General features: G+C 28.3%; 3 protein-coding genes and 1 long non-coding RNA gene across 71 annotated transcripts; 2 read left to right on the forward strand and 2 right to left on the reverse strand.

The window, feature by feature from the left end:
- Positions 1-269: 269 nt before the first annotated feature.
- Positions 270-22,398, reverse strand: LOC147810079 (uncharacterized). 14 transcript variants are annotated; one of them, XR_015434284.1, is made up of 7 exons: positions 22,017-22,397; positions 20,591-20,736; positions 18,183-18,299; positions 16,241-16,410; positions 14,558-14,622; positions 14,393-14,473; positions 270-434 (listed from the first exon to the last, which is right to left on the reverse strand). It is a non-coding gene; the product is annotated as an uncharacterized LOC147810079 (long non-coding RNA). The 14 variants fall into 14 exon arrangements; XR_015434288.1 differs by lacking the exons at positions 14,393-14,473; positions 14,558-14,622 and adding an exon at positions 12,004-12,282 and having other exon boundaries at positions 22,017-22,398; XR_015434278.1 differs by having other exon boundaries at positions 14,393-14,622; positions 22,017-22,398.
- A 131-nt stretch (positions 22,399-22,529) lies between these two features.
- Positions 22,530-60,749, forward strand: LOC107443889 (phenazine biosynthesis-like domain-containing protein 1). 9 transcript variants are annotated; one of them, XM_087165143.1, is made up of 8 exons: positions 22,530-22,598; positions 25,218-25,514; positions 27,144-27,210; positions 30,270-30,336; positions 32,090-32,145; positions 44,865-45,052; positions 52,414-52,476; positions 58,703-60,749. In XM_087165143.1, the coding sequence occupies exons 5-8, from the start codon at positions 32,114-32,116 to the stop codon at positions 58,810-58,812; spliced, it is 393 nt and encodes a 130-aa protein (XP_087021269.1). In that variant the 5' UTR covers positions 22,530-22,598; positions 25,218-25,514; positions 27,144-27,210; positions 30,270-30,336; positions 32,090-32,113; the 3' UTR covers positions 58,813-60,749. The 9 variants fall into 9 exon arrangements, with proteins under 9 accessions (XP_087021269.1, XP_087021267.1, XP_087021274.1 ...); XM_087165141.1 differs by having other exon boundaries at positions 25,334-25,514; XM_087165144.1 differs by lacking the exon at positions 22,530-22,598 and adding an exon at positions 22,688-22,940.
- Positions 60,750-87,820: 27,071 nt separating this feature from the next.
- On the reverse strand, positions 87,821-155,406 carry LOC147810080 (uncharacterized). 4 transcript variants are annotated; one of them, XM_087165091.1, is made up of 13 exons: positions 155,141-155,406; positions 151,512-151,633; positions 149,553-149,697; positions 148,071-148,270; positions 125,160-125,307; positions 120,250-120,280; positions 117,901-119,204; positions 115,072-115,111; positions 114,141-114,318; positions 113,684-113,878; positions 112,115-112,204; positions 109,632-109,719; positions 87,821-108,126 (listed from the first exon to the last, which is right to left on the reverse strand). In XM_087165091.1, exons 5-7 carry the CDS (start codon positions 125,297-125,299, stop codon positions 118,398-118,400), a joined length of 978 nt encoding a protein of 325 aa, XP_087021217.1. In that variant the 5' UTR covers positions 125,300-125,307; positions 148,071-148,270; positions 149,553-149,697; positions 151,512-151,633; positions 155,141-155,406; the 3' UTR covers positions 87,821-108,126; positions 109,632-109,719; positions 112,115-112,204; positions 113,684-113,878; positions 114,141-114,318; positions 115,072-115,111; positions 117,901-118,397. The 4 variants fall into 4 exon arrangements, with proteins under 4 accessions (XP_087021217.1, XP_087021218.1, XP_087021219.1 ...); XM_087165092.1 differs by having other exon boundaries at positions 155,112-155,406; XM_087165093.1 differs by lacking the exons at positions 151,512-151,633; positions 155,141-155,406 and having other exon boundaries at positions 149,553-150,959.
- Positions 155,407-155,473: 67 nt separating this feature from the next.
- LOC147810081 (uncharacterized) lies at positions 155,474-209,266 on the forward strand. Of its 44 annotated transcripts, none has more exons than XM_087165130.1 (10): positions 156,100-156,962; positions 165,058-165,228; positions 167,120-167,206; positions 167,289-167,452; positions 169,438-169,646; positions 177,946-178,021; positions 178,851-178,878; positions 180,005-180,121; positions 188,584-188,708; positions 209,049-209,266. In XM_087165130.1, exons 4-6 carry the CDS (start codon positions 167,332-167,334, stop codon positions 177,982-177,984), a joined length of 369 nt encoding a protein of 122 aa, XP_087021256.1. In that variant the 5' UTR covers positions 156,100-156,962; positions 165,058-165,228; positions 167,120-167,206; positions 167,289-167,331; the 3' UTR covers positions 177,985-178,021; positions 178,851-178,878; positions 180,005-180,121; positions 188,584-188,708; positions 209,049-209,266. The 44 variants fall into 44 exon arrangements, with proteins under 44 accessions (XP_087021229.1, XP_087021227.1, XP_087021226.1 ...); XM_087165111.1 differs by lacking the exon at positions 178,851-178,878 and having other exon boundaries at positions 156,100-156,280; positions 156,777-156,962; positions 165,057-165,228; XM_087165110.1 differs by lacking the exon at positions 167,289-167,452 and having other exon boundaries at positions 156,100-156,280; positions 156,777-156,962; positions 165,057-165,228.
- Positions 209,267-237,354: the final 28,088 nt, after the last annotated feature.

A 237,354-nucleotide genomic window follows, 5' to 3' on the forward strand; every position in this document is an offset into this window, starting at 1 on the left:
CGAGTTTGATTAAAAGCAACCATGTATAACAATTTTATTCAGTGATTAGTTTGTATTAATTGCATATTTATTTTAACCACTTTAAGTTAGAAACAGTAGCTCTTTGGTTACATTGTTATTAATTAATTATTATTAAGTAAATAATATAACTTTTATCTGAGCTTTGATTTAATAAATGTGAAAGAAATAAAACTAGATTTAAAAAATATGTTTTTTTTCTTCAAATAATTTCTGACAACCTTGTTTTCGGAAGTAAAGGAGAACACGCATTGAATTATATTTTTATTACATACAGAGCCATTAAAATATTTAGAAAATAAGTACAATATATTCTGCAATAGGTGAAAAAAATAACATTAATATAATTATTTCTTGTATCTTTTCTCAGAAGACGTTTCAGACTTAGCTTCTTTACAGGACTCTCGATACATATACTGCAATAAAAAGTAAATTGTTATTACCTTTTTATAACATAGATTTACAATTATAGAATGATAATGAAGTTTTACAGCCATAAAAGAAACTTTTATATACAGGGTATCTGCTACATTTCAGATTTTCAAATACATGACTTACCATGAATAATTTCAAGAAATTTTTATGAAGAAATTTTCACTTACTGAAGTTACAATTTTTTTACAAATTTCTTTTCAAAAGTGTAAAATAAAAATAATAAATAAATAAAAAAAAGTTGAAATCACTGAAGTTTAAAAGATAATTCCCTCTAGAAATGATGTTCTTTCTTTCATTTTTTGAAAGAACATCATAATTTTATAAAGAACAGGGAAAAAAAAAACATTTTATATTTTAATGAAATATGACTGTGAGTGGGGATTTTGTTACTAATTCAAATATTCTGAATTTTCAGTTTTAAAAAATAAGATTTTTTTTGTCGACCTAAATCTATGACTTTCTATGATTTAAAAAAAAAAACAAACTAAAATCATGACATTTCATGACAAATTTTGTTCAACACTGAAATCCGTGACTTTCCATGATTTTCAGGTGCTCAGATACCTCTTTTATAAATTGACATAGAACAAGTCTAGAATGACAGAACACAAGATATCAGGGCAGTACTATGAAAACTTTTAACTGAGTACAAATGCTTTAGGATCTTAACTCAAGTTGTCCGTAACCAAACTTGTTCACAGTTAACCATTTGAAATAAATAAATAAATAAAATAAAAAAACGAGTATTTTCTTGTACACCGATGGCTATTATGAATTAAGGTGAGATATTATAACTTTGTTTCGATTCACGATGTAAGTTATTTTAATTAATTAATATTATTTTATAACTTAATTATCGCTCATTCTTAATGATACAATTCATGGATTCAGTTGGCTGGATTTCAATGAAAATATCTTGAAATACATTAAAAATAGTTTGCGAATTTAACTATATATACGTGGATCACACTCTAGAACAATTGTACCCAAATGACATTCCGTGGAATTCTAGGGCTCTGTGGAAAAGTTAAAATAGCTCCAACAGTTGAAACTTTTTAAAACGCTTTTTTTTTTTAAAAACATTTTTTGAAATCTGTAATTATATTTAAAGTAATATGTCAAAAAATGAAAAATGAAATTTTTTAAAAAAATATATAATTTTTCTAACAACAATTTAAAAAAAGTATGAAAAAAATATGCATTTATAAGAATTTGCAATAGTATTTTACATCGTGCTTTTCGAATCAAAATAAAATAACTGAATTTTTTAATAAAGAAAAATTTTTCCCTAATAATTATTTTCAATATTTAAAACAGTTTCCAATAGCAATATAAAAACAAATTTTCAACTAGACTAGATTCATCTCTAAGACAGTGTATTCAACTGTTGAACATAAAACCTAAATTAAAATTATTAAATTTAAAAAAAGGAAAATTTTCTATTTCTCTTTTTAAATATTAAAAGTTTAAAATAAAAATAAAATATTTTATTTTAATTACAGAGCTACATACTACCTTTCTTTAATCAGGATAAATATAAATACTAAAAGGTCTTTCATGCTCTATCCAATCTTTAAATAAAAATTAAAATGGATCATGAAAAAAAAAACTATGATTACCACATATATTAAAAATTTAAAACTAAGTTGTTTCTTTATGTTTCACTCAATTTAAAAATATTTTTGCACTAAGTTTGACTTCCCAGCATTTTACATCCTTACCATTCAACAGTTTCATGGCCACTAGTAACTCAAATAACATTTATTCTTAGTAGCAGCTGATTTAGAATGAAAAAAGAATATTTGTACGGAAATATTTAGCAATCTTGCTTAGGTATTTTGAATAATAAAGTAAGTTGAACCATTTTTATTGCTGTCATTAACATCCTTACCCTTTATGAGTTGATTTTAATATTATGGAAAATTTTTGTTTTTTATTAGTTTATACTAGATAAGTCTTTGTACAAAATATATAAAAGTTTTTACAAAAGTAACAATATTTGGTTTCCGGCAGAATATACTAAATATTTTACATACAGGGAATTTTCGGGATTTTTATTGTTACCAAAATACGAAACTTTTATTACACTAATATACATAAATGGTCTGCAATATTTTTCATTTGTGATTGACATTATATGAATTCGAAACTTTCAGTTTCATGTTAACTCATAATTTTAAATAGCAGTAGAGAAGTAAATAATCATTGATAATTAAAAGATTTTATAATTTAAAAAGGGTGTTCTGAAAAAAAAGAAAGTGAAATTTTTAGAACAAAGAAAAAGAAAGATAGGAAAGCTTTAAACTGATTACTCTAAGTAAGACCCACTTCATTATGTATTCACAATACTTATCTAAATATTCAAGCGAGACATAAAATGTATAAAAATTCTATTCTAATAGGGATTTTTTTTTACTAGAAAACTCCCTCAATTATAGAGAATTTTCAAAAATGTACAAAAACGAGGAAAATTTTTATTACATCCAGAAAAAAATGGCAAAATCCAGTAGAGTTGGTAGCTATGGTGTAGGACAAATTCCATACATCTTAAACTATATCATTACCATACATCTTAAACTATATCATTACCATACATCTTAAAATTTGTATAAGAATGGTAATGACAGCTTGAGAATTTTAATGACAGAAATCAAAATAGAATAATACAATATAATTTTTATTTATTTTACAATCTTAATTTAAATTTAGTACATTGAATTGTATACATAATTTTACATGCTAAAATTTTGGCCATTTTTTGTATAATAATTTTGAATTTTAATATTTTATTTAATGTTAAATGGAAACTCATTAAAAATGTCTCTAAGAATACTTTTGCATTTTGTTTGATTTTATTTTTTATGATTTAAAATCGCTACAATAATTTGTAACCATCAGGGATACACTATTTTTTTTTATTCATCTCAAAGAGTCATTGACCATAGGATTAAGTTATAGGATATTTTTTAAAGACTCGGTCATCAAATGAAATAAAGCTCCTTTTTTGTGTGAATAATAAGCTATTTTTATAACTGCTGTGAGTTTGCAGCAACTGTTGGTCATCCTAGATGCCACTCAATTTCAGAAAAAAATTCCCTGATTTTTCCAGGTATATCAGATAAATTTCAATGGAAATTCATATCATATTTTATTAATACCAATACCATGAAATTTTTTATCAGAAAACTTTGATTTGTTTTATTCGTTATGTCAAAAATTAGATTTTGTGAGCAAAACCATATAATTGAATGAGAATGGATACATAGAAAAGTTTCACTTAAAAGTAGAATTTTATAAAATAATTCTAATAAACATTAAGCGTCCGACACTTAACTCGAATCTCAATAACTGATTACTGTTATTGAAAATTCTGAGAATGGTTATTTTCTAGGTATGATGTAGGAATTTTCCAGGTATTTTATAAAAACTGTAACTTTCTCTGACTATTTCTTGTTTTTTAGAGTTAAAATAAAATTCTCTGAGAAATCCAAGTTTTCCCTGTCATCTATAACACATGAAAGCACCGTTCATGTTTGACCTTTCTTTAGCCAATATTATTATCCATGCTAATTCTGAAAACGAAGTAAAGCATCAATATGAAGAAAAGTCACTTTTGGGAAACTGGTTTCACATTTTAATACTTGAACAATTATTCCAATGCTACATTATCTGGGATAAGAATAAGTCATCGATTTAAATAATTTTCATTAAGAAAAATTTCTCTAAGTTGATAGTTTTAAAAAAGCTGAATAACTATTAAAATATTTAAATTTTTTGCCCATTCTATAGTCAGGATAATTCACTAGGGCAAGATAGTGTTGTGATGCCACAATGGACATTACATATTTTCTAGCTTTTAAAATTTCTTTAATTTCTTAAACTTGCTTTTTTACTCATTCTTAATCAAATTATAATTAAATTAAATCAATTAGTTAATTTTTATAAATAGCGAATATAAAATATTTTATTCTTTTCTCATTGATCAATGTAATGGCTAACTTTTTATTTCAATACTAATGCAGACTCATTAATTCCCTGTTGCGCTTAATAGAATTTTTTTTTATTATTTATAACTTTTTATTCTTAAAATTCTTACCACAAATATGTTTCAGTTACACAGTTATAGTAATTCTCACAGTCTTGCTGGCGATTTGTGACTACCAAGGTATTTCTCAAACCTAATATTGATTATGGGGGACTGGCTTTATTTTCGGCTATGTTATTTTTCGATAAATCACCAACCTCGGATCTCTTCTCATGATTCTAACTGTCTGTGGGGAACAATTCAATTACTTTTTAATTTAGCTTTTGATTAAGTAGGTCATGGGAGATTTAACTCCTACGGCCTGTCCTTAATAATATTATTGTGCAAAATTTATTTAGCTTAAAGTCTTATTGATAGAATATAATTTTTGTATCTTGAGCTCAACAAATACTACTAAATAAAAGTTTTATTATAATTTATGATTTAGTTTTCATCTTCAACTTCATTTTTCATTATCCTGTTTTTCATCACTATCTTCAATTAGCTAATTATACCATACAACTTCCAACCACACCTGAATTTCGATTTCACAAATGCATATAATTGTAAATTCTCTTAGAGTGTAAGGCTGTGGTCAACTTTATAATCTTCTTCGTGAAAGAGCTTTAAAAAACACTCTTAATGTAACAAAATTAAATTCCTTGCCTTGGACTAACAAAAAAAAAAGTATGTCAAGAGGCATTTTAACTGTTACACATGCTTCTATTTTACAAAGCATTACTTGATCAAATTCAAAACGAAAGAAAATAAAACAATTAAAATTTTCATTCATAAAATTTGCAAATAAAAAAAAAATTACTGATTAATAAAGTTAACAAGAGCAATGACTTTTAGATCCAAGAAGAATGCTTCAGTGCCAAATTACTAAAGAGAGTTACTTTATCATATACTTCCATGAAAAAAAAATTATATATATATATATATTTTTGTAAGAAAGATCATAAAAAATTTACATTGACCCACGAAAAAAGAGATTATAAAATGCAAAGTAAGGGGGGGGGGACCTAGCAGGAATACCTAGCAGATTGGGTAAAAACTTCACATAGGAAATTAATTTTTAATGGTTTGCTCTGTGCATCTTGGTCAACAACAACAATACCGAGCAAATACTTTCAAATTTTTTAAGCAAAATGTATCCGTAAAAGATGAATGTGTTAAAAAAAACATGCACATTTCAACATTAAACTTACACATTCTGGCATTTTTTGTCCTTTATTCCTTAGTATATTTAAGATGTTAGATTTCAAACATGAATCCATCATTACAGTTTTTCCTCAATAATTATCATCCATGATACTAAATTGTTTGTTTTCAAACTATTTATGATTGATTTTTTTTTATTTTAAGTTTCTTAAATGCCAAACTTTAGCAGTATTTTATGAAATAAACATTATTTAGGCATTAAGACTTTCAAACACTAAGTAAAAATAAAATAATATGTATTCATATCTGAAAAGTGACATAAATTCAGACTTTGTTCACATTTATAGGAAAAAAACTTACAACATTTTATTTTTTCTAGATACTTTTAGAGATTTTAAAACAACTCACAAAAACTGAATTTTTCGAATTTATTCATGATTTATGACAAAGAATGATAAGAACAGTTTTTGACAAATTTATAAAATTAGGTTTTCTTAGCTTTAAAATAAATGTAATCTTTTAAGAACATTTGTAGTTCCCCAAATATATATATCTTGCCTTTATAAGAAATGAAAAACTGTTCCTGCAGTAAAAATTTAGGAATGAAAAATCACACATTAGAATATGTATGCTAGCTGAATAACCACTTTCATAGAAGGCGAATGAAAAGAAAATATTCAATGAATTAATACTGAATAAATTCGATATTTTTTGGAAATAAAAAAACTTTTTTTATTCTTTATTGTTTTATGACACAGTTTCAATTAATTTTTACATTAAAGATTTTAACAAAGTTGCCTTATGTATAGTGGACAAAATAAAAAAGAAACACCCTGAATGACTTTTGATTTAATGTGATCGGATTTTCACCTTCTAGGAATCAATCTTAATGGCTGACCTCAAATATGCTGATTAATTAATGTAGACAATATTTTAAATCACATACATAAACATACTTTCTCTGAATAACTATCATGAGTATATCTCTGAATAACTACTTTTTGACTATCATGAGTCATTTCCCGCACAAAATTTTTAAAAAGAACATACTTGAAACATTTTTGCTTATTAAAAATGAGTGATTTGAGTAAAATCAGCAGCTTATGACATAGATGGTATATACTAGATGGAGACAAATACATAAAAAATTATAAAATTATTTTTTACTTAAGTAATAGTAACAATATCATTAAAAATCTTATTCATTTAGAATTGAGGGTGCTGAACCCAGCTCATTTTTAAAAAAATCGCAAAGTCTAAAATTTTATAAAAGCAAATTTTGGTCTTAGTTTATTCATAATTGAAAGAGGTTATTGCTCTGCATCACTTTGAAAGTAATATTCACTCCTTCATGATTAGCATTTCTTCACTTTTGTAAAAAAGCCGAACATTGAAACAGCGACTCTTAAATTTGTAAGAATTTATTTATTTATTTTTTAAAATTAAATAATTATAAATTACTGCTACTGACTGAACTTTATGCATAAATAAAGCTCTTTATCACAATGTTCAAAGGTTTCATGTTCATTGAAACAAGAAATTTTAAATTTATTAAATAAGTCTCATAATGTTCATTTTGAACGAAAAGTAATAAAGACAATTTTAATAAATTTACTGGCATTTTGTATAATCAGGTAATCAAATAAACAACGAATGAAAATGCTTTTTTAAGAGTTTAAAAAATAAAAATAATTAATCAATGAGGTGAATTTTACATTTATTTATAGGTCTTTGAAGTTCCTTCTTAATTCTGAGAAAATATAAACTATCAGTCAAGTTTTTTGGTTATACAAATTAACAAAATTATTAGTTAAGACTTTTCTGTATTAGTAACTTTTAGTAAACAGATAATTAACTTATACAGCAAATAAATAAATAAATAAAACAAAAAATAATTAAAAAAAAACCTATAACTAAATGTTTCAGGTTTTAGTAGTCCAGGGCGAAGCATTTTATCAATATTAAAATCATGTTTTGTTTAAAAAAATACAGATTTAACATTGGAATTTTTTTATTACTCCGATCAGATCTTTTTAAAAGTTTATTACTTTATTTTTTTTTAAAACTCCTTTCACATTTTAAGATCAAAATTTTAATAAAATATTTGAATATTTACTATCATTTAAGAATGAAACTGCAACCAAAATTCTTAATACTAGTAATAATAAAAAAGTTAATATTATTTATCGAATTTATTGAATGCAGAGCATAAATGAACCTGACTATTTTACTATTATATATAATCGCTAAGATTGATTTTAACTTTAAAAAAAAAAAGAACTTCAATTTTAAATTAGTAAAAATATTAGTTAAGGTCATTCTGTCAAAGTAGTTTTAGCAAACAAACAATTTACTAGCATTGCAAAAAACTATATTAGGTAATTTCGTGTTTAGGGTTGTGGCGGCCCGAGCGAAACATCAGAGAATTTTAGCAGGGTTCATCAAAATCATATTTGTTAAAAAGATATATATTAAATATTAAAAACTTTCTTGCAATCAGATTTTTTTTAAAAAGTTGTTTTCACATTTAAAGACCTAAACTTTAAAACATATAAATAATATGTAATATTTCTTAACAATACTACAATTAAAATTCTTAATACCACTAAAAAAATGTAAGATGATTTATTTACTGCAAACTAATTTTTAAACAAATTAAATCAACTATTTTTTGTTGGGTCATTCCATGTCAGTTCATCCAGCCATGGCACCCACCGTCTCAGATTTTGATGAAAATTTCTACACTTATAGAATGTTTGGTGCTGATTTCAAAAATATCAATTATATTTAAATCGTTTAAAAGTTATAAGCATTTATATTTCTGCCAAAATGACACATTTGCCGCCATCTTGATTCATACCTCAAAGGCTATTAATGATTGTAACTCACCTTATATTTGTCATAGAGCAATAATTTTTTTAAATTTTGTTCAGAATAAAGTAATCTGTCATTTAAACACTTTTTTTTTGCAAATAAGTATCATATTTATTTAGTAAATGGGTCTGTTTTACAGTTTTTTGATCAACGAAGTTGAGTAACTTCAGGCGATAATTTCTGATTTTCCTTACTACACATAGGTACCTATCCTCCTTGGTACACATAGCAATTAAAACAATAGTTAAATATTAATGTACTAGCAATAAACTTTCCTTTTTTTTAACAATTAGACCTATAAGTTAAAAAATATCACTACTGATGTCATCTTTAAAATATTTGAAAATTTTTCATTAAATTTAAAACAATGGGTAATTCTTAACCAATCAGAAAATTCTATTTCATTTTTTTGCTCATTCTGCTTGAACAGTTTGCCATAGATTGTTTGAATAATGACAGTGACCTTCTTCATGCTCCAAATTATTGATATGGCAAATGTCATAGCTTTCAGATGGCTGATTTATGAATCTTTAAAAGACACATAGACATTCATTTATATATAGAGAGAATTTCTTTTTCTAATGATATTAACTATAAGGATCAGACCATAGCTAATTAAATGTAAAATAACTTTTATGTTTGGAAAAATGAGTACTTACATAATATTACCTCGTTTAATCACAAAACAAGGGAACTAGTTAAACTAGGGAACAAAGCTAGGGATCTAGGAACATTCTTTCAAAATAGAAGAACATGAAAATATTTAGAGGAAACCAGTTCATTGTTACAAAATCCGTATTTTAAAGAAAAATGCAGATATTTTAAGTTAGTTTTGCCACTATCTTAAGTTTACAGAAGTCAGAGTAGTGCAAAACTTAAATTTTGCTATCTAGATAAAGTAATTATTGTTTCTAATGAATTCGTTCATGTTAAATTGAAAAAGAGAAATCAAATCCCAATCGATAGAACTAAAAGTTTAGAAGTTAATGTGGTTTATTGAAAAAACAATGCAAATTTAGACTTTTAAATATTTAAGCATCTGACATTGCTGCCTGAGCAAGTGAGGTATTATCTGATATGTTACATTTATTTTATTCTACATAGAACATGATCAAAAGAAAATAAATAATTAAAATAGTTGTTCTAAATCCAAACCAAGTTGCTAGAGTTAGACCAAAATTTGAAAATATTCAAAAAGTCAACGATGAAATAAAAAAATTCTCAAAAGAAATCCAAACAGTCCAAAATGTGTTCAGCAGAAGACAAGAGTTTTAACGGCTTTATGTTTTGATTTAAACTTTTTAATGCATAGCGGTCTAGGGAAGTGGTTTTGAAAAGCAAAAAAGACAATACCCAAAATACAGATTTTATAATTTAGAATGAAAAACATAATTGTACCAATTTATGAGTTCAAAATTGCAATTTAAACAAGTGAGATATTATATTCTGCATATTGCTTTATTCTGAATGTGATTTTTTAAAAAAAGAGCCAAGAATACAAAACTAGGAGATTTACCAGTAAAAATTCTTAAATTACTATTTAAATAAAAAAATTAATTAATATACATCACGCAATGCTATCAAATATGCTGTTGAATTCTGAATGCTTCATAGTTTGGAAGCTAAAAGGGTTTTTATGTGCAAATAAGTTTAACTCATTATTTAAACCTTTTATACATGATAACCCTTATAAATACTAAATTGTTTATCCTATTCATTTAGGTTTTGATTTAATTTGATTTGGCATAAAAAAAGCCATAGTTAATTTGCTAGATAATGTTTAAGTTCCCTCCACACCTTCCAGCTTACATATTATGCAACTTTTTATGACTTATTAAGATAATATTTCTTTATAATAAAATTTTTTTTTTTTTGATGTTTGGTTTTTACTAAATTTTTTTCAGCAATCTTTACAGTACTATGGTCATTATAAGTACTCAAGGAGCTTTTCTTTTGTGTTCTTTCAAATGCACAAATTTTTCAAAATTATTATTATCATCATCATTACTTTTTCCCATATCTTGTACCACTGTCAAGATAGGAACACAAATCTCCAGTTGGCATTTTAAGTAATATAATCATGTAGTACATAGCTATTTTACAATACATAAACAATCTAACAGCTGCAGGATCCCTTAAATGGCTGCAGCTGTTTGAAAACAAAAGTTAAAAGAGTGCACAGGCACTTGAACTTTACTGAGCACCATGTATTTATACTGTATTAAGTTATTGCTTTATACAGAAACTCCCCTGATTTTGATACACTTCAATTAAAAAAATAAACATATGTAAGATACATGAATAAATAAAAATAACCTATAATTTAAATGGTTTTATAATACCTGGCATAAATCATTATGTAATAAAAACCATCTACTTAAGTTAATGTTTGAATATGGATATTTAAGTTTAGAAGTCTAACAAAAAGTTTTTCTAATAAAAATGAAGGGTTAGTCAATGTTCAAAAAAACTTTAAGAGAGAAAAAAAAAAGAAGAAAACTCTGCTTACAAACTCCCATTATTGCACCACATTCTTTTCTTTTAAAGATTGATCTTTTCGCAAAATAAGCTTATTTCACGAGTAAAATACACAGTTATTATAATTTTATATTGGAACATTTTCTTAATATTTTATTTATAATGATATGAACGATTATCCTGACTTGAAAATAATACTCTACACTCGAGAAAAAATAAATTTAAACAAAGGAAAACAGAATATGTGATACAATAGAGGCTTTGTAGTGGGTCAAGGACAAATTAAAGAAAAAATAAGGAGATTTTCTGGGACGGCAGACATATGCCAGACTAATTTTAAAAGAGACATACAGTAAATTAAAAAACATATTATTTGCTCTACCAGGGTGCCCACTCAAATCAGATTTCAAAATTCCCTGATTTTTGCAGGTTTTCCAGATAAAAATCTTAAAATTTCCAGATTTTAGTTTCTTTATTCTAATAAAGTGTAGACAAGAAAAGTGTCTATATTATAAAATATTTTATTTAAAATGTTATTTTTTTAACATATCTTGAAAAAAATAATTTATTTTGACAGTTTGGCAAGATTTTTTATTCATTTTTTAATGTTTTGGTACAAAATTCTGAATAAAAAATCATATATTGACCAACAAAAGAGTAAAATTAAATATTAGTATATAGTTAGTTCTTAAAAAAAACCTTTTTTTAAAATTAAAATATGTTATAAAAGGTTAAAATGAAATAGAAAAAATTAGTATTAATGCAACAATTGTAACAATTTGTCGATAAACATTGCTGTTAGCGATTGCAAAAAAAAAAAAATGCGTTATTGGTTGATTTGCTGAGAAAAAAATAATTCACAGATTTCTTTTAATGGGAATACAAAAGCTTTCAGAAAAAGAGTGCAATATAAAATCTATTACTATTATTAAATTATAACCAACTAATTTTTGGAGAATTTTATAAAGTTAAAAATACAAAAACATTTTGTAAAAATGGAAAAAAATTACCACGAAATCATTGGAACAAACTTAAGCGATAAATGGATTCAGCCAAAAGACAGAATTTAAAAACAGAAGCTAATATCCTAATCCCTTCTTCCACCTCCAACACAATCTTTCCTAAATTGCACAGTCCATAGTGGTCAAAGGTTTCCACATTCATTTAGCAACAGTGGGAGAATTTCATGTGGCATTCTAGTCTAACAGAGCTGTAATGGAGCAAATTTTGATGCAAGCAAAGTATTGCTAAGTTGGTGATATTTCAACTGCTTGGAGATACATTTCCGTCTAAAAAAAGTGGGTATAACGGATGAAATAATTTAAATTAAGAAAATTAGTAAATAATTTAAATTAGTGAAATTAAAAAAATTTCCAGCCTTTCTTTAAAATTCCCTGATTTTTCCAGTATAAAAAAATTTCTTCCTAATTCCAGGTTTTCAAGGTTTTCCAGGTGGGAGGCAACCCTGTCTACTTAAATATATTAAAGGTTTTCAAAAAAGAATAATAAAATATACTATTTTTATTTTCCAAATTAACTTAAGAACAGAAAGTACACAGCAGTAGCTTTTATATTTCAATACAATTTATTAATGGAACATAGGATAATTTTTAAACGTTTGAGATCAAATATAAACAACTGTATAATGAAAATATTAGAATAATCCAAGTCATTATCAGATAAAAATAAAACATTTAATTTTTAAGCATTATATGATGCATATATGCAAACAATATTTTCGAGAGGAACTTATTTTAAATCATACAAATTCACTATCTCAAAATTTGCTCATTTTTTAATAAAATGATTTATTGTTAAATATCAAAATATTAGAATATTCTATTTCTCATAAAATTTATTCATGGTCAAAATTTTAGTAAATAGAAGTAATTATTTTAATGGTAGTTAATAGAAGTAATTATTAAGTAAAAGAAGTAAGTATAGTGGCTGAAACCTGAGCAGAATATTGGGGGGTAGGAGTAACCTAAAGGGTATAGTTAAAAAAATTGATTCAACATTTTCATAAATTTAAGATTCAATCTTGTGTTTTTCCAAAGCAAATTATATACGACTATTAAACAAAAGCTTTCAAGAATGTTATGATGCAAATTTTAATTGAATAAATGGTTTTCTTGAATTAAATTTTTTTTTATATGTATGAAATACATTTTGTAGGATGGATAATAAGGAAAGAAAGTTATTTTGATATTTGACGCATTACTTAGTTACTATATTAAATATATTAAATTTAACTAAATAAACTATATTAAATTTAACTAATTTTATTTGTAATTAAGGCATTTCAATTCTTTTTCTTGTACCAAGAAATTTAGGACATCAAAATTGTACTATGTTGAAAGAAATTAAGCAGAATTTGAAATTAAGATTCTAATTAGTCCATTTTTCAAGTACCGAGAGAATATTACTTAAGATTTTAGGAGACAAATAGTATTTTAATTCCTTAGCTTTAATCACAATTTCTTAAATACAGATTTAAGCACTAGCAAGCTTATCAATAATTACAATCACAGCGAATAAATTAATATTCAAAATGATTTCAAGGCTGTAGAATAAAAAATAATTCGATATTCATACTACTTAAACTAAGATTTAAAGTTTCCCTGTAATTTGGCCTTTACAAACACATTTATTTAAACGTCGTAGATAAAATTTCCTTATAAAAGATTTTTTTTCCTTTTTTGCACCAAAACAACTTAGTTTGTTCCTTTAAAAAAAGAGAAAAAACAAACTGTAAGAAATCAAAAAAAAAAGAAGTTCTAACTAATAAAAGAAAACAAAAAAAAAGTTATGCAAATAGTAGTATTAAATTATTTATCCAGATGTATTAAGACACAATAGAAATACAGTGGAAAGTCGCGTATCCATAATCGGTGAGACTTTTGGAAGTCCGGATATTAGATTTTTCCGTATAATAGACCCCCAAGGTAAACAAAGCTTAAAAGAATCTAATAATCGATCTGAATCTAAGAAGCAAAAAATAAATAAACATTATTTTTCGGGCAATAATGTTTTAGTATTAGAATGATATCTAATCAATCAAAAACAAAATGCTAGAAAAAAATAATTATTGCTTAAAATATAGAAAAGAAAAAAAAATTAACAGTTATGAAAACATTCATTGCTCTCTCCGCCATTTTGAACTAGAAGGATTCAAGCAAGAAGGGGAAATTCATTAAGGTGGGTAAGTGGAGAAGAAAATTCATTTCCTCCTTATTTGTCATTCAAGTTGAGTGCGGGGCAATTACAAATTCTTATTTTCTCTCCCATCATTGGCCATCAATCAGGCATAAAGGCACCGCATGCTGATTGGGTTCTCCTTATTTTTTCTTGTGTGACTGAAAGTGACTCCACCTCCACTTTAATGTTTGCTATGTTTACCCTTTTTCACAGTACTTCTTCTTCCCCTGACACTCTAATGAAACTGTTCTAGGAAATGCCTCTTTTACTAGACAGCTGCATCTGAAAGAAGGGGACTCAGTTGTGCTTTTTTTATAAAACAAATCGCCCTACTTTTTTGCATTCCTGAGGAGTAGCATCACTTACGGTTTGGGAGGTCTTCTCTTCCCCCTTCTGTTGATTTATGGGTTCAATGCATGAATCACTAGAAGCTGGAAAAGGAAAAAAACGTGTGTCCAAAGACTTTTTTTTTTAAAAAAAAAAGAGGGAAAGATAATAGATGTTTGTTTATTTTGATTGTTAAAAGTGTCCCGGAAATCGACCCTTCCAGAAAAGGGACGTCCGGATATGGGACGCTACACTGTACTTAAAAAATAAAACCGCCAAAATCTAAACATATTTAAATTAGACAATATATATATATCCTTATAATAAAAACAATTCTTGAATTTGCAAAAAACTATAAGAGGGTTCAAGAATATATTTTTAAGAAAAGTGAAAAATTACAGAGTTCGCAAGCAGTTTTTTAGACCATTTTATAAAATACTGAAGAGAATTAATCAAGTTACTTGAGAAATATGGGCATATCTCATGCAGAAATAATTTATTTTGTACTTTAATTATTTGAATCACTAAAATTATTAATTCAGTTTTTATAATGAGAGTGGGATGTATATCTTCAATTGTATAAAATCTTGCTTTATAACAGATATTTTTCAAACTTTTGAGTGAATTCCATATAATCAAGTTCCAGAAACAAAGGTTTCTTTTAAATATGGAATTATAAATACAGTAAAAGCTTTAAAGAGTATGGCATATAAAGACAAATCTGCTATTACGACAATTTTTAAGTCATCGTCAAAATAGTGATATTAAAAGTACAAGAATTATATATTTACAAGGAGTTAAAAATGTCTAGCATTCAATTATTGTGAAAAAAGTTTTTGAACAAAAAAAAAGTGAAAAATGAATATCAATTCACTTTATTTAATTCCTATAGCCTTAACCTTTATGTTTATAAAATAAACATGTGTAAGAAATTACAAGCCAAAATTATCTTCCACTTTAAGAAAGAAAAATTCTTCTAATGCACATTTATATATATATATACATAAAATATCAATGACAAGCTTTGTTTATATAAATGTGCGTAACAGTAAAGGTTAGCATAAGGAGAGAAAAAAAGAGCCTAACACTTGGGAGCTATATTCTCTTGTGTGTAATGTGTTCATTCATTTGATCATTTCTCATCAAATTTATTTGTAGAGATAAACACAGAATTTATGAATTTAGTTATTTATCACAGAAGTTCAAGTTTATGACCAATTCTTTTTATTAAATAAAACTCCAAAAATAATAAAATTTAAACAATGTAATGAAATTAATTTTAGGTAATAAGCTAAATGAATTTTCTTTCATAAATCAGTATCAATTCCAAAAATATTTTAGCATAATATTATATTCGTAGCCCTATACTATTTTTCTCAAAATAATAGTATTTTCTTCAATATTTAAAAAGAAATTTGTTTATCTAACTTTAATTTACTCTGATTATAAAAATTCATTTTTTAAATATTATTTTGTAATCAATGAAAACTCAAGGTATCCGACAGTAACAGCCGTAAAAAGATTTCTAGTAGAAGGAGTTGTACTTAATGATACTAATGGGTAAAATAATGAACAATTTAATAATGTATAAAATATGTTAGTAAGAGCAAAATGAAAAATTCATGAAATAAGCCCACATATTATTAAAAACTGTTTAGGAATAATACGGAGTAAATTAGAACAAAATAGTTTTAGTTTCATTTTTGTAAATTTTTTTTTTACTTGTTATGATGAGCATCTATATTGTCCTTTTTCCTCAGATCTTTGCAATCAACTCTGCTATCTTCTGAAATGATTATACACTTCCCCTCATTGTTTCTGACAGCAATTATTCAGTACTGACAATCCAGGTAATAAACCACTGGTAAATTGGTTCTGGCTCCAGCCCCAGTCTATAATATTTCAAAACATAAAACTTAATTCAATTTAAAAACAAAACAAAATCATTTCTAAGTTCTTCATTTACATGTTATGGTTAGAATTATTGAAATGAAAACTAAGGAGGAAAAAAGAGACAATGATTAACTTAAAAATTAAACTTAACAAATTTATTGAAGAAAGAAAATAAGCATAACAGCGACATCAATAGCACAGAGTTGCAGATCAAAGACTGACTCAAATAGATAGTTCTACAGAAAAAATAGACAGTTAATAAAGAATTTTGGGACTTTTCCCTAAATATGTTAGATATCAAAAATGTAAGCTTACATGTCCCTTATACACAGCCCCCACCCCACTTTGCATCGCTGTCAGACAATCAAACATACTTTAAGTTCAACTTTGGAAGTTCTCTCATGAACTACTTTTCACTGTTGCCAATAATTTTCTAACAGGAATGAAATGGAGATTATCGGCTAGAAAGTAAAACTGGAAAGTTTGGTACCATTAAAGCTCACTCAGTATCAGAAACTCTAGGACAACTGGTTCCAAGGCAATTCAAACAATCACACAATTAACTTATTATTTTAACTGTGTCAACATTGGAATGGACAAAACAATACTGAAGGAGTTTCTTATATACACAATTTTTTTATAACTTTCATTAGTTTAAAAATTTATTTCCTTTTCAGTACATATTTTATTATGTTTAATCCATTTTTTCATTAATAAATATTTCTGATAAAAATATTTTTTTTTAAAAATAGTAAAAAATAGTAACTTTTTAAATAATGTATAAAATTTTCACACTTAAAATAATACAAAATGCAGCAAGATTATTTCATTACACATGCTTTTAATCCATAACTAATAAACAGAGAGAAATCAACATGCTATTTAGATAGATGTGTTCTTTTAAAGTTAATTAATTGTATTCCAGAAAATTTCCTTAGTTTTCTTTTAGTTTAATTATATTATCATTGAAAAAGTGAATGAGTACTTTGAAACATTTCGAAAATGCATTTTTGAAATTACAAAATATTTACAATTGCGAATTTAGATATTTTTTTGCCAATAGTGATATCTCTAAATATCTTCAATGAAATTGAAGATATATAGAGATTATGATATATAGATTTGTTTAAAAATGTTTCTTGAGTTTTGAAAAATCAATTTATATTTTTTCACACAAAATACCTATATATAAGTATAATTTAAGGAGTTTACTTCTGCAGGTTTTATCACTTTTCTTACAAAATTAAAAAAAAAAAAAAAGATTTTTCATAAGGTGCAATATATGAAATAAAAGGAAACATTTTGGAGTAACTAGGGGATTTTCCTTGTTAATTCAAAGTAAACCAAAAATGAGTTTAAAATTCAGAAATTTTAACAGCACTAAGATTTTATATACACTACATACATGCAGACAATTTTCTCTTAGATAGAAGAAACAAAAAATTTGCTCACTCTAATAAAGTGGTATTCTAAATCTTTTGCTTCAAAAATGCATCTGAATGCTTGATTACTAAAACTCAACTGAGTGAAAATGTAATGTAGAATTTGTAGTAATATTTAAAATTAAAAAAAATTAAAAAATTTTTTGATATTGTTAAAAAAAATTATTCAGAAGTTTGTAAGGCTTGAATATTTTCTATGAGCATAAAAGATTTCCCCAAAAGTTAGGAATCTTGGAATCGTCCAATCTTTTCATGAAAGCTGGCAGCTATGCAGTTTAATTTTTTTTTACCTAGAGTTATTACGAAACATACAATGACTATTACCATACCTACATACATGGATATCAGAATAGGATTTCTGTTTTTTCCATTCAGCCATTCTTTAGCTGTAAGTGATGGAGTAGGTGCAGCAGTGTCAGGAACAAGTCTTCTTGAAATTGCTCAGACTAATTAAAAATAAGTTTTGAATATATTTTATAAGTAAATATATAAAATCAGTTACAATATATTTCTGATACTTAATGAATAAAATCAAGAAATACCATTAAGACAAGCGAGAATTACTATAAGACATCATGACATGAATACATTGCCAGGCAAAAGGTGAAACAGTAACTAGAATCAAAAAAGGAATTCTCTGTTTTAAAGTAGAACTTAAGAGAATTTCCAAGGGCAGTTACGAAGTTAGTTATACCTAAATATGTTGATTACAATATCTTTTATTCTTTTGTGTTTATCATTTCCCACATGAACGAAAAACGTAAAAATATCAAAGTTTTTTCATATGAAAAAAAAAGGAAATACTGTCAAACCTCATTAATGCAAATCACTTAGGGTGAAATGTTGCTTTACATGAAATATATGTTTGGTTCCGAGAGTCAGCAATAAATTATTATTGCGTTTTACCTAATATTTAACATGAAAATTTCTTGCTGATTATCGCTTTAGATGAAAGGTCACAACACAGATAAGAAGCATGTGCATAATGCGCCAATTATTCATTTTGAGGAATGCTATTTCTATTATCCACGTTTGTTACATAATATTTAACATGAAAATTTCTTGCTGATTATCGCTTTAGATGAAAGGTCACAACACAGATAAGAAGCATGTGCATAATGCGCCAATTATTCATTTTGAGGAATGCTATTTCTATTATTCACGTTTGTTAGGAGTAGCCGATGGGAAAATAAATAAAATAGCCAAATAAAGTTATTAAAATTTTTAAGCTTATTTTAATTTGTTTGGTACACAAGCATAGTATATGATATGCCCTGTGGCAGAATCGCAGCGACACGGCGACATTGTCGCAGAATGTTACAGAGTTCTTGCAGAATGATTTTTCCTTTGAAAATTTTTTTTTCTTTTCTACGTAATATTTGAATTATGCATTTAGACAGTCACTTTTTGACACGCTCAATTTACGACGATAGTATCGTAAATCGATGTAATGTTTTGATTGCTTTATCGCCAGTTGTTGATATTGATTTTCACGTAGTTTTTAAATGTTCCGATATGTATATATGGAAAATCAAATCGTGCATTTGAGAATAGTCTTTTTAAGACAGTAGTTTTATCGGTTTTTTGGCAGTTATTGCAATTGATTTCCCCATAATTTTAAAATCCGATTTTTTTTAATACAATATTATTTATGACAACCTAATCTCGAAAAAAGCATTTGAGGAGCCCGATTCGCGCAGTTTCGTCGTCGATCTTTTTTTCGGCAATTACTAATACGAATTTCATGATTTTCAATTATATTTTTTATTGTGACTATTATTTACAAAATGCGATGAAAGAAATATTTTGCGTGTCCCTCCCCCACATAATGCGAGAATATCACCCATAATATTAGAATAAAAATTATTACATGTTCAATTTAAAAAAAATTATATAGTTTTTTTTCTTCTTTTTTTTTCTTGTAAACGCAGCACTTTTGCTTTTTTAAATTAGTAAAATATATGCTTGTTGTTATTATTAAAAGTATCTTGCAGAAAGATATTAGAACTAGAGTGTTTTGTCGCAGATAGTTCGAAAAAATTCTGCCACAGGGATGATATGTATTAACAGTAAGTAATAAATTGTGTTCATAATATATCGGATAAGATGAAATCTAGTTAACATAAATAATTATGATAGTCTCGCAAATTTCATGTTAATGAGATTCAGAAGGAAATTTCGAGGAAGGAAATCTCAAAGTCAGAGGAAGAAAGTTTTTTCGTTACCAGTTTTTAAAATTATTAAATGTTTTCTTTTAAGAAACAAAAGCATCCTTAGTAGTAAATGCGATATTTTACAAAAGGTATTTCAGCATTTCTACCGTCTAAGCACTACAGCCTGTTGTACATCAACCCTTCATTTTCTTCACCTGACATTAATCGAACACTATGAATCACCATCTGTTTTAGATCTGTCTATCTTGTGGGTAACCTTTGTTTCTTTTCACTGTTTTCCTTACTAAGTAGTTGGAGAAATTTGGTTTAGTAAAGTGATCAACCTTGTGCTAAACTCCAAAGTCATCTTTGTACAGTATCTTCCCTCTGACCTGGGTTACTCTGCCTTAGCTACCCTAAGATAACGCCTCAGCAACCCCAAAAACATTTTATAATGAAATGAAGGCCAAGAAACTTCATTGATTTTATAATATGCAATAAATTAGACATCATATGCATATTTTTTAGTTAAAATTTCTTTCGATTATTATTAAATAAAATAATAAAAATTAATAAATACTCACTAAGTATTATTATTTGAATGTTCTTATCTATGGCTAAAATCGAAAGCATTCTTCATTCTCTCCCTGGTTGTTTCATGATTACTGAAGTTGATTAAGGTTTTCCAGCAGTTGAATTATTGCAAGAAGCAACACAGTAAAGATGAGACCTACAAGTAATTAATATTATGATAAAAATATTGATAAGTATAAAAGATTTAAAGAAATCAAAATAAATTAGAATAATGAAAATAATGCACAAGCTTCAAAGCTACAATAAAGCATTTATAATTAGGCAGATTTGAATATTTCCCATTATTTCTAACGTACGTTTTTTTTTTTGTAATGTTTTCTGTATTAAATATGTTCTAATGTAAATGTATACAATTGTGTACTCCCAATGAAATTTATATAATTTGTAATATGTAGTTTGGATTTTTTTATGTTCCATATTTTACTTAGTTATATCATTTACTAGCATGATTCAATGCAAGTTTACAAGGTTAATGAAAAGTTTTACAGTGAAATAAACATGATATTAAATAACTAAATATCCAAACGAATGTAACACAGTTAAAAAATGACATTGAGTTTTTTGTTTGCAGTGTTCACACCCCTCTCCGAAAAGTATTATGAGAAATAAAAAATATAAAAACAAAATAAATAAAAATAAACAACCAAAAAAATAATAATCTTTTTAGGATTTTTCAATGACTTTGAAGGACCTACTCAGTAACAGTCAGTATGGTAAAATACATGCCAACAAGATTTTATAACATTGAAGCATTTATTGTAGCATCAATTTTACATTGTTTAATAGTTCTTGCAATTTTTTAATATGTGTTGATCACATCTACCAATGCAAATGATTTGACAGTTGCACTGTGGTTTAATTAAGTTTGAAGATTAACAAAAAATTTCTAATTGACATTAGCATACATGCAAACTTTTAAAGACTGGAACCACTAGGACTTTTCATTAAAAATTTATGATGCATATTAGAATATGAATACTAATATTTAGCATATCTGTTTCAATTTTAAAAACACAATACCTTAGAATATCAGTAAAGCATTTTGGACATAGTAAAATTCTTTATAATAGAATATTTTGACAGATAACAAACTTAAGATTTACAAAACTATAGTTTCCTTAAAATAGATCATAAATTGAAAAACGTGATTGCTTAAATTTTTAGATTATAATTCACTATCCCTGGTTTTTTAAAGCATGCATATAAAAAATTGTATAATATGATGTCTGTAAATAAAATGACTTGAAACATACAGCAAGTCTTACAGATCACGTAAATTATGAACAACATATGACTTGCAAATTGAAATGCAACGTATGTTCCGTAAATTGAAGCATATATGAATAGCAAATGATAAAGTTTGAAAAATGCACAAAGTAATAAGTCATAAATAGCAATGAAAGATTAATAAATCACCAAAGCGAGAACTTTGTCACATGATTCTTTAATTACTTTAATGCAAAGCACAATGCGTGATTTGCTAATGATTTTTACGCAAAAGATTGTCTAATGATTTTTACCAGATTATGCAAAAATTTATGCATAATCTGGTAATCATTGCAATTCAAAAGGAGATTCATAAATCACTCTGATGAAAATTGCCAACAGTAATTTTTAAATCCCTTTAATGCTATTCGCAATAGGCAAATTTTAAATCCTTCTAACACGAATCTCAGTGTGTGATTCGTAAATCACTTGAATAAGAAATGTGATTCGGAAAACACTTAATAGATGGGCTTCCATAAGATACTCTAGTGTCCATGCTCCACGCTTAGAATAAAGTTATTTACTTTTCTTTCTGCTCCTTTTGAGATGCTAATTTAATAGTTTGCTATACGCTTTTATCTCACCCCGTATGAACTTTGACTTCCAAAAAAATTGAAAAGTCACAGAAAACGAGTAAGCTAAAAGCGTAGAAATATTTTCGTACAAATTGAAAAATATTTTTAGATAATCATTGAAACTCATCTTTAAACAGTCACTAACTTTTATTATTCAGTAATGCTCTTTTGGTTATACTTAATTTTTTAGATTTGCTAATTTCTTTTTCTTTAATTCAGTCAATTTCTTTTATTTTGCTCCATCAATTGAATTGTTTAAAGTCTGAATTAAAATACTATGAATAATAAACTCTATAACTTTATAAATTGATGTTGCATAAATTCGTGATAAATTAAATTACTTTTATGTTTCATATTTTATGTTCACACATTGAAATAAAATTAATCGCGATTTTGAAATTTTTAATTTCTTGCTCATGTTCTAATAGCTTGCGTTTCTTTGTTTATTAATGAATCTATTATTCAGGGTATCCGCACTCCTAGAAAGTCATGGATTTCGGTATTGAACAAAATTTGTCTTTATTTGTAACTATTTTTAAAAAAAAAATAATGGAAAGTCACTGGTTTAGGTCGCGGAAAAATCTAATTTTTAAAATGGAATTTACCCCCTACTCTCCCAATATCATAATGTTCTAAATATCTAAATTTGTTGCTAAATCCCCACTCACATTCATATTCTGTTAAAATTTAAAATGTTTTTATCCTGTTCTTTAAAAATTTTGGTGTTCTCTCAAAAAAGGAAATATAGAACATCATTTCTAGAGTGAATTATCTTTAAAACTTCTGCAATTTCAGAATTTTTTTATTTTATCAGTTTAAAATTCTAGTTTAGGCTTTTTGTATTACACTAACTTTAAAGATGAAATAATCAGCTTAAAATAACTACATATATATCTGACAGCATTTAGTTTTGTATTTTTTTCAGCTATTTTATTGCTTCAACTCTTTCTTTACTCTGTTTTTTTAAGTTTAAAATCAATAAATATGAAAATGCAGAGTATAACAGTTTTGGTTATACCTGTCATTTCAATAAGGGCTCATGATTTTTTTAAAAAAATCAGTTTTATTTTTATTTAAATGCACTGTAAGAACTTTGATTTATGATTCAAAAAACTTTATAAATGAACTTATTATTCAGGTTTAATCAAAATTAAATTACTATTGAAACTGGATTATAACAATATTTTAGAAGCACTAACTACCTCAAACAATTTTTCACTATAATACGTAGTTTTGAATGCATAGCAACCATTTTGAAACAAATGCATGATTGAAATTTAAAGACTAGATGAAATAGAGAATTTAAAGAATTCTTTAACTATTAAAACAAAAATTCAATTATCAAACCATAATTTTAATTTAAAATTGTGATTTCTTTTTTTTTCTCTTTATTTTTAAAATGACAAAATAAATGCAACAGATTGTGTTTATAAATGTAGTCATTCATCAAAAAATAAATATTTAATCTATACATTTTTATATTAAAGTATTCATTTTTAATAATGTATCAAAATAGATAAGTTATGCTAAAAAAAAATTTTTTTTTTTAAATCTATGTACTCATTGGAATTTTTTTCACAAAATTTCTTTATAGAAAATCTGATAATGTCAAAGATACTGTAAACGTATTATGAGAAGAAAAAAAGTTATTGATAAGCACAATTCTAATTCTGGGTTATTTATTTTAATAACAGACATTTTTATTCTGTGATTTGAAATTAATGTACGCATAGCTCATTCTAGGCAAGGTAAACAGGGAGCAGCACCCTGTTGCCCTTTTAGTCAAAAGAATCTACCCTGTTGCCCCTGAAGTAAATTAATGCCCTGATGTAATAGACTTCATACCTTTTTTGCCCTTTCTTTCCTCAACCCTTCTTTATTTGCAACTCTTTTTATTTAGTTTGTCATTACATAAATTTATATGGGAAAGGAAAAATAGCCATCACACCCCCTTGTTGCACTTGTCTTTGAAAGTTTGCAGTTGCTTCACTATCATTAAATCATAATGATTATTAATCATTTTAATTATTAAATCATCACTATACAGACACTTAAAAACATACATTTATTATTTTATTAATATATGCATGCATTTTATTTGAAATAAATTACTAAGCTAATTAGCTCATTAACTCGATATATATATATGTTACTTTATTAATAAAAATTAGTAATTAATTTGCTTTGGTACTTTTAGTAAAGTAAAAAAAAAAAAAAAAAATTGACAATGTTTTTTAATAGAATGTGTAAAGCCCATAGAAAGAAATTATTGCCTTTTTAGAATAATAATGCCCTTTTTTTAAAAAACTTTTGCACCCTGCCCTTTTTTCTGCCTAGAATGAGCTCTGATATGTACGCAATATTAAGGATAACATAAATACAATAGTTTGTTATTTGCCACTAAGTTGTTTAAAAAGAAACACAAGTTTTCCAGCTCTCTCATTTCCTACGCGATTGCGCGGTTTAGAGTGTACTAAACCGACACAGCATTAAATGTTTACTTTAATGTGTACTTTCAATCTCAAGAATCAAAAGATTTTTAAAAATGTAATTTAAAATTTGTTGGAATTTAACTCACACCAAGTAAGTTCGTTAACCGAAATTAGTTAATGCAACAATTAATTTAAAATAAATTTCAAAACTAAAAGTATCAATAATTTAAAACACTGTTTTTTTACTTTTTACAAGCTGATTTAAATCAACAAACCCTGATTTCAATTATTGTTGTTATAATGCTTTTTTTAATTTTTTGTTGTGTTTTTGTCTGTGAAAATAGTAACTTCGGTAAGTCCTGAAAAATTCTTGGAATTATTCATGGAAAATGGTGGATTTGAAAATCCAAAATGTAGCAGAATACCCTGAACATACTTATGCTGCTTATTCTATTGAAAGGGTGGAGAAATGGGACGATTGTCTAAGGTAGAAAAGAAGAAGAGAGGATGGAAGCAAGATTTAGAAACTCAAAAAACTAGGCATCGATTTGCAGATACTAAATACAGAACGAAGGTGCAATTTTTATTTGAAAAAAGTAGAAGAATTAGTGAATAATAATAAATCGGTGAAAACTAAGAAGGTAAGAAGTTGAGTAATTAAATTTGTGTATTTAATCAAATTTTTAATTAATAAACTGTCTATATTAGTAAATTGCTGATCAGTATTTGATTTGTATTATTACAGTTTTTTGCTAAAATGAATCATTGTGTAATTCACTTTAGCAGTGAATAAAGTGAATGAATCATAAGTGAAACTATGTCTGCTTAGAAGAAATTTGGGTCCGTTAACGAAATATCTTTTCATAAAAATAGAAGCTTCACAAAATAATTTGTCTTTTAATCGGACCCTTCGCAAATTTTTTTTAATATTAACCTGATTCATAGATTATTTATTTTAGTTTTATAATTGTAAAAATATTAGAGTAGCACTTGAGATTTTCAAAAGAATTTTTTTTTTTCCCAATATGTGTTTTCAAAAGTTTCCACTGTTTTGAATTCAATTACTTAAAAATAAAATTTTAGAAATTCACATGAAAATTTTCTTTACCACAAACAGGATGTCCATATTTTACTCTTAAGATAATGAATTTGAACTAATTAATTAATAGAAAATCTGTGTAACAATTTTTCCCTTTCTCACCTTTTTGTATTTAAGTACATATAATTGCAAAGGCAGACCCATTCATGCATCCATTCATTCATCCACAGATCATAGTTTTGACCTGAACCAGAGAGTGATTAATCTTCAATTCAGGACCCCAAGAGGTATGATTTGTTATAGGAACACGGAGGACTTTCGGACCTGATAGATTTAACATGAACCAATCACCATTTACTACAGGGGGAGTAATGGCCTGGCGGAGATCGAATTCACAACCCCTACCAACTAGGCTATCCCAGCTAATGGTTAAGTTTTTTCCCTCTAAATGTGTTAATCGAGCCTGGTTAGTAGGGCACTGGACCCACGTCCAAGAGTTCGTGGGTTCGATCCCAGGCCAGCGGAAGACTCCCCGTGTAGTAAATGGTGACTGATGCACGTTAAATCTGTCAAGTCGCAAAGTCCTACGTGTTTCCATAACAATTCGATGCCTCTGGGCGTACTGATCCAGGAGGTTTCTTGTCTTCTGGATTGGTTCGAAATTACAAGGCTACGGAGTTGAACCCTAGTCAGGGTTGCCACTCCACCGGGGGAACAGGGAAAACCTGGAAAATACAGGGAATTACAAAATCAACTAAAATAACAGGGAAAATTCAGGGAATTTTTAATATTTTCTTATAAACTGAGAAAATACCAGGAATATTTATTTCTTATTTTCTTCATTTACAAAATGTTGATCTCTCAAGGAACAATCTATAGGATATTTAAATATAGTTCAGCTATACTATACTATTTCATTGGCTGTATTATTTTCTTATGTATGTTGAACTGCTCCTTATTTCTCTAAAATTTTATAGCAATTAAAACTAGTATTAGTTATCCTAATAATAGCTCAGACATTTGCACAGTGATTGTGTGTTTCCTTCTAATATATTGTGTATAATATATATAGGGAAAACGCACGGAATTTTTTTTCCAGATTTGTGTCGCAACCCTGTTAATTGTCGTAAACCCAAAATTAGGTCGGCTGTTCAACAACGGGTATAAAATATAAATGTGTCAATCTACCTAAATCCTAATTTCTCCCTAAATCAATAAATTGCTTTTTCAGGACAAATTTCTACTCAATTCAATAGAATGCATTGTATCTTTGGAAAAGGACATAGTGGCAATTGCAGGTATGTTTAGAATTTAAATAAAGCAAATATTTTTTTATAATTATCTGATGTTGATGTATTTTTCTGTATTTATATGCTCAAACAGGTTTTCATATACCTCAGGGAGATATTAAACCAATTATTATTTTTCTCATGTTTTCTTAACTGATGTACTTATTTGATTGTTGTATGTGTTATTTTTTAGAATTATTGCTCTTTATAATCGGGGAATTTTTTTGCAGGACCAAAGTATGAGCTTTGTTACATTTTAATCTAACCCATTAAATTAACAATAATGTTAAAACTTTATTAACTTTATTTATTTCCATGTAAATTTTTATAGGAAACAGAATTTTTCAAGAAAATATAAACCCTTCGTAAGTTTTAAAATTGACAGACAGAGCCAGGGGTCTGTCCAGGATAAATTTACTACCGTTTAGCGGTGCCTTCACAAATTCAACTTTAGGAAAAATGGTAGTTTCACAAAATATTTTAAAAGAGCAAGTTCTCTTGCAAACCCCATTCTCGTTGCTATCTATGAAAAAGGGGAGTTTTTCTGCCAGCTGTGTTTTACAAAAAGATAGCACATGTCTGCTCATAATGCAATGTGGTAAGCTTAGCCATATCAAAGCAAGTTTTTCGTTTCCCTCTGAGTTTAAAAAATGAAACAACGGGGCTCTCCCTCTATAAACTTTACAGGAAGTCGATATTCGAACAATTTCTTAAACACTGTTGTAAATTTATTCTAATAGACTTTTATTTTTTTATGAAACATTTTTTTTCCCTCTGTAAAACTTTTTTCTGTATGACTCAGTTGAAAATAATCTCCCTATGAGGATAACTTTTGTGCTAGTACTGTTAAATGTATGTTTTTATTAAATTCAAGTTGAAATTTAACTATGGACAATGATTTTTATGAATTTTAAAATTTGGATAAAATTTTTAGCCTAAACTTTTACAATTGTAAAAATGTTTTTGAATATAAGGGGGAAAATATATATAGAAATTTACATGTCATAAATGATTTTTATTTGCAGTGACAAATTTTAAAAATATTTTCTTACTTAATTGTATTTTTGTGTTGACTTTTGAATATAATTTTTAATTTTCGCTAATTATGTTTTAAATTTTCAATAAATAGGTACTTCTTAAAAAAGCCTAGACAGATTCCTGAGAACTTGAACTAATGTGTTTTACTGTATCATAATAAATGCTCATTTTTTAAAAGACCATAAATTACAACAATGATTATTCTGAAAATTGCGTAGGAAATTAAATGAATCAATTAAATCAAACTCAATAGTATGAAATTCAATAATTTTCTGCTTGTTGATCATCTTGGAATAATATGCAGTCTGTGATATCATTGCTCATTCTAAAGCTCTTGTGTTTTATTAGAAAAATAAAACAATGGAATATTTTTTCGTAATATATTCTTGTGTATAGTCAGGGGTCTGTCCAGGCCAAATTTACTACTGTTCAGCGGTACCTTCACAAATTCAACTTTAGGAAAAACGGTAGTTTCACAAAATACTTTTTCTTAAAATTTTATATTTGTATCCCGTAAGAAACGCTAAATCCATATTTTTGTGTTGATGTTTTAATATAATTTTTTAATTTTTTACAAATTATGTCTAAATTTTTTAAAAAATAGGTACCTCTCAGAAAAACCTAAACAGACCCCTGATAGCAGGAAGGTCTTACTCATAAATGCATAAAATAATTTATAGCTGGGAATAGTAAAACAAATCTTCTAAGAGTGCATTCACTTGAAAAGTTTAAGGAACTTCTCATTGTAATGAGGATTATATTGAACTTCTATTTTTATTAGTGATATTATGATTGATTTATTCTAATATTGCCAATATCCAAGTTTCGATCATATTAATGTAGAAACAGTCATAGATAAGTTGCACTGTCTAAAAAAACATACCTGCCAAGTTTCCTGTTTTTTAACAACTGTGTTTTTTTATTATCTTCTGTTTACCCATATATTCTCAAATATCTCCGTATTTATTGAAGAAATTTGTTTAAAAGAACTCGGTGATAAAATATCCGCTGATGGCAAAAATATTTCTCTTATTTCTCAACAGATAGTTACTATTGCCAGTACTGCAGTATGTTGAGTGTTAATAGTTTAAGTAAAAATATCCTAAGTGGTAGACAGGTCATGGGTTAAAGTCCCCTTGCCGTCAGGCTAACCGTGGGAGTTTTTCGTGGTTTTCCTCCCCGTGTAACAGAAATGCGGGTTAGTTCTATCAATAAGTCCTCCATGAGGATACATTTCTCTCAATACTTGATCCAGGAGTTCCCTTGTCTTCTGGATTGGGTTCAAAATTACAAGGTTACGGAGTTTAACATAAGTAGTCGTAAACCCCCCCAAAAAATTGGGTCAGCTGTTCAGCACCGATTATGGAATAAAATAGTAATTATAAATAATGATTTTAAAAAATCTTTTTTAGATTAAGATTTATATACATATATTTTTACCTTGCTTAATGTAAGAGCTTTCATTATTTCCTATTTTGAATTTCTCTTTTTGACTTGCATGATGTAAAACTTAACTAGTAGCCTAAGAAATGTCACTAGTAAAATCTCCGTTTTTTTTTATTTTTGCAACATGTAAAATTTTTGACTTTTCTGTAAATCATATCTGTTGAAAAATTACACCTTATCTTTATTATCATTAACAGCTATTAATAAAAAATTTGAAACTAGTGGTTATCTAAAAAAAATATTATTTAATTATAGTTTTCAAAGAAAATATGTAGGTAATTATATAAGTTATAGTATATACTAGTTAATCATGAACAATTTACTAATGCTATTTATTTTGATTTAGGTATTGATTTGAACATTCTACAAACATATACTAAGGTTAATAAACAGCAGTTAATTAAATAAAAAGAAAAAAAAAGTATTTCAGAAGTACTTAACTTTTAAGTGTTGAATTAAAGTTTGTTAATACATTGTAATTATGTTAAAAATGTTTTTCTTTGCATTTATCAATCATAATTGTTGCAAATGAAAAAACTAAAATAATAATAATAAAAAGAATTCTTTATATTTTTCTTTGATAGGGGAACAAATTATGAGAAAATGGAAGCAAGAATTTTTGGAATTTCTTATCCATGAACAAGCTTTTTGGTAAATATTTTGGTTCATTAAAATTAAGTATTGGTTTCTCTCACTTTTAAGATATATGATGTTTTAAATATGAAATTTCAAATTATTGTCCAGTAATATGTTTTATAATTCAATAATTATTATATAATATAAATAAGTATTAATATATTTTATAATCCAATTTAAGCAAATTAATTACATACCTATTTATGATCTCAAAATATTATAGCTTCCTCCCAAAAATATAATTTTGCTGTATCCTTGCCCATGTGTTGCTACAGACTGTCTCTAGAGATAAAATCAATGTTAACAGAAAAGTCCTCCTTAAGATTATATTTGGAGAGGCCAATTACCATCATGTGGCATAACGTGGACTAATATCAATTCATTCTTGGACTAGATTTCTTACAAGGAAATAACTTTAGATTGAACTTCGAAAGCAACAACCGCTCGAGAGGAAGAACAGAAAATACAGGGAATTTAAAAATATCAGGAATGATGCAGGGAATTTTGAGTTTTTCCTTACAAACTGGAAATTCTATTTCTTATTTTCTTCTTTTAAAAGTGGTGACAACTTAAAGCACTATCTATGGGATATTTAAAGATGATATTTCAGCTATACTAAACTATTTTATTTACTTTATCATTATTTGTTTTTAGTATGTTAAGCTCTTCCTTATTTCTTTAAGTTTTTCCAACAATTAAAACTAGTATAGCTAGACTAATATAGCTGACACAAGAGCACAGTAATTGTTGTTTCCTCTTAATATATTGTGTATAACATGAGCAGGGAAAACTCAGGAAATTTTTTCCCTCCAGATTTGAGTGACAACCCTTTGCACTCCAATGTCTTCACTGAGGCACCAGATACAGTCACCACTTTAAAACTAAGAAATTTTATATCTTAATAATTAGTGACCACAATATTATAAGAATTTTAAAATTGTATAATGATACTATATTGTGTATTTCAAATACTATAGTGCTGATATTAGATCAAACAGCATTTAAAAGTATTTGCAAGTGCAAAGGGCTATAAGTGTATGATTTTGTAACTAACCCAAAATATCCTAATATGTGTCCATAATTGTTGAATACACTAAAGCATGGTCTGCACAAATGAAATAATATATTTAAGGCTAGGCCTCCGAACAATTAAGATCAAAAAGTATTTTGTGCACTGTATCTTTCATTTTAGTATAGTTTTCAGATGTAAACTAAACAATCTTTGTGTACAGGCCATGTAAGTTTCTTTGTTCCTTCCTTTTTTTATACCATGCACCATACCATGGAGAAAAAAAATTTCATTGCCAATTCTCTTTCTTCTTCATTACTAATTTAAAGTGGAGAAAAAGTAAGTTGAGGCAAACCTAGAGCAAGTCATGAAATTTCAATTGCTGAAAAAATATTAAAAAATGCAAGCAAATTATTAGAAGAGAACTTCTCCATTGCGTAATCCTAACTTATCATAGCATGATTTATTTTAGTTTGAATATTTTTAAATTTTTTTTTTTTCAGTATTTGAAATTTCATAGCTTACTCTAGGCTTGTTTGAACTCACTTTTTCTGCACTTTAAATTAATAATCAAGGAGAAAGAGAATGTGAGACGAAAACTTTTCTTTCGCCATAAGGCGTCCTCTTAAGTAGCTTTAAAAAAAATGGGTGGTGAGCTTGCTTTAGATTTAACTCTACTCTTAATTATATTTAGGTATCATTAACTAATGGTCTTATTTTAGAAATATCATTAATAATAGTAAGCAATTTTTCTCACAGGAAGAAAGAAAAAGTTCTATCCAAATGGTGGTCAAGAATCCAGATTATATTTTCATGTGAGTATTTTATTTCTGTTTATAACTTAAGTTTGTAATATTGATCTAGAGGTTTTCATAGTTTTTATCTCCATGTAACACAAATGTGGGTTAGTTTCATCAAAAAATCCTCCACAAAGGCAAATTTATTCCAATATTTGATCCAAGGGTTTCCCTGTCTTCTGAATTAGGTTCAAAATTACAAGGTTATGAAGTTGGAACATTAGTAGTCATAAACCCAAAAATTAGGTGGGCTGTTCAACAATGGTTGTGAAATATAAAAAAGTTTAAGTAATTATAAATCGGGTATATATACCGGGTATCTGTGCACCTGGAAAAGTCATGAAAAATCATGAATTTCGGTATTGAACAAAATTTATCATGAAATGCCATGATTTTAACTATTTTTTTAAAAAAAATCATGGAAAGTCATAGATTTAGGTCACCAAAAAATCTCATTTAAAAACTGGAATCCCCCCCCCCAATTTCATGGTGTACCGAATATCTGAATTTCTAACAAAATGCCTACTAACAGTCATACTTTATTAAAATCTAAATTGTTTTTATCATGTTCTTAAAAAATTATGATGTTCTTTCAAAAAATGAAAGGAAAAACAATCATTTCTGGAACGAATTATCTTTTAAATTTCTATGATTTTAAAATTTTTATTTTATCAATTTAAAATTCTATCTGAAGGAAGCCGTTCATTGGTGAAATTTTTTTAAATTCCAAAATGAGAACTGAAAAATCAGGAGTATTTCTTTCCTTTCCGATGAACAAGAAAAATATCTTAGAAATATGCAGGGAAAAAAAAATATTATTTGCTTTTGTATTTTTTTCAGCTATTTTATTGCTTCAACTCTTTCTTTCCTCTGTTTTTCAAATTTGAAATGTATAAATATGAAGAGGCAGAGTATAACAGTTTTGGTTATACCTATCATTACAATTAATGTTATTATAATGCTTTTTTAAGTTAATTGTTGTGTTTTTGTTGGAGAAAATAAGTCAAGTCATGAAAAATTCTTGGAATTATTCATGGATTTGAAAATCTAAAATGTAGCAGATACCCTGATCATCGTTTAAAAATCCTTAGTTTAAGATTTATATACATATTTTTTACTTCGCTTAATGTAAGTGCTTATATTATTTCCAATTTTGAATTTCTCTTTTTGACTTACATAATTATGTATGATGTATCAAAACTTTACTCGTAGCCTAAAAAATGTTGCTAGTAAAATCTCAATCTCTGTTATTTTATTTCTCCAATGTTGTCAGGTATGCTTTTGTAAAATTTAGTACCATATTTATATATTATGAGTAGATTTTTAGGATAATACTCTATACTGACAATAAATGGAAGTGTTTGTATAATAAGGTTCAGCATGACTGTATTATGGTGCCACTAACTGAACTTAAAAAGAAAATTATAAAGCACTAATTTATATAATAATATTCAATATTTGCAGGAGTACACTGCGCATTCATGAATCAAAGGTACTGGACTTAGTTTGCACATTTGTATGTAATAACTGATGTAATATTGATTTTTATTAAACTTCAATGCTTTTATGTCACTTTACTCGTGTACATGTTTATACTTGAAATGTTGTAAAAAGTACACTACCCCAACACTGGTACGTTCGTGCTTCCATTTTTATATCATTCTTTTTTTATTGCCTCAACTTGGTTGCTTTAAAAATATGTTGAGGCAATAAAAAGGATTGGACTTAGCTCTTTTATCAATCATTCAGTGAGCTATCCTATATTACTCAACCTTGTACAGAGATATTTTTGGCATTTTTTAGAGCTCACGCCATACACATCTTGTCCCCTGATTTAGGACACAATTTTTTCACAATTTTGTGTTGTAGGGGAGAGTTGGACAAAACGGGATACCATTATTATTTTTATTTACTACGGAATATCTGTAAAGGAAAACCATACATTATTTTTTTTTGTAGGTAACACAAAAAACATATTTTCAACTAATTTTAATGACTGTGAAATAGAAAAAAATATTAATTTCCAAACTCTTACATATCCCGTTTTAGCATACCTGGGTTGGATAAAACGGGATAGGGTTTACAATGTTTAATTTTTTGCATGAAACTAAGTGAAAAGCATAATTAACTGGCAGAGAACTGCAAAGCAAAATGTCTCTAAATTATATTCATGCGATTTTACTGTTCTAACACTTTTATATAGATTATTTTTTTGAAAGTAAGTACACAAAAAAAATATTATGCTACATTTGCTTTTAAAGACTATGAGTTTTCAAACAAGAAGGCTTATTTCTGCAATTTTCGTTGTCGAGATGTGCCTCGTGCTTTTAAGAGAGATTTCTTAGCAGCCTTCTCTTCAATTATCTTAGCTCTTTTTTGTAGTTTAATCATCCTTTCCTTTTCTTCCATTTCTAATTCACTTTCATAGGCCTACATTAATATATGGCTATTTTAAAATGTATTAATCTAACAATTAAATAGGTGGATAAAACGGGACATAAAAAACTCTATCCCGTTTTATCCAACTCATAAGTGTCCCGTTTTGTCCGACTCCGACACTTTTTGAAACAAACATGGCTGCTGCCTAAATGTGGAAAGAAAATTAAAAAGACTGCACATATAAATATTGGTAAATAAATGGTTAATCAAATTTAATACTCACCGGAATTTTATTCCCATATATGTACACAGTACAATGTAGAAAATGGCAAGAAAATAGAGTAAAAAAGTTCTGAGACTTATAACTTTCTATCAAACAGTGATCTCGAGGCGGGACTCACCGAGAATAATATAATCAAGGTCGAACAACACGTTTCTGTCGTTGTCCACTAGATAGCTACAATAGTCTGGTCCCTAGGCCACGTATCCCGTTTTGTCCGACTCTCCCCTATATGTTGATATATATGCTCAGAAAGCCTTACGGAAACCTTGTGTCGGAATTTTCTTTTTATTGTCCCCAAAATTTTGTACAAAAAACTTTTCAAATAAGCAAAAATATTGAAGTTTTAAAAATATCATCCTAAAAAGAAAAAAAAAATTTTTTTTTTAAAGCTTTTTTGAAAAGTATCGTCTGTTTGGTAAAATGGTCACATAGGTCCATAATGACGCTTTAGCTGGCGTCACACTAGCAATATGATCAATATTGCCATTAAAATATTGCGAGAAGGTGGATTTTAGCTGAGCATACAAGAGGTTGCGAAAAGAAAACTTACAATTGCCTAGATTTAAGATTTTCACCTTGAGACTAGCTTTATGAAAGGATTTTTTCATGCTTAAAAACGCTAAGTCAACCATGCTTTAAGGTTTTTATATGAAAGGTTGTTTTTAAGGCAATATGCGTAGAATAGAGCAGATATCGTAGGTTAGAGGGTTGAATTGTAAACTGTATAACAAACCTTTTTAGGTTTACATTAAAATAAACATCAATCTAGGGTGTTTATTTAGAGATAATACATTTTTCTTTATAACTTATATTTGTAACTTAATTAATTAACAACCACATATATATATTTTACTGTACATTATAGTCCAACAAAGTAATAAGCTTTATATATATATAGTTTGTCTACGGTAAGAACTCCCCCGCCATAAAGTCTGAGGCCGTCTGCTGCTATGGAAACAAGAATAGCGCATTTCAGGGAGGGTACTTTCAACGAAAAGCAAACGAACAAATTGCTGAGACTCTTTAACTAAACTTTCTAATTAAAAACTAAATTGAGAGAGCACCACAAACACTGTTACTTGATTGCAGGCTTAACTGTATTAGAATTTCATTTCACTTTTTAGTATTGTTGCATAAAATTCAGTTTGAATTAAAACAATATAAAGATTTTCAGTGTTAATTTTTAAGAAAATTTTGTTCTTTATGTATGTTAGACTAAGCTGAATTCTTACAACAATAATCTTTGTTTGACTGTGTTGAGACACTTTTGGATTTATGCAGTGGATTCAGTCTTTAAAATTCCACTGCCAGGACTATTTTGCAACAATGACCAGTGGCACAGTTTTGGGGATAAAACTCCCTCCAAAATTATACATTATTTGATCAATTAGCTATTGTACGGTAATAGGATGTAGTTTTAAAAAAATATTTCATTATTAATTTTTTGTAATTTATGGAGAAAAAAAATATTTATATATATTGTCTCTATCGCTGTTGTAAAGGAATGTGTCCTAAAGAGAAACTTTCAATTTATCTTTTAAACTTTTCCATTTTTTTTCTTTATTTTTCTAATTATATTATCTGTGTGTGTACATATATGCACACACTATGTGTGTGTCGCTATGTGTGTGTATATATATATAATCTCAGGGAGGTGAACTCCTTCTAAATATACAATAAAACTACACCACTGATAATTATTAATAAAATTATTAATTATTTAATAAAAATTAAGGAAAATAAAGAAATTTTTGTTGGCCTATTTAGGAGTTTACTTTTTTTTATTTATATATTGCTTGTTTATTGTTAAGAAGAGACATGAAACAGATTGCAGCCTTCTCTTTTTAGTTGTAATACATTTCCTCAATGTTTTTCCCTTCACAATCAATAAATTAGTTCTTCTTATTCATAAATTTTAAGATTAAGAATTGGTCTCATCATATCTTGCTTTGTCCCAGGTTTTAATATTTATGTTAGTGCTTCTTTTAGCAAACAATTCTGTTTGGAAATTAATAAGTGTTGTTTTTATTTAATTTGATTATTAAATTGACCTTTTATTTTATAATTTTCTTTGCTTTGTTATCATCATTAATTTGATGATTTTAATAAATCTTTCTTGTATTATAATTTGGTTTTATTTTGTTTATTATAATTTTGACTTAATTTCAATTAATTTATATATTTCTCTTTCTTTATTTATTTTTTAGTTTGATATTTATTATTAAAATAAGATTTTTTTAAAATTATTTTATTAATTTCGCAATTTTATGATCTTAAGTAATCTTTTTATATTTATCCAACTTGATAATGATTAGTTTTTTTGTTATTGATTAGTTTTTTAGTCCAAAATCTTTACATATTGCATTTTTATTGTTTTTACCTCCTTCTATTTTTAAGTAAGTTTGTCAGTTGTTTGAATATGTTTTTATTTCAATTAAATACATATTATTTGTTCCATATTTTTAGTAATTTAGTATTTTTTATAATAATTTTTTGTGATTTAATCGAAAAAATGTTCTTTGTGTTGTTTTGTGGCTTAATTGAAAAATTTATTGTTCAGTTCAACCGTTATTTTTTGCTTTCTTGCACCTTTGTTTCATATTTTAGGATGATAATTTATTGTATTAAAAGTATGCAGTTTTTATTTTTTATTTATTTATAAATCTATTTATCCAATACTGATTTTTTTAAATTTTACTTTTTTAATTTTATTTATTTATATTTTACACCATAGAAATGAAAAAGCTTAATCGGGAACCAAAATTATGATGATGCTTCTTTAAAGTCTGTGTTTAATGGGGAATGACCTCCCATTGGTACAGGCATACCCTCCAACTGCTACGGAATTTCCGTAGTTTCAGAAATCTTCTTTTCAGACGGTAGCAAAATAAATGTCTTAATATTTAAAAAATAATAATTTTAGCGTAACTTGTCCACTATTACTTATAAAAGTGCAGGCCATATGGCTAGATTCTTAAGTTCTGATAAAAGTTCTATGAGAGATCCATTTGCTTTAAAAATTTCTACTTTGGTTCGCTACCACTAAAAAGAATTATTTTCAAAATCTTCATAAGTTGGAGGGTATGGGTACAGGTAATCTCTCTACAAAAGAAGGGATTTGATATTTCATTTTGCTGGATACTGAGTCACGTCGGTATACCAGGGAATGAGTTGGCTGATTATGCAGCACGATTTGCAACTACTAAATTAACAAAATCGGTACCATTCTCAGACATTAAACTACATATTCGGCAGCTCATCTTGTCCCTTTGGCAACAGCATTGGGACCTTCAAACTCAAAATAAACTTTATAACATCAAACCATATATAGATCCATTACCTGTATTGCGTCTACGTAATGCAGATGTAAAGCTAAATTGTCTCAGAATTGGCCACACTCGACTCACGCATATTCATCTGTTGTTTGGAGAATCTCCTCCCAAATGCGACTCTTGTAATGTTTTACTTATGGTTCATCACATTTTAACCATTTGTCCTTGTTTTAACCAACATCGTCTTACCTTTTTTAATAGCACTATGTTATGTATGAGGGATTTGTTAGATGAAATTCATCATCCTAACATTTTCGCATTTCTGCGAGTTATTGGTATTTTGTATTGTATATAACTGTTTTTATCTGTTTTTATTCACTCTTATTTCTTACCCATGTACCGTTTTACTTTTACTGTGTATTTTATGGAATTACGCTATTTATCGATTTTTATGAACTTTTAAAAATACGTGTCTACAATTTTATTAGTTTCATTTATTTTATGACAATTGCTAAATTATTGTGTGCAATTTACCATTAGATCTGACTCAACAAATTGTTTGGCACTGCATATCCTCCTTCGGATCTTGTGCCATAAAACTTCCACATTCAATCAATCGGCTGCATGATCTGCTACCTCTGTTTTAACTCTATTTGTACCTTTCTTAGACACAAAAACTTATATTCGACAGTTCATCACATCTGTTTGGCAACAACTATGGGATCTACAAATTTTTAACAAGTTGCACTCAATAAAAACATATTTTAGCCCATATCCTGTATTGAGTCTGCGGCATGCAGATGTAAAGTTAAGCCGTCTCCAAATCGGCCACACTGGCAGACCCACCTACATTTGTTATTTGGGGAACCTCCTCCCCAATGCAAAACTTGTAAAGTTTTACTCACTATTCATCATATTTTAATCATCTGCCCATGTTTTAACCGTCATCGTCTTACTTTTTTCGGTAGTTCTATTTTAACTCTGCGGGATTTGTTAGGTGACTCTCATCGTCCTAACATTTTTGTGTTTCTATGCGCAATTGGTCTGTTATAATGTATATAACTGTTTTATCCTATTCACAATTTTATCTGATTTTATTCAGCTTTGAATACATCTGTTTTGTTGTATCTAGTTTAATAAATTCCGTGTGATTTTAAATGAGGAAAATTTGTAATATACATTTACCTAAGATTTACATTATAATGTACATTTACCTATGCATTGTAATATATATACTTGTAATATACATTTACTTTTATTTTAGAACCGTTTGTTTGGCGCAGCATGTCCTTTGGGTTTTGTGCCATTAAATCCTACATTCAATCAATCAAACCCATTGGTACAGGATTATCCTATTTTTTATTTTCTTCGGAACTATAGAAAATATTGATGTCTACCTATTTTAATCAAAAAATCTCTAAAAGAAGAATATTTGCTATAAAGTCTTTAATTGGAAGAAAACTTTTTATATCTAAGAATTAACAACATACTAAAAATATATTTTTTTGCCTGAATAAATGTTATCAATGTTTAATATTAGAAATGTGTTCAGAATTTTTTTTAAGATTAGTTGTCTTTTTGTTGTATAATTTGTTGGTATGAAAATCTTACAAATTTTTTAATTCCTACTATTAGTTCAGACTCTCCCTATATCTTGTTCAAATTTTCAATCGTTAATAAAATACTTTTTATTCATCCGCACAAATTCAAATACATTTTTTAAAACTTGTTGTGCATGGCAGTTGATGTTAATACAGTTTTTTTAAATACTAATTCATTAATTAAATTTAATAAATTGATTTTAGTTTTATATGGTAGAAAAAATTGAAATTATTTAATAAAAAGTAACTACAATAAAATTTTTCTTCATCGACCTAAGTAGGAATTGACTTTAAAAAAGTGTTTTTTTTCTATTGCTTGTTTATTTTGAAAAAGTTAGCATTTATACCATAACTTCTTTGTGGATAATTAGGAATCAGGCAACCAAGATTCCACTTCATTAATATTAGGAGTTATAATTTGGTGTTGTATTTAATTTGACTAAAATTTAATAAAGTTTTAACTTTTGTCATAGGTTAAATGTAAAGAGTTTTTTTTTGTTGCTGATAATAGTGTATTTATTTTGCGATTTTGAGTTTTATATTTTATTCTTTTAGATAACAAATCAGAAATACTGGAATTCGAAACTCTTAGTGGTACATTGAAAGCTAAACGTCTAAATGATAACAAGATACAAATTGATTTGCCTGCCTATAATTTTACATCAGTAAGTTATTTTTTCTAAACTTATAAGTCTACTGACTAGTTTTTATTTATTTTCATTTTATAGGTCTCTATTTTTAAAGGGTCTTCTTAATTATAAGTGCAATTTTAGTATGTGTCATGCGTATCTTTCAGTTTTTAGCGAAATTGTAAAAATGTCTATAAAAAAATCTAAAATTTTTTTTTAAGAGACGAACTTATATAATAAATATTTTGTACATGTTTTATGTATAAATGTGCATGCTTTAAATGAATGATGTTAAATGTATTTTATTATTTTTTGTAAAAATATATTAATTTTGTTAAATTTAAAATTAAAATATGTTTTGTGTAACTTTTCCATTTCTCAAAGTGCTTGATAAGAAAATTTTTATGTTTAAAAAGAAAACATAAAAAGAGTTTTTTTTTTAAGTTTAAATAACTGTAAGAATAAAATATATTTCTATTATGGAGAAAATATTTTTAATGGAAAATATTTTTAATATTTTTCATATAAGTATAAAAAATCTAGTAAAACTTCTTTTTTTTAACATTTGTATAAATGTCATCAATTTTTTATATTAAAAATGAGTTGTAAAAAATACCCAATCAATGTGAAAAAATTGCTTATGTATAATTTTTTTCTTGTAATGTAATTTTTAATGTAACCAGGTGGATTTGCTCTCCTATCCCCTTGATTGTCAATTCATTTGATATTTTCAATTTATTCAAGTTTATTTTCAAAAATTGATAAAGATCATAGATCCCAAGGAGAAAAATATAGTCAGACCTCGATATAAGGTCACCCCGCATATAAGGTCATTTTTCCAAAGTCCCGGCTCACTGATTAGGAATTCTTTGTTACAGATTATCGGTTATATGGTCAAGTTTTAGAAATCGTTATCGCTTATAAGGTCATTTTTATCTGAGGCAAGGGGAGCTCTTTTCTAACAAAAGCCTATTTAACTTCCTTAGAAGGCAATTTTAATTTTAAATTCACCCCGCTTATAAGGTCACTTTTGTGATGTCCGTTAGGGTGATCTTATATTGAGGTCTGACTGTATATAGTTGTTAAAATTTTATACTAGCACATTTTATTAATTTGTTAATCCTAGCAAAATGAATGATTGTCTGGATTTGAAAATAATCAATTATACTTGAAAAAAGGAAACTTAGGAAAATTTTGTTACATTATGAAATAAAATGAAGTATTTTTATTTGATTGCAATAAGTAATGACCTTATATAACAGTTTAAATTTGAAATTTTTCTTTTTTAATTAAGTCTTTTAGATTTTTAAAAATTTAAATAAAAGTGTTAAGTTATACTTGGCAACAACTAATTCTAATTCTCTCTCACTCTTTTTTTTTTTTTTTTTTTTACTCTCAACATCAACTCAAGTATGAGCATACAAAATGAAGATCTAAAGAGAGAGATAAAATTGTCTACAACATGAATAAACATGTATTATTTATAGCAAAAGGAATGAAAAAAATTGCTTTAGAAAAGCATTTAAAATTGCAGTAATTTTTTGAAGAAATCAAAATTTTAAAGTAAAACAAAACTCAAGTTCATAAATTGTCCCTTTCATCACGTCAAAATTCAATTCTTTAGTTGCATACCTGAGGGTTGCAAAGTAACTCGAAGGGTATCTTTTAATTCAAATGTAACAGTAACTGATTTTCAATCTAAATATCAAATTTAAAATTCCTTGTTAACCTTGTACATTTTTTACACTGCTCTGTAAATTCAAGTTTCTAAATCTTACACAGGGTGCGCAGCTTTTTTAAAAAGTGCTTAAAGTTGCTTATTTTTGATTTACGTTTTTTAATAGCCTTTAAAGTTGCTTCTTTATTCGGGGTTTGTAAAAAGTGCTTAATTTTCTATCTCCTAAAAAGAGATTTTTTTGCCGTGTCCATTGTTGTTCTAAATTTCAAAAAATGCATGATTTTCACTTTTTTCTCTGCAATATTTATCAGAAACTATTTATTTTATCATGTGTTTGAGTTTTATTGATTTAATGTTGATAAATAAAGAAGTTTAAATAATAGAAAAAATTTTTTTTTTTTAGTGCACAGATCCTAATTGTGATTTTCTTTTTTTTTTGGAAAGGGATTATAAATATTTTTGAGTGCTTAAGAAAAACTAAAAAAAGGCTTATTTTTTGTTGAAAAATCTGACTATGCATCCTGTTATAGATTTTGTGCAGAAAAACAAAATATAGGTTGAACACCCAAAACAGCTATAGCTGGGTCTCTTACAATTTTTGAATATAAAGAATCTCTTTTAATTTTGTAATATTGACTGCTATAAATTGTTGTTTTGTCTGCAAATTTATTTTACTCAAATAGACTAAATTTTTAACATAAAAGCCATGTTTCAGACACTGAAGTAATGTTGATTTAAATGCTAAGTTTTACCTACATTTTCTATAAGACATATAAAATCTTTGTCTTAAAGGCAATTTCTGAAATGCCAAAAGTTAGAAATTGTGTTTTTTACACTATATGGAGTTGTAGAAATCAATCCTTAGAGCCAGGCATGTGATTCTTCTGCTAATTCATGAAATTCTGTGAATTAATAATTTATATTCTCACAAAAAAAAAATCTAAAATCTTCTAATCTAAAACTTACGTTTAGTTATTTACACATACCTGCCAACTCTCCTGTATTTTACGACTATTCCTGTTTAATTAAACGTCCTGATAAATTAAAAAATTTTGGCCATAAAATATCCGCTAATGGCGAAAATACTTTTCTTATTCCTCAACAGAAGGTGCTATTGCCATTACAGCTGTTGAGTGTTTATTAAGTAATTATAAATAATGGTTTTAAGAAAAATATTCTTTAGATTAAGATTTATATACAAATTTTTTACATCACTAAATGTAAATGCTTTTATTATTTCCAATTTTGAATTTCTCTTTTTGACTTACATGATTATGCATGATGTATCAAAACTTTACTCATAGCCTAAAAAAATGTCACTAGTAAAATCTGTTATTTTATTTTTCTGATGTTGACAGGTATGCTTTAAGTGAAATCTGGTTGACGCGACACTTATTCTGTCTTTGACACTTATTTTGTCACCCTCTTTTGTTTTTCTTAAGAAGTTCTCATTCACACGTGATAATGACTTTTTAACTCAGATTTAATTGAGAAAAACGCAACTCTGGAATAACTTCAGCAACACATGAGTGGAAAAAAAACTTCCATAATAACTTAGTCTCAAATTAATGATCAACTGAGGCAAGCACTAAAGCATAAAGATAATCTAAAAAGTAATTCCTAAATAGCAAACGTTTAAAACTTTTTTTTCTCATTGTTTTTGAAACTTGCATTTTTTATGAGTAGCAATTTTGTTGCCAATTCTGATTTTGAACTGAAGAACTATTTTATCCAATCTGATATATTTGCAACGATTAGATTGAATTAATTTTTATTAAGATATTACTATAATCAGAATACAAAGAAATCAATACGAAAATTTCGAATTGCGCCTGTTAGTCGTCGTTATACTAAGAAGATTTAAATCCATTTTATAGTAGTCCATGATATCTCTGTGTTTTTTTTTTAAAATCCTAATATTCTCATAAAATATTATTTTAAAAAACTAGTAACTCAAATCGCACATTTATGTAAATGCCTTTTGACACGTTTGATTTGCACTACATCCCTACAGCATTTAAATCTTCTTTTTTTTGGCAGTTATTGCTGCTGAATTTTCAAAAACCTAATATTATGATACTATCTTATGATACTTACTTATGATAGCTATATCATCAATCTCAGTTTTTGCCTTAAATTTCATGATTTTTAAAATCCTTTTTTTCCCTCTTACTTTTAATGCTATAAGGACTCATAAAAATGTGAAAAAGGAGTAATTGTATAATGTTTTCAATATAGATATTCTTTTCTGTGTTGATAAGAAAAAATATATTATGTAAAAAAAATTTCTATCTCTTTTTAAATTTTGTAAATGTTACTTTTGAGTTAAAAAAATTACCATCTTTTAAATATCTTCTATGTTTAATGCACACAAAGGAAAGATATATCACCCTAAATAACTTTTGTGCTAATGTTCAAATTTTCACATACCAAGTGTCAATCTAAATGGTTTCTGGGGTGACCTCAAATACGCTAATTAGTGCTAACTATTTATTAAGTTACGAAATCAAACACAAAAATTTACTTTCTCTGAATAAACATGTATTTTTTTTCTACATATTTGGATTCTTAACCTTCAAAATATCGGGAGCAGCTGCACTCTGGGAAATATGGTCTTCTTAGTTTGGTTCGGACAACAATACAATGTTTGGACCCCTTATTGTTAATTTCACTTTTTATGTTTTTAATCATATTTTTAAAAATAATAAAGACATTTTTATATTAATATTTGTAAAAAGTAGTTCTATGTAAGAAATTTTCATAGAATCTAAAGAAAAATTTTGATTTTCTAATGTTTTAAAAATTCAGTAAAAACATTCTGAAAATACTTATTTTGATATTCTCTGTTTGCGTTTATGATTCTGTTACAATTTACTGTTGCACTTATATTTTCAGGCAAGAGTTTGAATCATTCAAAAATAATGCAAATGAATTATTATCTGCATCTTCAGAGGTGGTTGGCGTGATAGTGACTTTGGAAGCAAAAGACAAATTCGATTGCAAAGATGATGCTGGAAATCAGTATGATTTTATATCCCGTTACTTTGCACCCTGGTTGGGAGTAGCAGAGGACCCAGTGACTGGTATTTATCTTATCTTAATTATTTTGTATAATTAACGAGTTAAATTTACGATTATGCAAGAAAAAAAGATGAAATAAGAGAGATTTTGTAATTTTTGATGGTATATAGCCATTAATTCTTTTGTGTGTAAACAGGTTGCAATATTACTTTGCCTCTATTGATCTATTTTTCTTTTAAAGTAAATGATCCCAAGAAACTAAAGCTGGAAAATATATTTCCTAATGAAAAACAAAAAACTTCATTACCTTGAAATATGAGGTAAGAAAGTTTGAAATGTCTTAGGTCTCTGGTCACCAGCCTTTAGATAAATAAGATCAAGTCCCAGCTCTGTTTTGTCTCTGCACCGCCATTGTTTCTCTTCTTGACCGTGATTTTTCTTGTCTTTCACTTTTTTTTCTTTTCAAATTTCATTTCTGGAAACTTAGCATTCCTTCCTTCCTTTTTTTTATTTTTTATTCCCCATTTATTCTGGTGGATCTTGAGAATGGGTGACTATGTTTTGAGTGCTCAAAGCATGTCAACTTTTCCTACTTTAATGATTTTTGATTGTGTTGGGAGTTGGTCACAACACAGTGAATTAAATATTTGAGAAAGTAAGAGAGGCTAACATATGAGGTTCACTTTTTTTCTCTAATAGTGTAAATTATTAAATATTCTGCAAATTTTTGCTGCTGAAGGTGTTCAAATCATTATTGTTATTTTTAATTGTGTAATAGATATTATTGTCTCTATTACGACGTGGATTTGTTATAAAACGAGGAGCGCTCATTACTGAGGCTATTAAAGTTTTTTCATTTCCTTTTTTATGTTCTTTGTTTGTTTCGGTTTTGTGACAGTATGCAATGCTGTTTAAGCTTAGCCTGCTGTTTAATGCTGTTAGTGTTGCTAATTTTTCCAAATTTTATTTTTAAAATAGTACAAGTGTAATTGTTAAAAATATGCAGTTGATAAGTAATGGGTGCCTTCGTGTTTCATGTATTTTGTATTTATCAGTATATTGATTTGAAACCACAAACCAACAAAGAGGAAAACTTTGTTTAATGCTGGTTGTAATCAAGCTGGAAGCATAGGAATCTATCTAGAGAAACATATGATACAATGTTTGGAAATGAGTGATTTTTAGAACAGTTTTGGGCGTAGAGAGATTAAAGAGACCTGTTTTTGAAGGGAAGGATTTGAGGCCTGGTTATTCAAAACATAGTAATATTTAATATTTTTTTTAATTTTGTAATATTTGCTTGATTTTTTATAAAAGAATTTATCTTTTCATCATAAATTTAATTTTAATATTTTTTTGCTAAAAATTTATTTTTATAACCATCGTTGAACAGCCGACCCAATTTACAACTACTAATGTTCAACTCTGTAGCCTTGTAATTTTGAACCTAATCCAGAAGACAAGGGATCTCTTGGGTCAAATATTAGAAGAAATTTGTCTTCATGGAGACTTTTTTGATGGAAATAGCCAGTATGTCCTTTACATTGAGAGAAAAACCTCCCATGGTTAGCCTGACGGCAAGGGTATCTAACACATGATCCATCAACCACTGAGGATATTTCACATCAGCACTGTGGTTGGTGCAAGCTGGATGCGAAATTCGTATCGACCAGCCGTTGCAAGGATTTGAACCTAGCTCACTTCATTGGAAGGCGAGCACTCTACAGGGATGAGATTTTTCCGTTTTTTAGCGGATTTCCGCTTTTTTCACTTTTATCTCTTAAATTTCAGCTTTTTTATCAAAAATTCAGATTTTCTAAAAATTTCATTTTTTTAAATTAGTATTCTGCTTTTTCAGAAAATTCACCGATTTTCAAAAAGGAACAGAAAATTCAAACTACATAGCTACCAATCCTTTCTCATTTTTACTTATTTTACCTATTTTCTCCCCTTTACACGCAGCAGATAAGATTTTCCGAATTTTTTACCCGCCCTCCAGATGGATCCGATTTTCGTAGTTCAAACGACGCTGCTTCTGACAAGCCTTTCAGAGGTCCCAAGCCTGGAATCTGCTAATATCTTGATTCTTATTCACACGATTTTAATATCAAACATATCTTTTCATATTTGCGTGTTGCGATTTATTTACGAGATTTAAAAATCCGATATTGTTATTCGTATTTACGTCTTTTTAAAAACCTATGTAGCGATTCGTATTGACGCAAGTTTAAAATTCAATGTGTTGATTTGCTCATGCGGTTTATAATATCAAACATTGATTTTCGTATTTATACGTGATTTTAAAATAAGGCATTGAGATTCGCATTCACGCATTCTAAAAGCTATGCATCATAATTCTTATTTATGCAATCTAAAAATTACGCATCATGATTCGTATTTACGCAATCTAAAAATTATGAATCGTGATTTGTATTTACGCGTTTTAAAAATTCTATATCCCAGTTTGTATTTTCTCATTTTCAAAATCGTATATCTAGTTTCATATTCATGTGATTTCAAAATCCATAATTGTTATTTATATTCACGCAATTTTAAGATCAACTATCGCGATTCTTGTAAGAAGTAAATTTTTTTTTAATTAGTTACTATAAAGGTGACTGTTTTTCTAACGACGATTATTCGTATATGTAAGTGTTACAACATCAGAGAAACTGGAAGGGAATATATTCAAAACTTACATTCTGTGCTTGCAAAGAAGAAAAAAAAAGGATTTGTCACAAGATGTTTGAAGATGGACTAACGACTAAATATAACAAACATAAAAGATACAGCAAACAAAAGCAATCACTTAAAAAGGGATTTAATTAAAAAAAAATTGGGGGGGGAAAAAGAGTTAATTAACTCATCATCAAAATTTTATTTATAATTGCTGTTATTTATGCTATAAAATGCAAAATTCTTATCAAATACGAAACAATTATCTAAACAGTTGCTGATTGTCATGTAATTTTTCAAACTAAAATAGCAATTTTTGTATAGAAAGAAAGTATTGAGGAATGTTATGGAAGGCGTAGATTGCAGAGATCAAGTGCAATAATAACTGTTAAAGATGTAGTCAAGTTTTTAGTCATGGACAACTTTATGTTGGCCTGTCAAGAGTTAAGTCATTTGACAGCCTTTCAGTAATTGCTCCAAGATGCCAAATCTATAATTGTGTTTTCAAAGAAATTCTAAATGCTTAGTGTTAATTTCTTAGAGCTTTGCAGAAAAAAATGTTTTTTGGAAAAAAATTTAATTGAAAGTTCTATTGGCAGTAGGCAAGGGGAACTGACAAAATCAAAACACCCCGATTAGAAATGCAGCATGGCGACCTCCACGTGGTATTTCTCGGGTGATGCTAACAGCCATGCATTTTAATTTATTGTATGTAAAACATCCTTATTTTGTTCTAAAATGCTATGTACTTTATCACAAATGTTAATTAATATAGAAATTGATTTCAATAATGCTGATCACCAAAAAATATTTCATTTGGCGATAAAACAAATTTTTGTGTTCTTGAAAATGAAAGACTTTTTGAGGGTTATTATCTCAGATAATTTATTTTGCTAATATGTTTCTTATTTAGCTAATGTTTTGATTTTTTCACCATGTACAATCTAAATAGCTAATATACTTTTTTAAAAGCAAATAAGAACATTGATAGAATTCTTCTACATAAGTACAATACTATGTCTTTGATGATAAAATACTATGTCTTTGATGATAATATACTATGTCTTTGTGCTAGAACATTGTGTTCATTGGCAAGCGAGCGCAGAGAGCCATGGTTCACAGCGTGAACCACAGATTGCGTAGCAATTCTCGGGGGTTGGCGAGCGTTAGCGAGCAGGGGGCGGAGCCTCCTAGTAAAATAAATAAAATTTGATGCAAAAAGAATATTATAATTTATCCTTTTTCTTTCATAGGTATTTAAATTAAACAGAATAAATAATTATTATTAAAATTTGCTAATATTTTAAATTTTAAAAAAAAGTAAAATCGTTATTTTTAATTTAAAAAAATTTATTCGAAAATTGAGTAAAAAATAGCATAAAAACATTCTTAGCAATAAATAAAAGGAAATATTTTTTTTTCCAATGCCCACCTGGATAATGACATAGGTCATACAGGCACCTGAAAGGCAGATTTGTTGGCCACTCTTTCAGGGACACCATATTAGATTGGCCATTGTTGCTCCCACAGTAAGGGCAGCTAGTTAATGTATATTCTCAGTAGTTTTAATTTGCTAAACCAGGTAGTTTTTCAAGTAATAATTGTCTCTTATGTGAACTGAGGAAAAATATAATTTCCAGCTTTATTTTTTCAATTGGTAATTTTTTTTTTCACTAAATGTTAAGTATCAATGTAATCGTTTTTATAATAATAGATTAGTATAATAGATTATATAATAGATTATATTTAATTATTGTACACAATAATAATTGTAAAACAGTTATTAAGATTAGACACCTCTTTAAATAACTACTTTATCTTTTTGCTTAAATTTTACATAATAAAATTTAAAAAAACAATTCCTGATGACAACCCAAAAATAATTTTATGCTGATGACAACCCAAACTCATTAATTTTATGCTAATGACAACCCAAACTTATTAATATTATGCTGATGACAACCCAAACTTTTAATATTATGCTGATGACAACCCAAAAAAAAATTTATGCTGATGACAACCCAGACTTATTAATATTATGCTGATGACAACCCAAACTTATTAATTTTATGCTGATGACAACCCAAAAAAACTTTTTTATGCTGATGACAGCCCAAACTTAATTTTTATGCTGATGACAACCCAAACTTTTAGTATTATGCTGATGACAACCCAAAAATAATTTTATGCTGATGACAACCCAAACTTATTAATTTTATGCTGATGACAGCCCAAACTTATTAATATTATGCTGATGACAACCCAAACTTAATTTTATGCTGATGACAACCCAAACTTATTAATTTTATGCTGATGACAACCCAGACTTATTAATATTATGCTGATGACAACCCAAACTTATTAATTTTATGCTGATGACAACCCAAAAAAACTTTTTTATGCTGATGACAGCCCAAACTTAATTTTTATGCTGATGACAACCCAAACTTTTAGTATTATGCTGATGACAACCCAAAAATAATTTTATGCTGATGACAACCCAAACTTATTAATTTTATGCTGATGACAGCCCAAACTTATTAATATTATGCTGATGACAACCCAAACTTAATTTTATGCTGATGACAACCCAAACTTTTAATATTATGCTGATGACAACCCAAAAAAAATTTTATGCTGATGACAACCCAGACTTATTAATATTATGCTGATGACAACCCAAAAATAATTTTTATGCTGATGACAGCCCAAACTTATTTTTATGCTGATGACAACCCAAACTTTTAGTATTATGCTGATGACAACCCAAAAATAATTTTATGCTGATGACAACCCAAACTTATTAATTTTATGCTGATGACAGCCCAAACTTATTAATATTATGCTGATGACAACCCAAACTTTTAGTATTATGCTGATGACAACCCGAAAATAATTTTATGCTGATGACAACCCAAACTTATTAATTTTATGCTGATGACAACCCAGACTTATTAATATTATGCTGATGACAACCCAAACTTATTAATATTATGCTGACGACAACCCAAACTTTTATCATTATGCTGATGACTATTTTTTTGTTCATATACAGCTATAAGTTAGAAATTATCACTGATGTTATCTTTAAAATATGTTATTTTTGATTAAATAATTACAATTTACAATCATATAAAACTAAAATTATTAAATTTATTTAATGAATTAATATTTGAAAATTGAATTAATATTTGAATACAATATTGTGATTCGTATTTACACCTTTTTAAAAACCTATGTAGCGATTCTCGCAAGTTTAAAATTCAATGTCTTGATTTGCTCATGCGGTTTAGAAAACATAAAAGATATAGCGAACAAAAGCAATAGCTTAAAAAGAGATTTAATTTAATTTGTTTTTGGGGAAAAAGATTACTGATTATTACTGATATATTTGCTATAAATCACATTACAGTATTTATTAAAAGAAATGAAATATTAATGTATATTCTCAGTAGTTTTAATTTGCTAAACCAGGTAGTTTTTCAAGTAATAATTGTCTCTTATGTGAACTGGGGAAAAATATAATTTCCAGATTTATTTTTTCAGGTGGTAATTTTTATTTTCACTAAAAAATGTTAAGTATCAATGTAATCATTTATATAATGATAGATTAGTACACAATTGTATGTCAACACATTATTTATTACCTTAAACTGTTATTATTAAAGGGTTGCGCTTGCGTAAAATTTACTATCGTGGAAATTCAGCTTTTTTGCTTTTTGGCTAATCTCATCCCTGACTCTATCTCCTGAGCCCTCACGGCTTTCTAAAAATTTAATGAGGTATTTTTTTGTGAAATATGAATACATACTTTGTTTTTTGCATCTTTGTTATGTTTTATTATTTAAGAATTTACAAAATGATGTTGCTAGAAAAATAATATTAACTCAAAAGCAAATTAAAATTAGTTTTCTTTTAAAAAAGATGCATGAATTTAGTTTTGTAAATAACTTTTTTTTTAACCTTAAAGTTTATTTTCTCTTTGAATTTTAATCATTTTTACTTTTATTCACTTTATAATTGAAAAATCTGTTGTTCTAGAGTTGGCTCCAGTTCTAACTTGTTTTGATTGATACTTTATTGTAATCATGGTTAGAAGTTAAGAAAATTTAGTCACTAGTACAACGAACAAGTATTAATTCATACACATTTTCAATGGTCTTTTGTCTCTTTTTGAATTTTTATTTTAAGTTAATAGCTGGAATGTTAACATGAAATGTTATAAATGCAGAGAATATGAAACCATAGAATATGGAGAACAAAAAGAAATACAAAATAAATGGAGAATAGATTATGGACAAGGATTATAATATAATATGGAATCGTCAATTGGAGCTTCATTCTCAATTATGAAAAAAATCTGTTATTTTGTGACTAAAAATCATATAACCAAAACTGCCATTTGTTAACATTGATTGCTGGTCAAGGAGGCCATGGATTATTTATTTTATGATGGTCTGATTCAATTTTTAGGAATCACAAACCATCATTCATTTTGAGCCTTGGTTGTGATTTTTTCAATTAAAGATATCTTTTTGTTAATCTTAAATTATTGACAGTAACTTTGAGTGTTAAAAATTTTTACCTTTTTTCATTTTGTTATTGGGAACTATGTTGTCTCGAGTTCAAATTAATTTGAATTCTTTGACTATACTTCTTTTTGTTAAAAAGAGAAAAAAAATTTAAATCATATTTTCATGTTTTAGTCATATGTTTTGACTTTTATTAAAATTAAATTACTTTTCAGGCTCTGCTCATTCAGTGCTTGCACCATATTGGTCTAAAACTCTTCAACAGAATTATTTTTATGGTATGTAAAATGTGTTTATTTTGAATTCGTTTATCTGTAGCCTAATTATAAGGATGCACAACCTACGGCACTCTGACTGTTGATGTGCGGACCACGGGAACTTCTGAACTCAATTAAAAAAATTCTTTTAATTTGGCTTTTGTTTAAACATTATGAATTTCCTTTAATTAAAATATTTAATTCAAATCTATATTACTCTATAAAATAGGGGTGCTCAACCTGCGGCCCGCGGGCCAAATGCGGCCCGCCAACCCTCGATGTGCGGCCCGCGGCCGCAATCAGAACAAAATGAAAAAAAAAAAATAATAAATATTTGTTTTTGAAAAATAATAAAAATAATTCGGTAATTTAAATTTACACTTTTAAGTTTTTGACGCACCCAATCTCAATCAATGTAGTTTTTCGATGGTTAACGCTACGGATTTCAGCATAGTTTTAAAAATCCCAATATTTTTAATACATCATTATTACGATTTACGAATTTTAATTACCACTTTTGACGCCTTTCGTATGTGCCGATTCCAATGACTTTTCGGTAGTTATTGCTACCCATTTTCAAGTAGTTTCTGAAATAGCGATTTTTGAAAGTTATGAGACGCTTTATTTGTGCAAACTTCATGGAAAATCTAAATGACTTTAGAACCTTTCTTCAACAGTTATTGCTGCACATTTCCGCCCGGTTTTTAAAACTTCGATATTTTTGCACGATATTATTACGAATCGCGAGTAAAGAATCGCTCATTTAGATAACCATTTTTTGACACGGCTTAATTGTAACGATTTTATCGCAAATCAAATTATTTTTTAATCGTTATTCTAGAAATTATTGCTACACATTTCTACAAGGTTTGGAAAGTACCGATATTTTTTATACGCTATTGCGACATTTTAATTTCAAATCCCGCATTTAAATTACATAAAATTTTGATGGACTTTATTTACTCCAATTTCATCTGAAATATAAAAGTATTTTGGCTATTGTTTTAGTAGTTATTACGTTTTCCCCGTGATTTAAAAAGATTATGATATTTTTATTACTATGGTTTGACAGCAAGCGAGTTTTGAATCGCGCATTAAAATAATTATTTTTTACGTGCTCTGTTTGTGCCGATTTTATCATTTGTGTTGTACCGATATTAACACGCATTTTTTAAGAGGTTTTTCGAGCGTGTTTTTTCTTCTTTCTCGTTATTGCTGCATTTTTATTTGTGATTTAGAATATACCTGATATTTTCACACAATATTACAACTCGTGAAATTCGATTCAGTTTTAATTTTTTTTCGTAACTTAAAAAGTAATTATGTATCTTAGCCAAATCAACACCTTCCCAGGAAAAAAAAACGAGATGTGTTTATATTAAACGCGGTCCGTTTTGCAAAAAAATAATTCAAAACACGGCATAATTCTTTAGTCCCATGAGCACGTGCAAGTTTAACAACACACATCGAACCTATTCTTTTTGTTGTCACTTGTAATTTAAAAGTCATACATCGTAATTTGTATTTACGCTATCTGAAAATTGCCCATCGCATTTCGTATTAACATTAACGAGATTTAAAAATAATCCATCGCGTTTCGTATTTACGGGATTTAAAATCACATATCGCGATTCGTGTTCTGGCGTTTAAAATATCATCGGTTGCTACTTTTCTCGCAATTCATATGCACGCGTTTTAAAAATCATATATCGCGATTCATATTCATGCATTTTAAAAATCAAGTGTTGTGAGTAGTCCTTTCGCAATTTAAAAGCCACAAGATTCGTATTCACGCGATTTGAAAAACAAGCATCGAGTTTTTTATTTACGCAATTTAAAAATCACACATGGCAATTCGTATTCAAGCAATTAAAAAATAACGCATAGCAATTCGTATTCAAGCAATTAAAAAATAACACATCGCTATTTGTATTTCCGTGATTTAAAAACCCAGAAAGGAAGAACACCATCTAGGACAAATTCCAAAACTGATGATGTTATTTGCTCTAAGTTTAATACTACCCACAACAACAGCTTTTGTCGAAAGACTGTTTTCCAGAATGAATTTGGCCTGTTCAAAATTACAGAGTAGTCTATAAATACAATCATTACATTTTCATTTAATGGCTCAAAAAATATCACATGATCAAGTTGATAAAATTTTCACAATATTCAAAAATTTTGCAAATTACAGTATAACCATTAAGAAATTTTTTAAACCATTTTCTACCTTCTTGGAGCATTTTATATCATTTATGATTATATGCTGGGAAACGATTTGTATATCATTAAATTTTAACTGTATAAAAAATTTAATCAAGATAAATTTCGTAAAGTAATGTAAATTTTATTGATTGTTAATTGATTGTAAATAGTAAGTGTCATGTTAAAAATATATTCGTCATAAAAAGTTGTAAACAAGTATTTTAATAGTTTTTTATTATTAAGGAATATAGTTCCTTAAAATTTAATGTGTTTTCTTTCTTTCTTTTTCTTCCCTCTCTCAGCCTCTTATAATTTAAAATAAAAATGTCTGAGTTAAAGTACATTCCCTAATAAATGCTAAATCTTATTTTCCACTTAAGGGGTTTTGTTTTAATCATTTTTAACCCTATAAACTTTCTTTAAATCAAAGTATTTAACTTGAATTTATATTAATAACTAGAATATTTATTTATTTGAAATTTAATTCTATGAAGAAAAAATTTAACGTTAAAATCTATGTTTAAATGGACTTTTGTATTTTGTAATGTGATAAAAAAATTTAAATTTTTCCATAGTTTTTAAATTATTTCAATTTATCTAAATTTTTTCTGATAAATTGATTCTGATTTTCGAATTCTGTTTTCTTTCTTAAGTAATTAGTTTTGCATTTTCTAATTTTAAACGTTTTAAAGTGTTGTATTTTCTGCAAAGAGATTACAAGGTTAAGCGACAAAAAGAATTTAGTGTTATATAAACAATGATGTTTATATAACAATCACCACCAACAATTGCTTTCAATATGTCGGTCTAAACACTTTGGCATGCGGCCCTTCATTGGTCAATCTGCTGTGCATGTGGCCCTTCACTGAAAAAGGTTGTGCACCCCTACTATAAAATGCATATATTTTTTGCACTTTCATTCTTAAAGCTTTTTTTTGATTAGAATTTATATCGTCATATATATATATATATATATATATCTGTGTGTGTGTGTGTATGTGTGATAAATTAATTAATGTGAAAAATAGAAAAAGTTTTTTTTTTTTTTAGTTTTCAGTAAATTCAAATAATCAAAATTATTTAATTTTCTGCAAATATGTTATTAAGTTTACTTAAAGAAATATTTAGTGCTTCATAATGTTTATATAAAAATCATCATATTTGCCACTAACAGGACTAAATATGCATGCGGCCCTTTGTTGATCTACCTGCTGTACAAGTGGCCCTTCACTCAAAAGGATTGAGTACCCCTACAATAAGTTTTTTTTCCATACGGCTTTTGAATTAATTTTATATTGGAACATTCTACTCAATGCATGTGTTGATATTTTTGGAGAAGGAAGATTTTCTCCAATTTTACTGAAAGGTTTTTCTCTCTCCATGAAATATTATATTTTGTTTTGTGAGATGCTTTGAGAGATATCTAATTTTGGCGCATATACCCATTGTCTGTCCCCTGTCAATGACACCCATGACTTCTAGTTTTATTTGAAACTTCTAAAAGTGAAATAAATATCAAAATTTGCCAAGCAACGGACGAAATTTTTCCACGGAGGGCATTATTATCATTCCTGGTGTTCGTAACTAAATGTAGAATTAGTTTAAAAATTAATATTTATTCTCTAGAAAAAGTAATCATGATGAATTACAATATTGCTGTGCTACAGAAAAATCAATGTATGCCACAAAAATTTCAAAATTGAGATATTTATATTTGTGATTTTTTTTTAATTTTATTTCTACATGTATAAAATTAATCTACACATTTCAAAAATACCTTTTTTTTTTAGTTTTCTGACATTATATTATAGCATTGGTAGTACCTGTACCGCAGCTACACCTGTCCTGTAAATCAGATAAGTCATGAATTTGATAAAGATCCCGAAAAGTCATGATTTTTTGACCAAAGTCACAACATTATACATAGCTACCAACAATACTGGATTTACCAGTTCACTACTGAATTTCGCCTGTCTCTCCTGGTCTTCTGGTTAAATAAAAATTCTACTGGTTTTTGTACATTTAACAAAATTCCCTAAAATTTATTACGTTTTCTAAAAATAAATAAATCTCTAAGTAGTATTTTTACACAATTTATTGCTTGCTTGAATATTTAAATAAATATTACTAGTACATAATGTAATTACATGACATATTTACAACTTTGCATGACATATTTTTATTATGAGAAAGTCTTTTTTTTTTTAGTATAATTTAAAACTGTTACATAAATATATTTTTGAACTTACTTGAATTTTTACTGCCAAATTATTCTTGTGCGGAATATTAATTTGCATAAAAAAATGATTATATTTGAAAAAATAATAATTAACACAGTATTATTCCATATGTCTACTTGAATAATGTGTAATGCTTCAGAAAAGCATTTCACCTAATAAAATATCAGTACATTTGGTTGATGATAGATCGAAAAATGTCTACTGTTTTTTATACTTTATTAATAACATGAATGTAAAATACTTAATAACATTTACGCATATTTAATAATTTTTATTAAAAAAATTTAAGCAAATTTTTGTGAAAATTAGGTCATGAAAATTTGTTTTGATGTCAAGAATTTGTCTTTTCTTGACGTGGTACAAACCTTGTAGTGTTAGCAGTTGTTCGCAAGTACTTACATTATTTTTTTTAACTGTAAATCAGATTTTTTTAGCGTAAAATATATATACAGTATACTCTCGATGTCTCAAAGTTGAAGGGCCAGTAAAGGATTTTCGAGATAGCGAGTTTTCGAGATAACAAATTCAGAACTAAATATGTTCTAAAAAGTAGAAAAATATATTCTAAGATTGTACTTTAAAAAGTTCATTCATGAAACATAAGAATAACTACTATAAAATATGTATGTAATGATAGTTGACCATAAGTAAGAATACAACAATCATAATTTTATTGTCCCGCAGTGGACTGATCGTTAAGACACGGTTCCCAGCAGATCACCGAAATCAAGCATTACTGGCTGCGGTCAGTGTGCGGGTGGGTGACCACTTGGATCAGTCTGCGTAGGGACCGAGGGTGTGCGATATTGGTCCTCGTTAAACTTTTCTACTGTAAAGTGCTTGACTTCGCGTGCAGGTCGTCGGGCTACCGAAGCGGGGGTGCCATCCCTCTGCAGAGGATCAAAATTGTGATGGCATGTCTTCGGATCATCCTCAGGGATGTTTCCCAGACCGTCGCCAATAGCCCATTGTGCAGCTCTAGTGCGACGTAAATTAACTACAACTACAACTATCATAATTTCATTTTTAACTGTAAGACAAAGGTAATTATGCAGTAAATAGAAAATAATTGGTTTGCTAATAAATTTATCTCGTGATTTGTACGAAAAAATTAATTTTTTATTTCGAAAGAAATTCAAGATAACAAGGTTTTAGAAGAAGCTCTTCGATGTAAAAATTCAAATTAACATTAGATGGATATATAATGCATAGCTGCCTACTCTACTGGATTTTGCCAGTTTCTACTGGTTTAATTAAAATCGTCCTGGGTCTTGTATATTTTAGAAAAAAATCCTTAAAATTGAGTAAGTTTCCTAAAAAGATACATATTGAAATAGAATTTTTGTACAGATTATTGCTTGAATATTTAAATAAGTATTACTAATACATAATGAAGCGAACCTTATTTATAGAAATCAGTTATATTGTTATAAAATGTTCAGTTTCTTTTTATTTAGAACTCTCTTTTTAAATTAAATAAAAAAAAAATCTTTTAACTATTTTTGAGGAATTGTTTATTTAAAATTATGAGTAAGCATGTTACATAATATTTCAACCTCATTTAATGTCAATCATATATTGCAGTTATTTTTTACTACTTTGATGACTATAAAAATCCTTAAAATTCTCTATGTGTAAAATATTTAGTGCAACAATTATCATGAAATTTATATTGTTCTGTAAAATGTACTGGATTTTTCCCTTATCTATGTTTTCATCTATGAAAATGCTAAGAAAGAAATTTTTTTTTTGACATAACAAAGTTATCAAGAAGATTCACTTAAATGTTTTTTTTTCTATAGCTCGACAGTGTTCTGCTCGGGGTGGTGACCTAAATATGAAGCTTGTTGATGACAGAGTCCATATCAGTGGCAATGATGTAGTTGTGATTCAAGGACAAATAAACTTTTAACTACACTTGTTAAATTTTTTAATAACTTCTTACGAGTTGAAGAACTTAGTGAAAGAAGGGAGAATTTGAAAATAAGGTTATTGGTTTTAATAATATGCTGTGCTGCTAAAACATTAAAAAAATAGTTTTTGCTCTATTTTCCAAAGTTGATGTTCACACAAAGGGCGCATAACGTTTTTAAAAAGTGCCTAAAGATACTTAATTTTGATATACGTTTTTTTAATAGTCCTTAAAGGTGGTTATATAATTCGGGGTTTGTAAAAAGTGCTTAATTTTCTGTCTTTTAAATAGAAATTTTTTCCTTTGCTATGTCGATTGTCTTTCTAAATTACAAAAAATGCATGATTTTTTGCAATGCAATTTTCTCTGTAATATTTATCAGAAAATAATTATTTTATCATGATTATGTAGGATTTTTGAAAATGTTTTTGAATTTTATTGATTTTATGTTTATAAATTGAGAACTTTAAGCAGTAGAATTTTGTATTTTTTATTACTGCATAGATTCTAATTATGATTTTATTTTTTGGAAAGGAATTACAAATATATTTTGAGTGCTTAAAAAGTACTTAAAAGGTGTTTATTTTTTGTTAAAAAATCTGGCTACGCACTCTGATAAACATACTTCCTCTAGATTTTTCATATCAAAGAAATACCATTTTATATTCTTAATCTTAAGTTATTTTTTATTATATATTTTATTTATCTTACAGTTATATCTGTAATTTTATACTGATTATGCTTATTACTGATTAATACTGTTAGTAATTTTATATTTTATTTATCCTACTGTTATATAATTGTTTTTATTTTATACTATTTTGTTGATTTCGATGAGTGAACCACTAGTATTTCTTTATCTTTTTTTTGTCTGATTTTGACTATCAGTATATTTTTTGCCAATATTAAAAATTTTCTAATTTTAGGGTTTAAAAAAAATTTTTTTGATTTGACTTGTTTATCTATTATGTTAATGTATTTTGTTAATTTGATTATTGTTCAATTTGCTGTGATCATTAATAATTCATTTTGATTCAGTTATCTAGTCACTGCTTAAGTTTTAAATGTGTAAGTTAATGTTAAGTTTTTCTGCTATATAAGCTTGGAATGCTTGCTGTTTTTATTATTTTAGGAATGTTGTAAGTACAAAAAAAGAAAAATATTTTTAAAGCTATTTTTTAAAAAAAAAAAAAACTTTATATATTAAACTGTTTTATGTATTTAAAACTGTTCTATATATTTAAAACTATTTTATATATTATAAAACTATCTTATGTATTAAAAAAAAGCTGTGTTTAGAAAAATGTTGTTTCCACAAAGGGATAACTTAAAGCTGTAATTGAATGTGTTAAATAAATAACAAAATCAATAAACATCTTATTAGACTCCTTTTTTAAAAATCATCTTTTTTGTCGATGATCTAATCATCTTTATTTTTCTTCCTTTTCACAAATAAATAATGAATGTTATGAACATACTATTGCGTTTGCCAAATAATATTTAATCAGTATATTGGTGCAGCATGTTCTAACATAAGGCGAACAATGTAAGGCTTTAAAAATGGTTTTGTTAAATATCTCGTTTTAAATCAATCCTATGTAAAATGGCATCGGAATGCGTACTGTTTTTATTATTTTACTAATGTTGTAAGTACAAAAGAAAAACATCTAAAAAATTTTTTAAACTATTTTATATATTAAACTATTTCATGTATTTAAAACTATAACTATTTAGTATATTATAAAACTATTTTATATATTTAAAAAAAAAATTAGTATTATTTTTTTGTGTTTAAAAAAATGCTGTTTCCACAAAGAGATCATTCTGCTGTGTCTAAAGCTGTAATTGAGTGTGTGTAAAACTAATATGGAGAATACATGGCAAATTAATGTGGTAGATAAGTAACAAATTCAATAAACATCCTATTAGATCAAAAATCCTCTTTTGTCAATTATCTGCTAATCTTTATTTTTCTTCCTTTTCATAAATAGATAAGGAATGTTATGAAAATACTATTATGTTTTTCAAATAATATTTAATCAGCACATTGGTACAGCCTGTTCAAAAATAAAGGGAACACTGTAAAGCTTTAAAAATCGTTTTTAAATAATTAATATTATTTATTTATGCTTTCAGGTTCTGTTAAATATCTCGTTTTACACAGATCCCATATAAAATGACAAAAGATTTAAAAAATAAACTGAAATCAAGGCTTACAAGGTTGTTATGTGTCTCTTTTGGAGGAAATTTCTCCTATCAGTTACCCCACACGTTTAATAGGTATTTCATTGCTGTATTTTCGATTTGTTGGAACTCCTTGAAAGCTGCTGTGAATAATTTGAATACAATATCATATTTTGGTTTTTATTAATGTTATTTTGTTAAGATAAATATGAATAAATCTGGGTTGAACTTTTAGTTAAAAAAACTATTTGTATAATTTAAATATTATTAAAATTCATATTCATGAAAATTCAGTACATTCAAAAAATTTTGAGACAAAATCATGTGAAAATCATACAATTATTTTGCTTTAACTTCAACTTCGTAGAAATTTTAGGATAATATAACATTTAGTTAAAATAATGGTATAATTTAAATATTATTTCTTACTTTTGCTTAAACCAATGTCATTCTTTACAATGGACAGAGGAAATGTATGATTAGGCTGTTGATTTATAATTCTCAAAACTTACTTTAAAATAAAATTTCTTTTCAGTACTCAAATTAAGCATTTGGCATTGGTGTTATTAAGCATTCATTCCATAATACAAATTAAGCATTGTACATTGAAGCAAATAGAAACATATTTATAAGAAAATTATGCTACATTTTGTACAAATTGTGGGGCATGAGAAAAATATTACATTAATTAAATAATTGTTCAGTTGGTGAAATTGATATTAAGAATGTATTTTCAAAAAATTTAGCATTGAAAACACCTTATATTAAATAACTATCAAATAAAAATAGCAATACTTATATAATTACAAGCAACTCTAAGGGATTTCATTCATCATTCGCTGTGGCACATTGATTATTCATATGGAATTAGAATAGAAAAAAACAACTTAATAAAAGTATTAAAAAAATTTTGAATTATAACTGAATTTTTTTTGTATTTGTTTTATGGAAAAAAAACTGTATCGAGGAATTTATGCCACGATCTAATGTGTTTTTCTTTTCTTTTGTGAATATTTTCTTGGCAAGTAAGTTTTAGAAATTTAATTTTAGCATTGTGGGCAAATGTGAGATGCTCTAGAATTAAATGCATCTTCCCTTTTACATTTCTCTTTCTTAAGTTTTGAAAACGATTCCTCTTTCAGAACACAATGACTCATTTATTTTCCTTGAGTTTTTTGGTAACAGTTTTCACATATTGCAACAGCGCATATATTGGATGGCTTTATTACATATTTAATTTGATTATAAGCGAAACTTTTATTTTAAACTTTAACAAAAATCTTAAAAAGCTACAAAAATGAATGCCATTCTAAAAATTAAATCAGGCATGTGATTCTTCCGCCAATTGTCCCGCAGTGGACTGATCGTTAAGACACGGTTCCCAGCAGGTCACCGAAGTTAAGCATCACTGGCTGCAGTCACTGTGCGGGTGGGTGACCACCTGGATTAGTCTAGGTAGGGATCGAGGTTGTGCGGTATTGGTCCTCGTTAAACTGTTCTACTGTAAAGTGCTCGACTTTGCGTGCAGGTCGTCGGGCTACCAATGCGGTGGTGCCATCCCCTTTGCATAGTATCTAAATTGTCATGGCATGTCTTCGGATCATCCTCAGGGATGTTTCCCAGTCCGTTGCCAATAGCCCATTGTGCAGCTCTAGTGCTACATAAATGAACTACAACTACAACATCATCTGCCAATTCGCAGAATTTCACGACTCTCAAAACTATTGTTTCACCGATTTCTATAAATTAATAATTTGTATTCCGACAAATTTGTTCGGAGTTTCGTTAATCTAAAATTTAAATTTCGTTACGCAAAATGTTCTTAAGAAGAAAAACAAAAGGGCAGATTTAATGTCTCGCTAAGTTTTCATTGACGCACAATAACGACTTTTTTATGCTGATTTGTTAGAGTAAAACGCAACTTTGGATGAACTTTTGTAATTGGTTTTTTCTTAAATTGTAATTTTGTGTGTACTAACCATTTCCCTTTTAGAAGCCACGACAGATGGGCTTAGTAAGTCTGTAGTGTTGTAGGATGTAGACTTACGCAGTGGCCGCGAAAAGTCGAAAACCCGCTCCGCGGGTTGGCCGGCCACCTGTGGCGACCAAACTTCGAGTTCTGGGGAGGAGGAAATCCATAATAACTTCAATTGGAATTAATGAACTACTGGCAGAGTGAGTAACGTTTTTAAAAAGTGCTTATTTTCGTTTTATAAAAGTCCTTAAAGGTTCCTTTTTTATCGGGTGTTTTTAAAAAGTGTTTAATTTTTCCCTTTTCGAAAATGAGATTATTTTCTTTACCACGTCTGTTTTCGCCACATATTATGCTAAAGCGTGGTTTTCACATTGTTCTAATCAACTTTTTTACAAATCATTCAAGCACAATGCATTTCGACGTACCGTTGTGCCAATCATTTTATATGTTTGATGAAATGCTTTCGGTGTTAACATGTGCATATACTGAGCTCGATTCAGTGGGAATTATTATTGCACTATAATGTGCAACTCAGTTACATTTTGCAAGATATTCTCAATTTCAGGCTTTATTTTCCACCCTCTGAAATCGAAATGAGAAAATCTCTCGATCTTTTTATGGTGGCTAATGTAATCAAGAAAAAGAGTTCTTTGTCAGAAACTAATTTTTTTTTATCATGATCATGTAAAGTCTTTGAAAATTATTTTGAATTTTGTTAATGTTTATAGTGCTTAAAATGTTTTAATATATAAGTGCTTAAAAAGTAGGTGCTTATTTTTTGTTGAAAGATTTGGCTTCGCACCCTAACTGAGTAATCTAGATAATAACTAGTCATCACTTTTTGACTCATTCAATTTGAGCTAAATCCATGCCGTGTTTTGATCGGTTTATTTTGGCAGTTATCGCTGTTGATTTTCTGATGTTTTTTTTTTAAAAAAATCTGGATATTATTATGATAAAGGAAATTTGTATCGTGCAACTGATTCACTTTTCGACGCGATAATTCTATGTTTATTTCAGTTAATTTTATAACAGTTATCATTACTTATTTTCGTTTTTTTTTTTTTAATTCTCGATATTTTAAAAATATTTCTTACAAACGAGAATCTCGAAATATACAGTCGATGAACCCCTTTGTGACGCGTCCGATTCGTGTGATTTCGTCATTAATACATATTGTTATTTATTTATTACTTTTCGTATACGATGACGACTCGCAAACTGAGAAAAAGAATCTTATTTTCAATGCATATATTCTTTTATGCGTTGATGTGAAAAAAAATATTAAATAATTGTTTTTGTTTTAAATAAAACTTTTTTTTAAGTTTCATGCATGTTACTTTCGTGCATAAAAATAAGTCTTTTATTTCTCTTCTATATACAAAAAAAGGGAGCAAAAAAATCTGCGCATTGAGGGAAAAAAATGTAAGATAATTTTTTTGTCCGGCAATCACATGTCTGTTAAATGTATTTTAATCCAAATTTAAACGGTGCTTATAACTTGGAATTCGAAAACATTTGTGCGTTTGTTGTTATCGTAAAGAAAAGAAAGCTTTTATTTGAAAAAATAAAGGGGAGAAATACCTTCAGGTGAAAATTCAAACAGCTTTTAGAAATATACAAAAAAATAATGCTAAAACAACTATGAAAGAATTTAATTAGTAACATAAAAGCTATTTTTGTTTTAGATTAAAACTTCAATAAATAATATAAGAAAATTTTTATTGTAAAATGAATTAAATACAAAAAGTAATAAATTTGACTATGTTATTTTGAAAGTGCGACCTCCTACATAATTTAATACAAATTATTTTGACGTGATTAAACGTAAAAGAGACAAAGTAAAGTGAACCAGTGTTCAGTTCCCAAGCATGCTTGGTACTCATTTTATCGACCCACTGAAAAGGGATGAAAGACTGAGTCAACCTTGCCCGGCCCGAGGATCGAACCCAGGACCTGTGACTCGGGAGCGCGATGCGCTACTGCTCAGCCACCGGGCGTTGGCAAAGTGAACTAACACCTACAAAATAACATTCGTCTAATTTTTTTTTCTCTTTTGTCTTTAGTTTATTCCAATATCCTGAGAATTAAAAAAAAATTTTTGCGTGTGGAACTTAATCTCACATGCAATATTTATAGAGTGAATTATGTAAAAGTTTAGATCTAATTTTACATTGAAAATATGAAGTTATACTTAGCTCTATTATTGATATTAGAGCTTAGATTCTATTACTTAATTCTAAAATTACTATAATAAAATTAAAAAACTGTAAATAAAATTGCATTCGAATAGGCAATTCATATATTTTTTATAACCGTTGTTGAACAGCCCACCCAATTACGACTATTAATGTTCAACTTCGTAGCCTTTTGTAATTTTGAACTCAATCCAGAAGACAAAGGGAACTCCTGGATCAAGTATTGGGGGAAATTTGCCTTCGTGGAGGACTTTTTGAGGGAACTAACTCGCATTTGCGTTACGTTGAGAGGAAGACCACGAGAACCCCCCACTGTTAGCCTCACGGCAAGAGGACTCTAACCCGTGAACCATCTACCACTGAAGATATTTCAGATCAGCAATGTATTCGGTGCTGGATTTTTTTTCTTTACCTTGTTGATTTTCGTCATAAATTATGCAAAAGCGTGGTTTTCACATTGTTGTTCTATTTAACTTTTTCACAATTCAACCAGAGCCGTGGTGGCTCAGGGCATAGAGCGTTCGCCCTTCATTGAATTTTACCGGGTTCGAATGAATTCGATTGCTGGTCGATATGAATTCCACTCCCTATCCGCTCCGACCACAGTGTTGACATAAAATATCCTCAGTGGTAGACGGATCATTGGTTAGAGTCGCCTTGCCGTCGGGCTAATCGTGGGTGATTTTCCTCTCCGTGTAGCGCAAATGCGGGTTAGTTCTTCCGGTAATTTCTGTTGATCACAGGGACCAACTAAACATTAACAACTTTTTTTTAAAAAATTTCGCCTTGCGAAAGAAAATTTTATTTCTCTTGTTAATTTCATCGTTGGTGAAGCGTCGTCATCTTCGCCGCTGGCAAGCTAATGGCTTTTCCCCCGCTCTTCTATTTATAGATCAATACCATAATCCTTGAAGGTTTATTTTTATCAGCTATTAATTATATCTGGTTTGGATTACTTCATTTTATACAAGCTTCGAAATAAATAATAATAAAAGCTTGTGCCTGCACATTTATTTATTTTGAAAAAAGAAGCTCCATTTGTTTAAAGGAAATATATTGATGTTTCAAAGATTTACATGACTATTTGTTTCTATAAACAACAAAGCACACACCGCCACCACATTTGATAATAAAAATCTTACTATTGCTGATATAACTGATCGCAGGAGTTTTGTTTTATTATCATAACATCGATTAATTTTTTTGAGAAAAGTGTAAGTCCTCAGCCTTTCAACCCAATTGCTTTAAAACTACTTTCTTTATTTAAAGAAAATTATTAAATTTAAAAATTGTTAAGATTCTCTTTTTTGACTCAATATCTTGTCTTTAATGAATCAGAAATAAATAAACAGATTGTCCTTATATTGTTATACAGTTATGATATGAGAATGTCAAAGTTGATGCTTACTGTTTACATTATATTTTTATTTTACAAATCATAAAAAGTTTTCTTTAATCAAAATTGTGTTCACCTCATAAATATACTTTAACTGCTACAAATTTTTCAGTCTTTGCTACCAAAGCTGTGGAGTTGGTTAATACGTATGAAGGAATTTATCGTTTGGGACATAACATTTACAAAAAAAGTGTCAAATCTAAGTACAATTGTTTGGACGCAAATATTGTTGGCACTGCAAATGGGAATCATTACATCAAATTTAATCATAGATATTAATGTCAGAAAAGTAAAAAAGAATAAATTCATGTATAAAGCTGACAGCTACAATCTCCTCATCATTACACGTATATAAAAAGAAAATGCTTAAAACTCATAAATTGTGTAGTTACTTAAATTAAAGGTTCTAAAAACTAAACAATAAGGTACAAAACCCTGCTGCATTATAGAATATTGTGTCCACATACTTGGTAAAGACACCCTAAATTATTTGCTATAATTTTATAAAAATAATTAAAAAGCTATACCCTACTCATATATCCTACACCCACAACAAAACTTTATCCTAAAAAGGAAATAAAAAAGTAAGAAATAAATATGTGTTTCAGGAAGTCCGAATAAAAAGAGAATGATAATACACAAAATTTTTTAAAGCAGCTAAATTTATTCACACCTCATGTTCACTCATGCGTTTTTTAAATCGTATGTCGCAAGTGAAACATGCGCGAATTAATATTCGAAGATTTTCGCGAGAAAATTTGAAACCCGACTTGGCGAATGTAAGATTGGCGAATTTCAAAATACGGTGCCAAAGAAGTGCCCGGGAGTCGACAATGTGTAAAGTCGCGTCCCGGTTTCTATACTCAAAACTTTGTTAACTCAGAATTTCTTGCACGTGCATTAGGCTGAAAATGAAATTCCCTATATTTATTTAAATAGTGACGCACTAACGTAGTTATTAAATAAAATTCTAAATAAATATTTTATTTTTTAAATAATAACATTTTAAATATTATATTCATAGTGTCAAAAATAAAACAAATTACGACAAAATACGTTTTAAAATTATATTGAATATTTAAAATGCTTCATTTTTTTTTTTTTTTTTTTTTTTGGTTCTAAAGGGCAGGAAGTCAAATGGCTCCACTTTTAAGGAAAGCTTTGGCTGGGGCCCTGGGTTCTTTTTCAGGTCTATGACCAGTCCGAATGATTTTATAACCGTCGTTAAGCAGCCAACCCAATTTAGCTTCTACGGCTACTAATATTCAACACCAAACTATAACTATAATATTCAACTATAATGTTCAACACCCAACTATATATAATGCTTGAACCTAACGCAGAAGACAAGGAGACCCCTGGATCAAGTATTTTGAGAAATTTTGCCTTCGTGGAGGACTTTTTGATGCAACTAAACAGCATTTGCGTTACAAGGAAAGGAAAACCACGAAAACCTTCCGCGGTTTGCCTGACAGCAGGAAACTCTAACCTATGGTCCATGACTACCATTGAGGATATTTTCCGTCTGCCCTGAGGTTTGTGCGTGCCGGCTGAGCAGAATTCGAATCGACCAGTTATCACAGGGATCGAACCCGAGTCACTTCATTGGAAGCGAGAGTTCTATCCCCTGAGCCACCATGGCTCAGTCCGGATGATTCAACCATTTGACAGGGAAAAGGAGTTCTAGATCATAAATGGGTTAAAACTTGTTTGAAATTTTTGTCGTATTAGAATTCTCCTACTTTTGAGAGAAAAAGTTAGAATTCAGTGTGTCCTGAATTTTGTGTGTGGATATTTTAGTTGTCTTTTCTCGAAATACACAAAGAGTGAATTTATCCTTTTGAAAAAAACTGTCAAAAAGTGCTTTTTTTTAATTCAGAAGAATTTTAAAAAATAAAGCTTGGTTACAGTGACCAAAGAAATAGAGCGCCACTCTTAATTTTTTATCTAATCATCGGATTTTTACGTATTCAATTTTAATGGTTTGTGGGGGAACAAATTAGTGCTGACGATATTTTAAATTAGGAAATCAGACAAGAGACAAAAAAAGTAATTTTTCTGAATAAACAACGGAATCGGATATCTATTTCCAAAAATATAAGGATTAGCCGTAATCTGTAAAAATATCGTCCAGATAGTTTGACCAAGATAACAGTCCACAGTTTGAAGCAATTATTAATTTACTTTAAGCATATTCTGCAGTGTCTAGAGAAATTTTTAAGTAAATTGAAAAAAAAATTCACAATATAATAAAATTCTTTTGTCCAAAGATACAAAAAAATACATTTTAGTAAATATTTATTATTTTGGTTATTATTAGTCAAAAAATTTTAAAGAGTAAGGTATAATTTTTTTATCATTATAAAGTATGCAATTTCACGTATCAAAATGCAAAATTTGAGCGAAGTTGGGAGAATAGTTACTGAGAAAGCAAATTTCAAATATACTACTATTTTAAAATTCAATTTCTCTAGAACTAGTTGACCGATTTCACTTAAATGTTATATTTTGCGTTGCAAAATTACATTCTCTAAAAGGATGTAAAAAATTTCAAACCTTACAAATCGAAATTATTTCGACTATTATTAAATAAAATAAAATTCGACTATTATTAAATACCGCTTTCGTGATCAAACTATTGGAACCAAAACTATTGGTTCGAATCCCAGCGAAGGGTCGTCGATACAAATTCCGTATTAGGCTTGAACTGACCATAGTGCTGACGTAAAATATCCTCAGTGGTAGACGAATCACGGGAGCCCTTGCCGTCATTCGTACCGTGGGTGGTCTTCGTGGTTTTACTCTCCATGTAATGCAAATGCGGGTTAGTTCCATCAAAAAATCCTCCACGAAGGCAAATTTCTTCCAATACTTCATCCAGAAGTTCCTTTGTCTTCTGGATTGGCACATCGGTCCCATCGTAACGGGGAATAAAATAAAACGCGAATTAAATTTATTAAATGATTTAATAACTTTTATTTATTAGTTTTATTTATTAGAATTTATTAGTTATCTAAATGATTTAATAACAGTTTTTAAATTTATTTACAAATGCCCAAAAGATTGGCTATGACGCTATTAGTTCTCATGCCGCCCTCCAATACCTCTGAACTAAATTAAATATATTTGTCATTTCTTAAAACTCTTGATTTCTAGACCATAAATAAGGTAAAACAAATTTTATCCATAATTAACTTTAGGTAAGTTAATTAGTTTATATATATAGTGTCCAGTGTTGACTTCACTTCTTAACCGCTTGCGAATCGTAACTGTTATGTAAATAAAGCCTCTCAGCTTTAGTATTTTCTGAAATAATCAACAGATGATAGCACAGTCATAGGTGGAAAATTAAATTCTCATCGACATAAGCAATTGTCGGTGTTAAAAAAAAATTCACTCAAGAAATCGTACACAAATTAGAAGAAAAGATTTGATACAACTTGCAAATGGATCTGATGTCTCTCTTTAATCAACTGGAAGAAAAAAAAAATTAGAATAACTTTTGGTAATCAAAACAGTTGAAGCTTAAAAATGGAAGATTGATTTCTCTGTCACAACAATTATTGAATCGCCGTCTTTGGCATTTCGAGGATTCGAAGGCATTTCGAAGTTTTGACAAATAAATTACGTGGGAGATCGGGAACTATTAAATGAAGATAGCCCGTGCTGTGGAAAAAATGGTTAATGTCCTCTTTTTTTTTTTTTTGTCCCTCTTCAGAATCAATTTTCATAGGTATTCTTAAACCGTTCTTACCCTTGATTTTTAATGGTCAAAAGTAAATTCTTCACAAATATGTGAATTACCGATTTCAGTTGTTTTTAAATAAAATGATTCAGCGATAAATCAAATTTTTGGAAATATATCTACAGTCGCTGAGCAAATTATTAGACGTACTCTAAGATTCTATTTTAAAATCTTAATTATCACGTGATACTCTATACAGCTGTATTGTTCTTACGCGGTTTGCACTTGCTTACGCTCCTGTATATCAATGGGTTAAATGGGACGATATTTAACATAAATTCTGCAATTTTAGAAATTAGACGATATATTACATAAAATATTTATTATATAGAATATTATATTTGTATATTATAATAATTGAGACGCAATTATTAGGCGCACTTATAGTGTTTTAATAATGACATGATGTGCACGAGTTTATATGCAATACTTTAAGCATACATGTAATGGGTTTTTATTAGGGAGACACTTCATATTTGTATTTATTTTTAACATATTGAATGTTAACCAATTGATATACGAACGTAAGCAAGTGCAAACGCGTAAAAACAATAAATCTGAATAGTCACCTGATAATTAAAAATTTACAAAGAATCTTATAGTGCGTCAAATAATTTGGCTAGGCACTGTAAATCTTAAGATAATTTCGAATAACTACGAAGTCGGCAAATAATTATTTAAAAGTTAATAAAATTGAACAATCCAGCTGATTCACTGAATCTAAAACTTTAAATCAGGACCCTTTAAAAACCATAGTGAAAAACACTGTTTCCGAACTCTTCCTGAAATATATTCACATAGGAATAGTTTTCAATCAGCATTATTAGTCACAAATAAGAAAAACTTACTTCCGCTAAAATTTTCTTCACCGCCGTACAGCATCGACAATTTGGTTCTATAAAAAGAATTTTCACCGGTGCAACTTCTGGGAATATTTAAGAGAAAACTTCTCCACAATCATCAGACTATACACACCTGTTCATTATTCTTATAGAATTTATTTGTATTATCAACTCTAGAAATTAGAGATTAAACGAGTTTCAATTATGGAAGCAATGTTGTATTTAACAGATTGCTGAATCCTTCGTTAAATGTTTTTGAACAAACACTTCATCGATTGCATTCATTTGAAATAAATCTAAATTTAAATAAAAGTTTACTTTTTGAGAAGAGGGAGGGGAAGGAAGACTGGGTAAAAATAAAGGAAGCATTTTTCTGTAGGATCCGAAACAGATCATTTGATGGCCAAACAGTTTTTTTTCCCCATTATTTATTTTGGTATACAGGTTAGCACAGAAGGGCGTAATTAAATGGATTTGCAGTTTGGCTGAAAAGAATTATTATTTTACTGAACAAATAATTCTCAAAAAATCAATATTAAACAATAGATATGAACATAACAAATATTTATTGTCATAAATAAAGCAATTTTCAATACAAAACTTTTTTGCAACAAAACTTCGTAAAACAAAATAAAATGAATTGAGCAAAAAATAAAACTAATTTTAAGCAAACAAAAATAAAGTTTTGTTTAACAAAATATGCAACTTTTTCAGAAGTATACAAACAAATAAAATATAATTTTGCAATAGCAAAAGTAAACAAACTTTGTAGAAGTGCTTAAAAATGTAAGATGAAGTAAACAAAATTTTGTTTCACAAACTAAAAACTTTTAGAACAGAACTTTATAAAAGCAAACTTTGCTTTAATGAAATAAAATAAAATACATCTAAATTTTAAGTACAAACAAGGAAAATATTCGTAATGAAAGGTAATTTCGATTACCTAATAACAAATCAAATGGGACAAAATATTCGATGTATATTAAGTGAAAATAAGTACCAAACAGGTACGCCACAATAATAATTAGACTTATCAATATATTTGCAACATAAGAAATATGATTTAAATACTATAACCTACTAAGTTATAACGCATTAAGCGTAAAATTGATAATGAATTTTTAAGTTTGTGTCAGAGACACTGCATTAGACATTTAAATAAGTTTCTAAAGATAAATTATGAAAAGAGATGTAATTATTAAAAAGAGGAGAATTGCCAGCTTAATTACATACCACCACCACAAAAAAGACTATAAAGATAATAGATGTCTTAAAAAACTATATAATATCGTTATTTACAGTTCTTTGAAAGAAATATTCGATAAATATTCTAATAGAATATTAGATGTATATTAAGTGAAAATATGTACCAAACAGGTACGCCACAATAATAATTAGACTTATCAATATATTTGCAACGTAAGAAATATGATTTAAATAATATAACCTACTAAGTTATAACGCATTAAGCGTAAAATTGATAATGAATTTTTAAGTTTGTGTCAGAGACACTGCATTAGACATTTAAATAAGTTTCTAAAGATAAATTATGAAAAGAGATGTAATTATTAAAAAGAGGAGAATTGCCAGCTTAATTACATACCACCACCACAAAAAAGACTATAAAGATAATAGATGTCTTAAAAAACTATATAATATCGTTATTTACAGTTCTTTGAAAGAAATATTCGATAAATATTCTAATAGAATATTAGATGTATATTAAGTGAAAATATGTACCAAACAGGTACGCCACAATAATAATTAGACTTATCAATATATTTGCAACGTAAGAAATATGATTTAAATAATATAACCTACTAAGTTATAACGCATTAAGCGTAAAATTGATAATGAATTTTTAAGTTTGTGTCAGAGACACTGCATTAGACATTTAAATAAGTTTCTAAAGATAAATTATGAAAAGAGATGTAATTATTAAAAAGAGGAGAATTGCCAGCTTAATTACATACCACCACCACAAAAAAGACTATAAAGATAATAGATGTCTTAAAAAACTATATAATATCGTTATTTACAGTTCTTTGAAAGAAATATTCGATAAATATTCTAATAGAATATTAGATGTATATTAAGTGAAAATATGTACCAAACAGGTACGCCACAATAATAATTAGACTTATCAATATATTTGCAACGTAAGAAATATGATTTAAATAATATAACCTACTAAGTTATAACGCATTAAGCGTAAAATTGATAATGAATTTTTAAGTTTGTGTCAGAGACACTGCATTAGACATTTAAATAAGTTTCTAAAGATAAATTATGAAAAGAGATGTAATTATTAAAAAGAGGAGAATTGCCAGCTTAATTACATACCACCACCACAAAAAAGACTATAAAGATAATAGATGTCTTAAAAAACTATATAATATCGTTATTTACAGTTCTTTGAAAGAAATATTCGATAAATATTCTAATAGAATATTTAGATGTATATTAAGTGAAAATATGTACCAAACAGGTACGCCACAATAATAATTAGACTTATCAATATATTTGCAACGTAAGAAATATGATTTAAATAATATAACCTACTAAGTTATAACGCATTAAGCGTAAAATTGATAATGAATTTTTAAGTTTGTGTCAGAGACACTGCATTAGACATTTAAATAAGTTTCTAAAGATAAATTATGAAAAGAGATGTAATTATTAAAAAGAGGAGAATTGCCAGCTTAATTACATACCACCACCACAAAAAAGACTATAAAGATAATAGATGTCTTAAAAAACTATATAATATCGTTATTTACAGTTCTTTGAAAGAAATATTCGATAAATATTCTAATAGAATATTTAGATGTATATTAAGTGAAAATATGTACCAAACAGGTACGCCACAATAATAATTAGACTTATCAATATATTTGCAACGTAAGAAATATGATTTAAATAATATAACCTACTAAGTTATAACGCATTAAGCGTAAAATTGATAATGAATTTTTAAGTTTGTGTCAGAGACACTGCATTAGACATTTAAATAAGTTTCTAAAGATAAATTATGAAAAGAGATGTAATTATTAAAAAGAGGAGAATTGCCAGCTTAATTACATACCACCACCACAAAAAAGACTATAAAGATAATAGATGTCTTAAAAAACTATATAATATCGTTATTTACAGTTCTTTGAAAGAAATATTCGATAAATATTATAATAGAATATTTAGATGTATATTAAGTGAAAATATGTACCAAACAGGTACGCCACAATAATAATTAGACTTATCAATATATTTGCAACGTAAGAAATATGATTTAAATAATATAACCTACTAAGTTATAACGCATTAAGCGTAAAATTGATAATGAATTTTTAAGTTTGTGTCAGAGACACTGCATTAGACATTTAAATAAGTTTCTAAAGATAAATTATGAAAAGAGATGTAATTATTAAAAAGAGGAGAATTGCCAGCTTAATTACATACCACCACCACAAAAAAGACTATAAAGATAATAGATGTCTTAAAAAACTATATAATATCGTTATTTACAGTTCTTTGAAAGAAATATTCGATAAATATTATAATAGAATATTTAGATGTATATTAAGTGAAAATATGTACCAAACAGGTACGCCACAATAATAATTAGACTTATCAATATATTTGCAACGTAAGAAATATGATTTAAATAATATAACCTACTAAGTTATAACGCATTAAGCGTAAAATTGATAATGAATTTTTAAGTTTGTGTCAGAGACACTGCATTAGACATTTAAATAAGTTTCTAAAGATAAATTATGAAAAGAGATGTAATTATTAAAAAGAGGAGAATTGCCAGCTTAATTACATACCACCACCACAAAAAAGACTATAAAGATAATAGATGTCTTAAAAAACTATATAATATCGTTATTTACAGTTCTTTGAAAGAAATATTCGATAAATATTATAATAGAATATTTAGATGTATATTAAGTGAAAATATGTACCAAACAGGTACGCCACAATAATAATTAGACTTATCAATATATTTGCAACGTAAGAAATATGATTTAAATAATATAACCTACTAAGTTATAACGCATTAAGCGTAAAATTGATAATGAATTTTTAAGTTTGTGTCAGAGACACTGCATTAGACATTTAAATAAGTTTCTAAAGATAAATTATGAAAAGAGATGTAATTATTAAAAAGAGGAGAATTGCCAGCTTAATTACATACCACCACCACAAAAAAGACTATAAAGATAATAGATGTCTTAAAAAACTATATAATATCGTTATTTACAGTTCTTTGAAAGAAATATTCGATAAATATTATAATAGAATATTTAGATGTATATTAAGTGAAAATATGTACCAAACAGGTACGCCACAATAATAATTAGACTTATCAATATATTTGCAACGTAAGAAATATGATTTAAATAATATAACCTACTAAGTTATAACGCATTAAGCGTAAAATTGATAATGAATTTTTAAGTTTGTGTCAGAGACACTGCATTAGACATTTAAATAAGTTTCTAAAGATAAATTATGAAAAGAGATGTAATTATTAAAAAGAGGAGAATTGCCAGCTTAATTACATACCACCACCACAAAAAAGACTATAAAGATAATAGATGTCTTAAAAAACTATATACACTGGTTATCATAAATTAAGGAAAAATCACAAAAATAGCGATAACTCTTTCAAAAGTAAGCCAAACCGTGCAAAATTTGCATATGTTGTCCACTAAGAGTAGCTGAGTAAAATTGCAATATGCAAATTAGTGGCGCTGCACTCGGCTTACGTCATCTGCCTGGAGCATAAAAGTCCAAGTTTGAGAGAAAGCACACAAATTTTACTGTGATTGCGACATTGAAAATCTGAGATAGCCAATTCGTAATAATGACCTCTAGGCATCATTTGCCTGAAGAACTACGATGGAGAGCCATCGGGAGACTAGAGGCAGGGCAGAGTCAATCAGAAGTGGCCAGATGGCTAAATGTGAGTCCATCTGTGGTTCATAGACTTTGGAGGCAATTTCAAACCACAGATTCGGCATCTAGGAGGTTCAGTCAAGGACGGCCAACTGTTACGACCAGTGCCGATGACCGATATTTGACATTAAGTGCACGCAGGAATAAAACCGCTACTCCGACACATCTTAGATCCTCTCTTGCTGCAGCCACCGGAAGGTTGGTGTCAACGTCAACTGTGCGCAGAAGGCTCCACGAAGGTGGTCTGTATGCGAGACGACCAGCCATTTGCGTGCCGCTCACATCACGCCATAGGAGAGACCGTTTGCAGTGGGCCCGACAACATGTCCACTGGACGTCAGATCAATGGAGGTCTGTTCTCTTTACGGATGAGTCCAGGTTTAGTCTAGAAAGTGACAGTAGACGTTATTTGATATGGAGAGAACCTGGGACCCGTTATCATCCATCAAACATCCGTGAAAGAGATGCATACGGAAGAGGCAGTGTCTGTGTTTGGGGAGGCATATCCTTAGGAGGGCGCACATACCTCCATGTCTTTCCAAGGGGAACCGTGAATGCTCAGGTTTATCGAGACAACATCCTTGATGCTTATGTGCGCCCATATGCCGGGGCAATTGGTGATTGCTTCCTGTTACAGGACGATAATGCAAGACCACACAGAGCTCGCATTGTTGATGATTATCTTCAACAGGAAACAATTACTCGCATGGAGTGGCCAGCTCGATCCCCGGACTTGAATCCTATCGAGCACGTTTGGGATGCTCTAGGGAGGCGTGTATCTGCCATCAATCCGCCCCCTCAGACCCTTGCCACGCTTGCAACTGCTTTACAAGAGCAATAGCTCTCACTTCCTATTGAACTGATAGACCGCATAATTGAAAGCATCACACATCGCTGTTTGTGCTGTATTGCTTCTAGAGGCAATCATATTCCATATTAAAGGTACTTTTTCTATTGCAAACCGATACTTCCAATTTGTTTATTTTATACATGTGCTAATTTCTATACTACTATTAATGTCTGATAATTTCTTTTTATGTTGTTTAATACCTTACTATGTGTTGTATATTGTGGGTAAGTTTCATAAAATTCCATGTGTAATTTCTTGAGTTATCGCGATTTTTGTGAATTTTCCTTAATTTATGATAACCAGTGTAATATCGTTATTTACAGTTCTTTGAAAGAAATATTCGATAAATATTCTAATAGAATATTTAGATGTATATTAAGTGAAAATATGTACCAAACAGGTACGCCACAATAATAATTAGACTTATCAATATATTTGCAACGTAAGAAATATGATTTAAATAATATAACCTACTAAGTTATAACGCATTAAGCGTAAAATTGATAATGAATTTTTAAGTTTGTGTCAGAGACACTGCATTAGACATTTAAATAAGTTTCTAAAGATAAATTATGAAAAGAGATGTAATTATTAAAAAGAGGAGAATTGCCAGCTTAATTACATACCACCACCACAAAAAAGACTATAAAGATAATAGATGTCTTAAAAAACTATATAATATCGTTATTTACAGTTCTTTGAAAGAAATATTCGATAAATATTCTAATAGAATATTTAGATGTATATTAAGTGAAAATATGTACCAAACAGGTACGCCACAATAATAATTAGACTTATCAATATATTTGCAACGTAAGAAATATGATTTAAATAATATAACCTACTAAGTTATAACGCATTAAGCGTAAAATTGATAATGAATTTTTAAGTTTGTGTCAGAGACACTGCATTAGACATTTAAATAAGTTTCTAAAGATAAATTATGAAAAGAGATGTAATTATTAAAAAGAGGAGAATTGCCAGCTTAATTACATACCACCACCACAAAAAAGACTATAAAGATAATAGATGTCTTAAAAAACTATATAATATCGTTATTTACAGTTCTTTGAAAGAAATATTCGATAAATATTCTAATAGAATATTTAGATGTATATTAAGTGAAAATATGTACCAAACAGGTACGCCACAATAATAATTAGACTTATCAATATATTTGCAACGTAAGAAATATGATTTAAATAATATAACCTACTAAGTTATAACGCATTAAGCGTAAAATTGATAATGAATTTTTAAGTTTGTGTCAGAGACACTGCATTAGACATTTAAATAAGTTTCTAAAGATAAATTATGAAAAGAGATGTAATTATTAAAAAGAGGAGAATTGCCAGCTTAATTACATACCACCACCACAAAAAAGACTATAAAGATAATAGATGTCTTAAAAAACTATATAATATCGTTATTTACAGTTCTTTGAAAGAAATATTCGATAAATATTCTAATAGAATATTTAGATGTATATTAAGTGAAAATATGTACCAAACAGGTACGCCACAATAATAATTAGACTTATCAATATATTTGCAACGTAAGAAATATGATTTAAATAATATAACCTACTAAGTTATAACGCATTAAGCGTAAAATTGATAATGAATTTTTAAGTTTGTGTCAGAGACACTGCATTAGACATTTAAATAAGTTTCTAAAGATAAATTATGAAAAGAGATGTAATTATTAAAAAGAGGAGAATTGCCAGCTTAATTACATACCACCACCACAAAAAAGACTATAAAGATAATAGATGTCTTAAAAAACTATATAATATCGTTATTTACAGTTCTTTGAAAGAAATATTCGATAAATATTCTAATAGAATATTTAGATGTATATTAAGTGAAAATATGTACCAAACAGGTACGCCACAATAATAATTAGACTTATCAATATATTTGCAACGTAAGAAATATGATTTAAATAATATAACCTACTAAGTTATAACGCATTAAGCGTAAAATTGATAATGAATTTTTAAGTTTGTGTCAGAGACACTGCATTAGACATTTAAATAAGTTTCTAAAGATAAATTATGAAAAGAGATGTAATTATTAAAAAGAGGAGAATTGCCAGCTTAATTACATACCACCACCACAAAAAAGACTATAAAGATAATAGATGTCTTAAAAAACTATATAATATCGTTATTTACAGTTCTTTGAAAGAAATATTCGATAAATATTCTAATAGAATATTAGATGTATATTAAGTGAAAATATGTACCAAACAGGTACGCCACAATAATAATTAGACTTATCAATATATTTGCAACGTAAGAAATATGATTTAAATAATATAACCTACTAAGTTATAACGCATTAAGCGTAAAATTGATAATGAATTTTTAAGTTTGTGTCAGAGACACTGCATTAGACATTTAAATAAGTTTCTAAAGATAAATTATGAAAAGAGATGTAATTATTAAAAAGAGGAGAATTGCCAGCTTAATTACATACCACCACCACAAAAAAGACTATAAAGATAATAGATGTCTTAAAAAACTATATAATATCGTTATTTACAGTTCTTTGAAAGAAATATTCGATAAATATTCTAATAGAATATTAGATGTATATTAAGTGAAAATATGTACCAAACAGGTACGCCACAATAATAATTAGACTTATCAATATATTTGCAACGTAAGAAATATGATTTAAATAATATAACCTACTAAGTTATAACGCATTAAGCGTAAAATTGATAATGAATTTTTAAGTTTGTGTCAGAGACACTGCATTAGACATTTAAATAAGTTTCTAAAGATAAATTATGAAAAGAGATGTAATTATTAAAAAGAGGAGAATTGCCAGCTTAATTACATACCACCACCACAAAAAAGACTATAAAGATAATAGATGTCTTAAAAAACTATATAATATCGTTATTTACAGTTCTTTGAAAGAAATATTCGATAAATATTCTAATAGAATATTTAGATGTATATTAAGTGAAAATATGTACCAAACAGGTACGCCACAATAATAATTAGACTTATCAATATATTTGCAACGTAAGAAATATGATTTAAATAATATAACCTACTAAGTTATAACGCATTAAGCGTAAAATTGATAATGAATTTTTAAGTTTGTGTCAGAGACACTGCATTAGACATTTAAATAAGTTTCTAAAGATAAATTATGAAAAGAGATGTAATTATTAAAAAGAGGAGAATTGCCAGCTTAATTACATACCACCACCACAAAAAAGACTATAAAGATAATAGATGTCTTAAAAAACTATATAATATCGTTATTTACAGTTCTTTGAAAGAAATATTCGATAAATATTCTAATAGAATATTTAGATGTATATTAAGTGAAAATATGTACCAAACAGGTACGCCACAATAATAATTAGACTTATCAATATATTTGCAACGTAAGAAATATGATTTAAATAATATAACCTACTAAGTTATAACGCATTAAGCGTAAAATTGATAATGAATTTTTAAGTTTGTGTCAGAGACACTGCATTAGACATTTAAATAAGTTTCTAAAGATAAATTATGAAAAGAGATGTAATTATTAAAAAGAGGAGAATTGCCAGCTTAATTACATACCACCACCACAAAAAAGACTATAAAGATAATAGATGTCTTAAAAAACTATATAATATCGTTATTTACAGTTCTTTGAAAGAAATATTCGATAAATATTATAATAGAATATTTAGATGTATATTAAGTGAAAATATGTACCAAACAGGTACGCCACAATAATAATTAGACTTATCAATATATTTGCAACGTAAGAAATATGATTTAAATAATATAACCTACTAAGTTATAACGCATTAAGCGTAAAATTGATAATGAATTTTTAAGTTTGTGTCAGAGACACTGCATTAGACATTTAAATAAGTTTCTAAAGATAAATTATGAAAAGAGATGTAATTATTAAAAAGAGGAGAATTGCCAGCTTAATTACATACCACCACCACAAAAAAGACTATAAAGATAATAGATGTCTTAAAAAACTATATAATATCGTTATTTACAGTTCTTTGAAAGAAATATTCGATAAATATTATAATAGAATATTTAGATGTATATTAAGTGAAAATATGTACCAAACAGGTACGCCACAATAATAATTAGACTTATCAATATATTTGCAACGTAAGAAATATGATTTAAATAATATAACCTACTAAGTTATAACGCATTAAGCGTAAAATTGATAATGAATTTTTAAGTTTGTGTCAGAGACACTGCATTAGACATTTAAATAAGTTTCTAAAGATAAATTATGAAAAGAGATGTAATTATTAAAAAGAGGAGAATTGCCAGCTTAATTACATACCACCACCACAAAAAAGACTATAAAGATAATAGATGTCTTAAAAAACTATATAATATCGTTATTTACAGTTCTTTGAAAGAAATATTCGATAAATATTCTAATAGAATATTTAGATGTATATTAAGTGAAAATATGTACCAAACAGGTACGCCACAATAATAATTAGACTTATCAATATATTTGCAACGTAAGAAATATGATTTAAATAATATAACCTACTAAGTTATAACGCATTAAGCGTAAAATTGATAATGAATTTTTAAGTTTGTGTCAGAGACACTGCATTAGACATTTAAATAAGTTTCTAAAGATAAATTATGAAAAGAGATGTAATTATTAAAAAGAGGAGAATTGCCAGCTTAATTACATACCACCACCACAAAAAAGACTATAAAGATAATAGATGTCTTAAAAAACTATATAATATCGTTATTTACAGTTCTTTGAAAGAAATATTCGATAAATATTCTAATAGAATATTTAGATGTATATTAAGTGAAAATATGTACCAAACAGGTACGCCACAATAATAATTAGACTTATCAATATATTTGCAACGTAAGAAATATGATTTAAATAATATAACCTACTAAGTTATAACGCATTAAGCGTAAAATTGATAATGAATTTTTAAGTTTGTGTCAGAGACACTGCATTAGACATTTAAATAAGTTTCTAAAGATAAATTATGAAAAGAGATGTAATTATTAAAAAGAGGAGAATTGCCAGCTTAATTACATACCACCACCACAAAAAAGACTATAAAGATAATAGATGTCTTAAAAAACTATATAATATCGTTATTTACAGTTCTTTGAAAGAAATATTCGATAAATATTCTAATAGAATATTTAGATGTATATTAAGTGAAAATATGTACCAAACAGGTACGCCACAATAATAATTAGACTTATCAATATATTTGCAACGTAAGAAATATGATTTAAATAATATAACCTACTAAGTTATAACGCATTAAGCGTAAAATTGATAATGAATTTTTAAGTTTGTGTCAGAGACACTGCATTAGACATTTAAATAAGTTTCTAAAGATAAATTATGAAAAGAGATGTAATTATTAAAAAGAGGAGAATTGCCAGCTTAATTACATACCACCACCACAAAAAAGACTATAAAGATAATAGATGTCTTAAAAAACTATATAATATCGTTATTTACAGTTCTTTGAAAGAAATATTCGATAAATATTCTAATAGAATATTTAGATGTATATTAAGTGAAAATATGTACCAAACAGGTACGCCACAATAATAATTAGACTTATCAATATATTTGCAACGTAAGAAATATGATTTAAATAATATAACCTACTAAGTTATAACGCATTAAGCGTAAAATTGATAATGAATTTTTAAGTTTGTGTCAGAGACACTGCATTAGACATTTAAATAAGTTTCTAAAGATAAATTATGAAAAGAGATGTAATTATTAAAAAGAGGAGAATTGCCAGCTTAATTACATACCACCACCACAAAAAAGACTATAAAGATAATAGATGTCTTAAAAAACTATATAATATCGTTATTTACAGTTCTTTGAAAGAAATATTCGATAAATATTCTAATAGAATATTTAGATGTATATTAAGTGAAAATATGTACCAAACAGGTACGCCACAATAATAATTAGACTTATCAATATATTTGCAACGTAAGAAATATGATTTAAATAATATAACCTACTAAGTTATAACGCATTAAGCGTAAAATTGATAATGAATTTTTAAGTTTGTGTCAGAGACACTGCATTAGACATTTAAATAAGTTTCTAAAGATAAATTATGAAAAGAGATGTAATTATTAAAAAGAGGAGAATTGCCAGCTTAATTACATACCACCACCACAAAAAAGACTATAAAGATAATAGATGTCTTAAAAAACTATATAATATCGTTATTTACAGTTCTTTGAAAGAAATATTCGATAAATATTCTAATAGAATATTTAGATGTATATTAAGTGAAAATATGTACCAAACAGGTACGCCACAATAATAATTAGACTTATCAATATATTTGCAACGTAAGAAATATGATTTAAATAATATAACCTACTAAGTTATAACGCATTAAGCGTAAAATTGATAATGAATTTTTAAGTTTGTGTCAGAGACACTGCATTAGACATTTAAATAAGTTTCTAAAGATAAATTATGAAAAGAGATGTAATTATTAAAAAGAGGAGAATTGCCAGCTTAATTACATACCACCACCACAAAAAAGACTATAAAGATAATAGATGTCTTAAAAAACTATATAATATCGTTATTTACAGTTCTTTGAAAGAAATATTCGATAAATATTATAATAGAATATTAGATGTATATTAAGTGAAAATATGTACCAAACAGGTACGCCACAATAATAATTAGACTTATCAATATATTTGCAACGTAAGAAATATGATTTAAATAATATAACCTACTAAGTTATAACGCATTAAGCGTAAAATTGATAATGAATTTTTAAGTTTGTGTCAGAGACACTGCATTAGACATTTAAATAAGTTTCTAAAGATAAATTATGAAAAGAGATGTAATTATTAAAAAGAGGAGAATTGCCAGCTTAATTACATACCACCACCACAAAAAAGACTATAAAGATAATAGATGTCTTAAAAAACTATATAATATCGTTATTTACAGTTCTTTGAAAGAAATATTCGATAAATATTCTAATAGAATATTTAGATGTATATTAAGTGAAAATATGTACCAAACAGGTACGCCACAATAATAATTAGACTTATCAATATATTTGCAACGTAAGAAATATGATTTAAATAATATAACCTACTAAGTTATAACGCATTAAGCGTAAAATTGATAATGAATTTTTAAGTTTGTGTCAGAGACACTGCATTAGACATTTAAATAAGTTTCTAAAGATAAATTATGAAAAGAGATGTAATTATTAAAAAGAGGAGAATTGCCAGCTTAATTACATACCACCACCACAAAAAAGACTATAAAGATAATAGATGTCTTAAAAAACTATATAATATCGTTATTTACAGTTCTTTGAAAGAAATATTCGATAAATATTCTAATAGAATATTAGATGTATATTAAGTGAAAATATGTACCAAACAGGTACGCCACAATAATAATTAGACTTATCAATATATTTGCAACGTAAGAAATATGATTTAAATAATATAACCTACTAAGTTATAACGCATTAAGCGTAAAATTGATAATGAATTTTTAAGTTTGTGTCAGAGACACTGCATTAGACATTTAAATAAGTTTCTAAAGATAAATTATGAAAAGAGATGTAATTATTAAAAAGAGGAGAATTGCCAGCTTAATTACATACCACCACCACAAAAAAGACTATAAAGATAATAGATGTCTTAAAAAACTATATAATATCGTTATTTACAGTTCTTTGAAAGAAATATTCGATAAATATTCTAATAGAATATTAGATGTATATTAAGTGAAAATATGTACCAAACAGGTACGCCACAATAATAATTAGACTTATCAATATATTTGCAACGTAAGAAATATGATTTAAATAATATAACCTAAGTTATAACGCATTAAGCGTAAAATTGATAATGAATTTTTAAGTTTGTGTCAGAGACACTGCATTAGACATTTAAATAAGTTTCTAAAGATAAATTATGAAAAGAGATGTAATTATTAAAAAGAGGAGAATTGCCAGCTTAATTACATACCACCACCACAAAAAAGACTATAAAGATAATAGATGTCTTAAAAAACTATATAATATCGTTATTTACAGTTCTTTGAAAGAAATATTCGATAAATATTCTAATAGAATATTAGATGTATATTAAGTGAAAATATGTACCAAACAGGTACGCCACAATAATAATTAGACTTATCAATATATTTGCAACGTAAGAAATATGATTTAAATAATATAACCTACTAAGTTATAACGCATTAAGCGTAAAATTGATAATGAATTTTTAAGTTTGTGTCAGAGACACTGCATTAGACATTTAAATAAGTTTCTAAAGATAAATTATGAAAAGAGATGTAATTATTAAAAAGAGGAGAATTGCCAGCTTAATTACATACCACCACCACAAAAAAGACTATAAAGATAATAGATGTCTTAAAAAACTATATAATATCGTTATTTACAGTTCTTTGAAAGAAATATTCGATAAATATTCTAATAGAATATTAGATGTATATTAAGTGAAAATATGTACCAAACAGGTACGCCACAATAATAATTAGACTTATCAATATATTTGCAACGTAAGAAATATGATTTAAATAATATAACCTACTAAGTTATAACGCATTAAGCGTAAAATTGATAATGAATTTTTAAGTTTGTGTCAGAGACACTGCATTAGACATTTAAATAAGTTTCTAAAGATAAATTATGAAAAGAGATGTAATTATTAAAAAGAGGAGAATTGCCAGCTTAATTACATACCACCACCACAAAAAAGACTATAAAGATAATAGATGTCTTAAAAAACTATATAATATCGTTATTTACAGTTCTTTGAAAGAAATATTCGATAAATATTATAATAGAATATTAGATGTATATCAAGTGAAAATATGTACCAAACAGGTACGCCACAATAATAATTAGACTTATCAATATATTTGCAACGTAAGAAATATGATTTAAATAATATAACCTACTAAGTTATAACGCATTAAGCGTAAAATTGATAATGAATTTTTAAGTTTGTGTCAGAGACACTGCATTAGACATTTAAATAAGTTTCTAAAGATAAATTATGAAAAGAGATGTAATTATTAAAAAGAGGAGAATTGCCAGCTTAATTACATACCACCACCACAAAAAAGACTATAAAGATAATAGATGTCTTAAAAAACTATATAATATCGTTATTTACAGTTCTTTGAAAGAAATATTCGATAAATATTATAATAGAATATTAGATGTATATCAAGTGAAAATATGTACCAAACAGGTACGCCACAATAATAATTAGACTTATCAATATATTTGCAACGTAAGAAATATGATTTAAATAATATAACCTACTAAGTTATAACGCATTAAGCGTAAAATTGATAATGAATTTTTAAGTTTGTGTCAGAGACACTGCATTAGACATTTAAATAAGTTTCTAAAGATAAATTATGAAAAGAGATGTAATTATTAAAAAGAGGAGAATTGCCAGCTTAATTACATACCACCACCACAAAAAAGACTATAAAGATAATAGATGTCTTAAAAAACTATATAATATCGTTATTTACAGTTCTTTGAAAGAAATATTCGATAAATATTCTAATAGAATATTAGATGTATATTAAGTGAAAATATGTACCAAACAGGTACGCCACAATAATAATTAGACTTATCAATATATTTGCAACGTAAGAAATATGATTTAAATAATATAACCTACTAAGTTATAACGCATTAAGCGTAAAATTGATAATGAATTTTTAAGTTTGTGTCAGAGACACTGCATTAGACATTTAAATAAGTTTCTAAAGATAAATTATGAAAAGAGATGTAATTATTAAAAAGAGGAGAATTGCCAGCTTAATTACATACCACCACCACAAAAAAGACTATAAAGATAATAGATGTCTTAAAAAACTATATAATATCGTTATTTACAGTTCTTTGAAAGAAATATTCGATAAATATTATAATAGAATATTAGATGTATATCAAGTGAAAATATGTACCAAACAGGTACGCCACAATAATAATTAGACTTATCAATATATTTGCAACGTAAGAAATATGATTTAAATAATATAACCTACTAAGTTATAACGCATTAAGCGTAAAATTGATAATGAATTTTTAAGTTTGTGTCAGAGACACTGCATTAGACATTTAAATAAGTTTCTAAAGATAAATTATGAAAAGAGATGTAATTATTAAAAAGAGGAGAATTGCCAGCTTAATTACATACCACCACCACAAAAAAGACTATAAAGATAATAGATGTCTTAAAAAACTATATAATATCGTTATTTACAGTTCTTTGAAAGAAATATTCGATAAATATTCTAATAGAATATTAGATGTATATTTATATTAAGTGAAAATATGTACCAAACAGGTACGTAATATGACTATAAAAGTAATAAAGATAGTAAAGATAATAAGAAGTAACTAACAATGTACATAAAGTTAGTAACTTAATGGTTATTATTAACAATTTAAAAAAGCATTATAAGCAAACTTGTAGACACATAAAACTTTTTTCTAAGGTTAAGTATATATTGTAAATATATGTTTCAATTATGTGATATACTCTTCAAGTTATACTCGTCAAGAAGGAATTTTTTCATTTTTAAGTTGATAAATTTAGCTTATTGGGTTCTCTTCATATTCCTGTAAGACTTTTTTTAACAAATGTTTTGGTTTCAACGTAACGTTTGTTATGAAAAACAAATTTATCGTTTTTGTAGTACTGACAGGATCATTACTGAGATAAGCATTTTTACAGTTCTAATCATCAATCACTGTCGTCTTGATCAACACGACATCATTAGGGTTAAGAGATGTTTACCCACCTCCACAGCAGAGCCATCCCAGGATGTTTCTTTATTATACATTGTTTGTAGATTAGTTTCCGCATTTTACCATGTCAAAGCTGTTGGATCTCTTAAACAAAATTCTTAGTGCGTGATCTAACCAGAACAGTCTTGATTTAGCATTTCTATTTTAATGGGTTTAGTTTTTGTTTTATAGTAGAGTTTCATAATTTCATTTATTCAGTATATCTTCAAAAATTATATTTTTAAGCATTTTGTTTAAAAATATAGAATTTGTTTTCTTGCTGCTTTCTGTGTTTTCATGACTTGCTGCCACATAAGGGCAAACATTTAATTGTAGCATAAAAAATTTTAACTTGTGAACATTTTAAATCGATTTTATCCAAATTCATTGCAGTTTTCTAAAAGTATATTATGCATATTTGTTTCTTTATGTGACCTTTTCAATTGTACCTGTCACAGTAGTTTTGCTTACGCTAAGGCAGTTAAAGTGGATTGTTTGTTCATTTCCATTTATAAATAAGATATCATTTTTAAAGCTATTAATTCCTAGCATTTTGATCTTCTCATTAATTTGTAATCCAACTGGATCTTCACTGTTGCTGTACCCTCCTGTCAATTTGTTTCGGTTTTAATTTCCACCGGTTTGAAAGAAAACAATACCATACCGTCTGCTTAAGCATGATCTTCTATATTTTCTCCGAAATTCCAAATTTTCTTTCGTCTTTTAGTGTGGATAGCTCTCTGCTCTCTTGCACTATTTACTTAAACTTTTACATTAATATTTTCTTATAGCGTTTATAAAAAATATATTTTTATGGAATACACATACATCTTGAGCATTTTACAAAGTCATTCTAGATTGTGCCTTGGAAAAATCTATGAAATTGATGCATAATGTTCAATTGCATTCAATACAATGTTCAATGATGTGTCTTAGCATAAAATATTTGATTCAGTGTGCCTAGTCCTCTTCTGAAGCCTTCTTCGTCAGCCCTACAGCCTAGTGCAGGCCAAGACTTTCTCAATTAGCTGAGCTAGATTTTTCCACCCATTTATTCCCAACAATTTTAAGTCCTTCTCAACACTGTACAACCATATTGTAGCTGGTCTCCCTCTTCTTCTAGTTCCATCAATTTTCGAAAAAGTAAGTTTTTTTTAACTAGGTCTAACTCTTCACGCCGAAAAACGTGCCCCTGCCATCTGATCCTGTAGACCTTAATAACCCTCAAAATATTAGGTGATCTACATTTATTGTATATCTCATGATTATTTAAACTTCTCCAAATATTATTTTCCTTAACTGCTCCAAAAATTTACAGAAGGATCTTTCTTTCAAAAATGAGTAGTCTATTTTGCCCTGTTTCATTAATTGCCCACGTCTCGCTACCATATAGAATAATTGGTCTGATTAAGGTTTTGTATAGATTTGCTTTTGTACCAATGGAGAGGAATTTCGATTTTAATTGGTTCCTCAGACCAAAGTAGCACTTATTAGCCATCAAAAGTCTGTTCCTAACTTCAATCCTTATCTCATTCTTGTTGGTAACAAGCGTACCCAGATACTTAAACTCCTTCAAAGGTATAATCCCCAATTCTGAGTGACTGTACATGATGTACTCTAGAGCTCACTACCACAAATTTAGTTTTTTCTTCGTTTACTGCTAGACCCATATCCTTGGCAGCTTTCTCAAGGGCAGTAAACGTCTCAACCTGCATTGTTCGCCCAACTATATCAATGTCATCTGCGTAGTTGTATAGATCTCTGCAGAATAGTGACTCTAGTGTTGATCCCTGAATCTCATAAATTTTTCAAGGGCAATATTAAATAAAATGCAAGACAGAGAGTCTCCTTGTCTAAGACCTCTCTCGGTATAGAATACTTCTGATACGTTGGACATGAGTTTAACTCTGCATTTTACACTTCGTAATGTCATTTTGGCAAGATCGGTAAGCTTGGGAGAGTTTCCAAGTTCACACATCGTCTCAAATAGCTTACGCCTGTTGATACAATCATAAGTTGCCTTAAAATCGACAAACAAGTGGTAAGTATCAATTCCGTATTCTTTTGTCTTTTCGAGGATTTGTCTAAGTTTGTGTATTTGGTCTACAGTAGATTTTACTTCCAAAAAAATCACATTGATATTTTCCGATAATTTTTGAAACATATGGAAGAAGTCTATGAAATAAGATGTTGGAAAAGATCTTAAAGCCCACGTTCAAAAGTGTAATGCCTCGGTAGTTGTGACAGTCCAGCTTGTCTCCCTTTTTATGGATGGTGAAAATAAAGCCCTCTTCCCATTCAATGGGCATATGTTCTTGGATCCACACATCACAAATGACCTTTAAAAGCTCATTGTTCAACTCCGGTGCATTTACATTAAAAAGTTCGGCCTTAATGCCATCTGGGCCAGGGGCTCTATTTATATTCAGTTTTTTAAGAGTATACTCCAGTTCGCACAATGTGGGTACATCATCATCTTGTATTTGCGCATGAGTATCTGATATTTCAACATCAACTTCTTCAACCGGGCCATCGTAGCCAAACAGCACATCTTTAAAATGTTCCCGCCATCTATTCATTGTCTCTGTATTGTTACTTCATTTATCTTTCTCAGTTCTAGAGTTAAAATCCTCTCTAATGTCATTAACCAATTGGTAAAATTTTCGTTTTTATATTCTTGATTTCCTTGCTCCATATAAATTCTCTTCTTCTTTCTATGCATCCTTTTCTCTTCCCTTCTCAAATTCCTGTATTTTCCCACTGAACTTCGAGCAGTGTCTGTCAATCATAATCTTGTAATCCTGGTCCTAGTCATTTCCTCACAATCTGTGTCATACCAGCCATTCGCCCTCTTACTTTTCTTATACTCTGGTATAGTCTCATTTGCGACATTGTTAATAACCGTAACAACATCACTCCATTGGTGTTTCTCGGTTTCAACACAATTTTTTCTTGTAAAACTTTCCTTTAGACAGTTCCTATATTTTTCTACGATTCCTTTAATTCATTGTAATCCAATTTTCTGCTGATCTTTGCTCTCCCTTTAGACATCACTGGAAAGTGAGTCAACTACGCACATCGATTAGACTACTTCGGTGTCTTTTATCAATCATAATATGATCTATCTGATTTAGTGTCAGGCCATCGGGTGATCTCCAAGGAAGCTTGTGTATGGCTTTATGCGGAAATATAGTTCCACCAATAATTATTCTTCTGAAGCCTGCGTTTTTAAATCTTTCTATGCTATTCTTTATTTTATTCTTAAGAATTCTCGTTTTTTTCAGTTGCTTTTAAGAAGTTTAGGCTATAAAATGTCGTTTTGGCTTAATTTCCTACTCTTTTGCTTTTAGGAATTCTTGAGTAGTAATTTGTTCAGTGTTTACATAGAATTGACTTAGTTTCTCATCAAAAAGGAATGTTAATTTATTCTTAGAGTTCTGTTACCCATTCAGTAATTTTTTGAATATTTTTTTTTGGATTTTTTGTTTAATTTAATTTATTTACTTAACAACTTATCTAAAAAGTTACAGCTCATAGCTTTATTTCTTAAATCAGAAAGAACTCAATACTATGATAATTCCTGTTAGTTTTAGTATGTAGTCATCAATATTTGATACGATATTTAACTAATTAATGTGTGTTTTTTTTTAAAAAAATTCCACTTTGTAAAGTAAGCAGTTTACAATAAATCTGATGAAGAGTTTTGATGACTACAGCAAAACATTAGATATAATTTTGTCCAATAGTTTTATGTGTCTACAAAGGTCAATTACAATTCAATAATAAATAAGTTCAGAACTTAATCAATAACAAAATAAGCACATAATAACAATTCGCATTTATGAAACTTGATTGCCTTACGAATTTTCTGATTTTTTAAATTAGGGGAAATTTTTAAATCTAAAAATATTATCTAGACAGCAGAAATTTTTCTGTAGAATAGTCAATATCTACCATAACTTTCAGGATTTGTAAAAATACATAGGTACATATTTTCAAAAAAATATTTATTAAATAAGCATAATCGATCAGATCATTAATTATTGAAGTTTATTTAAATTGAAGGAATAATTAATAATTTCTGTTCAACATTATTTGGTTTTTAATTTTTTTAACATTTCAGACATGAATGTATTGAATGTATCTAAAAAGTTACAGCTCATAGCTTTATTTCTGAAATCAGAAAGAACTCAATACTATGATAATTCCTGTTAGTTTTATTATGTAGTCATCAATATTTGATACGATATTTAACTAATTAAAGTGTGTTTTTTTTTTTAAAAAAATTTCACTTTGTAAAGTAAGCAGTTTACAATAAATCTGATGAAGAGTCTTGATGACTACAGCAAAACATTAGATATAATTTTGTCCAATAGTTTCATGCGTCTACAAAGGTCAATTACAATTCAATAATAAATAAGTTCAGAACTTAATCAATAACAAAATAAGCACATAATAACAATTCGCATTTATGAAACTTGATTGCCTTACGAATTTTCTGATTTTTTAAATTAGGGGAAATTTTTAAATCTAAAAATATTATCTAGACAGCAGAAATTTTTCTGTAGAATAGTCAATATCTATCACAACTTTCAGGATTTGTAAAAATACATAGGTACATATTTTCAAAAAAATATTTATTAAATAAGCATAATCGATCAGATCATTAATTATTGAAGTTTATTTAAATTGAAGGAATAACTAATAATTTCTGTTTAACATTATTTGGTTTTTAGTTTTTTCAACATTTCAGACATGAATGTATTGTTAGAGTTAGCTTTCCTTTTCCAGCTCATTATATTTTAAATATTTTTGAGCTATACTTGTTCAGCTTTTCATTTTTCAAAATTGTTTTGAATTAAAAGTTGCTTTATAACTTGCAGCTGTTATTTATTGCCGTATTAGTTTTTGCATAGGTAATAAATTTGACTCTGATAATTTGACTTAAACTGTGAAAAAATCCACGAACTAAAAACTAAAAGATAATTCTTTTCTATTCTGATCAATGATTATTTTTTAAAAAGAAAAAATAACTATTTTTTGCAGCCTTTCATCAATTGAAAATCAGAGGACACATAAATTTTAAAAGTTAATAGAAAAACAATTTGTTTGAGGCAGCATGTTAGTTTCCGGTTGTTGAAACCATGCAGCAAGTCAGAAGGAACAGTAAGTAGTTCATCAAGTAGCTAACATTAGTAGATTATCAAAGTGCCAACAATTAGTTGCTCACCTTAGGTACAGTTTTATTTACAGATACAGTTTATTCTTAGATACAGTTTAAATACTCATTACTTTCTTTGAAATATAACTTTTTTTTAAAATATGACAATGTGCAAAAGCACACATCAATTATTCAATTCAATTTGTAAAACTCAGCTTGTGAGTTATTTCGTTTCATTTCATTAAAACGAAGTCAATTTTAATAATGATTTTTTTTTCAATTAATCATAACTTTATATTTTATTAAAGTATTCATTAACATTAGTGGTTAAGCAGAACAGATTATTGTATTTTGAATTTTGATTATTGTATTGTATTAAGTTGTATTTTGTAGGAATTCCATTATAATAATTTCGTCAGTCCCTAATGGACTTAAACGGATCCAAAAATAATAAGAATTTCCTGTTATTTAAAAATTTCATTACTTATTTAGTTTAAGTTTTGACCTATTGCTATTACTTAATTGAAACTCTTAATATGAAGGTTTAATATTCTGGTGATATTTTCAATTTCAATACTTTACGAGATCCTCTTTTAGTAACTAATATAAAGAGAGTTTTCTTAAAACACAAATTTTATTTATACAAAATAAGCTTTTCTTGTTCAAAAATTCTCTACCATCAGCAATTCCTAATGAATTGATTTTTTGCTGTTTAAAGACATTTTGTCAAGTTTCAAAATGTGCATTAGTTTGAAGGCAATATGGCAAACACGGTTGCATTTTTAGCTACTTCTCAATTCTACCAGTTAGGGATATTATCTTTTAATATATGAATGTATAATTTATTGTAGCCCATTTTTAAAATGATAACTATACTCCTGAACTCACTATTTGAAATTTTATTACGTTCATTACTTGATTTACTCCATTTAATACTTTTTTTTTTATTTTGAATTTAACAAGACATTGATACCGTATTTTTTCAAATGGTTTCTGTTACCCAATCGAGCAAATTTTACACATTCAAGTGAAAATTTTTATTCAAAAATTTTAATGAAGGTTTCTACAGTGTGAAAATTATTAGTAACATTCCTTTTTTCTATTCTTCAAAAATAGCTCTTGTAATAATTTCCTCTGATCAATTCTCACAACCTTACTGCATGTAACACATTTAGATCTTGAGAAGAATTTCCCCTTTCTACCAGCTTCGATTCCACCTACCATGCCCAATGCATCTCTTGTACTCAGATGGTAACCAGATAGAGAAAGAGCGTGAGGAAACTTATATTTTAGAACTTAAGTTGTTTTATTTTATGAATAAGAAACAAATTCGTGTTCCATTAAGGATCTCACTCAAAAAAGTAACTTCCCTTTGAATTCTTAAATCCTCTAAAAGGAGGTCTCTACTGTAGAAAAATGCTTACCCAAAAGGTTTGTCCCCATATCTCAAGCAATATATATGCGGGAACCCATATTTCTAAAATTTGCTTACTTATTAATAGTTTATTATTCATATTTTAGAAGATAGTTTCTCATCGTTGTGTTTTTCATATACTATATTATAACCGTCGTTGAACAGCTGACCCAATTTCATGGGTTTACGTTCGACTCCGTAGTCTTGTAGTTTTGAACAAAATCCAGAGAACAAAAGAACTCCTGGATCGAGTATTGGGAGAAATTTGCCTTCGTGGAGGACTTTTTGATGGAGCTAACCCACATTTGCGTTACATGGAGAGGAAGACCACGAGAACCTCCCACGGTTAGCCTGACGGCAAGGGGAATCTAACCCATGATCCGTCTACCACTGAGTATATGGGTTCTTCCCAACTTCGTCTGTTTGGTCACGTGGTGTTGTAATGCCCGACCGACTACGTCCATTGCTTACAATGCAGACGCATAATTTAAACTGAATTTTACTTTGTTGTTCCTTTAAAAAAAATTTCTTTTTGCATAAACTTTTCACTTTATTTTGTAAATAGATATTTGCAAAGAAATTTTTTTTCCTATTTCGTAATAACTAAGCTTTTATTTCTTATTATTCTATAACCGTCTTGTATCTTTCACATTTGTGTTTACTTTTATCCTTTATTAAAAACACTTTAATATCTTATTGTTGCTATGCTTTAATCTAAATCTTGTAAATAATTAATCTTCTGTATAAATTTATTTTAACGAAGCTTTTTCTGCGCGTTTTAGTTTTCTGTTTTTTTATCCTTAATTGTCGGGATTTGCTAGCCAATAACTAAAGGTAGGCAAATTTTTAATTATATTGTTTAATATTAATGATTATATATAGTGATATTGTGCTGTATCAATGATTATAAGGATAGATGCATCGTATAAACTTTTAAATCTGTTAAACTTGTCTTTAGTGTTTGTTGAAAACAACAGTAAACTAACCTTTGTTTTGAATGTTTTCTTAATTTCAAATGCTTAAATTGAATTTTTTAATGCTTATTATCCCCCACAAAGTCAACAAATTCTATGTTACTCACAAAATTTTCTAAAAACTTCTTAAAACCTTTAGTATTTTCATTCATAAACATAGTATCACTGTTGCAATTTTGTCTACTTTCGTTCATTTTCGCTCTATAATTCAAAATTGTCAATGAATTAAAATTTGTAATTATACATACATATTACGGTGTTTCACTAAGTTTATACATAGTGTTATTTGTACAATTAAAGAAATTAAAAATAGAGAGAACAGAAGATTATGATTATCACACTGTAGAAACACGTGTTGGTATTGGAATGTTTATTCCTACACCCCGGGAATGTGACGTCACGTGGGAAGAGCCCATTACACGCCAGCACTGTGGTCGATGCAAGCCGGATACGTAATTCGTATCACCTGGGATTCGAACCCGGTTAGCCTCATTAGAAGGCGAGCGCTCTATCCCCTGAACCTTCTCAGCTCTCTCATAAATATTCTGGAAGAACAGAGAAAATTTTGAATATTGAAATCGAAAATTATATTGCGTAATTTTATAACGAAAAGTTTTCAAGAGCGAAAAAAATACTTAAATGAAATTTTATTAATAAGACAAATTTTAAAAAAAAATATTAGATACTATTCAACAAATAAATTTTAAATTTTAGGTTCTGACAATACCCCTGTAGAATTTAATGTGTATTCCTTAAGAATGTTCAACCACTTTGAAGATCCTCAGTATCGAATATTTTATAAAAATTTAGAAAGTATAATCCTCTCTTGTTTTCCATTTATATAAATTAACACACAATTTTTCAAAAGTTATTGTAACTTTCTCTCAAATACATTTTACTTATTATGTTGAAAAAATAAGTTTTAAAAAAATCAATAAATGTTAAATTTACAAAGACTACATTATTAAAATCTGTGCAAATAAAAATAAGGGTAAAAAGATACCTTTTAGAATTTTTAGATTGAGAGATATAAATTTTTTTTAATTATAAGTGTTGAAATAAATTTAGTATTAACTACAAAAAAAAAAATGAATAAAGCTCGAAAGTACAGAAATGGACATACTATAGATCAGGTTCTATGAACAAGAAACTTTCTCGGTGTCATAACAAAAAATTATAGTAGTGACGTAAAAAGACCCATATTGACATGGAATCTGATAAAAATTCCATGCATTAATATTATAGAATTAGAATTTTTAAGCTTTGTGAAATTTAGTTTATTTACAGGGGAGAAAACAATTTTAATTGAAATTTATACGAAATCTTTGCAATTCGGAGAATTGTTGTTCATTTGCGTCAAACTAGAGCTGAACAATGGGCTATTGGCGACGGACTGTGAAACATCCCAGAGGATGATCAAAAGACATGCCATCACAATTTCGATCCTCTGCAAAGGGGATGGCTCCTCCGCTTTGGTAGTCCGACGAACTGAGCGAGAAGACGAACACTTTACGGTTGAACAGTTTAACGAGAACCGCGCACCCTCGGTCGCTACGCAGGCTGATCCAAGTGGTCACCCACCCTCACACTGACCACAGCCGGTGATGCTTGGCTTCAGTGATCTGCTGGGAACCCTGTCTTTACAATCAATCCACGGCGGATGCAATTTGGAGAATGATATTTGGATGAGGTAAAAATAATTGTTAATGCACGAATCAAAATATTAAGTGGATTACTAGATTAGCTTTCCATATTGGAAGGGAACCACGGTTCACAGCGATAAATTTAAGGTATAGGAGCTCTTCATTAAGAAGAAATCTATTTGAACACATTTCAGAAAAACTGCAAACAAGTGTACGCGAGGCAACTACCTTCTGGTTACACAAAAGGGGCTGAACGGTTAAGTTAGGCAGGGAAACCATAAACTGTTCATGATCATCAGGGAGAAATTCATCACAATTAGGAGTAATAGGAATGTCTGAGAACAGTAAACACTTATTTTCTGGTTCAAACGTGAATTGTATGCAAGGATCTATAGGATTCATAATAATTAAATGTAATCAATATTTAATAATCAATATCGTAATGATCAATGCAATTTCGGTCATCAATATGAAACAATTGTTGACACAGCGTCTATTATAAGGGAACTTTTCATTATTTTTAAGCATATGAAACTCTTTAGGTATCTCATTCGAGTTTTTAGCAGTAAATGAATTCCAACTTAGATAGTGGGGATAGAACTGATACAAAATGCTGAGCCAATTTACAGAAAGAGGTACCAATATTAGAAACAAAGGGTCTAAAGGAATACCAGGCTTATGAACTTAAGGTAAAATCGTGTACTGTGTGAATAAATAGATATTTGAATTAGTAGCACATTCGTTAGTAGTAGGAATTAGTAGAACAGTGTGTATTAGTATCCCTACTAATTCACCCTAGTTTTAGGTGCTTTTAACAATTAGAAAATGTGGATAGAAATAAAAAAAAAGAAACAAGAGAATGGAAGAGAACATGAACGAAAACTTGGAAAAACACAATGGAAAAAACACAACTGAAAACTTCTTGGAAGAAAAAAAAAATACAAATATAAAAAATAAATAATTTGGAAAAAATAAAACGAAATTTTTTTTTAGCGAAATCAAAGAAAAACCCACATGGAAAAAAAAGTGGAAAATTTAAATAAGTCAAAGGGAAAAAAAATGGAAGAAAAGAACACAATGGAAAAAACAAGTAAACTTAAAAAAAAAACCTTGTGAAAAAAACCACAAAACAAAATTACAAAACCACAACACAATGAAAAAACTTGGAAAAAACAAAACGGAAACAAATCTAAGGAAAATCAAGATGGAAAACACTTGACAAAATACAAAAGTAAAAAAACTTTGAAAAAACACAAAGAAACAGAAAACTTGGAAAAAACACAGTACAGATGAAATTAGAAACAAACACAATGGAATAAAAATTGGAAAAAAAATTTGGAATGAATAAAACAGAACGAAAAAATCTTGGAAAAATCACATTAGAAAACGCACTTGGAAAAGACAAAAAAGAAATCTGGGTAAAACAACAAGAAAAAAAGAACACAAACCGAAAACATTGAGGAAAAAACGCAATAGAAACAAAATCGGTAAGACCACTTTGGAATAAAAATTTGAAAAAAAAAAAAAAAAACTTGCAAAAAACACAATGAAAAACTTGGAAAAATAAAGTAGAAAAAATCTAGTAAAAAATCACAATTGAAGACACACTATAAGAACACAATAGTAAAGAGACACTAAAAATACGCATTGGAAAAGAAAACTTGAGAAAAACAAAATGGAAAAAGAAATTGGAGAAAATTCCCAATCGAAAAACTTGGAACGAACACAATGGAGACAAATTTAAAAAGAAACAGAATGGAATAAAAAATTAAAACACATGGGAAAAATAAAACGGAAAGAAAAAATTTTGGAAAAAAACCACATTAGAAAACGCGCTTGGAAAACAAATAGGAAAAAAAATTGTGGGAAAAGCAAAAAACATAAACCGAAAAAACTTGGAAAAAAATACAATGGAAACAAAATTAGAAAGAACACTATGGAATAAAAATTGGAGAAAAAGGATTTGTAAAAAACACAATAAGAAACCTTGGCGAAAAAATAGAAAAAATCTAAAAAAAATCAAAATTGAAAAAACACAAAAGAGACCCTGAAGAAACACAACGGAAAAGAAAACTCTTGAGAAAATCAAAATGGAAAGAGAAATTGGAAGAAAAAAAAACAGAAAAAATTAGAACGAACTCAATGGAAGCATAATTAAAAAGAAACACAATTGAATAAAAATTGGAAAAAAAAAACTTTGAAAAAAATCACATTAGAAAATTCACTTGGAAAAGACATAGGAAAAAATTGTGGAAAAAAACACAAACACGAGCCGAAAAAACCTTGGGGAAAAAATACAATGGAAAAAAGGTTAATTAGTAGGTGTAAGTAGTGGGAATTAGTAGCACAATGTGAATAAAATACCTACTAATTCATACTGGTTCTACGCTTGACCTAAAGATCATAAGCCTGGTACTCTTTTTTTTTTGGATCCATTGTTTCTAATATTGGCACCGCTTTCCTATAAATTCGAAAAGCATCTTGTTTCATTTTTTCCCATTTTCTCGTATGTATTCCCATTTACTGTCAAAAACTCATCTGACTTTGTTTATAAAAATTAAATCCTCTCTTTTGATGTAAAAGTTTTATTCACATGGGTTTCCATTAATGGTACCCTTAATCTAATTAGATTACAAGATTTATACAAGTTAAAATTGATTAACTAGAAAATTTTACTTGCATTTGCTTAGAACCTTTAAATTGAATAGTAGATTTTACCGAATGATTGACAGGAAATCCTCTCAGAGGAAGTGACCTCCATTAAGTTTAAGGGAATCTTTTTTCCTACTATTATATCGATGATTGTTTCACATTGATGGACGACATTGATAACGCTCTTAATATATGAAAGATCCTTGCATACGTTTGAACAAGATAAATAAGTGGTTACCTTTCTTAGAAGTCCTCTTCTCACTGTTTATCGTTCTATTTCATAACCTTTTCTCCTTAATCAAAAGATAGCAACATTGCCCGAACTTGTTTACAGTGCTTCTGATATTTGCCAAAATAGTTATCTCCTCAACGAAGAACCTTTACCTTAAGGCTATCACGCAGTTTTCTTTCTATTATTGTAATTACCATTTTTAAAAAATTAATCTCGTAATACAAATTCTCGAATTTGAACTTTAATAATTTGGTTGTTTTACCTTATTTGAATATCAGTGATCAGATTGCTAAGATTTTGAATAAATTTTCTTACAGGGTAGGAAAAAAATGTAAACTTAATCCAAGTTTCACCAACTCTAAAGACCCTATTGCAGATATTAACAGTTGGAGAATTTAGCAAATTTCGTGTCAATGTAGCTTTGCGCACACACTTTATGTTTGTACGGAAACATATTTAAATGTATCCTTCCAGGACAAAAAAAATATGTCTGAGATAAAGGTGTCTTCTATCGCCCAGCATAATTGAAACTTTACTCGAGTGTTTTTTTTTCTACTAAAAAAAAATTAACACTGTCATAAACTGAGCTTCAATACAGGGAATTATTCCATAGTTTAAGAAATTCTAATAATTCCATTAATTATCTTTCTAGTATCCCACTGATACCCATTAATTGAAAATCTATTCTTATTTAATCTTTCGCGTCCTGAGGTTCCCACCAACCCACATCACACCCATTTCTTATCTTCCTTCTTTTCTATTATCTTGTTTAAATTTTTCTTTCCAAATTGGTTGAACCACTTGAACTTGGTTGAACCGCCTGTGTCTTTTTATTTTCTAGTATCATTTAGTGTTTAGACTTGTGAGGAAGGTTCCTGTTTGTAGAATCACGGCAATAGTATATCTGTACTTTTATCTTGGATTAAATTAATTTTAAAAAAAATTGATAAAGAAGAAGCATTTGAAATTTTCTATACAGAAAAGAGGGGATGTCAGAACTTGAAAAAAATAAAGGAAATTAAGAAATATTGAAGGAATATTTTTTTTAAAAATTCGTATTTTGTCGGAAATACTTAAAATCTGCTATATATGTATATAAAATTAAAATCTCAATGTCTTTAAAATTAAAATAATTTTAAATGTTTTAAAATCATTTTTAATAAACTAAATAAAGAAAGTTGGTTCTGAAATATTTTGGTTCATATCCAAGCATTTTTTAAGGCTCACATAATAACTAGAATAAAGCAAGGTTTATGAATTTTTAAATAACTTTTGCAGAGTAGTAAAAAAAATCTATTTTAAAATAGTTAAATCAATAATAGTACATTAATTTCGTCACGGTACCACTAATAAAAAATTACTCACAAAGCGGAACAAGTAAGCATTGCTGCGTGTATTGATAGAAATAAGCAAGTAAAATTTATAAATTAATGTAATTTATTGGTATAGAATTAAAATTTAGAAACAATTACTAATTTTTCAACTAAATGTTGTGATATCTTTATTTTTCACTACAAGTACATTTTTAATTAGAATTTCAAAATCAATTCTGTTTTTTTGCGTCACTGACCGAAATAAAAGGCACGAAAAATTGCCTCAAGATTCCCCGTTCCTTCTTTTACCATGCATTCTACTTTTTACTTTTTCTTTGACAACTCGAATATACACAAAAATGCACGTCTTTCCTACTTCCCAATGATTGCCAAGTGATTCAGATGCCCGGTGGTGACATTCGGTGAAGGGTTTATCCTCCAAATCCCTGGACTCTCGAGAAACATTCCCTAGCACCACAAACAGGTGAGTAGAGTCAAAGCTAGGCGGAAGAAAATATAGAAACCCTCCCCCCAGAGACTAAAACATGCAGCAGAGATTTGAAAAGACCATGCACGTGGATAGAAGGCAGAGGAAACTATCACCGTTACTACCACAAATATATTATTTTGAATTATAAAAAGAAAACAGAAAAAAGTTAATAAAAAGTAAAATGAAAAAATTTAAGAAAACAGAAAAAAATTAAAACGGCAAAAAATGCAAAAAAGAAATATCTACTTGACCATATAAAAAAAAAAAAACAGATTATCGTTAATTAAAAAAAAGTTCAATAAAAAAAAACTCAATTTTATTATAGAATTTTGAGAATAAATAATTCTTTAGGGCTTCAAGAGAAAAAAAAATTTAAAAATTATATAACAGAATTCGCTATAAAAATTTAAAGTAGAGAACCTCGACAACTATTCGTAGGAAGTTAAACATGTCTTTTTGCTAAAAAAAATATCCATGACAACAAATTTGCTTTCTATAAATTGTAAAACAACCTTTGGAAATAATTCCCAGCCTGATTTAATTTACATGACACTTTTGACCGTCATAATTTTGATATTCTGAGTTAAATAAATGGGTTAATATTGATTTCATGCTTATATTATTTATTGATAGTTTTCTTCATGAAATAAAGCATGTCTTTTTAAATTACTATATCTCGTAAGTTTACAAATTATATAAAAATGATCAAGAACAGAAATTTTGGACATCCACATTTTATTTCTTTAGGATCTCGGTTTGTTAAACTTCAGAGTTTGTGCTTTTGCAGATGATTTAAAAATGTTGGAGATTGTTAAATTTTTAGATACATTTTAATTTGCAATAAGACTTGTATTATGTATATATTTGGTCAATTTTTTAGATCTTAACTTTGAAAACTGCTCTAACGTTAATTATGCACACTTGATCTTACACTTGATCTTTAATATACCCACAAAAAAAAAAAAAAAAAAAAAACTATAGTTCTTGAAATTGATTAAACATCAGATATCATTCATGGTTTTTATCTAATTTAGATTTTTTCCAAGCATGTAAATAATTTAATTTCACAAGTTTAGAGTTAGCTTGGTTTTTCTGAAATATGAAACTTTTAAAGTTCCTATGATAATAAAAAGCGTTGTAATAGAAGAGAGCAAAATATTTTTCTGCTTTTTCTTTATTATATAAAAAAACAGGGAATTATCCTTAAATATATTATGTTCCATCATAATTCTTTTCGAAATTAAAAACAGATTATGTTTCAGCTTTTATCAATTATTATTCTACAAAAATTTAAACAATGACTTTTTCACAATATTTTCCTTACAAATCTTAATGTTTTTAAAACTGTCAAAACTGATTATATAGATTTTTCTTTTTTTGTACACTCATTTATCATAAATATTTACATCAATATGAAGGATTAAAGGGAGCTTAAAAAAAGGTGATGTTAAAATTAAGAAAGCTATAATTAATAGACCTAGTTTATCTGTTGTAAATGATTAAGCTGGAATTGATATACAGGCATCAGGAATCAGAGACACTGTTAAAGCTAAATTTCTTCTTTGTTGCCATTCTTTTGTTTATGGTTGTTAAATTAAGTAAAAAAGCCTCAGGAAAAAAAAAACGGCGTCTGATCTCATGGAAGGTACGGATAATTGCAATCACTAACTCTTGTTCTTTGGAGTACTCAGAAAGATTTTATTGTAGTAAATCCAAAAGGGGAAACTTGCTCTAATTTCCTTAACAATATTTTGAACAAATACTGTTCCCTGCTCTTTGTTTTGAATTCAGTGCAGATGAATCTGTCCAAAAAAATTATTTTGCATTTGTAAGATTCAAAGTCTTTTTAACAAAGAGAGCTAATATAACACTAATATCAAGCCACCATTTCCGATCTTGGAATAGACATTCTTTTTAAAGGAGCAATTCTGGAACACCAATTAACTTCTCTTTCACTCACAACTGATGCATAAGCAAAACCAGAGTCGTCAGAAAATGTTATTGAGGAATCACCATCAATCAATATAAATCTCGGAACTTTCACTCATGTCAGCAAAGAAAAGTTTTTTAACAAGATAATAATTTGGATTGGTAATAATAGCGATCCCACAATATACCTCATACCTGGGGCTGGTTTAAATAAAATTTTTGACCTGTATTTGATAGACTTCCACACTCTCAATTCGAATTTGGAATTGATCATCAATTCTGTAAACACTTTAACAAAACGTAGATAATGTGTCTTCATTACAAACAGAAATTTGAAGAAAAAAAATTACTTCGTTATAGCAGCAATCAAGTCTATTTACTTTCCTATGAACTTCAGGTATTACTTCAATGATTTTATTTCTGAACAACCATTTAAAGAAGGGCTATCTTTTAACTCACATGAAGTATCGAAGACTAGTTGAATTTGCTGTGGAAATTTTTTGAACACTCCGTAGTGGGGAAAATAATATAAGAGAGTTGAAAGTTTTTCAGAATGTACTTTTTCTATAATGTCATCCTCAAGCTATTCAAAGTGATTATCAAGATTAGAATCCGAAATAGAGTTTGATGCAAGTTTATCTAATCTTTTCTTTAGCAGTAATTCTATTATCAGGAAATTTTTCAACCTCTTCTCATGGTAACTCAACTTTGACGACGACGATCTAGTTACTGGTGAGGTAGCTGCCCGCGTCAGCGTGCAATAAACCTCTGGATCTGCACTTTGCCCTAAGGCAACTGTCACTAATGGCATGGGTAATTCGAGGAAATTAAGGCAGTTGGCGGCTGGAGTAGCATGCTGTGTGGTACAGCTCAAACCATGATTTTAATTAGAGATATAATGTTAGATAAAATATATAAGAAACTTAATATATTAAACATTTAAGTTAATAGAGGCATGATATATATACGTTTCAATTAACATAGTCGGTGGTTATTCAGATGAATAAACATATAATTGATTAACTAGAGGGAACAATTAGGTACATATCTAAGGGTGGAATGCTCCCGGGCTGAGAATCACCTTTGTTCCTTTCCTCTTCCCGGGAGTATCCATGTGAGTAATAAAAGGAGGGGGGGGGGGGCTTATATCTTCCTGACACTGTCCCATCCGAGAGCAGGAAATTTATGATTTCTATTATCTTGAATGAGCTCCTTATTCAGAAATAGATTGAAATCTGCTCTATTTTTTGGCACTGTAGAAGCAGCTCAGTTTGTTGATAAATTCACTTATTAAGTCGATATTAAGATCTTATTTCGTGTATTTATTTGGTATTGTGCCACGGGACTCCAGTGATTCTACGTAAAAGCTTATTTTGAATCGTCTCAAGCTTCTTCATCTGAGTATTAGTTAAACAATTCCAGGCCGGGCTGGCATATGTGCCTATTGCAACTTATATATAAGTGTCTTTTTAGATTAAGAGGAAGATTTGATTTAGCATTTAAGATTGGTCTAATGCTAGAAAACACTGCTTGGGCTTTGGTGACTATCTTGTTTACATGATCATTTCAATTCTATTTGTTATTTAATATTAAGCCAAGATAATAGGAAGTATTTACTGTTGGAATGATATTTGAGAATAGACTGACTCTGTATGTGATCTTTTTTCTTTCTCCTTCCTTCTGAAACTAGCGACAATTCTACTGTCCTTCCTTGGTTTCGGAATAAGAATGATGGTAGCATTTTTACAATTATCTTGAAAGATATTATATTTCAAACAAGCATTGTATATTTTACATAGGTTTTTAATTTTATTTATTAATAGATGTTTCATCATGATGTTGTTAACATTGTCTTCTCCAGGGAGCCTTTCTGTTGTTCAATTTATTTATAATACTGATTATGTCGGCCGGGTCGACTGCAACTATAGTGCTAGTGCTGCTATAATTAAAGTAATTTTCATAAGTCTTGTTTGCCATTGTCTTCGTCATTACTTGGGTGAATATTCAGTTGAAATTGATCTTCTATAGTGTTAGCAAATTTTTTTAGCTAATCCTTGTCACTATAAATATTTTGATTGTTATGCATTATGAGCTTATTAATAGTCTTGGTCAACTTAAGTGCCTTGGCTATTTTCCACATGGTTTGATATTCCGTGCAGAGTCCCGCAACTTTGTCATTCCAGTTGCTTTCTCTATACTGTTGGCAGTTTCTTCTGATATTTTTGGTGAGTTTATTTAGTTCCTGTTTATCATTTGAGTCACCTTTCCTCTACCACTTTTTCCTAATTTTTATAACCGATTTCCTCTCTGATATATTGAGGCAAGGCTATATAGTTTTAGTTAATGATTTGATGAAAGACTATAACTTCAATGCTTTGAATTTGATAGTTATACTCATCTTGCAAAAGAATACTTGTGTAAAGATTCCTGTTCGTTTTCTTGCTAAGTATTGGTGCATCCCGAATAACTTCACCTAGGGTTTCAACGTGGTCACCTGACAACTCGGTGACTATAAGGCAGAAAAGTGGTGTCTTCTATTCCTGATGAAAAAGTTCAATAGATCAGGCCTCTTATTTGGTACGTACGGAAAGTCTGTAGATGCTATGATAGTGAGATTCTTCTCTGCAATAATATTACAGAGCTCTTTTTCATTTTTATTATTCACTTTACATTCACAGGATGTATTTTTAGCATTAAAATCACCTCCAATAATGCTCTTTATGTTGGAAAGAAACAGTGAATAAATGGTATCTTTGCTTATAATGTTACCAGGTTTATTGTACATGGCAGTAAATTTGTAGTCAATTTTATCATTATTATTAAAAAGTATAGAAGTTTCTTCATAATTTTGTCCATTGTTACTCCTATACAGTACTGTACTTAATTTCCTTTTAGCAAATATGGCTTTACCTCCACCTCTACACACAGTTCCATAAGACCTATATGTGTGATAATTTGCTATGGTCAGTCTGTTTGAAGCATTAGTATCTGTTTCTAATGCTATATTAATTTTATTCTCTATGATGAATTTACTGAACTCAGTAAATTTATTATTTATTCCTGCTGCATTCCATAGCATAATTCTTAATGTCTTATTATTCATGATTTTTCTTATTTAATCCCTCTTGTTCGATTCTTCCAACTTCTCTTCGGAGCAGGGAATTTGCATTTGGACCGTTGAGGACACTATCTCATTTAATGTGTTAAAGACATCAACAGTTTTTTGCACGTCGGAATGCACTTGTTTTTTTTAACAGCGTCGGCGTAGCTTTTATTTTCAAAAACCCTTTCCTGGGGTGTGTTTCTTCTAGACCTCTGTCTTGGTCCCATCGGAAATTCAGGATATCCTCTATAATTGGCCGGGTGTTCTGAACCGCAGTTGAAACACAGAGGTTTCTCAACCTGCGTCTTAGTGAAATTGGCTGTCACGTGGTCTTCTCCACATTTTACTCACATCGCAGCTGAATGGTAAAAAACCTGGCACCGGTGACACTGTGCCAGTTCAGGTTGAGTCTTATTGGCTTCTACATGCGTCCGTCTACATGTGTTACGTCGTAAATTTCCTTGAAATTATCCTCTCTACATAGTGATACGAGGAATAGATTCAACTTCTTAATCTCTCCTCTGAACTTTCTCTTTTGTTTAACCTCTTCTACCGTAAATCCTTCTATGGCCAGGTTATTTAGTAAATTTTATTTTCCATTATAAATTGGAATATCTTTAAAAACTGTCTTCAAGTGCCTCTCATTGGTATGAATAGTGCTCGTGATTGTTATCTTCAACTGATGATCCTCTGGGTGTTATCTGATTTAGGTTTTATAGCAAGTCTTCTAGTTTGATTAGTTTTTTCCATCTCAGGGGAAGAGTAGTGAGCAATGAGTAGTTCTTTAATTCTATCACTGCTTTCCTTGATCTTTTCGCTGGTTAGATCTTCTTTACTTCCTGCCCATTCTAATGATTTTCCAAGTATGTTAGTCACTGATTTTAATTTGTGAATGTTTTCATTGAGAAGTTTTCCAAAATCTTCCTAAATTCTTCTATAACTAATCCATCTAACACGCTTGGTACGTTTCCACATATAATTTAATCCATCACAGATTTGCGCTACAAAATTTTTTATCTGAATTCCATGCAGTAATGTGAAAACATTCGTGATCTGAGTTGGTTGGAGTAATATTATAATGAAGTGATCGGAGTCCTGTTTTACATAATGAATATAATAGCGAATCTGTTTCCCTCAGCCTGATAAACCTTACTAAGAGTGGGGGAAAGCCCTGCATCAGAAAATTCTTAAAGCAAGTAAATCTCTTACATATTATACATATTTATATTTATACAATTATATACCATGAATCATAATATTTCTTAAATTATAGACAGTTGTGAATAAACTTTAAACTACATATCTGATTGAAGTCCCATAAGAACAGCAAAAGTTTAACATCAGAGTAGAAGAATTGGCAGACATCAGGCAGTAAAAAGTCACATCCCATCTTAGCTTTGCTAAGGAAAGAATTTTATTAATTAGAATTAGAATAAATAAATAATGCTAAGAAGCAAATTATAATGCACAAAATTGAATAAAATAGAGAGAAAAAAAAATTAAATTCTGGTGCCATAAAACGAGTTTAAAATATGCTAAAAGAAATGTACCAGAACATGTAATTTTAAAAACAATATATTCTCATAGAATATGCTTTGTCAATTTGTGTTCTTTTATTGTATTAAAACTTTCTTTTATTGTATAATATATATTCAAATATTCCTTTATTGAATCAAAACTTTAACAAACACAGAAAAATTATTTAAAAAACTCTCTCAAAAAATACTTCTCCCTATCCCAAAAAAATTAACTATCAACTTATCCCCTATCCACAAAAATTAACTATAACTCTAATTATTAACTAAAGCAAACTTTCACGGCAAAAAGTTTACAATATTTTTAAACAGAAATTTTTTTTTCGGTGGTTCAGCGATTGGGTAAAATAGAAAAAGCGTTTCTCTCTTCTACACTATTTCCCTATCTAATAGCGTAATAATATCAGTTTTTCTGTGCAAAGAAAACTGGGTGGTAAAGGTTTACCTATATTAGTTTAGTCATTCTTTCCTAATATTTTCCTCCATTATAGTGTTTCTTATTTAACTATTATTATAACTAAAACTAGAAATGGTACTTTACTATTAAATAATCCTACGACAGAATTATGACCTTATCTTATGACTTTAAGGGAATTTTACAATCAACATATTTAAATCAATATCTCATCTTATCAATTATTAAACAGCAAATAATGCTTATTAAACCTTTATTAAAACTATTGTGCAAAAATATGACCAGTCAGCATTTGCAATTAATAAAAATTAAATTGTAAAACATTATCAGGAATGAACTTCTTGCATTATTAGTAAATAATCTCATGGACGAAAAACATTTAGTAAGTTTTAATAGCGGCCAAACATTAAATAAAGAAAAAAGAAAAATTTGCAGATGCTGCAATCAAAAAATTATTAAATTTAAATTTCCTCCCGAGAGAATTAGGAACTAAATTTGTTTTGAAATACATAAAAATGAAAACAATGAAAAAATATAATAAAACATTTCAAAACCTTTCAATTAAATATTTTTTTATTTAAAAGTAACAACCCGTTTATCGTTGAGTAATAAAAAAAGATTGTAGCAACTTTGGGGAGGGGTTAATGAGTAAATGGTAGAACTTCTCAATAAACACAAAAAAAAAACAATAAAAAAAGGAGTTTGTTTAGTGAAAACTAATAATGAAAGTAAACAAAAACCTCTTTGCCTACATTTCTGTATGACCTTTGCTGAGTCGAGTATTTTTTTTCTATAATTGGACGTGCCATTTGTCATAAGTCAGGTCTAAATTAGACAGATTTGTTTACTTTCGCTATCAATTCTAGTTGAATAGAGTATAATCATAAAACTAATTATGTGCAAATTTTGCTACGAAATATTTATAAACAGAAGAATAAAAACAAAAATAAATTACCTAATAATAATTTCAAATTTTCATCCATTAAGTATTCCACTTAAATGTTGGGATCTTCAAAACCTCGAAAGCTTCAATCACATTTCCCCTAGTTTAGGATTACATAAAATATAAGACACGGAAATAAAATTCATGGATTTTCTACAGTAAAATTTAAAAAGCTTCAGACTTTAAAAATTGAAAAAGGGTATAATAATAATAAAGTTAAAATTTAAATGCATGCATTATGAATTTATGCATGCATGCAGAAATGTTTATCATAACAAAACAAACAAAAAATGTCTCATCATAAAGCAGTTTATTATTTAAAACTTAAATGTTCCCTAATATAAAACTTTCTATTAAGTAGATGCATCATGACATTTATTAAAAGCTCTAGATATGAATTAACTGTTCAAAATTAATAATCTTATATTTCAATTTATTTTAATTTTTAAATTTATTTTAAATTAATGAAATGCATGTTTAACAGAAAATAAAAATTACAAAAGTATTTAGAATTATTTTTAAAATTAGCATTATGATAAAAAAAATAGTACCATTTGATAAGTGTTGATAAGTTATTCGACAAAAACAGTTTTAATGTCAAATAATATTTTAAAACAAAATTGAAAAAATTTGAGAGTGATCCTGCTATGAATTTTCCGAATTCTCAATGTATCCAAGACTGAGTTTAACTGAAAATTTTCCCTATTTTAATTGACACCCTAAATGAAACCCAAAAAAAAGCTGTATATTTAAAAATATTACAATTTTAATTTAATTGAATAAAAATAAAGAACACTATAGTGCATGTTCTACAAATTAATCTTGATTATTAACCTTTATTATTTATTCTTTTAGCTTACAATTAAATATTTTTATGAAACATTCCTTGTTAGTTTTTTTTAGTTTCATCATCATTTAGTTTTCTCAATTTAAAACTCTATAACCTTCTATTCAAGGTCTCACTTCACTTTGTTTTAAATATCTTTGGAAGACTAAAGAATTGTTCTAATTAACTAGTAGTAATGAAAATTAAGGACTTTTAAAGACCTTGAACCCAAAATTATGTACTTTTAAGGGCTCTTATTTTCCAAAATAAAAACTAAGCAGATTTTAGGAACTTTCAAGCACAGTGGTAATACTAAATACATGATTTATTATTTCTAAAAAGAAATAATAAAATTTTGCAACCTCATTAAATCATTATTAGTATTAGCTTATTTAGAATAACAAAAATAAGTTCTCTGCAAATTTAACTATTTTTTTCTTACAACGTAAAACCAATACATGTGATATGTGATTGCATACATGTGATATTCAACATGTCAAAAACATGATTGAAGATAATTCTTTTCTGCAATAGTCCACATTTTTAGCTTACTTTAGTGGCATGAAATATTCCATTGTAATTGCACTGATCAAATAGAATGATAAACATATACAAGAGGATGAATAGGGAAAATTATAGTAAAAAGTTTTTATCTATACCACGTTGAAGGAAATAGAATTGAGTTTCTTAGTAGTGAATTGGTGAAAAAAGTTACTGATTTTTCGCACTTGATTGCAAAATAACAGCCTTTCTCCATTTGGATGACATTAGTCACCGTAGTAGATTTTCTACTAAGTAGTTATTTTAGTTGCCAATGACAGCCCTGTGTTTAGAACAGAAAATTTTGACAGTTTGCAAAACAGTTTTAGTAATGGAGCATGGAACAACTACTGATAGTTTAAGATTTATAATTCAATACATACAGAAAATTTTAACAGAACTGTTGCATTAAAAAATAACCAGCAATATTAATTCATATAACCTCATACCAAAATTTATCTAAATTTGTAATAGAGTTTAAGATCATTAATCAAATAATTTAAAAGTAGGATTCCAATAACCCTTTAACTAAAACTAAGTGAATTTGTCGCTTTGCAGTTTTATAAAGAATTTGTAGATGAACCCTCAACTCACCTTTTCCAGGATATGATTGGCAGAATCCATCATTTTTTAAATGATATGATAATGATAAATCTAAAATTATAAAATTTTCCCCCATTAGATTTGTTACAGCATTTGCTTAAAATAATAAGTAAGTGTATGACCCCTAAATTAATTATAAACATCTGATAGTGTAAAAAAGCAACAAGTTTTTCCCCATAATTTTGGAAACAATGAATCCTGCGGGTAAGTCTATGTCTAAACCAATCATATAGTTAGTGGACAGATGCCAAGTTTTAACTATCGAACTTTTTCTTGCATTATTAATTAAAATAAAAATATGGGATTTCAAATCTAAATCTGTTGATTCTTCAAATAAAGCATTTTAAAATCTATTTGCATTAGTAGAAAATATGATGTTCAGCAGACACACAGTATATCAGGGCAGAAAGTTAAAAACCAGAACAATTACAAACCCTGCAATTTAAGTTTTTTTTCTTCTTTTAAATTAATTTCTTGTATTTTTACAGGACTATACAGCTTCGTTCTATGAATGAAAATAATTTACCTGCAGCTGCTTTTCTTTGATCAGCTAGGACAAAAATTTATTCACAGGCTCTCCGGAAAAAGTACCAATAAGAATAATTTGTTTTAAGACCTAAAAAATAAATGTTTTCGATTAATATCTTCCGGAGACTGACTTTTTAGATCCTTTATTTGAACAGGAAAATTATCATTACGAGAAATATTGATTGAGAATGCTTAGAAATATGTCAAATACTTTAAAGCATATGATTTACAACATCTATTATTGGAGAATTGGAAAAGAAAAAAATCTATTTTAAAATGTATTAATTTCAAAAATTTAAATCTAAGCTCAGATCTCGAAATTATACAAAATAAATATCTCCAACTCGAAACTAAATATTTCATTGTTAAATTTCAGTATTAAATTAATATATTTCAGTATTATATTAATAATACTGAATAATATTCAGCATTACTATATTCATCAGTATTATTATATTCAGTATTATATATGATTATATTCTGTATTATATTAATATATTTAAATTCATTATATTTGACAAAAATACGTTTTATTTCAACACTGCAAATATATATCTGAATTTCAAAGTACCTATAACGGGTATTAAAAGACAAATGTTATTTTACATAATAAATATGTTTAAAAAGAAATTCATATTTTTTTCTCAGTTTGGGAATACTTACATACATAAATATATTTAAAGTAATTGTTTAGTTATCCTACAGTCAAGATAAGGTAGATAGAAGAACAATTTATTCTGCTATTTCAAAAAATTAAGAAAGAAAACAATCCTGATATTAATTTTGCAAATTGTTTATTTTAGGCCTATTTTCCGGTAATTAATAGCAATACATATTACACAGTAGTATAGTTTCAAATGAATTTTTATGATTCAGTTTTATAAATATTTCAATTATACTTAAATTCTTATACTTTAATTAAAAACTGAATATTAAGTTCTTAAAGTATGCTCTAAAAAATCTCATCTCAAAAAAATCTCATTTAAATCAAATAAATGGAATTAAAATAAAATCCTGGAGAAATAAAATAACGGAGATTTTACTATCGACATTTTTTGGGCTACGAGTAAAGTTTTGATACATCATGCATAATCATGTAAGTCAAAATAGGAAATATAAGCACTTAAATTTAGTGAAGTAAAAAATACGTATATAAATCTTCATCTGAATAAATTTTTTTAAAACCAGTATTTATAATAATACTATAAACACTCAACATACTGCAGTGCTGGCAATAGTACCATCTGTTGAGGAATAAGAGAAGTATTTCTGTCATTAGCTGATATTTTTTTTCTTTCTTTTTTTAATTTTCTCAACAAATACGGAGAAATTTGAGAATATACAGGTAAACAGGAGATAGTAGTAAAATGTAGGAGTTTCCGTTGAAAAACAAAAGACTTTGCAGGTATGTAATAATAAAATTAAGAACATGTTTAAAAGACCATAAAAGCTGAAAATTCAGATCAATAAAGTTTCATGTATAAACTTTAAATATTATAGGGTTGATTACCTCATGGAAAAATATCGTAGAATAAGAATATTAATTTACTTTTCATAATTTCCTTACTTAACATATTCATCTATAACACAGTCATCATCATCTGAAGGTGTAACATAACTTTCTTCTGATTCTTCATCATCTCTGAAGTCTCATCATCATCAGCAATCACAGAGGGGGTAACAGGGAAAGGAGAGTTCATGATTTTAGACAGCGACTCTAAATAATCACCATCTTCATTGATTTCATCACTTGCCAAAGCATCTGAAAATAACTATACATTAACTTACCACTACCAATAAAAACAAACTATGAATCAATAACAAATAAAATCATTAATGCAGAGTTAACTCATGAAAGATAGTTCTGCTTGTCATTTTATGTCAAATTTTTCTTACAAAAAAAAAAACAAACAAACTTGGAGATGATTGAGTAACAAAAAAAAACATCAAGCATGATTCAATAGGCGATATGGTAAAAGGTGTTATAAAGTTTGTAAAAACAGGCAAAGAAAAAATTCACTCACAAAATGCTGATTCATTTCAACACCAATAGGAACTAATTGCTGGGTACAGACGCAAACAGTTTTTTTTTTTTTTTTTGGTTCTGCATCAAATTAATCAGATAATCATTCTCCGTTTCTTTAAGTATTTTCAACAATTCAAGAGCAATTGGTTTTATATGTGGTTCAAGATGTCTTTCATCTGCAATGAAAATGTATATATTTTACTCAATTTGCATTTTTAGAGAACTCAATTGATTTATGAAAAAAGATATATGTATAAATGCAAGGTTCGAAATAAGCTGTTGTTAATCATAATTCAGACCTAAAAATTTTAATTTTGAAGCCTCAAAAAATACAATCAGGCAAAATTTTTGACATCAAAGTTTTAAAATACATTTGCCTCCCCTACTCTACTGTTGACAGAGATATGTGATGGACAAGAAGATACGAGTATAATGTCATGCTCAGACTATTAGCGAGTGTCCTGGGCCAGAATGCTGAACTTGAACTAGATTGTCCTGGGCTGGGTAGCTGAACTTGAAATTGATTATTAACGTGAGAGTTCCTAAAACACAGCAGGAAATTGTGGAAGTTCTATTTCCACAAGTGGTTTGCTTAGAATCTAAGCCCATAGAGCTTTTCTGAACGCGTTACAGACAGGATGATTCAATAATAATTTCGCACCATTTGAGGAAGTGAACTGTAATAATGTTGGTCCCCTTTCACATGACTTTTACATTCTACTATATTTTATATGATGTATTTAATTCATAACGATTTATATTAAGGTGCCTTTGATGCCTGATTCTTACATTCCAATTTCTAATTCCATGTATAACACACAGTTGAAAGCCCGGAATCGGCAGATCTGATCTTCAGCAATTTCAGTAAACATAAAAACACTCATGAAGAATAAAAATTTAAGAAAAAAATAAAAAATAATTCAAACTACCTGTTGAGTTAGTTAGAAGCAGCAAGAGGTAACAGGAGATCTAAAAAATACAAGGAAATATGAATAAAAAAATGAATTTTCTAATATCCTTATTATTACTTTTGATCTAATAAATATATGAAAACAATAAATAAGCTAATTGAAAATAATAAAAAAAATACTTTTACTTAATTATTCATTAGAAAAATGTAGACTTTATTAATACCAGGTCTCTTAGTAAGCCTAAGAAAAAATCAAAATATTAAAAAAAGAAGAACTTTTTTGGACAAACACCAGTTTCCATATTACCAACCTGCAATGCTCATAAAGAGATTTCTCTTCCCTCAGCAGAGAGAAGGTAACCCAAAAACAATTTTTATAACCAACAAGGAGGAATTTGTGTGTCTATGATAGTGATGAAAGCGAACGATATTATTTTTCTTCACTTTTTTTTCTTGTTCTTTTATCCTTTTAAATTTTGTCTTGATATGTCGCAAATAACAAAATGAGAAACTCTACGAAAACCAGTTTTAACATTTCAGTTCGTTATCGAACGGCAACGTTTGAACAGTTAGGGCTTCAAAAGCTTGAAAGAAAATTATTGTTTACATGCGTGTTTCGTGTATCTTCGTCCACTGGCACAGATTTCTAATGCTCAAGGTTTCGCAAATTTGAAACCTGTTAAAGGATTTTATCATTCCTTTTAAATAATTTAAAAACTCACTTAGTATAAAACACTTATTACACAAATGCATATATGTAAAGTGTCACTCGATAAAATACTGATACGTGAGGTGCCGCGCTTAATGCTCCGTCTACGCCGGAGTAACTCTTCTGATGAGTTTCTGTTTTGCCGTTTCTACCTAAGTGATTATTATATGAAGGGTGCTTTTGTCAGAAAATACATCTCTGATAACGATAAATAAGAGGGGAAAGAAGACATGATTTACACTACTTATGCTTATCAAATTCATATCTTATCGCTAAAGATAAAAATATACTATTATGATTTTAAAAAATACTTTGTTTAGAATAGAACTTTTTAACATACTCTAGTATAATTTTAATTAATCAATTTTAATTAATATTAATTATAATTAAATTAATCAAGCACTGAACAACTCATAATAATTTGATATTATCGTTGAACATTTATGTTGCATTACAAAAATATTCATTATTTATTCACCCATTCCGCCTAACAAATATTGAAATTTTCAATAGATTTACGTTTAAAACTTCCAAATAGTTATGGAGAAAAGTATCTGAAAACGATAATTATATATTTTTTTTAATGGAATGACTGAATTCCTCAAAAACTGTGAAAAGCAATTTTACCATGCATATAGTTAGTAAATAGTGTCTAAGTTTATAATTGCATAATTTTGTAATTTTTGTAGCATATTGATTAAAAAGACAAAAATGTTGAGTAAAAAAATCCAAATCTTTTGATTCTCCCTAATCGATAATTACAAAATCCAAATTTTCCTTTTCAGAAAATGGATCTCTCTGCTTTGAACACTCTAAAGTTAGGAACATCACGATAATACGTTAAATATAAGGACAAAACATTTTTATCAGTATTATTATTAACCCTGTGAAAGTAAACTAGAAAATTTATAACTCAAGTTTACGTATTATTAATCTTTTTTGCGGTTCAATTATGTAATTTGCTTTACAAATGCAATACTCTGACTAAATAGAAAATAATCATTTGTGAAAATTTTTAGGACTTTGCAGTTTTTAAAATAACTTATCATAGTACAGTAAAATTAGAGATTTTGGAAATATTAATACCCAATTTCTTCTAGACAGGCAAGTAAGACATCATATTTTCAAACTGAATGGGAAGCGATTAATCCAGGAATGAACAGACTGATAGTTTAGTTATAAGCGTTTTATCAGCAAAAAAAGAACATTTTTACTATTTTTTTTTACACATCTCAGTTTGCTATAGAATCAAATGTATTGTTTCCTATGCATGTTTCACGTTAAAAAAAATCAATAGAACACATAGTTCAAAAGTTGCATAAGCATTTTTGTATACAAAATAAGTCTTTCAACACTGTGCATGCACCTAACATTGCTATTAAAAAACAATTTGCATAGGTAAGGTATATTTTCGGATGTAATTTTTCATGTTGAAATAAATTTAAAAAAAAAAAAAAGGATTTGATGATATAAATTGTTAAAAAGCTTAAATGGTTTTCTGTACAAAAAAGATGCCTGGTCCTGCACTTATTCACTCATCTTACATTGCTACATAACATGCATACAAGTAAGGTATTGCTCACTATGTATTTTTTCTCACATAAAAACGTATTTGAAACTTTTGAACTATTTGTCCCATTGTATCGCATATAATCCCTTTCAAATCATCATAAAAAAGGTCTCAAATAAGAATACAAGATGCAAAACACAAATGTATTTTCGTACATAAGCGTAGTTTTCAGGTATTATTTAAAATAATTTCGATTTTTTTCTAAAATAATTTTTTTTTGTAATATTTTTTCCGAAGACTCTTTCTGTTACTATTATTGGACAGTTTATGCTATATTTTAATAAAATTTGCTTAAAAAAAATTGAATGAGTAAGTTTTACAGAGTTCAGATAGATAAATAATATTATAATAATTTGTTTGGCAGTTCTTTTTAAAAATTTGAGTCTATGTAACTATACTTCATTGAACTAGAAACTTCTGCAATTAATGCTGAATATTTAAAGTTTAATAATTTCAATTAGTTAAAAATGCAATAAATGTTCACACTTTTAACTGCAAATAATTGAAAGCTAACATCTGAATTTTATGAATAAAGGATGAATGAATTTCTATATTTCAAAATAACTTACCTAATTTGTTTGCCACTAAATTCTTTTCGCAATTATGGAAGATTTTCAAAAATGTATCTTTCTACACTTAATTAGGCAGTTTCTCTGCGCACAAGATAAGCAACTTGCTCTGCACTTTATTTCGAAGATGTTCAGGTGCATGAGGTAGAAACAGTTTATGATATTCTCTATGGTGAAGGGAGGCGAAGAAGGACCTCTAAGGATGAGCTGGACATTACTGAGCTGGACTTTACTGAGCTGGACTTTACTGAGCTGGACTTTACTGAGCTGGACTTTACTGAGCTGGACTTTACTGAGCTGGACTTTACTGAGCTGGACTTTACTGAGCTGGACTTTACTGAGCTGGACTTTACTGAGCTGGACTTTACTGAGCTGGACTTTACTGAGCTGGACTTTACTGAGATGGACTTTATTGAGATGGACTTTATTGAGATGGACTTTATTGAGATGGACTTTATTGAGATGGACTTTATTGAGATGGACTTCAAATTTTTAATTTATTTGGGATATTTGCCGAGAAATCGTGGTCTGCTTCTGAGTCTGGTGAGGGGGGGTTGATTCACCCGCAAGAAGTTTCGGTTGCTATTGATCAAGAGCTCCAATTCTGTTCCTCTTCTCCCTGGGTTACCAGGCCTCCTTCGTTGGGGCACAGCATGAGGAACTGGTGGCACTGCAACTGGTTGTGGAGGAGTTTGTGGTGGTGGTGGTGGAGGAGGAGTTTGTGGTGGTGGTGGAGGAGGAGGAGTTTGGGGTGGTGGTGGAGGAGGAGTTTGGGGTGGTGGTGGAGGAGGAGTTTGTGGTGGTGGAGGAGGAGGAGTTTGTGGTGGTGGAGGAGGAGGTGTTTGTGGTTGTGGAGGTGTTTGTGGTTGTGGTTGTGGAGGTGTTTGTGGTTGTGGAGGTGTTTGTGGTTGTGGAGGTGTTTGTGGTTGTGGAGGTGTTTGTGGTTGTGGAGGTTCAGCTGCAAAAGAATTGTTCAGTGATTCTAGTATCGATCTCTGCATCTCCTCACTTCTTTCTCGAATGTCTGCGTCCAGCTGACTCCTGGCTTCATCAAAACTGACTCCTTGCGCCACCCTATCGACGAATCTCGAAGCCAATTCAACCATATGTTCATTTGCCAGCGATGTTGCCAGCATACTAGCTTGTGTCATGATTCGTCGTTTTTCTTCATTTCTCTTTTTCTTCTCCTCTTTATCTTTTTGTTGTTGGAACTGTTTCGCTCTTTTTCTCTCCTCCTGAGCATATTCTATCTGAGTCCTTCGTCTTCTTTCAGCTCTTTCTTTGATTTCTCGGTCTTTCCTCACCTAAAATGTATCCCAGAATTATGATTACATATAAGAAATCAAGCATATTTAGAAAATATCAAAAATAAACATCTTGAAACCATTCGTCGTCCTAAGAAAAGATTTTTCATAATGAGTAATGGTTGGCTGGTAATTTTGATGAAAATAATTTGAAAATAAACCTTTATTTCGAAAATGATTTACTGAGGTTAAAACAAATTCTTTCTTTTGCTTCAAACTTACAATTTTAATTTTAAAGTTCTTTGAGTTTTCTTTTTTTAATTAAAATTTCTTTAGATCTTTGCTTTAAAGCAGAAAATGATAGCCAATGGCTAAGAGAAATTCGGTCATCTAATTAAACATGAAACGTCTCTGATTTTCATTACTTTCCACTGAGTCATTTTTTTAATTATATTTCTTTAAAAATTTCTTTTTATTACTATTAATCACACTTTTTAAAGTTTTATTTACAACTTCAGGCATTTCTCACCACACTTTCTTTCATAGTTATTTTTCTAATAAATAAGCACTTGTTTTAATTTTTATTCTGGAAATCAAAAGAAATTTAAAAACATTACTGCTGACACATAAAAAATAATTTGTTCTTTCAAAAATAAGAAGGAATAAAAATTTATGATATAGCAGTGCAGGTAGAATGCACTATTAAAGAAAAAAGAACAATATGTACGCTCATTCACAGGGTACACCTAATATCTGTGGAGCTGTTGAACGTTGTTTAATTACAATCAACAACTATTTTAACAATACAATTTTAAAAAGATTTATTTTTTTTAATTATTGTTTTCAGTTTGTTAATTTATTATTTTTTTAAGTTGAATGTTCATAATATTTTGTTAAACTTTACTTTTGAATTTTTATACATACTTGGTTATTGCGAGCCCTGCTTAATCAAAATCCTAGGTTTGATAGAAAAATTTAAACAAAAAATGATTTGTTTAATTTTAACGAGTTTTTATACAACTTAACTTCTAGATATTCATTTTTACTTATTTGATTTAATATGCATCTATTTATAAGCATTGCATAATAAAAATGATATACTCACTTGCTCAGGCGTTTCCACTCCATGAGTTTTCCTAGAAGAAAATTCTTAAAGTCAAACAATGTACATTGTCATTTCTGTTATATTATAATTAATAACAAAATTTTTGCATAGCCATATTATTTAGGTAATTAGTTATAGCATTTAAGATATTTCAATGCATATAAGTCAATGAGTTCGTAACTGGTTTATATGAGAATATGTAAAAAAATGTACACCATATAATTTAAGTTAAATTTTAAACGGAAACATAGCTGCGGACACTACGGGGAAAAACACCAATATTCTATCTAGTGATCTTAATGATCCCATTCTTAGATGTACGAGAGCTTAAACTTATATATTACCAAAAATGTTTGAATAAACAGATTTGGATTAAAGACCCTCGATAAAAATGGGATAGCAAAGTTCCTTTAATTTCTTTACTTGCGTATCTCAAAAAATTCTATCCACTCACTTTACTTAAAGTTTAGATTTTAAGTGAATTAAATTGTATATCTGACTGTTCAATTTTTTAACCATTAATAAATTAAATGATAAAAACTATAAAAATTAATTTTTACAATTATCCTTTGAAAACACAGTTTTATGAATGCATGTAAAATCTCAAATTCTTCACTTCAATAGTTTGGAAATTGCCTACTATGAGGATTTTTGCTAAAAAAAAAAATTTCATACAGAAAGAACATTCAACTTTTTATAAATTTTATTAAAAAAATCTTAATAGCCTTTATACGTCTAAGGCTAAATTTACACAGTTCTTTATGGTTATACATGGTTCTTACGTAAAAGTTGTTATAAAATGTTATTCATATAAAAACTTACATTAAAGTTTCAAAGTCTATACATAGTTTTTACTTTAAAGTTGACAGATATGCGGAAATATGTAGAATATGCAAGAAGTGAAACTAATGTTAAAGGGCCAAAACTTTCCGCTTTCTAGACTGAATTATTCTGACTATATTTTTTCAAATTGTGGCCACTGCCCACCCCGCACAGTTTGATGGTCTGAAGTCAAGGTCTGTAGAAATGAAGTATTTTATTTAGCAAAAGTCATTATTGGGCCTCACACATCGTATGCACTAGTTCATAAGCATATAAAGGTCAAACCATTCATATTGAATCTTAATCCGATCAATTAAATTAAAAGTTAATTCAGGATATTTGTTCATTGTAAAATTTAAATAAAAGCATGTTTAGAAAAATCCTGAAATTAATCATAACTGTAACTACAAATTAGCCCTTCTAAAGTTTCATTATTCTAGAAAAACAATTCGTAAAAATATAGAACAGTGCTATAACTATGCTTTGTTTTTTTACTGATGGGTAGACAATTAAAAATTAAAGCTTACGGAATACTGACAACATTTTAAGCAGAGAGGTTTGAAACAAAGAGGCTTATAAGTCGAATCATTTTCAAGTAGTGGCGTGAAAAATTACTTTAAATCAAATTTATAAAGGAAAGAATATTACATTAAGGCATACTAAACTAAACTCAGCGGCCCTTGAGGGCCAAGGTGCCCACCTCAGTTTTCTTGACCTTGGGCTCTGGGGTGCCGGAACAGATGTTCCGGTCAGGTGGTCAGCGGAAGGTGGAACCCCCAGTGTTTAGTTCCCAAGCATGCTTGGTACTCATTTATCGACCCACTGAAGGGATGAAAGGCTGAGTCAGCCTTGCCCGGCCCGAGGATCGAACCAGGGACCTGTGGCACAACAGCGCATCTCAGTCACCGGGCGTCATAAACTTATCTACCAGAAGAAATTTTTCAAAAAAGCGTAGAAAGTTTGCAAGACTGTATAGTATTTATTTTAAAACTTGAAGTTTTATAATTAAAGTAAAAATAGTTTTTTTTTAAATATATAACAAATTTTTCACACGAATCTTTTAACATTAAATAATAGTTTAAAATAGATATCTCTTATTAATTCTAACACCCAAGTGATCTTTACCTCTAAATTTTTCCCCACTCTTGTTTAAGTAAAAAATAAATATTTAAATTTATTTTTGCCTGGAACTTTTTTTGGATAAACAAATTTTATAATTGTGTGCAACAAATTTTATAATTGCGTGCAACAAATTTTATAATTGCGTGCAACAAATTTTCAAGTCACTTAATAAGTTTGAGATATAGCGAAATACGCAAAAAGTAAAGTTAACGTCAAAGGGTTTGGATCTCTCTCCACACCAGACTATGGGAATAATGTTTATCAGATTACCCCTATATTTAGGGATCAGGAATCTGAAATCGTCGAAATATAAGTATTTATTCAGAGAAAGTATGTTTTTTTTTGCCTGATTTTGTAACTTTAAATATCGTCTACACTAATTATTTGGCATATTTGAAGTCAACCTCCCAAATCATTAAGAATGAGCTTTAGAAAGTAAAAATCCGATCACCAGATCAAAAGTTATTCAGAGTGGTCCGCATTTCTTTTGGCGCACTGTTCAATAATTCTAGGAAATAATGATCATGAGATATTCCATATCAATATGGCGTCTTGATTCGGACAGAAACAGATGCTCTTTTTTGAATGACATTCAATTATAAAATAAAAATCTCTCAAAAATTCCTGTATTTAACACTGGAACATGCATGACTTTTTCCTGTTTTTAATGGCTTGAATAATGCTTATCCAATTCAAACATCCCTCAAGAGGGAAATCTCGCCATAAAACTGAAATTATTTGTAATATTGGTTCAGTTTATATACGAAATCAGGTACTACTCCTAAGAAACAAAGCATTAATACTTCAGAAAAGTATCAATACCATTGAACGAAAGAGCCTATTCATTGTAATTTCAAGTCTACAAACCTTGTTTTAACATTAACTACACTAAAATTGGTGAAAAATCTCCAAACTGAAAATGAATACACTTCTCACAAAATTTTTTTTAAAATTCAGATGAACAAATGCAATTTTCATTTGGTAAAATGTCAAGTAATTAAAACAATTGAACCACGTACAAGATACAAATGTACTACCAAAATAATGAAATCATTTAATAATGGAATTATTAATAATGAAAAATATTGATGTATGAGTATCTTAAACAAAACATATCTCTCACATTTCTAAATCTAAAGTTTGAATTTATTTGTAAAATGTTAGCTTAATTTTTTTATTTTTTTAAATTTTCGATAAAATTTAAATGTGTTTTATATAGAACTGCAAAATATATTTTCCAGAAAGTCCGGTATAAGGTAACCAGAAAATAATTTTTTTTTAACAAAACTGAGTAATAATTGAAATGTAATGATATTAATTGTAATTTCTCAACGCTAAGCAAATAAGAGTATTTTGATACAATGCGACAAATTAATAATGACTTCAACTACCACTTGAGGGCATAGCTCACTCACAAGCTAAACCTCAAGCTTTCAAGAAAAAGTGTAGCTCTTTAGACCCTTTAAAAAAACACATGATTTGATTTACTCTAATCCAACACAGAGAAAAAAACGACTTCTTCAAGTCTCTATTATTGCACATCGGTGTTGTTACTCAAAGAACAGAACGCTAATTAACTTTTGAGATAATTATCAGATTTCACGTACTAGGTGCCAATTTTAATTGTTTCAAAAGCTGATCTCAAATATTCTTAATTATTAATATATATAGGAAGGCGATACAAAGATATACTTTCTTTGAATAGGTATTCTTTTGACATCTAATGTTAATTATTTATTTTAACATGGATCTGGTCGCAATCTGGAAAATTTGGCCCCAATAGATTCAAACAGGAAAGAGGCCAAAAGTTTGTGCACTTTCAAGTTATTTCCTTTTTTCAGAATTTTATACCATATAGCTCGCTAACTTTTCAAAAAATAGAGTACTTAATTCCATTAATTGAAATAAATTTAATTAACTTAGTAAAAATTTTTAATAATATTCAACTTCAAATTTCAAAATAAATATTTTATTAATTATTTACTAATTTTGATTAATAATGATTACTTATACTTGTAATCATTATTAATCAAAAGTGTAAGATGTGCAAATTTTTACATCATTTTAAAGGAAGATGCAATTTCAAATGTCACAATATGAAATTTGTATGAAATAGGTCCCATAGCTCTTGACAATAAAAATACAACTTTAAAATGTAATCAATCAAAAGCTAAGAATTCATTCCAATGTTATATTTTCTTGTTTTAATTTGCAATGTTAAATCAAACGTAAAAATTTGTATACCATACAATTTAATATTCTTTTCGAACTTTTTTCAATTAAAATTTTTTATTAAAATGTATTTTGTGCTTATTATCTTCAGGAGAAAAATTTTATAATTGTGTAAAAAATTCTTTGGTTTGTTTAAATTATTAAAATGATGTTTTAAAAGATGGGATCCAAATTTTTAACAGCTCTTCTGACTAAAGGACCCTATTTTTCACTTTTTTAATCAAAATCTATGAGAAAAACGGCAGAACGTGTGTCTGATTTTGTAAGTTATTTGCATATTTATTCAATCATAACAAAAGTTAATCAAGCCGATATCTATTTCTTTTATTTAAAGCAAATTACAAAACATCTGTTAGTAAAATTCAAAATTCAGTTAATGATTTAGTTATGCATAATTAAATCAAGCAGTGTACCATATTTAGATGACACATTTCACAAATAAGCAATTAACGATTAAATTTTGTTTTTTGCAGATAAGATATCATGGAGGTCCCCTTGCAGTCAGGCTAACCGTAGGAGGTTCTCGCGATCTTCCTCTCCATGTAACGCAAAAACACGTTAGCTCCAACAAAAAGTCCTCCACGAAGGCAAATTTCTCCCAATATTCCAACCAGGAGTTCCCTTGTTTTCTGGATCGCGTTCAAAATTTCAAGGCTACGTAATTGAACAGTTGTAAACTCCAAAAAAATGGGTCGGCTGTTCAACGACGGTTATAAAATAAAAACTGTACTTACATCTTCTTTCTAGGACCCTCCTGGGAAGATCCAGAAGGGCCTGCAGCAGTCCCTGATACGGACGAACTAGAAGGTCCGGCAGCGGTCCCTGATCCGGACGGACCCGAAGGTTCGGCAGCACTTGGTGAGCTACGTTTCATGTTGATATCTAAAATTATCAAAATTGAAAAGTTATTTTATCATACACGAAAGTAATAAAGATTGTGCATTTAATTAATGTAATAAATTTTCGCGAATAATAAAATGGTGAATACAGATAATATCTGGTCAACATTTCCAGTTAGACAATTATTATTTGTAATTCCGAAGTGATTGATATTCAGTCCTTATTAATAGCGATTTCTATTCTTGACAGAGATTTGGAAAATCGTTGTGTATTTGAAGAATATAGCTGCAGAAAAAAGTATATAATGTTTCTCAAAGATCTTTTTATTATTTGTGTGGCCATGAAAAACTAATTCATACAAAACTGTTTTGAATTAGAAATAAACTAGAAACAAAACTGAATTAGAGTCTTAAACAAAAGTACGTATTTAAAATAAAATGTGAATGCGTGGATTCAATGAGCAACTTTTAAATAATGCTAAGTTTGATTTTAAAAATTGCACGAATGAGAATAGTGGCTTAAATACTTGGGTGATGTTTATAATCAAATATGTGATGTGCAATTTAATGAAATCGTGAATGTGCGATTTAAAACGAGCGATTCACTTTTTATTTTCAACTCTAGTCTACAGGAATCTGTGGTTTTTAATCCACCGTGTGAATGCGAATAGCATGTAAGATTTTTAAATCGCGTTAATACGAATTCCGATGTTTGACTTCAAAATTGCCTAAATACGAATGTGGGATTTATATATCGCGTGTATGAGTTGCAGATTATTAGTATATGAAATGCTGTTGATGCGAGGACACTGGATCGCGTCCGTAACTAGCAAATAGAAATTAAATTTCGACGAGTAATTTCTAAATAGAGACAAATTGGATAGCAAAAAAACAAGGTTAGGGAAACAGGTGAAGTAATGAGTCGTAAATAACGTGAATATTAATCGTTAATCGTTTTAATAAAAATCACGATGTTTACTTCAAAAAATCACGTTAAGACGAATTTTAATGCGAATTGTGCCAAAACGCGATGTATAATTAATTTGCAGGCGTAATGCTATTAATTCGACGACTCTGAATCGCAACTTCGACTAGCGTATTGAAATTAAATTACGACGCACGATGAATTACAAAAAAAAAGATTCGAAAAACTTGTCATAAGGCATTAATCACGTAAATATTAATCGTAAATAACGATGGTGATTCCACTTCGAAAGCAGCAGACACTTCGCAAGCTGCAATAATTTCGTAAATTGTGAAAATGAGATTCGTAATTCAAATGGAATAAAAGTGAATCTGAAGCACTAAGTTTCGTTTAGCGATAAAATTACGCTTAGAACGTTGAAAAAAACGATAAAACCATAAATCTCCCGCATTAGCAAAATAAGAAATAGCAAGAATAAATTGAACACAAAGATTTTAAAATTCGAATGAGCATTAGCTATCGAGTGAAAACGAAAGTTATATATGTATTTAAAAAGAAAAGGTTCATTAAGTGGAAGCTTTTCAGCAAAACGGAAAAGAAAGAAATCCTTTAAATCAATCGTATTGGGAAAGTAGAAAAATTTGCCTCTTCTTTTCATACCTTAGCTTTTAAGTCAAGAAATAGCGTTGTCGTAAATAAAGAAAAGCAGGTCGAAGAAGATAAATTTTTAAATTCTTTTTTTCTTTTCAAAAAAATTTATTATATAAGGAGGAAAAACTCATCCCTGCTGAAATGACTGAGTTTTAGAAAATTAAATCAAAAGAATGTTTTATCAGATTATAGTCCTTCTCTTTGTTAATGAGTAAGAATGTGAGATGAATGCAATAAAATGATATTGAACTACGATCAGCAAACACTCAGAATTTCAAGATTTTAGCAAGTTTCGTATTTTAGGTTAATTTAGATTTTGTTACATTTTTGCAGTTTTTGTACATTATATCTCAGAAAAAGAAAAAAAAACTGCTTATTTATTTTTGTATAATTTTGAAAGAAATACGTTTTTAGGCACTTTGTCTTAACTCTTATCAACCCGGTCACTGTTTCAGCTACTAAATAATATGCAATATTGATTGAAAGATTGTCAAAAATATTTAAATTTTGAAGTTTTTTAAAAGATATGATTATGATATACATATTTTTTGTAAGATTTCAAATTACTCCACAATTTCATACATAAAAAATTAAGAAAATATTTTGATAAATAATATTTTCTTTCAGTTTTTTTACCTGGGAAAATGCCGGACTAACAAAAGCTTGGAAGTGCAAACTTTTCACAAAAATATACAGTACGATAAAATAAAAATAGCATATCGCTTCGCACGGCAATAACATAACTTAAAACCGGCAATACTATAAATTAACTCTATATACCTAACAATTGCAATTAACCATCTGAAAATATGCTTTCGAAATACTTAAGGAACATTAATTTATTTAGTTGAGGGAGGGATAAAGTACGTGAGTTCGTTTATTCATAATGCTTAATATATATCCTTACTTTTTTTTCCTTGTTTGTATAATAAATATAGTATATTACTGTGAATGGCCGAAATTAATGGTTGTTTATTTCCACAATCACATAGTCGCTTTGGTAAATAACCGGAATATATACTAATACTAGTTAAGTGCATTTAACCGGTACTCCGAACACTATTTTTCCGAACAACAGATATTAAAATATCGTATAAATATCAATGAATAAATTTATATAAAATTAGATATACACGCACAGAATTTACGTAATTTAAAAATAGAGCAATTTTGAGGTATATACTCTGCTTAAATATATAATATTAACAAAAATATGCATGAACTTGTGTAAACTAAATAAGAGAAAAATTATTATTACATGAGCAACTTGTTAAAAGGGGGAAAGACTAGATTTTTTTTTTTCAAAACAAATTTCTTGTCGCTATCAAAGCGTTTATGTTTGTTTCTATTTATTGTTTAATTAGTATGAATTAACTATTATACATTTGTTGCAGTTAAAATTTCATAGCTTTTGATAGTTAAGGAAAAGAAAAAAGTAATTTTAAGCATATTGTTACGGAATCTCCTTAAAACTGTAATTTTTATTACTTAATCTTAAGACCTTACAATGAAATCGTAATAATTGCCGATAAATTGTAATAATTTCTCTTTATCGATCTATCTATCCATAACTAATCTATAGATATCTCTATCTAAAGTTTGAATTCTATTCCTTATTTTTTTAATTGACTTTGACCAATTCCTTATTTATAATTTGGTATTTATTTAACTATCATACTAATTTTGTTTAAATAGTTTTCAGCATGTAGTAGATGGGATACATGTATATCCAAAACTACAAGTATAGTTACTATACTTCTAACTATAAGTGTTGAGCATAAATGTGTGTTACCCGGACCCGAGATACCCGGTAAAATTGACAGAGTACCCAGCACCGGGTAATAAAACTCTTGACAAGTCATGGTAAGGAAAATGGGACCGAAGTACATGGTAGTTGCTTCCCCGCAGTATAACCATCCGTTATAAAAGTTTAACAAAGCGATTGAGTGCAGAAAAGTATTAAGACTGAAATATGCTAGAAATAGTTTAAGTTTTAAACAGGTTTAACTTAAGAACTTACACTGACAATAAATTAAATACCACGCTAGTAAAACATAAAAAATCTTCGTCATCTTACATTACATTACCGCTACAAGACATTAGCGGAAGTTAAAATATTCACATTCGAAAAAATAATTATACAAGGTTCCCACTCAATTTTTCAAAAAGATTAAATGACTTTCAACGACCTAAAATCACATTTTTCAAGGACTTATCCGGTACTACAGTTATATACTAAAATACATATCAACCAGATTTTACAATTACGTAGAAGCAAAAATTGTATATTTTTAAAGCACAATGCTTATTTGACAACAAAAAAAGAATTATTTATTAAATTTATCAGCTAATAATTCAAATGGTTGATAGTTACATTGCAGTTTAAAGTCACTTTGGAAAATTCCAATTGACAAATAAAATAAAAAAAAATAAAAATAAATAAATAAAAATTAATTGACATAGGATACTAGCCAACATTTAAAAACTACCATCAGTTAAACTTTTCGTGAAAAATTTAATTAAGTGAATTAAAATTAAAAAAAATCAAAGAATGAATAATGCATATTATGTTAAACAAACATAGTAAATAATTGACAAAGTTTGTCTAATTGCACGGTTATTAAAATATACTTTTTTTAAATATGTTAGATCAAATTTTAGGTTACCGGAAATGTATATAATTAGATAAAATATCAAAATATATTCATTTAACATACCTGTTTCAATTTTAATAACAAATTATTTATTTTGTAACTTAAGAATACCAGTAATATATTTTGAACATAATAAAATCTAATGTAGAACAATATTTTACAGATAATTAAGACTTACCAAGCTTTATTTTCTTTAAAATAGATCCATAAAATGCGAAGCGTTATTTTTAAAATTTTGTGAATATGCGTAATTTTTATTAAATCACATTTATACGAATCTAGATACACCATATTCAAATCAAATTTATAAGAAAGTTGAAGTAAGTCTCGAAGTCACGTATCACAATGTGTGATTTGTAAATTGAGATAGAATTGCGGTGTATGTTTCTTAAATCGGAACAATATTAATAGCAAATCATACAAAACGCACGAACTAACAAGTCGTTAATCACACTGTATCATACATAAATCATTTTGATGTGAATTCTGTTGCGTGATTAGCTAATAGTTTTCATGTGAATGGTGATCATTATGATGCAAATTGCAATTTGTGATTCGAAAAGTGCTTAATATAGAACAGCTATGTATGATTCTTAAATAATTTTGACGAAAATTGTGAATAGTAATTCTTAAATCTCTCTTTTGAGAATCGCATTGCGTGATTTGTAAACTACTAGAATGAGAATTGTAAGGCTGAATTGTAATTGTTCTGAAATTACTTAAATATGTATCACGTTATATGATACAGATATAACTTTAATTGAAATCATGATGCGTGATTGATATATCACTTATATGTGAATCATGATGTGATATTTATAAAATACCTTAATACGAATCCTGATGAGTAATTTGCAAATCACTTTAAAGTAATATTAAATATGTGATTCATTAATCGCTTTAATTTAAATCGCAATTCATAGAACATTTTATATGAAATCTGATCTGAAAATCAAGAATAAATTTAATTTGAATCACAATGTTTATTCATAATCAATGAAACCTGTAGAACTAAATTTTATTTATTAGCTGTAAAAACTTTATGTGAAAATTTTATTATGATAAAAAATTAATTATCATTTGTACATAAGTTAAAAGAACAAATAGGATAACAATATTAATCTGTCATAATAATGAAGTTAGCACATTGAACATATTTCTAATTCGATTTAGCACTATAAATCATTCAAAAACTATGACTACAAAATCTAAAATTTGCTAGAAATTTCAGCTATGAAACATCAGAGAGATGAACAATAATATGGTGTGAAAAATCTAAGAGAGAAAAGTTTTGCATCTTCTTTAACCCCTTTTCACTTCAAGCATTAAAAATTGCATCTATAAGAATTTCTATAATTTTCCTCTGAATTTATTTATTATTTTTACTGCTTTTTTGTAAGGATGATTGGTATTAATTTAATTCCTAAAAAATCAAATACTTTTCAAGCATCCTATGGCAGAATTCAAGGACTTTTTAGGGCCCTGGTTTTTTTCAACAAAATTCAAGGACTTTCAAGATTTTTCAAGTACTGTGGGAACCATGTTATATGTATTTATGATATGTATTGATTTTTTGTTGTATATGTTGCTATGAAGACTTAACTATGGTAAATTTTAAGAAATTAAAACAGAAATGTTTTATTTTTTTTTAATTTATTTTTATCTGAATTCATCGAATTCTTTCATTGGAAATAAGGAATACGTAAGAATCGTTTTGGTTTTGCAAGAAATTTTTAACTGTATATGACATAGCGTCACTGTGAAACAAAACTAATTTAAATTTAAGAAACAATTATTCATTATAATATAAATCTATTTTTATAAAAACAACTCATTCGAATCAGTAAGTGGTTCGAATAGTGTGGGGAAAAAATTAGATTAGTTGAAGGAACCCCTGCGATCTTTTCACTAAATCTAGAGTTCCGTGGAACACTTTTTGGGAATCACTGGCTTAGAAATTTCACTCGAAAGAATCAAACTAAGGTGAAACATGAGAAGTTTTTTTTTCTTTCAGCTGTGATAAAATGTGATTTATTCTGCATGGACAAAATTAAAAATTTACTTTTAACTTTTTAAATTGAATTTTATTTTGCTTGATATAAGATAAAATACAAAAATTAAACAAATTCAAATTTACTCGGAAATCTAAGTTATTACGTATTAAATTTATCCAACACTTTTAAACATAATCTAATTGTTTCTAATCATAGATTCATTTTTTTTTTAAATATTTTGACGACCATAGTAGGGAAATTAATAAGGTAAGACGTATGAAATGGTTATTCAGCCTGAAAGTTAAAACTTAAACTTTAGTTATCCAGGCAGTTGTGAAAATTTCGATTTGGCTGCTTGTAGCTAGCAGGAAGTGATCGAAACTATTATAATAAACAGTACAAAGCTCTAATATTCAAAAATAATAAATTCTATAATTTAAGTGTTATTAGCTAGTCGAAAAATTTAAATTTTGATTTAGGATAATAAATTTCTTTTGGTGATAAATTCTATGTTTTGTCTGTAAAGAACTGTTCGAAATTTCTGTCTACCATCACGTTTCTCTAGTTAAAATATGACCTAGTCGAAAAATTCTGATAATTTAGATTGACTTTAAATTGTCGGTAACATTGCAGATTCTGCTTGTAGTGATCAAGAAATGAATGAAACTCGCATGAGACAATCAGTTCTGATTTAGTGTGTTTTAACTATTAATCGGAAAACTTAGATTTGCTAGAAATGTTTACTTTTTTCTAAAAAGGTTGAAAGAATTTTGTTTTTGTTGGACCTGAAACAAAGTGCAAAATTTAAAATAAATCGGTTGAATATTATCATATATCATTTTTAAAATTTGTATCGTTGTTTCGAACTTGTCCGAGTAACTGTGGAGGAAGGAAAAAAAATTGAATAAACAACTATCAGTTTTTTTTTTCTTTTCTTGAGAACTATTCAATCGCGTTTGCCAAATAAAAAAGTTAATTAAAAGTTAATGTTTAAAAAAGTTACACCAGTTTCTAATAATTGGAATATTCCGGCTATAGCGTTTGATAAATTTTTATCAATACACTCTTAAAAAATAATTATAGTTCAGAATATTTAAGTTTAAAATCACTATGATCATTTAATAAATGGACATTTTGTATAAAAATATTTTATTTTAATATTTACTTGCATTATCGGTCAGATAGTAGCATATCTTAGTTCTTTTACAAATCAGCATTTAACTTTGAATTGAGTTGGGCAAAATAAACCATCTAAGTGATTCGAATCTATAGAATCTGTTTACCTTGGTAATCATTAATAAAAAATCTAAAGAGCAACTGTTTAGTTCAACTTTTATCCGCGACATTTAAAACTTAGAACATGTTTTTTTAAGAAAAGCTAAAATTAAAGATAAAAGATAAAATGTACTCACGTTAATAATTATTATCAATTAGAAGTCGAAATATTTAAATTTCTCCTGATATTTTTCAGTATAAAATTTTATATTAAATAGCTTTGTATACACTCGCTTTCGAAAATCGAATTGAGAGAATACTATTTTGCAAATTCTGAAAGCAATTAAAGGGTTACCAGATTACGTTCGAAAAACGCCAAATCTCAAAACACAACAGCGCCAAATCACAAGTTATGTGCGTACATTTATACCAGCGAAATCTGGAGGACAAAAAATACTTTTTACAAAACTTTTGAGATATTAAAATCGGGACGAACTTTTGAAATTTATTTTTAAAAAAATGCATTCCTTCAACTGATTTTGTATAGTGTTGTAGTGACAATTTTTTCAGAAGGGGAACCTTAAAAATTCCAAACTTTCATCCAGACTTTTTTCTTTCTCTTTTAAGTTATTAACTACACTTGGGTGAAACTGTTCACCAAATTACAACCGTTTTAAAGTTTTTTTTTTCCAACTTAATTTAAATTTAAATACTATTTTAATGCTAAGTGAAAAAAATAATCAATTATTAAAAAATGCGAGTCTCTTATAGCTAGTAAAAATGTTAAGATATATTTAAAATAATTCTAATATTTTGCTTTTTTTTTAATTTTGTGCTTTATGGCTCAGCTAGTTATATTGAAGAGAAAAAAAAGTCATTATCAATCTTAATTTGAAAATATGTTTTCGTGTCAAATATGCGATTTTTGACTAATAGCATTACGTCCGCGAGCTTTTTATTTAGGACGCTGTTAAAAAAACGTGCTTTTAAGGAAAGGGACCAAAAAAAAAAATCTTTTTCAAGAACTAAACAAGTAATTCGGTACTTTTTTTAAGCATAATCATTGCGGATAAAATCCCAGTCAGGATGGATATTACAGTTGTAACTTTTTAAGCAATTCAGCACACTAAACAATTAAGTGATTTTTATAAAACTAAATTCATATAAAGTCAAATCAATATCACTATCATTAATTTATAAGAACCGGTAAAAGAATGACTCTAAAAAACAACTGTTGGCTTTAAAAAAATTTTATAAAAAAGACTAGTCCCGTAGTGGACTGATCGTAAAGACACGGTTAACAGTAGAACACCGAAGTCAAGCATCACTGGCTGCGGTCAGTAAGCGGGTGGGTAACCACTTTGATCAGCCTGCGTAGGGACCGAGGGTGCACGTTATCGTTTCTCATTAAACTGTTCTACCGTAAAGTACTCGACTTCGCACGCCAGTCGTCGGCCTGCCAAAGTAGGGGAGCCATCCCCTCAGCATAGCATCAAAATTGGAGTGGCATGTCCTCGGATCCTCCCCTGGGATGTTTCCCGACACAAAAATTACTTTACATTATTTTAGTTGCATGAAGACATGTCAGGTCCTGTAGCTTATACAGGCGGGTAAAGAGTTTCGATTTTTTTTTTTTTTTTTACATGTTTTAGTCTATTTTTAGTCTTTAGATTTCCCAGAATCTAGTAAGGGCACAAAACTATTATGTGCATTATTTGATGTATCATTTTCTGTAGACTCATCCCTCGTTCGGATTCTGCATTTAGTAAAGGCAAAGCGAGACGTGATCACTTTTCAATAGTTTTATTGATTCATTCATATTTAAATGTATTTCCTTCAAAGCCGAATAAATATTAAAAAGTATTCGTGATACAAAAATATACATGATTCGAAAAATTTTCAGAATTTATGACACCAATTACAGACACACACAAATACAAATTTTTACCTAAAAACAAAGTGTTAAATCATTTTTAGAAAACTACCTACATTTATATATAGGTAGTTTTCAAAAATGATTATCTATTTAAAAATGGCCATATTAATATATTGGCAGTTTATTTACGCTTACCTGAAATTAAAAAAAACTTTAGACCTGATATAACTTGAATATCGCAAGCAACTAATAAAAAAATATGCGCAGTTGTGGCAGGCTACTGTTTTAAACAAACAAATTAAATTTTTTAAATCATATTTTTTTCTTTAACTAATCACTGAGTGAAGATAAAGCCCTGAATGTTTTTAAACAATTAATTTCAGAAATAAAATTATCTGACATTTAGTTATTGCAATTTTCCATCAAAAAAGGATATTTTCTTTAAATTTGATAATTCAAATATAATATTTTGAGAGAAACAAAATTATTGAATGGAGAGACATATATTGTTAGTTAGTTATAATTTTTTGCGCAAAAGCCAAAGAAGGTTATACCCACGCTTAACGCCTGGTCAAAAGTCTGTTTAAAAATTTCGAAAGAATGCAGTGTCTTTAAGATATTCAACAAGTTTTTTACGAGGATCGTCTCCAATTAAAGTCAATAATTCTGGATATTCACTGTTAAAATGCCGTTTTCTCTTCATTTTAAAATTGGAACACTGGTTCAAGGTACTCTACAACTGGTGCAAATAGGCACGTTAAGTAAAAGGTGTTTGTGGTCAAGACATACATTGTAAAAACTTCCACTGCTTATTCTTACTTAGCTTAATAATTACTATAATTAGTTACCATTCCATGATTCTCGACCGATACAGTGGGCATTTTTTAAGCTTCTATTTAATAAAAAGAAAAACATTTTCCTTGAATATAAGTGGTGCCGAAATCAAATTTATCCAGGTTCACCGGACTCATTGGAGATTAAAGTTTAGACACGGTTGCGTATCGATAGGCTTCAATAGTATGATTAGTTCCTCGAGAAACGCATCTGGCAATACAAAAAATTTTGTAGTATAGGAAATGGAGAATTAAAGTTAGTTTTCAGCTCTGTTTTGAGTGTATTTTTTTGCATAACTGAATTTCGTATTCAATTCATTTAATGAGATCTCGCAAGTGAAAACTTGGATTTAAAATAATTTCTGCAGCTTCCATTAGAAAAACTGTACAACAATTTGAAATTTTGCCTGGAGATAACTAAGGAGAACAATGATGCGGGTAACTTGTAATATTTAAAAAAAAGCGAGAACACATCATGTTTTTATTACTGCTTCTAATCAATTTGCAAAGCTACATAAGACCTTAAAAAAACATCAGTGTAGGATATACCGGGCAGTGGCACTAGACCTAGTATATATTTCAACCAAAGGTCTACTTAAGTGCCATTGCCCGGCATATCCTACACTGATGTTTTTTTAAGGTCAAGTGCCACTGCCCAGTATACAGTTGCCCGATACTCCAAACACTGATGTTTCTTCTAATCTATCGTCAATAAGTATTAAAATATCGAATAAATGTAATTATATCCATGAATAAATTATTATAAAATCGGATGTAATAAATATTTCGGACATTCACCTATGTGATTGTCAACATTCACCGGTGAAAGTCAACATCCACCGATTTCGGTCATTCACAGTAACATGCACATCATTTACATAATAGCCTCATCAGGACGTTTATTTCATACTTTGCCTAAATAGCATTTGAAATTCTATAGAATGCCTAGGCATTTTATACAATACCCTAGGGAAAGTATGTAATACTTCTCACATTTCATACTCTGCCTAAAAACATCCGGCATTCTATACAATGCCGGCGTTTCATACTTTGCCGGTAACATATACAATATATGAGTGACAGTTTATTGCTTTAACATTTTCTTTATGTATTACGCACTTAAAAAAGTAAAAAATAATAAGTTTAAGCAAAGAAATAGTTTATTTACGTTACAATTTTGTAAAACAAATAGTAAAAAAATTCTTTTAAATATTATTTTTAAATATTGACTAAGTTTGGGGTTCGAACCGTGGAACCTCATGACTGGCAATTTGTTGCTTTCTATCACTTTAACCATCTGAACACACTAAGTATCCGACCTATAAAAAACTTTTTTATGTAAAAGAATGTATAGCGTACGGTAGAGTTTAAGATTAGCTGCAGAAATATACAATTGAAAAAAAAAGAAAAAACACTTCTTTACACGCACATCTTTTAGTTTAATCTGTCATGTCTAAATCTTAAAGAACGATTAAGACTTTTTAGATTTTAAAGGACAGTTCATTTAAAAGTATGTGATGTGTAGCGAACAAAATAGAAAAGCTAACACCCTAAAAAATTTTTTCACGTGATGATAATATTTTCACGGACTAGAACTCAATCTTAATAGTACATAGTTAGCTTAACATTAAACGCACTATTTGATTAGTCTAAACCATTGTTTCTCAACGGGGGCGGTGGGAGTATGACGAGGGGCGGTAGGGGGGCGATGAGCATGTTTTGTTATTCAAATTTAACTTTTATAACTCTCAAATAAAGTTATTAAATTAAGATTTATGTAATAAATAAAATTAATCTACAACTAATATTAAGGAAAAAAGATTAAACTAATATAATAAATTAAGATTATCTGATACACCATTTGTACCACAAATAAAACGAACTTATGCGACACAGCGTAGCGCAGGAGTCAGTAGTTTTTTCCTCTGATTCATTCAAGCCATTTAGGGAAAATTGAAGTGCATGTGATTTTAGTATGACTGCTCGATTTGACCCGAGTTTCTTACGATGGTTTTCGTTCTCTTCAATTAAGTCCCCCCCCCCAGTTCGATTAGGTTTTATTCTTTATTTCGCCAGGTACGTGGGTGAATTAGTTCTTTATCGTAAATTATTTACTAATTTGAAGAAATAGTTGATTTTATTTCATCGTTGTATTTTGATGCCACTAACAATGTCAGTTAAATAAGTGCCGTCAATAAAGTGTCACGTACTTGAAGTTTGGATTTGCTCAATCGCTGTCAAACTCTCAACTACCCATGTGTTTATTTTATAACAAAATTTTATCTAATGTGGCAATGGAAACTTTTCATTAGCAGGAGCATTTGCAAAAAATTCATCCTGAGAAACAAAAGAAAGATTTGTCATTTCTCCTAACATCAAAGTCAAGTTTCTGAAGGCACCTACGGTCTCAGGCTTATTAGCAACCTCATCACAAAAATGCGACGAATATTTGATTGCCTCTTATAATACATAAAAATTAATTTCTAAATTTGGGAAAGCTCATACCATCAGCAAAGAGTTGATACTGTCGAGGAAGTTTTAGAAACAGTTTCACACCATCCAGCCGCAGCGAATTTTATCAAAAATATGCAATTAAGCAACGATACAGTACTGTGATGAATTGATGAGATGGCTGAAGAGGTTGAAGTTACCGTATGCAAACTTTTGATATCCAACGAATTTTCCTTTCAAGTTGGTGAATCAACCTTGCCAAGTAATGTAGGCTTTACTGTTGGCCTATGTTTGGTTTGTGAAGGAAAGAAAAGTTATTGAGGCGAGGCTTTTTGCTTTATTGTAGATACCAAAGGTGAATCTATTTTCAATACTGTGAAATATTATTTTAAAGAGCAAAACATTCCTCTTGTGAATATTTTGTTTCCTGTCACTGACGAACTCCTACAATAGTGGATTGACAGGTTGGGTTTATCGCTGTTTAGAAGAGGGAGTTGACAGATATTTTTGCTGTTCACTGCGTGATTAACAGACAGTATTTAGTAGGAAAAAATAAAAGCGACAGTTGGCATTAGTCATAACAATGTGTTATACCTGCTGTGAACAAAATTAGCAATAATGCTTGCAAAGATTGATTATTCAAGCAGCTATGTAGGAAAAACGATAAGGAATGTCACTTGCTCCTACGATTCACCGAGATTCACTGACTTTCCAAAGGTGTATGCCTCAATAGGTTTTGGAATCTTTTCGACTCTGATCTTGAGTTCCTCGAAGACAGAGCTTTAGCTCTGTTATTTGCAAAATTTAATGGCTTTAATTTACAACTTCAAGTCAACGAGCTCATTTTGATCCCTACAAAATCAGTTATTTCTACCTTTTCAAGGGACTTGCGTCTTCAACTCACTGAAAATATTGAACCGAACGTTATACTGATATGGTTACTTGATTGTTTCGTTGATACTACTTTTTAACGCAAAAAATTATTTTTGGGTTTTTTTTTTTAATTAAGAGTAAATTACTATTAAATTTGATTTCCGTTACCGTATTTATTTTGACAAATTGACTGCGATTACCCTCCGGGATAAAAGTATCGAGTTAATGTACGCATTAATTTTAAAAAACAAAACAAAACAAATTTAAAGCTTAAAAAACTGGATTTTCACAAAGGGGGGCGTTGAAATGATTTTTCCTCCTTAAGGGGGCGGCAACGTTAAAAAGTTTGAGAATCTATGGTCTAAACGATATAGATTTACAATTTACTTTTTGATACGGTAAGGAAATAACGATTGCGAATCTTAAAAATTCAATTGAGGTTTTCCATACAACCCTATTTGGAGAAATTTCTCATAAAAAATCAATTTAATATACTTTTATTTCATTAATTATGGAATTTTCATGTCTCTATTTTGTATTTTAATTTTTTTTATATATAAGATTCAAAAATTCACTTTTTAAGAAGAAACAACAATCCCATATTTTTTTTTTTCATTTTTGTAATTTTTGATCTGCAAAATATATTCACAAGACTATCCTTTCTTAATCAGTTTTAAAAATAAATTTAGGGCCGGGATAGCCTGGTCGGTAGGGCGCAGGGCCCCTGTCCGAGAGTTCGAACCCCGCCGGCCGAAGATTCCCCGTGTAAAGTGACTGATGCACGTTAAATCTGTCGAGTCGCAAAAGTCCTCCATGTTCCCATAACACAGTGTTTCTCAAAGTGTGGTACACGTACCCCCAGGGGTACGGGAACAGTTTAGCGGGGGTACGCGTTCTTATGCAAAATATCTTGCAACAAACAAAAATTTCAATTTTTTTTAAAAAACAAAACTAGCCATGAAAATTTACGATTACGCATTTTTTATAGGCTATTTTTTTGCAGAGTTAACAGCTAATCATTAGTGGTGTGAACAGCCAGTTGCAATTTTTAATTTTTGTGCAATTTTTTTATAGTAAAAAATACATTTATTTTTTTATTAGTGGTACACAGCTTGACGAAAAATTTAGAAAGGGTACACAAAAGTCATAAGTTTGGGAAACACTTCCATAACAAATCAACGCCTCTGGGGGTACTGTATTGGCGATCGATCGTTCTCTGATTCAGGTCAAAATTACGATCTGTAGATGAATGAATGGGTCCGCTCTATAAACGGGTGTGGCAGAAGTCGAATTCTTGGCCATAGATGGTACCCTCTCTGCCTAAACAGGCATACGTCAACAACTCAACAAAAATAAATTTTCATACTTTAAAGCCTTCTGATAGAATATAGTAATCAGAATTTTTTTCTCTTTATTATTTGCTTTTATTTATTTATTTTTATAACGCTTTTAGCTAAGGAAGTTCGAAAAAGTTCTTTTTAATTTACTTATTAGCCAAATAAAAATCTAAAACTTGTATAGATACTACGTAAAAGAAGACGAAAAAAAATTTATTATTCTTGTAAAAGATTAACGAATAAAATCTACAGTTGTTGCAAGTATACATTTACTTAATTTTTAGAGTGACTGCAAAATTCTGTCTTTGCATTCAAGTTATCGTTAATTAGGTGATATTCCTTTTCTCCACTCATCTTTCCTGTAAATAAGTTTTCCAGATAAGAGTGTCAATATGCAGGGAAAATTCATTGCTTTCTAAAGATGATGCCGTTTAAAATTTGCGATAAAAATGTTTTACAATCTAATCTCATGGTATATTATGTATATCATATCTCCAACGAAAACATGGAGGGTGTGTGTTTTCAGCAGCCTCTTTCGATAATAATCAGTTACTATAATTAATCTACAACGCTTCAAATTGAAGATCACGTCTAATTCACTCTGTAAGCCGCACATAAAGAACATATTTTCTTCGTCCACAACGATTTGCTGTTTAAGAATATTGGCGAGCAAATTATATTTAGCATACAGCTCATACACTTGATGGTGATTAGTTTGAGTTTTAGGGCGATTATATTCGTACGAACCATTGCAGGGGGAAAAGAAAAATATTGCTTTAACGATACTTGATTGTTTGTTCTACAAAATCTTAAACATATTATCTTAACTTTCCACGCTCCTGTAATGAATAAAATGTTGAATTTTATTTATTCATTATTATTTTTTTGGATTACTGTTTGTCTTATGTATGTGTGCGAAATATTGATGATATTACTAAAATCGGTATTTCCAAATGGACATTTTCTAGAAAAATTATTCCCGTGGAATGTGCGGTGGAATGATCGTAAAGACACAGTTCGTAGCAGAACACGGAAATCAAGATCACTGAAGTGGATGGGTGACCACTCTGATCAGTCTGCGTAGACACCAAGGGTGCGCGTTATCGGTCCTCCTTAAACAATTTTATCGTAAAGTGCTTGTCTTCGAGCGCAGGTTATTGGGCTACCAAAGCAGGGGGGGGAGGAGACCCTCTGCAGAGAATCAAAATTGTGATGGCATGTCTTCGGATCATCCTCGGCGATGTTTTCTAGACCATGGCAAATAGTCCATCTTACAGATCTAGTGCGACGTAAATGAAATACCTACCTATGAAGAATAAATTCCAAATACAATATCTAGGTTCAACCAACAAAGGCAATGGAGACTTTATCTTTGCAGAGAGGCTTTTTCTTAATTTATCTCAGCTCTTCTAATAAATTGTTACGTAAAGTGTCACACGCAAATCTTGATTACCAGAATTGTAGTTTTGTTATCACTGAATCCTTTGAAGAATTTGGACAATCCACAGAATAAAATTTGAACCTTTTTAAAACAATATTTCGTACAAATATTCTTCTGTGTTTCTCAAAAATATGTGCATCATTGTAAGACGACACATTATTTTATTTCAATGACTGAATTTTCAAAAAAGGCGAAATATTTATTTTAAAAAAAATTAAACTTTTAGAGAATCGGAGTTCTTGATAAAAAAGGCTGAAATTTGAGAGACGAAAGCGAAAAAGGCGGAAATCCGTTTAAAAGCTGAAAAATCTCATCCCTGTGTCTTTAACTTTTTATGGCTTTCTCTTTCGTTTTTATTTCTTTATTTAATACTTTTGCTTTAGTATTTCGGAGAAAAAATAACCTTTTCTGACTTCCTTTGTTGTAAAAAAAAAAAAAAAATAGAGCTTTATGCATAAGTAAAAATATGGTTTAAAACAGGATTTGAAAAAACTCAGAAATTTTTCCCGTCCCCGAGGACGGCTTGTCCAACAATGAACCCGTCCTCCTTTGAAACTAACCCGTAGCTTCTAAATAAGTAAAAATATAATTTTCTCTTATTTATTACAAACATTTATATAAATTGCACAATGGATTAGTAGTTACAAGGATTACATTATACAGTAATAAAAGAAATACTAGGTTACTGATAGTAACCTAGTATTTCTTTTATGAAATCATTTATTTCTTTTCTGAAATAATTTAAAGGTCAAGTTATCTGGAATGTCAATTTATCCGTGGGTACTGCGTTTTTTAAATGAATCAAATATGACGTTTGCCAGTTCCACAATCAAGCCAATGATTTACAGAGGTTTCTGCACAGAAATCTGAGAGGGGTTTTCCATTTAGGTAGATGTTCATAATTGCCTTTAAAGTTTCTTGTTTAAGACAAGTACGTAACGTGCTTTTTTGTAAGTTCATTGCTGAAAAGCCCCTTTCAACCGCTGCAGTACTCCCAGATAGAGAAAACATCAATTCTAACATGCGCAGTATGTTGCTGTATTGTGGGTCATTTTTCTGCCCTGTAACCTGTAAGACTCTTGTAAGATAACAAAAATTGAAAATGCATCACGAACATTAACGGGAAAATGGCCGTCCACGCGGACGTCGGATTCCAGAAATTCGTTGTCCGCGGAGAATTTTTGACCGCCGAGGACTAGATTAGTGTGTGGTGATCTATAATTACTTTTACTTTTCTTTATCTGCCAATCACAATTTCACGAAGTGAAACATTTAAATTGAAAACATATTCTTGGAGAGTATTAAAAACAAAAAGAAATCTAAACGTCCCACACAAACAAAACCTAATGAAATCCTTCAGTGGAGTGAGGTAGCGGAACATGCATTTTCAGAAAAGGAAGCTCTTGCTACAGCAACTTTAATACGACACCCAATTCGAGGTGCAAAAATTTGTGTTCACGTAGATGCCAGTGACCTTTCCGTAGGTGGTTCAGTCAGGCAATTCAACAATGATGCATGGGAACCCATTGCCTTCATGACAGTGAAACTCAACAAGAGTCAAAAAAATTGGTCTACCTACGATCGTGAACTATTGGCTATTTACACATCTGTAAAAAAATTTCGGCACTTACTGGAAGGTCGTAAATTTTACAATATTTACAGATCAAAATCCACTCATTTATGCCTTCAAACAGAAGCCCGAAAAACGCTCATTACGTCAACTGCGACATTTGAACTATATTTCCCAATTTTCTACAGACATTCGCCACAAAAAGGGCACCGAGAATCAAGTGGCGGAAGCACTGTCCCGCATCGAAATAGACTGCATCTCTAACAATTCCTTGAGCACAAGGAGATGATCCAGAATTAAAATCACTGCTTAAAAAGTCTACTTCACTGAAATTGGAACAAACTTTCATTCCCACATTAAATATGCAACTATATTGTGATGTTTCAACTGGTAAACCTCGTCCAAAACAGTATCGTAATATCATTTTCAATCAACTTCACGGACTTTCTCATCCAGGAATCTCTGCGACAAAAAAGTTGATCAGTGATAAATATGTGTTTCCAAATATGCACAAGTACATCACAGAGCAAGTCAGAGCATGTAAGAAATTTTATATCGTGATGCATCGTCAGTTTTGCATCGCGATATAGTATTTTTGAAATTCATTTACTTATAAGGCGCAGAAAGTCGGATTTCTATCAAAACTTCATACTCAGATTGATTTCAATCAATTTATGAATTTGATGTATATGTTTTGCTTAAGAAAGATATTAATGTTATATTTTCTAAAAATGATCGCGCAAATAACGAAAGATTTCTTAGTTTAAAAATAAATAATAAAAAAATAAATAAAATTGAAATTTATCAATATATTTACCTAACAATATAGAAAGAAAATTTAAAAAATAAATTCGTTAAAAATTATTTGTATGCTTAAAACAAAGTGCTTAATAAATTAAACAAAAGAAAAAAACACACTTTTAAAACAACACTATTTTTTATCGTTATTATTTCACATGAATAATAAAGTTAAATTGAATAATTACCGAATTCTGAACGAAAAAACAAAGTAAGGTTTAATTTCTTAAAAATAAAAACAAAAGAATTATGATATTCGATAATATATTCAACAGACAATATTGAAAGAAAATTAAAAAACACGATTATACTCTTTAATAAAACGAAGTGCTAAATGATTTTAAAAAAAGAAGTCGCAATCGCAAATATTACTAATTTTTTTGAATGAACAAAGTGGATTGACTTATGTCCAAATCCAAAAGAGGAAAAATAAGTTTTGTTATAATTTTATTTATAAAAATGAAAACAACTAAAGATTTATAAATTTAAAATCAGTAATAAAAACCCATTAAATTATTATTTTATCCAAAAAGTTTTTAATAAATTAAAATAACGTAAAAAATAGCCTAACAAAGTTAATTACTTTTTAATTTAATTCTTTATGGGCACCTTAAATTAGATTTCCGTTTGTAATAAATTCAATAATGTAAAATAATACTTAAACATATAATATCAAAATTAATTTTCACATTTAAAAATAAAAAAGAAAGTTTTGTTTAAAAAAAAAATTAACCTTATTAATTAAGAAACACTTCTTTATATATTCTTTTCAATAATAGGTTACGTTCAGAACAAGGTAACGACGATCACAAAGTCAGTCCCACTGAAAATAATCTACAAGAAACGATATCAAGTAGCGACAAAGGAGAAAAAAAAACTAAGATGTGCGGAAACGAACATGCGAGATCACGATATATGTTCTCAAAACTGATTCTGATTCTACCGCTCATCAATCAAGGCCGTTTCAATATAACGATACGAACATAGTCTTCCCCAGCGCGAGTTGGCATCGGAACGTAAGAGATCCTTGCGTGTCTTGTATCGCTATATCGTATGTATATCGTTCGTCTTCTTTACTCGACGGCTTAAATCAGATTTCTGATGCATCGCCTGGAACGAAAGTCGCTGTATCGGCCTGCCGATACAGGCGTTAAATCGATATGTCGCGATATATCGATTTATAGCCCAGTCCTACTCACAACCATCGATCGCTTCACTAGATGACCTGAAGTGATACCAATTCCAGAAGCTTCCACAGTGTGTAAACCCCTTTTCAACGTGTGTATTTCCCGTTTCGGTTGTCCCTCTACAATTACAACTGATCAAGGCAGACAACTAGAATCTTCTCTTTTTCATGGTACAAACCGCATCCGTACAACAGCCTATCATCCAATGTCAAATGGCATTATTGAACGATTTCATCGTCACATGAAAAGCTCATTAAAGACCCACGAAAATCCTAGATGGACTGACACATTGCCTATCATTTTATTAGGAATTCGGACCACCTTCAAAAGTGATTTGAAAGCCACCAGTGCTGAACTTGTGTATGGAAAATCTCTCGTGTTACCAGCAGATATGTTCAACGAATTTGATAACAAGCAGTGCATAGACACAAATCTCAAATGAATAAGCTCAACCCTGTCAGTGTTTCCCGACATGGGAAAAGCCCTATTTTTATGCACCTTGATATACAACACTGCACTCATGCTTTCTTATGCACTGATTATCAACAACCTCCTTTAAGCCAACCGTACACCGGACCTCACAAAGCACTTCAACGATCCCAAAAAGCAATAACCATCCAACTGAAAGACCGCTCGTCTACAGTTTCACTGGATCGTGTGAAACCGGCATATCTTTTAAAGGAATCAAAACAATCTCTGCTGGTGAATAAATCTCTTAAATCTCTTTTTTTTTTAAAGTCTGTGTTCATTTTTTTATTTGTCAGTCTCATTTCTATACTTATCTAGATACTCGAAAATGACTTGTTCAATTAATTATTTCCGTTTTTTCTTCTTCCTCTTTGTATTGTATTACATAGTCTTGAATAAAGGTTTTTTGAATCCTTAAAAAAAAAAACTTAAAAAAGATGTTTTATTATTCGTCACTCTATAATAAAAATGTCAAAATATTATGCCTTTCTTTTAACACATTTGTTCATTTTCTTTTCTTTTTTGGACTGATTTAAATTTTGAAAAAGTAGTTCCGGATTCACAGTTTGTTAATGTGCATCACAATATATAATTTAAGAATTGTGCTTAACTTATGTAAATATGGGACAATAGGTTTATATGAGAGAAATCTATTGTAGAATATACAAATAAAAAAAATTATTTAGATTGGTTCAGTAGATTACTTTAGGTAATTAAAACCTTCTCCCTCATTGTCTGTAGAAATTTTTTATACACTGTTTTGGTCAAATTTATTTCTTAATTTTTAATATGCTCTTTCTAAAATAGATAAAATTCTTTAATTGGTTAAAAAAATTCTTCTTACAAATGCCAAAGAGTGTCATTTGTAAAAAATTATTAAATATTTAAAATAGTCTAGGCAGGAATTTATTATCCTTAATAAATCTTGAATGACTAAAAAACAATGTGATCAACTGAGGTACAAAAACCAGGTAAGACCTGGTTTACAAACTTTTACTAAACTAAACTAAGTAACTAGATAAAACAATAGGTTTCTTTAATCATACACTGAATAGGGGTAGTTTAACATTTGTGCCCGGTTCCAGAACTAACCTAATCAACTATATTCACAGTCAAAAATAAATCAAATTTTCTTTGAAAAATTTGGACTTAACTTGATGGATTAGTGCGCTAAATTCCAAAATGTTTTGATTGAAAAACACAGCATAATACAAAGAGATATAGATATTTACCTTTTACTGACTGTAAATTAAAATCTTGGTTGATATATTCAACACATAATAAAAATGTGCACAGGTTAGATATGATGAATTATGACGTTTATATCTATATATATATATATATACACAAACACAGAGTGGAGCCGTAATTTTACGTTTTCCATCGGACTAGCACTAAAGCGCGATAAAGTAAAATCGACTTAAAAGTTAAAATTAAATATAACTTTTGATTGAGAAGAGAAAAATGGACATAAATTGAGGAATTAAAATAGACATAGATTGAGGAGCTTCTGCAGTTGGACAGCTGACATGGCTGAATTATCTTTTATAGTGCAGGCTATGATTATACACTTTATTTCTGTTGATAATTGGAAATTCTCTGCAATTTTCCAGTTTTTTAAGACATTTTTAATTCCCTGTATTCTTCCGATTTTCCAGATACTGTGGCAACCCTGACAAAGGTATTCTCATAAAAATTTTAGACACTAATTAATACTACAATTCAAACTGTTGTTAAAACAAAATACAATAAATAATATTTTTAGAATTACTATTCAATAAAATTGTGGAAGATTACTTATAAATACCTATGTAATTTATGTATTGCTATAAACAGTTTAAAATTATTTTTTTTTAATTGAGCTAAATTAACACAAATATATTAAATTAATGATGTTTATCAATGCAGCAAGACTTTCTCTAAGACTATAATGAAGGGGAGGGGAAAATCAAAATAATGCCAATTAAGTTATTGATAAAAACCTGACTTCATTTGACACCAATACAATCTTCTATAGTGGGGTCAGCCTGCAAACTGAGAAAAATTAATCAAAAGCAACCTTGCCTCCAATACTTTAATCAAAAAGTGCAGACAAAAATATCAATATAACATTGCAAGATTGTTTCCTGCGACCATAAAACTTATGTGTGCCTTCATTGCATGGACTACGCATAAAACTTCTGTTACTATCAAAATGTTACATCAAAATTTCAAGAATACGATACAAAACCGTGTTTCACTTTTTTAAATGACACAAAAGCCTATCCAGAGGTAATTATACATTTTTGTGCTAAAAATGAATACATTTTTAATGAAATTATACTCAATTGTATTTTAAAATAACGAGAGTAGTCTTTTGTGATAAAATTAAAGATAAAAGAAAAGAGTTAGTTCAGTATTAGAAAAATAAAATTTTCTAATACTGATTTTTGGAGAGGACCAATTTTTACCACACGAGTACACAAAAACAAAAGCAAATACTATGTGTAAAAATAAACACTAAATGTAAAGAAAATAAATCAAAACTATTTACTTGATTTTCATGTCATGGTCCAGGCAATATTCAGTAAGTGTTTTTAAAGTTTGGTTAACTAAAGCAACATTGTGTTCATTAATATATAGACCTAAAAATCCAAGGGCTCCTGTAGTACTTCCACATATACAATCAAGGAACATAAGAGTTTCAGATACAACATTGTAATTATTTTTATCGGTTTAGTTTCTCAAGAAATTCTAAAAATAAAAGAAATTAAAGATCTTTAACAAAAGCAGATGGATATTAAATATTGTATTCAATTTTTCAAGTTTTGATTTTAAAAAAAGGAACAGATAAAAACTAAATAGTCATAAGTTATGTAATTAAACATTTAATTAAAAAAATTTAAATAACATTTTTAAAAAAAAAACAATTAAAATAGTGCATAGTTGTCCAAAATAATGTTTTAAATAAAAAATTTTTAGGGGGTAGTTTTTATTTGCAAGATGCAAACAAAAATATTTAAAAAAATATTCATAACTATGCAATGTTTAGCCACTCTTTAAAATTATGATAATAATTAAGGATGTCGATTATAATTTGGAAAAAAAGAGAGAAAACTAATCGGTTTGCACAACACATACATTTTCTTTCTTAGACTTAATTTAATTTATTATATGTTTCTAATTGTTAACAGTCTTAATGAAAATATCGAAATAAATAATAGTAAATAATATCAAAATTAAATTATTAGACCTAGTTATCATTGTGAATCCACACAACTTAACAGAATTAAAAAAAATATATGGTTAAATGTGATGAAAAAAAGTTTGCTTTACATTCAGAAAAATGAAAGATGCTTTAAAACTTACAAAATACAAGAGGTTTCATAATTAGAACACTAGCATGCCACAATAAAGACAATTTTCGATACAAGACTTTGGTTATAATCTCTATAAAATATATTGTACTATATTTTCAGTTATGTCAATATATTCAGTTATTCAGGTCATATATTCAGTTATACCAATTGTGGGTATTGTATATGAATAACCAACACAAGGGTTCAACACAACTAAATGATGACTATGAAAGATGCAAGAAAACCTTTTTAAAAAGTCACAATGCATATAATTATTTGAAGTCTATCACAATATAGTGAGTTGTTTCTGATAAAGATTGAATAAAAATGTAGTTCTTTACAATATATATTTGAAGATAAATAAACACACTGCAACCTGTAAATTTAAAATAAGTCAAATACTTAAGATAATTGATTTACTACTTCAACAGCCTTTTGGATAAAACAAACTTTCTCAATTTCACTTTGAAATTTAACTATAATTACTAAATATACAAAACTAAACACCACTCAATCTATAGCTACGAAGCTACATCCAAATTTAATGAGCTAAACTTATGTCTCTCATAAAACATATTAATACTAAACAAGGAGCTAAGGAATATTTTTACTTTGAATTTTTATTAAATTTATCCTTTTTTTCATTAATAATCTGTGCTATGAAAATGTGCGCTTACTTGCAAATCATAATTATGGTTTTCACACAAGAGTTAATAGGCTGCATCAGAATTACTTCTTGGGGAAGTTTGTTTTCTTCGGCATCTTTTGCTTTTTCAGCCTTTTCGGCTAAAATTTCTTCAAGAGCAATGTGGGTATGAGCCCCTAAAAAGAGTTTGATACAAAACTATTAGGAAAAGGAAAAATATCAAAATTTTGTGAAATAAATGTCTTATAACATATTGAATAAATATAGCAGAAATATTAAATGAAACTATTTTAATCTTATATTCTACACGCAGACATTTTAACTTAATTATTATCAATTTGAAACAGTAAATATTATTGACTGCATTCAGTGATTAATGTACTTTAATCTCCAGTATTGTTTTTAAAAATTCTTAAAGCTGCCATTCAAAACTAAACTAAACTCAGTGGCGCAACAGCCCATAGTAAAGGGCCTTGTTCTGGGCTTTCTTAACCTTGGGCTCTGGGGTGCAGAAGCAAGATGTTCCGGTTAGGTGGTCAGTCGAATGCGAAACCTAGCCCCCAAGCATGCTTGGTACTCATTCATTGACCCACTAAAAGGATGAAAGGCTGAGTCAACCTTGCCCGGCCCAAGGATCGAACCCAGGACCTGTGGCATGGGAGCGCGAAGCATAACAGAAATTAAGGGACTGACATGATTATGACTATTGTTGAAAAGGCTAAATGCAACACAATATGATGAAGTAAAAATAACTAATTAGAAAAATATTTACAGGGTATCTGCTACATTTCAGAAATTTCAAATTCATGACTTAACGAAGTTACTATTTTCTCCGACAAAAACACATCAATAAATTTAAAACAGCATTATAAAAAAAAAATCATTGAAATGGTTGGTATAACCAAAGCTATTATACTCTGCCTCTTCATATTTATAGAGTTTAAATTTAAAAAACAGAGTAAAGAAAGAGTTAAAGCCATAAAATAGCTGGGAAAAAAATACAAAAGCAAATAATTTATTTCTTTTTTTTTCTGCAGAATTACATTCTAAAGATACTTTTCTTGTTCTTCGGAAAGGAAAAAAATAGTAGTGATTTTTCTGTTCCCGTTTCGGAAAAAAAAAATTTGCCAATGACTAGCTTGCCTTCAGCTAAAATTTTAAATTGATAAAATAAAAATAATAACAAAAATTCTGAAATCACAGAAGTTTAAAAGATAATTTGCTCCGGAAATGATGTTTTTTCTTTAATTTTTTTAAAGAACACCTTAATTTTTAAAGAACACGATAAGAACATTTTATATTTCAATCAAATGTGGGAGTGGTGAGTGGGAATTTCGTTACAAATTCAGAAATACGGAACACTATGAAATTGGGGGGGAGGGGGTAAATTCAATTTTGAAAATTGAATCGGCCACCTAAATCCATGACTTTTCATGATTTTTCATGACTTTCCAGGTGCACAGATACCCTGTATTTAAAAAAAACCTGGCAAATTCCTAATCTATATCAAATAAAAATATTACAGATGTAATTATGCTTTTATAGAATGCTTTTGTGCTTAATATGCTTTTATAGAAACTAATAAAAAATAGCATCAGCAGAAATGCAGAAGGGAATTATCAAAGCAAAAAATAAATATACATTTAAGAATATTAAAATAATATAAAAAATAAATATACCAAAACAAAAGTTTTCTCTCAGAAGTTTTCTAATAAATAAATAAATAACAATAATTATATAATTGATATATTTCATAGAATTATTATTAATTATTCTAAAATAATTAAATTAATTATTCTAAAATCACAGAAGCCAAGAACAAAGCTTATAGATTATTGCTACAAAAGCATCGTATTCACCAGAATTTCATGCACCAGATGAAAGAAAAATTTGGTTCACAATAAACACACTTAAATAACACATTAATGAAAAAAGTAACATTCAGCAAAAGTAAACATTTATTATTAATTCAATTTATCCTTCAGCTTACCTCTAATAGTTAAGGATGAATCGCATAGCATCCAATCTTTATATTATATCCAAATTCAACAAAGAAGACATCAATGTGGCCAGTGAGATTTTTTCATCATTAGCAGCCCTTGGATTAGAGACCTGAAAGTAAAAAAATATTTAATTAAAAGTAAGACATGAAACAAAACAAAGAGAACATGACTGACACAAATGCCAAAAAAACAATTTCTTAAATCTTACAAAACACCAAATACACATGCATGATTCGAATTGATTAAAGAAGCAAAACCTATAGATCAAATTTTTAGAAATATCTAAAATATTATAAAAATGTGCATTTTTAAAATGAATCAGTAAAAATAATAAATTAAATATATAAGAAAATACATTTTATATCACTTATTTTTACGCAAATATTCAATAGAAATACGGTTATGAAAAACACTAGATTAATTCTTTCGCTTAAACAATGAATGTTTCAATACAGAATTCATTGAAAATCTCAATTTTCAAAATTTACTCAATTTCAAAATTTACCACCCTCAAATTCATTCCCATTCAATTTTCAAAATGAATAAAAAAAATAATAATCCTGTTAGGATTTTTCAATGACTTTGAAGGACCTACTACCTACTCGGTAACAGCCAGTATGCTAAAATACATGTCAACAAGAACATTGAAGCATATATTAATTGTATCAATTTTACATTGTTTAATAGTTCTCGCAATTTTTTAATATGTGTTGTTCAAATCTACCAATGCAAATGATTTGACAGTTGCATTGTGGTTTAATTAAGTTTGAAGATTAACAAAAAATCTCTAATTGACATTAGCATACATGCAAACTTTTAAAGACTGGTACCAGTAAGACTTTTCATTAAAAATATATGAAGCATATTAGAATTTAAAAACTAATATTTAGCATATCTGTTTTAATTCTAAAAATACAATACCTCAGAATATCAGTAAAGTATTTTGGACATAATAAAATTCTCTGTAGTACAATATTTAGACAGATAACAAACTTAAGATTTACAAACCTAAAGTTTCCTTAAAATAGATCATAAATTGCAAAACGTGATTGCTTAAATTTTTAGATCATAATAATTCACTATGCCTGGTCTTTTAAAGCATTCATATATAAATTGTGATATGTTGCCTATAAATAAAATGACATGAAACATAAAGCAAGCCTTACAAATCACGTAAATTATGTAAAACATATGACTTGCAAATTGAAATGCAACGTATGTTCCGTAAATTGAAGCATACATTAATTGCAATAATGTTAGCAATAATTGATAAAGTTTGAAAAATGCACAAAGTAATAAGTCATAAATAGCAAAGAAAGATTAATAAATCACCAAAACGAGAACTTTGTCACACGATTCTTTGATTACTTTAATGCCAAACACAATGCGTGATTTCCTAATGATTTTTACCAGATTAAGCAGAAATTGATGCATAATCTGGTAATCATTGCTATCCAAAAGGAGATTCATAAATCACTTTGATGAAAATTGCCAACAGTAATTTTTAAATCCCTTTAATGCTATTTGCAATGGGCAAATTTTAAATCCTTCTAACATGAATCTCAGTGTGTGATTTGTAAATCACTTGAACAAAAATTGTGATTCGGAAAACACTTAATAGAACGTAATACTTGGCATGATTCAGGAAGCATTTCAATGCAGACTCTGATGAGTTATTTACAAATCACCATAATGAGACATATTATTTGCAAATCACTTTCATGTGAAGCATTTTATATTCACAGAATATTTACCTATGAGGGATAAAAATATAACGTATAAAACTGAACATAAAACGATAAAAAAGTGAAATGAAGTTAACGCAGTGATTATATTTACACTTTGAAACGAAAAAAAAAAAAACACTGCATACCGAGTGATAACTAAAGCTACGTACAGAAATGAAAATTGTTTGCTAAAAATTCTAGCTTACTAAAAATCAAAGTGAAAAATAATCTGGCAAGAAAAAGCCAAAGGGAAAAATTATGTATTCCTCTTTGACCTTCAAGAATTTACTCATTGTAGCATTTTGAAAATTATGTTGGAGCAAATTTTTTTAATATTTCATACTTGATAGCTATATACATAAAATACTTCACAAACCAGATTTTCCAAATTGGAATAAAATTCAATTTTCACAGATTAGCAAATAAAATAAAAAGTTTCAAAAACCACACATTTATTAGTCATTGCAATTACATAAATTTTCAGGCTTGTGTTCTCAAAATAGGCTTTGTCAAGTAGAAAAGGAGAAAGACAGTAGTACCACCTCCAAAAACTCCCATGTTGGGATTCCCACCACACATTTTAAAATTAGTGCATGCTACGCTAAAGTGACCACACGTCCCCATTTTGGCGGGACAGTCCCTCATCCCGCCGATTTTTAAAAATGTCCCGCTTTTTAGAAAATATCTGCATTTCTTATTTTAAATGTACTGTAAAAATATATACCTATTATTTATTAAGTATTATGGTGAATATAAAGAAATAAAAAATACATAAAAAACACATAAAATGCGTGCAGAGTAAACTAAATTAGGCAATGTACCGGTTTAGATTTACTCGGTGGTGTGCGATCATTGTCTTTACGTCTCGGCTTAATTCAGATAAGTGCGGACTGCCGTTAGACAGTGCGGTTTGTTGTTTTCAATTTGACATTCGGTTTGACTCATTATTTGATTAACAAAGGTTGAGCAATAGTCGCCACAAAGTAACGGTCAATAATGTAAAATTTAATACTCTTTTTTAGCCTTTGTAATAATTTGTTTATTTATTTCTAGTATTTACCCACAAAATAAAAGATGAGTAAAAAAAGAGGATGCAAATTTAATGAAGAGCTAAGAAGAGAATTTCCATTTATTAAAAGTACCAAAATAGACTATATGCTACGGTGTGATAAACGCAATGCTGAATTTTTGGTCTCACAAGGTGGAAAAAACGATATTACTAAACATCTAGCAACAAAGAGGCACAAAAGATTTTTTAATAATGCCGCTTCCTCAACTAAAATGGAACAGTTTTTTTGCAGTGCTAGCTTTAGCAACACGGAAAAACAGCTAGCATTAACAGAAGGGCTATTTGCTTTCCGCACCATAAACCACAATCAAAGTTTCAGATCAATGGATTGTACTTTCCAAGTGATCAAAACTTTACACGACAAAAAATATGCATGTGCAAGGACAAAAACCGAAGCAATTATTTGTAATGTTTTTTCACCATATTCTTTTTCACAATTGCAGAAAGAATTAGAAAAATGCGCATTTATATCCACATATTCTGATGCTTCCAACCACAAGATTTAAAATTATTTCCCACAGGTGTTTTCGATCCAGGAACAGGAATTAAAATTAGAATATTAGATTTTGTTTTCATTGCCTGATGAAACTTCACAAATAATTTTTAATTTAATAAGTACTATTTTAAAAAAGAATAATTTAAACAATAAAATTATTGCCCATTGTGCTGATAACACTAACGTAAATTTTGGTGGAAAAGCTAGAAGAGGCATCAATAACGTTTTTACGAAACTTAGCGAACATTTGAACCAAAAAAATATTAGAGTAGGTTGTGCAGCGCACATTCTATACCTATACTATTCAAACAACATCTGACTTACTTCCAGTTGATGTTGAAAATATTTTTGCAAACATTTATTCGTATTTTTATATATATATAGTGCGTGTTGAAAGTTTGACTAAATTGTAATTCTCATTTCACCAGATTTGTCCCGCTTTATCTCAATAAAAATGTGGTCACTTTATTCTATGCATGGAGAAACCGCATTAGGATCCATGTCCTCGCTTAGAATAAAGTTATTTATTCTTGTTTCTGCTCCTTTTTGAGATGTTATTTGAATAGTTTTCTGTACGCTTTTATCTCACCCCATATAAACTTTGAACTCCAATAAAACTGAAAACGTCACAGAAAACAAGTAAGCTAAAAGCGTGAAAATATTTTCGTACAATCTTTCGAAACTGACTTTAAACCAATAATTTGTTTTTACCACTTTTGAGGCATCTTGAAAAAATTTATTCAGTAACAAAGTAAATAAGAAATTTACTCAGGTAGAAATTGTTATTACAAAAGATTATAAAACTGAATGAATAAGAAGGTGCTCAACATTCAAGAACCTTGTTCTTCTGTTTATTTATAGTACTTAATTTTGTTAATCTGAAATGCTCTAATGTTTATAAACATTATTATTTCTCAAAATTCCGATTGCTATTTTTTAAATGAATTATTATCTTTAATTCTTTGTTAAGTAACTTGTATACAAGGATATTAAGTTTGCAATGTTCTATCTCGACCTTAAAACCTCTCTAGTTCGTTTTCCTTCTGGGGTCCATGTGAGAGCAACAGTTCTTTTGTCTCCAGTCATTATTTGTAAAATAATAAATACAAGTAGTATTCAAGTTAATTTAAAGACAACTGCAAGCTTAAAGCAGTGCATCAAATTTAAAATACCAGTTTTTTTTAATTGATTATAAAATCTCTAAAATTTCCTTTTTCTAGAATGTTATCTAAATGGTTTGAGAGTTGGTGTGAATTGGATTGTTTTTTTTCTCTCATGTTGATAATTTAGCTTATTTATGTATTTAATTTAAAATATTTTTTGCTTTCTTACTTAGAGGGTGAAATTGTTGAACATCCTTGAAGTATTTTTGGATACTGAAGATGAAGTATTTTGGATGCTATGAAAGAATTGATGTTGGTATCACTGGCAGTCAAAAACAAAAAGCTATCAGCTGACCTGATGGCTAGTTATTAATTAAACTACCCTTCTATTTTTCGAATTTTATGTTGTTGCATGTGGTTAAATGAAGTCATTGCTTCTTTATAATCATGTTTTATGTAAAAAAAAAAAAAAATCCTTTTAACTGTCCATTTTTCTAAAGTATAAAAGTCAGTAAAAAAAACTAAACTTATATATTTTTTTTATTTTCCTTTTGAAAAGACAGCTAGTTTTTTAAAGTGGCCATTAAAAATTTCTCACATTTTCACCAGATATTATCATAATTTTGTTAACTGAAATACATTAATAAATTAAAAATAAATGTTCATTAAGCGTTTTATTCTTTTCTAGTGAAAGTTCATAAAATTTTAATAAATACTTGTGAAAAATACGAACAAACATTCCTATGCATCTTAAAATTTTTTTAATTTGCATAAGCTTTCAGTGTATAAATAATAGCTAATGTACCTCTGCAAGTGTATAAATAATTATTTTTAGTAAAATCACATTTATTCGATAGGAACCTGAAACAAAAGTTGAATCTGTTGCTTTGGATACTCATCATTATGAGCAGCAAGAAGATATGGCCAGAGCTTTGGAACGAAGCACGAAAGATCATAAACAAATCAACCTGTGTACATACAAGATGATTCAACCAAGCAAGCTACCATGCCTGACTACAACTCTGTCTTCACTGTTTCATCTGGTAAGTAAAATTTTTGCTGATAATAAGTGTAATATTTTTAACTTATTGTATTAATCTATATATAATTAAAACTTTTTAATTTTAGTAGAAAACATTTATAAATAAGATTTTTTCAAAGTACTTCTTTTTTCAAGAAATAAAAATATTTTTTCTTCATTAAGAAGGATATATATTGTCCTAATTTCTTATGGATCAAGAAATTGTGCAAAGTTATTTTAATTGACAATCACATTTTTTTTATTTATGTTTTTTAATATTCCAAAAAAATCAGTTATCAGTTTTATTACTAATTCAATGGTATATATATTTATTTTTAAAGTCTTACAAAATTATATGCATATAAGGCACAATTTAGTTTTTCTTACATTGTCAATAGTTAATTCATTATTAACTTTGAAGAAAAATTCAATTATTACAACATACATATAAATTATTAAAATCACAATTTTTTATTTTTCTTTATTTGAGAGTGGTTATGGTTTAATAGCCCTTAAATTCACATTTCTGATTATAATTCCTAATATTTGTGACTTAAAAAGTAACACCTAAAGGAGAAGAGATTTGCCTGAAATATATTTGTTAAATGCAAAAGTTTATTTATGTGTTAAGTAATTTTTTTAAAGAATTGATCATACAAATCTGTTTCCGAATATGAATACTACACAATTCTTTATTTAATCCGTATTCTGTTGTGAATTGATGATCTGAATAAAAAATAACTGAATAATAAATGTCCAATGTGTTAAATTAGCTGTAATTTTTTTTTAATTTCTATGTCTCTAATACTAATAAATTAATAGAAATATAGCTTAATATTAGTATGATTTTCAAAGGGTTATAAATTATATGCTAACATTAATGTTTTAATATTTCTGTATATTAAGTTTAAAGGAGATCATGAAGTTTGTACTCCAACAGAACAAAACTGCTCTGCAAAACTCTAAACAATGATTTATATATTTTATTATGTAAATAACATAATAATTTTTTTTTAATATTTAGTATTGTCTTTTAATTCCTAATCTTTTAGAGAGTTATTAATTTATAATTCTTACAAGAATGAAGAAAGCATATTATTATTTTTTATTTATTGATTTTCTTTTTTAAAAAAGATGTTTATCATAAATTAAATGCTGAACTTAAGTTTGATTAGGACATAAAAAGGTGAAATTGCTTACAACAAAAGCATTAAAAAAATGATAATTAATTGAAATTAATTTTATTTGCATTAATATCTTTTACTCCTAATTGGTATAGAATAAAATATAAGTATAGAATAATTCTTAATAAATTTAGCTTAATAAAGTTTATCTTCTTTAATTTTTTGTTTTATGAATAGTTTTATAAATAAATTAAAACGTGGAATTTATAGTTTTAGTTTTATCTTTTATATTAAATTTACAAATTCAATGTAAATGAACAAAACCTGTTCATGAACTTAGTTTCAACAAATTTCATAAATTTTAATTTTATTCTCTGTGATAATTAAGGATTTCTTCCATTTCATCCAGTTTAGTGCTTGACATGTGCTTGCATTACAAGCTATTAATTTTAGTGCAATCATTACTAATAATAATTCAAAATATTATAATTTTATTGAAAACTATTTAAAACAGCACTAATTCAAGGAATTAATTTTTATGATGGGTCGCTCCTGGGAGAGCAACCCCCCTGTGTAAAGAAGGGACAGTGAGTAAACTTTGTTTTTGTTTTTACGAAAATAATTCGAAATAATATTTTCATTTAACGTTTGTTATAGTAGTGTAAAGATTAAAGTGTTAAAATTCTGAGTCAGAAACTTAAATCCTTTAATTTTCTATTAAGATATGTTTACTGGACTGTTCTAAATTGATTATATGGGGAAATTTATTTGAGCTAAGTCAAATAAAGAATGAATAAGTCAATACGGCAAAAGAATTACTCATCGTAAATTACTCAAAGTTGAATTACAAGTTCTTCAAAATAAATATTCTACAAAAAATATGGATATCAAAATAATTTTTTTTTTTTTTTACAAAATAAAGAGTTAAATTTTAACTTAACTATGTCGTATTTGTTAAACTTCTTTATTCCTACTATAATTGCGAAATTTATTATATTTAACTATAAATAAACTAAGATTAAGTTACTAGATATCAGATATCATTTATATAAAATTTTATTGAAAGGTTGATTTGAACTGTTTTCTAAAAACAGAATTAATCCAAAAATGATTATTAAAATAAAAAATTAAAAAAAGTATGTGTTATTAAGAGAAAAAAATATACTATACAATTACAATTTTATGCGTTAATAAAAAGATTAATAAAAGTTAAAGAATACTATTTGTTTAATAACATGAGAGAATTGTGATTGCACTATTCCGATCACTGGATACCCATTGGTCATTTTTTTTCTTGGATAGATTTTTCATAAGGTCGTCATAAATTACAAAAGGTCTCTAAATTAATTTTTGTCATTTTTTCAGCCAATGGGCTAAATTGATTTTTAATTCCAGCCAATATACGTTTAGTAGAACAATACAAAATTCTTTTCTTTCTTCAGTATTAATATTTATATAATAATTGCTGCCAAAAAGGAGAACAATAGTTGTGTATAAGTTAACTGTAAAAAGGGTATATAATTGCTTTAAAGTAATTTAATGTAACACTATTAAAAATATGCTGTGGTGAAAATAAAAAGAAAAAACTCAGTCTGTAAAACAATGAATTCCAAGAGTTTCAAAAATTATCTTCTTTATTTTTTATTATATCATTTCGAGATGCTTTTATTAATGCTTATATTATCATGATTTTTTTCATGACTCTTAGAATTCTTTACTTAAGATAATAGTGTTGAAGTTGATCTAATCGAAAAGTACGAACGTATGAGAACCTAGAAAAATAACATTGCCACTGACCAATTCTAAAAATTTCTTTTTATATAAAGTTGGAAAAATAAACTGCATTGTTAAATTAATGTGAAACGAGCAGATATTAATAAATTTCCTTCTCCGTCAGAAAACTGAAAAGGTCACTGACACCGCCACTGTTTTGGGATTTTCAACTTAACGTTACATTTTGTCAAACACTGTTAGATTTAGAAACTTCAAATTACAAAGATATGTAGGAAATTGAATGAAGATTACAATGGAATTAAAAAATAATTCTAAAATTAAGTCAAGATTATTTTTACTCTTAAACTTGTTGGAAAAATAACATATGGGCCGCTCTATGGCAGCAAGAATTCAGCTGCAGAAGTTAAATTTGGTCTGCTGAAAGAGTCAAATTTGTTTATAAACGTAACATAGAGTCTTTATTTGCTTTTAGAAACTCTTATTTGTTTGAAAATTATTACAATTTAAAAGGTTCTTTTTAATTTTTTCTTTAACTAATGAATATTTATCGATTGTTGTAGAAAAATTTATCATTTACGCGATTTTTATAATATCCCTCTTGACTTAATATCAAAAATAGCAAAAATAAAGAAAAAATATTATATAGAAAAAAATTAGGTGTTGCCAAATATAAAACTTTGACATTTCATACCGACATTTGAAAATTTATGTAGAATAAAGAGAAATATGAACTGTTTCCTATATGATCTGCTAACAAGAAAAAATTACTTCTAATTTATTAATTCTTATTGTGTCGCACATTCTGCCTTTCTAAATGTAATTTTTTTAAGCACAGTTATTTATTATTCAAATCCAGCTATCCTTTTTATTTTGTTACAATTAACAATTTAATATAATGTACTTAAATAAAAGTGTAATAATTTTATATTTTGTAGACGAAATGGTTTTTAATCGATTTTTCAGGAAGAAAAAAAAAACTTTAAGTACAATGTTGAAGAACGGTTTGTGCCCAATGCCACTAGTTCTGAGAAAAAAATAACAAACAAACTTCAGAATGATAAACTGCTTTTTCCAGAGAACATCTTCAATCCGTAATAACTCTCGGCGAAACCGTTTTTCCTTGTTTTTCATTTGTCAAAACTTAGTAATCCTTAAAATGCAACTGCTGGCAATCCGATCGTAATTTTTATTGCAAAAAAGTGGAAGAAAACGATTGGTACTTGATCTTCAATTATTTCAAACTTGATGAACGAGATTCAACTACAGGGATTATCGAGCGTAGCGAACAAGTGACGGTGCCTCCATGTAGAAAACAAGGATACATAAAAATAAATTGTGCCGAACAACTGTTATCAGTAAGCGGTTCAATTGATAAAAATTTATCTGCTGCAGTCAAGGTATAAATTATCGTCACTATCTGAAAAACATTTAATATATTTAAATACTATTTGCATGTTTACGAACTATGACCTGTTTTTGATTTTTTTTAAAATTATCGTCAAACTTTAACCGGATTTTAATAAATTAATTCGAAAAGAACTGCTCTCTTTAAAAAGGAGGTATGAAAATAATTCGTTGGATTCGTTTTGTACTATGAAAATTGCCAAGTCGATTCAGCAGCATGAAATACTATTTCATTTTTCACCAGTTTATGGTTAAAAGAGCTCCACTTAGTTCTAATTACATAATCATTCAATTTTGTCTAAATAGTTATGTCTTTTCGAAAATATTGATTTGCAAATTGACCGTAAATTTCAAACTATACCAACAGTTTAATTGGGCAAACAGATAAAATTTCGGTACTCTTACCATTGTTTTCATATTTCAGCCATATTTCTGCTATTATTTCCTAAGATTTAAAACAAAGCACAATTTTAAAATTTGTTAACCTAAAACCCCTTGTGAGAAAAAACAATATTTTTAATTCATGTATAGGAAACATTTTGCAAATGACATTTGACAATGATTCAATGTGTGATTATTATTTTGTATTGTTATGTTTCTTTCATTTTCCTACAACTAGGGAATATTACTGGTGAATGAGTAATTTTTCACAGAATGTATTTTTATTTAAATCTTATATCGACTTCGTAGAAGAAAAAATCAGTAACTTTTTTTAAATCATGCTGTAACTTTTGTATTTTTTCCAGCTTTAAATACGATGCTATTTTTATTAACACTTGAATTGAAGTATGTGATGAATGTAAGTGTAGAGAAAGATTGAAACAGAGAAATTTAATGTTTAATTTCGTCTAATTTTCTATTAAAAGAATTGAGTTTTAAAATAAAACTCAATGACGCAATTCTGGTTTTGAATAACTTTACCCTACAAGACCCTACTCTTTATATTTTCTGCCATCTATCTGCAGGACTCGAAAACACGTCTAAAATAAAAAATTAAAAAACAGCGCCATCTATGTATTGCATTCAAAACAGTTTTTTTTTCCTTAATGTATATAAACTATTTTAAAAATAAATATAATGCTGCATGAAGAAATATTTTTGTTATGCAAATAAAAAATAAATATAATTAACATTTTGAAAGTATAATTTTTATTTTTATTTATATTCTTTATTATAAGTTTTTAAAAAAAATTTTTTTGCTTAGTATTTTGAAGTTTAATTAATAAAAATATCCTAGTGTATTTTTATTATTTAAAAACGTATTTTAGGAATAAAATTTCCTAAACAATTACTACTTTCAAGTATTGCTTAAAAGTTTAGGGAAAAAAAAGTTATTTACTTTATTAGACTAAACATTTGCTATAACAATCAGAAAATTCAAACACATTTTTTTGAAAATTCAAAATTCTTAAGACCATTTAAACTGTTTTGAATCCAGTTTTTGAGAAGTAAGTGATTAAACTAAGATATTAAGTTTAAAATGAACATTAAAATAAAAAACAGTTTATATAAATAAAAAGTTTACTAAAAGTTTTGTAATAATGAATGTATACCATTTAAAAAATGGTATACATTCATTATTACAAAATACTAAAATTGTAATAAGAGTTAGTAAATTAATGTAATAAAAAGGATATTTCATTAAAAATCCTTGCTCTAAATTCAAGAAATTTATAATTTCAAGGAGGATTTAAGCAATTTACAATATATATATATTTATATTTTTTCTATAAATAGATTTTTTTATTTACATGAATTTTAAACTTACCTATTCATTTTTGTTTTAAAGAAGGTTTCAAAAAGGAATCTCTGGAAAAAAATTTGTGTTAATTTCATTTGGGGCTTACAGTAATAATTTTTAAGCGACCAAAACATAACCAATGGGAAAAGTTTCCATATCGCTTCCTCCTAAAATGCCAAAATACAAACAATAATGGACCTTTAGCCTTTTTTTGCTATCATTTAAAATTACTACTTAATTTTTTTTTTTTTACCATGAATTATAAAAATGATAGATTTTTTGTTGAATCCTTTAACGTTAAAAATAAATGTATCCCTTATTCAATAAAAATAATAATAATAAGTCTTCAATAAAAGAAAGTCTTCAATGAGTATTCAATTCAATAAGTCTTTCTTAAGTACATGTTTAATACAATAAATTTAACAGAATTTTATAATAAGCAATGGAAAAAATAAAAACTTTTTCTCAATGAACAAAGGAATTGTTCTAGTTATAAGTTTTAATATTTATTCTTATTTTTAAGGGAATATGTATTAAATTTTTCTAGAAAGTAAGAATATATTATATTTCGAGTTAAAAATTATACTTCAGAAAATTATTTCAAAAATAAAAAATAAATAATTATATATATATTTATTTAAAAATTGCAATAAAATTTAAAATAATTATTTTTTAATAAAATTATTTTTTTTAAAAATATAATAGGTAATGCTGCAGAAAGTATATTTAGATTATAGTAAAATAATAAAATTCTAGTTTTTAATATTCTATGTAAAAAATTAGCAGTTTTCAAAGAAAAATAAAATAATAAATTTTTTTCTCTCAAGAAATACGGTTAATGGTTTATGGATTTTTTCCCCTTCTATCCTGATTTTTTCAAAATTTTGAGTTAAAAGCACATTTTTTATCAACTCTGCATCTATTCATTATTAATCTATTGTAACATTACAATTAATTAACGGTATACAATAAAGGTCCTGTAACTAGTTTAGTGTAAGAGGCCAAACAACCATTTTATTTTTCGGGCCTGTTTAAGTGAAGAGTTATTCCGCCTCTTCCTGAAATGCCTCAAAACAAACGATAAAGGACCCTATTGTACTTGCCTTTTGCCGTTATCCTACCTAGAATGCCAGCTTATGGCCTTATGTTTGCCGTGAGGTGTGTTCTTACTGTGTAGTCTGCACAGTAAGTCTTTTTTTCTAAATTATTGTCATCATAAATAATTAATTGGATTATTGTTTCTTATATTTATTTTGATTGAGCTTTTGTGTTTTTGAAATAGGAGAAAAGCTAGGTTTTAAGTATTTTGATTTTATTATTACAATCATTTGGTCTGTAATAAATTTATTTTATACACATTAATTTGCATTTCTGCAACACAATACTTACCCATACTTGTTAGATGTATTTCAGTTTCTTTTTTATACAGTAAAGCCTACTAAGTTTATGTTATGTCTAAGTTGACCTCTTATCAAGAACCAAATTCATCCTATTTTGAAACAGAGGACAAAACTTTTGTAACTCATCCATCTTCCTATTTTCTTCTTCTTTTTTTAATGAATTTTTAAGTCTGGAATATTCAGTTTTTAGAATTTATGAAAAAAAAATTAACCTAAAATAGTTCAAAGAATTAAATTATTTGACTTTTTAGTTGATAATAAATAAAATAAAATTTAATAGAAAAAGGGGGGAAATTAGAGAAAATTGGCATTAGGAATTATTGTTTTAATAAAAAAATTTTGTAACACCAAAAAAAAAATAAAATTAAAATTGATGTAAGCTCTTATCTTAAAAGATCTTTACTGGAAATAGGAATTAATAGATAAACATAGAAATTTTTACTATCTGAATGAGCTACTATAGTTATGCATTGCAAGTGGTCAGCTTATATAGTACTGTAAACTGCAATAAATTGAAGTGAAATACAGTTGACAAATTTATAAAAAAATTAGCCGTTGATTTCTTTAAAAATTAAATTATGTTTACTTCTTGAAGTGTATCTGTAATACATTTTCTTTACATTTCTACGCATGTTTTCTGTTCGTGCATATTCTGAAATACATCATAGGTTTAAGTATGTAGATTCATGTATTCAGAACTATTTCTGTTTTAAGGGGATTTTAACACCACTCCAGATCGTCACTTGGGGCCTGCGTGGATTGATAAATGCAGGCTAGACCTGTTAATTACAGATTCTACAGATGCTACTACTATTAGAGTCTCAAAACGTTGTAGAGAAAGATTTTTTGACCAGAGTATATGACTGAGTTGAAAAAGGTGGTAAAGTAAGTTTACAACTTCCTATTTTCTTAATTATCTTCAGTGTTGTGGATGTTCATCATTGAAATTTCTCTTATTCTTATATTAATTAGCATGAAATTACAATAACTCTTTGTTATATTGTGCCTTCCAAGGGTCTAAAATGAATCAAAGTGTAAAAGGGCATTAGACAATGCCTGTTAGGCTGAACTTATAAACTGTTTTCTTTTCAGTAAAAACATTTGCCTCAATCTTTATAACCAGGTCAATCAATCAGTTATAACCAGGAAAGAGGTTAAATTGGTTCTATTGAGTAAAAATTTTTGCTTGTTCATTTGTGACATAGAAAATTTCAATCCCTGTCCAGGCACGCAATAAGATTTAAGCAAATATTTATATTTTGGGTATAAACTTGAGTAAACTGTTAACTTTGTTGCATTCATCATCATCATTGGTACAGCAATCCATTTTGGCCTTCTCTAGAACATTTTCCCATATTGTGCTTCTTGTTACCAGGTTAGAGATTTCCAGATTTCAGAAGTCCGGATTTTCGAGGTGGTACTGTATTTCAAATTATAATTTTTTTATAGTGCAACAATATTTTATTTATAATTTTTTTTTTGAGTTTGATAAAATAATTAAAAATTGTATTTAAATTAGATAATCTGATTTTACTTTTAAATAATTCTAAAACAATTAGTGATAAAAAATGAAATATACAATGCGTTAAAAGTGAAAGCTGTCGCAATTTCACAGGGGACTTTAATATTAGTTAAAAAAAAGTTTCTATTTTATGGCAGTAATGGTAAAAATTAAATTGAATTTTGTAACCATACTTTGTAGCCATGGAAATAATTTAACTTGTGATATTACAAAATTAAAAAAGTTTTTTTTTTATGAATTTTGAATTCCATTCCACATATTTCATTCTATGGATATACAGTAAAAGCCTGACTGCTCAAAATTTGACTAACCAGAAAGATAAAGAAAGTAGAGCTTTCAGAAATTCATAGTTTATTCTTTTAAAAAGTAAGGTTTGAAAATACACTGTAAAATATTGATGGATTCTTAATGAATACCTCCTCTCCTTCAATATCTCTCAATTATAAACAAGTAGTTAGTTTAGAAAGAGCTGCCCTTCAGTTTTTTTTTTATTTATCCTTAGTAATTTTTTTGAATAACTTTTTAGAGTTTTTTCCTTTATCATTATTTTTTATAAGTGTCAATTACAATAATTTTTATTATTAAAGTGTATAATTTTTCCAGAAATTTATATATTATCTATGAATTCTCATTGTATTTTAAAATATAAGAGAGCCCCCACACAACTGTAACCCTCGTTCATTATTTTTTTATCTGTAGCAATAGAGATTGAGAACCAATTTTGATTAATTTTTCATTTGAAAGGAGCATATGTTGCTATTTTTGAAGAATAGTTTACAATAAGAGTAAGTGTAATTGTTTAGTATAATTATAATTAGCAAGCTGGAACTAACATACTTATATTTTTTATTGCTTTCATAAGTCTCATTATAACCTACATTTTCAATGCTACCTATTTCTCCAAATTTTCTGCTAGATTTTATATTTTTATAATTTTTATATTTAGAGTGATAGCAAATCTAGTTCGGCAGTAGTCCCCTACAATATTTCATTTGAATTCCTAAATTTATTTTAGAATAATTGTAACCATAACTAAGTTTGTAAGTGATTTTTCAATTCTTATTTCTTACAATTTAAGAAAATCAATCTTGCAAAGAGCATAAATTGGCAAAAATTCATTTTAATACAATGAACCTTTTCATTGTACCTAATTGTGGCCAAGTGAAGGGCTACTTTATTTTAAGTGACTTTTTAGAAATTATGTATATGTTAAAAATATTTGTTTAAATCAAAATTGATCATATTTTTCTATAGATAATTATGCCAGGTTATTGTGTATCTGAAACGATTGGTCATAAAGTCATTAGCGGTACCAAGAAAATTGAATTTGAAAGCCAGATTGTAAGTTAGTTATTAACTTAGTTGTTACTTTTAATAAATTTGTGATCTGAAGTTCTGTTCATGATATGAGTATTTTAAATAGATAGAGGTTAACATGTCTGTGCAGTATATGTTGTTCACTGCACATGCTGATGCTAAAGGAATCATTAGAACTAATTCAGCATTGTGAGCCATCTAAAGTCTTGCTGGTGCACGGAAAAGCTTCGAAAAGGGAGTTTTTGGCAACGAAAATCACCCAAGAACTTGGTATAAAATTGCATCTAAGTTCTAAAATACAAGAAAATAATTAGAAATTTTTTTGAAGCATATATAGAGGCATTTTTGAATAGTTTTGCAAACTGTCCTCCATTCAGATGCTTTATTTAAAAGAATGTGTAAGAAGATTAAGAAAAGTAGTTTCTTCATTGCTTTGATTGATAGCAATGCTATTTAACAGCATGTAGTTTTATTTAGAGAGATAAATTTGTAGTTATCAGCTTTGCCAGATTTTGTTTATTTATCCAGATTCATTAAAAATTCTCCTGATTTTTGTATATTCTATGAAGTTTCCTAAAATTCAGCAATGTATGCTAGGGAAAAAAAAAGGTAAAGAATGTTTGTGCCAGCTTTCCTTTGATACACCAGTATCTGTGCAAGTTGATACTTCATTAAATCTATTGAAGAAGCAGCTCTTTGTAGAATTTGGTAAATTACTAGTTAAATGTTTTTCGTAAATGAAATTTTATAAAGGTAAAGTTCTCTTTTATGTGCTTCATATTGGAAATATGAATTTAAATTACTATATTAATGAAGAGAGATTCATGTAAGACTATTTATACTTTTTTGTCCAAAACCTTAAATTTTTTACATTTAATCCTGCAAACATAAATAAATTAAAAACATTTTATATTAATGAAATTCTTATGCATTAAGAATTTTTAATGTAATCATTACAGTATTAAAAAAAAATATATTAATATTATTTTTTATTTATCTTTTAATAATAAAACTTTTCCCTTTTTTAGTATATATTTTTCAAATACAAATACTTTGGTTTTGTCCAGAAATAGAGAATTCTTGTTTACTCATAAAGGCTTTCCCATTCAATTAGAAAAAGTTATATTTCTCAGATCTATACCACATAACTATTCATTTGGATTGCACACTTACAGACATTGCACTAGTTTAAACCTTTCATAATGGATACATTGAAATATTTTTTAGAAAACTGTAAACTTTTTTTCTTACACATTAATGAATATTGAGTGTAGCTGGTTCCTCTGAGTTCTGTTAAAAATACATGACTATTTCTATTATTTTCTATATTTGATCATTTGTGTTCTGACTCAATTTTGACTTAGGGGTTTTGAATTTGTTGAAAGTGTAGTTCTGACATCTGAATGTGAAATGGTTTAACAAAAACCTTGTAAAGAATAATGTTAATTGGACTAATTTGCAGAAATTTTACATTTTTGTTTAACTCCCACAATGAACAATTTTGTTGTTATGTCTAAAAATATTCAAGCTGGTAATTTTTTAATTTGTGGGTTTAAGCAATATTAAAGCCATTTTACATTAAAATAATTAGCAACATCTAGAATTTAAGAACAAAGCAGTTTTGGTTGAACTTTTAATTTATTATAATTTGTGTGTTATATCATTTTTCCCACTTGATTTAACTAGATAGTAATTAATTTAATAAATTAATTAATATCTTACTAGTAGGAATAAATTTAGCAGATTTAAATTATTTTTCACTAAAAGCAATGTTAAAATTTAGTATTTAAAACAAATAGTTTTGTAATCATTCCTTATTGCAGCATGCAGTCTGAGCATTTCACATTTGGTTATGTTTGTGTAGAACATCTTCCTCACTTGAATGAACAAAAAATGATCACACAATGAACAAAACATGTTCATTGAGTAACAAAACCAAAAACTGATTTTTAGCTAGCAAAAACAACATGTGATAGGACAACTTTAGGCATTGCATGCTTCGGTGGCTAATTGCATAGGTGTTGAAATGAAATATTTTCCTTCGTGAATTATTTTTCCATGAACAATGTTCAATTTCCAAATAGCTTATAATAACTATAAAACCCCTTCAGAAAAAGTATAATGATTGCATAAGAAATGTCAGCTGATCTCATCTCTAAATAAAATCAGGTGTAAAATGACCAAGTTTGAAATCATTTATTTGAAAAACTGAGTTGATTTTCTAAAATATTTTATTTGTTTGAATTATTTTTTAGAATATTTTGTAATAATTAATAATCCTACACATGATCCGTCTACTACTGAGGATGTCAGCACTGTGCAAGCTGGATGCGGATTCGTATTGACCAGCCATCGGTGGGATTCAAGCCCAGTTTACCACATTGGAAGGCGAACGCTCTATCCCCTGAGCCATCACGGCTCTACAAGGCTCATTTGTAAAATGAAGAAACTATTGGGAAATTTGGTAATTTTCAGAATATTATAAAATATTCATATTAATTTCATACTTATGAAAAAAGGCATTATATTTTCTACAAAAAAAGTGATGATCATGTGGCTACTGCAGGCCATATTTTAATCACCACTCATCATATTTAGTTGCCTTGTGATCAGGGGTGACTATTAATTTTGTCCTATACTCTCAAGGCGCAAGGAATAAAAAAGTTTGAAAAAAAGAAAATTGGAATTTCAAAATTATTGCAATTTTTTAAATGAATAGTCAATACTGAAATTATTCGCCAGTGTTTGTTTTTTTAAATTTCTGTAGCATTTAATTATTTTGTTCTTAATGTTATAACTCATTTAAATGAAAATTTTATATTGCAACATATGTAATTATACATTATATGTATTCATTGAACTTAAGTTTTTATTTGAGTGTGGCTATGGTTTAATCATTCTGAAGTTTACATTTTGATTCATAATTCCTACTATTTTTGGTTTCTGATCTCAGATATATATTTTTAAAATGTAAAATATTTTTCGGATATTAAGTATTTATTTTAGAAAATTTATCATACAAAACTTTTGCTACTTATGAATAGTATTCATTCCTTCTCGGCTCCATATTTAGTTGTGCTGTGATGATATCTAAACAATAATGCTTAATGTGTTAATTTAAATTGGTAGTAAATTTTTTAGTTTTTATGTAATTATTAGTGTTTGATTAAAAAGTATAGAGCTTAATATTAAATAGATTTTCAATAGAGTGAAAATATATGCTAATGCTAGCATGCGTGTCAAGTTAATTAGTTTGTTACACTTCTTTCCTTTTTTAAAAAAACCTCTTCTTAAGAACTACTTTTTTTTCTGCATTTGAAAGATGTTTAATTAACTGCTTAGCTCTAAACCAAGATTTACATGTATTATTTATTACATGAAATATTATAAATAAATAAAATATATAGGTTTTACTATACCTAATGTTTTTGAGAACTGAAATTTATTTATACTTCTAGCAATGAAAATTTATTGCTATTTTCTTTTGTTATTTAAATGTATGTAATTAATTTGGAAATTGATATTTTAAATACATTAAATGATTAATTATTTAATAAGGCATGATTTTAAATCTGATTAGGATATAGCAAGTGAGATTGATAGCAAAAGCACACATATCCATATATAATTTATCTGAACCAAATTTTACTTGAGAATATATTTTATTCCTGAATGATATAACTTTTAAATAATATCTGATAGATTAAGAATTCGAAAAGTTTATCTTCTTTACATACAGGGATGAAGTGGGATACTGGGACCTATCCTAGTGTGCTCTCCATCTTGATTACTTTTTGTTGGAATAAATAAAAAAAATATATAAAAATTGGTATTAATTTCCCTTTGGTTTAAAGGGAAAAACTTATAAATGTATGTTGATTTGTAAAAAAAATTTAATTTATTGTTTACCCTTTTCACATTGTTTTTTCTCTGAAAATGTTTTTTTTATTTTTGTTCCTTTTAAATTACTCTCTTATACTATTTTATATGTATATTTCAAAAAGTAATTCTTACTCATCTAAATAAGAAAAAAAATGTAGTTTATGAAAAATAATTAAAATACAGTATCTCCGCATACATATTTCTTTTTTTTTTTTAAGTTAAATAAAAAGACTGTTTTTGAATAAACAACTTGCAAGCTTTTTTCTATAATTTGAACAGAATTTTTTTTCAAAACTAAGCATTTAACAGTCCGTTTTTTTAAAGTAAAGTATTTATTTAAAAAATAACCTTAAAATTTCATTGATATACCCCTTTCAGAAAAAGAGACACTTATGCAAATTTTACCATGTGAAAATAATCTTAACAATGTAAATATTTATAATAGTTATCAATATTAAATCTATAAACACAGATAATTTTACCATTGTATAATTCTCATTGAATTTTCTTAAAAATGGAATATGAATAAAAAGGCAGTGTTTTTAAGGGATGGTGGCTATTTTTACAGAAAGGGAAAAGAGGGTGCATTTATAAGGATCAAAAGGTAGACAGGGCAGGTTGCCCTTCTAAAATCACTTAAGGAAAACACTGCATATATTCACATATTGATATTTAAATATATACATATCACATGACACCCCCTAAAAAGTGCATTTTCCAGGGTATCCCTGCTTACATATTTCTATAAACAAACAGTGAAAACTTATATTTAAAAACTCATTAAATTTTTTATATTGTCCATTACAATGTGTATTTTTATTACAAATCACAAAAGAGTTTGATTTAAACTAATATTTAATTAAAAATTTAGAGCAGAAGATTAATAATCAATCTTTCATATGAAACTGAAAGGAAAATACAAGTTCTTAATAAATTTAACTCAGTTAAATTTTATTATTTTTAAACAACAGCTATCTCTTGTTTAATTCTCTAAATTATTTTGTATTCTAAAGGTTAAGCTGTGTTTTGCTCATAATTAACAAAATAATTTGTTAATTTAAAAACTAAATTGTATATTTTAATATTTTTCTGTGAAAATGATTTTTTTTTTTTAAATTTGACTAAAATATCAAGGAATTTTTAACAAAATCATTTTTATTTTTTCTAATAGGATGCAGAAAAAAACTTTTTAAACAAAATATCAAATAATTTTAAATTTAAAATAAAAAATATATATTTTTATGTTTATTTTAAGTAAACTAGTTATATAGTTATTTTTTACAAAAATTTAAAAGGGAAATTTCCAGTTTTAGTTTAGTCAATTAATATAAATATTAAATTTATAGAATTAATAGAAATGAACATATTTAGGAAATTTTAAACTCATCCTTTATTCTTATAAATTTATTTTATCTAGTTAATACCATTGTCTTGGGAAAAAAGTGATTTTTTCTTGAAAGGGGCTTAACCTTCGTGTAAATCACTTATCATAAAATTTACTTCGTGGTGCTACACAACTAAACCTTTTTACGATACTCTCTATTGTGACAATGTAGCTCCTCTACTGAATGTGAAGTTTTTTTTAAAAATATTTTTCCTATTATCGATACAGTTTAAGTCTTAATGTTCATTTTTTAAAAATTGAAGATTTTTTTATTTCCAAAACCATAAGCAAGACAATTGATGGTTTGATAAAAGTTAGTTAGATAATAATAAAAAGTTATGAAAACCCTGATTTAGGGTATTAACCCAAGGCGGGGGTAAATAGCTATTTATAAATACCATACTCATTGGGTATTTATCCGACTCACCTCTATACCCATACAGTGTTGGGCTAAATCAGAATAGAAAAACTCTTAATAAATATAAAACAATAACTATAAATTTTCTAAACTTCCTTTAACTGCTGATATTTTTGTAGTCTTATAAAATTTGCTTATTTATCTTCATTATCAATGATGGTACATATTTTTTTTAAAACTATTTAAAGTTAGAATTTTTTTTTTCGTTAATAAAAATAAATAGTTATAATAAAGTTTGCATAAAACACTGAAAATTTACAAGTTTTATACCTTATTATTTTGCAATTTTTTTTTTTTTTTTAATTTTTCATCCAACAAATTTGTCTTAAAAAATCATACTAAGCAGAGGAATTTTTTTAGAGGAAAAACTCAAAAACAAAGGTTAAGCTCTTGGGCATCAAAAGGAATTAAGCAATTTGCAATCAATCACCTAATTATTCTTTAGTTTAATGAAAACAATCACAAATTTATCTTAAAAATTTAAAAATAGGAAATTAAAGCAAGGTTTATGTGTCAGATTTTTAAAGTAAAAATTTTTTATTAGCTTCACCCATGTTATTTTCTCTTTGCTTAGTCAAATGAAGGTATACTGCGAAATAGAAATTTGGAATACATGTTTTGGTAGAATATAGATTAAATCCATTAGATTTTAAAAATACTTTAATGATTCTAAAATTCTCAATGATTCTTTAAAAAGAATTATTATTAAACTAGCATGGTCTAATAATAATTCTTTTTAATGATATTGAAGCAGGTTTGGGTCTTGAAATATCTGTGCTTATTCTGATTCATTATTTTTAATCTAGCAATATACATAAATACAAAATAGAAAAAATCATTATAATGATGTACAAAATGTTATATAGCTATTATAGAATTTTATAAAGTTTCTGAATAAAAACTTTTTGTCTTTTATATTTTTATATATTTCTTTTTATTCTTCTCAACTAAATCTTTCTTAATTGAAATCAATTTTTTATTTGATAACAAATAAAACTCATTTTAGTTAGTTTACTTTGATTTATTTAGTGACTTATTCCTATGAATTTTGTTTATTAATATGAATTTAAAACAAATGAGATCTTAAAAGAAGCTCTTCAAACTCATGTCTATAGAAATAAGAAATATATCGTATCTTTATTTTTTTTTAAAATAAAACTCTTCAAACTTATGTCTATATAAATAAGAAATATATTGTATTACAGAGTTTTTCTTATGAATAAAATAAGGGCAGGGTATTTCCTCTCTGAAAAAAGCTTTATCAGCTTTCAAAAGGCTCTCACATCGAAAATGTTAAAATGTGTATTATTATGTATAACTGAATTTTATCCTAGACAATTTTTAAATTACCATCTCATACTATCTTATGAGTATATTTCAAGAAGTAATTCTTTTTTGTTATCAAAATATGAGAAAAATTGTAGTTTATAAAAATAATTAAAGACATGCTAAATAGCAATCTCTGTGCATGTTTTTTTTTTTCAATAAAAGAACTAACAAAAAACGTTTAATTGATAAACAACTAGAAAGGTTTTCTCAATAATTTTAACTGAAAATTATAAGAAAATAAACTTTTAATAAAAAAAAAATTAAATCACTTATAAAAATTAATATCCCCCTTCCACCTGCCCCAAAAAAGATACTTATTAGAAATTTGACTAGTTGAGAATAATCCAAGCAAAGTAAATGTTTGTATAAGTAATCTGAATTTTACCTATAAGCACATAATTTTACCAATATAAATATTAGTTAAACAATGAATTAATTTTTTTCAAAATAGAATCTGAATAAAAAGACATAGTTTCTAATGAAGGGTGTCTTATTTTTATTAAAAGAGCAAAAAGAGTGTACATTTATTGGGATCAAGGGGGGGGGGCGGTTCGCCTTTCAAAAAACAGTTAAGCAGAACACTGTATTAAAATATACTGTTAATGAATTTCTTATAACTAAACATTGCCATTTTAGAATGTTTTTCAATGGCCTTGAAAAATTATATTTAATGAAGATAAGATTTTGCCTTTTCCGATCAATGATACAAAGAATGTTACACTTTTAGTTTACTGTATCTGAAAGAAAATTCTTAAGCTCTTTCAACTCTTTTGTATCTTTGAATTATTAGTTATGTTATGTCATTAATATTTTTAAAAGTTTCCTGTTGTTGTATCAATTTAAAATAAAAAATTTTATAATTACCTATTTATTATAATGTAATATTATATATTATAGAGTTATGTTGTCTTCATTTCCAAATTATGAAGTTTCTAATAGTGTTCTAAGTGCTAAACCTTGTTTGTTTCCATTTTATTTGTCCTTTTACATTGTTTGGTCAAATCAGTTAATGCTTTTCCTTACTATTATCACATTATGATTGCTTTAAACTAGAGGCCTTTCAAATATTATATAAGAATATTTTGAACAATTTTGAACACCTTATCAGTATAATTAAGTAAATTGCAAACCTTTTTCCATGTGTCAAGATGTTACAAAATAGTTCTAGGTCAGTTAAATGAGAGTCTGATTTAAATTTTGGAAAAGACCCTTATCCTTATTTACCCCTCTCCTGTGATTAGATATCAAAATACAAGTAGGGTGTGGGAAAAGTGTAAAAGAAGTAATTAGCGAAACCATGTCTAATAATAGACTTGTTTTAACCATGCATAGCATGCACTAATTTTAAAGTGTGTGGTTTTTGAAACTTTTTTTTTTATTTGCTAATGTGTGAAAATTGAAGTTTTATTCCAATTCAGAAAATCTGATAATTTGTGATGTATTTAATCTATATAGCTATCAAATATGAAATGGTAAAAAAATTTGCACCAACATAATTTTTAAAAAACTACAATGAGTAAATTCTTGAAGGTCAAAAAGGAATACATAATTTTTCCCTTTGGCTTTTTCTTGCTAGGTTATTTTTCACTTTGATATTTAGTAAGCTAGAATTTTTAGCAAGAAATTTTCATTTCTGTACATAGCTTTATAGTTGCCGCTCGGTATGCGGTGTTTTTTTCGAAGTTTAAATGTAGTCACTGCGTTAGCTTCATTTCACTTTTTTATCATTTTATATTCAGTTTTATACATTATATTTTTATCCCTCATAGATAAATATTCCGTGAATAAAGAATTAAGCATAGTTTTTAATATGAAAGTGATTTACAAATGATGGGCCTCATTATGGTGATTTGTAAATAACTCATGAGAGTCTGCATTGAAATGCTTCCTGAATCATACTGAGTATTACATGCTATTAAGTGTTTTCCGAATCAGGCATCACGATTCTTATTCAAGTGATTTACGAATCACACACTGAGATTCATGTTTGAAGGATTTAAAATTTGCCTATTGCAAATAGCATTAATGGGATTTAAAAATTACTGTTTGCAATTTTTATCAAAGTGATGTATGAATCTCCTTTTGCATTTAATGATTACTAGATTATGCATCATTTTTTACATAAAAATCATTACCAAATAATGTGTTGTGTTTTGCATTGAAGTAATCAAAGAATCATGTGACAAAGTTTGCATTTTGGTGATTTATTAATCACTCATTGCTATTTATGACTTGTTACTTTGTGCATTTTTCAAACTTTATTGTTTGCTATTCTCATATGCTTCGATTTACGGAACATACGTTGCATTTCAATTTGCAAGTTATATCTTGTACATAATTTACGTCATCTTTAAGACTTGCTTCATGTTTCATGTCATTATATCTATGGGCAACATATTGCACTTTATATAAACACCTTTTAAAAAAACTAGTCATAGTGAATTATAATAAAAAAATTTGCAATTTATGATTTATTTTAAGGAAACTATAGTTTTGTAAATCTTAAGTTTGTTATCTGTCAAAATATTGTACTGCAAAGGATTTTATTGTGCCCAAAATACTTTACTGATATTTTGAGGTGTTGTGTTTTTAAAATTGAAACAGATATGCTAAATATTAGTTTTCAAATTCTTATATGCTTCATAAATTGTTAATGGATAGTCTTACCAGTTCTAGTCTTTAAAAGTTTGCATGTATGCTAATGTCAATTCGAGGTATTTTGTTAATTAAACCACTATGCAACTGTTAATTCATTTGCATTAGTAGATAAGAGCAACACATATTTAAAAATTGCCAGAACTATTAAACAATGTAAAATTGATACAATTAATATATACTCCAATGTTATAAAATCTAGTGGACATGTATTTTAGCATACTAACTGTTATTGAGTAGGTCCTTCAAAGTGATTGAAAAATCCTAAAATCATTCTTATTATTTTTTTTAAACTTATTTATTTATTAATTTTGAAAATTGTGTGGGATTGAATTTGAGAGGGGTAAATTTTGGTTCGTTTAGACTTTCCCTTTTTGCTGAAACGTTTGGGTTTGGATAGAATATTTATTATCTCTAACTTTTTTTTCTAGAAATGTTTGCAGCTATTTAATGTTTTATTCAATTTAGAAATTATTTTAAGAACAAAAAAAATAAGTAGCTATTGGTGATCGAAATGGGTTGCAGGTGGCGTTGAGCAGAACTCACTACCTATGGCAACACTTTGCATGCTTTCCCCATTAGCGTGTGGAGAGTCATAGAGTAAGAAAGTACGTTAGTTTCTGGCATCATGGAAATTTTCAAAAATATTTTTATTAAATAAAAAGAAAAAATATTAAGTAATGGGAAAATATCGTAGTACATTCCTATACAACTGAAAAGAAGAGGAGAGCGAAAAGAGAAGGGCCAAAGGCATGAAAGCGGTCTCTCCCCAGATGACTTATTCGCGTGTTGTGATATCTTGAAACTTGTGATTTAAAATTTAAGTTTTAAAAAAAATTTCTTTCAAAATTCAGTAAAAAAATGCTTAAACTATTTTATAACCACAATATTTTAAAATTCAGATTAAAATTTTATAATAAGTTGAAGAATAATCCATGTATTAATGAAGAATAATCCACAATTAAAAAATAAATATGAAACATCTATTAATTTTTTATTTTAAAATTTAATTTTTTGAAAAGAATTAATTTTGATTAAAAAAATTATAATTTATAAATGAAATAAGACTTATTAAATAGTTATTAATCTTTTTAGCTGAGGAAATTTGAATTGAACTCTGAATCTCTCTGGTAGAAGGTGAACAACTTAACGGTCACACCACAGTGTAAAAGTAATGAAGTTATATATCTTGAAATTGAAATAAAATCAATTATAAATGATTAAATAAAAATAAAGAAAATTATAGAAATAACTTGTTTTAATGAAAAAATTTCAGCACTTTTTCAAAATCGCATCAGGCAATACATACCATCTCTTTTCTCACAAATTGTGATGTCATTTTCGACCAATAGCGTGTCCCAGCTATTCTGAAATTTAATCGCTTGTTTAATTTGATCCCTATCTTAGCTACATGTTCTTTAATGTAAGCTTAACTTTGTTTTAATTGGAGTTTTCAAGATGTGTTCTGTCCTTGCTAGAAACAAACTTTTTTACTTGCATTGATTACTAAACAATAATATTTTGGTGTAAACTTACTCTTTTAGGGTGATACCAAAAATCCCAATTGAAATTGCAAGCAATCCCTAAAATATTTAACCCTCTTTGAATAGAATTAGATTAATCAGTATTTCATATATTGATTATGTGTCTAAAAGATTACTTGCAAACTCAAACTATGATTTTTTGTTTTTCTTAAAAAGATATTCTAAAGATATTCTAGGAACCATCACATAGTTTTTTGCAAATTCAAGATGTGTTTTTATTATTAGATGTTGTTATTATTATTATTTTTTTCTAATTATTTAAATATTTTTAGATTAGGCTGTTTTATTTTTTATGTATTTTTTTGTGTGTGTATATATATATTAATACATTGGATTAATAATTCAATACTGCTGTTTGCATTACTTTTTTTTATTTTCTTTTATAATTTAGAATTTCTTACAGTTTGAGTAGATAAAAGCTTTTAATTTTATTTTGAAAATTAATTTATTCTTTAGATGTTGCTGAAAGTTTTTATTTTATATTGTAAGTAAACTTATTTATTTAAATCTTGTTCACTTCCATTATTTTGGCAATAATTTGTTAATAATAAATATTTCAATCAAATGGAATATTTTTTCCAATTTGTTTCTAAAATAATTTAACAAGAGTCAACTTAGAAAATGGAATTGCTGATGTGTGTTTTGAAGAGTTTTATTTATCCTTTAGTTTTGAAATAGTTATTAATTTGATATTTCTTCATTTGCTATTTTGTAATTAAAAAGTTAATATATTCTTCTTAATATGATTTTTAAAAAATTACATAGTATTTGGATGATTATAGAACCGTAGTTTTGGGTGTAAATAATTTTTACCAGATTCTTTATATAAGAACTTTACTGGATTGATTTCTAATAATGTTTTAAGATTTGCTATTCCTTTTTCTATTCACTAAGAATGTTCTTTTTTTTTATTGACAACACTCCAATATTTGAAAATTTATATGTATTTTTTCTATACAGCTTTAAAGTTACACATTTTTCATAAGTTTCTCATTTTCTATATTTGCAATAAATTTTAGTTAAATTTTAATTAACCGGTAGATTTTTAAACTCTTATTGAAAGAAATGTAAATCTGTGATTAATTAAAGTAATTGTGTTAAATTTTAAATGTAACACATTTGAAATTTTATTTTTTTCTCTTAATACTTTTAAGAGAGGGGTGTTGACACTGCAAACAAAAAGCTCAATGATATTTTTTAATTGTGTTACATTTGTTTGAATATTTAATTATTTAATATCATGTTTTATTTCCCTGTAAAATTTTTCATTAACCTTGTAAACTTGCAGTGAATCATGCTATTAAATGATATAACTAAGTAAAATACCGAACATAAAACAATGATACCGAACAAATATACATATTACAAATTATATAAGTTTCATTGGGAGTACACAATTGTATACATTTGCATTAAAACATCTTTAATGTAGAAAACATTACAAAAAAACATATGTTAGAAATAATGTGAAATATTCAAATCTGCTTAAATATGAATGCTTTATTGTAGCTTTGAAGCTTGTGCATTATTTTCATTATTTTAATTTATTTTGATTTCTTTAAATCTTTTATACTTATCAATATTTTTATCATAATATTAATTACTTGTAGGACTCATCTTCACTGTGTTGCTTCTTGCAATAATTCAACTGCTGGAAAACCTTGATCAACTTGAGTAATCATGAAACAACCTGGGAGAGAATGAAAAATGCATTGAATACCTCTGTAGTAAGTTCTAAATAGTATGAAATCTGTAAATTTCTGTATCACATATGCACTTTAAAAATCAATTGTTCCACAGATAACCTAGGTGATGTGCAGATTAACTTAAGCAACCTCCTTATTAAGTACGCTTCAATAAATTTTTTTAAAATTCATTCAATTACTTTCGTAAAATTGTATTTTATGATTGCATACAAAAGCTTTATATAGTATATTCCATGTAGTGTGCCATTTGTTGCTGAACTTTATTCAGTCCAGTATATGCTCCATTTAATATCATGCACAAGATTCTCTGTAATCTGGTACAAAACAATTTTTACAAATGGCTATAAAGAATTCTTCATTAAAGCACATGCTCACAATTTTGTGCTGGGTTCTCTCTTTACATCTCATTACACCCAAATGTCTTATATGAAAAAGTTATTCTCAGACAATTAGGAATTCATCTCATAATGAACTTAATGTTGATAATAGATTGAAGTTTACAAATCAATGACTAGCTATTGTTGTCTTCTTTTACTTTTTATCGCTGTTTTCTCTTCGATGTGGCGATGAGTCAAGTTAAGAATAATTTCAAAAATAAAACAATAAATTTAATTAAGAAATAAAAGAAAACAAACTACTTCAGCAGCCGAGTACATTGCTGCTTCCTAATCATTTCATATTAAAAATCTCTCTCTTACGTTTGTAAACAGACACAGTAGTTGTGGCGCTGTGCCACCTGCTGGACAACTCACTATTAAGGGGAAATGTTAACATTCGAGCATCCTGATGATACAATTGCCCTCAATTGACGCTTACTTAAAAAAAGATACATACATCAATTATTGCATAATAGATATAGACAATTAACATTTTTTTTTATACTTAATGCACATTTATTTATTTATTTTTTTTTTTTTTGAAATATGAATGAATAAAAATTTTTAAAGTTCTATTACAGTTCTTTTTTTTGTCTTGCTTAATAGTTTTTTTTTTTTTTTTTGTTCCAAAATGAAATGTCTTTTAAATGTTGAATACTAAAGTTGTTTTCTTAGAAGTAAATAAAAAAAACAAAAGTTCATATTACCGATTTCCAATTTATAATAGAATGTTATGTTATTTTAGAAGAAATAATGTTATTTTAGCATGGAAAAGTTAAAGAAAAGAATTGAGTTAAAGGACCCTTTACCTATACCTTCGATTTCTGACATCTATGAATTTGATAATGCTAGGATTGAAACATGGTTTTCTTGAACATTATAAAGCATCAATACAAACAAGATTTAAACCCTTCTACTAAGATTTTTTTAAATTTATTTATTTTGTTTTTAATAGAATTTTTTTAAAGAAAAATTTCTATCATTTTGAATCCTGTTACTTAGTTTTCATTATTTTATAAGCATACTAACTATTTTTTCAATACATCAATATGACATTTTTATGAAATTGTAATGTAATACATTTAAATAAATGTGTTTAACAAAGCTAAATTACAGGGATACTTTAAATCTTATATTTAAGCAGCATAAATATCGAATTATTTTTTTATTCTACTGCCCTAAAATCATTTTGAATATTTATTTATTAATTGTGATTGTAATTATTAATAAGCTTGCTAGTGCTTAAATCTTTATTTAAAAAATTGTGATTAAAGCTAAAGAATTAAAATATAATTTGTCTCCTAAAATCTTAAGAAATATTCTCTCAGTACCTGAAAAATGGACAATATCGAATCCTAATTTCAAACTCTGCATAATTTCTTTCAACATAGTACAATTTTGATATCTTAAATTTCTTGGTACAAAAACGCATTGAAATGCCTTAACCCCATAACTTGTGCGCTCGAGTTAATTCAAGCACACTAAACAGGCCTAACTGTGCACATTTGAGATAATTCAAGCGCCGTTATATTTTATGCTGCTAAATTTTTGGCACTCAAATATAATCGAGAGTTGAAAATAACAATGTGAAAGCTAAGAAAAAAAAGGTTTTATTGATATTTATTATTTACATAGGATTGTACGCTATAACACTTATTTATTCAAGAATAAAATATAGCCTTTTTCCATGGAACAAAAGCGCAGTATATCGAAATTGTCCACCAAAAGAAAAGTTGACAATGTTCTAAAGAGTTTTTTTACATAAAAAAAAAAGATTTTTTTTTTTTTTCAAAAAATTTGTGTTCTAAGGGATTAATTTCAAATAAAATTAGTTAAATTTAGTATAGTTACTAATATTAGTAATTTAACCTAATAATGCCTCTAAAATCAAAATAACTTCCCTTTCTTATTATGCATCCTACAAAATGTATATCATACATACTTATAAAAAAAAAATTTAATTCATGAAAACCATTTTTTCAATTATAATTTGCATCATCACATTCTTGTAAGTAATTGTTCAGTTTGTCTTATATAGTTTGCTGTAGAAAACACGAGATTGAAATATAAATTGAATATAACTGAATCTATTTTAGGTCCCCCCCCCCCAATATTCTGCCTAGGTTTCAGCCACTATTAAAGTATTTATATTCTGCTTAGGTTTCAGCCACTATTAAAATATTTGCTTCTATTAACTACCATTAAAATAATTACTTCTATTTACTATAAGTTAGACCATGAATTAATTTTATAAGAAATTGAATATTCTAATGTTTTGATATTTAACAATAAATCATTTTATTAAAAAATGAGCAAATTTTAAGTTAGTGAATTTGTATGTTTTTAAATAAATTCCTCTCAAAAATATTGTTTGCATATATGCGTTATATAACACTTAAAAATTAAATGGTTTATTTTTATCTGATAAAAACTTGAATTATTCTTATACTTTCATTATAGAGTTGTACATATTTGATCTCAAACGTTTTAAGAATCGTCCTATGTTCCATAAATAAAGTGTGTTGAAATATATCAGCTACTGCTATGTACTTTCTGTTTTTAAGTAATTTGGAAAATAAAAAGAGTATATTTTATTATTCTTTTTTGAAAACCTTTAATACATTTAAATAGACCAAATTATATGTTTCTTAGTTTACCGTAGGTCTATTTTAAAATTAGCCTTTCATATGTTTGCTGTTCCAGAATGTGTCGTTTTTTTTTTTCTTTTTTAATTTGTCATTGGCCCACTACAAAACCTCTATTATATCACATATTCTGTTTCCCTATGTTTAAATTTATATTTTCTCTGGTGCAGTCTATTATTTTAAAGTCAAGATAATCGTTCATATTATTTTATATATAATATTAAGAAAATGCTCCAATATAAAATTACAATAACTGTTATTTTACTCGTAAAATAAGTTTATTTTGCGAAAAGATCAACCTTTAAAAGAAAAGAATGTAGTACAATCGTGGGAGTTTGTAAGCAGAGCCACCAAGTTTTTGTTTGAACATTGACTGACCCTAAATTTTTATTAGAAAAACTTTTTGTTAGACTTTAAATATCGGTATTCAAACACTAACTTAAGTGGATAGTTTTTATTCTGTAAGGATTTATGTCAAATATTATAAAACCATTTGAATGATAGGTTATTTTTATTTTTTTCATGTATGTTACATATGCTTATTATTTTAATTAAAGTACATCAAAATCAGGGGAGTTTCTATATAAACAGAGTGGCTACCCACCTGGAAAACCTTGAAAACCTGGAATTATCAGGGAATTTTTTTATACTGGATAAAACCTGGAAAAATCAGGGAATTTTAAAGAAAAACTGGAAATTTTTTCTTTGATTAATTTTTTCAATTTCACGAATTTAAATTATTCACTAATTTTCTTAATTTAAATTATTTCATCCATTATACCCACTTTTTTTATATTTAAATGTAAACAGTTTAAATATCATAAACTTAGCGATACTTTGCTTACATCAAAATTTGTTAAACTAGAATGCCAAATAAAATTCTCCAGCAGTTGCTAAACGAATGTGGAAACCTTTGACAGCTACGGGACTGTGCAATGTAGGAAAGATTCTGGTGGAGGTGGAAGAAGGGATTAGGATATTAGTTTCTGTTTTTAAATTCTGCCCTTGAGCTGAATCCATTTATGGCTCAAGTTTGTTCCGATGCTTTGGTGGTAATTTTTTCTATTTTGACAAAATGTCTTTGTATTCTCAACTTTATAAAATTCTACAAAAATTAGCTGGTTATAATTGAATAATAATAGATTTTATATTGCACTCTTTTTCTGAAAGCTTTTCTACTCCCATTCAAAGAAATCTGCGAATTATTTTTTCTCAGCAAACCAACCAATCACACATTTTTTTTACAATCGCTAACCGCAATGTTTGTCGACCAATTGTTGCATTAATCCTAATTTTTTTCTATTTCATTTTAACCTTTAATAGTATATTTAAATTTTAAATAAAAGATTTTTTTAAGAACTAACTATATATTAATATTTAATTTTGCTCTTATGTTGGTCAATGTATGATTTTTGATTCAAAATTTCGTACCAAAACATTAAAAAAAAAAAAAAAAAAAAATCTTGCCAAACTATCAAAATAAATTATGTTTTTCAAGATGATATGTTTAAAAAATAACATTTTGAATAAAATGTTTTGTAATATAGACACTTTTCTTGTACACATCCTACACTTAATAAGAAAAAAGAAACAAAAACTTGGAAATTTTAAGATTTTTATCTGGAAAACCTGGAAAATCAGGGAAATTTGAAATCTGATTTGTATGGCCACTCTGATAAAGCAATAGCTTAATACAGTATATATGCATGGTGCTAAGTAAAGTTCAAGTCCCTGTGCACTCTTTTAACTTTTGTTTTCAAACAACTATACAGCTATTTAAAGGTGTCTGCAGCTGTTAGAGTGTCTATGTATTGTAAAATATCTATGTACTACATGATCATATTACTTTTAATGCCAACTGGAGATTTGCTTTCCTATCTTGACAGCAGTACAAGATGTGGGAAAAAGTAATGATGATGATAATAATTTTGAAAAATTTGTGCATTTGAAAGAACGCAAAAGAAAAGCTCTTTGAGTACTTAAAATGATCATAGTACTGTAAAGATTGCTAAAAAAATGCAGTAAAAACCAAACAACAACGAAAAATGTTTTATTAGAAAGAAACGTTATCTTAGTCATAAAAAGTTGAATAACGTTAAGCTGGAAGGTGTGGAGGGAATTTAAACATTATCTAACACATTAAGTATGGCTTAATAATTTTTTATGCCTTATAGAATTAAATCAAAACCGAAATAAATGGGATAAAAAATTTAATAGTTTTAAGAGTTATCATATATAAAAGGTATAGATAATGAGTTAAACCTATTTGGACATTAAAACCCTTATAACTTCCAAACTATGAAGCATTCCGAATTCAACTAGATATTTGATAGCAATGCCTCATGTATATTAATTTTTTTTATTTAAAGGGTAATTTAAAAGTTTTTACAGGTAAAACTTCTAGTTTTGTATTTTTGGCTTTCTTTTTAAAATCACATTCAGAATAAAATAATATATGCGGATAATAATATTTCACGTGTTTAAATAGCAATTTTAAACACACAAATAGGTAAAATTGTATTTTTTATTCTAAATTTTAAAATTTATATTTTGGATAGTGTCTTTTTTGATTTTCAAAATCACTTCTCTAGACTGCGATAAAAAGTGTAAATCAAAACATAAAGCCTTTAAAACTCTTGCTTCTGCTAAACACATTTTGGACTGTATGGGTTTCTTTTGCGAAAATGTTTCTTTCTTCTTTTTTATTTCATCATGAACTTTTTGAATATCTTCAAATTTTGGTCTTACTCTAACAACTTGGTTTGGATTTAGAGCAACTATTTTAATTATTTTCTTTTGATCGTGTTCAATTTAAACTAAATGTAACGTACGAGACAATACCTAACTTGCTCAGGCAGCAATGTCAGATGCTTAAATATTTATAAGTCTAAATTTGCATTGTTTTTTCATTAAACCACATTAACTTTTAGTTCTATTGATTGGGATTTGATTTCTATTTTTCGATTTAACATGAACAAATTCATCTGAAACAATACCTCCTTTGTCTAGACAGCAAAATTTAAGTTTTGCACCACTCTGACTTCTTCTGTAAATTTAAGATAGTAGCAAAGCTAACTTAAAATATCTGCATTTTGTTTTAAAATACGATTCACCTATTTTGAAAGAATATTCCTAGATCCCTAGTTTTGTTCCCTAGTTTTACTAGTTCTCTAGTCTTGTGATTATACAAGTTAATATTATGTAAGTACTTATTTTTCTAAATATGAAAGCAATTTTAAATTTCATTAGCTATGGTCTGATCCTTATAATTAATATCACGAGACAAAGAAATTCTATATATATATATATAAATGAATGCCTACAATGAATGAGATTCATAAATCAGCCGTCCGAAAGCAATGACATTTGACATATCAATAATCTGGAGCACGAAGAAGGTCATTGTTCAAACAGTATATGACAAACTGTTCAAGCAGAATGAACAAAAAAAAATGGAATTTTCTGCTTGATTAAGCATAACACATTGTTTTAAATTTAACTTTTGATAATTCATATTTTCAAATATTTTACAAATGACATCAGCAGTGATATTTGTTAGCTTATAGGTCTAATTGGTAAAAAAAAAGAAAGTTAATTTCTAGTACATTAATATTTAATTATTTTTTAATTGCTTTGTCAGATAAATTTAATAAACTTTAATGGTAGCATTTTATTTATTTTTTATTTTACAACTTGATAACTATTCCAATTTTATTCCTCTTCCTTGATATTAGTTGAGTTTCTTGTCTTAAGGTAGAAAAAACACTACTACATTTAAATACAAATTTCATGTTAAATTTTATCTCCAAGGCCTATGAACAGTTCTTTCTTGGTTTGAGTGCTGTGCGAAGCATTGGATAAAGCTTTGGTGGCTGATAAAAGGCTGGCAAAAGGTTAAAATTTTGTAATAAAATTTTTATATAAAAATTAGTCTTACCAGACACTTCAAAAATTGCTGTTAAAAATGTTTCACTGCCTGGTAATAAAACTAAAAGAACATAATATAGTGGGATTCTCAAGAAATATGTTTTATCCAAAAGTTTTTTACTTTTGAAAGTTATATTTATTTTTTGTTTAAATTTCTATTTTTCAGGGATGAGATTCTTCCGCGGATTCGCGGATTTCCGCTTTTTCTCAGATTTTTCCATTTTTTCCGCTAATTTCCGCTGAAATTGTTATTTGCACAAGTTAAAATATTTTATGAGGAATTTAATTTTCCGCGGAGCGAAATTATTGAAGTCCTCATTCCTTCATCTGAAGTTTCTCTAAAAATCATTTTCTTGGGATAAAACTGGTTGACCTTTATACAGGGATGAGATTTTTTTCGCTTTTGTCTCTCGAATTTCAGCCTTTTTATCAAAAACTCAGATTATCTAAAAGCTTTTTTTTTTATTTATTTATAAATATCCCCTTTTTTTTAAAAAAAAATTCAGTCGTTGAAGTCAAATAAGTATATTTATTTACGATTTTCAACGAAAAACAGAAAATTCAAACTACGTCCTAGCTGCTAACCCTTCCGCAATGTTTACTTATATTAGCTATTTTCTCCGATTTCACGCACAGAAAATAAGATTTTCCGTATTTTTCATCCGTCAGCGGGATAGCTCGTATTTTCGTAATTTAGACGTCGCTGTTTCTTGTATTCTGGAGTGAAAGCAAACAAAAAAAGCGAAAAAAATAGAGGTGAAAATATTTATTTGCTCATTCAATTAATCTTGTAAATTTTTATTTATTGTGTAAACAAAAAATAATTCAAACAAGCTTTTTAGAAATTCCAAGTCCAGACTCTGCAAATATCTCGATTTTTATTCACGCGATTTTAATATCAATCATCGATTTTCGTATTTACCTGATTTAAAAGTTGCGCATTGCAATTCTGACTTACGCTTTTTAAATATCGTACATTATGACTCGTATTTACGAGATTTAAAAATCTAATATCGTGTTTTGTATTTTTGAATTTTTAAAATCGCGATTTTATTATCAATCATCGATTTTCGTATTTACCTGATTTAAAAGTTGAACGTTGCGATTCTTATTCAGGCCATTTAAATATTGTACATTGCGATTCTTATTTACGAGATTTTAAAACCCTATGTAGCTACGCGAGCTTAAAATCCAATATCGTGATTCGTTTTTGCCGTTGTAATATCTCGCGATTTTAAAATTATGCATCATGATTTGTATGTTCGCATTTTTTAAATTAGATGTAGAGTTTCATATTCACGTGATTTAAAAGCCTCATATCGGGATTTATAATCACATGGCTTACAAGTTTAAAAATCGCACTTTTTTTGTCAAATGTTTGTTTATATATGGATTTCCATATGGTTTATATATGGATTTCCATTTTGTTTATATATGGAGATAACATTCTTGGATTTCCTCTTTTTTACTTTCTGACTACTCTCATCCCTGATTTTTATGTATCTGTCATTCATTATCTTATGTTTCTCTGCAGGTGATCGGCACTGATTCGCTCCCAGGATTTGAATCTCAACCCTTCATCTTCTCTTCTGTCTTCTACCAGTTCATCCTGTAAGTCAACGTCTTCCTCTGTATCCACACCTCCAGCCAGAGTCAGAAGTAAGTTATTTATTTGTCTGTTTTTTTTTATTCTAAAGGCCTTCTCTCGTCCTAATTTTTAAAAAAATTGTTTGTACTTGATTAATTCATACATTCTGAAAGATATTAATCATTAATTTTAATAGCAAAGAAAAGCAACCACTTTTTTTTGAAGTAACAAACTTTTTATATTCTTTATTGTTTTATGACACATTTTCAGTTAATTTTTACATTAAAGATTTTAACTAAGTTGCCCTTTGTATAGTGGACCTTATCCTCATCTGACCCTTTGCATAAAAAATATTGACAAAACAATGAATGCTAATTTAACTAAAAACAACAAGTTATAATTGCTTCGAAATCACTGAAAGCTAAATTTATAATCATTTTTTGCGCAGAATCTTTTAGTGGAAATTAAAATTTTTCAATTAACTATTTGAAAGATTTTCAATGCTTACCTTAACTTATAAAATTTTGTTGTTTTATTGTTGACAATTCTGTTTAAAAAGTTTCCTGACCTACAAGTTATTTTTCTCATTCTGATTTCTAAACAATTTTATTCAAATTTTCTGTGTTACCATTGTGTAATGCTTTTTAAATTTTTGCTGAAAGTTAGGTGAAATTTTTTTGTTGTAGATCTCAAGTTAATATTTACATAAAAAACATACAATTTTAAAGCGTTTTTATAGTAAATGCTCTTTAAATAGAATATTGCTCAATACCGTATGAAAACTATTTTTTTTTTCTTGCTCTTTAAATGTTGGAAAGTCTGTGCCAGTCCTCCGTGAATTTTTGTAAGTTTTTTTATTACTTACTGCATCTGTTATTCTTAATTGGTTTATCGCTTTTATGTTTGTAACAATCGTAACTTGCGATTGAAATTAATATTACTATCCGACTAGTTCGAGTACTAAAATCTGTACTGTAGCTCTGTGCTTGTCAACTTAGCTTACCAAGTAACTGAAATGCTCCAAATTCAGCTCTTACTCTATTGACAAAACAAGTTATGATTACTTCCAAACAAATCACTGAAAGCTAAGTTTATAGTCATTTTGTCCCTAAAAACTTTTTTTCGTTACACTAAACATCAAATCCTTATATTGAGTTTTATATAAAAGTGATAGACTGATATAATGACTAGTTTGTTACACACAATGTTCTTTTATTGCATTGAACTCTAATTTAATAGTAAATTTACAAGTAGTCTGAAACTGAGCTTAACGAAAAAATCTGGCAGCTTTATTTCTTGATAATTTTCTTATTTTGTTTACATAATCTGTTGGTTGGAGCAAAATGGTTGCTGTCTATCTTACTGCAGCACAGTGAGGGTTCAAATGCAAATTTTTAATGATGATTGTAATAGGTGGCATACCATATATAAAAGATAAATATTTAATTATAATCAATTGGAAGAGTTTTCTTCAAAATCAATTATAAATTTAAAAAACAGCTTTTATGTGAAACTGTTCTATTTTAAATCAATTAAATTAAGAAAAACAACTGTTATCAACTAATTCCACTGATACAGACTAATTTTTAAATTCATTAGTCGATGATTAACTATTTAACTTATAGTTTTTATCGTCTTCAGAATCTTTGATGTGCATAAGCAATTTAATATTATTTTGAGAAATTTTATTTATTATTTTAATTATGATTTTAAAGAAGGATTAGGGGCACTTTAATATATTCAGAGAATTCATTAATAGAATACCGTAAATGCTCACTTCTGCACCAGTCTTTGGGACCAAGAGAAAAAGTGCATAAGATTTCCGAAACAGTAAGTTTATACAAATAAGAAAAGTTTCAATAAGAATTAAACTATAAATAGTTATGAGTAGTGGCTAATCCTTCTAACTCTTTTTTATGACTTTGAGAAACTTTTTCGCCATCTCTGTTTTCTCTGAAACTGAATAATAGTAATCGCTATAACATTCATTTACCAAAAACTAATGTTTTAATCAGTGGTGGGAAAGAAACTGTACATGATAAATTTTCAAAGCATATGGGTGGTATATATATGGTGGTTTCAATATGGTTGTTGTACAGATGAGACACCTTATTCAAGTTCATAGAAAAAATGTCTTCCTAGAAACAATAAGCATGAAAAGTCACAAGGGGAAGAAAAATGAACTATTTCACTAGATCCAGTAGCATATTTCATTTTATCTGTTAGTAAAATTGTTCATTTGCTTTAATTTAAATGTAAACACTTTTTTCTAAAAAAAATGTGATTATTTTTTTCCTATTTAAAGAGAACAAATTAAAACTTTTGTCTATTTTTTTAAAAAATTGTCCGCATAATTGAAATATTTATTTCCTGAACCACGCATAAACAAATGATAATTAACATTATTTTCCTATATAATGATCCTTTGAAAAGTTTTGTATATGTGCAAAAGGCACATAAAAGATCTGGTGCAGAAGTGAGAGTATGTTGTTTTATATTTTAATAATGGTTTTTCATTTTCATAGTTCTCTTCCCTATTCAATGAAAAAAAAATTATATTTCCAAATTTTATATTCATGTTTGTAAAATATTTTTTTCATATTAAGCACAATAAAATTTTAATTGAGTTTATGTTAGAGAAGAAAAAGTTATGATAAAGTACCGATTTGAAGCATCCTGAAACTAACTTGTACACTATTGAATGCCTTCAAAGATATTATTTGGCAGAACAATTTTTTTCCAATAAGAAAACCTATTTTTAGTCTAAGCACGTGAAATGTCTCATAAAAGTTAAAAATTCTTAAAAAAATTAATTAAATGTGTAGGTAAATTGAATTTATCATAACTAAAAAGCAGTGTTAATAACACCTACATTTCACTTATTTATCTATTCGTAAATAGAAGGAAATCTTTTCATTTAAGGCAAAATTCACCTTTTCAAAAAAAAAAGTTTTCTTGAAACAGAAGTTTAAAAATTAAACACATTTGGAGTCTCAAAACTAACATTTAAGTAAACAAACAAATTATAGATATCTTACGATTCTCTTATGAGTTAGGGGAGATGAAAAACACCAGAACCAATTTAATTCCATATTGAAATGTTGATTGTTTTTTAACTTTTCTGTCCTCTGGCAATCAAACAGGTTAAATACTTTCAGTCCAGCTATCCTCCAAATTATTCATTAGATTTCAATAAGTTTTGTTTCTTTTGGTTTGTGCCCCTTAATGCATGTATATTTTTACAAAATTTTTTAGTGAAATTTGAAAAGTATATATTGTAAGTGGCTCATATGGAGCACCTGCTACACCTGTATACAGAAAATGGCAACTAATTTTTTTGTATCAAATGAAAATGCATGTAGTGGCAAATGAAAATGCAAATGAAATGCAGTGTACTTCCTGGGGAAGGGCCACCCGCCCTCACTGCCCTTTGATGACAATGTCTTTTTGTTCATATTCCATTAAAAAAATTTAATGTTTAAATGATAATTACACACTTTTAAAATTATCTGTGTTGATAGGTTTGATTCTGATACCAGTATAAATATTTACTTTGTTAGGATTAATTAATTTATTAAGGGATTTTTAAGTTATTTTTTTAATAAATATTTTTGTATATTTATTTATTTATTTTTTTGAAAAAATGTGTGCACAGTGATTCTCTTTTAGCACGTCTTTTTTTTTTTATAAACTACAAATTTTTCTCTCATTTTGATAATGAGTAAAAATTCCCTTTTGAAATATGAGGGTAATTTAACAATCGTTGAAGATCAAATTCAGCTATTACACATTTTGTTAAATATTTATGGTGTTAAGTAAGAGCCCTTTCAAAACTCAATGTACTCTTTTGTGTGAGGAAGCACCCTGTCCTTTTTTATTCTAAAGGAGAACTCTGTAGTTGGCATGGTAATGGAGTATGTAACAAAAATTTTTAGTTAAAAAAGTAACTAAATAAATAAAATAAAAATTGAAGAAAATAAATTTCTTCAGAGATGTAAATAATGTTATGTATAATATTTATGTAAACTTGTCCATTTTTGTCTTACATCTATACCAGTTACATAGAGACATTATTGAAATTGTGACTTAGTCAAATCTGTCATTGATAGTTTGTTTTTTTTTAATTACAACTGTTCTTATCTAATTTTCTTTCTTTTTATGTACGGAAAACTTATAAATTTCAGAAAGCATCACCTTTGAAGTAATTTAAAAATTTATTAAAATATAAAGCTATTAGAGTATTGGAAAATTATCTGCTTTTTCAACTAGCAAATTTTGAGCAAAATTTTTTCATTTATTGCTAAACTGGTTTCAATTTTATTACATATTATCGTTTTGATGTATATTTTAATTCTAAAAATATTGTAAATTTTGAAATTTTTTTTGTCTAAGGAATACAATTACAAATTTAATCATGAAAGTAAAGCAAAAAGGAAATATGATTGATAAATTCGTATCAGTATGTACCCATGCAGCATGAAAGGGCAAATAAACGTTAAAAATCCGTTCGTCCGTTATAAGGTTTTGGGCTTACGTTAAAATTACGTTAATTTCACGTGATGATTTTCACCATTTCTTCATTCGTTAAAACGTATACGATAAAATTACGTTAATTTCACGTGATGATTTTCACCATTTCTTCATTCGTTAAAACGCATACGTTAAAATTACGTTAATTTCACGTAATGATTTTCACCATTTCTTCATTCGTTAAAACGTATACGTTAAAATTACGTCAATTTAACGTTATCAATTTTCCCTTTAAATAATTCGTTAAAAATACGTACTTAAAATACGTTATTTTAACGTGTACATTTTATCCATTTTTTGACCGTTTTTTAAAAACGTGTTATTAACGAAAAATTGACGTTTTGTTGCATAGTTATATTTACGTAAATTGTTTGGGATTATAAACGTAAATTTAGTGGTAAAAATGTTTCAAGCAAAAAGGATGAACCTGTGAGAGCCCAAGAAAGATAATCTTTTACGTCTCACTTGAATTCGAATAAACTGAACATTGCAGATTTTCATTACAATTCATATTTAATTTTTAATACTTATAATTATTTTTGTTTTATTAAACTGGTTATAAATATTTGCTTGTTGATAATATTGAGTCGGCTCATTATCAGTAACTGACAAGGGAACTATGAGTTTTAATTCTTATATAACTAAACTATGATGAAAATTAAGAAATTTTCCAAAATACTGAATAAAGTAAAAATTTTCCACTACTTGACATGCAACGAACATAACGTAAAAACACATTATACTTAAATTTAAATTATCTCTGTCCAGAACAAGAGTCGTGGTGTAGTGGTTACAGCGTTCGCCTCAAGGGTACGGCGTCCTAGGTTCGAGCCTACTCTAGAGTGGGATGTTAATATGCGAATACTAATAATTATTATTATTCAAAGATCTTAATTTAAAAAATTTATTTTTTGTTATTATGTAAAAATTGATTCACTATTTTTTTATATTGCAATTATCGCTCGCCATACGAGTTTTTAAAAAATAATTTATAATATACAATATTCTAATTATTATTTTCTACTTCAATCAACATGAAATAGAAACGATTATTTTTGGTTAATTTTGTTAACATTTATTTATTAATTTCTTACTTTGCAATAATCGCTTACCGTATATAAGTTTTTTCAAAATAATTGCTAAGAAATGTGTCTACTTTTAAATTCCATGTTCTTACTGCATGAAAGAGACATTTACTTTATTTTAAAATACTGATTTAATTTTTTTTCCTTCCAAAAACTTCATAAATTGTAAAAATAGAATTAAAGTATTTTGAAAAATTTATCAATCTTGATTCTTTAATGTATATAATATTTATTAATGAAAAAAAAAATACATATCAAATAACAGGTAAAAAGATAATTCTCATAATTAGTTTTCGTAATAAAATTTAGTGTGGGAAGTTTTAAAATATTGGTTGTTATTAAAAGACGTTTTTACACACAACAACGTTTTTACAAATTTATTAAATTTTGCTTTGAATCTTGAATTTTATAATCTGGAAATTGCTTAATTATAAAATCTTAATTGCAATAAGTAAATTATTTATGAAAATCATATATAGTAAAAAATAATATAAATTTATAAAATATAAAAAATAATATAAAATAGCATAAAATATAAAAAATAATATAAAATAGCATAAAATATAAATAATAATTGTAAGTTTTGTTGTAATTAGGACTGGGCTATAAATCGATATATCGCGACATATCGATTTAACGCCTATATCGGCAAACCGATACAGCAACTTTCATTCCAAGCGATACATCAGAAATGTGATTTAAGCCGTCGAGTGAAGAAGACGATATAACGATATAGCGATACACGCAAGGACTTTCTCTTACGTTCCGATGCCAACTCGCGCTGTGGAAGACGATATTGTTTCGTTATGTTGAGACGGCCTTGACTGATGAGCGGTAGAATCAGAATCACTTTTGAGACCTTATATCGTTATATCACATGTTCGTTTTCGCACCTTCGCGATTTGAAATCGTTTCTTGTAGATTATTTTCAATGGGATTAACTTCGTGATCGCCGTCGTAACCTTGTTCTGAACGCAATCTATTATTGAAAAGAATTTATAAAGAAAAGTTTCTTCATTAATTAGGTAAGTTTTTTATTTATTTTCTGACAAAACTTTTTTTATATTTTTAAATGTGAAAATTATCGGAAATCTAATTTAAGGCACCCATAAGGAATTAAATTACAAAGTAAATAAATTTGTTAGGTTATTTTTTTACTTTTTTTAAATTTATTAAAAACTTTTCGGATAAAACTTCTAATTATTTAATGGGCTTCTATTACTGATTTTAAATTTATAAATCTTGCGTTGTTTTTATTTTTAGAAATAAAGTTAAAACAAAACTTATTTTTTGGACATAAGTCAATAAACTTTATTTGTTCAAAAGAATTTGAAAAGTTTGCGAATTTTATTCATTTCTTTTTTTTTTTTTTTTTTTATCAATTACTACTTCGTTTTATTAGAGAGTAAAATCATTATTTTTTTTTAATTTTCGTTTTATATTATTAGTTAATTAGCTAAATATATTACCGAATATCACAATTCTTTTGTTTTTATTTTTAAGAATTTAATTAAGAAACTTTGCCTTACTTTGTTTTTCGTTTATAATTCGGTCATTATTTAATTTAATTTAATTATTTATATGAAATAATAATAAAAATAGTGTTTAAGAAGCATTTTTTTTCTAAAATTTATTTAGCTCTTTGTTTTAAGCATACAAATAATTTTTTAACGAACTTATTTTTTAAATTTTGTTCCTATGCTGTTAGGTAAATATATTGATAAATTTCACTTTTATTTATTTTTTTATTTTTAAACTAAGAAATCTTTTGTTATTTGCGTGATCATCTTTAGAAAATATAACAAAACTTGTGTTTACTTCTTCATTAAGAATTTGAACATTACGATCGAACTTAATAATTCTGTAATTATTTACGCATAATAGTACAAGCAAATATTGATTTGTTAAAAAAAGTTTCTTTTTTTTTAAAAAAAAAAATATATATTTTTAACACTTTGTTTTAAGTGTATAATGAATTTCTTAACAAACTTTTTTTTAAATTTTTTAAATTTTCTTTCAATAATTTCAGCTAACTAACTAACTCAGTGGCGCGACAGCCCATTAAGAGGGCCAAGGCCGACTGTGCCCATCTCAGTTTTCTTGACCTTGGGCTCTGGGGTGCAGGAGCATATGTTCCGGTCAGGTGGTCAGCCGAACGCGGAACCCCCAGTGTTAGTTCCCAAGCATGCTTGGTACTCATTTTATCGACCCACTGAAGGGGTGAAAGGCTGAGTCGGCCTTGCCCGGCCCAAGGATCGAACCAAGGACCTGTGGCACGACAGCGCGAAGCGCTACCGCTCAGCCACCGGGCGTCAATAATTTCAGCTAGATATCTTTATAAAATTCCCTTTTTACTTTTAAACTGATAAATCTTTCAGAGAACGAAAATTTTAAGAAATTATTACAAATCTTATGTTTACTTTTTAGTTTAAAATTCGAACATTTTTAATTTTAAACTTCGGCTTTTAGTCAATCTAACTTTTATTTTAATTAAAATATATTTTGAAATCAGCTTTTGTTTAATAACAATTTTTTTTTTTCATTAAGGGTGTTTTAGGGGTGAACTTAAATTAAGACTGCTTATACCTTATAAACGATAAAGAAGTGCAAATATTTCATTCTGTATCTACACACATTTTTTCAATAAATATTTTAAGTAAGATTTGTACATCTTAGTCAATTTATTTAATATCTTTCTTTAGCAAAACATATATATTTTCAAATTTATAAATTGATTTAAATCAATATGCGTATGAAGTCTTGATAGAAATCTGACTTTCTGTGCCTTAAAGTAAATGAAATTCAAAAATACTATATCGCGATACATCGCTATATCGCGATGCAAAACTGACGATATATCACGATATATAATTTCTAATATCGCCCAGTCCTAGTTGTAATGTCAGAAAAATAATTTTTTTTATAAGAGCAAGTAATGATAATTCTTTATTTCTTTGCAAAATATGATTTATGAGTGAGTTTTTGTGTATGTGAAATTGAAGTACTTTTAAAAATAGTTAAAGCGTTAGTTCGGTTTATTTTTCCGAGCTGTCAGTTTTAGTCTTTCTTGCATTGAATAGTCTGTTTTTTTTTTTTTTTTTTTTTTTTTTATCATATCGGGCAATAATGTTACATAACAGGGAATTTTAGTAAAATTTACCTAGGGACACAATGCTTGGAAGGTTTTAAATAGTTAATGAAGTTAAATAAATTGTTTTTAATTATTTAGATCATATAAATAAAAAAGAAAAGGAATTAAGTAAGGAAAAGAGAAAGTTCCTCAAAAATTGAAGTTAAGACCTAAATTTTGCAATGCTAATACATAGATCCTAAAAAAAAAAAAAAAAAAAAAAAAAAAAAAAAAAAAAACCACCTTTAAGAAGAAAAAAAAGGTCCCGCAGTGGACTGATCGTTAAGACACGGTTCCCAACAGATCACCGAAGTCAAACATCACTGGCTGCGGTCAGTGTGCGGGTGCCACTTGGATCAGTCTGCGTAGGGACCGAGGGTGTGCGGTATTGGTCCTCGTTAAACTGTGCTACGGTAAAGTGCTCGACTTCGCGCGCACTTCGTCGGGCTACCGAAGCGGGGGTGCCATCCCCTCCGCAGAGGATCAAAATTGTGATGGCATGTCTTCGGATCATCCTCCGGGATGTTTCCCAGACCGTCGCCAATAGCCCATTGTGCAGCTCTAGTGCGACGTAAATTAACAACAGCAAGAAAAAAAAGAAGAGAGAAATTAAATATTTGTTTTTTTCATATTTTGACATCAGTGCGACAAATTTTTTTCTTTGTTTTTTGACCAAGATTTTTTCCCGGTTAATAGGGGTTTTAAGGGCCATTCTAGTCCTTGACGGGGGCGGTGCTCGATCCTCGACACCACCGAGTACATGCGATATATGTGCTATTAAAATCTGTGGAATCGAGAGGCCTGTGGTCCATCGCATTACTGTGCCAAATGTACAGGGATCTGGAGAAAATTTCCTACCCCTTCAGATTTAAGTCTAAATGGATGATAAGCCTAATGTACAGCTCTAGTGCGACGTAACTAAAACTCCTACCTTCATTAATTCGTTGACACATTATCTGTTTACACTGTGTTATCTGGGAATAAAATTTCAACAAAATCTTTTTAATGTATACATACATTGCTTTTAAAATGAAGACAAATATCAGCAAGCGAAAAAACAGATTCATAAGAATTTACTTTTTTTTTTATTTTATCTAAATCACTGAAGAGGGAAACGGAACGTTTAACGAAAATGGATCCTTCCAGCTGAAATTAAATATAAAATATTTAATATATTATATGAAAATAACTTGATCCACTAGAAATGTTAACAACTTGACACCCTTTTTTACCCTTATTGTTATAATCAAGTTTTCAAATGCATGATATTACCTCTTTTTTTTTCTTTTCTCCAAATGAAATCGTGATTTAAAAGGTGCTTTTTATTTAAATGTGTATTTTTTTATGTAATAAATATTTTATGAATTTTTTCAAACTATTATTTCTAACACGGTCATCACCAACAACTAAAAATGATACCTAAATCGTGAGACCATGCCTTTATGCATGCCAATTAATGTATGTAAAATCTTCACCTACGCAGACGAGAAAAACAAAAAATAAGCACGAAATTTGAGAAATAACATGTAATCATGATATAATAATTAAAATTAACCAGAGATAAATAAATGTACATGTTGATCCCATATTATGTTAATCGATAAAACTTTTACATTGGTGGATGTAGTTAGATTAAATCTTTTTGATTTGATGGAAGACCTAACGTAGAATGTATTCTACAATATCTTTCTTACTCTCATTTCGGATTAAATGGAAATCCTACAATTTATGGTTCATTGATCAGCCTATATGATGCACAAAAAAATCAATGTATATTGTTAGTTTTACAGTTTTAAAATATAACATAATTAATGTCTCATTTAGTTAAATTACTATAGTACGATCCTCTAATTCCTAACGATTGGATATGAAGTTCCTGGTTAGAGGAAGCAAAAAAAATTAAAGTTTTAAAATAAATAATCACGTATTTTAAATAATCTTGTATGTCTTACGAATCAGTGATCTTAATTTATAATATTTATCTTTTAATAATAAATTATTGTTATAATAATTTTACATTTCCAGAGCATAAAACAGCAATTTTTATGAATTCATGAAAATTATAAAAAGCATTAAAATCGAGTTTTTTTATGTACAAGCTATTCAAATAATATTATACTAGTAAAAATAAAATACTATTATATCTCTGTAATGAAAATAACATTACATAACAATATAATTCCATTTTTCTTTAAGTCATCAGGTAAAATAGTAATAATTTTTTAAAAAAAAGCTTGACAGTTTTATTTAACTTTTTAAAAAATATTATATGAAAGTTATTCTACAATGTAGCATTTTATTCCAGGTTTAATTAGAATAATAATAAAAAAATAAGAAGAAAAATCAAAAATAGAGAAAAAATTGATTAACAATATAGTTTCAAAAGTACTCTCCACATTGCTTTCAGTTATTTGAGTTTTTGTTTTACAAGTGGATTAAACGATACTAAGTTTCAACTTTTCACTCCTTTTCCGTGGGAGCAAGTTCTACACAAGGATTGCTACCCCTACACTAGCTACCCCTACATTTATTTACATTGTTGCACGCGTGTGTTTACATACGCCGAATTCAATGGTAAGTTCTTTTATTCCTTACTTTAATTATTACTATTTTAGAATGTTAATTCATTATAATGCTTCACTGTCAAAAAAAGTAAATAATTATTGTAGTTAATTCTGCTTGAAATAAACACAAATATTCTAAACCTATCATTTGCGAAGTTTAACAAACTATGACAAAACGTAACGATTTTGGAAAAAAGCAAGAGAATTTGTTGAATCTCATTTACTGTGCTTAATGTAAAGAGACGAAATACAGACCCGTTATATACGATTGTTATGCAGTTAAGATATTTTTAATAAAATCATGAATTTTTGGAAAGTTTTCTGATGGTACCTAAGCTTAATCAAGGAATATTAATCTGAAATACTGAGTTAAACTAGTTGCGATCTTATGTAAAAAAAAATTCTATTTTACAGCTTTAATTATCAAAATTATTAAATTAATGCTGCATTATTTTATTCACCTGACAAATTTTGTTGCTATAATAAATAACAATTAACAAAAAGTAACAATTATAAGCATTATTCTGAAGATAATACTTAAATGTCATTTATCATGGTTGACTTTACACACCAAAATATGAGTAGAGGGGATATTTTCCTTCTGTGATTTGCTGCGCCTACTATTGTGGATTTCAAACTTGCATACATTTATAAAAGAAAACTTGTAGAGGTTTGCCAGGGGGTAGTGGCTACAAGATATACCCTGTTGAGTTTCTTCCCATGTTTTGTTTTCAGTGTGATGATAGCCACTGGAAGTTACCAAGACCTGTTGATTATTCTGCCACAGGTGATGATAAACTAATTTTCCGGAGTGGAAAAGAATTTTAGCTAGATTTATAATGTAAATTTTTCTGTTTCACTAATTTTAGGGGATATTTCCATATATTAACCTGTCACACTAACTACAATAGCCAAGCTACCAAATAGATATAAACTTGAAATTTTTTTTGAAAAAAACATGAATGTTTGCCAATGTTCTCCGATACCAGAAGTTGCCAAGACGTGCTGATTATTCTGCCATTGTTCCTTTTATAGAGATCTCCCCTGATTTTATGAATCAAATAAAATGGGATGTTTCCCTATTTGAACTAGATTGTGCCAACTAAAAATGTTGAAACAAGAAAAAAAATATATATTTTGTACTTTGCAAAAATTTAAAAAGAAGTATGTAGAAGTTTTCCTGAGGGTTGCTTCAACTTATATTCTCTGAGTTACTCCCATTCTGAGATATTTTCTTAATTTTTCGTGGACCGCTGGAAGTTTATAAATATTTATCCATAGGTAACAACATAGAAATACTCATTAAACTTTTAATTCCCTATTAGGGTTACTTCTGTATTGTGAGCAGTTATGCCAACTGTTATCGTCCAGGCACCAAATAGATTTCTAACTGCTAACTTTTTAAAAGAATATGTAAAGGTGTGCGAAAGGTAGCTACGAGTTATACTCTTCAAGTTGATCTCAGTTCGTTAATTTTTTTTAGTTCCTCCTGGTTGCTGCGTGGAAGCTGCTTAGAAGATATAGTGATTATTCACCGGCAGATCATGATACGGGCATTTTTCTTACTGTTTTGCCTACTCAGTACGAGATGGCATTTTTATTAGCAAATGAGACGAGACAAGTGTTATGTGTGAAACAGTCCTATCATATTGTTATTAATTTGAGCTGTCTTATCTACTTACCTACTATTGTCTTATAAAGTATAAAAACTATTAGTTGTTGCATTTTTAAAAAAGTTGAGTAGTGGCATTTTCTTTTAACTTTACCTTTTTAAAGAACCAAGGGTTAAACACGCTTGATTGGTGTAAATTTTACAAGAGTCTATAGCAGATGGTTCTTCAACCAAAATGTCGTGGAAGTATCATCTTAACAAGCTATTGCAAGAGAAAATCTCACATGGACAAAATAGTTTTTTGACTATTTATTTTGCAACATATCTTTAAAAAGAAAAAAAAACACCCAGTTGAACATTTACTGGAAATTTTTCTTCTTATTTTTGAAACAGTTTTTGAAATTTATCAGCTAAAACGATATGGAAAATAATTGCAGTAATTTTCAATATTAAATTATCTTTAGAATTATTCTTATTCAAGCTTTTATTTAAATTTACATTGCTGTTTAAAACTTTTTTAATTCTTTTATAGTCACTGTATTCTAAAAATATGCCTAGGCAGAGGTCTGTCAAGGCCAAATTTACTACCGTTTAGCAGTACCTTCACAAATTCAACTTTAGAAAAAACATTAGTTTCACAAAATACTTTTTCTTATAATTTTATTTTTGTATTCCTTAAGAAACGATAAATCCATATTTTTGTGTTGATTTTTTAATGTAGTTTTTAATTTTTCACAAATTATGTCTAAATTTTCATAAAATAGGTACCTATCAGAAAAACCTAGACAGACCCTTGCTAGGTGAAAAAGTTCAATTGAAATTTTTATTGCTAAATTTTTCTTTTAAACAATTTTTGTCTTGGTTTTTACCTAGCTTTTTACATTTCTAAAACACTTTGTTTTTGTTAACTGTATGACACAGTAATTAAGAATGTTTCTATTGTCTTTATTCTTATCTGGAAAATATGATAATTGAAAAGACTGAGATGTAAAGCTTTAAAATTTCATTTTGAGAATTAAAATAGATTTTTCTGTTTTACATTTGTATATAATCTTTTGTTTTTTTTAGCATTTTTAAGATAACACAGCATTTTAATAACATATTTCTAATAGATTATATTTTAGTTAATGTTGCTTTATGGATACTGCTTTACAAAAAATATTATTCTTAGCATGGAAGTTTTGTTGTAACAATTATGATAATTTTTTTTTCTCTTTCTATTTTACTTCATAACTTTATTAAGTATTTCTGGTTTAGTTTTTTGTTTTCCCTTTAGCCCATTCCACTAATATAGATAAGCATGGAGTAATTTCCAATAATAAATAAACTTATTTATTCGTAAAAAATATTTATTAATGAATTTTGTTTTTTTAAAATATTGCTATAAAAATATATTCTGCATTTCACCATTTTTTTTAGCTAACATTCTGCCAAACCATTACTCCTTACTTCTCTAGTTCTGAATAATAAATGTGCCCGTATAAACAAAACAAAATATGTTTGAATTATTTCTATGTTTTTAAACGTATTAACTGAATGAATTTTCTTTTTCATAATCTATTGATGTACTTCTGAGGAAGATCTTTGAAAAGGATCTAGCTTTGAGAATGAACCTCCATCAAGTCTCATTTGAAGGTACCTGAATTAAGTATGTCTAAAGAAATAACTGTATTTGAATTGTTTCCTTTTTTCTTGTGCTTAAAAATGGGTAAAAAAATTCGTGAAATTATAAACATGATCAAATCAATTGTTAAAAATTATTTCAGATTACTTTTGCTGATATTAAAAAAAGTAATTAAACATTGTTTACATAGGCTGCCCATGCTTCAATAACAACAAATAAAAGTACTCAAAAATTTGTCTCTTAAAATGAATTATCATATATTGTAAATATATTTTCCATGTACTGTAGAATCCTAATTATTTCATGCACAATCATCAGCCTTTGCACTATTCAACTAATTTATAATAGAAGTTTCTGGTGTAAGTTTCATCGTTAGTATCAAGTAGAATGGTAAACTGTTACTGTTTTTATCACCACTATTTTTGCTGTTCCAATGTTTTATTTCACTGGCACTTAAAAAAAAAAGTGTTTTATCTGCATTAAATTAGTCTTTTTATTCATAGTCCTCCATAAGTTCAAACAAATTCTGAAACTTCTATTTTGCTTTTGAGAATTCTTCAGCGATTATGCAGATTGATGAATCCCTCAAAGGCTAAGGCTACTCAAACCAAACATTTGGCTAACATTAAAATGAATTATAAAATGAATAAACAACATCAATTAGAAATTCTCGGGGAATTAAGATTTATGCATATTGCTCAGTATTTCAAATCTCCGTGGCAGAATCGCAGCGAAACGGCGACATTGTTTTAAAATTTTACAGATCTCTTGCAGAAAGATTTTTCTCTTGAAAAGAAGAAAATATTACTTTTCTTTTTTACAGAAATATTTGAACATGCAATATTTGAATCATGCATTTAGATAATCAGTTTTTGACACGCTCAATTTTCACCGATAGTATCATAAATCGACGTAATGTTTTGATAGTATTTTCGGCAGTTATTGATATTGATTTTCATTTGGTTCTTAACCATCTTGATATATTTAAACAATATGGAAAACTCGAATCGAGCATTTGAGTATCTATTTTTTAAGGCTATCTATTTTTTTTTTTAACAAATTCTATTGAATTTTTAGAAGTTATAGATGTTGATTTCTCCTTAAATTTTAAATCAGATATTTTTTATACGATATTATTTATTACAACCTAATTTCAAAGTGTAACACGCTTTTGAGGAGTCCAATTTACGTAATTACATCATATATTTTTTTTGGGGGGAGGGGGGGGCAATTGCTACTACGGATTTCATGATATTTAATATTTTTTATTGTGATTATTATTTACAAAATGCGAAGAAGCTAATAAAGTGTGTGTCTTCCCACCAACAAAATGTGAGAATATCACCCATAATATTAAAAAAAAATTATTTCGTGTTAAATTAAGAAAATCATTATTATTATTTTTTGTTAACACAGCATATTTGCCATTTTAAATTAGCAACATATATGTTTGTTTGTATTAAAAGTATTTTGCAATTAGATCTTAGTGCTGGAGAGTTTAGTCGCAGAATGCTCAAAAACATTCTGCCACAAGATTTCAAATTATCCTTGTTTTAATTAAAATAAGCCAATTGTATATATGTTTATATATATATATATATTTTTTTTTTTTTTGTACATCTGCAGTTTTCTACAATTCTGCATATTAGAAATTGAACTTTCAATATTGTTAACTTTAATCAATGATTTTATATCTATGACTATACATATGATATTTTCTATTTATATGATATATCTGTCTATGATATTATCACTTTATTTTTATAAAGTTTTTTTTTTTCAATAACTTCTGCACTATATTATTATGCTTACATTAAATGAAAAAAATTTTGATTTCATACTGTTTGAAAACATCTTTTATTTAAATATCTTATTTTTCCAAGTGAATGTTTTTGTGTTTATTATTTGGTGTTGAAGTATTAATGATTAAAATGCTTTGAAACACGATTCATTGTGTATATCAAGGTTGCAAAAAATGCTTACTTTTCTCTAAAAGAGTTAGACTGACTAGTTTTCATTAATTTATTATATTTTCTTGCATTTTACTGTATACATTTAGCATACTTATGTTCCAACTTTTTATTTTAACAAAAACTATTAAGTAAAATTTACGTTAAATGTCTAATATTGCAGAAAACTTGTAAGTTAAGTAGTTCATGCAATGGAAATTATCACTACTACAAACTATATGAATTACAGTTTGACAAAAAAATATATATTTGTTTTCACATCTGTAAATAAGTTTAAAAAAATTTTGATATATCTGCTCTATACTTGTTCAAAAAAATTTTTATTTTATTTTTTTGCAAGGGTGTGGAAAGTTGGTAATTTTGTTTTGCTCATATATATATATATATGCAGCATTAAAAAAGATAATTTCTAATTAGTTCCAAGCATAAAATTATTATTTTTTGAAACAATTTTAAGTTTAAGGCTGTTCCTCCGAATTGTTTTTATAGTCCAAAATTGCTATACTGCATTACTCCAAACATTCTGTCATGTTGCTACAATTAACTAACACCATTGTGTTCCTTTCATTTAATCACATTTTTCGAAGAAATATTTATTAAAATATTTCTCCAAAAACTGTGTTTTGTGTGAAGTTTTTTTTTTGAAATTTTTTTATCCAGTCCTTTTTAAGTGGTTTAAACAAATAAAGTTTTTACTGCCCCCAAGCAACCTGATTGTAACACACTAGGGTCAAGGAACACAGAACCTATTTTTCCCACCCTTCCTATTTTTCCCACCATTACTAAGAGTTCCGTTGTGGAAATGAATTTCTATATCACCAAACAGCTTTCTAATGTATTTTGGAGTAAAGTGTTACGTTTTAGCAGCAATTTTACAGAAATTAAAGAATTTTCAAAATAACCATTTTTTGTTTAAAAAAGCTTTAACAGAGGCAATTGTAAAATGTAATTCTTCACTTGAACTAAATAATATATAGTTTAACAAATTACTGAATTTGTTAAAATTACTCCTTTTGTATATTAAAGATACTGTTAGTGTTAAAAGGCATAGTATTTTTACTGTTTTAATAAATGAGAAATTATAAATTACGTAACTGAAACTAATCGAATTGTGTTTCTGAACTACAAAGTTCTTGCAAAATATTCTGAAGAGGAATGAAAATTGCAGCCAAGGAGCAATAAAAAAATGAAAAGAATGAGAGAGGAAAATAAAATTCTGATGATAAGTAAATAAACAGAAAGTATAGGGCAGCTTTTAGGAGTACTTTACCTGACAATGGGCACATGTCGTGGCAAGTACTGCGGTTATGAGAAAAAGTAATTTCAAATAGGAGTGTTTTGTGAATAGTTTTGTCTTGAATTTAGGTCAGCGTGGGTAAACCAATTGACACCTTTATTCCTTCATTGTTCCCCTATTAGAAATGTGCTCTTACTTGTTACCAAAGCAGCCAACAGCACCAGACTAAAACTCTGGAGGAGTTCTCCTCAAAGCCACACGAAAAATAATTTTATGTTTTGTTTATAACTTACTGCTGGCTTCAATGTAAGATTTAGTTAGGATAAAAAAAAAATATGAAATATTCTAATTCAGATTTGTGCTGTATATGTATGTAATTTTGTTGTGTAATATGTGACTAAAATTTGTAAAATAGATTTTCTTATATCTAAGTATTTGGATGTACTCAATCGATATATACTTAGTAGAAATTCCATGAAAATAATAAACAGTTTTAATATTTTTTTAAAATTTTTTATTTAACTGTATTTTATCTAGTCAGTATTGCTTCGTTTTAGAAATCTACTGTTGGTTGTAACAATTTAATATTATTGTCCGGTATATTTTTTTTTCATATGCTAAAATATTTATTTGTTTTCCAGGAACATTGCAGTGAAGAGGTGATAGTAACAGCGGGATGGAAGAAGTTACGAATGTTTCAGATCTGTGGCGATGTGTTATAATTGTAAATCTATATATTGTAAATATATTGTATGATAGTTGTAAAATAAATAAAACTTAATAAATCTTATTTGATTTAATGTTTTTTTCTGTATTTAAAATTATTTAGTTAACTGCTCTTCTGGATTAAAAATTTTAGTTTTACGAACATAAGACTTAGAAAAATTGTAATTTTAGTAAGCAAACAAATCAAATGGTAAATTTGGTTAATATTTTTTTTTTTTTACTTCGTGTGTGTGTTAAAGTAAATTTTAGTCAAATTTTTCAAGCTAAAAATTAAAATATATGCATTTAAAAAAAATAATGAACCCAAAAGCATTCTAGAAGAGTAGATAATTTCCAGCAAGCAATTTGGAAACATGGACTTCAGGACAGCAGTAGATTTCTTAATTATTAATTTAAATTAAAAAAAAAATAATTTTTTTTCCATATGGGTTTGGAAAATCATGTAAGTATTGAGTAATTTTTTCTTCTACCAATTCTTTATATTACAAACTTTTAGGAATGAAAAATGTAAAAAATTCCTGAGGGACATGAAACTTCATAAATAAACTATAGTATGCTGCTGTGAAGAGGTAGAAAGATTTGCATTCCATATTCGTTGAGTTATAATTTGAATTGTAAAAATTTACAGAAAGTGTGAGATTAAAAACAAAAGCTTTTTCTAGGATTCTAAAAAAAAAACATGAATATCGGCTATTTTCCGTTATTTTAGTTTTAGTTCGAAAAGAATTAAAAGTTTTTTTTTAAATAAAAAGTAAATGCTATATTTTTTAGTGTAATTAGTGCAGCGTAAACATTAAAATACGGAATGGTTTCTTTCCTTCTTAGTTAAAAAAAAAAACTTAAAATATGCTATTGTTAACAATTCGGTTAAAATTACGATAAATTGAAATTAATTTAGTTAAATTTTCGCGAAAAATTTATCAATTCACCTAGCTCAAAATAAGCGTTAAAAATATTGATATATAAGCGTTAATAATGCGTAAATAAAGCTCAAAATAAGCGTTAATAATACGTAAATAGTATGGATAAAATACGTTTGTATTTTGGTTAAAATAACGTAAAATGTACGTTATTTTAATAAAAATAAGCGTTAAAAACACGTAAATATTCTTGGTGAAAATAACGAATTTATAGAACCAAAAATATACGTAAATAGTTTGGTGAAAAAAACGTAAAAAATACGTTAAAAATTGGTTACGAAATTCACCTTAGTCAAAATAACGGCAAAAATCCGTCATTTTTACGTTAAAAACAGCCCAAATATAAACGCTTTTTTACCTAATTCGAGACTACCACTCGAAACGGAAATAAAACGTTTTAAATAAACGTTTTTTTGCTCTAAACCTTGTGGCATTTTAACGTTATTTTCACGTAATTAATACTTATCTCTGCTGCATGGGTAAGTTGTATATATTTAAAAGTAATTTTTCTTCTATACCTTTCTTTGAAACAATAATTTACATTAGAATAATCATTTTATCAATCTTCATAATCATTTTAAATATTAAAAGCAATAAAATTGAGCACCATAAAATAAAGAAGGAAAAAAAACAGTAAGTTTTTGAAAATTAATTAAATATTTTCTGATAAAAGGTGTGCACAAAATGAAAAAAGTGAGCACCCTGAATAACTTTTAATTTAACAGCCAGATTTTCATGTACTAGGTGTCAATCTTAATGGGTTTGTGTTTCACTATTCAATAATTTCATTCAAAAAGGATTTTTATGCTCAAAATCTTTCTAAATTATAAGGCTGGTGTATATCTGCATGGTGTTACAATAGGTATTTTAATGAATCAAAATGTATTGATGAAATGACGTAAGCAAGAACTTTTCAAGATAAAATTTTGGTTTTAAAAGCCCATTTTCACAAAAATACTTATGTTGCTTAAAATCTATGATTTGCATAATTTTTATTTTATCCTCTCTTTCAGGATTTTGAATAATGTCAAGCATGGATTTTGAATAATGTCAAGTTCTTCAGAACTCTTCTATTGTTAAGCCCAAGTGATTCTATGTGGACAAAAATATTTAAATTCTCTGTTGTCCTTATTTTTTTTAATATTGAATATGAAATATAAATAGAAATTTGTGTAATTTTTGTGTTGTTTATAGATATGTCTTTGTATTTAAATAAAATGTATGCAATAAACTGTGTTAATTATGTATTTAGCTAATTCCAGGGTACATTCAATTTATTACATTATATTAGCAGGTGGCAACATTTGTACATTTTTATACAATACGCTTATTTTTTGCAAAATTTGCTGCAAGACTTAATATAATCAGCAAAACACGACTTCATGATCAATACCGCATTAAATCATCATCTGTAGGCAGCTTCTTAATATTATCAGCTGTAGGTTGTATTTATTTCTGTATAGGATTATATTAGCAGCTGGCTACATTTGTACATTTTTGTACAATACACTTATTTTTTGCAAAATTTGCTGCAAGACTTAATATAATCAATACCACACTAAATCATCATCTGTAGGCAGCTTCTTAATATTATCAGCTGTAGGTTGTATTTATTTCTGTATAGGATACAATAGTATAACTTAAAAACACACAGCTTTCATTTTAAGGCTCTATATTTTTAGCTTTATTATATATTTATTGTGTTTTATAATTTATATACATATATATAGACTGCAAGTTAAAATTTGCACAATTACTTGTGAGATACATTATTTTTATAAATTTGGACAGCAATTTTATTATTCTGTTTTTAAGTAGCACAGCACAGTAAAGGAAAAATTATTAGAGATTATTATTAGAAAAATTACCTAGTTTGAAAATGTATTAATAAGTGGAAACATAGCTTATGCTTGGCACATATTCTAGACTAAGGGATTGCACTGTGTAAAAAATACTTTTTTTTACAAAAAATAATTTAAATGTAAAAAATACATTAAAAAATTTTCTTAGTTCATTTATTAATAATCTATTCAAATATGTATTAATTACCTAGATAGCTAAATATTCATTTAGCTAATTGTTAATTAATTGAATTAATATTCTTCATAAGATTAAATAAAAATAATTAGATTTGCGGCTGTCAATTAGGGGTAACTAGGTCTATGACGTCTAGTAACCCTCAATAAACTGAATATAATATGTGATTCAATTAAAATATTATGGGTCAATATTAAGGTCTGATATGGGGTCTTGCGTTAATATTGAAAATGACTTCGTATCGGCTCGTTTTAAAGATTTTTAGAAGACGAATTTCCACATTTTAAAGCGATTGAACACACTATTTTAGATATGCGAACATAGTAAACTACAGGGCCACATTGTTATTATTAGAAATGAGGTCTATAAATATTTGCTCAGCAAATAATTATAGACCCTATAAGGTCTATAATTATGTCCTCAGGTAGGGTACACTATTACCCAGTAATATAATACGTAGTCCAATTAAAATATTATGGGTCAATATTAAGGTCTGATATCGGGTCTTGCATTACTTAATATTGAAAAATGACTTCGAATGTTTAAAGCTCCTTAGAAGACGAATTTCTTCATTTAAACGCTATTCAACACACTATTATATTTATACATACATAGGAAATTAAAGAGCCACATTGTGTATCCCCATGAGGTCTATATTTATTTCCTCTGGTAGGGTACACTATTACCCAGTAATATAATACGTGGTCCAATTAATATATTATGCGTCAATATTAAGGTCTGATATCGGGCCTTGTGTTATTATTGAAAAATGATTTCAAATTTCCTCGTTTTAAAGCTCTTAAGAAAACGAATTTCCTCGTTTTAAAGTTCTTTAGAACATGAATTTCCTCATTTTAAAGCGATTGAACACACTATTTTAGATATGCATACGTATTAAACTACAGGGCCACATTGTGTACCCCCTATGAGGTCTCTAATTATTTCCTCTGATAGGGTACACTATTACCCGGTAATACAATACGTGGTCCAATTAAAATATAATAGGTCACTATTAAAGTGTGATATCGGGCCAGTTTTTTCCCTATAAACAAAATTATTTCCTACATGCAGGACCCTCCAGAATATCGAAAAACACATTAAAAAAATAATATAATTTAAAAGAAAAAAAAATTTCTTGAAAATTTGTCCATCCCAGGGATTCGAACCCAGGATCCCTCCCTCCAGCAGCGAACTTGCTTGTCTGGAGGCCTACCATCCAGTCCACGGTGAAGCGTGAAGCCTACCACAGTTTCGCTTCAAAAGCTCTTTCCTCTCTTCTTCGCAATTTACCTTTAGGGGCCCACTGTGACCCCCCTTATTGGCCCATAAAAAAAATTCGGCAGCCATGATTGGACCATAGACCCACCCCTACTTAGGGTCCGAGTTTGAAAATTATACCTTGATATTAAGGGGAGCTAGGGGGTCTCGAAATTTGAATCTTTCTCGAGCCATTTTATTTTTTTATTCTTTTTTTTTTATTATTCCATTACGCTTTCTTTGCTGGATTTCACACACAGAAACCACCCCATGCATGCTTGAATATCCAAAATGTTACAAAAGAAGTCGAAAAAAAGCAAATAAACTGATTTTCCTGGTTTTTTCCCAATAAAAAAAAACATTATTTCCTTCATGCAGGACCGTCCAGAATATCGAAAAACACATTTAAAAAATAATATAATTTAAAGGAAACAAAAAGAGAAATTTTTTTGAAAATTCGTCCGTCCCTGGGATTTGAACCCAGGACCCCTCCATCCAGCAGCGAACTTGCTTGACTGCTGGCCTACCATCCAGTTCACGGTGATACGTGAAGCCTACCACAGTTTTGCTTCAAAAGCTCGCTCCTCTCAACTTCACAATATACCTTTAGGGGCCCACTGTGACCTACCTAATTGGCCTATAAAAATTCTCTTAGGAGCCATGTTTGGACCATAGACCCCTACTTAGGGTCGGAGTTTGTAAATTATACCTTCATATTAAAGGGAGCTAGGGGGTCTCGAAATTTGAATCTTTCTCGAGCCATTTTATTTTTTTATTATTCCATTACGCTTTCTTTGCTGGATTTCACACAGAGAAAACACCCCATGCCTGATTGAATATCCAAAATGTTACAAAAGAAGTAGAAAAAGAGCAAATAAACTGATTTTCCTGGATTTTTCCAGTAAAAAAACATTATTTCCTACATGCAGGACCCTCCAGAATATCGAAAAACACATTTAAAAAATAATATAATTTGAAAGAAACAAAAAAATTTTATGAAAATTTCTCCGTCCCTTGGATTCGAACCCAGGACTCCTCCAGCAGCGAATTTGCTTGTCTGGTGGCCTACTATCCAGTCCATGGTGCTCCGTGAAGCCTACCACAGTTTCGCTTCAAAAGCTCTCTCTCCTCTCATCTTCGCAAAATACCTTTAGGGGCCCACTGTGAACCCCATACTTGGCCTATAAAATTTCTCTTCGGCAGCCATATTTGAACCATAGACCCCTACATAGGATCGGAATTTGAAAATTATACCTTGATATTAAAGGGAGCTAGGGGGTTTCGAAATTTGAACCTTTCTCGAGCTATTTTATTTTTTATTCTTTTTTTTTTATTATTCCATTACGCTTTCTTTGCTGGATTTCACACACAGAAAACACCCCATGCATGCTAGTATATCCAAAATGTTACAAAAGAAGTCGAAAAAGAGCAAATAAACTAATTTTCCTGCATTTTTCCAGTTTTTACCCATTTTCCCAATAAAAAATAATTATTTCCTACATGCCGGACCCTCCAGAATATCGAAAAACACATTAAAGAGCAAAAAATGGCTGATAAAGGGGCAGAAGACATATCAGGAGGCACACACATATCACACCCCGTAACTCCTTATAATATTAACCTATAAATTTCAAACTCCGCCCAAAATTAGAGTTTAATATATCGAACAATTGTACCGAGGAATTTTTTTATAGACCAATTAGTGGGCCCACAATGGGCCAAAATAAGAGTTGTTTACTATTCTCAGTTTAAGAGTTGTTTACTACCCGGGAGGAGGTGTTTTAAGGCAAATATTCGCAGTTTTGGCTTGTGAAGTCTGGCGCAGCTGGTAAAGCTGTGTGACAAGATAGATTTGCAGTCCCGGAGGCCCTGGGTTCGACACCCTGCAAGGGTCATCATTCGAATTTTTTCTATTTTTTATATTATTTTTTTATATATATTTTTTGATATTTTAACGTGAATCAAGTGTTCTGTATATAAAAAAAAAACTATTTTTTCTTCGGGAAATAGCGAATAATAGCTAATAAACGGATAAATTTCGGATCATTTTTATTTATTTATTTATTTTCATTTATATTATTTCTTTTTTCTTCTTTTCAATATTTTATAGCGAATAAAGTATTCTATATGTGAAAAGAATTATTTTTCTTTGTTAAAGAGCGAATAATGGCTTAAAAAAAGACAAAAGTCGTATCAGGAGGCACGCAAACATCACACCCCGTTACTCCCTATAATATTAACCTATAAATTTCAAACTCGGCCTGAAATTAGAGTCTAATATATCAAACAATTGTACTGAAGGAATTTTTTATAGACTAATTAGTGGGCCCACAATGTTCCAAAATATGTTTTGTTGACTGACCGGGAACAGGTACTTTAAGCTATATATACGCGGAGCAGGTATGTGTGGCGTGGTGCAGTTGTTAGCGTTGTGGGGAAGAATGCTATGCAGTCCCGGATGTCCTGGGTTCGATACCCTGCGAGGATCGGCTTTAATTATTTTTAATTTTATTTTATATTATGTTTTTTAATATACTTTTCGACAATCTAGCGTGAATGAAGTGTTCTGTATAACGAAATAACTATTTTTCCTTTATGAAATAGCGAATAATAGCAAAGAAACAGATAAATTTTGATTATTTTTTATTTATTTATTTATTTTATTTAATGTTATTTTTTTAACTTCTTTCTCAATATTTTTAAGTGAATAAAGTGTTTCATACATGAAAAGAATTATTTTTCTTTGTTAAAGAGCGAATAATGGCTTAAAAAAAGACAAAAGTCGTATCAGGAGGCACGCACACATCACACCCCGTTTCTCCCTATAATATTAACCTATAAATTTCAAACTCGGCCTGAAATTAGAGTCTAATATATCAAACAATTGTACTGAAGGAATTTTTTATAGACTAATTAGTGGGCCCACAATGTTCCAAAATATGTTTTGTTGACTGACCGGGAAGAGGTACTTTAAGCTTTATATACGCGGAGCAGGTATGTGTGGCGTGGTGCAGTTGTTAGCGTTGTGTGGAAGTATGCTATGCAGTCCCGGATGTCCTGGGTTCGATACCCTGCGAGGATCGGCTTTAATTATTTTTAATTTTATTTTATATTATGTTTTTTAATATACTTTTCGACAATCTAGCGTGAATGAAGAGTTCTGTATAACGAAATAACTATTTTTCCGATATGAAATAGCGAATAATAGCTATAAAACAGATAAATTTTGATTATTTTTTATTTATTTATTTATTTTATTTAATGTTATTTTTTTAACTTCTTTCTCAATATTTTTAAGTGAATAAAGTGTTTCATACATGAAAAGAATTATTTTTCTTTGTTAAAGAGCGAATAACGGCTTAAAAAAAGACAAAAGTCGTATCAGGAGGCACGCACACATCACACCCCGTTTCTCCCTATAATATTAACCTATAAATTTCAAACTCGGCCTGAAATTAGAGTCTAATATATCAAACAATTGTACTGAAGGAATTTTTTATAGACTAATTAGTGGGCCCACAATGTTCCAAAATATGTTTTGTTGACTGACCGGGAGGAGGTACTTTAAGCTATATATACGCGGAGCAGGTATGTGTGGCGTGGTGCAGTTGTTAGCATTGTGGGGAAGAATGCTATGCAGTCCCGGATGTCCTGGGTTCGATACCCTGCGAGGATCGGCTTTCATTTTTTTTAATTTTATTTTATATTATGTTTTTTAATATACTTTTCGACTATCTAGCGTGAATGAAGTGTTCTGTATAACGAAATAACTATTTTTCCGATATGAAATAGCGAATAATAGCTAAAAAACAGATAAATTTTGATTATTTTTTATTTATTTATTTATTTTATTTAATGTCATTTTTTTTAACTTTTTTCTCAATATTTTTAAGTGAATAAGGTGTTTCATACATGAAAAGAATTATTTTCCTTTGTTAAAGAGCGAATAATGGCTTAAAAAAAGACAAAAGTCGTATCAGGAGGCACGCACACATCACACCCCGTTTCTCCCTATAATATTAACCTATAAATTTCAAACTCGGCCTGAAATTAGAGTCTAATATATCAAACAATTGTACTGAAGGAATTTTTTATAGACTAATTAGTGGGCCTACAATGTTCCAAAATATGTTTTGTTGACTGACCGGGAAGAGGTACTTTGAGCTATATATACGCGGAGCAGGTATGTGTGGCGTGGTGCAGTTGTTAGCGTTGTGGGAAAGAATGCTATGCAGTCCCGGATGTCCTGGGTTCGATACCCTGCGAGGATCTGCTTTAATTATTTTTAATTTTATTTTATATTATGTTTTTTAATATACTTTTCGACAATCTAGCGTGAATGAAGTGTTCTGTATAACGAAATAATTTTTTTTCCTTTATGAAATAGCGAATAATAGCTAAAAAACAGATAAATTTTGATTATTTTTTATTTATTTATTTATTTTATTTAATGTTATTTTTTTAACTTCTTTCTCAATATATTTAAGTGAATAAAGTGTTTCATACATGAAAAGAATTATTTCTCTTTGTTAAAGAGCGAATAATGGCTTAAAAAAAGACAAAAGTCGTATCAGGAGGCACGCACACATCACACCCCGTTTCTCCCTATAATATTAACCTATAAATTTCAAACTCGGCCTGAAATTAGAGTCTAATATATCAAACAATTGTACTGAAGGAATTTTTTATAGACTAATTAGTGGGTCCACAATGTTCCAAAATATGTTTTGTTGACTGACCGGGAAGAGGTACTTTAAGCTATATATACGCGGAGCAGGTATGTGTGGCGTGGTGCAGTTGTTAGCGTTGTGGGGAAGAATGCTATGCAGTCCCGGATGTCCTGGGTTCGATGCCCTGCGAGGATCGGCTTTAATTTTTTTTAATTTTATTTTATATTATGTTTTTTAATATACTTTTCGACTATCTAGCGTGAATGAAGTGTTCTGTATAACGAAATAACTATTTTTCCTTTATGAAATAGCGAATAATAGCTAAAAAACAGATAAATTTTGATTATTTTTTATTTATTTATTTATTTTATTTAATGTTATTTTTTCAACTTCTTTCACAATATTTTTAAGTGAATAAAGTGTTTCATATATGAAAAGATTTATTTTTCATTGTTAAAGAGCGAATAATGGCTTAAAAAAAGACAAAAGTCGTATCAGGAGGCACGCACACATCACACCCCGTTCTCCCTATAATATTAACCTATAAATTTCAAACTCGGCCTGAAATTAGAGTCTAATATATCAAACAATTGTACTGAAGGAATTTTTTATAGACTAATTAGTGGGCCCACAGTGTTCCAAAATATTTTTTTTGACTGACCGGGAAGAGGTACTTTAAGCTATATATACGCGGAGCAGGTATGTGTGGCGTGGTGCAGTTGTTAGCGTTGTGGGGAAGAATGCTATGCAGTCCCGGATGTCCTGGGTTCGATACCCTGCGAGGATCGGCTTTAATTTTTTTTAATTTTACTTTATATTATGTTTTTTAATATACTTTTCGACTATCTAGCGTGAATGAAGTGTTCTGTATAACGAAATAACTATTTTTCCTTTATAAATTAGAGAATAATAGCTAAAAAACAGATAAATTTTGATTATTTTTTATTTATTTATTTATTTTATTTAATGTTTTTTTTTTTAACTTTTTTCTCAATATTTTTAAGTGAATAAAGTGTTTCATACATGAAAAGAATTATTTTTCTTTGTTAAAGAGCGAATAATGGCTTAAAAAAAGACAAAAGTCGTATCAGGAGGCACGCACACATCACACCCCGTTTCTCCCTATAATATTAACCTATAAATTTCAAACTCGGCCTGAAATTAGAGTCTAATATATCAAACATTTGTACTGAAGGAATTTTTTATAGACTAATTAGTGGGCCCACAATGTTCCAAAATATGTTTTGTTGACTGACCGGGAAGAGGTACTTTAAGCTATATATACGCGGAGCAGGTATGTGTGGCGTGGTGCAGTTGTTAGCGTTGTGGGGAAGAATGCTATGCAGTCCCGGATGTCCTGGGTTCGATACCCTGCGAGGAACGGCTTTAATTTTTTTTAATTTTATTTTATATTATGTTTTTTAATATACTTTTCGACTATCTAGCGTGAATGAAGTGTTCTGTATAACGAAATAACTTTTTTTCCGATATGAAATAGCGAATAATAGCTATAAAACAGATAAATTTTGATTATTTTTTATTTATTTATTTATTTTATTAAATGTTATTTTTTTTAACTTTTTTCTCAATATTTTTAAGTGAATAAGGTGTTTCATACATGAAAAGAATTATTTTTCTTTGTTAAAGAGCGAATAATGGCTTAAAAAAAGACAAAAGTCGTATCAGGAGGCACGCACACATCACACCCCGTTTCTCCCTATAATATTAACCTATAAATTTCAAACTCGGTCTGAAATTAGAGTCTAATATATCAAACAGTTGTACTGAAGGAATTTTTTATGGACTAATTAGTGGGCCCACAATGTTCCAAAATATGTTTTGTTGACTGACCGGGAAGAGGTACTTTAAGCTATATATACGCGGAGCAGGTATGTGTGGCGTGGTGCAGTTGTTAGCGTTGTGGGGAAGAATGCTATGCAGTCCCGGATGTCCTGGGTTCGATACCCTGCGAGGATCGGCTTTAATTTTTTTTAATTTTACTTTATATTATGTTTTTTAATATACTTTTCGACTATCTAGCGTGAATGAAGTGTTCTGTATAACGAAATAACTATTTTTCCCTTATAAATTAGAGAATAATAGCTAAAAAACAGATAAATTTTGATAATTTTTTATTTATTAATTTATTTTATTTAATGTTTTTTTTTAAACTTTTTTCTCAATATTTTTAAGTGAATAAAGTGTTTCATACATGAAAAGAATTATTTTTCTTTGTTAAAGAGCGAATAATGGCTTAAAAAAAGACAAAAGTCGTATCAGGAGGCGCGCACACATCACACCCCGTTTCTCCCTATAATATTAACCTATAAATTTCAAACTCGGTCTGAAATTAGAGTCTAATATATCAAACAATTGTACTGAAGGAATTTTTTATAGACCAATTAGTGGGCCCACAATGTTCCAAAATATGTTTTGTTGACTGACCGGGAAGAGGTACTTTAAGCTATATATACGCGGAGCAGGTATGTGTGGCGTGGTGCAGTTGTTAGCGTTGTGGGGAAGAATGCTATGCAGTCCCGGATGTCCTGGGTTCGATACCCTGCGAGGATCGGCTTTAATTTTTTTTTAATTTTATTTTATATTATGTTTTTTAATATACTTTTCGACTATCTAGCGTGAATGAAGTGTTCTGTATAACGAAATAACTATTTTTCCTTTATGAAATAGCGAATAATAGCTAAAAAACAGATAAATTTTGATTATTTTTTATTTATTAATTTATTTTATTTAATGTTATTTTTTTAACTTCTTTCTCAATATTTTTAAGTGAATAAAGTGTTTCATACATGAAAAGAATTATTTTTCTTTGTTAAAGAGCGAATAATGGCTTAAAAAAAGACAAAAGTCGTATCAGGAGGCACGCACACATCACACCCCGTTTCTACCTATAATATTAACCTATAAATTTCAAACTCGGCCTGAAATTAGAGTCTAATATATCAAACAATTGTACTGAAGGAATTTTTTATAGACTAATTAGTGGGCCCACAATGTTCCAAAATATGTTTTGTTGACTGACCGGGAAGAGGTACTTTAAGCTATATATACGCGGAGCAGGTATGTGTGGCGTGGTGCAGTTGTTAGCGTTGTGGGGAAGAATGCTATGCAGTCCCGGATGTCCTGGGTTCGATACCCTGCGAGGATCGGCTTTAATTTTTTTAAATTTTATTTTATATTATGTTTTTTAATATACTTTTCGACTATCTAGCGTGAATGAAGTGTTCTGTATAACGAAATAACTATTTTTCCTTTATAAATTAGAGAATAATAGCTAAAAAACAGATAAATTTTGATTATTTTTTATTTATTTATTTATTTTATTTAATGTTATTTTTTTAACTTCTTTCTCAATATTTTTAAGTGAATAAAGTGTTTCATACATGAAAAGAATTATTTTTCTTTGTTAAAGAGCGAATAATGGCTTAAAAAAAGACAAAAGTCGTATCAGGAGGCACGCACACATCACACCCCGTTTCTCCCTGTATTATTAACCTATAAATTTCAAACTCGGTCTGAAATCAGAGTCTAATATATCAAACATTTGTACTGAAGGAATTTTTTATAGACTAATTAGTGGGCCCACAATGTTCCAAAATATGTTTTGTTGACTGACCGGGAAGAGGTACTTTAAGCTATATATACGCGGAGCAGGTATGTGTGGCGTGGTGCAGTTGTTAGCGTTGTGGTGAAGAATGCTATGCAGTCCCGGATGTCCTGGGTTCGATACCCTGCGAGGATCGGCTTTAATTTTTTTTAATTTTACTTTATATTATGTTTTTTAATATACTTTTCGACTATCTAGCGTGAATGAAGTGTTCTGTATAACGAAATAGCTATTTTTCCTTTATAAATTAGAGAATAATAGCTAAAAAACAGATAAATTTTGATTATTTTTTATTTATTAATTTATTTTATTTAATGTTTTTTTTTTAACTTTTTTCTCAATATTTTTAAGTGAATAAAGTGTTTCATACATGAAAAGAATTATTTTTCTTTGTTAAAGAGCGAATAATGGCTTAAAAAAAGACAAAAGTCGTATCAGGAGGCGCGCACACATCACACCCCGTTTCTCCCTATAATATTAACCTATAAATTTCAAACTCGGTCTGAAATTAGAGTCTAATATATCAAACAATTGTACTGAAGGAATTTTTTATAGACTAATTAGTGGGCCCACAATGTTCCAAAATATGTTTTGTTGACTGACCGGGAAGAGGTACTTTAAGCTATATATACGCGGAGCAGGTATGTGTGGCGTGGTGCAGTTGTTAGCGTTGTGGGGAAGAATGCTATGCAGTCCCGGATGTCCTGGGTTCGATACCCTGCGAGGATCGGCTTTAATTTTTTTTTAATTTTATTTTATATTATGTTTTTTAATATACTTTTCGACTATCTAGCGTGAATGAAGTGTTCTGTATAACGAAATAACTATTTTTCCTTTATGAAATAGCGAATAATAGCTAAAAAACAGATAAATTTTGATTATTTTTTATTTATTAATTTATTTTATTTAATGTTATTTTTTTAACTTCTTTCTCAATATTTTTAAGTGAATAAAGTGTTTCATACATGAAAAGAATTATTTTTCTTTGTTAAAGAGCGAATAATGGCTTAAAAAAAGACAAAAGTCGTATCAGGAGGCACGCACACATCACACCCCGTTTCTCCCTATAATATTAACCTATAAATTTCAAACTCGGCCTGAAATTAGAGTCTAATATATCAAACAATTGTACTGAAGGAATTTTTTATAGACTAATTAGTGGGCCCACAATGTTCCAAAATATGTTTTGTTGACTGACCGGGAAGAGGTACTTTAAGCTATATATACGCGGAGCAGGTATGTGTGGCGTGGTGCAGTTGTTAGCGTTGTGGGGAAGAATGCTATGCAGTCCCGAAAGTCCTGGGTTCGATACCCTGCGAGGATCGGCTTTAATTTTTTTTAATTTTATTTTATATTATGTTTTTTAATATACTTTTCGACTATCTAGCGTGAATGAAGTGTTCTGTATAACGAAATAACTATTTTTCCGATATGAAATAGCGAATAATAGCTATAAAACAGATAAATTTTGATTATTTTTTATTTATTAATTTATTTTATTTAATGTTATTTTTTTAACTTCTTTCTCAATATTTTTAAGTGAATAAAGTGTTTCATACATGAAAAGAATTATTTTTCTTTGTTAAAGAGCGAATAATGGCTTAAAAAAAGACAAAAGTCGTATCAGGAGGCACGCACACATCACACCCCGTTTCTCCCTATAATATTAACCTATAAATTTCAAACTCGGCCTGAAATTAGAGTCTAATATATCAAACAATTGTACAGAAGGAATTTTTTATAGACTAATTAGTGGGCCCACAATGTTCCAAAATATGTTTTGTTGACTGACCGGGAAGAGGTACTTTAAGCTATATATACGCGGAGCAGGTATGTGTGGCGTGGTGCAGTTGTTAGCGTTGTGGGGAAGAATGCTATGCAGTCCCGAAAGTCCTGGGTTCGATACCCTGCGAGGATCGGCTTTAATTTTTTTTAATTTTATTTTATATTATGTTTTTTAATATACTTTTCGACTATCTAGCGTGAATGAAGTGTTCTGTATAACGAAATAACTATTTTTCCGATATGAAATAGCGAATAATAGCTATAAAACAGATAAATTTTGATTATTTTTTATTTATTTATTTACTTTATTTAATGTTATTTTTTTTAACTTTTTTCTCAATATTTTTAAGTGAATAAGGTGTTTCATACATGAAAAGAATTATTTTTCTTTGTTAAAGAGCGAATAATGGCTTAAAAAAGACAAAAGTCGTATCAGGAGGCACGCACACATCACACCCCGTTTCTCCCTATAATATTAACCTATAAATTTCAAACTCGGACTGAAATTAGAGTCTAATATATCAAACAATTGCACTGAAGGAATTTTTTATAGACTAATTAGTGGGCCCACAATGTTCCAAAATATGTTTTGTTGACTGACCGGGAAGAGGTACTTTAAGCTATATATACGCGGAGCAGGTATGTGTGGCGTGGTGCAGTTGTTAGCGTTGTGGGGAAGAATGCTATGCAGTCCCGGATGCCCTGGGTTCGATACCCTGCGAGGATCGGCTTTAATTTTTTTTAATTTTATTTTATATTATGTTTTTTAATATACTTTTCGACTATCTAGCGTGAATGAAGTGTTCTGTATAACGAAATAACTATTTTTCCGATATGAAATAGCGAATAATAGCTATAAAACAGATAAATTTTGATTATTTTTTATTTATTTATTTATTTTATTTAATGTTATTTTTTTATCTTTTTTCTCAATATTTTTAAGTGAATAAAGTGTTTCATACATGAAAAGAATTATTTTTCTTTGTTAAAGAGCGAATAATGGCTTAAAAAAAGACAAAAGTCGTATCAGGAGGCACGCACACATCACACCCCGTTTCTCCCTATAATATTAACCTATAAATTTCAAACTCGGCCTGAAATTAGAGTCTAATATATCAAACAATTGTACTGAAGGAATTTTTTATAGACTAATTAGTGGGTACACAATGTTCCAAAATATGTTTTGTTGACTGACCGGGAAGAGATACTTTAAGCTATATATACGCGGAGCAGGTATGTGTGGCGTGGTGCAGTTGTTAGCGTTGTGGGGAAGAATGCTATGCAGTCCCGAAAGTCCTGGGTTCGATACCCTGCGAGGATCGGCTTTAATTTTTTTAAATTTTATTTTATATTATGTTTTTTAATATACTTTTCGACTATCTAGCGTGAATGAAGTGTTCTGTATAACGAAATAACTATTTTTCCGATATGAAATAGCGAATAATAGCTATAAAACAGATAAATTTTGATTATTTTTTATTTATTTATTTACTTTATTTAATGTTATTTTTTTTAACTTTTTTCTCAATATTTTTAAGTGAATAAGGTGTTTCATACATGAAAAGAATTATTTTTCTTTGTTAAAGAGCGAATAATGGCTTAAAAAAAGACAAAAGTCGTATCAGGAGGCACGCACACATCACACCCCGTTTCTCCCTATAATATTAACCTATAAATTTCAAACTCGGACTGAAATTAGAGTCTAATATATCAAACAATTGTACTGAAGGAATTTTTTATAGACTAATTAGTGGGCCCACAATGTTCCAAAATATGTTTTGTTGACTGACCGGGAAGAGGTACTTTAAGCTATATATACGCGGAGCAGGTATGTGTGGCGTGGTGCAGTTGTTAGCGTTGTGGGGAAGAATGCTATGCAGTCCCGAAAGTCCTGGGTTCGATACCCTGCGAGGATCGGCTTTAATTTTTTTTAATTTTATTTTATATTATGTTTTTTAATATACTTTTCGACTATCTAGCGTGAATGAAGTGTTCTGTATAACGAAATAACTATTTTTCCGATATGAAATAGCGAATAATAGCTATAAAACAGATAAATTTTGATTATTTTTTATTTATTTATTTATTTTATTTAATGTTATTTTTTTAACTTTTTTCTCAATATTTTTAAGTGAATAAAGTGTTTCATACATGAAAAGAATTATTTTTCTTTGTTAAAGAGCGAATAATGGCTTAAAAAAAGACAAAAGTCGTATCAGGAGGCACGCACACATCACACCCCGTTTCTCCCTATAATATTAACCTATAAATTTCAAACTCGGACTGAAATTAGAGTCTAATATATCAAACAATTGCACTGAAGGAATTTTTTATAGACTAATTAGTGGGCCCATAATGTTCCAAAATATGTTTTTTTGACTGACCGGGAAGAGGTACTTTAAGCTATATATACGCGGAGCAGGTATCTGTGGCGTGGTGCAGTTGTTAGCGTTGTGGGGAAGAATGCTATGCAGTCCCGGATGTCCTGGGTTCGATACCCTGCGAGGATCGGCTTTAATTTTTTTTAATTTTATTTTATATTATGTTTTTTAATATACTTTTCGACTATCTAGCGTGAATGAAGTGTTCTGTATAACGAAATAACTATTTTTCCGATATGAAATAGCGAATAATAGCTATAAAACAGATAAATTTTGATTATTTTTTATTTATTTATTTACTTTATTTAATGTTATTTTTTTTAACTTTTTTCTCAATATTTTTAAGTGAATAAGGTGTTTCATACATGAAAAGAATTATTTTTCTTTGTTAAAGAGCGAATAATGGCTTAAAAAAAGACAAAAGTCGTATCAGGAGGCACGCACACATCACACCCCGTTTCTCCCTATAATATTAACCTATAAATTTCAAACTCGGACTGAAATTAGAGTCTAATATATCAAACAATTGTACTGAAGGAATTTTTTATAGACTAATTAGTGGGCCCACAATGTTCCAAAATATGTTTTGTTGACTGACCGGGAAGAGGTACTTTAAGCTATATATACGCGGAGCAGGTATGTGTGGCGTGGTGCAGTTGTTAGCGTTGTGGGGAAGAATGCTATGCAGTCCCGAAAGTCCTGGGTTCGATACCCTGCGAGGATCGGCTTTAATTTTTTTTAATTTTATTTTATATTATGTTTTTTAATATACTTTTCGACTATCTAGCGTGAATGAAGTGTTCTGTATAACGAAATAACTATTTTTCCGATATGAAATAGCGAATAATAGCTATAAAACAGATAAATTTTGATTATTTTTTATTTATTTATTTATTTTATTTAATGTTATTTTTTTAACTTTTTTCTCAATATTTTTAAGTGAATAAAGTGTTTCATACATGAAAAGAATTATTTTTCTTTGTTAAAGAGCGAATAATGGCTTAAAAAAAGACAAAAGTCGTATCAGGAGGCACGCACACATCACACCCCGTTTCTCCCTATAATATTAACCTATAAATTTCAAACTCGGACTGAAATTAGAGTCTAATATATCAAACAATTGCACTGAAGGAATTTTTTATAGACTAATTAGTGGGCCCATAATGTTCCAAAATATGTTTTTTTGACTGACCGGGAAGAGGTACTTTAAGCTATATATACGCGGAGCAGGTATCTGTGGCGTGGTGCAGTTGTTAGCGTTGTGGGGAAGAATGCTATGCAGTCCCGGATGTCCTGGGTTCGATACCCTGCGAGGATCGGCTTTAATTTTTTTTAATTTTATTTTATATTATGTTTTTTAATATACTTTTCGACTATCTAGCGTGAATGAAGTGTTCTGTATAACGAAATAACTATTTTTCCGATATGAAATAGCGAATAATAGCTATAAAACAGATAAATTTTGATTATTTTTTATTTATTAATTTATTTTATTTAATGTTATTTTTTTAACTTTTTTCTCAATATTTTTAAGTGAATAAAGTGTTTCATACATGAAAAGAATTATTTTTCTTTGTTAAAGAGCGAATAATGGCTTAAAAAAAGACAAAAGTCGTATCAGGAGGCACGCACACATCACACCCCGTTTCTCCCTATAATATTAACCTATAAATTTCAAACTCGGCCTGAAATTAGAGTCTAATATATCAAACAATTGTACTGAAGGAATTTTTTATAGACTAATTAGTGGGCCCACAATGTTCCAAAATATGTTTTGTTGACTGACCGGGAAGAGGTACTTTAAGCTATATATACGCGGAGCAGGTATGTGTGGCGTGGTGCAGTTGTTAGCGTTGTGGGGAAGAATGCTATGCAGTCCCGAAAGTCCTGGGTTCGATACCCTGCGAGGATCGGCTTTAATTTTTTTTAATTTTATTTTATATTATGTTTTTTAATATACTTTTCGACTATCTAGCGTGAATGAAGTGTTCTGTATAACGAAATAACTATTTTTCCGATATGAAATAGCGAATAATAGCTATAAAACAGATAAATTTTGATTATTTTTTATTTATTTATTTACTTTATTTAATGTTATTTTTTTTAACTTTTTTCTCAATATTTTTAAGTGAATAAGGTGTTTCATACATGAAAAGAATTATTTTTCTTTGTTAAAGAGCGAATAATGGCTTAAAAAAAGACAAAAGTCGTATCAGGAGGCACGCACACATCACACCCCGTTTCTCCCTATAATATTAACCTATAAATTTCAAACTCGGTCTGAAATCAGAGTCTAATATATCAAACAATTGTACTGAAGGAATTTTTTATAGACTAATTAGTGGGCCCACAATGTTCCAAAATATGTTTTGTTGACTGACCGGGAAGAGGTACTTTAAGCTATATATACGCGGAGCAGGTATGTGTGGCGTGGTGCAGTTGTTAGCGTTGTGGGGAAGAATGCTATGCAGTCCCGGATGTCCTGGGTTCGATACCCTGCGAGGATCGGCTTTAATTTTTTTTAATTTTACTTTATATTATGTTTTTTAATATACTTTTCGACTATCTAGCGTGAATGAAGTGTTCTGTATAACGAAATAACTATTTTTCCTTTATAAATTAGAGAATAATAGCTAAAAAACAGATAAATTTTGATTATTTTTTATTTATTAATTTATTTTATTTAATGTTTTTTTTTTAACTTTTTTCTCAATATTTTTAAGTGAATAAAGTGTTTCATACATGAAAAGAATTATTTTTCTTTGTTAAAGAGCGAATAATGGCTTAAAAAAAGACAAAAGTCGTATCAGGAGGCGCGCACACATCACACCCCGTTTCTCCCTATAATATTAACCTATAAATTTCAAACTCGGTCTGAAATTAGAGTCTAATATATCAAACAATTGTACTGAAGGAATTTTTTATAGACTAATTAGTGGGCCCACAATGTTCCAAAATATGTTTTGTTGACTGACCGGGAAGAGGTACTTTAAGCTATATATACGCGGAGCAGGTATGTGTGGCGTGGTGCAGTTGTTAGCGTTGCGGGGAAGAATGCTATGCAGTCCCGGATGTCCTGGGTTCGATACCCTGCGAGGATCGGCTTTAATTTTTTTTTAATTTTATTTTATATTATGTTTTTTAATATACTTTTCGACTATCTAGCGTGAATGAAGTGTTCTGTATAACGAAATAACTATTTTTCCTTTATGAAATAGCGAATAATAGCTAAAAAACAGATAAATTTTGATTATTTTTTATTTATTAATTTATTTTATTTAATGTTATTTTTTTAACTTTTTTCTCAATATTTTTAAGTGAATAAAGTGTTTCATACATGAAAAGAATTATTTTTCTTTGTTAAAGAGCGAATAATGGCTTAAAAAAAGACAAAAGTCGTATCAGGAGGCACGCACACATCACACCCCGTTTCTCCCTATAATATTAACCTATAAATTTCAAACTCGGACTGAAATTAGAGTCTAATATATCAAACAATTGCACTGAAGGAATTTTTTATAGACTAATTAGTGGGCCCTCAATGTCCCAAAATATGTTTTGTTGACTGACCGGGAAGAGGTATTTTAAGCTTTATATACGCGGAGCAGGTATGTGTGGCGTGGTGCAGTTGTTAGCGTTGTGGGGAAGAATGCTATGCAGTCCCGGATGTCCTGGGTTCGATACCCTGCGAGGATTGGCTTTAATTTTTTTTAATTTTATTTTATATTATGTTTTTTAATATACTTTTCGACTATCTAGCGTGAATGAAGTGTTCTGTATAACGAAATAACTATTTTTCCTTTATGAAATAGCGAATAATAGCTAAAAAACAGATACATTTTGATTATTTTTTATTTATTTATTTATTTTATTTAATGTTATTTTTTTAACTTTTTTCTCAATATTTTTAAGTGAATAAAGTGTTTCATACATGAAAAGAATTATTTTTCTTTGTTAAAGAGCGAATAATGGCTTAAAAAAAGACAAAAGTCGTATCAGGAGGCACGCACACATCACACCCCGTTTCTCCCTATAATATTAACCTATAAATTTCAAACTCGGTCTGAAATTAGAGTCTAATATATCAAACAATTGTACTGAAGGAATTTTTTATAGACTAATTAGTGGGCCCACAATGTTCCAAAATATGTTTTGTTGACTGACCGGGAAGAGGTACTTTAAGCTATATATACGCGGAGCAGGTATGTGTGGCGTGGTGCAGTTGTTAGCGTTGTGGGGAAGAATGCTATGCAGTCCCGGATGTCCTGGGTTCGATACCCTGCGAGGATCGGCTTTAATTTTTTTTTAATTTTATTTTATATTATGTTTTTTAGTATACTTTTCGACTATCTAGCGTGAATGAAGTGTTCTGTATAACGAAATAACTATTTTTCCTTTATGAAATAGCGAATAATAGCTAAAAAACAGATAAATTTTGATTATTTTTTATTTATTAATTTATTTTATTTAATGTTATTTTTTTAACTTCTTTCTCAATATTTTTAAGTGAATAAAGTGTTTCATACATGAAAAGAATTATTTTTCTTTGTTAAAGAGCGAATAATGGCTTAAAAAAAGACAAAAGTCGTATCAGGAGGCACGCACACATCACACCCCGTTTCTCCCTATAATATTAACCTATAAATTTCAAACTCGGCCTGAAATTAGAGGCTAATATATCAAATAATTGTACTGAAGGAATTTTTTATAGACTAATTAGTGGGCCCACAGTGTTCAAAAATATTTTTTTTGACTGACCGGCAAGAGGTACTTTAAGCTATATATACGCGGAGCAGGTATGTGTGGCGTGGTGCAGTTGTTAGCGTTGTGGGGAAGAATGCTATGCAGTCCCGGATGTCCTGGGTTCGATACCCTGCGAGGATTGGCTTTAATTTTTTTTAATTTTATTTTATATTATGTTTTTTAATATACTTTTCGACTATCTAGCGTGAATGAAGTGTTCTGTATAACGAAATAACTATTTTTCCTTTATGAAATAGCGAATAATAGCTAAAAAACAGATAAATTTTGATTATTTTTTATTTATTTATTTATTTTATTTAATGTTATTTTTTTAACTTTTTTCTCAATATTTTTAAGTGAATAAAGTGTTTCATACATGAAAAGAATTATTTTTCTTTGTTAAAGAGCGAATAATGGCTTAAAAAAAGACAAAAGTCGTATCAGGAGGCACGCACACATCACACCCCGTTTCTCCCTATAATATTAACCTATAAATTTCAAACTCGGTCTGAAATTAGAGTCTAATATATCAAACAATTGTACTGAAGGAATTTTTTATAGACTAATTAGTGGGCCCACAATGCTCCAAAATATGTTTTGTTGACTGACCGGGAAGAGGTACTTTAAGCTATATATACGCGGAGCAGGTATGTGTGGCGTGGTGCAGTTGTTAGCGTTCTGGGGATGAATGCTATGCAGTCCCGGATGTCCTGGGTTCGATACCCTGCGAGGATCGGCTTTAATTTTTTTTAATTTTATTTTATATTATGTTTTTTAATATACTTTTCGACTATCTAGCGTGAATGAAGTGTTCTGTATAACGAAATAACTATTTTTCCTTTATGAAATAGCGAATAATAGCTAAAAAATAGATAAATTTTGATTATTTTTTATTTATTTATTTATTTTATTTAATGTTATTTTTTTAACTTCTTTCTCAATATTTTTAAGTGAATAAAATGTTTCATACATGAAAAGAATTATTTTTCTTTGTTAAAGAGCGAATAATGGCTTAAAAAAAGACAAAAGTCGTATCAGGAGGCACGCACACATCACACCCCGTTTCTCTCTATAATATTAACCTATAAATTTCAAACTCGGCCTGAAATTAGAGTCTAATATATCAAACAATTGTACTGAAGGAATTTTTTATAGACTAATTAGTGGGCCCACAATGTCCCAAAATATGTTTTGTTGACTGACCGGGAAGAGGTACTTTAAGCTATATATACGCGGAGCAGGTATGTGTGGCGTGGTGCAGTTGTTAGCGTTGTGGGGAAGAATGCTATGCAGTCCCGAAAGTCCTGGGTTCGATACCCTGCGAGGATCGGCTTTAATTTTTTTTAATTTTATTTTATATTATGTTTTTTAATATACTTTTCGACTATCTAGCGTGAATGAAGTGTTCTGTATAACGAAATAACTATTTTTCCTTTATGAAATAGCGAATAATAGCTAAAAAACAGATAAATTTTGATTATTTTTTATTTATTAATTTATTTTATTTAATGTTATTTTTTTAACTTTTTTCTCAATATTTTTAAGTGAATAAAGTGTTTCATACATGAAAAGAATTATTTTTCTTTGTTAAAGAGCGAATAATGGCTTAAAAAAAGACAAAAGTCGTATCAGGAGGCACGCACACATCACACCCCGTTTCTCCCTATAATATTAACCTATAAATTTCAAACTCGGCCTGAAATTAGAGTCTAATATATCAAACAATTATACTGAAGGAATCTTTTATAGACTAATTAGTGGGCCCACAATGTTCCAAAATATGTTTTGTTGACTGACCGGGAAGAGGTACTTTAAGCTATATATACGCGGAGCAGGTATGTGTGGCGTGGTGCAGTTGTTAGCGTTGTGGGGAAGAATGCTATGCAGTCCCGGATGTCCTGGGTTCGATACCCTGCGAGGAACGGCTTTAATTTTTTTTAATTTTATTTTAATTATGTTTTTTAATATACTTTTCGACTATCTAGCGTGAATGAAGTGTTCTGTATAACGAAATAACTATTTTTCCTTTATGAAATAGCGAATAATAGCTAAAAAACAGATAAATTTTGATTATTTTTTATTTATTAATTTATTTTATTTAATGTTATTTTTTTAACTTTTTTCTCAATATTTTTAAGTGAATAAAGTGTTTCATACATGAAAAGAATTATTTTTCTTTGTTAAAGAGCGAATAATGGCTTAAAAAAGACAAAAGTCGTATCAGGAGGCACGCACACATCACACCCCGTTTCTCCCTATAATATTAACCTATAAATTTCAAACTCGGCCTGAAATTAGAGTCTAATATATCAAACAATTGTACTGAAGGAATTTTTTATAGACTAATTAGTGGGCCCACAATGTTCCAAAATATGTTTTGTTGACTGACCGGGAAGAGGTACTTTAAGCTATATATACGCAGAGCAGGTATGTGTGGCGTGGTGCAGTTGTTGGCGTTGTGGGGAAGAATGCTATGCAGTCCCGGATGTCCTGGGTTCGATACCCTGCGAGGAACGGCTTTAATTTTTTTTAATTTTATTTTATATTATGTTTTTTAATATACTTTTCGACTATCTAGCGTGAATGAAGAGTTCTGTATAACGAAATAACTATTTTTCCTTTATGAAATAGCGAATAATAGCTAAAAAACAGATAAATTTTGATTATTTTTTATTTATTAATTTATTTTATTTAATGTTATTTTTTTAACTTTTTTCTCAATATTTTTAAGTGAATAAAGTGTTTCATACATGGAAAGAATTATTTTTCTTTGTTAAAGAGCGAATAATGGCTTAAAAAAAGACAAAAGTCGTATCAGGAGGCACGCACACATCACACCCCGTTTCTCCCTATAATATTAACCTATAAATTTCAAACTCGGTCTGAAATTAGAGTCTAATATATCAAACAATTGTACTGAAGGAATTTTTTATAGACTATTTAGTGGGCCCACAATGTTCCAAAATATGTTTTGTTGACTGACCGGGAAGAGGTACTTTTAGCTATATATACGCGGAGCAGGTATGTGTGGCGTGGTGCAGTTGTTAGCGTTGTGGGGAAGAATGCTATGCAGTCCCGGATGTCCTGGGTTCGATACCCTGCGAGGATCGGCTTTAATTTTTTTTTAATTTTATTTTATATTATGTTTTTTAATATACTTTTCGACTATCTAGCGTGAATGAAGTGTTCTGTATAACGAAATAACTATTTTTCCTTTATGAAATAGCGAATAATAGCTAAAAAACAGATAAATTTTGATTATTTTTTATTTATTAATTTATTTTATTTAATGTTATTTTTTTAACTTTTTTCTCAATATATTTAAGTGAATAAAGTGTTTCATACATGAAAAGAATTATTTTTCTTTGTTAAAGAGCGAATAATGGCTTAAAAAAAGACAAAAGTCGTATCAGGAGGCACGCACACATCACACCCCGTTTCTCCCTATAATATTAACCTATAAATTTCAAACTCGGCCTGAAATTAGAGTCTAATATATCAAACAATTGTTCTGAAGGAATTTTTTATAGACTAATTAGTGGGCCCACAATGTTCCAAAATATGTTTTGTTGACTGACCGGGAAGAGGTACTTTAAGCTATATATACGCGGAGCAGGTATGTGTGGCGTGGTGCAGTTGTTAGCGTTGTGGGGAAGAATGCTATGCAGTCCCGGATGTCCTGGGTTCGATACCCTGCGAGGATCGGCTTTAATTTTTTTTAATTTTATTTTATATTATGTTTTTTAATATACTTTTCGACTATCTAGCGTGAATGAAGTGTTCTGTATAACGAAATAACTATTTTTCCTTTATGAAATAGCGAATAATAGCTAAAAAACAGATAAATTTTGATTATTTTTTATTTATTAATTTATTTTATTTAATGTTATTTTTTTAACTTCTTTCTCAATATTTTTAAGTGAATAAAGTGTTTCATACATGAAAAGAATTATTTTTCTTTGTTAAAGAGCGAATAATGGCTTAAAAAAAGACAAAAGTCGTATCAGGAGGCACGCACACATCACACCCCGTTTCTCCCTATAATATTAACCTATAAATTTCAAACTCGGCCTGAAATTAGAGGCTAATATATCAAATAATTGTACTGAAGGAATTTTTTATAGACTAATTAGTGGGCCCACAGTGTTCAAAAATATTTTTTTTGACTGACCGGCAAGAGGTACTTTAAGCTATATATACGCGGAGCAGGTATGTGTGGCGTGGTGCAGTTGTTAGCGTTGTGGGGAAGAATGCTATGCAGTCCCGGATGTCCTGGGTTCGATACCCTGCGAGGATTGGCTTTAATTTTTTTTAATTTTATTTTATATTATGTTTTTTAATATACTTTTCGACTATCTAGCGTGAATGAAGTGTTCTGTATAACGAAATAACTATTTTTCCTTTATGAAATAGCGAATAATAGCTAAAAAACAGATAAATTTTGATTATTTTTTATTTATTTATTTATTTTATTTAATGTTATTTTTTTAACTTCTTTCTCAATATTTTTAAGTGAATAAAATGTTTCATACATGAAAAGAATTATTTTTCTTTGTTAAAGAGCGAATAATGGCTTAAAAAAAGACAAAAGTCGTATCAGGAGGCACGCACACATCACACCCCGTTTCTCTCTATAATATTAACCTATAAATTTCAAACTCGGCCTGAAATTAGAGTCTAATATATCAAACAATTGTACTGAAGGAATTTTTTATAGACTAATTAGTGGGATCACAATGTCCCAAAATATGTTTTGTTGACTGACCGGGAAGAGGTACTTTAAGCTATATATACGCGGAGCAGGTATGTGTGGCGTGGTGCAGTTGTTAGCGTTGTGGGGAAGAATGCTATGCAGTCCCGAAAGTCCTGGGTTCGATACCCTGCGAGGATCGGCTTTAATTTTTTTTAATTTTATTTTATATTATGTTTTTTAATATACTTTTCGACTATCTAGCGTGAATGAAGTGTTCTGTATAACGAAATAACTATTTTTCCTTTATGAAATAGCGAATAATAGCTAAAAAACAGATAAATTTTGATTATTTTTTATTTATTAATTTATTTTATTTAATGTTATTTTTTTAACTTTTTTCTCAATATTTTTAAGTGAATAAAGTGTTTCATACATGAAAAGAATTATTTTTCTTTGTTAAAGAGCGAATAATGGCTTAAAAAAAGACAAAAGTCGTATCAGGAGGCACGCACACATCACACCCCGTTTCTCCCTATAATATTAACCTATAAATTTCAAACTCGGCCTGAAATTAGAGTCTAATATATCAAACAATTATACTGAAGGAATCTTTTATAGACTAATTAGTGGGCCCACAATGTTCCAAAATATGTTTTGTTGACTGACCGGGAAGAGGTACTTTAAGCTATATATACGCGGAGCAGGTATGTGTGGCGTGGTGCAGTTGTTAGCGTTGTGGGGAAGAATGCTATGCAGTCCCGGATGTCCTGGGTTCGATACCCTGCGAGGAACGGCTTTAATTTTTTTTAATTTTATTTTAATTATGTTTTTTAATATACTTTTCGACTATCTAGCGTGAATGAAGTGTTCTGTATAACGAAATAACTATTTTTCCTTTATGAAATAGCGAATAATAGCTAAAAAACAGATAAATTTTGATTATTTTTTATTTATTAATTTATTTTATTTAATGTTATTTTTTTAACTTTTTTCTCAATATTTTTAAGTGAATAAAGTGTTTCATACATGAAAAGAATTATTTTTCTTTGTTAAAGAGCGAATAATGGCTTAAAAAAAGACAAAAGTCGTATCAGGAGGCACGCACACATCACACCCCGTTTCTCCCTATAATATTAACCTATAAATTTCAAACTCGGCCTGAAATTAGAGTCTAATATATCAAACAATTGTACTGAAGGAATTTTTTATAGACTAATTAGTGGGCCCACAATGTTCCAAAATATGTTTTGTTGACTGACCGGGAAGAGGTACTTTAAGCTATATATACGCAGAGCAGGTATGTGTGGCGTGGTGCAGTTGTTGGCGTTGTGGGGAAGAATGCTATGCAGTCCCGGATGTCCTGGGTTCGATACCCTGCGAGGAACGGCTTTAATTTTTTTTAATTTTATTTTATATTATGTTTTTTAATATACTTTTCGACTATCTAGCGTGAATGAAGAGTTCTGTATAACGAAATAACTATTTTTCCTTTATGAAATAGCGAATAATAGCTAAAAAACAGATAAATTTTGATTATTTTTTATTTATTAATTTATTTTATTTAATGTTATTTTTTTAACTTTTTTCTCAATATTTTTAAGTGAATAAAGTGTTTCATACATGGAAAGAATTATTTTTCTTTGTTAAAGAGCGAATAATGGCTTAAAAAAAGACAAAAGTCGTATCAGGAGGCACGCACACATCACACCCCGTTTCTCCCTATAATATTAACCTATAAATTTCAAACTCGGTCTGAAATTAGAGTCTAATATATCAAACAATTGTACTGAAGGAATTTTTTATAGACTATTTAGTGGGCCCACAATGTTCCAAAATATGTTTTGTTGACTGACCGGGAAGAGGTACTTTTAGCTATATATACGCGGAGCAGGTATGTGTGGCGTGGTGCAGTTGTTAGCGTTGTGGGGAAGAATGCTATGCAGTCCCGGATGTCCTGGGTTCGATACCCTGCGAGGATCGGCTTTAATTTTTTTTTAATTTTATTTTATATTATGTTTTTTAATATACTTTTCGACTATCTAGCGTGAATGAAGTGTTCTGTATAACGAAATAACTATTTTTCCTTTATGAAATAGCGAATAATAGCTAAAAAACAGATAAATTTTGATTATTTTTTATTTATTAATTTATTTTATTTAATGTTATTTTTTTAACTTTTTTCTCAATATATTTAAGTGAATAAAGTGTTTCATACATGAAAAGAATTATTTTTCTTTGTTAAAGAGCGAATAATGGCTTAAAAAAAGACAAAAGTCGTATCAGGAGGCACGCACACATCACACCCCGTTTCTCCCTATAATATTAACCTATAAATTTCAAACTCGGCCTGAAATTAGAGTCTAATATATCAAACAATTGTTCTGAAGGAATTTTTTATAGACTAATTAGTGGGCCCACAATGTTCCAAAATATGTTTTGTTGACTGACCGGGAAGAGGTACTTTAAGCTATATATACGCGGAGCAGGTATGTGTGGCGTGGTGCAGTTGTTAGCGTTGTGGGGAAGAATGCTATGCAGTCCCGGATGTCCTGGGTTCGATACCCTGCGAGGATCGGCTTTAATTTTTTTTAATTTTATTTTATATTATGTTTTTTAATATACTTTTCGACTATCTAGCGTGAATGAAGTGTTCTGTATAACGAAATAACTATTTTTTCTTTATAAATTAGAGAATAATAGCTAAAAAACAGATAAATTTTGATTATTTTTTATTTATTTATTTATTTTATTTAATGTTATTTTTTTGACTTCTTTCTCAATATTTTTAAGTGAATAAAGTGTTTCATACATGAAAAGAATTATTTTTCTTTGTTAAAGAGCGAATAATGGCTTAAAAAAAGACAAAAGTCGTATCAGGAGGCACGCACACATCACACCCCGTTTCTCCCTATAATATTAACCTATAAATTTCAAACTCGGCCTGAAATTAGAGTCTAATATATCAAACAATTGTACTGAAGGAATTTTTTATAGACTAATTAGTGGGCCCACAATGTTCCAAAATATGATTTGTTGAGTAACCGGGAAGAGGTACTTTAAGCTATTTATACGCGGAGCAGGTATGTGATGCGTGGTGCAGTTGTTTACGTTGTGGGGAAGGATGCTATGCAGTCCCGCATGTCTTGGGTTCGATTCCCTGCAAGGATCGGCTTTAATTTCTTTTAATTTTATTTTATATTATGTTTTTTTAACATATTTTTCGACAATTTAGCGTGAATGAAGTTTTCTGTATATCGAAATAATTATTTTTCCTTTATGAAATAGCGAATAATAGCTAATAAACAGATAATTTTTGATTATTTTTTATTTATTTTATTTAGTGTTATTTTTTTTAACTTCTTTCTCAATATTTTTAAGTGAATAAAGTGTTTTATATATGAAAAGAATTATTTTTCTTTCTTAAAGAACGAATAATGGCTGAAAAAAAGACAAAAGTCGTATCAGGAGGCACGCACACAAATAATTTAGCACTTCGTTTTATTAGAGAGTATAATAATTTTTTTTAAAGAATATTCTTTTCATATTATTTGTTAATTAGCTAAATATATTGTCGAATATCACAGTTTTTTTGTTTTTTAGAAATTAAATTTTACTTTGTTTTTCGTTCATAATTCGGTCATTATTTAATTTAATTTAATTCTGAATGTCCCGCAGTGGACTGATCGTTAAGACACGGTTCCTAGCAAATCACCGAAGTCAAGCATAACTGGCTGCGGTCAGGGTGCGGGTGAGTGACCACTTGGATCAGTCAGTGTAGGGACCGAGGGTGTGCGGTATTGGTCCTCGTTAAACTGTTCTACCGTAAAGTGCTCGACTTCGCGCGCAGGTCGTCGAGCTACCGAAGCGGGGGTGCCATCCCATCTGCAGAGGATGAAAATTGTGATGGCAAGTCTTCGGATCATCCTCAGGGATGTTGCCCAGACCGTCGCCATTAGCCCATTGTGCAGCTCTAGCGTGACGTAAATGAACTATAATAGAACTATAATAACTGAAATGATAATAATAAAAAATAGTGTTTCAAAAACGTTTTTCTTTCTAAAATATATTTTGCACTTTGTTTTAAACATACAAATAATTTTTAACGTTTCATTTAGAAATTGAACATTA

The sequence above is a fragment of the Parasteatoda tepidariorum genome, chromosome 5, assembly GCF_982258835.1.
Source record: "Parasteatoda tepidariorum strain Cologne lab strain chromosome 5, Ptep-v5.0, whole genome shotgun sequence".
Lineage (NCBI taxonomy): Eukaryota > Metazoa > Arthropoda > Arachnida > Araneae > Theridiidae > Parasteatoda > Parasteatoda tepidariorum.

What these genes read in the sequence shown, in the direction of transcription:
- LOC147810081 (XM_087165103.1), top strand. Translation starts at nt 167,332, where the DNA reads ATGCTGATGCTAAAGGAATCATTAGAACTAATTCAGCATTGTGAGCCA. An exon ending in GAAAATCACCCAAGAACTTG is followed by an intron (nt 167,453 to 169,437) that starts GTATAAAATTGC and finishes ATTATTTTTTAG; the next exon opens with AATATTTTGTAATAATTAAT. An exon ending in AGAAACTATTGGGAAATTTG is followed by an intron (nt 169,647 to 188,583) that starts GTAATTTTCAGA and finishes GTTTCTCTGCAG; the next exon opens with GTGATCGGCACTGATTCGCT.
- LOC147810080 (XM_087165091.1), bottom strand. Translation starts at nt 125,299, where the DNA reads ATGAAACGTAGCTCACCAAGTGCTGCCGAACCTTCGGGTCCGTCCGGA. An exon ending in GAGGGTCCTAGAAAGAAGAT is followed by an intron (nt 120,281 to 125,159) that starts GTAAGTACAGTT and finishes ATTTTCTTCTAG; the next exon opens with GAAAACTCATGGAGTGGAAA. An exon ending in GAGTGGAAACGCCTGAGCAA is followed by an intron (nt 119,205 to 120,249) that starts GTGAGTATATCA and finishes GATACATTTTAG; the next exon opens with GTGAGGAAAGACCGAGAAAT.
- LOC107443889 (XM_087165140.1), top strand. Translation starts at nt 40,281, where the DNA reads ATGATAACAAGATACAAATTGATTTGCCTGCCTATAATTTTACATCA. An exon ending in CTGCCTATAATTTTACATCA is followed by an intron (nt 40,328 to 44,864) that starts GTAAGTTATTTT and finishes TTATATTTTCAG; the next exon opens with GCAAGAGTTTGAATCATTCA. An exon ending in AGCAGAGGACCCAGTGACTG is followed by an intron (nt 45,053 to 52,413) that starts GTATTTATCTTA and finishes ATTACTTTTCAG; the next exon opens with GCTCTGCTCATTCAGTGCTT.